Below are 288,358 nucleotides of genomic sequence, written 5' to 3'. Positions count from 1 at the left end.
CAGGTTTGCACACATCTCAGGAGGGATTTTGTCCCACTCCTCTTTGCAGATCTTCTCCAAGTCATTAAGGTTTCGAGGCTGACGTTTGGCAACTCGAACCTTCAGCTCCCTCCACAGATTTTCTATGGGACTGGCTAGGCCACTCCAGGACCTTAATGTGCTTCTTCTTGAGCCACTCCTTTGTTGCCTTGGCCGTGTGTTTTTGGGTCATTGTCATGCTGGAATACCCATCCACGACCCATTTTCAATGCCCTGGCTGAGGGAAGGAGGTTCTCACCCAAGATTTGATGGTACATGGCCCCGTCCATCGTCCCTTTGATGCGGTGAAGTTGTCCTGTCCCCTTAGCAGAAAAACACCCCCAAAGCATAAAGTTTCCACCTCCATGTTTGACGGTGGGGATGGTGTTCTTGGGGTTATAGGCAGCATTCCTCCTCCTCCAAACAATGCGAGTTGAGTTGATGCCAAAGATCTTGATTTTGGTCTCATCTGACCACAACACCTTCACCCAGTTCTCCTCTGAATCATTCAGATGTTCATTGGCAAACTTCAGACGGGCCTGTATATGTGCTTTCTTGAGCAGGGGGACCTTGCGGGTGCTGCAGGATTTCAGTCCTTCACGGCATAGTGTGTTACCAATTGTTTTCTTGGTGACTATGGTCCCAGCTGCCTTGAGATCATTGACAAGATCCTCCCGTGTAGTCCTGGGCTGATTCCTCACCGTTCACATGATCATTGCAACTCCACGAGGTGAGAACTTGCATGGAGCCCCAGGCCTAGGGAGATTGACAGTTATTTTGTGTTTCTTCCATTTGCGAATAATCACACCAACTGTTGTCACCTTCTCACCAAGCTGCTTGGCGATGGTCTTGTAGCCCATTCCAGCCTTGTGTAGGTCTACAATCTTGTCCCTGACATCCTTGGAGAGCTCGTTGGTCTTGGCCATGGTGGAGAGTTTGGAATCTGAATGATTGATTGCTTCTGTGGACAGGTGTCTTTTATACAGGTAACAAGCTGAGATTAGGAGCACTCCCTTTAAGGTTGTGCTCCTAATCTCAGCTCGTTACCTGTATAAAAGACACCTGGGAGCCAGAAATCTTTCTGATTGAGAGGGGGTCAAGTACTTATTTCCCTCATTAAAATGCAAATCAATTTATAACATTTTTGACATGCGTTTTTCTGGATTTTGTTGTTGTTATTCTGTCTCTCACTGTTCAAATAAACCTACCATTAAAATTATATACTGATCATTTGTTTGTCAGTGGGCAAACGTACAAAATCAGCAGGGGATCAAATACTTTTTCCCCTCACTGTATACTGTTGTGGTCAAACGTTTTGAGAATGACACAAGTATTGGTCTTCACAAAGTTCGCTGCTTCAGTGTTATGAGATATTTTTGTCAGATGTTACTATGGTATACTGAAGTATAATTACAAGCATTCCATAAGTGTCAAAGGCTTTTATTGACAATTACATTAAGTTTATGCAAAGAGTCAATATTTGCAGTGTTGACCCTTCTTTTTCAAGACCTCTGCAATCCGCCCTGGCATGCTGTCAATTAACTTCTGGGCCACATCCTGACTGATGGCAGCCCATTCTTGCATAATCAATGCTTGGAGTTTGTCAGAATTTGTGGGTTTTTGTTTGTCCACCCGCCTCTTGAGGATCGACCACAAGTTCTCAATGGGATTAAGGTCTGGGGAGTTTCCTGGCCATGGATCCAAAATGTTGATGTTTTGTTCCCCGAGCCACTTAGTTATCACTTTTGCCTAATGGCAAGGTGCTCCATCATGCTGGAAAAGGCATTGGTCGTCGCCAAACTGTTCTTGGATGGTTGGGAGAAGTTGCTCTCGGAGGATGTGTTGGTACCATTCTTTATTCATGGCTGTGTTCTTAGGCAAAATTGTGAGTGAGCCCACTCCCTTGGCTGAGAAGCAACCCCACACATGAATGGTCTCAGGATGCTTTACTGTTGGCATGACACAGGACTGATGGTAGCGCTCACCTTGTCTTCTCCGGACAAGGTGTTTTCCAGATGCCCCAAACAATCGGAAAGGGGATTCATCAGAGAAAATGACTTTACCCCAGTCCTCAGCAGTCCAATCCCTGTCCCTGATGTTTTTCCTGGAGAGAAGTGGCTTCTTTGCTGTCCTTCTTGACACCAGGCCATCCTCCAAAATTCTTCGCCTCACTGTGCGTACAGATGCACTCACACCTGCCTGCTGCCATTCCTGAGCAAGCTCTGCACTGGTGGTGCCCCGATCCCGCAGCTGAATCAACTTTAGGAGATGGTCCTGGCGCTTGCTGGACTTTCTTGGGCGCCCTGATGCCTTCTTCACAACAATTGAACCTCTCTCCTTGAAGTTCTTGATGATCCGATAAATGGTTGATTTAGGTGCAATCTTACTAGCAGCAATTTCCTTGCCTGTGAAGCCCTTTTTGTGCAAAGCAATGATGACGGCACGTGTTTCCTTGCAGGTAACCATGGTTAACAGAGGAAGAACAATGATTTCAAGCACCACCCTCCTTTTAAAGCTTCCAGTCTGTTATTCTAACTCAATCAGCATGACAGAGTGATCTCTAGCCTTGTCCTCGTCAACACTCTCATCTGTGTTAACGAGAGAATCACTGACATGATGGCAGTTGGTCCTTTTGTTGCAGGGCTGAAATGCAGTGGAAATGTTTTTTGGGGATTACGTTTATTTTCATGGCAAAGAGGGACTTTGCAATTAATTGCAATTAATCTGATTACTCTTCATGACATTCTGGAGTATATGCAAATTGCCATCATCAAAACTGAGGCAGCAGACTTTGTGAAAATTAGTATTTGTGTCATTCACAAAACTTTTGACCACGACTGTAGACAGGTGTGTGCCTTCCCAAACCATGTCCAATCAGTTGAATTTACCACAGGTGGACTCCAATCAAGTTGTAGAAACATCTTAAGGATGGTCAGTGGAAACTCCCGAGTGGCGCAGTGGTCTAAGTGGTCTTAGCTGTGCCACTAGATATCCTGGTTCGAATCCAGGCTCTGTCGTAGCCGGCCGCGACCGGGAGACCCATGGGGCGGCGCACAATTGGCCCAGCGTCGTCCAGGGTAGTGGAGGCAATGGCCGGCAGGGATGTAGCTCAGTTGGTAGAGCATGGCGTTTGCAACGCCAGGGTTGTGGGTTCGATTCCCACGGGGGGCCAGTATGAAAAAAATAAAAAAAATAATGTAATCACTCACTAACTGTAAGTCGCTCTGGATAAGAGCGTCTGCTAAATGACTAAAAATGTAAATGAAACAGGATGCACCTGAGCTTATTTTTTGTGTCATAGCAAAGGGTCTGAATACCTATGTAAATAAGGTATTTCTGGGGGGTTTTAAAATTATAAATGTGCAAAAATGTCTCTACCTGTTTTTGTTTTGTCATTATGGGGTATTGTGTGTAGATTGATTTTTTATTTATTTAATCAATTTTAGAATAAGGCTGTAACGTAACAAAATGTGGAAAAAGTCAAGGGGTCTGAATACTTTCCGAATGCACTGTATGTGTGAGAGCCAGCTACTCTCATACTCTATGTGTTTCTCTGCCACTGTTTTTTGGTGTTGAGCTTTTTGCTCTCTGGCAGTAGATTTAGGTTTATCCTACTCCCACTCTCACCTTAGTTAAGTTGATAGCCAGGAGGAAGCTGTCAGTCTACAGGCTTCAGGTCAGAATGGGTGCTCTTCCACCTTGTTAGTGCTAATGCTCTCAAACATGACATACAGCACAGCCTCAAACACTGAAACACAGAGAACCACATTCTACATGATGAGAAACCATTAGATCAAACCATGTACAGTGTGGGTAAGATTACAGTTTAAAGATGCATGCATAGACCATGCAGACAGGTAGTGACTAGTAAGAACTTGATTTGGCATATGATCATGATCTCCTCACAGCGAGGAGATGATTAGCCACTCAGTTGACACTGTTCCTTGTTGAAGTGGCTTTGCAACTTGATTTTTGTAGGTTTGTTCTTCAGGAAGGACACTGGTAGCATGTCATTTTGTTAATAAAAAAGTATGGTCTCTTTTCTCTTGATTTGTGGTGATTTTAATGCAGCTGTTCTAAAGTGTGCTGTATGCTTTGCATGTCCACTTAACTGATATGCATGTGTGTTAATGTATGCAAAGCCGCTCTCATGTCACAGATATCTCAGCACTGCTCTGAGCTGTGGTCCTGTGGTGATTCATTCTAAATTCAGCCATAGCTTATAACGTCACTGACTTGATAGCCTTCATTTGTCTCGATCAGGCTGTCATGTAACATCATGATGCAGGGAGCATGATCAGACCATTATGCTATCATGTAAGTAAGAAAATACATGTTACCTCTCTATTTCCGCTGACAATCAGGTTTGTCTGCAGATGGAGGATGCGTTGTCGTGGAAACCAAATCCTACAGAGGGCTGGCTTGTACGCTGATGGGAGACAGTTTGAAGCGCTTATCGCTGAGAACCTCCATCAAGCCCTCTTTCATAATATAGTAATTTGTCCTAAGATAGTTTTCCCACCAGTGTCACAGGTTTTTCTTAGCTCCAAAGTGTGTCACTTTTCCAGGGCAGTGGTTGAGGCCCACAGATAGACTAGTAAGTGAAAGGAACAGGCTGGGTTTATTAGGACACACCTGGACTGTGGCTAGATGAACCCCAAAAGCTCTGTGTGTACCACTTCTTTTCCTGTACTCACTCACCCGAACCTATTGGAAATTCCATTCTGACAGTCAGTGCCAGCCCAGTGGGCAATTTCCTGCTCGAGTCAAGTGAGATGTGAATTCATTGTGAGTCAGCTGGTGTCCCCATCACTCTTATCAGCAGTTTATTATCACATCTAGGATCCACACTGTGTGTTCTCCATTTCCTCCTTAACTCCAGGATCTCACAGTGCTCTGAAAAAGCTGGCATCCAGTGAGAGTCGGAAGGAGCCAGAGAGGAGGGCGGGACCTAAACCAGCCGAGGTCAAGACCAGTCACCTTTCCCAGGCCCACCTGTTGGCCGGGGCAGTCAAGCGACGCAGGTGATGCCAAGGGCCATAATACCTTTTAGACCTAGGCCACAGTTTTCAATGCATCTGGATATACTGTTAGAGGATGTCACAATTATGGGGGAGTGGTGGAGTTGGCTATGGCTTTCAGTATGGAAAACTGTGAATTGATCTGTAGGTTTCTGTGCCTCGTCTTACGTTTCTCTCTCCTCCAGCTCTTCACAGTCCTCAGACAATAGCAAGAAACAGAAGGTTGAGGAGTCTGCAGCATGGAATGGGGGCCAGACAGGTGGGCTGAGAGCGTCTCATATCACAGCTGCTCATGTCGTCAGAACTTAATGCAGTAATAACACAAACTCTTATGCCTCACACATTATGTGTTCACTGACATCAGTAAGTGTGACTGACAGTGTGTTGTGCTCTCAGAGCAGGAGGCGGGCGGAGATGTGGGTGAGCAGGGCTCCACAGTAAAGACGACAGGCATCCTCCACGTGCCATCGGCCGCTGTGTGTGTGGGCATCCTGCCGGGCCTGGGAGCCTACTCCGGCAGCAGTGACTCTGAGTCAAGCAGCGACAGCGAAGGTAACGTGGACGGGAGCATCTTACCTACAAAGAGACACACACACACACACATTCACACACACAGTCTCCAACACTTATACTCCCATTGCTTTCACAGCTGTATGAGTTACATTTACATTTTACATTTTAGTCATTTAGCAGACGCTCTTATCCAGAGCGACTTACAGTTAGTGAGTGCATACATTTTCATACTGGCCCCCCGTGGGAATCGAATCCACAACCCTGGCGTTGCAAATGCCGTGCTCTACCAACTGAGCTACACGGGGGGCCTGTTATGTTACTCCGTCATTCCATCAAGTGTTTTCCAGCCCAAAGCTGCATAGTTAGTTGTGATTTACTTTCTTCATAATCACTAAATAATTAAAACCTGTTAAATGAACTTCAATGTCATTGTGGTTTTGATGTTGTGCATTCAAATATGACACCTCCCCCCCAGTTTAAATCCCTGGCAGCCTAACCTGATGACATCCCCCAGCAGCTGCAGCTGTGCTATTGGCCAAGGAAACAGTGACTGACAGCTGTGGATCAAGGACAAGACTGCCACATCACATTCATACCAAACCTTAGAAAACATAAAGAAAGCAAGCCAGTGCTTTGTGGGCAATCTCAGATGCAATGTAGGTGGAAATATTTCTTTTTGATGCATCAGTGCAAATAATTCTGGATTTTAATGGACTTCTCCATTGAAATGTGTGTTTGATCATTGGAAGGTCGAGGCTTGGGGAGAAGAAAGTAAAGAGTTTTCTCTTTTGTCTATTTGGTATGAAGAGTTGGCGTGCATGAATGAATGTTGAATGATAAATGGAATTAAATTCAGTTTGAATAAAATGGAAGTGACTGTTTCTGTTTGTACTCATTCACGTGCATTCTTTAACCAATAAGAATAGTGTAGGGATACATTTCTCAGGGTGCTCTTTGGAGGAATCCTTGTTGGTACTGCAGTCACATCTTAAGAAAATCCTCTTCAGTTGGATAAAGTAAAAAATTGATTTAACCAGGCATATCCAGGATAAGGTTGTACTGATTGTTTCAAACTTTAACTTTCTAAAATGTTCCGCTTAATTTTTTTGTCAAGCAGAATTTATTCCTTGTGTTGGCTCGACCTTATGTTTCAGTCAAGCACACAGCACAGTGACATTTCTGTAAGTTTATTGACCTGAGTGGTAACAAATACATGGTGAACTTTATCAAATCAATAACACCTTCAAGGTACAGTACAAGTACAACAAATTACAATTCACTGCATAAAAGGTACATAAAAACTTTTCATAAACATTTTCTTTTGAAAACAGAACATTGTATAAATTTACATTCAGTATATGCATTTCTAATATTCCCTTTCCCTTCAGGGGGACTGCAAAGTAGTATTCTTTGACACACTGTATTTCTCTTCCACAAAGTCTTGCTTTCAGATAAGATGTTAAAAAATCTGATAAATACATATAAAAAAAACATTTCATGCACTTTTTCATTGTGTTTTTCTTGTAAACAGTGAGTAGATATTTGGAACATGCATGATGATGAACCAAGGCCTCAGCCTTTCACTCAGATGCTGTGTTGCTAGGCGACAGGTTCCTCTGTTTGAAGTACTGTGTGACCTGTTGCGGCAGCTCAGCCAATACTGATTTGGCTAAAGTTTCCTTCGGCGCCTGTGAGAACATGACAGAAAAATAAGTCACATTGAGAGCTCTAAATATCAGTGCTTCTACAATAAGAATGGATTAGAATCAACTTTAATCTAGTTAATGGTTTAGAAGTACGATATGCTATGAAAACCTGGCACTGCATCTCTCCATACTCTGTGTATGGAAATTGTTTCTCATTTCCAGCAGATGGACTGAAGCTAGGATGTGTTCTCTCCTACTGTTGAGGAAGTCACATGGCCTACAGATCGCCCACACCCACTCCCACTCCCAATGCAGTTTACACTCACAAAGTCTATCCATATCAGGATGTGTCATCTCTAATTTGTCCAGCAACAACAACCTGTCGTGATATCTGAGTATAGTGCAACAGGTTGACATTTAGACTACAGGGGAATAAATACAAGACTAACTTATACACCACTTTTGTTTCCCCCTAAGTGTATTAAACATATGAGACACTCACATTTCGGAAGTCCCTGAAGGGAACAAACTGCACGATGTCTCTGACTGCCTCCTCTCCTGTGTAGGAGCGTAACACACTGCTGTCCCCATCCAGGAACTCCATGGCAGCAAAGTCTGCATTGCCCACTCCAATAATGATGATTGACATGGGGAGCTTGGCTGCCTGAACAATGGCGTGGCGGGTCTCATCCATGTCACTGATTACCCCATCTGTGATGATCAGCAGAGTGAAATATTGCTGCAGGGGGAGAAAGAAAGAGAGAGAGAGGGAGGGAGTGAGGGAGAAGGGGGATTAAGCTTTGGGGATGATGTGAAGGAGACTTGAAGGGGAATATAATCATGTTGGGACAGAGCAGAAAAGACTGGACAAATTGTTCAGACAGAAATTACATTTAGCCAAAATGTATTAAACTGTTTGGTTTAGCCACATGGATTATGGTGTCAGTATGATGGCTACAACCACACCTCGGAGGTGGCACTTGTGCTGGAATAACAAGTTCATATGAATGCAATTCATGTCCAAGCTGTGTCCTCATTGTGAACTCACACAGCGCTCAGTAGACACACATTTCTTTAATTGCTTTTTATGCACATTAACTCCAAACACCCTAGAAGAGCACAGTCAGATTAGTGATGATTGCATTACATTGCAGAGATATTGTTGTACATGTGGAGAGTGAAGATGAGAAGGAGGAAGAAGGAGCTTCAATACTATCCCATTCCACTCCTGCAAAAGATGAGGGTGGGGGAAGGAGGATTTATATAGTCACACAATCCCCGTCTCCTGTTCTTTCTGCTGCAGTTTGCTGATAGTCATATTTAGCATGGAGATTTACATTTGCTCAGTGTTGCATCATAATGAAATCTTCCTCCAGATGTAAGACTGGTTAGAGAGCAGACAGCAGCATAGTCACACTGAATTATCTCACACACGACCTGCAGAATTAACTGACTGGAGCCCAAGAAAGACCCAGTCCCACACGCACAAATGTCAAAGGCTGTACTGGTCTTAAGGGATCCACAGATTTCTTAATCATACCGCGGCACGCAGCACAAAAGCAGTAAAAGCATGTCTATGTGTGATTGTCAACAGTGTGAGTCAGTGTAAAGCTATGGTCTGTTGAGCTTCATTCAGTCCTGTGGGTTTATTGTGGCCAGGTCCAAACCATGAGGGTCGGAGAGAGCAGCACTTGTGCAGGATGAGAGAGCCTCGAGCTGCCTCTCCAAACACAGCCACTGACACACAGACCCTCAGCAGTTCCCACGTTCCATACTCACACAGAAAACTTGTCTCTATGTAGAATACACCTTGCATAACAAAGACTAAAATAAACACAATTCCAAATGTTGCCTCTCTCTCTCTTCCAACCCACTGCTGCTTTCTGTTCTGAAAAGGAAACAAATCAATCTGACTGACATCAAATACCCTCCCTTCCAGTCCTGGTAATCATCCAAATGGGAGGGCTAGACCTATGTTCATAAAATACTGCGTTTTATTGTCCATCTCTGGCCATGCAAATTAATTTGTCAGTATAACAGACCACACAAACATGTCCCTCTGGGTGAAAAAAGCTATATTACTGCTTGGCTAGGTTTTGCTTTAAGTGTGGAATACAGACATTGAGGCATAAAGTGTGGAATACACACATCCAAAGGCCATGATTAACTCCCCTGGCATGGTTGATGTGATGCTGTGACGTCAAGCCCTGCGAGCCAATGTGTCACAGCTCCCCACCGTCCTCACACTAATCAGGGGCACTGGGCTAAGAAGAGAAGGGGGGCTGACTTATTTTCATCCTCTTCTTCACATTGCAAACACACACACAAAATACACACAGAAGCACATGTATGTGTGCTCACACATGCACACGCACACATTCACTCTCTCAATCGCACAAAAACATGCACAAACAGGGTTGGGGAGTAACGGATTGCATGTAATCCATTACATGTAACTGATTACAAAAAAACTGTAATCCATTACGTTACCAGCTAAAATATTGTAATCAGATTACAGATACTTTAGGATTACTTTTAAGTTCAAGTCTGAAATTGCTCGTTCTGATATTTCTTAATTACTTTCTTTTAACTTTTTAGATTATGTGTGTATTGTTTTGTATTGCTAGGTAATACTGCACTGTTGGAGCTAGAAACACAAGCATTTCGCTGCACCTGCGATTACATCTGCAAATCTGTAAACATTGATTTGATTTTGGACAGCCAGTGAAAAATGCCTCTTGCAACAGCTGTATAGTGCAGATCCCAGCCTATGGAGTAAAAGTTTGAGGGAGTCCCTCCCTTGTAAACTCCTCCGTGGTATTGTCATGACTTGCCCTCATGGGCTGAGGATCAAAGATTCCTGCTAGGCAAAGGTTTGAACACCCCCTTTCCTGGGGGCCAGTTTTATGACTGGTCGTAAATTCCGTGCAGAGACTTTCTCTTCCTTGCCATGAAGTATTGGGAGAAAGGACCCCTTTGTTAACAAAGGAAGTCTTCCCGCCAAAACTCCAACATCCAAAAGTGGATAATGAAACAACATTCCTACTTAAAAGGATGTGGGAAATGGTTGGTGGGGACAGTGGCGGCTCCTGAAAAAATTCTCAGGAGGGGCAATTTTTCTGATGATTTAGGTGACCTACACACATTTTAAAAAAGATATGTCCAGCAACAACATATGAAGACAGGGGCAGCATATAAGTCAATACCAGAAGCATTTATTGACTGATCTGGGGAGATGGATTCCAGTTTCTGTGACAGATTATAAATAATCTCTGATGCCTTTGTTATATTAGCTTTTGGTTGAATGTACTGTCGTAGTAAATATATAATGTTATAGCTTGGTCTGACTAAAATCTTGTGCATGACCCATTTTGTGTTGGGCGTTTGTTTTCAATCAATGCTGTTCCTATCCTATAACAATGGACAAAAGAGTCCTATCTTGTCAGCCTTGTCAGCAGGTGGCCAAGGACAACACCCACGCCATAGGTCTCTCAGTTCTTCCAACTCACGAGTTCTTGCTCTGAGGACACACACACACACACACACACACACACACACACACATCATCACTGATAACACACACACACACACACATCATCACTGTTAAACACACACACACACACACACAAAAATCCCCTCTCTTTAGGCTGAACATTTGAAGACAGAGAACCCGACTCAGAGCCAATGCAACAGTGGAGGGGACCTCGCCCAACTCATCAGGACCAATCAGAAGATCAGAACTACTAGATTCAACCTACATCATTTATTGTATAAAATGTCTGCACACAATGTTTTCGGGGCTCTCTTCAGATAGCTCCCTAAGAGTTTGACGAACGAGTCCGTGCACGCGATTCCAGATATCTTTACCTCTGAATAAACTGCCTTTATTATACCATATCCACCCTGTCCAAAGTCTCTACTTGGTCTCAGTTCTCCAGTAAACTTGTGATTATCAACAGTACACAACGGTAACAAACAATTGGGGAACTCACGGGGCAGATAGTAAGGTCGCAGTGACACAGAAAGCAGTTCAATGTCGGGGGTACAGAGTCGCTCTCTTACCAGGATCGATTTTCCCTGTGACTGTCAGATCGCGGTCCGCTCTGACCAGGGTGAAGCCGGCCGGCTCCACTTCTCTGTCCGGGACTCTGTCATCCAGCCAAGTCTCCCAGCTGTATTGGATTCCGCTGCCAGCAGCGTTTTCATTATTTAGTCCGTTCGTAGCGGGTATGTACACGATCAACAAGATCAGTCCAAAACCCACCACTGGAAATCCATGGTTGGCAGAATGTTTGTAAACTAAGTGTACAAATTAAAAACATAAAATAACGCCACTAAGTGTACAAATTAAAAACATAAGATAACGCCACACTGCAGGTCGCAACAGAGACGCTGCTAGCCGCTATTTTCTTAGTTACGTTCATGGTTACGTCACGTATGACGAAAGCGCGTAAGTGCAAGCCCTCAGAAACACATAGAGATTGTATTGAAAGCTTTGAAATTTGAAAAAAATAGATTTTACATCAGAGTCTATGACAGACTTCTGGGCGATTTTCAACTTGACTGAAATCGCCCCAAAAACGGGCGGGGCCATTTGAAGCACGACTTTAGCCTGATTTGACATTTAGTGGCAGTCAGATCAGATTAGAACACTGATAACTACTGTTGCCGTGATATAATTGATTAGAAAAAAAATCCCTTCCTTTTCCCGTTTGGCAGTGCGTCGCCCATATCGCCCTATTGAACACACCGCCCCTGGGTGGGGACTTAAAGAACAATCATGTCAAATTCGTTACTATGTTGTTATGTCATTAAAGACAGTGGAACAACATAACTGTATCTCTTGGGGGGTACACTTCCCAGTTATGAGGTTTGCATCTATTTGTTGTATAAAACGAATGATTAAGTATAATAATACTTTTGTGAAGATAACAATGTGATTTTAGCATTCTAGATGAGATGATTGTTTTCCATATTGATTTGTTCTCAGTCAGTGGCCACGCCCAGATGAGCACAAACATGATGGAACGCCCCTTTTACCCCAAGTGCATAAAAAGCCTTGTGACGAAATTCACCTCAGACCAGCAGACGTGAAGCGTGAGCCAAACGTTGCAAATGGTTGAATTTCTACCAGACCAGTAAGCCCCACGGCTTAAAATGGTTGACACTCTACAAGACCAAGAAGCGTGAAGCTGAAGCTACACGTTACAAAATGGTTAGACTAGAAAGACCAGAAAACGTGAGAAATTAGTCCACACGTTTGAAATGGAGAAACTCTGAAACTCTCAACCTCTACACAAGGTGAAGGAGAAGACAATGCACTAGACCTTATCATTTCAGTCTGCAGCTGGCATGTATAGTCATCTAGAGAACTTTCACTAAAGACACGAGTTGGAAAGGACAATCCCTCTCCGACAACCGCTGATACATCTGAAGTATCCATCCTAACCACCACTACCAAGGACATTGAGATCTTTGGTGGGCAAACCAGTGTCCTACATCATCAACTCAACTATCGAGGACAGCAACACGTAAATACATGTTGCATTTCTAATCCGAATGAGCGTTATTAGGGTGCGTAAGTATTATGATTACTGTGAGCATAGTCTCCAAAGTAACCAAGATAGTTTGAATCTCTCTCTCCCTTCCATTCTGACCCTCCTTCTACCCAAACAGTCATGCGATTGTTAGTCCAGTCCAATTGGGACCTATTTTCATTGTATTACGTTAGTAATCAATAACCTATGTGTGTTTGTATTGTGTTATTATTTAGTTAGTTAGTAAATAAATAATTAAGACAATTTGTGTATTGCTGATTCATCAATAAGGTTAGGGTTTTTGCAGGTTCAAGGATTATGCGACGTTCAGAATGAGACTGATAAGAGGTAATTATTTAATAAGTGACTGCTATCGATATATAACATATATCTTCTAAGAGTTTAATTCGGGAGATGGTAACTCGTTAAACAACTTCTTCCGTGGTGCCCCAAATTCCTAATGAGTTAATTGTTACATGATTAATTTAATCGAGTGACAATTAAACATAGTTAGGTGATTCGATAAATAACAGTCATACATTAAAGTAAGTCACATCAGGACAGTATTGTGCTCCATCCATACTGTCAAAAACGAGTTTCATTTAAGAAGACCATGAGTAGGGCTTTTATTGCTCCGTCTAATTCATGCTGATTCCAAAAGAAACAACTAAAGGCTTAATGGAACCATCAACGGCGGTCCGCCCATTAGGGCGTTATGGGCAGCACCTCACTTGTGATTGTATTTTATAAAATAAAAATGGATTATGTTTGAAATGCTCATTAAAATGCAGTAAAAGTGTACATATTCCTGTTTAAAAAATATATTGTTCAAAACAAGCTGTTCAGTTACTTACTACTCTGCCCCTCAGTGACTGCCAGGCAGCTCCGCCTCCATGGGTGCATAGGCAATGCGAACATTGCTTGGATTGCTTTGCCAGCCATTTGCCATGAAGGGGAACTGTCCCAATGAAATCGCAGGATTTTGTAGCATAAATTATAACAGCACAAAGTAAATGGATGGTCCTGGGGCGCTCATGTGCGTTCAATCAGAACTTCTGGGTCTTCTCTAGTCTCCTCCTCTCAATGAGTCTCTCGTGCCCAGTGTTGATCCGTCATTAAGGTTTTGAGCCCTACCTGTTAAGCAATTTTTTATAGATATCATTGGCCTATTTTGCATGTTATTTTGGCATTCATTCGTGTTACATATCAGTTTGCAAACAATGTAAAAGAAATATATATATATAATCCTTGAGTTAATAAAGACACATACAAACATGGTCTCTTGAGTAAGGCAGCTCCAAAATGCAGGTGTTTCAGCCTAGCTCAGTGCTTTCTGTGATGGATGGGCAGCCAGCGAAAGCACAGATCTTAGACGTTGGTAATTTTCTCTAGTTGTGCCGTGATTGGCTCAGTGCTCTGTCAATCATGGGGACACTGATTTGTCTGTTTGACAGCCAGATGGTGAAGCGTGATTCATCACTGCCCAGAACGCGTTTCCACTGCTCCAGAGTCCAATGGTGGCGAGCTTTACACCACTCCACCTGACGCTTGGTATTGCGCACGGTGATCTTAGGTTTTTGTGCTGACGTTGCTTCCAGAAGCAGTTTTGAACTCGGTAGTGATTATTGCAACAGAGGACAGACAATGTTTATGCGCTACGCGCTTCAGCACTCAGCGGTCCCGTTCTGTGAGCTTGAGTGGCCTACCACTTTGCGGCTGAGCCGTTGTTGTTACAATAACAGCACTTACAGTTGACTGGGGCAGCTTTAGCAGGGCAGAAATTTGACGAACTGACTTGTTGGAAAGGTGACATCCTATGGCTGTGTGCTCAATTTTATACACCTGTCAGCAACGGGTGTGGCTGAAATATCAGAATCCACTAATTTGAAGGGGTGTCCATATACTTTTGTATATACACTACCGGTCAAAAGTTTTAGAGCACCTACTCATTCAAGGGTTTTTCTTTATTTTTACTATTTTCTACATTGTAGAATAATAGTGAAGACATCAAAACTATGAAATAACACATATGGAATCATGTAGTAACCAAAAAAGTGTTAAACAAATCAAAATATATTTTATATTTGAGATTCTTCAAATTACCACCCTTTGTCTTGATGACAGATTTGCACACTCTTGGCATTCTCTCAACCTGCTTCACTTGGAATGCTTTTCCAACAGTCTTGAAGGCATTCCCACATATGCTGAGCACTTGTTGGCTGCTTTTCCTTCACTCTGCGGTCCGACTCATCCTAAACCATTTCAATTTGGTTGAGGTTGGGGGATTGTGGAGGCCAGGTCATCTGATGCATCACTCCATCACTCTCCTTCTTGGTAAAATAGCCCTTACACAGCCTGGAGGTGTGTTGGGTCATTGTCCTGTTGAAAAACAAATGATAGTCCCACTAAGCCCAAACCAGATGGGATGGTGTATTGCTGCAGAATGCTGTGGCAGCCATGCTGGTTAAGTGTGCCTTGAATTCTAAATAAATCACAGACAGTGTCACCAGCAAAGCACCGCCACATCATAACACCTCCTCCTCCATGCTTGCTCGTGTCCATTGCTCGTGTTTCTTGGCCCAAGCAAGTCTCTTCTTATTATTGGTGTCCTTTAGTAGGGATTTCTTTGCAGCAATTCGACCATGAAGGCCTGATCCACACAGTCTCCTCTGAACAGTTGATGTTGACATGTGTCTGTTACCTGAACTCTGTGAAGTATTTATTTGGGCTGCAATTTCTGAGGCTGGTAACTCTAATGAACTTTTCCTCTGCAGCAAAGGTAACTCTGGGTCTTCCTTTCCTGTGGTGGTCCTCATGAGAGCCAGTTTCATCATAGCGCTTGATGGTTTTTGCAACTGCACTTGAAGAAACGTTTAAAGTTCTTGAAATCTTCCGGATTGACTGACCTTCATGTCTTAAAGTAATGATGGACTGTCATTTCTCTTTGCTTATTTGAGCTGTTCTTGCATAATATGGATTTGGTATTTTACCAATTAGGGCTATCTTCTGCATTTCTGCGTTTCCCGTGGTGTTGGGGCTTCCCTGGTTAACATCTCATGACCCCAACATTTCATGGCAACAGAGGGCTCTCAAGGGATGGTCTGATCAGTGTTTCGTGCGGTGTGTGAATGTTTCCGTAGGGGCAACGACGGTGGAAAGCCCGAACCAAGTTCCCACCATGCACATTCCACCTGAGCATGCCGATTTGGCACTCGCCTTCTGTAAAAAGAAGGTGACTCAATTACCACCTCATCGACAGGAGGATTGTGCGATAGACCTCCAAGTAGGCGCTGCGCTTCCGCGTAGTCATGTGTATCCTCTGTCTCAGGAGGACACGGCGGCTATGGAGACATACGTCACCGAATCTCTGAGACAGGGATACATACTGCCGTCCACTTCCCCTGCGTCCTCGAGTTTCTTTTTTGTGAAGAAGAAGGATGGGGGTTTACGCCCGTGTATTGATTACCGTGGTCTCAATCAGATAACCATCAAATACAGCTATCCTCTCCCTCTGATTGCTAGTATGACGGAGTCATTACACGGGGCGCGATTCTTCACAAAATTGGATCTCAGGAGCGCGTACAACCTGGTGTGCATTAGGGAGGGAGATGAGTGGAAGACAGCATTCAGTACCACCTCGGGTCACTATGAGTACCTCGTCATGCCATACGGTTTAATGAATGCTCCTTCAGTCTTCCAATCATTTGTGGACGAGATTTTCCGGGACTTGCATGGACAGGGTGTAGTGGTGGATATTGATGACATTCTAATATACTCCGCTACACGAGCCGAGCATGTGTCCCTGATGCGTTGAGTGCTTGGTAGACTGTTAGAGCATGACCTGTATGCGATGGCAGAGAAATGTCTGTTCTTCCAGGAGTCCATCTCCTTCCTGGGACATCGGTTGTCCGCGTCAGGGGTGGAGATGGAGATTGACTGCGTTTCTGCCGTGCATAATTGGCAGACTCCCACCACGGTGAAGGAGGTGCAGCGGTTCTTGGGTTTTGCCAATTACTACCGGAGGTTTATCCGGGGCTTTGGACAGGTAGCAGCTCCCATTACCTCCCTGCTAAAGGGGGGTCCGGTGCGTCTGCAGTGGTCGGCTGAGGCGGACAGGGCATTTAGACATCTGAAGGACCTGTTTACCTCGGCTCCGGTGCTGGCACATCCGGATCCCTCTTTGGCGTTCCAAGTTGAGGTGGATGCGTCTGAGGCTGGGATCAGCGCTGTGCTGTCTCAGCGCTCGGGTACGCCACCAAAACTCCGCCCCTGTGCTTTCTATTCTAAGAAGCTCAGTCCGGCGGAGCGCAATTATGACGTGGGGGACAGGGAGCTGTTGGCTGTGGTTCAGGCCCTGAAGGTGTGGAGGCATTGGCTTGAGGGGGCTAAACACCATTTTCTCATTCTGACTGACCATCGTAACCTGGAGTACATCCGGGCAGCGAGGAGGCTGAACCCTCGCCAGGCAAGGTGGTCTATGTTTCTCTCCCGATTTGAATTTAAGCTCACCTATAGACCAGGGTCACAGAACGCTAAGGCAGACGCCCTGTCCCGACTATATGACACAGAGGAGAGGTCCATTGAGCCCACTCCCATACTCCCAGAGTCTTGTCTGGTGGCACCGGTGGTGTGGGAGGTTGATGCGGACATCGAGCGGGCGTTACGTACCGATCCTACTCCCCCACAGTGTCCAGAGGGTCGGAGGTACGTGCCGCTCGAGGTTCGCGATCGATTTATATATTGGGCTCACATGTCACCCTCCTCTGGTCATCCTGGTATTGGTCGGACAGTGCACTGCCTTAGTGGGAAGTACTGGTGGCCCACTTTAGCTAAGGACGTGAGGGTTTATGTTTCCTCCTGCTCGGTGTGCGCCCAGTGTAAGGCGCCTAGACACCTGCCCAGAGGGAAGTTACAACCCCTACCCGTTCCACAACGGCCGTGGTCTCACCTATCGGTGGATTTTGTCACGGACCTTCCCCCCTCCCAGGGGAACACGACGATCTTGGTCGTTGTGGATCGGTTTTCGAAGGCCTGCCGTCTCATTCCTATGCCAGGTCTCCCTACTGCCCTACAAACTGCTGACGCCCTGTTCACACACGTTTTCCGGCACTACGGGGTGCCTGAGGATATAGTGTCTGATTGGGGTCCCCAGTTCACCTCTAGAGTCTGGAGGGCGTTTATGGAACGTTTGGGGGTCTCGTTTAGCCTTACCTCAGGTTTTCACCCCGAGAGTAACGGGCAGGTGGAGAGAGTGAACCAGGATGTGGGTAGGTTTCTGAGGTCCTATTGCCAGGACCGGCAGGAGGAGTGGTCAGGATATATTCCCTGGGCAGAGATAGCCCAAAACTCACTCCGCCACTCCTCCACTAACCTTACGCCTTTCCAGTGTGTGCTAGATTATCAGCCGGTCCTGGCACCTTGGCATCAGAGCCAGATCGAAGCCCCTGCGGTGGACGAGTGGTTTCGGCACTTGTAAGAAACCTGGAACGCTGCGCATGTCCATCTGCAGCGGGCTATCAGGCGGCAAAAGGCGAGCGCCGATCACCACCGCAGTGAGGCTCCGGTGTATGCACCGGGAGATCGGGTCTGGCTCTCGACACGAAACCTGCCCCTTCGCCTGCCCTGCCGGAAGCTGGGTCAGCAGTTTGTGGGGCCATTTAAAGTCCTGAGGAGATTGAACGAGGTATGCTATAGGTTACAACTGCCCATTAATTACCGCATTAACCCCTCGTTCCATGTGTCTCTCCTCAGGCCGGTGGTGGCTGGTCCACTCCAGGAGAGTGAGATACGAGAGGCTCCTCCGCCCCCGTTGGACATCGAGGGGGCTCCGGCGTACTCAGTCCGTTCCATCTTGGATTCGAGGCGTCGGATGGGGGGCCTGCAGTACCTCGTGGAGTGGGAGGGGTACGGTCCGGAGGAACGGTGCTGGGTCCCTAGGAGGGACATCCTAGATCCCTCCATGTTGAGGGACTTCCACCGGAGTCATCCGACTCGCCCTGCTCCGCGTCCTCCTGGCCGTCCCCGAGGCCGGGGTCGGCGCACGGCTGGAGCCGCGCGTCAAGGTGGGGGTACTGTCACGGAATCAGCCGAGGCTGCCCCTCCTCCTTGCTCGGGCAGGCTTCGGCGTTCGTCGTCCCCGGAGTACTAGCTGCCACCGATCTATGTTTCGGTGTTTGTCTAGTTTGTCCTGATTGTTTTCACCTGTTTCCCATTATGTTATATTGTATTCCCTTTATAACCCCCTGTCTCTCATTGGTTATTGTGTGTGATTGTTTTCCGTCAGGTCGGCAGTGCTGGTTGTATGCGTTTATTGTTCCTCCATGTTTGGAGTTTTGTTTTGTACTTTCTTTACTGTGTTGAGTAAAGTACGTTCTGCCAGTAGTTCGGTGTCCTGCGCTTGACTTCGTTTCCCGCATACACGTCACCTTGGCAGCAATGATTCTCTACATTTGCTTGTTTTGTCACATAAACTGAAATTAGGTGAACTAGCAACCAGAAAATGGCGGAGCGATTTCTGCATATTGCACCTTTAACTGGCTAGCACATAATGCTTTGTGACATTATGTTAGCTAGCTATCCCCAGTTAGATAATGTGTTTTCACTTATTGCATCTTCATACTGCTTGTTGCGTTCTCCCTGGTGCTCGTCTGTGAGCTGGCAGCTCGTTCTAAATAGTATAATCTAATCTGTTCAATACTGTGGCAGCATGTGCAGCAGTGGTCATCTGATTTTTGACATGCAAAAGTGAAATAGGTGTATTTATACTATTGTTCAAATGCACAGATCGCTTTATACATTATATCTTCTCATGGAAACTACCGGTAGTTTCGAAAACTTGGCATCATATTTCTGTCATGCTGCTTTGTTGGTAATTGCAACCACCTGTCACGCCCTGGCTCTGGGGACACTTGTATGTTGAGCCAGGATGTGCATTTCATTTGTTTAGCTAGTATGTGTATTTCTATGTTGGCCTGAGTGGCTCCCAATCAGAGGCAACGAGTGTCAGCTGTCGTTGGTTGTCTCTGATTGGGAGCCATATTTAAACTGTCTGTTTCCCATTTGTGTTTGTGGGATCTTGTTTCAAGTCTGTTTATGTTAGACCGTGAACTGTCACGTATCGTTTGTTGTTTTGATCGTGTCTCTAATTAAAGAGTATGTTTGCCTGCAACGCTGCGCCTTGGTCCTCATCTTTGGTAGACGATCGTGACAGAAGATCCCACCTCGACTGGATCAAGCAGCGTGACGAGGAGAGAGGATGGACTTGGGAGGAGATGAGTGCGAGTCTGGCAAGAGGGATGGAGGCCTTGGCCACGGGTAGGAGTGAAGCCCATACATTTTTTTAGGGGGGCTAACGCCGTGGACGCACGGGGCAGCAGGAGGCCGCCAGGTTACGGGAGTCACTGGTCACCAGGGGGAAGGAGGATGTAGAGGCACGGCGAGAGGTACTGGCGTGTGTTGCCAGTCCGGTCCGGCCTGTTCCTGATCCCCACGTAGGGCCAGTGGTGTGTGTTCCCAGTACGGTCCGGCCTGTTCCTGCCACTCGCACCAAGTCAGTGGTGCGCTTCGTCAGCCCGGCACGGCCCATTCCTGCTCCCCGCACCAAGTCAGTGGTGCGTTTCGTCAGCCCAGCTCGGCCCGTTCCTGCTCCCCGCACCAAGTCAGTGGTGCGCTTCGTCAGCCCGGCGCGGCCCGTTCCTGCTCCCCGCACCAAGTCAGTGGTGCGCGTCGTCAGCCCGGTCCGGCCCATTCCTGCTCCCCGCACCAAGTCAGTGGTGCGTTTCGTCAGCCCAGCTCGGCCCGTTCCTGCTCCCCGCACCAAGTCAGTGGTGCGCTTCGTCAGCCCGGCACGGCCCGTTCCTGCTCCCCGCACCAAGTCAGTGGTGCGCCCGTCAGCCCGGTCCGGCCCGCTCCTGCTCCCCGCACCAAGTCAGTGGTGCGTTTCGCCAGCCCGGCGCGGCCCGCTCCTGCTCCCCACACCAAGCCAGTGGTGTGCGTCGTCAGTCCGGCACGGCCCGTGCCTGTTCCACCGGTGGCTGGTCCGGCACCGGTCAGATGCTTCACGCCGGAGCTAGAGCAATCCGCTCCACCAGTGTGCAGTCCAGCTCCGGCCAGCGGGGCCAGACCGGACCAGGGGTACGTTGGGGGGTTGGAGAGGGAGCGGGGATCAGGCCCGGAGCCGGATCCGCCGCCTAAGCGGAGTGCCCACCCGGTCCCTCCCCTGTGGTGTTTGGTGGGCGCGGTCGGAGTCCGCGCCTTTAGGGGGGGGTACTGTCACGCCCTGGCTCTGGGGACACTTGTATGTTGAGCCAGGGTGTGCATTTCATTTGTTTAGCTAGTATGTGTATTTCTATGTTGGCCTGAGTGGCTCCCAATCAGAGGCAACGAGTGTCAGCTGTCGTTGGTTGTCTCTGATTGGGAGCCATATTTAAACTGTCTGTTTCCCGTTTGTGGGATCTTGTTTCAAGTCTGTTTATGTTAGACCGTGAACTGTCACGTATCGTTTGTTGTTTTGATCGTGTCTCTAATTAAAGAGTATGTTTGCCTGCAACGCTGCGCCTTGGTCCTCATCTTTGGTAGACGATCGTGACACCACCTCGCGCCCTGGGTATTCAGCCAATCAGCGGCCGCTACTGGGACACATGCTTAAACTCACTTTTGATAGACTTCAACAGCTGCAAATTATCAAGATATCAAAGTGTCACCCATAGAGATCCTATTAAATTAAGTATTCTAATTCCTAATCTATGGTGTCACCAACAAAAATGTAAACACTAGGTCTATAGCAAATGCAGCATATGGCATTCATTTTTCACACCATGCAAATACCACTTTCCGGTAGTGCTAAAAGCATGCCATTCCATGAGAGCAGCATTTCTTTTTCAACCATGTTTTGAAGCAATGAGCCCAATAAGTCTTCCGTGACAAAAACATAAACAACAGAGTAGGCTAATAAATCCTTTGTTTTGGGGTTTTGTTTAGGTAAAACAATTAGACTAATCTATATTTCCAAGTCCTGTTCTTGAAGATCAAGAGGTATTTAATTCATTGGAATGACTGGAAATCTGACAGACTTAGGTTTTTAATGTAAATATAAAGCCTAATCATTTTATTATCTGTATTGAAGTAGAAAGCAATGTGTTAGAAGCGTACATAATCCATAAAGTAAAATGCAACATTCATTTACGGCCAGCTACAGTGAGCTCCAAAAGTATTGGGGCAGTGACATATTTTGTTGTTGTTTTGGCTCTGTACTCCAGCACTTTGGATTTGGAATGATACAATGACTACGTGGTTAAAGTGCAGACAGACAGCTTTAATTTTAGGGTATTTTCATCCATATCGGGTAAACCGTTTAGAAATTACAGCACTTTTTGCACAAAGTCCCCCCATTTTAGGGGACCAAAATTATTGGGACAAATTCACTTATGTGTAATAAAGTAGTAAAAAGTTAAGTATTTGGTCCCATATTCCTAGCACGCAATGACTACATTAAGCTTGTGACTGTACAAACTTGTTGGATGCATTTGCTGTTTGTTTTGGTTGTGTTTGAGAGAGTTTTGTGCCCAATAGAAATGAATGGTGTCATTTTGGAGTCACTTTTATTGTAAATAAGAATAGAATATGTTTCTAAACACTTCTACATTCATGTGGATGCTACCCAGTGCTTGACTTGGGATGAAAAAGGTACAGGAGGTGTCTTTTTTCAAGTCGGTCCATTAGAATGCTAGAAATACTAGAATACAGTATTCTATAGAGACCTCTGATAATTCACTAAATAAAGGGTTAACACATTTTGACAGATGGAATTTCATGACTTTTCCATGACTTCTCCATTACAACCATATTTCCATGACCAATAATTGGTGGAGTCTCTATGTAGCCTACATAAAAAGTCAGCATAAATGTGGTATTGACACTAGAAGGCTGATGGTCTCTGATCCCACGTAGGCCTATTATCTCCTGCCGTTGTGCCCTTGATCAAGGCACTTAACCCCCCACAAAGTAGAATAACTGCACTGTTAGGCTACAGTATGAAACACATGTGGTCAACCCTCCATCTGGAGAGCTACTGGGTGTGCTAGCTTTTCATCCAGCCCTGAAACACACCTGAGTGTCCTGTTTAGCAGCTGATGTTTAGGCTACATAGTCATTGTATATTTTTTCAAATCCAAAGTGCTGGAGTACAGAGCCAAAACAACAACAAAAAATGGTCACTGTCCCAATATTTTGGAGCTCACGCTATGTAAACTATAACATTGATTTATCTTGCAATAGATGTCGTTCAAATTGGTAATATTCATTTTTGTCTTCGTTTAATGCCTCTGAAGGGGAAAGCAATCTAAAAGTAACTGAAAGTAATCAGATTATGTTACTGAGTTTGGGTAATCCAAAGTTACATTATTGATAACATTTTTGGACAGGTAACTAGTAACTGTAAAGGATTACATTAAGAAAGTAACCCACCCAACACTGTGCACAAATATGCATGCTTTTACTCAAATACACACAGACAGAGTTCACAAACACAGCAACACACACACACGGCTTGGCTATTGTCTGTACTAACTGCTCTCTAGTAATCTCTGTAGTCTTGTCAGTAGTTTCCTCCCATACAAACACAGTCCCTCAGATATGCTGGCTGTTGCGCCCCCTTGCTCCTGCCTGCTTCCCGTCAGATGGGCCACCAGAGTTGGCCTGTGTTTGATAGCAGCCCCCGCTCCCATGCTGTGGACGCTGTGAAGTCTGCTCCTTTAATGTACTTACAGGCATGCTCATTAATGAATCATTATCTAAGAGACAGAGACAGACACATCTACTGCGCCGAAGCACAGCCGATTTGCACACACTCATACACACCCACAATCATTATCCAAGGCAGGGACAGGGACAGACATCTACAGTGCCTAGCAGGTGATTTGCGAGTGCACACATACACACTCCAACGTATTTATCTATCTCTTCCGTTTCTAAAACCTTGTGAAGTGAACACAATAGCTAATTTATCTTGTTTTTACAGTGAATATACCGGCAAATTGCAGCAAAATTCTCCTTGGTCTTTCTCTATTTCCCACTTGTTTCTCTCCTATTCTCTGGGGTGACAGGGTGCAATTAGGGACAAAAAGCTCCCAGGAGCCTCTAAAGGATGCTTAATAATAACAAGCTATTACTTGTCAAACCCACATGCTGTGTACATCTGAATGTGAAGCCAGGAAACAGAAGGTCCAGTGAGGGGTCTGGGCTGTATTTTCACTATTTTTAGGGTTTATGAATGTTAGCTACTGTATATCCTTCACTTTGACATTGTGTCCTGGTCAGTCTTCCTTCCCTGGAGGAAAATACTCTTTAACTGTCTCATTCTAGTCTGTTCACACTAGAGTCTCATGTGTCTCAGTTGGTAGAGCATGGCGCTGTCAAGGTTGTTGGTTCGATTCCCACGGGGAAAAAGTATGAATATTTATGCACTCACTAGTGTAAATCCAGAGCATCTGTTAAATGACAAATGTAAGAGTCACTGGGCTCGTTTGAGTGGTAAGGAGAAAGCAACAGACTGTAGGCTAAAGTCGAGGTGGTTTTCCAATAGCAGGGGTTGGTGCAACATGGCAGCGTTGCCATTGTTTATAAAAGTTGTTCTTTATAATGTCGAAATAAACATGTCTCCAACCTCCATATCACACACTCACAAACATGAGTGTCACGTTCGCATGGGTCGAACAATAACACCCTAATGATTGGTTGACAATAGAGCCTCCCACAATGCAGGTGATGGCTGCAGGATGAAGTTGGTGAAGAGCAAGTGTAGAAACTTGCAGTTGACTGCAGCCAAAACTTCATGATCTTTGATCACATTACTTTTGATCACATGTAGGCGCAAGTCAGACAATTTGTATCCCCATAATGCAACACACTTTGAAAGGCGGTGACCAACGATGGTACCCGACTTGACAAAAGTGATCTTCTCGAACGCGGCCACTGTCACAACCTTGCTGTCACATTCTCCAGTGCTGCATCTCTGTCTAGAGTCAGAACCTCTCCTGTAGCAGAGACAGACAGAGAGACCATTCTGTTGGACTGCAAACAGAATGGAGCAGAACTCTGGGTCTTTGCCTCATTAGTCATTAAAACCCACAAAAGGAAAAGAGGGAACATTTGTTCACTGAATCACTATAATTGAAAGGGGGATTTTAATGGCTGCTCTCCTCTCCTCTGGGCTGGTAATAAGAGTGATTTTCAAAATGCCTCTGCTGTCTTTGAACTGACAACCAGAATCAGAGTTTTGAGGTTTCTCACACAGCAATTAGGATCTGTTAGTGCTGGATCCAACTCCCAGTCTTACCTACCAAAACACACACACACACACACATACACACACTCACAAAACACAAAACACACAGCTTGCTGATAGGCCCATGTGAACAGCAGTAAGGGGACTCATTATTTTCTAATTACAGCATGCTGAGCAGCTCTGAGGGGAACAAGCCTGTCTGATAGACACAGGAAACAATTGTTCCTACAGGGAAGGCTGTCCAATGAGCTGGACTCTTTACACTGTAACTGTTATGACTTTACCAATAAGCTAGAGTCTGTTATGTCTCATTATGCATGAGAGGCAGAGTACAGAGCACTATTGTTGTAAAAACAGGCATGAGTACAAAGTGTTTGGATAGGGTGCATATAGAGTCGATGTTGTAGTCATCACTCCAGATATTTCCAATATTGTTAAATATGTTTTTTAAGTTGTTTCAGCTAGGGTGAGGGTAAGTTTCCATGGATATGGAATCTTTCTATAAAAACCTCTACCCCGGAACAAGAAGACGTTATGTAATGGCTCAGTGGTAGGGTACTAGTGGGTAACTAGCCCCCCCCCTAAGAACAATGTCTAATTGCTGACACAAAAAAGCAATGTTTGTAAAAAAAAAAAATTGGTATGTGGATGAAGGTCCTGCTTAGACAAATAAACTATAAAGGTAAATAAATGGCTACAGTTTACACTAGTTATTTCATGAAATCTTGTTTATAGAAAAGGGGCTTTTTAAAGTACCGGGTGTGCCAGTTACCCCGGTAGAAGATTATGGGATAGGGTTTCACACAAGTCTGTTAAAATCCATTTAATCAGTTTTATTTAGAAATTCTTTAGTAAGAAATACTTAAAAGTTAAGTCTAGTTGTCTTATTTTTATTATTTAAATAAAATATAGGGGGGAAATGGTGTTGCACATGTCACCATTAATATCTGCATTATGAGGAGATTTGATGTTAAGCCCTCTTTTTAACTCACTTGCATATTAATATTCTTTGTTCTTTCTTTGTTGTTCATTTCCCATACAATCCATTATGTACAATTGCACTAAATATGATTTGAATAATGCAAGATTTTAAATCCCAGCAGGCTTTAGAATGACATTCAGGAGCAAAATATTTTCAATAGTTGTTTTTAATTCATAAAAAAAAATATTCATTGGAATATCATATAGGAACGGAATATAACTAATAACATTAAATAACATTGGAATTTAATATTTAATAACAATAACTTAACTAATTAATTCAGTGCAACATTGATGTGGCAACTCTCTTATGCTCTACTATTGCGCGATTCTAATTTGTACATACAGTACCAGTCAAAAGTTTGGACACACCTACTCATTCCAGGTTTTTTCTTTATTTTTACTATTTTCTACATTGTAGAATAATAGTGAAGACATCAAAACTATGAAATAACACATATGGAATCATGTAGTAAACAAAAAATTGTTAAACACATCAAAATATATTTTATATTTGAGATTCTTCAAAGTAGCCACCCTTTGCCTTGATGACAGCTTTACACACTCTTGGCATTCTCTCAACCAGCTTCATGAGGTAGTCACCTGGAATGCATTTCAATTAACAGGTGTGCCTTCTTAAAAGTTATTTTGTGGAATTTCTTTCCTTCTTAATGCATTTGAGCCAATCAGCTGTGTTGTGACAAGGTAGGGTTGGTATACAGAAGATAGCCCTATTTGGTAAAAGACCAAGTCCATATTATGGCAAGAACAGCTGAAATAAGCAAAGAGAAACGACAGTCCATCATTACTTTAAGACATGAAGGTCAGTCAATCTGGAAAAAGAACTTTGAACGTTTTTTCAAGCGCAATCGCAAAAAACATCAAGCGCTATGATGAAACTGGCTCTCATGAGGACCGCCACAGTAATGGAAGACCCATAGTTACCTCTGCTGCAGAGGATAAGTTCATTAGAGTTACCAGCCTCAGAAATTGCAGCCCAAATAAATGCTTCACAGAGTTCAAGTAACAGACACATCTCAACATCAACTGTTCAGAGGAGACTGCATGAATCAGGCATTCATGGTCGAATTGCTGCAAAGAAACCACTACTAAAGGACACCAATAAGAAGAAGAGACTTGCTTGGGCCAAGAAACACAAGCAATGGACATTTGACCGGTGGAAATCTGTCCTTTGGTCTGATGAGTCCAAATTTGTGATTTTGGGTTCCAACCACCGTGTCTTTGTGAGACGCAGAGTAGGTGAATGGATCATCTCTGCATGTGTGGTTCCCACCGTGAAGCATGGAGGAGGAAGTGTGATGGTGTGGGGGTGCTTTGCTGGTGACACTGTCCGTGATTTATTAAGAATTCAAGGCACACTTAACCAGCATGGCTACCACAGCATTCTGCAGTGAAACGCCATCCCATCTGGTTTGCGCTTAGTGGGACTATCATTTGTTTTTCAACAGGACAATGACCCGACACACCTCCAGGCTGTGTAAGAGCTATTTGACCAAGAAATAGAGTGATGGAGTGCTGCATCAGATGCCCTGCTTCCACAATCACCCGACCTCAATCCAACTGAGATGGCTTGGGATGAGTTGGACCGCAGAGTGAAGGAAAAGCAGCCAACAAGTGCTCAGCATACGTGGGAATTCAAGACTGTTGGAAAAGCATTCCTGGTGAAGCTGGTTGAGAGAATGCCAAGAGTGTGCAAAGCTGTCATCAAGGCAAAGGGTAGCTACTTTGAAGAATCTCAAATCTCAAATATATTTTGATTTGTTTAACACTTTTTTGGTTACTACATGATTCCATATGTGTTATTGCATAGTTTTGATGTCTTCACTATTATTCTACAATGTAGAAAATAGTAAAAATAAAGAAAAACCCTTGAATGAGTAGGTGTTTCCAAACTTTTGACTGGTACTGTAGGTCACAAATAAAGCTATCCCCAGTAAAATTGGAGCACAACTCATGAGCCCACCTCCTGCACTGCTCACACCTAATCCGGTCCCCACCTGTGACTGAAAACAGGGGGAGAGATGTCAACTGAAAAGCTCTCTCTTAAAAACGTAGCTAGCTATCTCGCTATATGACATAAAATGGTGTGTAAAATAGATAAAAGGCTATAAAGTAACATTAACTGTAAAGCTATCAGTCACTAGTGGAAACATTTACAACTGCAGTTAAGTTCAGTTATATTTTTAATGTATGTTACGTCAGACGATCTGATAGTAAGGTTGCTAGCTAGCACTCCTAGCAGCTTATGCTAACTAGCTAGCTGGCTAGCATTTACTGCTAGTGAAGTTGCAAGCTAGCATGTTAGCATAAACTAGCGCCAACTGGGCTGGTCATTGTCTAAATGACTGGTAGAAACACATTCATAACCATAAAGGGGTAACTAGCCCCCAGGGGAAAGTTACCCCCTAGTAAGGGGGGGGGGGGGCAAGTTGCCCCCAACACACTCATCCAACATATTACTATTTTATGAAAAAATTATCTAAATATTTATTTCTAAACAAGTGGATTATTTATCTTAAGGCTTTCCTACCTGTACATTTAAAAAACTATTATAGATCTACTTAATTGGAATAGATCTACGTGGTCCTCTGTAGCTCAGTTGGTAGAGCACGGCGCTTGTAATGCCAGGGTAGTGGGTTCGATCCCCGGGACCACCCATATACAAAAATGAATGCACGCATGACTGTAAGTCGCTTTGGATAAAAGCGTCTGCTAAATGGCTTATTATTATCTACAACTTTTTCAAAACATAAAAAAAATATATAAACTTACCACAAAATCATTTTGTTGAAATATCTCAAAACGTTGTGATGACACAGAGTCATTTTTGTTGTTGAGCAAGAGCAGTGGCAGCCAGGGAAAGTGTTTGGAAAATAATTTGGTGACATCTTGTGGGACAGTTACCCCAGGGGGCTAGTTACCCCCTAGTACCCTAATACCTCTCCAACCTTGTGAATGTTTAACGGTTCTGTGACTTCAGGAGCTCTGGGTTACTGTTGGTAAACCCATCACATGATCAGCATGTGCTACCATATCTGGCCCTGGGCAGTGGAACAATGCCTGTCTTTACTACAAAGTGCACCCGCCTTTAAAGTCAATAAGCATTGGTCATGTGAGGGGATTTACATATAATTTAGAACTGGTAATGTTGACTCATACTAATGACATGAGTCGGATGGCCATCTTTAACAGGAAAATGACAGATTCAATAGAATGAAAAGGGATAAACAATAAAACAATGAAACTAGAAGTCCTAATAGTGATAGCAAACACTCCTCACCGCAGCAGTCTCCTGTTGCAGGGCCTGGGTGGCGAAGCGGGCCACATGGGTGATGATGGGGGAGAAGTTGGTGGGGCCATAGAAGCGGATGTGAGGCAGGCAGGCAGAGTAGGCCTGGGCAATCCCATCCACGCCTGACCACAGGAAACAGGAATCACACATGGAAACCAGCACAAACCAGCACATTCACCAGCAGACAGAGGGTAGTTTTCAAATAAATTAGAAATAATACCCACTCCATGGATAAAGCAAGAAACAAACCCTAGTAAGTGCAGCCTGCAGTAAGTACATTGTAATAAGGTTTTTAATAGGGGTTACAGAAAACATAGTAGTTGCTCACCTTGGCAGAATGGATTGGTGGGGTCAAAGTTGATGGCAAATTCATGAGACACCTGCAGGTTCAGGAGACAAAAACCAAGCCTCAGGTGCAGAAATTGTACATTGAGAATTTCCAATGGCTGTAAGAGAGACTGTAGAGGAATGTGGGTGCAGTAGAAATATGCATTTCCATTGTATGATTGTAGCAGGTGGGAAAAGCAGTGAATCATGTGACAAGCATTTTCTCTTCCTCCCTTCCCACTGCTTCACATTATCTATTCTTTCTTGCTTTCCTCCTCTCCAATTCCATTACACATTCCCATCCCTGCAGTGCCCTTTCATTCCAATTTTTTCAACCTCTCCTTCCTCTGCTTCCTCTAGTCCTCTCAGACCACTGATGGATTTAACCTCCCTAAACACTTCCCATAAAGTATATGAACGCAAGGCTAAATATTCTGTCCATTTCTGTTGCTCACCCTCCTCATTCCGTTGTCCTTTACATCAGTGCAGTGCCATGGCAACCCAGATGGGATGACAGTTGCATAATTATTGGAATATGCATGTATTATACATACTCCGTGATACCTCTGTCTTCCAGTCTCCCTCTTCTCTTTAGCATTCTTTTCGGCTCTACTTCTATCATATGTAGTGTGCCGTGAAGACACACCCTCACATGTAGACAGTACATACACTTACTTTCCAGTCTGGAGGGAGTTGAGCCCCAAATCCCAGAGCAGGAAACATTTTGTCACTGAGGAAGGAGGGCAACAGTTTGGCAGTGATGAGTAAAAAGCAACTTCAGCAAAAATCAACATCCAATTTTGCATTATGGAACATCTCAATAAACTTGGGATGGTACTTTATCAGAAACAATGAGTGACATAAAGAATATGACTGAGTAGACACAGAATTAGAAGAGTTGAAGGGACCTTTTAGTGACTTAAGACTGTGATGTATAAAATAGAATACTTTATTTATCTGTGATTTGATCATATTGAGTTCTGTCATTACTGTTTACACTAATGGGACTCACGTGTCATAGTCCTGGATGATCTGGCCCACAGCCAGGATGGCGGACAAGTACTCGTTGCTGCCCAAAGGGTTGATGTAGTGAAGAGAGGAGGCCTCCCGAGGGTTCCCATTAGATGCTGTGAAGTCAATGCCAACCTACAGGAACAGCAAGACAGAAGACAGACATGCTCACAAACACAAACAAAGCCTATAAACCAGCTTAAAATATGAACAAAGATGTGGAGCATAGAAAAAGATTCCAGTGAATCCTAGAGAGCCCTTTTTCAGGATATTGTCCTCAGGCAAAGTGACTTAATTTAAGATGGTTACAATATAAGCATGCTAATTAACTCAAATATTTCAACTAACAAGCCCTCCCTGAGGCGGTGAGTCCAAGCGTTCACACACCAACAAGCCCACATCCTCATCCAGTCCATGCTACTGCCTTTAACCAACAATCCTATCAAAGAGCATGGCTGCTACTCAGATCTCCTCCAGTTCCTACCAAAGCTGTGGCTGACAACTGGACAGCCTCTATTGGACAATAGATGGACAAGGTGAGGAGAGAAAGAGAAGAGAGAGAAAGAGAGAAAGAGAGGGAGAGAAAGAGAGAAAGAGAGGGAAAGGGAGAGAGAGATACGATCTGACAGAATCAGGGTGCCACTTCATATGCCTGATCCCCTGCGTCTCAATCAAGCCCTAAGCAATGTGATGAGTGTGCTGCTACTCTGCATGAGCAGGGAACTGACTCAAATCTTCAGCTTTACCTCAATTTAGTCCAGATGAATGACCCCTCTGTTTCTTAACCATGTCTTTAACCCTGGGTACAGGGTTCTGATAGGGCTGGTCGGTGCTGAGATAACAACCTAATGTACAATCAGATGACCTCATGGATGACTACAAGTCTTAACACTGGTCTACTAAGCACCGCTCCACACCGCAGGCCTGACCTGTAGGCTAGTTTGACAACTACTCTAAAGCTGCTTTTAATACAATGCTATACTGCCGTGTTATATAGTCAATATGTTTTTCCCTGCAACTACCGCAAACACTGTAGTCTGTAGTTCCAGTCTATATATGAGCAGCGCTTCTCATCTGCATCTCTGTAGAGAAGATTTCTCCTCTAACAGATTAGGATTAGGTGCATGCTAAATCTGATTCAATGCCGTGGAACGGAGAGAGAGAGAACAGCTTTCTCTGTGAGACAACTCAAAGAGCTCTGACAAAATAAATCAGATTAAGAGAACTGTAGGATGCACCTTTGAGGATTTAGATTCACATTCCTTCTCAAACACCGATCTTGACTGAATTATAACATGCAGGTGTGAACTCTTGAAATAATTTGAATTATCATAGTGGATTAAGGTAGATGATTAAGGTGTTATGATCTTACTGGTATTTTGAACATATTTTTTTAATACAAATATAATTTGTCCCAGTAGAAATTGTAGTACCTCCTCTTTTAAAATGGGATACATTTAGTAAAACTGTCAGGATTCATTGCAAATTTCCGGCCTAGCAGCTAGGTTTTTAGAAAATGTAAACTAAAAGGACAACAATATTATGGATACAGTACAACCACAAAATCCCTTGGTCTCTTAAGAGTGACCTATAAGATGTAGCCACCTAAAGCCAAACCATCGAGGTTGTCTCCAGTCATGTTCCTATTATTGTTTTCTGTCTCTCCCTCTTTTATTCCTGCAAAGACATAGTCTCGCTTCGGCACAAACCACAGTAACTATGGCAACACAAATGTTCTATTTGCTTTTTTTAAAAATCTGACAATAACATGGGGAGAAAACAATTTCTTGAACAGGACCACACATAGAGCTTGCTAATCAGAACAATGTCCACATAAATAAACAAATCTGGTCACATACAAGTAACTAAAGAGGTGTGGCAGAATGGAACGTTAATGGAAAGTTAATGTTACAATTCAGGGAATAATAAAAAACAGGTGGAGCTCTTTTGTGGCTGCAAAGTATATACAGAATATGGGCATAGAAGTCCATAGAAAGAGGAAATGAATAATATATATAATTATTTAACAACATGTACTGTACATGTGAGCGAAAATAGCTGTAAGTAGCAGTAGAAGTATTGTTGTCCATTAGTTTACTCCAATCAGGGGAGGGGTGGTAGGGTTGGGGGAAAAAATTCTAATACATTATTTATTTTTTAAATAAGGGGAATTAGAAATTATGCAAACAATTATATTGATAGAACCCAAAATCTATCTGCAATATTAAAGCTGATCTACCTACCTACCCCCCTGAAATAAAATAAAAACTAAGTCTACATTCTCTCTTGGTCTGTACTTAAGTATCTATACAACAACATGTCATGTTGGTAACAGTTGTTTTCACACTTTTATATACCCAGGGTGCTGAGAAAATAGGAAAATAGATCATGCATATATTTTGGCACCACAAAGGGAACAGATTCTCTGAGTATTTCACGGTAGCATGGATACGTAAGTGGTGGTGGTAGACAATGTTTCAGCACAATTGGAGATAAATACCCTGGCTGGTCAATAATAGAGCTCTGACACAAAGGTGTGACATCACCAGGGACGCACAATCTTTCTCTCATCAGCCTGAGCCAAAAATAGACCAATGACGATTTTCTCCTACTATGGAGAAATCTGAACCTACAGATGCAGGATCTTAATTTGACTAGTTCTCACAGCACGAAAATAATCCTGCCGTAACAGGAAATGTGAATTGTTGTGTGGATTATAATTAATGGACATTGTTGTAGGGGTTGACACATTTATAGTTAGAGCAAATCAAGTCTGACATTTTAAAGTGGAGATTACAAAACTTTGGAAGCCTTTTTAAACCTTGAATACACTACAAGTTTGGTGATCAAATTAAGATCCTACACTTGTACCATGTTTCCAAAGATTTACAGTATTATAGTGTGCATTCATAAATCTAATCAAATAACATTGTATTCGTCACATCACTCACATGCTTTGTAAACAACAGGTGTGGACTAACAGTGAAACGCTTACTTACAGGCCTTTCCTGACAATGCAGAGACAAAGAAATAGAGAAATAATAGAACAATAAAACACATAATAATAATTAAAGTAATAATAGGTACACAATGAGTAGCGATACAGTGGCTTGCGAAAGTATTCACCCCCCTTGGCATTTTTCATATTTTGTTGCCTTACAATCTGGAATTAAAATTGATTTTTTGGGGGTGTGTATCATTTGATTTACACAACATGCCTATCACTTTGAAGATGCCAAATATTTTTTATTGTCAAACAAACAAGAAATAAGACAATAAAACTGACAACTTGAGCATGGATAACTATTCACCCCCCCAAAGGCAATACTTTGTAGAGCCATCTTTTGCAGCAATTCTCTTGGGGTACGTCTCTATAAGCTTGGCACATCTAGCCACTGGGATTTTTGCCCATTCTTCAAGGCAAAACTGCTCCAGCTCCTTCAAGTTGGATGGGTTCCGCTGGTGTACAGCAATCTTTGAGTCATACCACAGATTCTCAATTGGATTGAGGTCGGGGCTTTGACTAGGCCATTCCAAGACATTTAAATGTTTCCCTTTAAACCACTTGAGTGTTGCTTTAGCAGTATGCTTAGGGTCATTGTCCTGCTGGAAGGTGAACCTCCGTCCCAGTCTCAAATCTCTGGAAGACTGAAACAGGTTTCCCTCAAGAATCTCCCTGTATTTAGCGCCATCCATCATTCCTTCAATTCTGACCAGTTTCCCAGTCCCTGTCGATGAAAAACATCCCCACAGCATGATGCTGCCACCACCATGCTTCAATGTGGGGATGGTGTTCTCAGGGTGATGAGAGGTGTTGGGTTTGCGCCAGACATAGCGTTTTCCTTGATGGCCAAAAAGCTAAATTTTAGTCTCATCTGACCAGAGTACCTTCTTCCATATGTTTGGGGAGTCTCCCACATGCCTTTTGGCGAATTCCAAACGTTTTTGCTTATTTTTTCTTTAAGCAATGGCTTTTTTCTGGCCATTCTTCCATAAAGCCCAGCTCTGTGGAGTGTACGGCTTAAAGTGGTCCTATGGACAGATACTCCAATCTCCACTGTGGAGCTTTGCAGCTCCTTCAGGGTTATCTTTGGTCTCTTTGTTGCCTCTCTGATTAATGCCCTCCTTGCCTGGTCCGTGAGTTTTGGTTGGCGGCCCTCTCTTGGCAGGTTTGTTGTGGTGCCATATTCTTTCCATTTAAAAGAAAATGGATTCAATGGTGCTCCGTAGGATGTTCAAAGTTTAGGATATTTTTTATAACCCAACCCTGATCTGTACTTCTCCACAACTTTGTCCATGACCTGTTTGGAGAGCTCCTTGGTCTTCATGGTGCCGCTTGCTTGGTGGTGCCCCTTGCTTAGTGGTGTTGCAGACTCTGGGGCCTTTCAGAACAGGTGTATATATACTTAGATCATGTGATAGATCATGTGACACTTAGATTGCACACAGGTGGACTTTATGTAACTAATTATGTGACTTCTGAAGGTAATTGGTTGCACCAGATCTTATTTATGGGCTTCATAGCAAAGGGGGTGAACACATATGCACGCACCACTTATTCGTTATTTATTTTGTAGAATGTTTTGAAACAAGTTATTTCTTTAAATTCACTTCACCAATTTGGACTATTTTGTGTATGTCCATTACATGAAATCCAGATAAAAATCCATTTAAATTACAGGTTGTAATGCAACAAAATAGGAAAAACGCCAAGGGTATGAATACCTTTGCAAGGCACTGTAACTTGGCTATATACAAGTTATTGCAAAAAGGGTCAATGCAGATAGTTAAATAGTTAACAAAAAGCTACCTGGACTAACTATTAAGCAGTCTTGTGGCTTGGGGGTAGAAGCTGTTCAGGGTCCTGTTGGTTACAGACTTGTCGTACCGCATCGGTACCGCTTGCCATGCGGTAGCAGAGAAAACAGTCTATGACTTGGGTGGCTGGAGTCTGACAATTTGTAAGGCATTCCTCTGTCACCACCTGGTATAGAGGTCCTGGATGGTAGGAAGCTCGGCCCCAGTGATGTACTGGGTCGTACGCACTACCCTCTGTAGCACCTTGCGGTCGGATGCAGTTGCCATACCAAGCGGTGATGCAGCCAGTCAAGATGTTCTCAATGGTGCAGCTGTATAACTTTTTGAGGATCTGAGGACACATGCCACATCTTTTCAGCCTTCTGAGGGGTAAGAGGCTTTGTCGTGCCATCTTCATGACTGTGTTGGTGTGTTTGGACCATGATAGATCCTTAGTGATGTGGACTCTGAGGAACCTGAAGCTCTCGACGTGCTCCACTACTGCCCCGCCGATGTGAATGGGGGCGTGCTCGCCCCTCCGTTTCCTTTAGTCCACGATCAGCTCCTTTGTCTTGCTGACTATGAGGGAGAGGTTGTTGTACTGGCACCACAATGCCAGGTCGCTGACCTCCTCCCTATAGGCTGTCTCATCGTCGTTAGTGATCAGGCCTGGGTGCAGTCGTGGGTGAACAGGGAGTACAGCAGGCACTGGCATACCGGACAGCCCCCGCAAGGCGGGGGGGCTCACGGGTTCTGGGGGCCAATGCGCCTGTCATCGATGTCTATTTTTAATTAATTTCATTTTGACAGTAACCCGCCAAAAAGTCATTCATAAACCTTTTTAATTTCCATAAAGTAAGTGTTTGTTTCTTGGGCTTCAGGAATGTGACTGAAAAAGTGAAAAATAAACTGATTGAAAGTATGAGGGGATATCGGTGAACAAATGCCATGGTCAAGGCTACGACGGAGCTAGTGCAATGAGTGGAGCTTACTCAGGTGTTCAAAAGCGCATATCAGACCGAGAGCCTAATGCTTCTTAGGTAGATCTTAGGGAGTTTTAGTTTAGAAAATGATTTCTCCGCAGAAGCGATTCAGGGATGGTAAAAACAGCATGATTGCCATAGCAACATCAGGGAAACTGGGCAGAAGAGAGTTGTGCTTCAAATACAGCAGTTCTGTAACATCTTTAATTGAACCTCTCATTCTCCTTAATTGCCGGCCTCAACACGTTACAGAAAGAGATTAACTGTATAGAAATCAGTTACAACAGTTCTTGAGGGCTTGAACAAAAAAAGCTGTTTGTGATTTCGTTCATACTGGTGAACCGGTGTTTGAGTTTTGTGGTTGCAATATCAACAGTCCCTTATCTCTGGTATATCTTGGCATGCATCATACAAGACTAAGTTTAAATTGTGTGCAGCGCAATGGACATATAATGCACAATGTCTCAGGAAAGTCTGGGTTGGCAATACTCAGTATAGAAAACAGTCAGGCACCTGGACCTACAGACCGTGGTGAAAACATTTCCACACACAAAAGGAGGACTTCAGGACACCAGGGGAGTCTCTCAAATCTGATTTAATTGGATTTAATTTCCCTTGAATATTGCAGCCCATTTGTGTAGGCTATCAGCCAGACAAAACCCACTGAGTTCAAAAATAAATAGTGTCTGAATTTATTCTCAAGCCAACTATCGTTTCCTCATTGTTTGGCTATTTGATGTGTCCATTTTTATAAAACTTTTATAAATAACAGCTACATATGGTATATAGCTATAGATAGTACACTGCATAATGAAACAATCCCTAGTAAGCTAGTGTTTTGAGGGTGAACTGAATGTATTATTTGGCATTAATAGACTGGTTTTACACACAACTTTCTATCCAAGCTGGGAGAGAGCGCGAGGACGGCTCATGTCATGCAGGTTCAGGTAGCCTATACAGGACAGTCGTATATTCAAAAAAAATAACTATTGGTAGCTGATTAGTATGCTGTTGCATCGAACATTTATTTTACAATATGCAATGTTTGAATTTCCAACTTTAATTACTGAACAAGTCAGCCAGCAGTCTAAAAATGGCAGCATTGCAACACTGTGTATAGCTTCGTGAAATGTTAGGCTTAACACGAGAAAATGATGACCAAATAGGCCTACCAATAAACATTTATCCATTAGCTAAAGCAAAGCTAAGCCCTGGCACCACAGAAAGCCTATCATCGATTCGAAGCCGCATAGACATTTCAGCACCATGGACAGCGATCGGTAGTCTAAACTTCAACCTTGCGGAGGTCCAGAGAAACTGCATTATGCCAGTGACAGGAGGGGACTAAGCACCCACCCCTGAGGGGCCCCCATGTTGAGAGGTCAGCGTGGCGAATGTGTTGTTGCCTAACCTCACCACTTGGGGGCGTCCCGTCAAGAAGTCCAGGATCTAGTTGGAGAAGTTAAAGAGGGAGGTGTTCAGTCCCAGCGTCCTTAGCATAGTGATGAGCTTGGAGGGAACTATGGTGTTGAACACTGAGCTTTAGTCAATGAACAGCATTCTCACATACTGTAGGTGTTCCTTTTGTCCAAGTGGGAAAGGGCAGTGTGGAGTGCAATAGAGATTGCGTTATATGTGGATCTGTTGGGGCGTTATGCGAATTGTAGTGGGTCCAGGGTGTCTGGGATGATGGTGTTGATGTGAGTCATGAGCAGCCTTTCAAAGCATTTCATGGCTACAAATGTGTGTGCTATGGGGCGATAGTCATTTAGACAGGTTATCTCGGCGTTCTTGGGCACAGGGACTATAGTGATCTGCTTGAAACATGTAGGTATTACAGACTGGGTCAGGGAGAGGTTGAATATGTCAGTGAAGACACTTGCCAGCTGGTCAGCACATGCTCTGAGTACGTGTCCTGGTAATCCTTCATGCCCTGCGGCCTTGTGAATGTTAACCTGTTTAAAGATCTTGCTCACATCGGCTACGGAGAGCGTGATCACACAGTCATCTGGAACAGCTGGTGTGCTCACGCATGGTTCAGTGTTGCTTGCCTCGAAGCGAGCATAGAAGGCATTTAGCTCGACTGGTAGGCTCACGTCACTGAGCAGCTCGCGACTGGGTTTCCTTTTGTAATCCGCTATAGTTTTCAAGCCCTGCCACATCCGGCGAGCATCAGAGCCGGTGTAGAGGGATTCGATCTTAGTCCTGTATTGAAATTTTGTCTGTTTGATGGTTTGTCAGAGGGCGTAGCGGGATATCTTATAAGCGTCCGGGTTAGTGTCCCACTTCTTGATAGTGGCAGCTCTAGCCTTTAGCCCCAGTGCGGATGTTGCCTGTAATCCATGGCTTCTGGTTGGGATATGTACGTATGGTCACTGTGGGGACGACGTCGTCAATGTACTTATTAATGAAGCCGGTGACTGATGTGGTAAACTCCTCAATGCCATCGGATGAGTCCCGGAACATATTCCAGGCTGTGCTAGCGAAAGTCCTGTAGAATAGCATCCGCTTTATCGGACCACTTCTGTATTGAGCGCGTCACTGATACCTCCTGTTTGAGTTTTTGCTTGTAAGCAGGAATCAGGAGGATAGAGTTATGGTCAGATTTGCCAAATGGAAGGCGAGGGAGAGCTTTGTATGGTTCTCTGTGTGTGGAGTAAAGGTGATGTAGAGTTATTTTGCCTGTAGTTGCACAGGTGACATGCTGGTAGAAATGAGGCAAAATGGATTTCAGTTTTCCTGCATTAAAATAACCGGCCACTAGGAGAGTGGGAGTACAGTGTCAGAGTTTACAGGTAGAGAGTGGGAGTACAGGGTCAGAGTTTACAGGTAGAGAGTGGGAGTACAGGGTCAGTGTTTACAGGTAGAGAGTTGGAGTACAGGGTCAGAGTTTACAGGTAGAGAGTTGGAGTACAGGGTCAGAGTTTACAGGTAAAAGTGGGAGACACACTGAGTTGAGTGATGACATACTCACAGTGAACATGATTTGGCATCCACCTAAAATATAGTCCAGGAAGGTATAGTCCCTTTCAACCTGAGGAGACAGTATTCAAAGTTAATTCTAACTCTACTCATACCCTTCCATCCATACTGTAGCAAGTTCAAATTATTTTTCCTATAGACAAATAATTGGAGAAGGCACGGAAGAGGCTCTTTGATAGGATTGAGTCATCTCCATATTCAGTAATTGGCTGCCTGAACAAAGGTGATTACTGCAGGCAGCCCCTGGTTGACTGTGTGAGACTGACAGGTGTTTTGTGCTGATGTTAATAAATGCATTTAACAGGGATTTGAGCCATTGCTCTAATCACTGCCTGCAGCAAAGCCACAATTACAGGCATTTTTGTTTGTAATAAAACAATCTATTATGAAGGAAAGTCATTATCTGTGTGCATACGGCTTTAATGTGCATTCATAATAAAATAAAATAAAGCTGTTTCCTTTTAGCCTTAATATGCTTTTTGCGGTTGCCAAAGTGGGTTGACTCAGTGGTCATTAAGAGGAATAGAGTACAGTATATATATATTAGTCTCTATGTGTTTTGGTTCACCTTGCATGACTTCAGAATGATGATTCCAGAGTTTTTGTAGCTCTTTTTCTTCTTCTGTTTCTTGGGATTAATGCATTCAAATTCGACCTGGACAAGAGGAACACAGAGTGAGAAAATACAACTGGGACCCATCTGCACACCCACGCAATTTACACTATTTCTCACATCGGCTGTATTTGCATTTCTGCAATTAGCTAATGGCACAAGGTTTTCAACAGGAAGTCAGGAGCCAAAAACTGAAGTCAAATACAGAGCAGTTTCTATACTTCTCTCTCTAGGTGCGGACAGGCTAAAAAACAAGGTCGTAAATAAACACTTGTGAATATCCAAATGAACAGGCGTCCTCCATTCAGAAATGGTGAGCTGTGTTAACTGCAGTGTCTTAAGTGAGTAATCCACTCACAGTGAGGAGTACATTGAGAGTGGAGACAATGTGAACATTGTCTTTGATCCACATCAAAGCAGACTAAAGCATGCAGAACAAACCCCCATAGATAAACTGGAGCAGCTCTCAAATCCCTCCCTCACCTCCAGTGAATTTTGGGCTTCACTCATCTTGTTGACAGTGGTCTGAAACTCTCCAATGAAGTCATGGCCTCCGTCGTTGTCGTAATCATAGCACAGTACCTGTAATACGAGACAACATACAGTAATACCACAATAAATAACTTCTTAAAATGTGTTTGGCTTTTTACATACTGTTTCTAAAGGGGGATTCCGTTGCTAACATTTTCATGCCATCTCCCTCAGATGAATGCACATTTTGATAAACCTTACTCACCTTGATGCTCCTGTCCACGTCCCCGTTACAGAGGGAGATGAGTGGTACTGTGAAGGGCTTCCATACCGGGTCCAGAGTGTTCTTTATCACCTGCAGCACAAAAACAGGTACAGAGAGAAAGCTTATTCCATGTCACTTGATTTACAGAACTCAGAAGCCAATCCAGGTCTATCCAGTTACTGTTGTCAGCAGGTGGTAAGACACCTTGTTTAGTGATATAATACACTCAGTTCTGCAGTGTTGACATTTAAATAGTCTAAACAGCCACCGCCGACCAACTCACCTCTGTCCTGTGGACTAACATCAATTTCCCATCATCTCCTTGCTTGTGGAACTCTAGGTAGGGGTCTGATTTACCAAATAAATCCTACAAAACAAAACAATCTGGTTTGACAATGGCCCACATAGCTGCCAGCATACCACTATAAAAATACAAATAAACTTTTGTGAACTAACACTCGCACTTTACTTTTTTCCCCCTTACTATCTCTGACTTTGCTGATAGCTACTTTGAGGAAAAATATACTTACTATGATTGTGATAAATAACTTACTATGACTCTGCTAAATAACTCAAATGTAAAATGTAAATAGACAAAATCTTATTGTTGTTCCAAATATTAAGTAAGAACTTAACAGGGATTATAATATACTAGCATTGACTCTTACCTTCTTGTCAAGCTTTCTCCCACACAATGTCAGTGTGATTATTCTATTGTCTGACAGTTCCAGCGCAGTTATCTGCACACAAGACAAACTGTTACTGGGTTGTACTATGTAACACTGCACCATGTAACAGAACAGTGTGTGTGTGTGTGCGAACATGTCTTGGGTTCTTGGATTTCTTTGTGGGAATGAGGTATATAAGCATGATGTTCTCACTGTGATGGTTCCCTTCCCAGCTGGCTTGCTATTGGCCAAGGTCAGTGGTCGGTGAAGTTTCTTATTGGACACAATCTAAAGGTCACAGACCAGAGAGAGAAATGAGTGAGGGGTGAAATGCCCAACTGCAGATAAACATAAACAGGTGCTAAACAGGTGCAGAAAGGGGTCACAGACAGATTCTAAGAACAATGTGACAGGTAGCATACCACCCCCAGTGTACAGATGTACTCTCCTAGGAAGTCATGCTCATACAGCTGGCTGCTGCACTTGTCCTCATCAAACAAGGCAAACTTGAGCTTCTGGACCTCCTCAAAATGGTAGTCCACCTTAAACTTCACCCCAAACACTGGATTCAGGTTATTCACCGCAGTCTCTGTTCGACCGATCTGAAAATAATACACAGGAATACAGTATGTTTTTCTCAAACAAGTACTGTACTCACACACAAACACGCAACCACCACGCACACACAGCGGAGGTGGAGGGTGGACATGTGGGGGTGTGTAAGGTTGATAAGGTCTTGTTCATGTGAAAGATAAATCCAGGTGGTGGTGACTAACACAGTGTATGTCTGACTCACACTGATAGAAGATGTACACATACTCATCACCCCCTTGTGTTCTCCCATCTCTGAGGCTAGAGTGGAGCAGACTGTATATGTTTCTTCGCTGCTCTGTCTGTTTGACTGGAACTCCTAGTCTCTGTGTCTCTCCTTCTGATTGTTACCCCCCTCCCTTTTCTGTGTTATCACACTTCCCTCTTTACCCCCAGAGAACAGATGGCTCCTCCACCCAGAGTGAACCCTTCTCTCACGCCTAGATGGACAGGGAGGAAAACCCTTCACTTTAAAAACCCTTCACTTCTCTATGCCTGCTCTTCTGTGTGTTTTTTGGCTGTGTGTGTATAGTTGTGTGCTTCATATGCTGTAGCTTTCATCATGATCCAAAGAGAAACCATTGTGAGGATTACTATTATGCTCAGTGAATATAAAGAGAGGGCATTTTACACCTCTGGAATAGCACACAGCCTCCGAGGTACTTTTTACACATAGGCTACCCGTTTTCAAAACCCACTGTGTATATTCCATGTCCCTTCCCCTGTTTGCCTGTAAGTTCCATTCCTCATTTCTCTTTCCACGCATCAAGAACATCATGATTCCTTTGTTTCCATTCACGTTTCCATGGTTACTGCAGCAACTGCTATGCTGGTTTCATGTTGGAGCCTGCCCTGTTGACCGACAGCTCAGGCCTGCAGGAACACACTCAGCCTGCTTCAACACAACACTACCCAGGCAGGCAGGCAGGCAGGCATGTTTTTCCCTGGCACTGAGAGGGTACCCGGAGCACACACAAAGTCATAAGCCCTGCCTATTTTTTTTTACAATTGATCTTCTTATAATGTGATTTTAAAGCTAACCCTGACCTTAACCTTAACCACACTGCTAACATGCCTAATCCTAACCTTAAATTAAGAATATTTACAATATAGCCAATTTTGACTTTGTACCTGTGTTATCTAGTGGAAACCCACTCTTCAAGGCACCACGGCTTTAAAGACAGCTCTGGATTAATGTTTCGCCATAGTATATTGATATTCCACCATTTCCCTGGTTTATACAGAACACTCAGTGTTATTGCGAACTTGACTAGTATCAATTGATAAAGCATTGAGAGCATGCAACGTGAGAGGGAATTTCTTTGTAATGTTTATTTCACCCTCTCAAGTGGTTTGCTTTTGATGTTTAACTCTCTCTCTCTTTTAGCATCTCTCAGTATCATCTTTGGTCCAACTTTCATCGTAACCACAAATTCTTCCTCTTTTTGCCGTTTATACTACCCCTCCAGTCAGTCACCCATTCCTTCCACTTTTCCAGCAACCATTTCCCTCATCTTGCCATTAATCATTATACCTTCACCCTTTTCCACCCATGTCCACCCCCTCCCCTCCTCACCTCAACCCAGTTGCTGTCCACCTCATTGAATAGCACACAGAAGGGGTCGGACTTGGAGGTCACATCTCTGTCCAGCAGGTTGCCGCAGCACACAGACAGCTCCACCCTGGTGACGCAGTGCTGGGGACCCATGGTTGGCCCAGAGTCGGGCCCCGTGCCTAGCGTGTAGGCCATGCCGGCAGGGGTGTCAGCCTTCCCACAGCCTGGGAACATACACAGAACAGAGAAACAGCACTATGAATGACATTACTGTAGCATTGAGCGTTCTGTAGAGACTCATAGGTTCAACATAAGGTAGAGAGATTCACAAAAACATGTGGATGCTTAATGCAGGGCGGTTAATGACAGAACATTTGAGACCTATCATACATTATCATATTCCATATTCAATAGAACATAAAAATGTTATTTTATCCATGTGCAGTATCCAGAGAGTTGTCTGAATCAATTCAGCTGCAGGAAAAACAAAGGTCAGGGCCACACAAAGAATAATTTATCTAGGACGGGGGTCCGTCATGTGTCATATGAGAGAATAACTAATGAGCGCTGTACTCTGTCAAACATTCATACACAGGTAACGTAATTTGTAAGGACATGACGAGTATGGTGAGAGCTCTTGTTGCTAAGATACTGATGTGCCATTGTGGAAGACCCTCCTTCCACTGCTGGTGGAACCAGGAAATTGGTTATATTCCCTACAGATCACAGATGTGCAACTGCATATGTTTTACCAATTTAAGTAACGAATTGTAAGGTTATAATAAACCCACTGAATATACGAATAAAACCAAAATGATTATATACCTACATTGTCATTTTCTGATATGGTTAATGGACTTTTTTTTATGTCAGCACCGTAGATGAGGCTCTCTATGAAGCTCTTTCCATCTAATGGTATTTCCATTACCAATAACTAGCTTCAACCAAAACAAAAGACAAAAGTGTACAATGGGAGCATACAGAAGTGTCCCGTAACATAAACACACACATCACACACTGCCAACCAAATCATAATCAATCTTCATGGATGTATGTATTCGCAAGCAAGTGCGCAAAAGTAAAGTATCATATTCTCAATCGCTTGTATAATGTAAACAGTTAAATGTTGTTTTGGTATCCGTAAAGATATTATACAGAAGACATCAGCATAGTCTTGCTCACATACCTAAAGTAAAAAGGGGGATAACTCACCCAATATCCCCAAACAGCCCCTCAGGATCAGTCCATCCAACATTACAGTCACTGGAGTGACTAAAACACTCTTCACACCTAAGGCAAAGCTTTGGCCATATATACCCTCACCGTAAGGGCCATTTTTAGCATAATAACCACATTATATTTGTTCACTTCTGAAGGCTGATGATGTAATGGAAAACTTGTATTGTTACCAAATCAACAGCATAATCATCCTTATCCTTATACAAACAGAGAGATCGACAATCCAAACACACACACACACACAGACACACACACACCAACAACCCCTTTTGCTCAAACTGGAAACTGTGCCTCACTCACCCTAATAGCACAGTAAACACAACGTACATGGTCATTTACTCTAACACTCTAATTACCTGTCTGCCCTGGTGTATGCTGAGAAGTGGCAGAAATTGAGCATTTGCTTTCCCAGGGTACAATAAGCATATTTGTGGGGTAGAGGGAAAAGGGGGCAATACTATTCAGTGTTTCCCCTAGGAATTTTTTCAGCAGCAATGGCAAGGGTAGCGGGGTGGGGGGTGGGGGGTGGGGGGGGGATGCATTGCTACTAGCATTAGCTGTTCCCATAGACTTCCAGTCATTGAGCCAAAGACTATCCATTTAAAAGTGCATCTCGCTTTTAAATGGATGCTGCTAAATGAATATAGGGGAAACACTGCTATTGGATATAACTAAGTGGCTACAGAGGAGAGGCAGACACTGCGAGTTTAAGGAAGCCTAGAACTGTCAGTGATTGGAATGTAAAAAAACAATGCCACATACTGTATGCGTATAGAAGTTCAAATAAAATCTTTGATACTTTACCCTATTAGTTACAATTATTTCCATGTCCGTCACTGAATACGCAATTATATAATCACATACTGAAAACTGAATTAAATACAGTAGGCAACCTAAAAGACTCAGCAACACCTGACTATCTGTGACTTACAGATCCAGGTCACCACCCTCAGTGTCATGTTGTTTTCCTGTCTGTGTTCAGTGTGGCAGAGGAAGTGGCCTCCCCACAGATCAATACAGGGCTGGTTGTCTGCAAACCTAAAGACCCCCTCAGGTGCCCCTTGAGCAAACTTTTTTCAGAACATTCATTCAGATGGAACAAATATGAAATCGTCTCTTGTGCCAGTAATAATGCTACATCTTCAAACGGTCCATGCTAAATCAACACATAAACTGTGAGAAATATGCATAGATTACTACTATCTAGATTACTAAATTGATTATCAATCAAGACCATTGTCAACCCATGCTGAAAATTGCATTTGCATCTTCACTAATCTCAGTGCTTAAGGACCAGTCTGACTGCATCATCTCCTCTACTGTGAGAGAGAAAATGTCACTGGAGAATACTTATGACGGTGGGTGAGAATGGAACAGAGTTTCTCCACCTTTGAAGGTGGCGTACAATGGAAACTATATAGATTTCAGAATATATTTCAACAACCAAAAAATCCAGAGCGAGATGGAGCAATGCAGAGAGAGCGAGAGACCAATAGAGATAGGCTATGTCCCCATTTTAATAGACAGACAAAAGTGAACCAGAGATGCAAAGACGAGTCTGAGAAGACTGTGACATTTATGCTTTAGAGCTAGTGACAACTGTCTCTGTTTACTATTGTGCTTGACAGCTTGAGCTTTGTGAGGGTTTTCTGTAGGGCTGTATGTGACACACACATGATGTTTACAATAACCTCTGACATATCATGTGTGCAACCATAAATATTTCCATCAGTTTACAATTTCAGAAGCAGTACACTGAGCATTACAATCTATCAATATCCCAAATGCACTGACAATATTTCAATTAGCAGCACACCTTTGAACACCTTGCATTTTTATTTCAGTCATGAATTTACTTAATATACATATTTCCAGACATAATATGCATACCTTTAATAGCATATGATAAAAATACACTGCCCAAGTGCCCCAATATTCACTTACCTTGGTAAATGTGATTTAAGTACTACTCTACCTGCTTCTCTTCTCTGAAGAGTCCTTATTTCTTGATACCTCAAACACTTTTCTTTCTATGCACAAATTGACGTTATTTTCATGATGTCCAAAAATATAATCAGGGGAAAACAAATTGTTGTGGTTCGCCACGAGGGCAGGTCATTCTGCGCGGTGACAGTCTCTAGCCGAGTGGTGTAGAGGAGCGATACTAGTAGTCGCGCATTGCTCTGAGAACTCCGCCTGAATCACACGCGCTCTATTCTGTTGATAATTGCCTTCAGCAAAATGAAAATATAAATGCTCTGATTTGGTAATACATAGACTAGGCTACATATTTTCTTAACATATAAGCTTTTCGCGTAATCAGCAATCACTCAGAGGGCCAACTTTTGTACAGCCCAATGCCAATGTGTTTGACAGAGAAGTAGAGTATATTATATTACATTACATAGTTGAAGGTCATTCAACTTTTTGTTGGTGTGGGGGAGAATATACCCCAGTGTTTGATTGAATCTGGTGCACTGCTGTCTCATTTGCCAAAACATTCTGTCAGTCTCAATTTACCAGGGACAATATAGTCAACAGCTCATCATTTACATCGGTGACTATTGGTTACTTTGTCAAATAAAGAAGACAAAAAAATAATACATTGTGTAAACCTTTAAAATTGAGATGACTGGAGGTTATTTTTCCTTGATTCAGAACAGAACCTTCTATTGTGAAATTGTATTGCCATCTAGAGGTAAGTTCAGATAAAGAAAATCACTATTTACATAGCATAGAATCTGAAAAAGAAGACTTGTCTCACACTTTATTAGACCTCAGTGCATGTCATAATAAAACATCCAAATATGTAGACGTACAGAGAGCGATGGAGCACCTGAAGCATAAACTTGAGTTATCAAGTTGCGATGAAAAAAGCACTTGGCATCACCAACCATTTTTGTCAGATGTGAAAAATAAATAATTCTGCAAAACACAAACGATCAATAAATCCCCGATTCAAAATCAATACAGAAATAAATATGAGAGTGGATAGAGACCACACACGGGCCTTTCCAGGAAGAGGAAGATAGAGAGAGATAGAGACCAGTTACCAGGGTTGGAATAAAGGCTCACTCCTCCTGGATCATTTTATTGTTTGTTTGGATTTGATGACCTGCTGTATTTTTAAGGAAATGTGGTCTCTAATGGCATGTAAACAAAATAAAGCTTAAGTGCATAAACTATCATCAAAATAAAAGTGCAAGTTGACTGTTCTGCTGCCACACTGAATGAGTAGATCATAGACTATGTGGAGAAGAAGTTGAGCCTCTTCTCCCTCTGTCTCAGTCTCTGGGCATCACTGGTAGAGATACTATTCCTCCACAGTCTGGTCAAACAGGGAGAGGAAATAAGTATTACTGGCATTGTACACAACAAAGATAGTACCCAATTTCTGGTTGATAGTCAGCATAAGTACATTAATACGATTGACAGAATTCAACTAAACATTTTCAAGCTACATTTCCAAGCCAGCTCTGGTCTCTTGGTCGTCCCACCCCTAAGGGAGGTCAGCTCCCGCTCATTCCAGTCAAATCTCTTCTCTGTCCTGGCTGGCACCGCAATGGTGGAACCAGTTTCTCTTCCAAAAACGTCTGAAACCCTACCTCTTCATGTAGTATCTTAAATAAGACCCCCCAAAAAAAAAGGTTTCTTGCACTTATCTTTTCCTACTAGGACTGACTTTGCTGATAACTTCTTTATTGAGGAAAAATGCAATTACTACGACATGTGGTTGTCTCACCTAGCCATCCTAAGATGAATGCACTAACTAACTCTAAGTTGCTCTGGATAACAGTGTCTGCTATATGAATAACATTTAAATGTACCTGATCACTTCAAGCGACGGACAAGACTGTAAGCTTCTGGCAAGTGCTTCTGCTCCAGTAGCGCTGATACTGTTCGACTCAAGACTAAAATCAAAGATATAAAAACAATGATCTGATTATCAGGTCTATTTACGACAAGTCAATGTGCATAACTGTAAACTCAACACTCACTCAAGTCTCCTTAGCTTCTGGCATTGTGGTAAAACTTCGGAAAGCTTCACTGCGACATCATCTCCACAATCATTCCACGCAAAACTGACACAATTAACAGGGAGTGAAAAAGAGAGTAAGGGAACATGGTAACATTGGTCATGAACATGAGAACCAGAAGAATAAAGCTCTTTGCTGCCTGTATAAGTTCCTCCTGACACTGAGGCCCTTACCTGACATCCTCTGCACAGACACAGGAAGCCAAGCTGGCAGCTAGACCAGTCAGGTCTGAAGTCCCTATGGAGGTCAAGCTGAAAGACAACAAGTACATTAACAGCTTACCTCTCCTCTGCATTCCCCAAGATTGAGCAGAGTATACACAGTCTGTATGTGGCAGATTACATAGGGTATATCTTACTGTATCTTTGTCAAATGTTTCATGAAGATCAGCGCATTGGAGATACTGACAGATCCTTCTCTACCAATCGGGTTCTCTGAGAGACTTTTCACAAAAACACAACCGTGAACATAAACAAGGGTTAGGGCTGCAGTTACATTGCAATATATGCATATAATCAATAAATAAACGTAACATGATCCAAGCCAAACAAAAGAACAGATGGAAATAGACTTACTCTAGAACCCTGAGGTGAGTGAGAGTGGGCAGAACTTGTCCCATCTTGGCAGCACAGGCTAGGCTGAGTTTATTTCTGGACAGACTGAGATATAACGTAATGGGTCAGGCGGTGCATTGTTTGCAGTCAAAATTCTAACCTTTTATTTTTGTCCATTTTGAAAGCCCATTAGAAATAGGGCAGTATGGATAGATATTTAGAACTTGGCCTTACTGGAGTACCTCCAGTTCTGTGCAGTTAGCCAGGGCCTGGACCAGCCTCTCTCCTGCTTGGTCACCGATACAGTTCTCTGACAGGCTGACACACAAAGACAAAGAGGTTGAATGACATCCCAGTCTGTGTTTTTTATACAGAGATATGGGTGAACACTCTCCTCTTCTAATGATTGAGAGAGAAACAGGTACACTTCATATCATAGATCATAATATCAGTATGTTTCCTCAGTATGTTTCCTCTGAACCAGTTCAGAAAGTAGAATAGGCTAAACTTTGTGAGGACAATATAATAAAGGTGTGTCTTTACAACCAATCAGCACTTTGAACCAGCTCTATACCTCTTTCATGATGATACTTTTAAAATGTCTGCCTAAATCCTACACACACCAAAGTTGTACCCATGAAGCCCATTTGAATATCAGCTGGTCCTTTGACAGGTTCTAAGATTGGATAATTTGACAGATTGATGATGCATGTCTTAGTTTAATTTGACACATTAATTATGTAAGCTATTTTTTGTCCAGGTCTGTTCCCCAGCCATTCCTCCAGTTCAATAATCCCTGGACCCTACCTGATCTTCCTCAGGCCTGTCCAGGTGGGCAGGTGTTTGATAAGCTCCTCTACTCCTTTATCTGACATCCTCATCCCCTCCAACCTGCAGGCCAGACACACATTGACAATACCACATCAGAAGTGATGTCTAGTCCATGCAGAAGTCAGATACTACTTGACATTATTATTCTACTCACTCTATCTCCTCCATCCCTCTGAGCCCCTCCAGAGAGGCCAGTAGGACCAGTGTGGCCCCCTCCCCTGGGGATCCAGTCACCATGGTAACTTTCTTATTCAGACTACGGACAGATCACAAATCATTGGTAAAGATAACGCTCTACACCACATTTGTCTCAGGCATGGCAAAGCCCACTACGTTCTTCTTCAGGAAGCACTACTCACTTTAGCCTCTTCAAGGAGGTCATAGCATGGAGCCCCTGTGCCAAGGAGACTGTGCTCTCTTCATCCAGCTGTGCAAAGTCAAGGCTGTGGACAGGATACAGATATTAGCTCATACCCTTACCCCAGGACACACAGTATATCATAGGAATAGCTAAATGATACTCTCCAACGCTGTCTGTCAGTCATGGTGGTCATGTGGCGCTGCAGTGGGAGGTCAGTGTTGGTGTTTTTTTTACCTGATCCCCTCCAGAGAGAGACACTGTCCAAGCCCTCTGACCAGGTCCAATGCTCCTGCCGCTGTCCAACCAGAGCACTGGGATAGACTGGGGGACAGAGGGATCAGCATTAGTATTGTTGTGTCACTGGCCAGGGGGTTGAATACAGGTGTAGAGAAAAAAAGCGTGTCAGTTATTACTTAATTGTTCTGATATTTGGTAGGTTCTGGAGTGTTCTGGTCAGAACTACAGCTCCTCTGTCACTGATTACATGACCAGAAAAACTAAGGGAGACAGAAGAGAGTGGTGAAAGGTCAGAGTCAGGGCCAGAAACAAAACATAACAAGTAGGCATGGGAGAGAATTGACAATGACTTACTTCAAGCTCTCAATGCTTTTAGCCTGCAACAACCCCTCGGCAAGGAGCAATACCAGATCTTCAGATGTTTCTTTTGACTCAAGACTACGGGAAAACAGAAACATGTTTATATTTTTCATGTGCAGCCTAAGATATTCATCCTTGGCCAACAAAACCCACATAAAGCCCTTCCAACCCCCAAATCCATAAAAACATAAGCCTCACCTGAGTTTCCTCAGACTAACTAAGGATGGTAGGACAGAGCAGAGAAACTCTGCTCCCACTCTACCAACGCTGTTGTGTGACAAACTAAAGAGGAAAATAATAAATAGGTATAACTTAACTAAATTAAATTAGACATTACAAACACTTTAACTACTTCCAAAGTAGTCCTTGGTCCCTTCTTGCAGATACTTACTCTAGGTCCTGCAGCAGAGTGCATCTCTGGAGCACAGTCTGCAGAGACACTAGGTGGTTCCCTTGTACTGCACAGTCTACCAGGCTGAAACACGCAAGAGACAGGAACATATAACAGGGAGAGCTCACATGCAGTAACCAATTCTGAGCCATCTTACACACATTCCCGTTGATGTAGGAATAACAGAGGAAGCTGCTTTCACCTGATGGTCACAGTAGACAGAGAGCTAGCCATGTCCACAGAGTCACCACTGAAACACAAATAAAGCCAGCTCAGTTAAAACGGAAAGAGCTGTTATCTTTATCTTCACATCTACAAATATTTTGCAAATAGACAACGTACAGTGGGGAAAAAAAGTATTTAGTCAGCCACCAATTGTGCAAGTTCTCCCACTTAAAAAGATGAGAGAGGCCTGTAATTTTCATCATAGGTACACGTCAACTATGACAGACAAAATGAGGGAAAAAAATCCAGAAAATCACATTGTAGGATTTTTAATGAATTTATTTGCAAATTATGGTGGAAAATAAGTATTTGGTCAATAACAAAAGTTTCTCAATACTTTGTTATATACCCTTTGTTGGCAATGACACAGGTCAAACGTTTTCTGTAAGTCTTCACAAGGTTTTCACACACTGTTGCTGGTATTTTGGCCCATTCCTCCATGCAGATCTCCTCTAGAGCAGTGATGTTTTGGGGCTGTCGCTGGGCAACACGGACTTTCAACTCCCCTCCAAAGATTTTCTATGGGGTTGAGATCTGGAGACTGGCTAGGCCACTACAGGACCTTGAAATGCTTCTTACGAAGCCACTCCTTCGTTGCCCGGGCGGTGTGTTTGGGATCATTGTCATGCTGAAAGACCCAGCCACGTTTCATCTTCAATGCCCTTGCTGATGGAAGGAGGTTTTCACTCAAAATCTCACGATACATGGCCCCATTCATTCTTTCCTTTACACGGATCAGTCGTCCTGGTCCCTTTGCAGAAAAACAGACCCAAAGCATGATGTTTCCACCCCCATGCTTCACAGTAGGTATGGTGTTCTTTGGATGCAACTCAGCATTCTTTGTCCTCCAAACACGACGAGTTGTTTTTACCAAAAAGTTCTATTTTGGTTTCATCTGACCATATGACATTCTCCCAATCCTCTTCTGGATCATCCAAATGCACTCTAGCAAACTTCAGACGGGCCTGGACATGTACTGGCTTAAGCAGGGGGACACGTCTGGCACTGCAGGATTTGAGTCCCTGGCGGCGTAGTGTGTTACTGATGGTAGGCTTTGTTACTTTGGTCCCAGCTCTCTGCAGGTCATTCACTATGTCCCCCCGTGTGGTTCTGGGATTTTGCTCACCGTTCTTGTGATCATTTTGACCCCACGGGGTGAGATCTTGCGTGGAGCCCCAGATCGAGGGAGATTATCAGTGGTCTTGTATGTCTTCCATTTCCTAATAATTGCTCCCACAGTTGATTTCTTCAAACCAAGCTGCTTACCTATTGCAGATTCAGTCTTCCCAGCCTGGTGCAGCTCTACAATTTAGTTTCTGGTGTCCTTTGACAGCTCTTTGGTCTTGGCCATAGTGGAGTTTGGAGTGTGACTGTTTGAGGTTGTGGACAGGTGTCTTTTATACTGATAACAAGTTCAAACAGGTGCCATTAATACAGGTAACGAGTGGAGGACAGAGGAGCCTCTTAAAGAAGAAGTTACAGGTCTGTGAGAGCCAGAAATCTTGCTTGTTTGTAGGTGACCAAATACTTATTTTCCACCATAATTTGCAAATAAATTCATTAAAAATCCTACAATGTGATTTTCTGGATCTTTTTTCTGAATTTGTCTGTCATAGTTGACGTGTACCTATGATGAAAATTACAGGCCTCTCTCATCTTTTTAAGTGGGAGAACTTGCACAATTGGTGGCTGACTACATACTTTTTTTCCCCACTGTAAATGTCTTTCAGCTTTACCTGGTAGGAGTGTGATTTGTGAATTTTTCCAAAGTAATTTGTACAATGGTTTGGTTTACCCTGCAAAATAAGTTCATACATACATTATGAATGTCACGTTCTATTTTCCTATACTTCTAAATATTACCCCAATGCCAACATGAATTCTCACCTGATGGTGTGTATGTTGGGGTTCAGGTTCAAGCAGCAGGAGACCAGGTTTACAGCTGCTTCTGCTGTGATCCATGTCTCCTCAATACTGATGGGAAACACACACAGCCTGTTAACCTGAATCATACACACTCACACAAGAGAGCCGATACACAAATACACAGACACCACATGCTATTCCCATATCCTCCTCCTCACCTGATATAGCGTTGGACATGACCACACCTCAGCTGCTTCACCAAGCCTTCAATCACCTGAACATTCAGTCCGTTGTTTCTTATACTGAAGGGAAAAAAGTCAGTCATTTCACATCCAATAACTTGCAGAGTCATTCACCAGTGTGTGTGTGTGTGTGTGTGTGTGTGTGTGTGTGTGTGTGTGTGTGTGTGTGTGTGTGTGTGTGTGTGTGTGTGTGTGTGTGTGTGTGTGTGTGTGTGTGTGTGTGTGTGTGTGTGTGTGTGTGTGTGTGTGTGTGTGTGTGTGTGTGTGCGCGCGCTTGCGCTTGCGCGCGTGCGTGTGAGCTCACTCCAGGGTGTGTAATGAGGACAGGGTAGTCAGGCTGTTCTGTAGAGCCAGGAGGCCTTCTCTCTGCATGGTGTTACAGGATAACCTACATACACAAGAGAAAACACTGTTCCCCAGAATCATACAGGAATAACATATTGAACAAAAATATAAAATCAACATGTAAAGTGTTGGTCCCATGTTTCATGAGCTGAAATAAAAGATCCCAGAAATGTTCCATACACACAAAAAGCTTATTTCTCTCAAATGTTACATCACTGTTAGTGACCATTTCTCCTTTGCCAAGATAATCCATCCACCTGACAGGTGTGGCATATCAAGAAGCTGATTAAACAGCATGATCATTACACAGGTGCACCTTGTACTGGGGACAGTAAAAAGTAACTCTAAAATGTGCAGTTTTGTCACACAATGCCACAGATGTCTGAAGTTTTGAGGGAGCATGCAATTGACATGCTGACTGCAGGAATGTCCACCAGAGCTGTTGCCAGAGAATGTAATGTTCATTTCTCTACCATAAGCTGCTTCCAATGTCGTTTTAGAGAATTTGGCAGTATGTCCAACCGGCCTCACAACCGCAGACCACGTGTAACCACGGCAGCCCAGGACCTCCACATCCGGCTTCTTCACCTGCGGGATTGTCTTAGGGGAGGGGGGGCTGAATAATATTTATGTCTCTAATAAAGCCCTTTTGTAGGGAAAAACTCATTCTGATTGACTTGGGTGATTGCCTATGCCCTCCCAGGCCCACCAATGGCTACACCCTTGCCCAGTCATGTGAAATCCATAGATTAGGGCCTAATTAATTTATTTCAATTGACTGATTTCCTTATATGAACTGTAACTCAGTAAAATCGTTGAAATTGTTGCATGTTGCATTTATATTTTTGTTCAGTATATTATCATCCTTCTACTGCCATCATGCTGTACTTCTGTGATTCTTTCAAATTCAGTGGTGTTTTTTTTACTTTTTCAAATTTGATGAGTTTCAGGTTCATTATCTCAAAGGTCAAGCAGTTCTCCCAGTTCCATTCTCACCTCAGTTTGACCAACTGAGCAGCACAGCTCTTCAGAATCTCTGCTAGTCTCTGCAGATGGTCATCCCCAAAATGACACTCTCTCAGACTGCAGGGTCCAGGGAACATGAAGCAGAAAAAGAAGGTGAGAGACTGAAGAGATGGATTTCATGTCTATGAGTCATATGGGAGAGGTTGGATATAATTTATACTGGCAATCCTTCCAGTTTTTATATGTTATTTTTCTGAGAACAAATAAACTATGCTTCCTGTTTGCCTAGCTAAATTAGTTTACAGTATGGTGTTTGTGTTGCCACTTCAATTGCGTTTATAAGTAGAAAGTAGCCTTTTTGTTGTCTTACCTCAGAGTTTTGCCACAGTCACTGTCCTGTTCAAAGCGGATGAGCGACCTCTCCTCAGTTCCCAAACTACAGACAGACATTAAACAATACACAGACTTACAGTACTAACTACAGTGGGGAGAACAAGTATTTGATACACTGCTGATTTTGCAGGTTTTCCTACTTACAAAGCATGTAGAGGTCTGTAATTGTTATCATAGGTACACTTCAACTGTGAGAGACGGAATCTAAAACAAAAATCCAGAAAATCACATTGTATGATTTTTAAGTAATTAATTTGCATTTTATTGCATGACATAAGTATTTGATCACCTACCAACCAGTATGAATTCCGGCTCTCACATACCTGTTAGTTTTTCTTTAAGAAGCCCTCCTGTTCTCCACTCATTACCTGTATTAACTGCACCTGTTTGAACTTGTTACCTGTATAAAAGACACCTGTCCACACACTCAATCAAACAGACTCCAACCTCTCCACAATGGCCAAGACCAGAGAGCTGTGTAAGTACATCAGGGATAAAATTGTAGACCTGCACAAGGCTGGGATGGGCTACAGGACAATAGGCAAGCAGCTTGGTGAGAAGGCAACAACTGTTGGCGCAATTATTAGAAAATGGAAGAAGTTCAAGATGACGGTCAATCACCCTCGATCTGGGGCTCCATGCAAGATCTCACCTCATGGGGCATCAATGATCATGAGGAAGGTGAGGGATCAGCCCAGAACTACACGGCAGGACCTGGTCAATGACCTGAAGAGAGCTGGGACCACAGTCTCAAAGAAAACCATTAGTATCACACTACGCCGTCATGGATTAAAATCCTGCAGCGCACGCAAGGCCCCCCTGCTCAAGCCAGAGCATATCCAGGCCCGTCTGAAGTTTGCCAATGACCATCTGGATGATCCAGAGGTTTGGGGATGCTTTTCTGCAAAGGGGACAGGACGACTGCACCGCATTGAGGAGAGGATGGATGGGGCCATGTATCGCGAGATCTTGGCCAACAACCTCCTTCCCTCAGTAAGAGCATTGAAGATGGGTCGTGGCTGGGTCTTCCAGCATGACAACGACCCGAAACACACAGCCAGGGCAACTAAGGAGTGGCTCCGTAAGAAGCATCTCAAGGTCCTGGAGTGGCCTAGCCAGTCTCCAGACCTGAACCCAATAGAAAATCTTTGGAGGGAGCTGAAAGTCCGTATTGCCCAGCGACAGCCCCGAAACCTGAAGGATCTGGAGAAGGTCTGTATGGAGGAATGGGCCAAAATCCCTGCTGCAGTGTTTGCAAACCTGGTCAAGACCTACAGGAAACGTATGATCTCTGTAATTGCAAACAAAGGTTTCTGTACCAAATATTAAGTTCTGCTTTTCTGATGTATCAAATACTTATGTCATGCAATAAAATGCAAATTAATTACTTAAAAATCATACAATGTGATTTTCTGGATTAAAAATCATACACATTTTTTTTTCTGGATTTTAGATTCCGTCTCTCACAGTTGAAGTGTACCTATGATAAAAATTACAGACCTCTACATGCTTGGTAAGTATGAAAACCTGCAAAATCGGCAGTGTATCAAATACTTGTTCTCCCCACTGTATATGGCAGGGGTCCCCAGTTACATTCAGCTGTGGGACGATTTTTCCTTGAGCGGATGGTTGTGGGGCCGGAACATAGTTCTAAATAATTTGTACAAATTGACCGCAAGAATCCCAAACAGATATAGTATTTCACAAAAATGGAATCATTTCAAACCTTGATTACATTGGGATACAATCACATATGCCTCTCTATTTAAGCGTGGGAATAATTTGGAACAGATTTAAAAAATTGAATTCACTTTGAGCTGATTTCCTGGTGATTTTACAGTATTTTATGTCCAACCGCAAAAAAATTTGTAAAATAAAATTTGCTCAGCAAATTTCAGACAAATAAAATCACCCGTGGGCCGAATTTGGCCCGTGGACCGCCTATTGGGGAACCCTGCTATTTGGGGGTCTAGACAAGTAAATGTTAACTTTGCCAACATGGTATTGTTCAACAGATTTTACCTGACTTCCACTTCAACCACCTTTTCACAGGTTGTCACTGTGTTCAGAAGGTAGAGCGCCCCCATCTGAGTGAGTCTGTTATCATCGAGACTGCAGATAAAAACAGAACACAGCTGTACAAGCAAGCACAACTAACCCCCACAAAGATAGAACAGATGCATCTGCTACCACTGATAAAACAGGATTATCAGAGGAGGTAAATTGACAGACGTTTATCTTGATGAAACAGAACAGCACTAGCCGTAATGGAGTTCACTGTATGGACTGAAGGAAGATAGGCCATTGTAATGAGTCTTACTTCACTGAGCTGGCAATCCGCAGCCTTGGCAGAGAATCCACAAAGCTCTTCACTCCCTCGTCTCTCAGAAGGTTACTGGATAAACTGCATCGTTTAAAAGAAAGGGTTATTATCCATGATGAGAAAAGTTGGTAGAAAATGTGTTGAAAAACAGCCAAGATACTGTAACCCTAATTTTCAGCGAGGGAAAACACAGTTTGACCATTGAGCAAGGCATATACACTAGTAGTGTAAGGTATTTCTGTGAATACAGTGCAGTAGTTACGAGTACATCATAATTTATAAACACTGTTCTTTTTGCTAAAATGTGGACAGTGTGAAGCAGGAACAGGGATGTGTTTGAGGAGAGGGGACACAGACACTCACTCCAGGTCAGACAGACGAGGACACTTCTCCAGGATCCCAGAGAGTTTCTCCACATCCCCACTGCTCAGTGTGTACTGAGTGAGTCTGCAGAGGAGAGACAGACAGACAGACAGACAGACAGACAGACAGACAGACAGACAGAGAGGTTAAACCAGGTTACAGAGAGGAGAGAAAGTTGTAGACCACAACTCATGTAGATCACAGAGGTTATCTACTCTGGTCTTGAAGGAACTCTACATAAGATGTGGCCGATTTAAAAAACCACTTAATTAACCTACAACTAATTTCTGTAATGTAATATAACATGCCATGTAATATAGCATTTCTATATGTGGGAACAGTATAAGCAGAGAAAACACATTCACCTGCAAGTTGCTTGTTCTGCTTTCATGTTGACAAACTTGATGAAGGCTTCTCCTTGGGGCCTTAAAAGCACATCAATATTTAAGGTAATTTATGTAAACACAGTTAATATATATATAAAACCAAATGTATGAACCACATGAATGAACGATGACCTGAACATCCTGAGCCGTACATACCGGAGTTCCACAGCTCTGACACGTTGGCAGTCTATCAGAGATCTGACCAATAACAACGCTCCATCCGTAGACATCTGGACATGGCTCATACTATGGGAGGCAGGGAGGAGGCGAAGGAGAATGATGAGAAATGTATATCATTCACTTTCTAACCTTACCGGTGTTGTGACCCTGACATTATCATTACTGAGCAGGGTGACGCATACTTACTTGAGAAGCTGAAGAGATGTCATCTTAGGCAGGATCTTCAATAGATTTTCAATAGCCTCGTCCTTTAGGGATCCATGGGAGAAACTGATCACAATATCATGTTAGAAGACTGCTGAGAAAGGAACTACAACAGACATAATATTTTCAGAGGATTGGGAAGGAGGAAAACTTGTAACCTGGTAAGAAATAAAGAGAGAAGAGAACTCTGAAAGACAGAGACAGAACACTGACAGAGATAGAGGTAACAGTAGAACTCACTCTAGCTCCAGTGGGCTGGGACACTGTACCAGTCTTCTACACAGCTTGTTCATGTCAGTGGGCTGGATACCACTGTGAGTTACACTAAAACAAAAACATGTTTGGGATTATATTTCAGAGTTAAGTGAATGGGACATAAATTCAGTGGACAAGAAAAACTCAGAAACTATTTTTTCATGTTAAAGATGCACTATGCAGAAATCGCTCTGCCATTTCCTGGTTGCTAAAACTCTAATAGTTTGCCTAATTTCAGTTTATGTGTTAAAACAAGCAAGTATAGTGTAGAGAATCATTGTACCATCTAAACTGATGTGAAATATATTGTCCATAAACAAAAATATTGTATTTTCTGCAGTTTGAAGTTGCTGTACAAAACCGAAAGCAAAAGGCGCAAAAAACAAAACTTAAGCACGGGAAGCATAGAAATAGCGCACATAGAACTTATCTACCGCTTCTTAGACTCACTTTCAATGAGAATGATAGGTCTATTTTTTTGTGATAGAATTTTTATTTCATTTCATTTATATTGACAGAGTCACATTAACCCTCTGTCCCCCCACCCTCTCCCCGCCCACATTCAGTCATGAACTTAAACAAAAAATAAAAGAGTAGGACGCTAGACTTTTTACCCTCACCCCCTCCCCCTACCCTCTCCTCCCTCAGACAGAGCCCCGCCGACTCACACATTCAATAAGATGCAGAACAACTACAAGAGAAAAAGTGTGAAGCTCAGTAGCCCCCCCACAGGACAGTTGGTACTCAAGGTACTCAAGGTAATTCGATGTATGATTTTATCTTAACCACGCAGAACTCCAATAGTGAATGTTATGGCTTTTTGCGCGAAAGCTCTAATTGAGAATGACAGATCTATAACTCACATTATAACTACGTGAATTTGGTTGGGACGCCTAAAAAGTTACATATTGCTCTATGTCCTACCTGAGTTTCTTACACTGTTCCAATCCTGTTGATTGTATTCTGAAATGACAGAGATGCAGTGAACTGTTATTAGGACTACAACATCTTACTGAGTCACAGAATTGGTATTTCAACAGCAACATAGTCAGAAAGAGGAGCTATTATACAGTATATTGCTATTACTCTATTGCTCTATTACCTTTTACTGGAGTGGAATTTCAGGAACAGCTTCTTATTCCCCCCATGACTGATAAATATAAAATTTTTATAGTTACTCATCATCACAAATGCAAATATAATACTAGACATGATTTCAAACACTTTCTACCATGCCGGTTTCAAGCATGTCTGTTCGTGTACACATTTGTTGGTTTGTATAAGACAGTAATGGGATGTGAATACCTGACATTCACTTCACTCATGTTCCTGTGTGAGCACAGCGTTCCAGCTAGCAGCATCACCCCTTCCATGCTGACTGCATTCTCACTGACACTAAAACAAAATGAGGGTATACTGAAATTCCATGGTCAGAAACAAAGATTAAAAGGGAAAAAAACAGACAAAAAAGGAAGAAAAGGTAAATACATTTGGGTTGCTATAGCAATTCTTACTTGATTTCCTGTATGTTGCTAAGCTGAGGTAAGAGGTCCAACAACTTCTTCAGACCTTTGTTTTCCAGAGCATTGTTGGAAATACTGACAAAGGGAGAGACACAAACAGATCCTTGTATATGTGCATTCCAACAATTATCCTTATTGCTATTTCACACTCCAAAGCCTCTGTCACGCCCTGGCTCTGGGGACTCTTATATGTTGAGCCAGGGTGTGGAGTTTCTATGTGTTATTTTCTATGTTGTGTTCTAGTTCGTGTTTTCTATGTTGGCCAGGGTGGTTCCCAATCAGAGGCAGCTGATTCTCGTTGTCTCTGATTGGGAACCATACTTAGGCAGCCTGTTGGCACTTTTGTATTGTGGGATCTTGATCCGTAAGGTTTGTGTTTAACCCTAGGACTTCACGTATCGTTTATTGTTTTGTTCGTGTGTGTACTCATTAAAAGAATGTACGCTTATCACGCTGCGCCTTGGTCCGCTTATTATGACGATCGTGACAGAAGATCCCACCAAAAGAGGACCAAGCAGCGTGTCCAGGAACAGACAGCCTGGACTTGGGAGGAGATCCTGGACGGGAAGGGATCCTGGACTTGGGAGGAGATTCAGGCCGGAATGGATCGCCGTCCCTGGGAGGAGACTGTGGAGGCGCGCTACAGAGAGGAGCAGCGGCAACGCAGAGGGTACCGGCCGAGGAGGAAGCCCGAGAGACAGCCCCAATATTTTTTTTGGGGGGGGGGGCTAAAGGGGTGGTTGGCGGAGCCTAGAGGTAGAGCAGAGCCAACTCCCCGTACTCAGGCTAGGGAGCGTGAGACTGGGCAGGCTCCGTGTTATGCGGAGCCACGTACTGTGCCGCGAGTGTTCCGGCACAGTCCTGTACGTCCTGTGTCGTGCTAAGGTGGGCATGCAGCCAGGACGGAGTGTGCCGGCTCAACGCTCGTGGCCTCCAGTACCCCTCCTCGGTCCCGGATATCCTGCGCCAGTGCCACGTGCTGTAGCGCCAGTACGAGTGCACAGCCCTGTACGTCCTGTGCTGATGCCTCACACATATTGTGTGGAGATAGGCATTCAGCCAGGACGGGTTGTGTCAGCTCTCCGCTCCAGACCTCCAGTCCGCCTCCACAGTCCGGCCCGGCCCGTTCTGTCTCCCCGCACCAAGCCAATGGTGCGTGTTCCCAGTCCAGCCCGGCCCGTTCCTGCTCCCCGCACCAAGCCAGTGGTGCGCGTCGACAGTCCGGCCCGGCCTGTTCCTTCTCCCCGCACCAAGCCTGTGGTGCGTGTTCCCAGTCCAGCCCGGCCTGTTCCTGTCCCTCGCACCAAGCCAGTGGTGCGCGTCGCCAGCCCGATCCGGCCTGTTCCTGCTCCCCGCACCAAGCCAGTGGTGCGCGTCGCCAGCCCGGTCCGGCCTGTTCCTGCTCCCCGCACCAAGCCAGTGGTGCGCATCGCCAGCCCGGTCCGGCCTGTTCCTGCTCCCCGCACCAAGCCAGTGGTGCGCGTCGTCAGCTCGGTCAGGCCTGTTCCTACTCCCCGCACCAAGCCAGTGGTGCGCGTCGCCAGCCCGGTCCGGCCTGTTCCTGCTCCCCGCACCAAGCCAGTGGTGCGTGTCGCCAGCCCGGTCCGGCCTGTTCCTGCTCCCCGCACCAAGCCAGTGGTGCGCGTCGCCAGCTGCTCCACACCGGAGCCTGAGCAATCCGCTCCACCGGTGTCCAGTCCAGCTCCGGCCAGCGGGGCCAGACCAGACCAGGGGCGCTACGGGGGGGTAGCGAGAGAGTGGTGGTCACGCCCGGAGCCGGATCCGCCTCCGAGGTGCAATGCCCACCCGGCCCCTCCCCTGTTGGGTTTGGTTGGCGCGGTCGCAGTCCGCTGTCCTTTGGGGGGGGGGTACTGTCACGCCCTGGCTCTGGGGACTCTTATATGTTGAGCCAGTGTGTGAAGTTTCTATGTGTTATTTTCTATGTTGTGTTCTAGTTCGTGTTTTCTATGTTGGCCAGGGTGGTTCCCAATCAGAGGCAGCTGATTCTCGTTGTCTCTGATTGGGTACCATACTTAGGCAGCCTGTTGGCACTTTTGTATTGTGGGATCTTGATCCGTAAGGTTTGTGTTTAACCCTAGGACTTATCGTTTATTGTTTTGTTCGTGTGTGTACTCATTAAAAGAATGTACGCTTATCACGCTGCGCCTTGGTCCGCTTATTATGACGATCGTGACAGCCTCTCTCTGAGCACACTTACTCCAGCATAGTCAAAGCAGAGCAGTCTCTCAGATTCCCACACAGACGGTCCAAGTGAGGGGGACGAAGAGCACAGCCAATCAGACTGCACACAGGGACCATGGGAAAAGAGGATGAAAAGCAGAGACAATGTCATGCCACTTACAGTACAAAACCATTATCCACATCATTAGTAATATACAAGTGAAAATATTGTACATACCAAAGTCTCTTAGAAATCTTGTATTTCTCTATCCCACTAGAAAAAAGCATGGACACACGAACAGGGTCTTGCAGCCTGTCATGGGGATGCATGGGAAAAATGCATAACAGTGAGTGGTAACCCACTGGGCATTGTTGTTTCCATGTCATTTCAATGAAATTACGTTGAACCAACGTGGAATAGACATTGAATTGACGTTTGTGCCCAGTGGGAAGGCTCTGAGAGGAATTTACAAGACATTCTAAAAAAAAGTTGTATAATAGTTTGGGCCTACAGCAAACCTCTTGACAGGCGAGACACCCTCTGAATAGTGAAGCCACCAGGAAGTGATGGTGTAGTGTGGTGGTTTTAGTCTGGTTGCAGTTTACACACACAGAAAGGGTGCTGTCTATATTGGCTCTATCTAAGAAAAATAATGGGTGCTATACACAACATACCTGATGTCCACTTGAACCACATCAGGACATACAGACAGGAAACTGGTCAGAATCATCAGCCCATCAACAGATATGTGGCTGTTATTCAGACTGTCAAGACACAGACAATAACCGTATTAGGCTACATAACTAGTTTCAAACATAATATGGGACAGGCACAAGATCATGACTTTATAAAAAGTATAACACTTAAAATAAAATATCAGTCTTACACAATCTGTTTGGAGATGTACAGCTTCTGTAGAGAGTCAGTCAGGGCCTTGAGAGTATCAGCCTTCATGTGGCCTCCTGACAGACTGCAGGGGTCACAACATAGCACCAAACAGAAAGTCAGATTCTCTTGACTTATTTAGTGTCTTTACCCACAGTGTGATGTGACTTGCTCAAGAACACTGGGTACATTTTTACTTACTCTAGGACAGAGAGGCCAGGACATCTTGATAGCAATTGACACAGTCTGGTCATCTGATCAGTATTCAAACTGCAGTTTAACAGGCTGGATGACACATAAAGAGAGGGAAAAAACAACAGCAATGTTACTCCTGGTATTCAAAAGCTCAAGTGAGATCTGTACATTATAACATATTCTTTATAAGAACAAAATAGAGAATATCATACCTGACAGTCAGCCCAACTTCTTTCTTAGAACTTGAGACAAATAGAAAGGGAGATAAAAGAGATAAGAGAGAGGCTGATTGATACAGTACAGTAGATTTCCCTCAATGTGGTATTGATAAAACAATGAAACAAAAGCAACGTTCTCTCAACAAGAACATGAAACATTAGCTTGATTTTCATGGGCCTGTTGGTACGCCAAACATAGAAAAAATTAATTAAAGTTATACATTCTTTTATTTCACTTCACTAAAACGCAAAACTCACCCTTGTATGTCTGAGCTTGGGAAAAACAGGACGTTGATGTCCTTCATTTCACTGCAAAGAGAGATAAAACATAGTTTACCGGTATATACTAACCAACACTTGTTTTTTTTCTTCAGTTTTGATAAAGTATGCAAGTTTTTTCTCAGAACTGGAGTCAATTAACTGAAGGTTCTATTTAGGAACACAAGAAGTCTCTAACCACTGGGCACACACTGGTTGAATCGATGTTGTTTCCACGTAATTTCAATTAAATTACGTTGAACTTTTCAAGATGGTGGGAAGCATGTCTTTTTTCTGTTTTGTTTGATCAGTGTTTGTAGCTGAAAGGTTTTTGGGGGATTTTTGTCTCCATTTACCTTTGTTTCATCTGGCTGTGAACACATTGGACAATAGTGCAATATTGCACACAGAGTTTTTAAGGAGACATACAAAACAGGTCTACTTGGATATACCTGGGCACCCTACTCTGCACTGGGGCATTATCTGAGCAGAAACCGGCCAACTGCTGCTTTCATCCTTCCACTTGACATTGTGCCTTCCACTTGACATTGTGCCTTGGATATTTTTGGACTACTGCCAAACTTGAACTCCACTTGGATTTACTATTTTTGACTCTCCCATGTCCTGGTGTAGCACTTGTCGCCCTCCTGGCATTCCACTGACCTTTACTGGAAACTACACTACCGGTCAAAAGTTTTAGAACACCTACTCATTCAAGGGTTTTTCTTTATTTTTACTATTTTATACATTGTAGAATAATAGTGAAGACATCAAAACTATGAAAGAACACATATGGAATCATGTAGTAACCAAAAAAGTGTTAACCAAATCAAAATATATTTTATATTTGAGATTCTGGAAATAGCCACCCTTTGCCTTGATGACAGCTTTGCACACTCTTGGCATTCTCTCAACCAGCTTCACCTGGAATGCTTTTCCAATAATCTTGAAGGAGTTCGCGCATATGCTGAGCACTTGTTGGCTGCTTTTCCTTCACTCTGTGGTCAGACCCATCCCAAACTATCTCAATTGGGTTGAGGTAGGGGGATTGTGGAGGCCAGATCATCTGATGCAGCACTCCATCACTCTCCTTCTTGGTAAAATAGCCCTTACACAGCCTGGAGGTGTGTTGGGTTATTGTCCTGTTGAAAAACAAATGATAGTCCCACTAAACCCAAACCAGATGGGATGGCGTATCGCTGCAGAATGCTGTGGTAGCCATGCTGCTTAAGTGTGCCTTCAATTCTAAATAAATCGCAGACAGTGTCACCATCAAAGCACCCCCACACCATAAAACCTCCTCCTCCATGCTTTACGGTGGGAAATACACATGCGGAGATCATCCGTTCACCCACACCGTGTCTCACAAAGACACAGCGGTTGGCACCAAAAATCTCCAATTTGGACTCCAGACCAAAGGACAAATTTCCACCGGTCTAATGTCCATTGCTCGTGTTTCTTAGCCCAAGCAAGTCTCTTCTTATTATTGGTGTCCTTTAGTAGTGGTTTCTTTGCAGCAATTTCGACCATGAAGGCCTGATTCACACAGTCTCCTCTGAACAGTTGATGTTGAGATGTGTCTGTACTTGAACTCTGTGAAGCATTTATTTGGGCTGCAATTTCTGAGGCTGGTAACTTTCATGAACTTATCCTCTGCAGCAGAGGTAACTGTGGGTCTTCCATTACTGTGGCGGTCCTCATGAGAGCCAGTTTAATCATAGCGCTTGATGGTTTTTGGGACTTCACTTGAAGAAACGTTCAAAGTTCTTGAAATGTTCCGTATTGACTGACCTTCATGTCTTAAAGTAATGATGGACTGTCGTTTCTCTTTGCTTATTTGAGCTGTTCTTGCCATAATATGGACTTGGTCTTTTACCAAATAGGGCTATCTGATGTGTACCCCCCTACCTTGTCACAACACAACTGATTGGCTCAAACGCATTAAGAAGGAAAGATATTCCACAAATTAACTTTGAAGAAGGCACACCTGTAATTGACATGCATTCCAGGTGACTACCTCATGAAGCTGGTTGAGAGAATGCTAAGAGTGTGTGAAGCTGTCATCAAGGCAAAGGGTGGCTATATGAAGAATCTCAAAAATAAAATATATTTTGATTTGTTCAACACTGTTTTGGTTACTACATGGTTCCATATGTGTTATTTCATAGTTTTGATGTCTTCACTATTAATCTACTATGTAGAAAATAGTACAAATTAAGAAAAACCCTTGAATGAGTAGGTGTTCTAAAACTTTTGACCGTTAGTGTACATCCCCTCCAAGGTGCTTCTCTGCTGGCTATCATACTGGTAACATGGCCTCCATTGCGTTGCTGATGGGCCCCAGCATTCAATCGCATTGAGTAAGTCACCGCTCTCTCCTTGCTGTTGTTATGCTGGCAAATTTTGTGCCTTGGTTGTGTTTATTGTGGGTCCTAGTGCTGGCTGGTTTCTAGTCTGTGGTTGGGTTCTGGCTTGCTGCCTCTAACTGTGGTGATCCTACAAACGGTGTGTTTCAATCTAACTGACTATCACACTGTGTGGATTGATTGACTTATAGCTGATTCCTCAACAACCTATTTTATTTGCGTGGATTTTAACAGAATTGTTCCAAAATGGCGTCTACCACTTTCTGCCATTCGGGGAAACTGACTTTTTCCAGATTGGCAGCAACCACCTTCAGAGACTACGGTGAACGTTTCATCCCATGTAGGAGCTGCACCTACTTTTCACAGTTCCGGGATAATATTGTCCGGACAAATTTCCAATATGGAAACTGTCAGCTTATTGTGGAATATATGTCTGAGCTGGAAGTCCAGAGTAAGCAAATTGAGACATTGCAGCGTATCCTGGATAGGTCCCACTCGAAGACCTTTTACTTTTCTACTGCTCAGCCTGGTTGTCGTGCCACTGCCTCGTCACCATGTTGCCACTCTCTGACTGACTGGCCAGGGCTGCCCTGCAGAGACCCCTCCCTAGTGAAGTCAGCTCTCCCCTCACATCTCACCTCCCCTCCCCACCTCTCGCTGAGAATAAAGGAGCAAGGACGCTTTATGAGGAGTTGGCGGATGCCACGGTTATCGATCCTGCATCCTAGTGGCGGCACGTCACACACCGTAAGCCCAGCGCAAGGCAGCGGTGAATGGGGCTGAAATGGCTTTGGGGGATCACATCCTGCTGACCAACAGTTTCGCCCACCTGCTTCCAGAGATTCCTACTCCTTCATCCTCTACCCAGTCTCCAGCCCAGGTTGTCTCTACCACATACAGTGCATTCGGAAAGTATTCAGACCCCTTGACCTTTTCCACATTTTGTTACGTTACAGCCTTATTCTAATATTGATTAAATTGTTTTGTTTTTCTCATCAATGTACACACACTACCCCATAATGACAAAGCAAAAACAGGTTTTTGCTCCAGAGCTCTCAGGACCTCAGACTGGGGCGAAGGTTCACCTTCCAACAGGACAACAACCCTAAGCACACAGCCAAGACAACGCAGGAGTGGCTTCGGGACAAGTCTCTGAATGTCCTTGAGTGGCCCAGCCAGAGCCCAGACTTTAACCCGATCGAACATCTCTGGAGAGACCTGAAAATAGCTGTGCAGCAACACTCCCCATCCAACCTGACAGAGCTTGAGAGGATCTGCAGAGAGGAGTGGGAGAAACTCCCCAAACAAAAGCTGAAGAACATCCAGGTACTTTCCACAGGTGCTGGAGCTGTAGGCAAATTCATGGAAAACAGAAAGTAAAACGCTGAACACTGCTGCTCATGCTCCCAGGTGATATTTATTTAAAACAACGTTTCGACCATTAGGTCTTCATCAGGCATCCATATCCCAGGTGGGGGTGGAAGGTCCTATATATAGGGGCAGTTCTCAGTGGTAAAAAATGTATAACATAGGTTCACAATATTAACATTCAATGTATCAAAATATATGATCATATACAAGGAATGTGATCAAAATGTACAGTAATATACATACAGTGGGGAAAAAAAGTATTTAGTCAGCCACCAATTGTGCAAGTTCTCCCACTTAAAAAGATGAGGGAGGCCTGTCATTTTCATCATAGGTACACGTCAACTATGATAGACAAAATGAGAAAAAATATTCCAGAAAATCACATTGTAGGATTTTTTATGAATTTATTTGCAAATTATGGTGGAAAATAAGTATTTGGTCAATATCAAAAGTTTCTCAATACTTTGTTATATACCCTTTGTTGGCAATGACACAGGTCAAACGTTTTCTGTAAGTCTTCACAAGGTTTTCACACACTGTTGCTGGTATTTTGGCCCATTCCTCCATGCAGATCTCCTCTAGAGCAGTGATGTTTTGGGGCTGTCGCTGGGCAACACGGACTTTCAACTCCCTCCAAATATTTTCTATGGGGTTGAGATCTGGAGACTCCAGGACCTTGAAATGCTTCTTACGAAGCCACTCCTTCGTTGCCCAGGTGGTGTGTTTGGGATCATTGTCATGCTGAAAGACCCAGCCACGTTTCATCTTCAATGCCCTTGCTGATGGAAGGAGGTTTTCACTCAAAATCTCACGATACATGGCCCCATTCATTTTTCCTTTACACGGATCAGTCGTCCTGGTCCCTTTGCAGAAAAACAGCCCCAAAGTATGATGTTTTCACTCCCATGCTTCACAGTAGGTATGGTGTTCTTTGGATGCAACTCAGCATTCTTTGTCCTCCAAACACGACAAGTTGAGTTTTTACCAATAAGTTCTATTTTGGTTTCATCTGACCATATGACTTTCTCCCAATCCTCTTCTGGATGCACTCTAGCAAACTTCAGACGGGCCTGGACATGTACTGGCTTAAGCAGGGGGACACGTCTAGCACTGCAGGATTTGAGTCCCTGGCGGCGTAGTGTGTTACTGATGGTAGGCTTTGTTACTTTGGTCCCAGCTCTCTGCAGGTCATTCACTAGGTCCCCCCGTGTGGTTCTGGGATTTTTGCTCACCGTTCTTGTGATCATTTTGACCCCCACGGGGTGAGATCTTGCGTGGAGCCCCAGATCGAGGGAGATTATCAGTGGTCTTGTATGTCTTCCATTTCCTAATAATTGCTCCCACAGTTGATTTCTTCAAACCAAGCTTCTTACCTATTGCAGATTCAGTCTTCCCAGCCTGGTGCAGGTCTACAATTTTGTTTCTGGTGTCCTTTGACAGCTCTTTGGTCTTGGCCATAGTGGAGTTTGGAGTGTGACTGTTTGAGGTTGTGGACAGGTGTCTTTTATACTGATAACAAGTTCAAACAGGTGCCATTAATACAGGTAACGAGTGGAGGACAGAGGAGCCTCTTAAAGAAGAAGTTACTGGTCTGTGAGAGCCAGAAATCTTGCTTGTTTGTAGGTGACCAAATACTTATTTTCCACCATAATTTGCAAATAAATTCATTAAAAATCCTACAATGTGATTTTCTGGATTTTTTTTCCTCATTTTGTCTGTCATATTTGACGTGTACCTATGCTGAAAATTACAGGCCTCTCTCATCTTTTTAAGTGGGAGAACTTGCACAATTGGTGGCTGACTAAATACTTTTTTCCCCCACTGTACAATATTCATACAATGTTCAATTAGGATAAAAAAGCACAATTTGGACATATTGAAACTATAAAAACGGTTTCAAGTCAAACTCCTCGTTAAGGCCAAGAGGAGACAGTGTGTTGAGCCTGTGGATCCAGAAAGATTCCCTTTGAAGAAGTTTCCTCTCAATGTCCCCTCCCCTGCGTGACATCTCTGATCCATGATAAATTGTCAAAATTTTTGAATGAAGGGGAAATTACAAAGACAGAATATGAGTACATGAAGGTTGACTGCCCAACCACACCTGTCATATACGCTCTCCCCAAAATTCACAAGAGCATGACACCAGCTATACCAGGCAGGCCCATTGTGAGTAGTAACGGATCTCTGACAGAGACTATCTCTACCTTTGTAGACTATGTTGTGAAACCCTGGGCGATCTCTCTCCCCACGTATACCAGAGACTCTATTGATTTTATTAATTTTTTGAAATCTGTGGACCATATACCAGAACATTCTATTCTGTGTACTTTTGATGTTACCAGTCTATATACTAAGATCCCCCATCAGGGCGGCCTAGAGGCCCTCAAGTTCTACCTCAATGAACGTCCCCCTAATGCTCTTCCCAGCACCAATTGTATTGTGGACTTGGCTGAACTGGAATTAACCTCCAACTATTTTCTCTTCAGAGGATACTTTTTCTTCCAGACAAAAGGGACAGCGATGGGGAGCACTATGGCTCCTAATTGTGCTAACCTATATCTAGGAATGTTTGAAAAACAGGTGGTGCTGAATCCAGACCTTAACCCCTTTCTCTCCAATATTCTCCTAATTCTGAGATATTTGGATGACATTTTCGTGATCTATACAGGGACCCAGGAAGAACTTTTGTAATTCCATGCTTATCTAAACTCTATGAATGAACACCTTAATTTCACCATTAACTATGACCTATCCCAAATCAGTTTTCTTGATGTGATGGTTATTAAGGATAAAACCTCCCTCTCTATAGGAAACCTACGGACAGGAACACACTCCTTAGAGGTGACAGCTTTCATCCACGTCCACTTATTAAAAGTCTCCCTATAAGTCAATTCAGTCGCATCAGAAGAATATGCAGCTCTGATGCTTCTTATCAGAAACAGACCACGGACCTCATACAGAGGTTTAAGGAAAGGGGGTACAAAGACAATTGGGTAAAACATGCCAATGATCATTTTGAAGGACTAACACAGCTGGAAAGCCTTCAACCAAAAGTTAAAGAAAAAGCAGAACATGTCCCCTCATGCTTTTCCCAATACTCACCATTGGGGAAGGCATTAAGGACATTATCAGGAAGCACTGGTACATTATTGATACTGACCCACAATTTAAACCCATTTTTAAATATCCGCTACGTATGGTCTTGAAAAGACCCCCAAACGTGAGAGACATTGTGGTTAAATCTGATTACCCACCAGAGAAAAGGGAAACTTTCTTGGACAAGGTTCCGGAGGGTAATTACAAATGTGCCCAATGTGCTCAATGCAGCTTCATGTACAAATGCAACTCATTTACCCACCCCCGCACAGGACAAAGATTTAAGATCAAAGGACTGATTCCCTGCATGTCCACCGATGTTGTTTACATGTTGAAATGTCCTTCTGGTCTGTCTTACATAGGGAAAACCTGCAGAAGCCTTAAGACACGGATCTGTGAGCACCGCAGCAATATACGGACAGGTGAGACAAAATATCAGGCTAAAAGATTACTATAGCTCTGTTGGAATCACTTTTATAGATAACTTTGACAACTTCTGGAAACAGAAGATACTATACAGGAAGAGTCCATCCAAATCATCTTGGCTCCTGGACTCCGTCCATGCATTTCAAGGCTGCGTTAAGACAATTAATTCTCAATGACCCAAGACCAGCTCAGTTAATCCCTACCATTGTGACAATGAGTTGTCATAATGCTGCATCAAATGTACATTATCCCAGGGGCGTTGGCAAAAACAATGTAAGTAACTTAATTTATGTCCCCCTAACTCCCCTGAATACCTCTGTTGATCCTACAGCTATTGTATGCAGTAATCATGTGCCTATGAACCAGAGTTACACTGTTAGCACTGAGGCGATGTGCCCTATTAGGAAGTCCACTGTGTGCAGCTCACTGTGCACTATCAGCTCCAATATAAATAACATGAGCAAGCCTACTTCTGATAAGCTTCACAGTAAAGCATTAAAAACAACCTAGAAAAGTGCTAAAAATAGCCCATATGAACATATGTAGCCTAAGAAACAAGGTTCATGAAGTTAATAACTTTCTTGTAACAGATGACAATCATATTCTGACTATCTCTGAAACTCCCTTAGATAATACCTTTGTTGTAGCAATACATGGCTATAACATCTCCCGAAAATACAGAAATGCCAACAGGGGCGGTGTTGTGGTCTATATTCAGAACCCCATTCCTGTTAAGCTTAGAGAGTATCTCATGTTAAATACTGTTGAAGTAATATGGCTACAGGTTCATCTGCCTCACCTAAAGCCCATTCTTGTGGGAAGCTGCTATAGACCAGTCCTAACTGTCAGTATCTGGATACTATGTGTGAAATGCTTGATAATGTATGTGATATCAACAGAGAAGTATATTTTCTGGGTGATTTAAATATTGACTGGCTTTCATCAAGCTGCCCACTCAAGTAAAAACTTCAAACTGTAACCAGTGCCTGCAACCTGTTTCAGGTTGTCAGTCAACCTACCAGGGTAGTTACAAATAGCACAGGAATGAAATCATCAACATGTATTGATCACATCTTTACTAATGCTGCAGAAAATTAGCTTTAAAGCAGTATCCAAATCCATAGGATGTAGTGATCCCAATATAGTAGCCATATCTAGGAAAACCAAAGTTCCAAAGGCTGGGCTTAATATAGTGTATAAGAGGTCATACAATACGTTTTGTAGTGATTCTTATGTTGATGATGTAAATAATATTTGCTGGTCTGTGGTGTGTAATGAGGAGCAACCAGACGCTGCACTTTACACATTTATGAAATTACTTATTCCAGTTTCTAATAAGCATGCACCCATTAAGAAAATGACTGTAAAAACTGTTAAATCCCCTTGGATTGATGAGGAATTGAAAAATGGTATGGTTGAGAGGGATGAGGCAAAAGGTATGGAAAATAAGTCTGGCAGCCCAATTGATTGGCAAACGTACTGCAAGTTAAGACTAAACCAAATAAAAATAAACTATACTATGAAACAAAAATAAATGATATAAAGAATGATAGTAAAAAGCTTTGGAGCACCTTAAATGAAATTTTGGGGAAAAAGGCAAACTCGGCTCCATCATTCATTGAATCAGATGGCTCATTCATCACAAAACCCACTGATATTGCCAACTACTTTAATAACTTTTTCATTGGCAAGATAAGCAAACTTAGGCATGACATGCCAGCAACAAATGCTGACACTACATGTCCAAGTATACAGTGGCTTGCGAAAGTATTCACCCCCCTTGGCAATTTTCCTATTTTGTTGCCTTACAACCTGGAATTAAAATTGATTTTTGGGGGGTTTATATCATTTGATTTACATCATTTAGCAGACACTCTTATCCAGAGCAACTTACAGTTAGTGAGTGCATAGATTTTTATTTTTTTCATACTGGCCCCCCTGTGGGAATCGAACCCACAACCCTGGCGTTGCAAACGCCATGCTTTACCAACTGAGCTACAGCCCTGCCAGCCATTCCCTCCCCTACCCTGGGCCAATTGTGCACCGCTCCATGGGTCTCCCAGTCACGGCCGGCTACGACAGAGCCTGGATTCGAACCAGGATCTCTAGTGGCACAGCTAACACTGCAATGCAGTGCCTTGGACCACTGCGCCACTCGGGAGGCACAACATGCCTACCACTTTGAAGATGCAAAAAAAAGTTTTGTTGTATGAAACAAACAAGAAATAAAACAAAAAAACAGAAACCTTGAGTGTGCATAACTATTCACCACCCCAAAGTCAATACTTTGTAGAGCCACCTTTTGCAGCAATTACAGCTGCAAGTCTCTTGAGCTATTTCTCTATAAGCTTGGCACATCTAGCCACTGGGATTTTTTCCCATTCTTCAAGGCAAAACTGCTCCAGCTCCTTCAAGTTGGATGGGTTCCGCTGGTGTACAGCAATCTTTAAGTAATACCACAGATTCTCAATTGGATTGAGGTCGGGGCTTTGACTAGGCCATTCCAAGACATTTAAATGTTTCCCCTTAAATCGCTCAAGTGTTGCTTTAGCAGAATGCTTACGGTCATTGTCCTGCTGGATGGTGAACCACCGTCCCAGTTCTCGGGGTGATGAGAGGTGTTGGGTTTGCGCCAGACATAGCGTTTTCCTTGATGGCCAAAAAGCTCAGTTTTAGTCTCATCTGACCAGAGTACCTTCTTCCATATGTTTGGGGAGTCTCCCACATGGCTTTTGGTGAACACCAAACGTGTTTGCTTATTTTTTTCTTTAAGCAATGGCTTTTTTTCTGGCCACTCTTCCGTAAAGCCCAGCTCTGTGGAGTGTATGGCTTAAAGTGGTCCTATGGACAGATACGCCAATCTCCGCTGTGGAGCTTTGCAGCTCCTTCAGGGTTATCTTTGGTCTCTTTGTTGCCTCTCTGATTAATGCCCTCCCTGCCTGGTCCGTGAGTTTTGGTGGGCGGCCCTCTCTTGGCAGGTTTGTTGTGGTGCCATATTCCTTCCATTTTTTAATAATGGATTCAATGGTGCTCCGTGGGATGTTCAAAGTTTCTGATGTTTTTTTATAACCCAACCCTGATCTGGTCTTCTCCACAACTTTGTCCCTGACCTGTTTGAAAAGCTCCTTGGTCTTCATGGTGCCGCTTGCTTGGTGGTGCCCCTTGCTTAGTGGTGTTGCAGACTCTGGGTCCTTTCAGAACAGGTGTATATATACTGAGATCATATGACAGATCGTGTGGCACTTAGATTGCACACAGGTGGACTGTATGTAACAAAGTATGTGACTTCTGAAGGTAATTGGTTGCACCAGATATTATTTAGGGGCTTCATAGCAAAGGGGGTGAATACATATGCACGCACCACTTTTCCGTTATTTATTTTTTCGCATTTTATGAAACAAGTTATTTTTTTCATTTCACTTCACCAATTTGGACTATTTTGTGTATGTCCATTACATGAAATCCAAATAAAATCCATTTAAATTACAGGTTGTAATGCAACAAAATAGGAAAAGCGCCATGGGGGATTAATACTTTTGCAAGGCACTGACCAAATTATGAAAGACAAGCATTGTACTTTTGAATTCTGTAAAATGAGTGTGGAAGAGGTGAAAAAAGTATTGTTGTCTATCAACAATGACAAGCCACCGGGGTCTGACAAGCTGGATGGAAAATGACTGAGGATAATACCGGACGATATTGCCGCTCCTATTTGACACATCTTCAATTTAAGCCTACTAGTAAGTGTGTGCCCTCAGGCCTGGAGGGAAGCAAAAGTCATTCCGCTACCAAAGAATAGTAAAGCCCCCCTTTACTGGCTCAAATAGCCGACCAATCAGCCTGTTACCAACCCTTAGTAAACTTCTGGAAACTATCTGGTGTTTGACCAGATACAATGCTATTTACAGTAAACAAATTGACAACAGACTTCCAGCACGCTTATAGGGAAGGACATTCAACAAGCACAGCACTTGACTGATGATTGGCTGAGAGAAATTGATGATAAAAAGATTGTGGGGGCTGTTTTGTTAGACTTCAGTGCAGCTTTTGACATTATCGATCATAGTCTGCTGCTGGAAAAACGTATGTGTTATGGATTTACACCCCCTGCTATATTGTGGATAAAGAATTACTTGTCTAACAGAACACAGAGGGTGTTCTTTAATGGAAGCCTCTCCAACATAATCCAGGTAGAATCAGGAATTCCCTAGGGTAGCTGTTTAGGCCCCTTACTTTTTTCAATCTTTACTAACGACATGCCACTGGCTTTGAGTAAAGCCAGTGTGTCTATGTATGCGGATGACTCAACACTATACATGTCAGCTACTACAGCAACTGAAATGACTGCAACACTTAACAAAGAGCTGCAGTTAGTTTCAGAATGGGTGCAAGGAATAAGTTAGTCCTAAATATTTCCAAAACTAAAAGCATTGTATTTGGGACAAATCATTCACTAAACCCTAAACCTCAACTACATCTCGTAATGAATAATGTGGAAATTGAGCCAGTTGAGGTGACTAAACTGCTTGGAATAACCCTGGATTGTAAACTGTCATTGTCAAAACATATTGATACAACAGCAGCTAAGATGGGGAGAAGTCTGTCCATAATAAAGTGTTATTCTGCCTTCTTAACAACACTACCAACATGGCAGGTCCTACAGGCCCTAGTTTTGTCGCACCTAGACTACTGGTCAGATGCCACAAAGAGGCAGTTGGCTCAGAACAGGGCAGCACAGCTGGCCCTTAAAAGTACACGGAGAGCTAACATTAATGATATGCATGTCAATCTCTCATGGCTCAAAGTGGATTAGAGATTGACGTCATCACTACTTGTTTTTGTAAGAAGTGTTGACAAGCTGAATGTACCAAGCTGTCTGTATAAACTACTAGCACACAGCTCGGACACCCATGCGTACCCCACAAGACATGCCACCAGAGGTCTCTTCACAATCCCCAAGTCCAGAACAGACTATGGGAGGCGCACAGTACTACATAGAGCCATGACTACATGGAGCTCTATTCCACATCAGGTAACTGATGCAAGCAGTATAATCAGATTTCAAAAATAAGTAAAAAATACACCTTATGGAACAGCAGGGACTGTGAAGAGACACAAACAAAGGTACAGATACACGCATATGCATATATTGTAATATTGTTGTATGGTGGTATTATACATTTTGTATTGTAGATATGTAGTGGTGTAATAATGTTATATGATGTACTATTTTATATTTTGTTTTATATGTAATGTAAGTGCTTTAATGTGTTTGGATCCCAGGAAGAGTAGCTGCTGCCTTGGCAGCAGCTAATGGGGATCCCTAATAAATACAAATACAAACCAATGTGGAATAGACGTTGAATTGACGTCTGTGCCCAGTGGGTATTGTCTACTCAAAAACATACTCAGCATAGACTTCCTGGATGGAGGGGCAGGAAGTCATCTTCTCTAGAAGGGTGTATATACTCTCCAGAGAGCAGCCATTCTTCCCCAGCCTGGAAACATACAACACACACAGGCTTTTTAACAAAAGTGCAAGCTTGCTCAAATGTAGAAATAAGCTACCCTTAATAAACATAAAGGGCTAGGATCATGCAACACATATGATCCAGTCAAGGAAACAACAAACTCACGAGACAGAGGCCAGACTGGGCAGCTTCGGAATGATGTCGGCGATCTCCCTGACTCCTCTGTCGGTCAGGCTGTTGTCACTGAAGCTGTCACACAGACAACCCAAATCACTTAATACAATGCAAAACCTGTTCAATACGGACTTTATACAATGCAAAACCTGTTCAATACGGTATCAGACCAACTGTACTATCATGGCAAAAATGGTACTGTATCTTTAACCAAGTTTGGTTAGTTCCTGATAAAAGGGTCTATAAAATCTTAGAGTCGTGGTAATAATCTTTGGTTGTTACGGTAAGTGAATAATCATTTACTTGAGCTCTGTGATCTGTGGACAGCTCTCCAGGGCTCTGGCGAGTTTGGCAGCTCCCACATCAGTGAGGTTACCACAGATAAACCTGGGGAAGAGGAGCATATTTATTCACATCACACTTAGACATTCACACACAAAAAAACAACTTAGAAAGTTGGTCCTTTCAAAACTGAGTTACTCAGTTAAGAAGGACTCACTCAAATCTTTTCAAGGTTGGTAGTCTGGGGAGGATGCAAGACAGTTTATCTGCAAATCTGTCATCATACTTGCGGCTTCGAAAACTGAGGGATTGTAAAAAATAAAAAAAAAGAAGAGGAGAAGAATTTAACTTAGTTTCATGCAGGATTATTCTTGTTTAGTACACAATGTATAAATGAGTCATGAACTCACATTAGGTAGTCGATGTGCTGACACCTGGGTAGAATATCGAGACACTCTAGTTCCATAGAACAGGCTCCAAAGTCCAGCCCCATTCCCACTCCAGCAGACGATACAACAAAGGCCAGGGAATCCAGATCCACAGGGTTCAACGTAATGTTCCTTAGCTCAAAGCACGGTCGCGACCCCACCACCTCCCTAGCCAGGTGGGCATCCTGGGTCTCCTGGATACAGTGGCACAGCTCCACTACCTTGGGCCCAGTCAGGTTGGTGCTCACTGCCAGACTCCGGAGCAACTTGAGAACCAGTGCCTGGCGTTTCTTTACCCACCCCACAGCCCCTGCTCCCTCAACCAGCTGGAGCAGGTAAGGAAAGCAGGCTGGCGCAGCAAGCCCACACACGTAGAGGTGGAGGGAATCAGTGAAGACCGTCTTGGGGTCTGATTTCGTGGTCCAGCGGGTCTTGAGGTTGAACTTCTTCCTAAGCTGGGCCTCTGTGATGTCCTCGCTGGTCATGATGTGTAGCGCACCCATAAACTCTTGCATGGTGAGGTGCATGAACGTGTACCCCTGGCCTTTAGATCCATCCTCATGGGTCAGGTCCACCTGTGAGAGGAGACCAGTCTTGGTGACGAAGTCCAACAGGTCTGGTGGAACCTCTTCAGAGAGAAACACAATCCTGCTGTCCTCCAGACCCCTCATGGCCATGCAGCTCAGCTGTGTGACCTCTGCCCTGTGACTCTGCATCAGGGGCGTGACTGTCCCTGGGCATCGGCTCAGAAAGGCACAGAGGATCTGGAGGTAGACCTGGGTGAGGGTGGTTGGCAGCTGGGGCAAAGCCTGGGACTGGGACCCACCACTGGAGAATATGTGATCCAAGCACACACAGCAGATATGGCAGAGAGCTGGCAGGTAACACATGGTGAGGAGATGATGGTTGGCCAGTAGGTGACTGACTGCCTTCTCCTTTAGATCCAGACCCTTGTCCTGGAAGTACTGTTCAGCATATTCTTTCACAATGCGCCGATTGAAGCCTAGCAGCTCCCCAATGCAGTCCACAGAGCTTTCCAGATCTGTCACGTCCCGAGGCCTGCAGGTAATCAACAGGGTGCATCCTGGGAGGATCCTGCGACTGCACAGCCCTGAGATCAGCTCTGACATGGGTAGAGGGCACCGTGGGTCGAATGGGCTGCTCAGGCTCCCTGAGTGGGTGATTTTAGTATGAAACTCATCGTAGCCATCAAAGATCCAGCATATTTTCTCAGGGTTGTGGAGGATGAAGTCAAGCACAGCAGCACCCTCCTCCTCCCCACCCTCTGGTGGGAGGAAGAAGAGAAAGAGCAGCTCTTTCAGAGACAGTGGCCGAGCCACGAGGTTGAGCTGGCGGAACTCTAGCAGGACCAGTAGATGAAAGGAGGGGAAGGCATCCTGAGCCCAGCGCTGTCCAAGGCAGTGCATCAGTAGTGTCTTCCCTGACCCTGCCTGCCCCAAAAGCAATGTGACCCGGGCTTCTGAACCCAGGAGGGAGTCAACGGTCACCCTGTCCTCCACAGCTCCCTCCTGGAGCTCTGGTGGGCTCAGCCCTCGATCAGCCCTGTCTCTTGGTCTAACCAGGGTTTTGTGGCGCAGACTGACCCAGGCCTCTTCCAGACAAACCTCCTTCACCACACCCTGCATAACCCTCTTCCATCGCTGCAGTAGACATCTCCTCACAGCAGCCTTGTAACTTTCTATGTGGTCTGGATACAAATAACATCTTATAAATGAACACTAAACATACTCCTGACCTGAACACAACAACATGACAATATGTTTTTGAGATGTTCATTACTTTCTTTAAAAAATATATTTTGTGACTGTGTACTAATTTAGAAACAACTCATAATAGGGAGAGAATGACTAATTTCAAGTAACAGAGATCACACAGTACACAAGTCTTTTCAAATTCAAAACCCATGACAAATCTTATTGAGACATTAAAATGATTATGCAAACTCTGAATTATGCAAACTCTGAATTACTGATTTTGGGAGATTTTAACCTGGATTGGCTTTCACCAGTATCCGATAAATTAAAATACATTTGTACTGAGCTAAATCTAACTCAGCTGATAACTAAACCAACCCGTCCCAACTTTAAGAATCCAGTAAAATCTACTCTATTAGACATTATTCTAACAAATACCCCCCATAAATACATAGCCAGTGGGGTTTTTTCAAATGATATCAGTGACCACTGCTCTATTGCTTGTATTAGAGATACCAGGCTGAAACACTCTGATCCCTGTATAATCTCTAAGAGAAATTATAAACATTTCTCACAGCAAGCTTTTATCCTTGACTCATATCACTCTGAGCTTTTATCCACTTGCTGCTTTCTGGACCCGGTTTTAGCCCTTGCTTTTTTCTCTTCTATTGTTACCTCTATGTCTGATAAACATGCCCCGCTTAAGAAGCACAGAGTAAGAAACCGAACCAGTTCTTGGTTCTCTCCTGAATTGTCAGGTCTTTTTAAGCAAAAGAATCGGGCCTGGGCCTTGGCGAGGAAAACAGGTACTCCAGCTGATTGGCTGTTTTTTAGGCAATTGAGAAATAAATGTACTGCAGCTGTCAAAAAGGCAAAATCAAATTACTTCCTTAATGCTATGACAGATTCTGCAGGAGATCCTGCAAAATTCTGGAAAACCGTTAATTCACTGAAACGGGGGAATTCTGCTGTTTCTCTTCCTAAGCAAATTATCTCAGACTCCTGTATTCTAAGTGAAAAAAGTGATATATGTGATGCTTTTAATAAGCATTTAATCTCTGCTGGTTTTTTATTTGAAAGGAAAAGTGGCCATTGTGGTACTGGCCAGTTAGTTGATTTTTCGTCTTGCTTTTCAACCGTTACTCTGAAAAATGTTAACCCTGTTTTTAGTTTCCAGAAAATAACTGAAGCAGAGGTTCTAGCTGCCCTGTGTGCCATTGATACTAAGAAATCCTTAGGCGCTGACAATTTAGACCCGTACTTACTTAAGTGTGCTGCACCTATCATTGCTGGTTCAGTGACACACATTTTTAATCTAACATTAAGCACAGGAAATATCCCTAAGGTGTGGAAAGCAGCTTTTGTTCTGCCATTACATAAGGCAGGTGACGGTAGTGATTTGGATAACTATCGACCCATCTCTAGGCTCCCTTGTCTGGCAAAGATCCTAGAATCTATAGTCAACAAACAGTTACAATCTTTTCTTTCTGTTAACAGTATTTTTAGCACCAATCAATCTGGTTTTAGATCTAAACACAGTACCACATCGGCCACTATGCTTGTTGTAAATGATATTGCAAATGCCTTAGATGATAGAAAGCACTGTGCTGCGTTGTTTGTAGATTTGTCAAAAGCTTTTGACACTGTAGATCATCCTATCCTTTTGAGTAAGCTGTCATCTATAGGACTGGGCACTGATGCCTGTCGATGGTTTTATGACTATCTTAAAGATAGAACTCAGGCCGTCATGGTCGACGGGGTCAAGTCTGACCCCTTACAGTTACTTAAAGGGGTCCCTCAGGGTTCAATAATTGGCCCACTATTGTTCTCACTTTATATAAACAATATTGGTGATGATGTCAGATATTGTAAATTCCATTTATATGCAGATGACACAGTGATGTACTCTATTGCTCCAACAGCGGACCAAGCTTTAATGCAGTTGGAGTCTGATTTTAGGATACTACAGGGGTCTCTTTTACAGCTTAAACTTGTTTTAAACGCTAAGAAAACAAATGTCATGTTTTTTTCTAGGTCTAAACTCTCAATTAGAATCACTTTTGTAATCACTAGCTTGGATGGTACTCAAATCAAACAGGTCTCTGCATATAAATACTTAGGGGTATGGTTAGATGATAGGCTTTCTTTTAAAAAACATGTTACTGAATTGGGAAAACAGCTCAAATTCAAGATAGGGTTCCTTTACAGAAACAGGGCTTGTCTGTCCTCCGTAAATAGAAAACAAATTGTACAGGCTACTTTTATGTCTGTTTTAGATGATGGTGATATTATCTATATACATGCATCGGCAAACACATTAAAACCACTGGATGCTATTTACCATTGTGCACTCAGGTTTATCACGGGTGATAGTTACAAAACTCATCACTGTATCCTATATCAACATGTGGGTTGGGCCTCTCTATCTGTGAGGCGAGAGCAACATGCTCTCTTGTTTATTTATAAAGCACTTCTTTTAAAACTACCTCCATATATATCATCATTAATTTCCACTAGATATACTAATTTTAAAACCAGATCACAGATGTGGATTACATTAGAGACTCCTGTGGTCTCCACAGAGTTGGGTAGGACTGCCTTCAGTTCCTTTGCACCTTATTTATGGAACAAACTGCAGATCCAACTTAAGTTAGACACTCTGGTGTCCCTTGCCCATTTAAAAAATGTTATGGAGGATCAATATGATGTTGTTTGTGATTGTTTCTGTTGAATTGTGTTTTTGTTTTGTATGTTTGAAATGTTTTTGTCTGTATGTCTAAAACTGTACATGTCAACATGTTTACACAGGGCACAGCCGTAAAAGAGATCCAGGTCTCAATCTGTTTTTTCCCTGTTAAAATAAAAATAAAGTTAAAAAAAGACTGGTGTTTACCTAATCGTGGGCGTTTCAGACAGCACTCTTGAGATGGCATATACTCATCAACCAGGGTATGACTGTTGTTTTCAACGACTTCTTCTGAGAAGAATAACAAAATGGAGAGAACCCAATAATGGAAATATAGGGGAAAACCAAAAAAAGACGAAGCACAGTGATTAAACGGCATTGAATATGACATCCTCCCTGTGGATATATAAGTAATGTCTAAGACAAAACAACTCTTTCACTTCCATATACAGTATGCATCTAACTATTTTAATGCCGTTTTTAGTGTCATCTGATTTTGGACCTTTGATCCATTTTTGGCATGAATATCACACAGAGGTGTCATCTTACACTAACAATGAAACACTTCATATCCCCTTACATTAGTATTGAAAAGAGGGTAGACAACAACTGCACTAAAATATGATGATTGATTGATTACCTGGGGGTTCACTTGCTGGTGTAGGCCAAGGATGAACTGTACAGTCAAACAAATCAAACTTTTAATAAATGCTATAACTAAAAGGCCTAACTCTATCCACTGAATTACTGTATTGTCAGTGGGTGTTTATTGATTATTAGGTGTCAAATCAGTCTAACATGAGGCATGGAAATGGAAAGGACACCCCACCCTGACTCATATTGACATCTTCCCCATAAATGCATAACTAGGCTATAATGTGGTATTCTGGATGGTCAATATGGGCAGGCACATGCACATCACATACATACTTACTAGTCACAGACCCGGCCACAGACATCAGCCGTGATTCCAGAAGCATTGGCATGTTCTCGCAGAGCATGCAAACCATTTGAAGAAATTGGCGACAAATAGCAGGGTCTGCAGTCCTGAAGTAATTCAACAACCCCAGGATGCGCTCTCTGTGGCTCGCAAGTTGCACTAGCCGCTCCCGCGCACTGATGTCCATCATTTCATAGAGCATGGTGAGATGGCCATCATCTTGATAGCTCAGAATGTCTGCCAGCTCATGTGTCTCCTGTGTCAATACAGTCTGGACATCTTCCTCTGTTTGTACATCTTCCATTGCCATCAGCTGTACAAACGTTGGCAAATGAATGAATGAATTAAACTTCAAATTTGATTACGTTTCACCTACACTCTTAGAATTAGTGGTCTCAAGGAACCATTGCTATTCAATGGTTCATATTTACATTTTTGTCATTTAGCAGATGCTCTTATCCAGAGCGACTTACAGTTAGTGAGTGCATAAATTTTCATATTTGCCCCTTTCGGTTAGTTGAGGGGTAATTGGAGGAACCTTTAATGGTTCAATACAGCAATGGGTTCCTGGAGGAACCCTGGAGTGAAGGCGTGGCTTTAAGATAGATCTTTTTTCGGCCACCCGTTAGGGTAAATGTCATTCCTGTTCATCTGTTCTGTTGTATTGTCTTCATATGTTAAGGTTGGACACTGACAGTTTTGGAGCGTCAGTGAGACTAACAGAGGTGTTCCTCAAGAGCCTACGCAAATCCCAGAGTTGGAATAGTTACCAATAGTTTTATTACTGTATGTAATCAGAAATGTTAATATTATTAATATTATATTAGAATATGTAATATGCATAAATGTTGAAGGATGATTTTAATTTGCAGTGTAGAAATGTAACATGATGAAAAGGAATTACATTTACACTAACCGGTGACAAAAAATAACATTCTGAAAGCCACGCCTCCAATAAGCCACGCCTCCAATCGGATAGGCTGCCACCTCTACATTATTAAAAGGTTCCGTTTCGAACGTTTACACATAGGTGGTGGACCGTAGCAAGCTATCTGCTTTAGTTTTCGAGATGATCGATCTCTGTTGAGGGAGGAGCTGGTTTTTACAAATTGTGTATATTTATTTCTTCTTAACACATTCTGAACACATTTCTGTTTGTTGGCAATCAAAAACGTGATACCCTCAATGCAAGCAGTAAAATGACTCCTAACATAGAACATAGTAACCTTAGTAATGTAGCTAGCTTGCTAGTTAGCTAGCTAGTTACAACAAGTAGATCTGTGTACAAGAGCAGATACTTTATCAGCGTTTAGGAGCGTTTTAGCTATCAGTTTTTTTCAAGTAATAATTTAAGACTACAAAAATCTGGGGCCTCCCGAGTGGCGCAGCATCACTACAGACCCGGGTTCGATCCCAGGCTGTGTCACAACTGGCCATGACCGGGAGTCCCATAGGGTGGCGCACAATTGGCCCAGCGTCATCTGGGTTAGGGGAGGGTTTGGCCGGGGGGGCTTTACTTGGCTCATTGTGCTCTAGCAAGTCCTTGTGGTGGGCCGGGTGCCTGCAGGCCGACTTCAGTCATCAGTTGAACAGTGTTTCCTCCGACACATTGGTGCGTCTGGCTTCCGGGTTAAGCGGGCAGGTGTTAAGAAGCGCGGTTAGGTGGGTCATGTTTCGGAGGACGCATGCCTCTCCCAAGCATGCTGGGGAGTTGCAGCGATGAGACAAGATTATAATTGGATCGCAATTGGATATCACGAAATTGGGGAGTGGCTTGCAAAAGTATTCACCCACCTTGGCATGTTTCCTATTATGTTGCCTTACAACCTGGAATTAAAATGGATTTTTGGGGGGTTTGTATCATTTGATTTACACAACATGCCAACCACTTTGAAGATGCAAAATATTTTTTCTTGTGAAACAAACAAGAAATAAGACTAAAACACAGAAAACTTGAGCGTGCATAACTATTCACCCCCCCAAAGTCAATACTTTGTAGAGCCACCTTTTGCAGCAATTACAGCTGCAAGTCTCTTGAGGTATGTCTCTATAAGCTTGGCACATCTAGCCACTGGGATTTTTGCCCATTCTTCAAGGCAAAACTGCTCCAGCTCCTTCAAGTTGGATGGGTACCGCTGGCGTACAGCAATCTTTAAGTCATACCACAGATTCTCAATTGGATTGAGGTCTGGGCTTTGACTAGACCATTCCAAGACATTTAAATGTATCCCCTTAAACCACTCGAGTGTTGCTTTAGCAGTATGCTTACAGTCATTGTCCTGCTGGAAGGTGAACCTCCATCCCAGTCTCAAATCTCTGGAAGACTGAATCAGGTTTCCCTCAAGAATTTCCCTGTATTTTTAGCGCCATCCAACATTCCTTCAATTCTGACCAGTTTTCCAGTCCCTGCCGATGAAAAACATCCCCACAGCATGATGCTGCCACCATCATGCTTCACTGTGGGGATGGTGTTCTCGGGGTGATGACAGGTGTTGGGTTTGCGCCAGACATAGCGTTTTCCTTGATGGCCAAAAAGCTCAGTTTTTGTCTCATCTGACCAGACTACCTTCTTCCATATGTTTGGGGAGTCTCCCACATGGCTTATTTATTTATTTAAGCAATGGCTTTTTTCTGGCCACTCTTCCGTAAAGCCCAGTTCTGTGGAGTGTACAGCTTAAAGTGGTCCTATGGACAGATCCTCCAATCTCCGCTGTGGAGCTTTGCAGGTCCTTCAGGGTTATCGTTGGTCTCATTGTTGCCTCTCTGATTAATGCCCTCCTTGCCTGGTCCATGAGTTTTGGTGGGTGACCCTCTCTTGGCAGGTTTGTTGTGGTGCCATAGTCTTTCCATTTTTTTAATAATGGATTTTATGGTGCTCCGTGGGATGTTCAAAGTTTCTGATATTTTTTAAAAACCCAACCCTGATCTGTACTTCTCCACAACTTTGTCCCTGACCTGTTTGGAGAGCTTATTGGTTTTCATGGTGCCGCTTGCTTGGTGGTGCCCCTTGCTTAGTGGTGTTGCAGACTCTGGGGCCTTTCAGAACAGGTGTATATATACTGAGATCATGTGACAGACATTGCACACAGGTGGACTTTATTTAACTAATTCTGTGACTTCTGAAGGTAATTGGTTGCACCAGATCTTATTTAGGGGCTTCATAGCAAAGGGGGTGAATACATATGCACGCACCACTTTTCCGTTATTTATTTTTTTGAATTTTTTTAAACAAGTTATTTTTTCATTTCACTTCACCAATTTGGACTATTTTGTGAATGTCCATTACATGAAATCCAAATAAAAATCCATTTAAATTACAGGTTGTAACGCAACAAAATAGGAAAAATGCCAAGGGGGATGAATACTTTTGCAAGGCACTGTAGTTACTCCACAAAACTAACTTAAATGACAGTGAAAAGAAGGAAGCCTGTACAGAATAGTTGGAAGTGATTGGTTCCAACTTTAGCAGTTCGTCAAATTTGCCTGCGCAGACAGTGTTGAAATATACTTTTTATGAGAAAATGTGCAAGAATTGAAGGTGCCAAATAACTTTATAGTATACAAAAATAATCTGCTCCTCCCTCGACGGGGATCGATCAAGTCCACATTTTTTGGCTTCGGCCCACCACCCAACAGGGTTTCCACTAGTTACCACAGCCACAAAGTCAACATTGGCTATATTGTAAAAATTTATGAAAACAAAAATGTGCTTTTTGGTCTTATTTTAAGGTTAGACATAAGGTTAGCAGTGTGGTTAGGGTTGAGGTCAGGTTTAAAATAAGATTTTTAGAAAAGGTAGAAATACGTGGGGTTTATGACTTTGTGGCTGTGGTAACTAGTGACGACCACCTAACAGGGGTTCTTCAAAGACCCTATTTAGAGGGGTTCCTCGTTCTTATTATACCTCAGTGGGTTCCTCGAGGAACCTACTTTTTAACTGCTTTGCAATTACTTTGCATGTTAGCTAATCCTGGCCCCAACCCTAACCATTTTAGCTAAATCTTCCCCTAACCCTTTAATTAGTGACTCAATGATCATGCTGCTGCTCCCCCTATGGTCATTCCACCCCACCCCACCCCACCCCTCTCAACAGTCTTTACTCTGCCTCCACCACAATGGACATTTATTTATTAATCACTTCCACAATTGTTATTATGTATGTAGTGCTTTTCTATTTTATTACCATTTTCATTATTCTATTTCACTAGTCCTGCATGTTGGAGCTCGAAGCCTAAGATTTTCACTGTACCCTGCAATCACACCTGCAACCCTGTACATGTGACTATTAAACAATCTGAATCTGAATCTAACTTAACTCCTAACCTCTAACCCCCTAGCTAACGTTAGCCACAACAAATTGGAATTCGTAACATATGTTACGACTGTGTTAAAATTATGATATTGTACATTTAACAAATTCATAACATATTGTACGAATGGTCATTCATAACATATCACACAAATTGTAATTCGTAACATGTCATACGAAATGGATGATGGACATTCACAAATTAATACGTAGGCTACCATACCTTTATAAGCACAATACCAGGGAGAGCATTACGTAACATATCATAATAAATGGAGTGTCTCGGATTTATGTACGGAATCATACGAAATGCTCTCCCTTACGAAAAAAAGATTGCAGTCAGAGTACAGTATAACTGCTGTGTACTTATTAGGGTTTATAACTGCAGTATGCAGCAAATAATGCTTCCAAAAAAAACACAGTCGACTGCAGTTACTGCACTTTTACTGCAGTTTCAAAACTGCAATCTTTCTTTGTAAGGGCTGAGACCACTTTGTTATGTGTAATCCAGTACTGAAATGCATCCCAAAAGGTTTAGTAGCTTATTCGTCCAGGAACCTTTTTCAACTGGAAAGATTCCGCTAGTGTGGCAACCCAAAAGGTTATTCCAGGCACCTTTACTTAAGAGTGTGGAATTAGATTACAACACTATCTAAAACTATTTCACATGGCCCGGCAAAGCTAAATAGTTATTGTGCTTATAAAAACAATTTGAAACTCCCTGCCCTGTTACTGCACGTTTCCAAATGCGTAGGCTTGCTTCACAAGGAAAGGTCATGCAAGGTAAGGTGAGGATCTGTGGTCTTGTGTTGCGCGTTAGGCTGCTGCGTAAAGTATAGCCTAGCCTACTCTACACAAATCAATTTACTATAAGCCTAATTTTCAAATAACTAATATGTGTTGTTATAAAATGTATAGCAAAAGCATAACTTACCAAATTTTGCTGCTCGTCGCATCCCTGCAGAGCAGCCTACAATAAAGTGAAACTCAAATCATGTGCATGGGGCATAGAGAACATGCTTTTACTTTCGTTTCGTTTTTGAGGAGTGTTAATTAGATTATGGTATTATTACGGCATTATGACAATTATACGTTTAAACTATACCTTTTTAAAACAGACGTTTTAAAGAGTTATGAATATACACGGAGTGTACAAAACATTAGGAACACCTGCTCTTTCCACGACAGACTGACCAGGTGAAAGGCACCGAGGTAAAGACAGATTCAGGTTGGATATTGGATATGTAGGTCCCCTGTAGCTCAGTTGGTAGAGCATGGCGCTTGCAACGCCAGGGTTGTGGGTTTGTTTCCCACAGGGGGCCAGTATGAAAAATGTATGCACTCACTAACTGTAAATCGCTCTGGATTAGAGCGTCTGCTAAAATGATATTCATTTTTTACATTTTAGCAGACGCTCTTATCCAGAGCGACTTGCAGTTAGTGAATGCATACATTGTTTAGTTTTTTATACTGGCCCCCCATGGGAATCGAACCCACAACCCTGGCGTTGCAAACACCATGCTCTACCAACTGAGCTACATCCCTGCCAACCATTCCCTCCCCTACCCTGGACGACACTGGGCCAATTGTGCGCCGCCCCATGGGTCTCCCAGTCGCGGCCGGCTACGACAGAGCCTGGATTCGAACCAGGATCTCTTTTCTGTTTGTCCATTTGCATCTCATGAGATTTAATGATAATTTTTAAAAGTTCCACATTTCAATAGCTCCTTAGTCATATGACCTACAACCCTCAAACTACATTCAGAACATCCACTGACAATCCTTATATATTGCACACGCTTTTGTTTGTCTATTTTCATCTCACACGATTTTACATAAAAAAATTTTACTTTCAAATGTCAATAGCTCCTTGGTCATGTGACCTACAACCCTCAAAATACTTTCAGAACATCCACTGACTAGCCTTATATATTGCACACCCTTTTGTTTGTCCATTTGCATCTCAGGTGATTTTACATGAATTTCTGTGCTGGCGGTTGGCCTCGGCCGTCTCTCCCAGGCCCAAAGGGCAAACTGGCAGGTGGAGTCTCCCTGGGTATTGGGCACAGTCCTGGAGGGATACAAACTCCAGTTCCGATGCCGACCACCATCCTACAGGGGTATCTGGGTCACCTCGGGGCAGATGGGGTGAGGAAGGATGCGTTCCGGTTGGAGATAGCCTCGTTCCTGAGCAAGGACGCAATCAGGAATGTAGACCCACTAGAACTGCTAAGTGGGTTCTACTCCACGTATTTCATAGGACAGCAGCTTTTGGCCGATCCTGGACTGCGCGGCTTCAACAAATGTGTAAAGGAGCTCAAGTTCCAGATGCTCTTGCCCGCGCGGGTGTTGCAGGAAGTCTCGAGCGGCCAATGGTTCACCACGCTCGACCTGAGGATGCATACTTCCACATTCCTGTTCATCGAGATCACTGGAAGTACATCCAGTTTGCCTTCAAAGGAGTGGCTTGCGAATTCAAAGTCCTCCCATTCGGCCTCTCACTTGCGCCGCGTACATTCACAAAGTGCATGGACGCAGTCCTAGTGCCTATCATGTCCCAGGGCATTCTAGTGCTGAACTACCTGGATGACTGGCTGGTGTGTGCTCAATCAAGAGAGCAAGCTACAGCAGACACAAGGATAATCTTGAAGCACATTCAAGACCTGGGCCTCACCCTAAACAGGGAGAAGAGCAAGCTGACTCCCTCACAGACGGTGGTCTTCCTGGAGATGTTGATCGACTCAACTCTTATGAGAGCATGTCTCCCTCAGGTGAGATTGGAGAAGATACAGGCCTACCTAGACCGTTTCCGGCTTGGACGAGCCGTGTCCGTATTAGAGTGCCAGAAGTTACTTGGCCTACTTACATCAGCTTCTCTGTTGATTCCACTGGGACTTCTTCACCTCAGGCCACTCCAGCGATGGTTCAACTCTCACCATCTACGCCAGAGACGACAGCTATTGGTGATAAATGCATGTGTGAGGACTCTGTTCAAATGGCACTCTCATTCCTTCCTGTTGGAGGGAGTGGTACTGAACAGGATCCACCGCAGGGAGCTAGTGTGCACCGATGCCTCGCTAGCGGTTTGGGGGGCAGTGTTCAGAGGCATGGCAGCGAGCGGACGCTGGAGCCCCCATGGCGTGGCAAGCACATCGATATACTGGAGCTCAGGGCGGTTCGTTCAGGTGGTGTTACAACTGTGGGAAAGGTTTGGGAGAGCACAGGTGGACCTGTTTGCATCTCAGGAGAACACTCATTGTCCCAGTTGGTTCTCGACGTCGGACCCTACAGGCCCTCTGGGTTTGAACGCCCTCGCTCACGATTGGCCGGCAACAACACTTTATGCGTTCCCACCATTTCCCTTCATCACAGCTACGCTAGACAGGGTCAGTTTGAAGGGCCACTGGCTGCTCCTGATAGCCCCATACTGGCCGAGACGACCACAGTTCAGCCTCCTGTTGTCCCTCCTCTCTGGGACCCCAAGGCAGCTGCCGCTGAGACCCGACCTGCTCTTTCAGGCTCGGGGGACGCTGTGGCATCTGGACCCACACCGCCTCCAGCTTTGGGCTTGGCCCCTGAGATGCGTATATGGGTAAGTCTAGGCATTCAGGACAATGTGCTGAACACGTTGCAGAATGGCAGGGCTTCCTCCACCAACGCGTCATATCAAATGTGGTGGGGCATATTCTGTACTTGGTGTGAGGGTCATAATGTTGCCCCCGAGTCGTGTGATGTACAAACGGTTTTACACTTTTTACAATCATTGCTTGAGGCGGGCCGAGCAGCATCTACTCTGAGAGTGTATTTGGTAGCAATTTCGGAGTGCCATGACGATGGCCCGGGCAGACCAATAGGGGGCCACCCATTGCTCTCCAAGTTTATGAAGGGAGTTAGACGTCTGAGTCCAGCGAAGGCCCGTTCGATGCCAAACTGGGACTTTGACGTGCTGCTGTCAGCACTTGCTAGGCCACCCCCTTCGAGCCCCTGGGGTTAGCGTCTTTGAAGCACCTATCCAAGAAGGTGGCATTCTTGTTGGCTATTAACTCTACTAAGAGGGTTAGTGAACTTCATGCTCTTTCAGGGAGAGCTGAAAGTTTTCGAATGTGTGCAGACAATGGGAGTGTTATCCTCCGGCCTAACCCCTCTTTCTTATTTCTCTTCTTTTTCTTTTTTTTTTTAAAGAAAATTTAGGGGGTAGATCAGCTTAAATATTGCAGATAAATTGTAACTTCCATCAATGTAATTGTCTGCATCACTTCCAATCCCCCATGTTTTTTCTCTCGCAAATATATATATATACATATATATACAGTGGGGGAAAAAAGTATTTAGTCAGCCACCAATTGTGCAAGTTCTCCCACTTAAAAAGATGAGAGAGGCCTGTAATTTTCATCATAGGTACACGTCAACTATGACAGACAAAATGAGAAAAGAAAATCCAGAAAATCACATTGTAGGATTTTTTATGAATTTATTTGCAAATTATGGTGGAAAATAAGTATTTGGTCAATAACAAAAGTTTCTCAATACTTTGTTATATACCCTTTGTTGGCAATGACACAGGTCAAACGTTTTCTGTAAGTCTTCACAAGGTTTTCACACACTGTTGCTGGTATTTTGGCCCATTCCTCCATGCAGATCTCCTCTAGAGCAGTGATGTTTTGGGGCTTTTGCTGGGCAACACAGACTTTCAACTCCCTCCAAAGATTTTCTATGGGGTTGAGATCTGGAGACTGGCTAGGCCACTCCAGGACCTTGAAGTGCTTCTTACGAAGCCACTCCTTCGTTGCCCGGGCGGTGTGTTTGGGATCATTGTCATGCTGAAAGACCCAGCCACGTTTCATCTTCAATGCCCTTGCTGATGGAAAGAGGTTTTCACTCAAAATCTCACGATACATGGCCCCATTCATTCTTTCCTTTACACGGATCAGTCGTCCTGCTCCCTTTGCAGAAAAACAGCCCCAAAGCATGATGTTTCCACCCCCATGCTTCACAGTAGGTATGGTGTTCTTTGGATGCAACTCAGCATTCTTTGTCCTCCAAACACGACGAGTTGAGTTTTTACCAAAAAGTTATATTTTGGTTTCATCTGACCATATGACATTCTCCCAATCCTCTTCTGGATCATCCAAATGCACTCTAGCAAACTTCAGACGGGCCTGGACATGTACTGGCTTAAGCAGGGGGACACGTCTGGCACTGCAGGATTTGAGTCCCTGGCGGCGTAGTGTGTTACTGATGGTAGGCTTTGTTACTTTGGTCCCAGCTCTCTGCAGGTCATTCACTAGGTCCCCCCGTGTGGTTCTGGGATTTTTGCGATTATTTTGACAACACGGGGTGAGATCTTGTGTGCAGCCCCAGATCGAGGGAGATTATCAGTGGTCTCTTATGTCTTCCATTTCCTAATAATTGCTCCCACAGTTGATTTCTTCAAACCAAGCTGCTTACCTATTGCAGATTCAGTCTTCCCAGCCTGGTGCAGGTCTACAATTTTGTTTCTGGTGTCCTTTGACAGCTCTTTGGTCTTGGCCATAGTGGAGTTTGGAGTGTGACTGTTTGAGGTTGTGGACAGGTGTTTTTTATACTGATAACAAGTTCAAACAGGTGCCATTAATACAGGTAACGAGTGGAGGACAGAGGAGCCTCTTAAAGAAGAAGGTACAGGTCTGTGAGAGCCAGAAATCTTGCTTGTTTGTAGGTGACCAAATACTTATTTTCCACCATAATTTGCAAATAAATTCATAAAAAATCCTACAATGTGATTTTCTGGATTTTTTTTTCTCAATTTGTCTGTCATAGTTGACGTGTACCTATGATGACAATTACAGGCCTCTCTCATCTTTTTAAGTGGGAGAACTTGCACAATTGGTGGCTGACTAAATACTTTTTTCCCCCACTGTATATATATATATACACATACATATACACATACATACATATAAATACATATACATACATATATATACATATCCTTTAAAAATATATATTTCCCTTTTTTACTTTCCAACCCCACCACCCCTTCCCTAATTGGAGTAAACAACAATGCTTAGGCCTCTACTTTCAGCTTATACATACTATATACATTTTATGGACACAGTCAATTTTACAATAATTCTATTTTGTTTGTTTTTACTCCTGAACTCCCTCTATCCTCAACCTCTCCGATCATTTTCATGATGTCCATCCGGTTTGCTTCTATATGCCATATCTTTCTAACTCTTTCTGCTCTTTCACAAAAGCTCTCAACCTATAACCTATATACTTATTATGGACACTGTATGCTTTACATGAGTTATCTTGTCGTTATTAATTGTTGTTAGTTATTATTAGTCCCATCCTTCAACTCCATTCAACACCACCCATCTATCTCTTAACACCATCCATATTGGATTTCTATTTGCCATATATCTTTCAACTGTTCTATGATGTTTTACAAAAGTTCTGAACCCTTCTATTCTCATTGTTTCTACAGATTGTCAATTGAAAATAAACAGTTTTGCTAAAAGTATTATTATATTATTGATCGATTGATTATGACTTTTCAGATCACCCAGTAGTGCTATCTGCAGGGTTAGCTCCAGGTAAATATTGCAATCCTTTAGCCATACCTGGACCTGTGTCCAAAAACAAGCTACAAGTAGACAGTACCAAAACAAATGATCTAATGATTCTGTCTCTAACCCCTCTTTCTTGCCGAAGGTCCTGTCTGACAGACATGTGAACCGTCCCATACATTTGTCCGCATATGCACCTCCCATGGCTGCGAGCTGGGATTTTCCCCAAGTTGCTGTGCCCGTAGAGGGCACTAGACACTTAATTTACAAGGACTAAGACAATACGACAATCGGATCAGCTGTTTGTGTGTTATGGTCAGAGAGTTCTGGGGAAGAGCCTATCAAAACAGAGACTCTCACATTGGATTGTGGACACTATTACTACAGCATATCAGCTGGCCGGGCTGCCGGCCTTTGCCTCGGCCAGTTGGGCATCGTCTAGCACTTTTGCTAGGTACTATCAAGTCAATGTTGCTGCCGCCAACCAGGTCGGGACAGCCGTGTTGGGTGTTACCTCCACTTCCCTGGAGGGGGATGGAGGGACAACTTTGCTTTGCTCGTCTGGCCATGCCTAGATCACAGATTAATCTGGTGATGAAAATGGTGCAGACAGAGAGGGTTGCCTTGCTTCTAGCTCTTAGGAAACTTTGCAGTATTTAAAAAATGTTTTATTATTTCTTACGTTATTAGCCCAGAAAATGGTTTATGTTATTACATACAGCCGGGAAGAACTATTGGATATCAGAGCGGTGGTAAATCACCAGTACTACCAGCATTACAACCAGGAATACGACTTTCCCAAAGCGGATCCTTTGTTCGCACCCCCTAGGGCAATTGAACTGATTCCAGAGGCCGACCCAAAACAACACCGAAGGAGAGGTACTCGGAGCGGCCTTCTAGTCTGACTTAGGAGGTGTGCACACAACCCACCGCTTCCGAGTATAGTACTCGCTAATGTTCAGTCTCTGGATAATAAAGTTGACGAGCTCAGGGCGAGGGTTTCTTTCCAGAGAGACATCAGGGATCGTAACATACTCTGTTTCACGGAAACACGGCTCTCTCGGGATATATTGTCCGACATATTTATTTATATATTTTAATTCCATTGCTTTACTTAGATTTGTGTGTATAGGGTATATGTTGTGAAATTGTTAGATATTACTTGTTAGATATTACTGCACTGTCGGAGCTAGAAACACAAGCATTTCGCTACACCCGCAATAACATCTGCTAAACATGTGTATGTGACCAATAAAATTTGATTTGATTTGATTTATTGTGATACCATTTTGGAGTGATCCAATATAGTGCTACATAACGAGGGTTATGTACAGTATGTAACCACAGTTATGTGAGCTATTGGATCACTCCAATCCTCTTGTCGGTGATCTATGGCGCCTCAAAAAGGACACGAGGTGGGAGTAGTGCGGTGGCAGCTATTGAAGGGGGTCAGCCGCAGCACTACCTGGTACACGGGACTAATCAGAAATTCTTACACGGAATGTATCCTCCCGAGCGGAAGGATACCATATTGGAGTGATCCAATAGCTCACATAACCGTGGTTACATATGTAACCTTCGTTCGCATACGGCGAGTCATGGACCCTCTATATCCGGGTTGCATCCAGGTCGAATGTACAGTGTACAGGTTAAGACAACGTCTTCACTAATCTGGGACCAGCACCGTTGCTAACTAGCATAGCTGGTCCCATTGTTACAAAGAGTTATGGAATATTAGAATCCCGTTGTTTTAACCTTTGTCATCTTCAACCTAGGTTGTATCCAGTTTACATGGACCAACATCACATGTGCACTAGCACTCAATGCGCACAAGGAGCAGTGCGAGCAGCGACCACGTCATCGTCGTCCAAAAACATGGCAGACATTGGATTTCTAAAACCAGTGGCGCAACATCGCAAGACTTCCGGGAACTCTCGCGAAACAGACCAAACAGACCAGGCCGGGGTTTGGGGTTTGAGAAGTCAATGAGAGAAGTAAATAATTATTCCTTAGTTCAATTCAACCTAGTATTGTGACGATCCCGGCTGTCTGAGTCGGGTCCTGTCTGGTGACTAGTGTTCCGGTTCGTAATCTCCAGTTTCCCGAGGGTTCGGGAACGCTCCGGGGAGCGCTCTTGTTTTCCGCACCTGCATCCCATCAGCAATCTGCACACCTGGTCCTGATCATCACCCTTCTTAGGCTCTGGCCCAACATCCAGTTCCTGCCGGATCGTTAGCTATGAACAGTATGTTTGTCAGCGTGTCAGCCTCTGAGCCATTAGTTAGTTTTGTTGTTTTGCACCTTGTTACTTGCTGTGTACTGACCTCCGTTTTTGTTCTGTCTGCAGTCTCTCACCCGGAACCTTCACCTAACCTCTGCCTGATGGTCGGGCGGCTGCCGGCCAGTACCGGACCAACCACTGCACCCTCAACAACCCATCCACGCCACCCGCTCTGTTCCCTGGATTATTCAGCCTCACTCGGAATCTACTAAATAAACACTCACCTTTCTCTCAACGTACCTTGTCCTTGTCTGCTTCTGGGTTCTGGCATAGTAAACTCGTGACAGAAACGATCCGGCCAGTAATGAACCCAGCGGACCTGGACTCCGTTGCCATGCTATTACCCAGCAGGAGAAGAGGTTGGGCCATCATAGCACGGTACTACAGGAGATCGCGTTGTCCGTTGGGACCTTTCTACCGGTCTGACGGAGGTCCAGAACCAACGTAAGTGTCCGGTGGAGGATCCACTACCGGTTTTCACCCATCTCGCCTGCCGCTTCTGAAGCTGTGTCCATCCGTGAGCCCAAGGTTCCGACGCCGGATAAATATGAGGGGAGCTGGGAAGATGCCGTTCCTTCCTTATGCAGTGTGGATTAGTGTTCGATCTACAGCCCTACTCTTATGCCACAGACAAGGCTAGGATAGCCTTTGTGATTGAGTTGCTGCGTGGTCGAGCGCTGGAGTGGGCTTCAGCCGTTTGGGAACGACAGGATCCCCTGCATGGCTTCATACCAGGGGTTCACGGCCGAGATGAGGAAGCTCTTCGACCATTCCGTCCGAGGGAGGGACGCAGCTAGGCGCCTGTTTTCGCTTAACCGCCAAGGAACTCGCAGCGTGGCCGACTTCGTGATCGAGTTCAAGACGTTGGCTGTGGAGAGTGGGTGGAACGAGGAGTCGCTGCAAGCGGCCTTTTACCAGGGTCTGTCGGAGCAGCTCAAGGATGAGTTGATCTCCTATCCGGAGCCTAGTGACCTGGACAGCTTGGTAGCCTTGTCGATTCGGGTGGATAATCGAGTCCGAGAGAGCGAAGGAGGGAGAAGCAATGGGGTCCGTCCAATCGATCAGCTTCTCAGTTCCCAGTCGGGTCGGGTGGTGGACCAGAACACGTCGATCATTCTCCACCACAATGGATTAGTGGAGAGGTCCTCTCTCCCGATTCTGAACCCATGCAAGTGGGGCGGCACGGGTTAACCAAGGAGGAGCGTCAACATAGACGTAAGACCAACTGCTGCCTCTACTGTGGTAGCTCGGGACATTACATCTCCACTTGTTCCCGGCGGTCGTCAAACTGCCCGGCTCGCTAAAGTTGGGAGGACTTTTAGCGAGCCAGTTTCAACCTCTCAGTACCTCTGTCAGACCCCGTTTCCCGGCTACCCTTGTGAACAGGAATCAGAGCTTAGCGCTTAACGCTTTTATCGATTCAGGTGCCGATGGAAGCTTTCTTGATGCCGAGTTGGTGGAACAGCTGGGGCTTTCCAAGGAGCAATTGCCGGGAAGCCATTGAAGCGACCACTCTGAACGGCAGTAGTCTGGCACGTATCACGATGAGGACTGAACCGGTTAAGATGCGGTTGTCGGGAATCATTCTGAGATGATTTCATTCTTCATTCTGCCGTCTTCCCATGTTCCTCTGGTCCTTGGATACCCCTGGCTGAAGGAACACAATCCCACGTTCGATTGGGTGACGGGCAAGGTAACGAGTTGGAGCCTTGATTGTCATGCTAACTGTCTCAAGACTGCCTGCCCCCATTCGGTTCCCAGTCAGGTGATTGAGGCTAAACCCCCAGATTTGTCCCTGGTTCCCGAGACATATCACGATTTGGGGAAGTTTTCAGTAAGCAGAAGGCTCTGTCACTCCCTCCCCACCGACCATATGATTGTGCCATCAACCTGGTCCCTGGAGCTGTCTACCCCAAAGGGAAGGTTATACAGTATCTCCCGACCTGAACGTGAGGCGTTGGAGACCTACATCAAGGAGTCCCTAGCTGCTGGTCTCGTTCGTCCCTCGTCATCACCCCCTGAGGGCAGGATTCTTCTTTGTGGGTAAGAAGGATGGCTCTCTTCGACCGTGTATTGATTATCGGGGGTTGAATGACATCACGGTCAAGAACAAGTATCCCCTGCCCTTGATGAGTTCTGCCTTCGACTCCTTACAGGGTGCTACGGTGTTCACCAAGCTAGACCTACGCAATGCGTATCACCTGGTCCGGATCAGAGAGGGGGACGAGTGGTTGACGGGGTTCAATACACCGATGGGTCACCGGTATCAGGTGATGCCGTTTGGACTGACCAATGCTCCAGCGGTATTCCGAGTATGGTGAACGACGTCCTGAGAGATATGATCGGGTCTCTTTGTGTTTGTTTACCTGGATGACATTCTGATCTTCTCGAAGGAACCTTCCGACCACGTCCCAGCATGTCCGGCAGGTTCTGCAGCGATTGTTGGAGAATCGCCTGTTCGTGAAGGCCGAGAAGTGCGAGTTTCACGCCCACACGACATCCTTTCTCGGGTACATCATCTCCAGGGGAGAGATTAGGATGGACCAGGAGAAGGTTAGAGCGGTTCTGGAATGGGCCCAGCCCGTTACGAGATTGCAGCTCCAGAGATTTTTGGGGTTTCGCGAATTTCTACCGCAGATTCATCCGGGATTACAGCCGTGTGGCCGCTCCGTTAACTGCCTTGACTTCCAGTATCAGGACCTTCAAGTGGAATCCGGAGGCGGATCGAGCGTTTCTGGATTTGAAGAGCGATTCACCAACGCACCGATTCTCTCTCAACCGGACACGGCCCGTCAGTTCGTCGTTGAAGTGGACGCGTCTGATGTGGGAGTTGGCGCCATCCTGTCGCAGCGATGCTCCACGGACAGTAAACTCCATCCCTGCGCCTACTACTCTCGTCGCCTTTCGCCTGCGGAGAGGAATTACGATGTGGGTAACCGGGAGCTTCTCGCGGTGAAACTTGCCTTGGAGGAGTGGCGCCACTGGTTGGAGGGGGCGGAGCAACCGTTTATTGTCTGGACTGACCACAAGAATCTTGCTTACGTGCAATCGGCTAAACGTCTCAACTCCCGTCAGGCCAGGTGGGCGTTGTTTTTCGGACGATTCAAGTTTGCCCTGACGTTCGACCTGGATCTAAGAACGGCAAGGCGGACGCCTTGTCCCGGATGTTCTCCAAGACGGAGGAGAGTGGGTCCAAGACCGAGACAATCCTCCCCGGAACTGCGTCGTGGGAGCAGTTATGTGGAAGATTGAGGAGGAGGTGCTGGCGGCCCCTTCGGACTCAGCCCGGTCCCGTTAACGGTCCACCCGGGTCGGTTGTTTGTGCCTGAGTCGGTTCGTCCTGCTGTCCTCAAATGGTCCCACGCCAGCAAGATGGCTTGTCACCCTGGCGTGGCTCGGACAATGGCGTTTCTTCGCAGACGCTTTTGGTGGCTCGCCATGGCCGAGGATACTCGGGGTTTTGTTGCTGCCTGTCCAGTGTGTGCGCAGAATAAGAGTACCAATCGGCCCAGCTCTGGACTACTTCACCCCCTTCCTATTCCCCGGCGACCATGGTCGCATCTGGCCCTGGACTTCGTCACTGGGTTGCCCGCTTCTGAGGGGGAACACGGTCGTTCTGACTATCGTGGACAGATTCAGCAAGTTCGCCCACTTTGTGCCTATTGCCAAGCTTCCCTCTGCCTCGGAGACGTCCGAGATCCTGGTTAGGGAGGTTTTCAGGGTCCACGGTTTGCCCAGTGATATCGTTTCCGACCGTGGCCCTCAGTTTACCTCTGCTGTCTGGAAGTCCTTCTGTTTGGCCATTGGAGCTACAGTCAGTCTCACATCTGGTTTTCACCCCCAATCCAATGGTCAGGCGGAGAGAGCCAACCAGAAGATGGAATCCACGCTACGCTGTCTGGTCTCGTCCAACCCCACCTCCTGGGTCTCTCAGTTGCCTTGGGGTTGAGTATGCCCACAATACTCTTCCTACATCTGCCACTGGGATGTCTCCCTTCCAGTGCCTGTATGGCTACCAACCTCCCCTGTTTCCTTCTCAGGAGAAGGAGCTCTCAGTGCCTTCTGTTCAGGCCCATATTCGTGCGTTGCCACCGGACCTGGCATCGGGCCAGAAAGGCACTCCTTAGAGTTTCGGACCGGTATCAGCTCCAGGCGAATCGTCGCCGGATCCCCGCTCCCACCTATACCATCGGAGATAGGGTTTGGTTGGCCACACGGGATCTTCCCGTTACGGACTGAGTCTAGGAAGTTGTTACCGAAGTTCATTGGTCCGTTTGTGGTGGAGAAGGTGATCAATCCAGTGGCAGTTCGACTCCAAACTACCGAGACGCTCAGAGTCCATCCCACCTTTCATGTCTCCTGCCTCAAGCCTGTCTTCCTCAGTCCTCTGTTGCCTCCTCCGCCTCCTCCTCCTCCTCCTCGAATGATCGGAGGTGGTCCTGCCTACACGGTGCGTCGCATCATGGATTCCAGACGGCGGGGCCGGGTTTCCAGTATCTCGTGGACTGGGAGGGGTATGGCCCTGAAGAGAGGAGTTGGATTCCGCGGCGACAGGTTCTAGATGCGGACCTCATCAGTGACTTCTACCGCCTCCATCCTGGCGCTCCGGGAGTCCGCCCGGTGGCGTTCGTCGGAGGGGGGTACTGTGACGATCCCGCTGTCTGAGTCGGGTCCTGTCTGGTGACTAGTGTTCCGGTTCGTAATCTCCAGTTTCCCGAGGGTTCGGGAACGCTCCGGGGAGCGCTCTTGTTTTCCGCACCTGCATCCCATCAGCAATCTGCACACCTGGTCCTGATCATCACCCTTCTTAGGCTCTGGCCCAACATCCAGTTCCTGCCGGATCGGGTAGCTATGAACAGTATGTTTGTCAGCGTGTCAGCCTCTGAGCCATTAGTTAGTTTTGTTGTTTTGCACCTTGTTACTTGCTGTGTACTGACCTCCGTTTTTGTTCTGTCTGCAGTCTCTCACCCGGAACCTTCACCTAACCTCTGCCTGATGGTCGGCGGCTGCCGAGCCAGTACCGACCAACCACTGCACCCTCAACAACCCATCCACGCCACCCGCTCTGTTCCCTGGATTATTCAGCCTCACTCGGAATCTACTAAATAAACACTCACCTTTCTCTCAACGTACCTTGTCCTTGTCTGCTTCTGGGTTCTGGCATAGTAAACCGTGACAAGTATAGAGCAAATGTATTTAGTTGAACATGTTATTACTCAAACCTTGTGAAAGTGACAAACTGACACGTTTTCATTTTTGACAAAAACAACTTTATATTGAAGGAGTGCCTTTGATTTGACGGCCTGCACATGCGCAGTTCGGCACTAGATGACCGTTAGACCCGATGACGTGTTGCTACGTATGAGCTCAGATAGCCAACGTCACCATGACATCGCCTACAAGTGTGATCGGGGATTTCTATTGGAGAAGCAGTTTTAGCCTATCTTCATACTGTACTGTCTTTGATAAAATGATAATATTAATATCTTTGGCTGTGAATAATAAAAAAAATACCTGTCTACAATTATTGGAATAATTCAATGGATGTTTTGTGCACAAAGGTGATGACTTTGCAGAAATTGCAGAAAGGCAGAGTGGAAGCAGAGAAAGTCAAAGTTGCAGGTCCGTTATGATATTCTGAGAGAGCAATTTGGCATATATAACAAGGCAATTAGAAATGCCAGACGGGCTCATTTTTATAACTTGATCACTAATAATCAGAATAATTTGAGAGTGCTCTTCTCGGCCATTGATGGCCTGATAAATCCTACCCCCGCAAACCTATGTGAACTTTCCTCCACATCTAAATGTGATGAGTTTGTGGCATATTTCAGAGATAAGATAACAAACATTAGGCTGGGTATCAGTCAAGCAAGACCTGATGAGAAGTTTGATGATATGTGCCCTAGCCTACCATGCAAAGGCACTATGGATTTACTTTCCCTGGTTGACACAGACATGCTCAGGAAAGTGATATCACAACTTAAGACTTCTACCTGCCTTCTCGATCCTATCCCCACCACCTTCTTCAAAACAGTTTTTAATTGCACATCTGAAGAAGTGCAAGCTATTGTTAATCACTCCCTGTTCACAGGCACTTTCCCCACTGCACTAAAAACTGCTATGGTGAAACGCCTTCTGAAAAAAAGTAATCTAGATTCTTCAGCATTTAGCAATTTTTGGCCAATCTCCAACCTTATGCACAATTCTGGAGAAATTGGTTTTCAAACAGCTAAATGATTTTGAAAAATTCCAATCCAGTTTTCAGGCCCACCACATCACAGAGACAGCCTAAGTTAAAGTGGTAAATTATCTTAGCGCCAACACAGATGCCTATGGGTTCGTAGCTTCAACCCCGCAGCACACACACACACCAATTTATTACTGGATAACATTCATATATACAGTTGAAGTCGGAAGTTTACATACAGCCAAATACATTTAAACTCAGTTTTTCACAATTCCTGAGATTTAATCCTAATAAAAATTCCCTGTCTTAGGTCAGTAAGGATGACCACTTTATTTTAAGAATGTGAAATGTCAGAATAATAGTAAAGATAATGATTTATTTCAGCTTTTAATTCTTTAATCACATTCCCAGTGGGTCAGAAGTTTACATACACTCAATTAGTATTTGGTAGCATTGCCTTTAAATTGTTTAACTTGGGTCAAATGTTTCAGTTAGCCTTCCACAAGCTTCTCACAATATGTTGGGTGAATTTGGGCCCATTCCTCCCGACAGAGCTGGTATAACTGATTCAGGTTTGTAGGCCTCCTTGGTCACACACACTTTTTCAGTTCTGCCCACACATTTTCTATAGGATTGAGGTCAGGGCTTTGTGATGGCCACTCCAATACCTTGACTTTGTTGTCCTTAAGCCATTTTGCCACAACTTTGGAAGTATGCTTGGGGTCATTGTCCATTTGGAAGACCCATTTGCGACCAAGCTTTTCCTGACTGATGTCTTGAGATGTTGCTTCAATATATCCACATAATTTTCCTTCCTCATGATGCCATCTATTTTGTGATGTGCACCAGTCCCTCCTGCAGCAAAGCACCCCCACAGCATGATGCTGCCACCCCGTGCTTCACGGTTGGGATGGTGTTCTTCGGCTTGCAAGCACCCCCTTTTTCCTCCAAACATAACGATTGTCATTATGGCAAACAGTTCTATTTTTGTTTCATCAGACCAGAGGACATTTCTCCAAAAGATACAATCTTTGTCCCCATGTGCAGTTGTAAACCATAGTCTGGCTTTTTTATGGCGGTTTTGGAGCAGTGGCTTCTTCCTTGCTGAGCGGCCTTTCAGGATATGTCGATATAGGACTTGCTTTACTGTGGATATAGATACTTTTGTACCTGTTTCCTCCAGCATCTTCACAAGGTCAGTTTTTCTGTGATTGATTTGCACTTTTCGCACCAAAGTACGTTCATCTCTAGGAGACAGAATGCGTCTCCTTCCTGAGCGGTATGACGGCTGCGTGGTCCCATAGTGTTTATACTTGCGTACTATTGTTTGTACAGATGAACGTGGTACCTTCAGGCGTTTGGAAATTGCTCCCAAGGATGAACCAGACTTGTGGAGGTCTACCATTTTTTTTTCTTAGGGCTTGGCTGATTTCTTTAGATTTTCCCATTATGTCAAGCATAGAGGCACTGAGTTTGAAGGTAGGCCTTGAAATACATCCACAGGTACACCTCCAATTGACTCAAATGATGTCAATTAGCCTATCAGAAGCTTCTAAAGCCATGACATCATCACACTGTTTAAAGGCACAGTCAACTTAGTGTATGTAAACTTCTGACCCACTGGAATTGTGATACAATGAATTATAAATGAAATAATCTGTCTGTAAACAATTGTTGGAAAAATTACTTGTGTCATGCACAAAGTAGATGTCCTAACCGACTTGCCAAAACTATAGTTTGTTAACAAGAAATTTGTGGAGTGGTTGAAAAACGAGTTTTAATGACTCCAACCTAAGTGTATGTAAACTTCCGACTTCAACTGTATTTATGTCACTGTGACCTGCTGCTGACTGTCAGGCAGTGAGGCAGGCTGTTGATGAGTGAGTGAGTGGTGGGGAGGGACGGGTGTGTGTGTGTTTTGAGAGAGCAGTACAGTTATTGGCTGAGTCACGTGAGCAAGAGGAGAGATAGCAGTACGCGTGCACGTTGTGACAATTTATTTTACCAGTTGTAGGTAGGCTATTTAGATTGTCATTATGAAGACACCTATTTCCAACCCTTTTTCCATAAAACATAATACGCTAGAACTGATACACATCAAGAAATAATGGAGACAAAGTACTGGAAAACGACTTTGGGCGCACTAGAGCGCCTTACATAAATTTGCTCGGAGGTGGTTAAACTGCATTCTAATGTTGACTGCTTAAAGAAAACGGTATCAACTGAAGTGCTTTATGCATGCTCAGTTCTTGGGTGTCGGCAGTGGCAGTTCTAGACCATTTCAACTGGGGGGGCCAGGCTGGGGCCAGTTGTACTGTTAGAGGGGCCAGCTACATTAGACATTATTGTTGGTCATATCGTTTTCTTCATTGCATTGCAGGCATTAATAGGCAAAAGACCATGTTTATAATCATTCAACAATTTATTATTTGCATTTACATTACATTTTTACATTTGCATTACATATTCAGTATCAGTTACATCAACTGTATTCTACGGTTTTTGTGGTTTCTTGCAAAAAGATCAGTAAAATCATCTAGATTCAAGGCCTTTGCCCTCCTTGACTCAATACATTTACATTACGGTCATTTAGCAGACGCTCTTATCCAGAGCGACTTACAGTTAGTGAACACATACATTTTCTTTTCTTCTTCTTTTTTTAATACTGTCCCCCTGTGGGAAACAAACCCACATCCCTGCCGGCCAAACCCTCCCCTACCTTGGACCAATTGTGCGCCACCCATGGGTCTCCCGGTCGCGGCCGGCTGCGACAGAGCCTGGACTCGAACCAGGATCTCTAGTGGCACAGCTAGCACTGCGATGCAGTGCCTTAGACCACTGCGCCACTCTGGAGTCGAGGATTTGGGGCATGAACTACATCAGTTCAGAATAATTTTACAAAGGAAAATACAGAGTGGCATGCAGAGACCCTCCAGTGTAGTAGAGCTAGCATTATTCATACACCTAAATTGCTTAATCTCTCATTTGACATTGTGGACCTAAGATACGTTTTCACAAGCTTTAGTGCAGAAAAACTCTACTAACAGGGATTGAAACAGCTATTTTGCACAGTTTAAAGAGCTCAAAGAAAACGTATTTATAAGGCTCAATGAATAATGCTAGCTCTACTACACTGGAGGGTCTCTGCATGCCACTCTGTATTTTCCTTTGTAAAATTATTCTGAACTGATGTAGTTCATGCCCCAAGTCCTCAATATTTGATTCATACATTCTAGCAAATGGAAACAGGGACTTTTCTTTGAGAAATGCATCACTTTTGGGGTTTAGAGTTTGGATGCCATTCATTATGTCACAGTTTTTGCTAGAGAACTGTTTGTTAAGCTCATTGAGCATCTGATCTAAGACAGGGTAGAAAAAGGTTGTACGAAAACTGTCCATCTATTTCTGAATCTGACCTCTGACATACTGTACTGAGTACACAGTTTCCATTAAATTGAGAACTTAGCTTTTTTTGTCGTTTTGCAGGGGGCTGTATTGCAGTATCACATTGTTCAGCTGTGTTCAACACTTTATTCCATAGGTCATCAAAAAATTACTCATCCCTGTAGTCATTTAAAGTTTGAACTAAGGCTTCAACTAAATCAACAGCCTTTGACAGGTCAAGTGATGAAGACTGTAGCATATCCGATAGAAATGTTACTTCTCCGAAAACTTTATGGAGTGTAACAAGGCACACAATGAATTTTAAATCTATCTGTGCAAGCAGACCATGTGCCTCAACAGATCTGTCACAGTTGTGTTCTTGGACTATGTGTTGCAGGACTCGCTTAATGGCAGGCAATCTATCCATAATAGTATGTAGAGCCATATATCGACATGCCCAGCGAGTGTCGCTTAGTCTCTGAAGCTCTCTAGGTGCACCTGGGTACATCACTCTTTGTACGCTAAGCCATTTTTGATGCACATATGATCCAGATGTGAAGACATACAGTCTTTCTAGTAAGGAGAAGAACTGTCCTACCTCAGGAACAACTTTGATTGTATCCACTAAAACTAAGTTTAGACAGTGTGCACTGCAGTGGATGTAAAAGGCATGCTTTGGTTCTTTAATGCGTGCCTGGACACCTGAATGCTGCCTCTCATAACTGAAGCACTGTCATATGCTTGGCCTACTAGGTTGTTTTTGTATTCAAGACCATGACTTTCTAATATGTGTATGATTTTGTCAGTAAGCCCTGCTGCATCTAGTCCCCCCGTGTAGCTCAGTGTAGCTTGCATGGTGCTTGCAACGCCAGGGTTGTGGGTTTGATTCCCACGGGGGGCCAGTATGAAAAATGTATGCACTAACTGTAAGTCACTCTGGATAAGAGCGTCTGCTAAATATGTAAAATGTAGTCGATCAGCCGATTCATAGTGGAGAAAGCTCTCATGGACAGCTCCACTGAAATAGTACCTGAGTACTAGAGATATCTGCTCCTTTTTTTTACATCTTTTGTTTTCCGTCTGCCATTATACTAAAGACCTCACTGTCTTTCACTTCTTCTATAGTTTTTGTTAGAACCATGTCTGCCAAACAACTCATAACCTCATTCTGAATCCCTTTGCTTGTGTATTTTGCATTATGAATGGAAGTCAACCTTTTTTTCACAGTTGTGTCATGCTTAGCTATTGTTTCTAGGACTGCCATGAAGTTCCCTTTATTATCAGACTCTGCAGACTCATCGTGTCCTCTTTGTGCAATGTTTTTTGTGGCTGTAAGTAGTAGTACTTATTTTGTTTTAATATATTCCCGATTGTCTTGAACCTGTTTGTTGTGTTCCTTGTTTAGGGCATTTACCAGTGTTGCATTACTTTTTACAGCTTTCTGATAGTCTCTCCATGTAATCATTGCTTGTTTGTGCCGCTCAGACCTTGCATGAATTGCAAATCCCCCCTCTTTGTAAGTTGCCTTCTTCCAGTTGTTAAAACCCAATTTTGAATCAAATACAGTCTCTGAGACTTTGGGAGGGCTAAAATGCCTGCATGCGTAACAAAACACAGAGTCTGATTTTTTTTAAATATTCAAGCCAGGGGTGGATGTGGTACCAGGCCGCCTTGAAGCTCCTCCTCCTGTCCCCCATCAGAGTTCTTGGGTACATGTTCATCACTGGCTGCACTGATGGGTCCTCCCGGGATTTGCTGATATCTGTCGAAGAAAAAAAACTATAATTAAAAGTATCTATTTGGGTAATTTTAGACACATACCATAGCAATCAGACAACTTCTGAAATCCATCTGACATCTATTTCACAAGCCCAATACCATGTTAAATGAGATCATTCATTTCAATCATAAACCGACACATTTCTATACACCATATAAACCGACTAATTGCACTGCTTTACAAGTATCCACAGATGTATTTAACATCACAAACCTGATGGTCCACTGCTTGTGGACGCACATGGCTCCTCTGTTGGTGTCTCACTCCCAGCCTCTACGTCCCCTTCAGCCTCAGTCTCTCCATCTGTCTCACTTTCCTGCTCTACTATGCCTTCACTCTCAGTCTCTCCAATGGACAAGTCTTCCTGCTCTCTCTCTCTGCAGACTCTCTGCTCTCTCCACACCTGAACCCTCTGGCTCTGTCTGACTTTCTGCCTTGTCTTTTCTTTGGAAGTGTCACGCCCTGACTCAGGTGACTCTTATATGTTGAGTCAGGGTGTGTATATTCTTTGTTGTGTATGTTCTATGTTGTATTATCTAGTATGTGTATTTCTATGTTGGCCGGTGTGGTTCCCAATCAGAGGCAGCTGTCGCTCGTTGTCTCTGATTGGGGACCATACTTATTTTGCTCACTTCTCTTTATTTCCTTCTTCTTGCTTGAACAATATTATTAGTGCCGAATTTCTTCTGTTCCGCCTAAAGGAGTCCACTAGAAAATGTGTTGGGTTACTTTAGTGTTCTGCTTTGCCACTGTCTAATAACGGACGTACATTTTTTTTTTTAAAGAACATGATCGCAAAAATGTATTCTGTGATAATTATTTCAGACTCGCATTTAGGGGGGGTCACAAGGGGGTCCAAGCTTGTTGTCACAGGGGCACTGGCCCCCCTGACCTCCCCCCAGAACTGCTAGTGGGTGTCGGGGGCTGCCCGAGTGGAAATTTGAAATGGAAGTTATGGAACTCCCTCGCGTGGTTCTTTTTATGGGGAAAAGTCCTCAATGAAACTGACATTGTGGATAATTATACATTTGCCTCAGTTGGCCATCAAGTAGCCTATTAATGTACAGTGGGGAAAAAAAGTATTTAGTCAGCCACCAATTGTGCAAGTTCTCCCACTTAAAAAGATGAGAGAGGCCTGTAATTTTCATCATAGGTACACGTCAACTATGACAGACAAAATGAGAAAAAAAAATCCTGAAAATCACATTGTAGGATTTTTAATGAATTTATTTGCAAATTATGGTGGAAAATAAGTATTTGGTCAATAACAAAAGTTTCTCAATACTTTGTTATATACCCTTTGTTGGCAATGACACAGGTCAAACGTTTTCTGTAAGTCTTCACAAGGTTTTCACACACTGTTGCTGGTATTTTGGCCCATTCCTCCATGCAGATCTCCTCTAGAGCAGTGATGTTTTGGGGCTGTCGTTGGGCAACACAGACTTTCAACTCCCTCCAAAGATTTTCTATGGGGTTGAGATCTGGAGACTGGCTAGGCCACTCCAGGACCTTGAAATGCTTCTTACGAAGCCACTCCTTCGTTGCCCGGGCGGTGTGTTTGGGATCATTGTCATGCTGAAAGACCCAGCCACGTTTCATCTTCAATGCCCTTGCTGATGGAAGGAGGTTTTCACTCAAAATCTCACGATACATGGCCCCATTCATTCTTTCCTTTACACGGATCAGTCGTCCTGGTCCCTTTGCAGAAAAACAGCCCCAAAGCATGATGTTTCCACCCCCATGCTTCACAGTAGGTATGGTGTTCTTTGGATGCAACTCAGCATTCTTTGTCCTCCAAACACAACGAGTTGAGTTTTTACCAAAAAGTTCTATTTTGGTTTCATCTGACCATATGACATTCTCCCAATCCTCTTCTGGATCATCCAAATGCACTCTAGCAAACTTCAGACGGGCCTGGACACGTACTGGCTTAAGCAGGGGCACACGTCTGGCACTGCGGGATTTGAGTCCCTGGCGGCGTAGTGTGTTACTGATGGTAGGCTTTGTTACTTTGGTCCCAGCTCTCTGCAGGTCATTCACTAGGTCCCCCGTGTGGCTCTGGGATTTTTGCTCACTGTTCTTGTGATAATTTTGACCCCACGGGGTGAGATCTTGCGTGGAGCCCCAGATCGAGGGAGATTATCAGTGGTCTTGTATGTCTTCCATTTCCTAATAATTGCTCCCACAGTTGATTTCTTCAAACCAAGCTGCTTACCTATTGCAGGTTCAGTCTTCCCAGCCTGGTGCAGGTCTACAATTTTGTTTCTGGTGTCCTTTGACAGCTCTTTGGTCTTGGCCATAGTGGAGTTTGGAGTGTGACTGTTTGAGGTTGTGGACAGGTGTCTTTTATACTGATAACAAGTTCAAACAGGTGCCATTAATACAGGTAACGAGTGGAGGACAGAGGAGCCTCTTAAAGAAGAAGTTACAGGTCTGTGAGAGCCAGAAATCTTGCTTGTTTGTAGGTGACCAAATACTTATTTTCCACCATCATTTGCAAATAAATTCATAAAAAATCCTACAATGTGATTTTCTGGATTTTTTTTCCTCAATTTGTCTGTCATAGTTGACGTGTACATATGATGAAAATTACAGGCCTCTCTCATCTTTTTAAGTGGGTGAACTTGCACAATTGGTGGCTGACTAAATACTTTTTTCCCCCACTGTATATGCCATTGTAGGCTACCATTTGATACAATTAAAAAAAAACAGGTTCTACCAACTGAGCTACAGGGGACCTATAGTTATGTTAGTTTATCTATAGTTATATGCACAAAGGAGATTTTAAAAATGTATAAACCGAGCCCTGAATGCTGATTGGCTGAAAGCCGTGGTATACTTTTTACTGTTCTAATTACCAGTTTATAATAGCAATAAGGCACCCCAGGGGGAATGTGGTATATGGCCAATATACCACGGCTAATGGCTGTATCCAGGCACTCCGCTTTGCGTTGTGCTTAAGAACAGCCCTTAGCCGTGGTATATTGGCCATACACCATACCCCTTGTGCCTTATGAAGTAATAAAGGAATTTGACTGCTATGATTAAGCAATGTCATAGCTTGCAATAATTATTATTTTGAGGAAACACGAATTTTGTTACTATGATATTTCTTCTTAATTGGCTCGATAACTTTATGGTAAAAGGGTTTATTGTACAGATATGGCAACTCCTCTTTTGCTGTGAAGAAAAACATTGGCCTAGTTTTCAGGCCTTTTGGGCAGGTTTTGAGTGGTCATTAGGCTATAATTTTTTTTAAACTTGGCAACCATGTTTCTAAATTGGAATGCGGCTGCCATGGCATTTCTCTTTAAAATATATATATTTCACTGTGACCTGCTGCTGACTGTCAAGCAGTGAGGCAGGCTGTCGCTGAGTGAGTGAGAGGTGGGGAGGGATGTGTGTTGAGAGAGCAGCACAGCTATTGGCTGTGTCACGTGAGCGAGAGCACCACGTGCGTACGTTGTGACAACTTTTTACCAGTTGTAGGTAAGATATTTAGATTGTCATTATGGAGACACCTATTTCCAACCCATTTTCCTTAAAACATTAATACGCTAGAACTGATGCACATCGAGAAATAAAGGAGACCAAGCACTAGTAAATGACTTTGGGCGCATTACATAAATTCGCTCGGAGGTGGTTTAAACTGCATTCTAATGTTGACTGCATAAAGAAAACGGTATCAAGCTTAGTGCTTTATGCATGCTCAATTCTTGGGTCTCGGGGCTTCCTATGGAGCCAGATAGCTGCCAATCATACTATGGAGCCAGATAGCTGCCAATACATTGAACGTACGTATTGTTAGGATTGTAAGAAAAGACATGCATGAAACATAAACATGAAATTTCATCTGTGAACATACAAACACCATGCTACGATTACGGACGGAAATTTTAGTCTTGAACAAATCTTGTGTTTCAATTCTGACTACAATAATATAGTTTCATCTCACCAACAACAAAAAAACGTACACGAAACGGCCTGTGAGGAATGCTACGCGAACAAGCATAACACAGTATACAAAAAATGGAAGTCAGGGAAACCGGAAAGAGGTATCCTGCACGTTTTCAAGTTAAAAGTATATTATTCAGTTGAGTTTACTTCACATTTAGGTAGCTAATGTAATGGATTTGTTTGCCAGCGCAAGTCTAGATAGCACTAGCTGTATTATGCCTACAACAGTGAAGTTTCAGTCTGCTAGGTGTATCTCTACAGCATGGGCATATCTCTAGGTGAAGTGGACATCCCCATTCATGCACCTTATCAAAATATTACAAATTCAATATTGCACCATCCCATTCTCTGGGCACTGTCTGCAATCATAACCAGTAGTATATACCAGGAATAATGAAACATAGAATAATAATAGATGTTTGGTGAATCTATGAATTATGTATGACCACTGGAGTCTGCCACTGAAAATATTTTTTATAGAACATTTTGACATTTATTTTATCACTCAAAATCTTGCCAAAGCATATTATGTAGAAGGGGTTACTATTAATTTTAAATTATTTGACATGATTTATATGAATCGGGTCATGAACATATAGACTTTGAAATGAACAAGGGAGCGGTTAAACGTAGGCTAAGTCTGGCATAAGCTTATTCCCACACTTTACAATAACTCTATTGCAGTGGTCTTATTACAGGCAACATCCGCACTGAGCTAAAGGGTAGAGCTGCCACTTTCAAGGAGCGGGATTCTAACCCAGACGCTTAAAGGAAATCCCGCTATGCTCTCCAACGAACCATCAAACAGGCAAAGAGTCAATACAGGACTAAGATTGAATCATACTGCACCGGCTCTGATGCTCGTCGGATGTGGCAGGTCTTGAAAACTGTTACAGACTACAAAGGGAAGCACAGCTGTGTGCTGCCCAGTGACACAAGCCTACCAGACGAGCTAAATCACTTCTATACTCGCTTCGAGGCAAGCAACACTGAAGCATGCATGAGAGCATCAGCTGTTCCAGATGACTATGTGATCACACTCTCCGTAGCCGATGTGAGTAAGACTTTTAAGCAGGTCAACATTCACAAGGACGCAGGGCCAGATGGATTACCAGGACGTGTACTCCGAGCATGCGCTGACCAACTGGCAAGTGTCTTCACTGATATTTTCAACATGTCCCTGACTGAGTCTGTAATACCAACATGTTTCAAGCAGACCACCATTGTCCCTGTGCCCAAGAACACTAAGATAACCTGTCTAAATGACTACCGACCCGTATCACTCACGTCTGTAGCCATGAAGTGCTTTGAAAGGCTGGTCATGGCTCACATCAACACCATTATCCCAGAAACCCTAGACCCACTCCAATTTGCATACCGCCCCAACAGATCCACAGATGATGCAATCTCTGTTGAACTCCACACTGCCCTTTCCCACCTGGACAAGAGGAACACCTACGTGAGAATGCTATTCATTGACTACAGATCAGCATTCAACACCATAGGGCCCTCAAAGCTCATCACTAAGCTAAGGACCCTGGGACTAAACACCTCCCTCTGCAACTGGATCCTGGACTTCCTGACGGGCCGCCCCCAGGTGGTAAGAGTAGGTAACAACACATCTGCCACACTGATCCTCAACACGGGGGCCCCTCAGGGATGCGTGCTCAGTCCCTTCCTTTACTCCCTGTTCACCCATGACTGCATGGCCAGGCACGACTCCAACACCATCATTAAGTTTGCCGACGACACAACAGTGGTAGGCCTGATCACCGACAACGATAAGACAGCCTATAGGGAGGAGGTCAGAGACCTGGCCGTGTGGTGTCAGGATAACAACCTCTCCCTCATCGTGATCAATACAAAGGAGATGATTGTGGACTACAGGAAAAAAAAGAGGACTGAGCACCGCTCCATTCTCATCGACGGGGCTGTAGTGGAACAGGTTGAGAGCTTCAAGTTCCTTGGTGTCCACATCACCAACAAACTATCATGGTCCAAACACACCAAGACAGTTGTGAAGAGGGCACGACAAAGCCTATTCCCCCTAAGGAGACTGAAAAGATTTGGCATGGGTCCTCAGATCCTAAAAAAGTTCCACAGCTGCACCATCGAGAGCATCCTGACTGGTTGCATCACCGCCTGGTATGGCAACTGCTCGGCCTCCGACCGCAAGGCACTACAGAGGGTAATGCGTACGGCCCAGTACATCACTGGGGCCAAGCTTCCTGCCATCCAGGACCTCTATACCAGGCTGTCAGAGGAAGGCCCTAAAAATTATCTAAGACTCCAGCCACCCTAGTCATAGACTGTTCTCTCTGCTACCGCACGGCAAGCGGTACCGGAGCGCCAAGTCTAGGTCCAAAAGGCTTCTTAACAGCTTCTACCCCCAAGCCATAAGACTCCTGAACAGCTAATCATGGCAACCCAGACTATTTGCATTGCAAATAGTGTCCGGGTTAGAGTCTTACTCCTTGAAAGCGGCAGCTCTACCCTTTAGCTCAACGCGGATGTTGCCTGTAATCCATGGCTTCTGGTTGGGGTATGTACGTACGGTCACTGTGGGGACGACGTCATCGATGCACTTATTGATGAAGCCAGTGACTGATGTGATGTACTCTTCAATGCCATCGGAAAAATTCTGGAACATATTCCAGTCTGTACTAGCAAAACAGTCCTGTAGCTTAGCATCTGTGTCATCTGACCACTTCCTTATTAACCGAGTCACTGGTGCTTCCTGCTTTAGTTTTTGCTTATAAGCAGGAATCAGGAGGATAGAATTATGGTCAGATTTGCCAAATGGCGGGCGAGGGAGAGCTTTGTACGTGTCTCTGTGTGTGGAGTAAAGGTGGTCTTTAGTTTTTTTTCCTCTGGTTGCCCATTTAACATGCTGGTAGAAATTAGGTAGAACGGATGTAAGTTTCCCTGCATTAAAGTCCCCGGCCACTAGGAGCGCTGCCTCTGGATGAGCGTTTTCCTGTTTGCTTATGGCCTTATACAGCTTATTGAATGCAATCTTAGTGCCAGCATCGGTTTGTGGTGTTAAATAGACAGCTACGAAAAATATAGAAGAAAACCCTCTTGGTAAATAGTGTGGTCTACAGCTTATCATGAGATACTCTACCTCAGGTGAGCAAACCTCGAGACTTCCTTAGTTCTTTAGCCTATCACTTTAATAATTCAATGTTTAATTTAGGCCTATCCGAAAAAAAAAAATAGTCCTTCAACTTGAAGGCATTGCAATTTAGGCTATCATTCTGGGTACTGGTGTCTTGCGGAATAATTTTAGAACTCTATTTGTGTTTTAACTGTTTTTATTATAGGCCTCCCCTTAAAAAGAGACCCTAGCTCACAGGCCTCTCAATATAGCCTATAAATAAATGTTCTACAAAATAGTTGAAGAAGCACATGCAGTGGCTGATAGGGAAAACAGTACTGGTAAAGTGGCTTGCAAAAGTATTCACCCCCTTGGCATTTTTCCTATTTTGTTGCCTTACAACCTGGAATTAAAATTGATTTTTTGGGGGTTTCTATCATTTGATTTACACAACATGCCAACCACTTTGAAGATGCAAAACATTTTGTATTGTGAAACAAACAAGAAATAAGACAAAGAAACAGAACTTGAGAGTGCATAACTATGTGAGTGCATCCAAATAAAAATCACTTTAAATTACAGGTTGTAATGCAACAAAATAGGAAAAACGCCAAGGGGGATGAATACATTTGCAAGGCACTGTAATAAGAATAGGCTATAGATAGTCTTGACCATTTGGGACCCCTTGGCTATTTCACTCAGGACAGGTTATATCCAAGACTTAATCAATATTTTGTTTTGTCTCATTTATTGATATGGATATAACCTCTGCATGATGGGGTTGTGCAATGCAAATGGCTATAACAAGCCTACATACCGAGTGGAATTCGCAAATACAACAGTCAAAATGCCTAATATAAGGCCTACAGTCCATGTTCCCAAATACTGGAAAAAGTGTGATTCATTAGGTTACATGATCACCACAGTAGCCCCACGCGGCTATAAAAATAAATTATACAGTTATATGGCCATTCAATAACACACAACAGCATGGCATATTTAGATAGTGGAATAGCCTAAATCATATTCACTTTCTATTTTGCAGCTCAGGTGGTTATTGTAGACAAGGCTCTTCTGTGTCTTTGTAGTATCATTCTCACACAAGTAATTTGCTGAAGGCCCAAGCCTATACTACGCCATCTACTGGTATAATGTCGTTATCGAATGCCATTCTAAAACAAGCTCTAGACTTTTATTTTGGAAATGAAACCGGAAGCTGCAAAGCAACTCTAACATCTGGGCTAGAGTTGCTTGATTGACTAGCTAACTCCGACTAGCTACGTTCGGTTCATGTCCTTTGCAGATGCCACATTCCTGACAAATGTTTGTACATATAAAAAAGATCTGTAACCGGGTAAAGGGAGACAAAGTAAGAATTGAACGTGTAAATATTCATCCATAGTCGTAACATAGATCTAATTCATACGTTTACAGATCTAATTTAACGGTTACGTTTCATGTTTCACACATGGCTTTTCTTTACGTATGGATTTTCTTACGATCCTAACGATACGTACGTTCAACCTTTTGGCAGGTATGGAGCTCTGGCTCCATAGCTGCCCGAGTGGACATTTTAAATGGAAGTTCTGGAACTCCCTCACATGGTTCATTTTATGAGGAAAAGTCCTCAATGAAACTGACATTAGGCTATATGTGAAGAATGATATATTTGCCTCTGTTGGCCATCAAGTAGCCTATTAAGGTATATGCCATTGTAGGCTACCATTTGATACAATAAATATGTTGAAATGAGGATATCACTGGAGTCATTGCAAATCAATTTGTGGCACTTGTGTAGCCTACCTATAGCTGGCAAACCAATTTAATAGCCTATAACAGGGTTCCCCAACTGGTGGGCCACGGGCCGAATTTGGCCCAAGTATTCCCACACATAATAGAGAGACATTTGATCGTATACAAATGTAACCAAGGTTTGAAATTATGATGTTTTAGTCAAACATTATATCTGTTTGGGCTTCTTGCAGTCAATATGCAGTCTACTAATTATTTGTAATTATAAACTGGGTGGTTCGAGCCCTGAATGCTGATTGGCTGACAGCCGTGGTATATCAGTCCGTATACCACGGGTATGACAAAACATTTATTTTTACTGCTCTAATTACGTTGGTAACCAGTTTATAATAGCAATAAGGCACCTTGGGGGTTTGTGGTATAGGGCCAATATACCACGGCTAAGGGCTGTATCCAGGCACTTCGCGTTGCGTCGTGCATAAGAACAGCCTTTGCCATGGATATTGGCCATATACCACACCCCCTCAGGCCTTATTGCTTAATTATGTTCCGGCCCCCCGACCATCCGCTCAAGAAAAAATAGTCCCGCGGCTGAATCTAGTTGATGATCCCTGGCCTATAACTTCAGTTTATTGTTGTTGTAGCCTTGTGTTTTTATGCAAATTAGGCCTATCAGTGGCTATAGGCTACCTGCCTTTATCTAAGCAAACCATGGCAAGATTTTAGTCTGTAGCCTATGCCTATTGAAATGATAAATCAATCTCGCAAATGCGCCATTTGTAGTGTTAACATTTGGCACATTCGTTTTTTTATGTTCATCCAAGTGTTTCTTGTAGTCTTAACATTTGGCACATAATAACAGCACAATTGGCAGAAAATAGCCTAACATTAGTTTTTTATGTTCATCCAAGTTTTTCTTGCTCAAAGATTTCGAGATCCTCTGTCCAACTTTCATCACTCAAACTCTCCTGTTGGATTGATCTATAGTTATGCACATGCGCAAAGGGGATTTATTTACAATTATAAACCTGGTTCGAGCCCTGAATGCTGATTGGCTGAAAGCCGTGGTATAGCAAACCATATACCATTACTGTTGTAATTACGTTGGTAAATAGCAATAAGGCACCACCGGGGTTTGCGGTATATGGCCAATATACTACAGCTAACGGCTGTATTCAGGCACTCCGCATTGCGTCATGCATAAGAACAGCCCTTAGCCATGGTATATTGGCCATATACCATACCCCCTTGTGCAAATGATCTGGAAAGTTTAATAAGGGCAAATTATCTTTGTCTTACAACATATTCCAATTAATTTATTAACACTTGCAATAATCATTATTTTGAGGAAACCCGAATTTTGCTTCTAACATTGTTACAAGTTACTATGATATTCCTTTTTAATTGGCTCGATAACGTTATGGAAAATAGTTTTATTGTATGAATATGGCAACTCCTCTTTTGCTGTGAAAAAAAAACGACGCTAATTTTCAGGCCTTTTTTGGGACGTTTTTCAGTGGTCATTGGGCTAGAAATCTTGCCTTGACCTGGCAACCCTGCTCTGACCACGAGACACTTGTGTTCAGTCTCTGCATGGTCAATGCACAACAATGTTGATGACAACGATGCTGTTTTCACTTTGTTTCTTAATATAAATCCACTATCATTATATAATTACACTATTAGTTTGTGTTTCTTACATCTGCAAACAGATAGTTTGTCTTTTCTTATTAAGTTGGGCTTAAATCTTGTTATCTGCTAATACTAATCGCTAGCTAGCTAGCTAATAAATGTACTGAGTCAGAGCAAACGTAACTAGCTATACAGCCTGATTATACCAGTGATGGTGTAGACCTACATCTGCATGTTTTTTATGCAACAGTATCTTCTAAATCAAAGAGGAATATGCGAAGCAAGAACATGTTAGCTACATGAAGTAGCGAAAATATTAAATGTAGCCAAAGATTATAGGGTCCCCTAGGAAACACTTTGGTTCCTACCCTGTCACAATAACTCCTCCATGGCATTTTCATTTGTTGTCATGTCAAACACTGTATTCAAACTGCCCACTTGTGATGAGGTGGTGTTGAAGGAGTCAGGCGCAGGAGGGTAAATCACAGAATAACAGGCTTTAATCCGCAAAATACAGGTTTACGCAGAAATGCGTCAAACACACTCCAGGGCACAAAACAGGCGCACTGGAAAATACAAAGCACACGGGAAATACTCCCGTCGTCCTCTCGCAGATGGCACCGGAAATGGTAGATCAGGGCCCGCTCGTTCCACCCAGACCCAGCTGCCAGAGTTCGAAACTCTAATGCGAAGTCCTGCGCAGTCCTCGTCCCCTGCCTCAGGTGGACCAGCCGCTCAGCCGCTCACCCGCCTCTCGACCCTCGTGCGGGTGATCGAAGACCGCCCGGAAGTAGTGAGCGAACTCCCCGTAGTTCTCCAACGTGGCTCCTCCTTCGTTCCACACCGCGTTGGCCCACTCCAGGGCTTTCCGAGAGGCAGGAGACGAGGGTGGACACCTTCTCCCGCTCCGATGGGACTGGCTGGATACTGCTGTCCCGTCGAACTCCCGTGGTCGGGATATCTGGATCCCTCTGGGTGCTGGGGTGTAGGTGGCGGGATCCGCTTGGCTAGCTGGTCTCGACGGATCGGGCTCTCTCCTGTCCAGGCGTTGGACGACCTGAAGAACCCGATCCATCGCTTCACCCAAGCTGGCTAGCATAGTTGAATGCTCCTGGACCCGTTCCACGACTCCAGGCATGCGCGTCTCTCCCGCTGACTCCATAGCGGGTGGGTGATTCTGTGATGAGGTGGTGTTGAAGGAGTCAGGCGCAGGAGGGTAAATCACAGAATAACAGGCTTTAATCCGCAAAATACAGGTTTACACAGAAATGCGTCAAACACACTCCAGGGCACAAAACAGGCGCACTGGAAAATACAAGGCACACGGGAAATACTCCCGTCGATACAAAATACACGCGCTCCACAGAGCTTCACTAACCTCCACAAATAACCAATCACCCACACAGACAAGGAAGCAGAGGGAACACTTATACAATGACTAATGAGGGAATAAGGACCAGGTGTGTGTGATTGAAGACAAGACAAATGGAGTGATGATAAATGGATCGGCAGTAGCTAGTAAGCTGGTGACGCCGAACGCCGAAACCTGCCCGAACAAGGAGGGGAGGCAGCCTCGGCGGAAGTCGTGACACCACTATTATATTCTAACTATAGAATTTGAAAAATCATTCTATTTCCATGATTCCAACAGTGTTTTCCTCTAAATCCCAAGTCAAATCCCAATTGCAACATTTGGTTAAAATAAGGCCTACACTGTTTGCCATACCGTGCAGCCCTACGTGGCAGTGTGGAAATTATGTAAAATGAGTGCAAGAAAAATTCAGCAGAGAAAGACCCATTGAAATCACTTAGAATGTATGTGTTGCCACCCTAGTGTCACACACTACTCATAAAGCAAATTTTGAACTTGTATTATAAAAAAAAAACAATACCGTCATACCGCCATATTAAAAATATATACTGTGATATGATATTTTGGCCATATCGCCCAGCCCTAGTTGACCATGATGTCCTTCTGGACAGACTGGAGATGTGGGTTGGCCTCTCCGGTCCAGCTCCAAATTGGTTTAGGACCTATTTAACCGGTCTAGAGTTTTTTTTGTCACCCTTGGTGAACATAACTCAGAGGAAATACATATGTGGCGTTCCACAAGGTTCGATTTTGGGTCCGGTACTGTTCAATTTATATACAGTGCATTCGGAAAGTATTCAGACCCCTTGACTTTTTCCACATTTTGTTAAGTTACAGCCTTACTCTAAAATTGATTAAATTGTTTTCCCCCCTCATCAATCCACACACAATACGCCATAATGACAAAGCAAAAACAGGTTTTTAGATATTTTTGCAAATGTATTAATAATAAAAAACTGAAATATCACATTTACATAAGTATTCAGACCTGGGGGCCTCCCGAGTGGCGCAGCGGTCTAAGGCACTGCATCACAGTGCTTGAGGCGTCACTACAGCCCCGGGTTCGATCCCAGGCTGTGTCACAGCCTGCCGTGACCGGGAGACCCATGAGGCGGCGCACAATTGGCCCAGTGTTGTTCGGGTTAGGGGAGGGTTTGGCCGGCTGGGATTTCTTTGTCCCCTCGCGCTCTAGCGACTCCTTGTGGCGGGCCTGGTGCCTGCAAGCTGACCTCGGTCGCAAGTTGGATGGCGTTTCCTCCAACACATTGGTGCAGCTGGCTTCCGGGTTAAGCAAACAGTGTGTCAAGAAGCAGTGCGGCTTGGCAGGGTCGCGTTTTGGAGGATGCATGGCTCTCCCGAGTCCGTAGGGGAGTTGCAGCGATGGGACAAGACTGTAACTACCAATTGGATATCATGAAATTAGGGAGAAAAAGGTGTTAAAGTAAAAAATATATACAAAATAAAACAGGTTCAGACCCTTTACTAAGTACTTTGTTGAAGTACCTTTGGCAGCAATTACAGCCTCGAGTCTTCTTGGGTATGACCCTACAAGCTTGGCACACCTGTATTTGGAGAGTTTCTCCCATTTTCCCCTGCAGATCCTCTCAAGCTCTGTCAGGTTGGATGGGGAGCATTGCTGCACAGCTTTTTTCAGGTCTCTCCAGAGATGTTCGATCGGGTTCAAGTCCGGGCTCTGTCTGGGCCACTCAAGGACATTCAGAGACTTGTCCCGAAGCCACACCTGCATTGTCTTGGCTGTGTGCTTAGGGTCGTTGTCCTATTGGAAGGTGAACCTTCGCCCCAGTCTGAGGTCCTGAGCGCTCTGGAGCAGGTTTTCATCAAGGATCTCTCTGTACTTTTGTTGTGGCAAATACGTCCTTATATTGATCAAAGAACCAAAGTATTTCCTGAGTTTTTGTAGAATTAAGATAGACTTTATTACAATGGACAAAACCGAGGGGTCTGCAGAGCATCTGAGTTTATATAGTCATTTTACATACATTTTAGCTTAACCCCTCCCTCTTTAGTTCCCCCACCACTGTCTCAGGTTCCACCTCTTGACCGCTCCGCCCACTTCCTTAGTCTATGATAGTGGCGAAATCTGACTTCCCCTCCTTCTATGTATTTAGTTTGGAAACAATGGTGGTGTGACCAATCAAGTCTTGTCATGTAAAAATAATCATGTTCAGTTTGAACTCACCCTGGCTCACCCTGGCTTGACCTGGAGATTGACTGCGGACATGGCAGGTCCACAATCAATCTCTCAAACATACCCAAGCCCAACCTCTCTCTCCCACCCCGTCATGCTGTAATTAATCAAGAAGACGCCCAAGGAGAGACAAAGGGTTTAGCCTGAACTCTGTTCAACCCTGGCTTGTTTCAGGGATATGCCTAAGGAGAGCCACAGGGTCACAGCCTGGTTTCAGTCACTGATAAGATAAGACAACTGTAGAATTTAACCCGATGACAGGTCAGATGCCCATTTTACACACACACAAACCTAGTGAGAGGAACTAATTAAGTTATTGCCTAGGAACAGCGATGTACCAATCTAAAAAATCCATATCAATGTAAAAATTGAACCATCAGATCCTCCTCTCCACCCTCTCCGAGTTGGGCATCTCTGGCGCGGCTCACTCTTGGATTGCGTCCTACCTGACAGGTCGCTCCTACCAAGTGGCGTGGCGAGAATCTGTCTCCGCACCACGTGCTCTCACCACTGGTGTCCCCCAGGGCTCAGTTCTAGGCCCTCTCCTATTCTCGCTATACACCAAGTCACTTGGCTCTGTCATATCCTCACATGGCCTCTCCTATCATTGCTACGCAGACGACACACAACTAATCTTCTCCTTTCCCCCTTCTGATAACCAGGTGGCGAATCGCATCTCTTCATGTCTGGCAGACATATCAGTGTGGATGACGGATCACCACCTCAAGCTGAACCTCGGCAAGACGGAGCTGCTCTTCCTCCCGGGGAAGGACTGCCCGTTCCATGATCTCGCCATCACGGTTGACAGCTCCGTTGTGTCCTCCTCCCAGAGTGCAAAGAGCCTTGGCGTGACCCTGGACAACACCCTGTCGTTCTCCGCTAACATCAAGGCGGTGACCCGATCCTGCAGGTTCATGCTCTACAACATTCGGAGAGTACGACCTTGCCTTACACAGGAAGAGGCACAGGTCCTAATCCAGGCACTTGTCATCTACCGTCTGGATTACTGCATCTCGCTGTTTGCTGGGCTCCCTGCCTGTGCCATTAAACCCCTACAACTCATCCAGAATGCCGCAGCCCGTCTGGTGTTCAACCTTCCCAAGTTCTCTCACGTCACCCCGCTCCTCCGCACACTCCACTGGCTTCCAGTTGAAGCTCGCATCTGCTACAAGACCATGGTGCTTGCCTACGGAGCTGTGAGGGGAACGGCACCTCCGTACCTTCAGGCTCTGATCAGTCCCTACACCCAAACGAGGGCATTGCGTTCATCCACCTCTGGCCTGCTGGCCCCCCTACCTCTGCGGAAGCACAGTTCCCGCTCAGCCCAGTCAAAACTGTTCGCTGCTCTGGCACCCCAATGGTGGAACAAGCTCCCTCACGACGCCAGGACAGCGGTGTCACTCACCACCTTCCGGAGACACTTGAAACCCCACCTCTTTAAGGAATACCTGGGATAGGATAAAGTAATCCTTCTACCCCACCTTACCCCACCCCCCCACAAAAAAAAAAAAAAAAAACATATTGTAAAGTGGTTATCCCACTGGTTATAAGGTGAATGCACCAATTTGTAAGTCGCTCTGGATAAGAGCGTCTGCTAAATGATGTAAATGTAAAAATCCACATCAATTCCCCCCTTGGGACTTAATAGTCCCATATCAATACATCCAAATACTTCAAATGTATATAGTGACTAATATATGAATATTGTGACATAAAAATTAACATGCTCATGATATAAAGCACAATCCTTGCATTAGGATTATATTTCCCACTTATATTCCTAACAAATACAAGGGTTTTTCATAATAACTCAAAACAATATAAGTGTTTTCTACTCAAAACAATACCAATATACAGTGGGGAGAACAAGTATTTGATACACTGCCGATTTTGCAGGTTTTCCTACTTACAAAGCATGTAGAGGTCTGTAATTTTTATCATAGGTACACTTCAACTGTGAGAGACGGAATCTAAAACAAAAATCTAGAAAATCACATTGTATGATTTTTAAGTAATTAATTTGCATTTTATTGCATGACATAAGTATTTGATACATCAGAAAAGCAGAACTTAATATTTGGTACAGAAACCTTTGCAAACCTGGTCAAGACCATATGTTTCCTGTAGGTCTTGACCAGGTTTGCACACACTGCAGCAGGGATTTTGGCCCACTCCTCCATACAGACCTCTCCAGATCCTTCAGGTTTCGGGGCTGTCGCTGGGCAATACGGACTTTCAGCTCCCTCCAAAGATTTTCTATTGGGTTCAGGTCTGGAGACTGGCTAGGCCACTCCAGGACCTTGAGATGCTTCTTACGGAGCCACTCCTTAGTTGCCCTGGCTGTGTGTTTCGGGTCGTTGTCATGCTGGAAGACCCAGCCACGACCCATCTTCAATGCTCTTACTGAGGGAAGGAGGTTGTTGGCCAAGATCTCGCAATACATGGCCCCATCCATCCTCCCCTCAATACGGTGCAGTCGTCCTGTCCCCTTTGCAGAAAAGCATCCCCAAAGAATGATGTTTCCACCTCCATGCTTCATGGTTGGGATGGTGTTCTTGGGGTTGTACTCATCCTTCTTCTTCCTCCAAACACGGCGAGTGGAGTTTAGACCAAAAAGCTATATTTTTGTCTCATCAGACCACATTACCTTCTCCCATTCCTCCTCTGGATCATCCAGATGGTCATTGGCAAACTTCAGACGGGCCTGGACATGCGCTGGCTTGAGCAGGGGGACCTTGCGTGCGCTGCAGGATTTTAATCCATGACGGCGTAGTGTGCTACTAATGGTTTTCTTTGAGACTGTGGTCCCAGCTCTCTTCAGGTCCTTGACCAGGTCCTGCTGTGTAGTTCTGGGCTGATCCCTCACCTTCCTCATGATCATTGATGCCCCACGAGGTGAGATCTTGCATGGAGCCCCAGACCGAGGGTGATTGACCGTCATCTTGAACTTCTTCCATTTTCTAATAATTGTGCCAACAGTTGTTGCCTTCTCTCCAAGCTGCTTGCCTATTGTCCTGTAGCCCATCCCAGCCTTGTGCAGGTCTACAATTTTATCCCTGATGTCCTTACACAGCTCTCTGGTCTTGGCCATTGTGGAGAGGTTGGAGTCTGTTTGATTGAGTGTGTAGACAGGTGTCTTTTATACAGGTAACGAGTTCAAACAGGTGCAGTTAATACAGGTAATGAGTGGAGAACAGGAGGGCTTCTTAAAGAAAAACTAACAGGTCTGTGAGAGCCGGAATTCTTACTGGTTGGTAGGTGATCAAATACTTATGTCATGCAATAAAATGCAAATTAATTACTTAAAAATCATACAATGTGATTTGCAGGATTTTTTAGATTCTGTCTCTCACAGTTGAAGTGTACCTATGATAAAAATTACAGACCTCTACATGCTTTGTAAGTAGGAAAACCTGCAAAATCGGCAGTGTATCAAATACTTGTTCTCCCCACTGTACGTGTTAGTATCCAAACACATTAAAATACATAAAAAGAATGCAGCTCTGTTTTAACCATGATATCTATTTAAGACAGTTATTTTGCAATTGTATAGGTAATACATGAAATAATAAATCCCTTTTAATATTATTTCTCATAATATCATCCCTTATGTTTACAAGGTCTAGTAATGCATGTTCCCCCTTTCGGACACCTCCCTTTTCTGACTCTAAGCAGGACCTACTTAGGAGATTAAGAAACATGTCCGTGGACACTCATAACCGGAAAACTTTACCTCAGTTAATGGTTCATTTATGTATGCTCATTACCCCATTTCTGATATCTATCTAGAGTCATTATCATCACTAAAGTAATATGGAATAGGATACAAGTCTGAGAGATTAATATCTTCACTTCCAGATTTCTCCAGCTTCTGCTGGTCCTTGTAGTCATGACAAGCCCATCCTCCTCCTGCCACTACCCCATATACACATTCTGGGTTTCCATAAGGACAGTCAAGTGGTCCACCTTTGTCGTTGCAAGGCTTCCTTTTAGAATTCATATAATGTCCTAGTTTCCCTAGAACTGGGATCACCTCTGTCAATTTCATGTCCCATTCGGTTTTGGTCCTTATAGCCGTTCTCCTCACAGTCATTTGTTTTACCGTTGTTTTGATCAACAGGGATTTCAGCAATGGCAACACACAGCAAAATACTATTCCCATTACTACCAGTGCTATGCCTATTATCATTGCCATTTTAGTGAACATTGCTCCCCATTTTCCAAAAGTTAAGTCCAACCAATCCCAGGCACGTGCGTCCTGCCCAGCATTGTTCTTGACTTCCTGTCTCAATCCTTTAAGTTTGCTCATTGCCTCAGAGAATGTTCCTCCTGGGGCTGTATTATTAGGAATAAACGTGCGGCACTCGCGTCCAAACATAACACAGACTCCTCCTTTTTCTGCTAGGAGCCAATCTAGAGCCTGTCTATTTTGCCAGGTCATTCTACTTGTTGCCTGTACTTGTTCTCCCAGCGCTGACAATGCTGAGTCAGTATAATTTATGAACCTCTGTTGATTGTAATATATGTAATTGATCCATTCCAAATTTTTATTAGGAGTTATACAAAGAAGTATTGATTCAAATCCTGATTTAATCTCACTCCTAGCTTTATATTCATTGGGAATTCCTCTAGGCTGGCCTATAACATCTATCTGTACGTTCGGATTGGCTTCATATGCCCTTTTTGATCTTTGTATTTTAGTATCTCATGTATCAACCTTTAAAGCCTTCCAGTCAACTATTACAACGTTTTGTATTAACTGTACCCTGGTACAGATCCCTTTCCATCCTTTTTGGTAATAATGTCCTTAGTTGCCCCTGACAGACCCAGAAAAAATCTGCAATTGCCACTGACTGATCCTCATATGGATCGATAAGTGGTAAAGCCAATGTCTGATTTTCGCATACTTCCGGGGTAACTATTACTCCAGTACTTGACCCTGCTGCCTGATAGATTTTTCTTTGAGGGGTGTCTGCATTCCAAACGCTATCTGTATCTAGGTGTCATGTAGTTTCACATTCTCCTTTAAATTCTCAGGATTTTCCTTAAAAACTCTGTAGGTATGTTTTTGTTCTCTCTTTATCGTTTCCTTTAGTCGTTTTTCTTCACCAACACCGATAACGTCTCTCCTCTCTTTTCTTTCAACCTTTCCCTCTCTTTCTTTCCCAGCAACCAGTCCACTCTCCCATTGGCCACAACTTAACAACACGTTAATCTGTACAAACAATAGTACGCAAGTATAAACACCATGGGACCACGAAGCCGTCATACCGCTCAGGAAGGAGAAACTTTCTGTCTCCTAAAGATGAACGTACTTTGGTGTGAAAAGTGCAAATCAATCCCAGAACAACAGCAAAGGACCTTGTGAAGATGCTGGAGGAAACAGGTACAAAAGTATCTATATACACAGAAAAAAAAGTCCTATATTGACATAACCTGAAAGGCCGCTCAGCAAGGAAGAAACCACTGCTCCAAAACCACCATAAAAAAGCCAAACTACGGTTTGCAACTGCACATGGGGACAAAGATCGTACTTTTTGGAGAAATATCCTCTGGTCTGATGAAACAAAAATATAACTGTTTGGCCATAATGACCATCGTTATGTTTGAAGGAAAAAGGGGGATGCTTGCAAGCCGAAGAACACCATCCCAACCGTGAAGCACAGGGGTGGCAGCATCATGCTGTGGGGGTGCTTTGCTGCAGGAGGGACTGGTGCACTTCACTAAATAGATGGCATCATGAGGAAGGAAAATTATGTGGAAATATTGAAGCAACATCTAAAGACATCAGTCAGGAAGTTAAAGCTTGGTCGCAAATGGGTCTTCCAAGTGGACAATGACCCCAAGCATACCTCCAAAGTTGTGGCAAAATGGCTTAAGGACAACAAAGTCAAGGTATTGGAGTGGCCATCACAAAGCCCTGACCTCAATCCTATAGAAAATGTGTGGGCAGAACTGAAAAAGCATGTGACAGCAAGGAGGCCTAAAAAACTGACTCAGTTATACCAGCTCTGTCAGGAGGAATGGGCCAAAATTCACCCAACTTATTGTGGGAAGCTTGTGGAAGGCTACCTGAAACGTTTGACCCAAGAATTTAAAGGCAATGCTACCAAATACTATTTGAGTGTATGTAAACTTCTGACCCACTGGTAATGTGATGAAAGAACTAAAAGCTGAAATAAATAATTCTCTCTACTATTATTCTGACATTTCACATTCTTAAAATAAAGTGGTGATCCTAACTGACCTAAAACAGGGAATTTTTATTAGGATTAAATGTCAGGAATTGTGAAAAACTGAATTTAAATGTATTTGGCTAAGGTGTATGTAAACTTTTGACTTGAACTGTAAGTCTTGGGCTGTTATCCTTATGTCTATGATCCACCTGTCTTTTTCTTTTATTATCTTGAGGTCACTGTTACCCCATGTGATTTCCCGATAATCCTTGTGCTGGTTCCTCCCACACCAATAACCATTTGACCCTCGTACTTTAATAGCGATCCCTTTCTATATTTTAGTTATGATTCCTTCTTGTGCAGGAATATACATTCTAATCCTGTCTGTTTCTCTTCTCTGTCTTGTTCTTGTGCTCTTTACTATTGTCAGTATGCCATTCCCCGTACTCAACTGTTCTGGTTTCCAATTTCTGTTAGGGGGACTAGTCAAGGGCAGAGAAATCAATGGTGGGGAAATCTGGTGAGTCTTGGTTGTCTTGTAGGATCTTGGAGGTCTTAGAGGATCTTGGAGGTCTGGGATGTTCTTGGAGTTCTTGTAGGATCTTGGAGGTCTTGGAGGTCTGTCCCTCCGCCGAGGGAATCAGCCAGAGAACGTAGCTCATCAGTAGCATTCCCATTGCCATCCTCCCCCATCTCCTGATTCTGGCCAGCTCCAGCATCCTCAACTCCCTCATCTCTAGGTCGTCGGTTTCCTCGTGGTACTCTGGTGCAGCGGTTTAGATGATACCAGGTCGAGCATCCCCTCTCTCATACAGCCATTGGTGCAGCCTGGGTGACGATGTATGGTCTCTTTGGCTCGGGACCTTCTTCCGTCACTAGGGTCTCCGGATCATGCAGAGTCCCTCTCAATCCATCGACATCGGTCTGCGGAGAGTGTCCTTCTGGCAGCTTACCAATAGGGAAGCTGAGAGTCACTGCTGCAAAGACACACAGACACAGACAGACACAAAAGAAAACAATACTACCCAATGGCGGGGCCGTCTTCCTCTTCTGGGGTTGGAACTCTCCTACAGTGGGACACATGGATCCAGGTATCTGTCTCTGCCACTTTCACCGTCATCGAGGTAGCCAGCAACACCTGGTATGGGCCCCTCCACCTAGGGTCTTTCCAGCTCTTTCTTCTGTAGTCTTTTACTGCCACAAAATCTCCAGGGCGCAGACAATGCTCAGATTCTCCTGCTAGGTTGGGCAGAGAAGCCTTCACCCGTGGGAAGATAGTCTTAAGAACATTGTTAGGTGAGACACAGTATGCTACTGTACCATGTCTTCTCATCAGTCAGGAGAAGCCCTGAGATTAGGAAGTGCACATTCTTGTAGCTTGTTGTAGTCCACTAGTTTCAGAGACAGGTCCCCTTAGTACTTTGTCTCTGGCCACAAATATATTTGCACATAACACATTCCATCTAACCCATAACACATTAATTACTACTGCTCATATTCTTAATACAATTTGCATATTTACCAAAAGGCCCCAGGGGACCAGTAATTCCCCCCTTTGGACACATGACTCACTGCCTGTTAAACACTGCCTGTTAAATCAAAATAACAAATCAAATTAGAATGACAACCCTTGATAACATCTTAACTTAATTCTATCCCATAAAGTAATTCAAGGAATATTAAAATTGACTAGATACAGGTATCCCTCATTCAGGGCTAGCTCTCTCTCTCTGTCCTTGTCATGGTCCGAATCATATATAGGACTATTGCTAAATTATAAACTTCTTCCTAATCATTAGTGTTTACTTATTACATTTAAATCTCACCCAATGTTTCTAGGCTCTCTAGTGAGGGTGATCAGGCCTAACCAGAAAGTCAGAACAGAGGTCAGAGGTCATTCAACCCCATTAAGTGAGTGTCCCCCCCTTATTATTATTTTTTAAATATTTTTTTTACCTCAGACGTTATTTAAAGATATTTCAAACATTTCAAACATTTTGTGTACCAGGTTTACATTGGGTTTTTCAGTACATCTCTTATCAAAAGAAATCACATGTGTTTACTTAAAACTCACTCTGAAAATAAAAACCTCAGACAATACCATGTGTGTGCCCCTTTAAGATATATAATTTCTAACCCATTTCTAACCCCCTATAATCAAAATAAAAACCCTATACAACTAACATTTTCATAATAGGTGGGTTGTGTGTGGTTATTTGGAAATGTATGCACGCATGACTGTAAGTCGCTTTGGATAAAAGCGTCTGCTAAATGGCATATTATTATTATTATTATTATTTGAAAACCATACGGTAAAAACCAAATAAAAATGGCCAGGCCTTATTTAATTGGGTAGCTCCCTCTTATGACCTAATCCGGATATCTTCATACTTATCAAACTGCCGAATGTAACTAACATCTCTTCCCAAGACAATAGTCTCAGGAAACATTTCAAAGAGAGAGAAAATCACTACCCCCATTCTCGTGGAAGAAAAAGTGCACATTTCGTTAGTTTCCATTTTGCTAACTCTTAACCAGTCCAAACAATTCAAAATCGAATTGACCAGTCTACATCTCTGTTTCTTTTAACTCAGAAAACCCTCAAGAACATTACTCGTGACTCCTCCTCCCTTTTGTCAATTCCATAATCTAGTGTAAAATAAAATGAAATACAGTCTCATGAGATTAAAATACCTCGGTTTTTCCTGAGTCGCATTGTTCCTACTCGATCACGTTTAATATGCTTTGTGACTTCGCAAACTTAAATCCCCAAATATGTTATCTCTTGTTTCGCTGGTTGTACTTTCCCACATGCCTTGTGGCCCCTCTCTACCAAAATCCTTCTACACCTCCCCTCCCCCAGTGGTGGTTGTCCCACTGGCTATCCTAAATTGAATGCACCAATTTGTAAGTCGCTCTGGATAAGAGCGTCTGCTAAATGACTTAAATGTAAAATGTAAATGTAAATGATGGTCTGGCCTATCAGTGTTCTCGTCATTCCATGCCCATAACAATTCACTACACTACAAAACCCTCAAATTCACATCCTTCAGCGATTGTTTAAATGCAGCGTGATACAACGTTTGACTATTTGTAACCATCATTCATGCTCTCGCCCATACATACTGCCAATTTCAATGTCACCTTTTAGAATCCACTGTCTTTAACTCTCGCAAGGGTTCTCCAACCCCACTAAATGTAATACTTTTTCCTATCGCAAATATAGTCAATTTCTCAGCATAAGGAATCAGTGATATTTGATCCCAAGCATCTATTCAAAGGTTGTTTGAGACTTGGTCTCCTACATCTCCCTTAACATAGGGGACTTCCATCAATCCTGGAAGAAAGAGTCCTACTCAAGACACATCAGATAATACCATGTTAAATTAAGGGGAATAGACACCTTCTAAACTAAACAAACCCATAACCCCTTTTCGGTAATCTAATCACCGCAACCTGTTGCATTGATTTAGTAAAAATATAAACCTGTTGATTAACAAATCTAGAACCTTCAAAAAGTTGGTGCTGCCCCATCAACGTAATAGTCAAAAATAAATGCTTCTCTAGTATCCCTGATTTGGACCTGTGGAGCCTGTGTCTGAGACTGCTGCCATGCCTCTGAGCTACTGCCATTTCTTTGCCAATTGCCCTGTTGTGGTTGCTTAGGCAGCCACGGGTTGGCAGGACAATTCCTTCTTCTATGTCCTGATTGATTGCACCCCCAGCAGACACCCATAAATCTTCCTTGTCCACCATTTTGGTATGTCTGCTGCTGTAGTTGGTGCCCTTGATTCCTGGGTCCGTTTTCATAATTTTTGTTTTGCCACTGCCCAGGGGATTGTTGTGTGTACACATTCACTACTGGTGTGGCAGGAACTCTTTGGCCTTGCTGTTGAGGCGGTGGATGTTGGCCTCCCTGGATGACTGGTGCCATGGCGCCCTCTTCTGGCGGCGCCGGAGCGATCACTGGGGCTTGTGTTTTCTCTTTGTCCTTTCTTGTCAGCCCCTCTAGCTGCATTCACAATCTACACACATTAGGAATGTGACCAAAATAGCTTTTTACCACCTGAGGAACATTGCCAAGGTGCGGCCGTTTCTCTCTCAGGCTAATACAGAGAGACTCATCCATGATTTTATTACAAGCAGGCTTGGCTACTGTAATGCTATCCTGTCTGGTCTACCCAAGAAAGCCATTGGTCAACTGCAAAACATACAGAATGCTGCAGCACGGGTACTGACCAAGACCAGAAGGAGAGCACACATTACACAGGTTAAAGTCTCTGCACTGGCTGCCTTTGAGTTTTAGAATATTTTTTATGATTCTTCTATTTGTTTTTAAATCAATCCACGATTGTGCACCCCAATACATATCAGACAGCCTTTTAAGTTATGTACTCAGTAGGTCCCTCAGGTCCTCTGGCACTGGCCTTTTAACTATCCCAAAGCCTAGGACCAAGAGGCATGGAGAGGCAGCCTTTAGTTACTATGCCCCCAGCCTCTGGAATAGCGTGCCAGAGAACATGAGGGGGGCCAAAACTTTTAAAAGAGATCTTAAAACACACCTTTTAAGCTTTGCTTTTCCTTAGGGTGCTTTTTAGTCATTCAGTTGTTGTTATTCTTCTGTTTTTTATACTCTTATGTTTGTTGTGTAGTAAATATTGTTTGTTTTTTCCTGTGAAGCACATTGTGTTGCATTCCATGTCTGAAATGTGCTGTATAAATAAAGCTTGATTTGATTTGATGACGTTTGCTACGTTGCGGAATAGTTTGTACTGGACGACACGTTTCTCCAAAACATTCTTGTAAGTTCTTGAACAGACATTACAGAGACCAAACAAGTTGGTAATGTTTCCATTCTGAAGCCATCTTCTATCGACAAATGGCTGTCTTCCCAGAGGGCAGAGGGACACCTGGTAGACCAGGGTAGTTGGCAGAGGAACCGGTTCTACTTGCTCTGTGCCAGATAGTTGTGTAAAGTAACCAAGTAAAAATACTTTGAAGTACTAGTATCTGTACTTTACTTAACTATTTATATTTTTGACAACCTTTACTTTACTACATTCCTAAAGAAAATAATGTACTTTTTACGCCATACAATTTCCCTGACACCCAAAGGTTCTTGTTACATTTCGAATGCTTAGCAGGACAGGAAAAGGGTCCAATTCACACACTTATCAAGAAAACATCCCTGGTCATCCCTACTGCTTCTGATCTGGCGGACTAACTAAACACGTGTTGGAGTGTGACCCGGGCTATCCCAAAAAAATAATTTAAAAAAAAGCTAACCGTGCTGTATGGTTTGCTTAATAAGGAATTTCTAATGATTTATACTTTTACTTTTGATACTTGAGTACATTTTAGCAATTACATTTACTTTTTATACTTATATAGTACCAGTCAAAAGTTTGGACACACCTACTCATTCCAGAGTTTTTCTTTATTTTTACTATTTTCTACATTGTATAATAATAATGAAGACATCAAAACTATGAAATAACACATATGGAATCATGTAGTAACCAAAAAAGCGCTATGATGAAACTGGATCTCATGAGGACCGCCACAGGAAAGGAAGACCCAAAGTTACCTCTGCTGCAGAGGATACGTTTATTAGAGTTAACTGCACCTCAGATTGCAGCCCAAATAAATGCTTCACAGAGTTCAAGTAACAGACACATCTCAACATCAACTTTTCAGAGGAGACTGTGTGAATCAGGCCTTCATGGTCGAATTGCTGCAAAGAAACCACTCCTAAAGGACACCAATAAGAAGAAGAGACTTGCTTGGGCCAAGAAACACGAGCAATGGACATTAGACCGGTGGAAATCAAGGCAAAGGGTGGCTGTATAATAATAGTGATGTCTTCACTATTATTCTACAATGTTGAAAATAGTAAAAATAAAGAAAAACCCTTGAATGAGTAAGTGTCCAAACTTTTGGCTGGTACTGTGTATTTAAAACCAAATACTTTTAGACTTTTACTCAAGTAGTATTTTACTGGGTGACTTTTACTTGAGTCATTGTTTTATTAAGTTATCTTTACTTTTACTCAAGTATGACAATTAGGTACTTTTTCCACCACTGGTGCCAGATTAACCAATCCAATCATAAGACATATGCGGAAATACCCTACTGCCATGGTGCCTTTGGTTACAGTATGCAAATACATCATGTTATAATTGAACCAAGTCTAATGTCTACTTCAGCTTTAGGGACAAGTTTAAGACACGGAATCAACCATGTCAATACAGAAGTTCATAATGAGTGTACAAAGACAATGACATTTCAAATTAGGTGAAAAATAAGTTACATTTCTACATACAACACACATACCTTACATTTACATTTTAGTCATTTAGCAGACGCTCTTATCCAGAGCGACTTACAGTTAGTGAGTGCATACATTTTTATTTATTTTTCATACTGGCCCCCCGTGGGAATCAAACCCACAACCCTGGCGTTGCAAACGCCATGCTCTACCAACTGAGCTAAATCCCTACTGGCCATTCCCTCCCCTACCCTGGACGACGCTGAGCCAATTGTGCGCCGCCCCATGGGTCTCCCGGTCACGGCCAGCTACGACAGAGCCTGGATTCAAACCAGGATCTCTAGTGGCACAACTAGCACTGCGATGCAGTGCCTTAGACCACTGCGCCACTCGGTGCCTGATTTGCTATGTGTTTGCACCTGATCCTGTTCCAGGTGAAATTATAATTAGTAATTGTACTCCCAAGTATAAAGTTTATCAACATTTCCACTAATACAGTTATTCAAAACATTGCACATCAGACCTCAGTATACTGTATGTGTGTCTCAAAAGAGGGAGGAGCTTTGACCACTCCCACCAGGTCAATATTGGAATCACTCCAGTCTTCCTGAGGAATTCCACAAGCAGATGATGGGGGAAGCCAAAGTCTGTCTGGATAATCACATAACCCTACAGACAGAAAGACAGATGATAATGAATATTATCAGTTGTGTATACCATTTATTTAGTCTTATAGTTTGTGTATACATTTTATTTGGAGTTTATGATAAGTAAGATTGAAGTACAGGTGTAAGAGTACTCACATCCTGAGAAACAACCTTCGGCTCGATGATATCAAACTGATTTGCTCCCTGTTTGTCCATGAGTGAGGTTAAACCTGGTTGTAGTAACTTTCAACGTGGCACCGTCATAGGATGCCACCTTTCCATAAAGTCAGTTCGTCAAATTTCTGCCCTGCTAGAGCTGCCCCGGTCAACTGTAAGTGCTGTTATTGTGAAGTGGAAACGTCTAGGAGCAACAACGGCTCAGCCGCAAAGTGGTAGGCCACACAAGCTCACAGAACAGGACCGCCGAGTGCTGAAGTGCGCATAAAAATTGTCTGTCCTCGGTTGCAACACTCACTACCGAGTTCCAAACTGCCTCTGGAAGCAACGTCAACACAATAACTGTTCGTCGGGAGCTTCATGAAATGGGTTTCCATGGCCGAGCAGCCACACACAAGCCTAAGATCACCATGCGCAATGCCAAGGTCCGGCTGGAGTGGTGTAAAGCTCGCCGTCATTGGACTCTGGAGCAGTGGAAACGCGTTCTCTGGAGTGATGAATCACGCTTCCCCATCTGGCAGTCAAACGGACAAATCTGTGTTTGGCGGATGCCAGGAGAACCTTACTTGCCCCAATGCATAGTGCCAACTGTAAAGTTTGGTGGATGAGGAATAATGGTCTGGGGCTGTTTTTCATGGTTCGGCTAAGCCCCTTAGTTCCAGTGAAGGGAAATCTTAACGCAACAGCATACAATGACATTCTAGACGATTCTTTGCTTTCAACTTTGTTGCAACAGTTTGGGGAAGGCCCTTTCCTGTTTCAGTATGACAATGGCCCCATGCACAAAGCGAGGTCCATACAGAAATGGTTTGTCGAGATCAGTGTGGAAAAACTTGACTGGCCTGCACAGAGCCCTGACCTCAACCCCATCAAACACCTTTGGGATAAAGTGGAATGCCGACTGCGAGCCAGGCCTAATCGCCCAACATGTGTCCACATACCTTTGGCCATGTAGTGTAGCATTTGGGAAGTCATCAACAGCTATTGTTTAAATTCCGCCCAGGATGAAACCAAAAAAATAGACAATACATATAGGCCTAGGGTTTCAAGCTTTGGTTGATTTCAAATGGAATCTACAAGTTAATAATAAATATGTTGGATTCACGTCTCCATTTTAACCGAAAATCAGTAGAATAGGATTACAAATCAAGAATAGGATTACAAATCAAACTGTATTCAAAGTGCATTTAAAGTTAGATTTGATTTGATTTAGTCCTAGATTTTTTGTTGAAATGGAGATGTGAATCCAACATATCAATTATTAGTTAGTAGACAAACTGGAATTAAAGCTAGACTCAGTGGCACAGATGGAGCTGTATAAATTAACCAAATATCTGACATTGCATTCCAATTTGAACTTTGTTGTGCGTTTAAATGGTTGAAAGCACAGTGATAACACATTTATGTGACAACTAAACCACAAATCAGACATTGATTTTCCATTGAAATTTGGTTGTGCTTTTAGATGGTTGAAAGCATAGTGATAACACATTGGGAATTCAACAAACTTTTGGCTGTCTTTTTGAGTGGGTGAAAATAGGTATTTGGACAGTGATTCCTTCATTATGGAAATTATTTTGTGGAAAGAAGCAGTCTTTTTTTTTTTACTTGCACAGATGTTGGCGGCAGTGTAGGGTACTTGTTAGTGAACTGCCATGCAATCAGGAAGTTTGCAATCAAGGATTGAACCGTTAGTCACGGCAACCATTATGGAGGCACAGTGAATTCATCACAATAACAGTTACACACATGTACAGTGCCTTGCAAAAGTATTCATCCCTCTTGGTGTTTTTCCTATTTTGTTGCATTACAACCTGTAATTTAAATGGATTTTTATTTGGATTTCATGTAATGAACATACACAAAATAGTCAAAATTGGTGAAGTGAAATTAAATAAATAAATAATGGAAAAGTGGTGCGTGCATATGTATTCACCCCCTTTGCTATGAAGCCCCTAAATAAGATCTGATGCAACCAATTACCTTCATAAGTCACATAATTAGTTAAATAAAGTTCACCTGTGTGCAATCTAAGTGTCACATGATCTCAGTATATATACACCTGTTCTGAAAGGCCCCATAGTCTGCAACACCACTAAGCAAGGGGCACCACCAAGCAAGGACCACTTTAAGCCGTACACTCCACAGAGCTGGGCTTTACTGAAGAGTGGCCAGAAAAAAGCCATTGCTTAAAGAAAAAATTAAGCAAACACGTTTGGTGTTCGCCAAAAGGCATGTGGGAGACTCCCCAAACATATGGCAGAAGGTACTCTGGTCAGATGAGACTAAAATTGAGCTTTTTGGCCATCAAGGAAAACGCTATGTCTGGTGCAAACCCAACACCTCTCATCACCCCGAGAACACCATCCCCACACTGAAGCATGATGGTGGCAGCATCATGCTGTGGGGATGTTTTTCATCGGCAGGGACTGGGAAACTGGTCAGAATTGAAGGAATGATGGATGGAGCTAAATACAGGGAGATTCTTGAGGGAAACCTGTTTCAGTCTTCCAGAGGTTTGAGACTGGTACGGAGCTTCACCTTCCAGCAGGACAATGACCCTAAGCATACATTTAAATGTCTTGGAATGGCCTAGTCAAAGCCCAGACCTCAATCCAATTGAGAATCTGTGGTATTACTTAAAGATTGCTGTACACCAGCGGAACCCATCCAACTTGAAGGAGCTAGAGCAGTTTTGCCTTGAAGAATGGGCAAAAATCCCAGTGGCTAGATGTGCCAAGCTTATAGAGACATACCCCAAGAGACTTGCAGCTGTAATCGCTGCAAAAGGTGGCTCTACAAAGTATTGACCTTTGGGGGGGGTGAATAGTTATGCACGCTCAAGTTTCCTGTTATTTTGAATCTTCAAAGTGGTAGGCATGCTGTGTAAAGCAAATGATACAACCCCCCCTCCCAAAAAAAAATCAATTTTAATTCCAGGTTGTAAGGCAACAAAATAGGAAAGATGCCAAGGGGGTAATACTTTCGCAAGCCACTGTACTTCCAAAACATGTGAGGTAGGGTTATTATTTCTAAAGAGGCAATCCTTTTAAATGAATACATTTATTGCGTCTCCACAGAATATTTATGATACAGTAGCATCCACTAAAAAGCTGTTTTACCTAAATAAAAGGATGATCAATGGAAACAGGATGCACCTGAGCTCAATTTTGAGAGTCTGAATACTTATGTAAATGTCTTCAGTAAATGTCTTCAGTTTTCAATTTTTTTTATACATTTGCAAAAACCTGATTTTGCTTTGTCATTATGGTTTCATGTGTGATTTTGTAAATTTATTTTTTATCCATTTCTGAATAAGGCTGTAACGTCACAAAATGTTGAAAAAGTCAAGGGGTCTTGAATAATTTCTGAATGCACTGTCTGTATACAGTTAAAGGCATTCCAAAAGGAATCACAATACATATTTTTCTCATCTGTATAACAAGGGAGCAAGGTCGCTATGCATAATTCTATTTTATTTTGTTTTTAGATGGACACAGCCAAGTTTGGCCTAAGGCCCACACAACTGCATATTCCTGTGTTTAACATAATTAATCTTTCAGTATTTATTTCACCTTTCTAATGAATTAAAACCACACCATGTTGACATTGCCTTCTATTTCACTTCTGAGACAACCAGAAAAGCATTCGATACTCATGCACAACCCTGTATAGCACATCCATCTCTGAGCAAGAGCAATACAAACTTGTTCGTCATATAGCACTATGAGCATCCCATAATTAAACCCAGATGAAAGCAAGCTTGCATAATAAGATATGTTTTGTAAAGTGCTGTGTACAGATGTAGCAGATGTGATTGAACTTCGTAACTCTTGCATTGTGTTTTTTTTTAAAGAAAGGAATGTCCAGCCAGCGGTCCCAGTTGATTGGTGTTTATTCTGACAATAGACAAAAGGAAGCACATTCAATGTGCAGGACAACAATAGGTTGATGGCTGCAGATTCATGATTCGTCGCTTGCATGTCAATATCAGACTGGGTAATTTTTTATCAAACATCTTTACAATGACAAAAATAGTACAAAATACAATAAAATGTGAAGGTCCTTGACGATAGACACAAGGAAGCACATTAGATGTGCAGGACAACAGTATGTTGATGGCTGTAGATTCGTGATTCGTCTGTTAATATGGAAATAACTGAAATAGCTGGGAGCTAAAGTGACCATTACAATTAGAGCATGCTAGCTAACTCGTTCTTACAGCAATGACCCCCAATATCTAACAGGTAGCGTACACATATATACACACACACATCAGGACATGCACATAGTGAACTCCTACACATTGTAAATATGAAAATAGAACACAGTAATTTCACAACGTGGCCTACCGCCTGCATGTCAATATCAGACTGGGAAGAATTTACGTTTGCGATCTCTCCCTATCTGCAAGCATGACCAATGGCATAACACCTTTTGATATGTAAATTCAACCAACCAATAGGAATACAAAACATAGTGTTACACAGACAATACAATAATATTTACATTTTTTGTTCCAATACTCATTTACAGTATATACAACCATTTGGCAGAGAGAAGTGTATGTACTATACTGTATATACAACCATTTGGTCACTATCATAAGGCAGGAAGTGCCGAATGAACAACCATATCCCTAAACACACACTCATAACAGACTACAGGCATGGATTTGTATGCATTGAAGCCCTAAATCATTCATGATTTTTCACAAAATGTCCAGGCATCCATTATCCTGAAGTCCAAATAGGGAGGACTTCCTGTGACAGATGCAGGTCTGATACTCAGGGTAAATTCAGCTCCAGTGTGCCCCCTGCTGGAAAAGTTGATCATTCAGTTAGCCACTGCTAGGGCCTCTGGGACGAGGGAGGCAAAGAAGGCTTTGAAAAAGATCCAGGCAGTCCAAACGATGGACACCCTGTGTGGATGCACCAGCACTACAGTCAGGGGGTGTGGTTCATCAGGACCAACCTCAGCCTCCGCCCCGGCCCCCTCTTCTCCTGCAGGGACCTCCGTCTAAGGGAAGATGAGAAACTCTGTCAGCCCCAACGCCAGAGTTAAGATATAAACACACTAACACTGTATTTATTCAACACAGTTACTGAAATGCTACATGCTGTGTGATGAATGTTACTACATAAGGGCAGTAGCTAAATGCCTTGTTATAAAGCCATCTCTGTTTTCCACTGCCAGAGAGAACGTGTCTTACAGGTGGAACTGGGTTCCTGTCCTGGTGGTTCTGGATGACCTCGGGGACCTGGTTGTTGGGACCTCTGACCAGGGGCCTTCTTCTGAAGGGGAACCAGCCTGCTGTGTGCCTGAGAGGAAGACAACAGGGATTAATAAAGTAGATCTGCATGATTTTTCTTAAACTGTGTGTCTATTACACAGTCATAGTATACAGTCAAAGTATACAGGATACATGTTATTTGTGAGTACATCTTATTCACGTGGTGGTGAATTTCACATTATTAATGGTTAAGAACAGGTGGTGAAAACAAAGAGGCAGTACAAACTCACTGACATGATAATAATGGAAACTGTTTACATTCCTAGGACCAGTCCAACTAACAGATAGTGAACGTTTTCTTTCCCACTCTCCTTTCTAAACATTAACTTCCAACACACTGAGACCAGTGTAATCATTAGCGAGGGCGGTGGAGTACTAACCACTAAACCTTGTTACACAGATCTCTCGCTCTCAACATGAACAAACAGGAGATGGGTAAATAAGAACAAACAAACACAGTCACATAAACAGCAAACTCACAGGTACATAAGGAGCAGGCTGCTCATGACCAGGACGAAGCGGCTCAGACTGGAGTAGAAGTAGATGATGCTGAGGAAGACAGCCAGACGTGCAGCCGTGTACACCCAGTCCAGCCAATCACGATCCATATCCTCCTCATCCTCCATCACAGGTCCGCCCTGGGCGTTCATCCGCAGATTCTGATTGGCTGCTCCCGGGTTGATGAAGGCGGCGTCCTGTGCATTCTGATTGGCTGGCAGGGCTGCTGCGACAGCGGCTTGGTGGGGTGCGACAGGCAGGGATTGGCCGGCAGCTGGGGCAAAGGGGGCAGAGGCTGCTGCTGCGTAGGCTGCATGGCTATGGGACAAAAGACAGACACAGTCTAAGCAAAACACACTTCAAGTATTTTCCCTGCTTAACCCTTGGCCTACAATTTCCTCGCCCCACAAAAATCTAATTAACATAATAAATAATCCCCATCAAAATGTGTCTGTTTAAGCTAGATATCTGTTTATTTGCATGGGCTGCTTCTCAATCCACTGCATCCGCCGATTTCGCCCTAGAGTGGTGTTTGTCAGAACATGAGACGTCCTGAAAACCAGTCTTCTCACAAAAACGTCCGTAGTGTCCGAACGGTTTGGCCTACAAATTATTATGACCAATCTATTGAAAGATGATACTCTCACGAACACGACAGTTCTAGGACGCCCACAAGCCTCACAAGACTAATCTGAAGTCGGTACAGCCTCTTCTGCCAACTTCTGTCTGTAGCTTCCAAACGGCTTGGGCTACACACTAATATGACACCTCTGTGGAAGGCTGACTCTTTTGTTCTAGGACGCCCACAAGCGTCATAAGACTCATCTGAAGGTCCCCGGTACCAGTTCAAAAAATGAATGGAAGTATATATGGAGATACATTTAGTGCCTAAAACAAACAAAATTAAATTCCTGATATTCTTATATCTCTCTGATATAGGACAGACACTTCAGAACAAACTTCCTTTTTATTTTTGGGGGGACTGTAGTGAATCTGTTATTCAATGAGTTTCTATTGGATAATAGCAGTAATGCCAAATTCAATGTTTCATCCAATAACTTTTGTATATATTATTTTGATAGGGCTTAGACTCTAGAGCAGGGATCATCAACTAGAATCAGCAGCAGGACAATTTTATTTTATTTATTTATTGCGCGGATGGTCGGAACATAATTACAAATCATTTGTAGACGGCAAATTGACCGCAAAAACCCAAACAGATACACTACCGTTCAAAAGTTTGGGGTCACTTAGAAATGTCCTTGTTTTCCATGAAAACATACATGAAATGAGTTTGAATATGAAATATAGCAAAATTAATAGGAAATGTAGTCATTGACAAGGTTAGAAATAATGATTTTTAATAGAAATAATAATTGTGTCCTTTGCTTTCATCAAATAATTCTCAATTTGCAGCAATTACAGCCTTGCAGACCTTTGGCATTCTAGTTGTCAATTTGTTGAGGTAATCTGAAGAGATTTCAACCCATACTTCTTGAAGCACCTCCCACAAGTTGGATTGGCTTGATGGGCACTTCTTACATACCATACGGTCAAGCTGCTCCCACAACAGCTCAATAGAGTTGAGATCCGGCGACTGTGCTGGCCACTCCATTATAGACAGAATACCAGGTGACTGCTTCTTCCCTAAATAGTTCTTGCATAATTTGGAGCTGTGCTTTGGGTCATTGTCCTGTTGTAGGAGGAATTTGGCTCCAATCAAGCGCCGTCCACAGGGTATGGCATGTCATTGCAAAATGGAGTGATAGCCTTCCTTCTTCAAGATCCCTTTTACCCTGTACTAATCTCCCACTTTACCACCAGCAAAACACCCCCAGACCATCATATTGCCTCCACAATGCTTGACAGATGGCATCAAGCACTCCTCCAGCATCTTTTCATTTGGTCTGCTTCTCACAAATGTTCTTCTTTGTGATCTGAACACCTCAAACTTCGATTCTTCTGTCCATAAAACTTTTTTCCAATCTTCCTGTGTCTGTGTTCTTTTGCCCAGCTTAATCTTTTCTTTTTATTGGCCAGTCTGAGATATGGCTTTTTCTTTGCAACTCTGCCTAGAAGGTCAGCATCCTGGAGTCGCCTCTTCACTGTTGACGTTGAGACTGGTGTTCTGCGGGTACTATTTAATGAAGCTGCCAGTTGAGGACCTGTGAGGCGTCTGTTTCTCAAAACTAGACACTAATGTATTTGTCCTCTTGCTCAGTTTTGCACTGGGGCCTCCCACTCCACGTTCTATTCTGGTTAGAGCCAGTTTGAGCTGTTCTGTGAAGGGAGTAGTACATAGCGTTGTACGAGATCTTCAGTTTCTTGGCAATTTCTCACATGGAATAGCCTTCATTTCTCAGAACAAGAATAGACTGATGAGTTTCAGAAGAAAGTTATTTGTTTCTGGCCACTTTGAGCCTGTAATCAAACCCACAATTGAAGATGCGCCAGATACTCAACTAGCTTCAAGAAGGTCAGTTTTATTGCTTCATTAATCAGCACAATAGTTTTCAGCTGTGCTAACATAATTTCAAAAGGGTTTTCTAATGATCAATTAGCCTTTTAAAATGGTAAACTTGGATTAGCAAACACAACGTGCCATTGGAACACAGGACTGATGGTTGCTGATAATGGGCCTCTGTACGCCTATGTAGATATTCAATTAAAAATCTGCCGTTTCCAGCTACAATAGCTATTTCCAACATTAACAATGTCTACACTGTATTTCTGATCAATTTGGTGTTATTTTAATGGACAATTGTTTTTATTTTCTTTCGAAAACAAGGACATTTCTAAGTGATCCCAAAATTTTGAACGGTAGTGTGTTTGACTAAAACGTAATAATATCAAACCTTGCTTACAATTGTATACGATCATGTTTCTCTATTATGCGTTGGAATAGTTGGGAACAGATTTCTTAAATAAAAATCACTTGGAGCTGATTTCCTGGTGTTTTAGTCTATTATGTCAAAAACTAAAATGACACACAGCAGTGGAAAAAATTAAGAGACCACTGCAAATGTTTCTTAAATCAGCATCTCTACATGTACTGTGAGGGAAAAAAGTATTTGATCCCCTGCTGATTTTGTACGTTTGCCCACTGATAAAAACATGATCAGTCTATAATTTTAATGGTAGGTTTATTTGAACAGTGAGAGACAGAATAACAACAACAAAATCCAGAAAAACACATGTCAAAAATGTTATAAATTGATTTGCATTTTAATGAGGGAAATACGTATTTGACCCCTCTGCAAAACATGACTTAGTACTTGGTGGCAAAACCCTTGTTGGCAATCACAGAGGTCAGACGTTTCTTGTAGTTGGCCACCTGGTTTGCACACATCTCAGGAGGGATTTTGTTCCACTCCTCTTTGCAGATCTTCTCCAAGTCATTAAGGTTTCGAGGTTGACGTTTGGCAACTCGAACCTTCAGCTCCCTCCACAGATTTTCTATGGGATTAAGGTCTGGAGACTGGCTAGGCCACTCCAGGACCTTAATGTGCTTCTTGTTGAGCCACTCCTTTGTTGCCTTGGCCGTGGGTTTTGGGTCATTGTCATGCTGGAATACCCATCCACGACCCATTTTCAATGCCCTGGCTGAGAGGAGGTTCTCACCCAAGATTTGACGGTACATGGCCCCGTCCATCGTCCCTTTGATGCGGTGAAGTTGTCCTGTCCCCTTAGCAGAAAAACACCTCCATGTTTGACGGTGGGGATGGTGTTCTTGGGGTCATAGGCAGCATTCCTCCTCCTCCAAACACGGCGAGTTGAGTTGATGCCAAAGAGCTCAATTTTGGTCTCATCTGACCACAACACTTTCACCCAGTTCTCCTCTGAATCATTCAGATGTTCATTGGCAAACTTCAGACGGCCCTGTATATGTGCTTTCTTGAGCAGGAGGACCTTGCGGGCGCTGCAGGATTTCAGTCCTTCACGGCGTAGTGTGTTACCAATTGTTTTCTTGGTAACTATGGTCCCAGCTGCCTTGAGATCATTGACAAGATCCTCCCGTGTAGTTCTGGGCTGATTCCTCACCGTTCGTATGATCATTGCAACTCCACGAGGTGAGATCTTGCATGGAGCCCCAGGCCGAGGGAGATTGACAGTTATTTTGTGTTTCTTCCGTTTGCAAATAATCGCACCAACTGTTGTCACATTCTCACCAAGCTGCTTGGCGATGGTCTTGTAGCCCATTCCATCCTTATGTAGGTCTACAATCTTGTACCTGACATCCTTGGAGAACTCTTTGGTCTTGGCCATGGTGGAGAGTTTGGAATCTGATTGATTGATTGCTTCTGTGGACAGGTGTCTTTTATACAGGTAACAAGCTGAGATTAGGAGCACTCCCTTTAAGGTTGTGCTCCTAATCTCAGCTCGTTACCTGTATAAAAGACACCTGGGAGCCAGAAATCTTTCTGATTGAGAGGGGGTCAAATACTTATTTCCCTCATTAAAATGCAAATCAATTTATAAAAACTTTTTTTGTTGTTATTCTGTCTCTCACTGTTCAAATAAACCTACCATTAAAAGTATAGACTGATCATTTCTTTGTCAGTGGGCAAACGTACAAAATCAGCAGGGGATCCTACTGTCCTGCCATACCATATTATTAACCCTCTAGAGCAGGGTTCCCCAACTGGCGGCCCATGGGCCCCCAAAGTTTTCTGTGTGTGTGTGTATATATATATATATATATGTGTGATAAAATGCATGTGATTGAATACTTACTACTGCATGTAGTACTGGCGAGCATACATGTGCTGCAGCCAGAGAAGCTGTTGAGGGCTGTAGAGGGAGTAAGTGGGGAAGGTTGGGTTGGTCATCTCTGCTGCCACTAGCCTAGAGACACAGGATAATAACAGTGTGAATTGCATGTCATGTCAGACTGAAGGATAGAACAATGTATTGCATATAATCTCTCCCAGCAATATAACTTTTCATAAAGTAACACAAGTAATATATACTGTACTAATATCACCAGCCTTATGCAAAGAATGCACCAGTTTTGTTAACTCACGTTGTAGTGCCAGGCCATGCAGCTGCCGGTGGGGCATTAGAGGGGGCAGTGGGCCTGCGCTGTCTCAGCTCTGGTTCATTGGGGACAGATGGGGCTGGGGAGGCACCCTCTGGGTTCTGTCTGGTAGGCATGGCCGAGGGTTGTGCCTCTTGCTGCTCTGGTTCCCTGACCTGAATCAAAAGTGAGACATGGTGTTACACCACAGTTGTGGAAATCAGTGGATGCTCCTCAGAGGAGGAAGGAGAGGACCATCCTCAGTGAATTTCAGAAAAATAAAAAGTAAAACATTAGTTTTATCTAAAAAGGGGGAAAAAGTATCTAACTATTGAATAAAACACACTGTTTTGCAATGAAGGTCTACAGTAGCCTCAACAGCACTCTGCAGAGTAGCACAATGGTGTAGCCAGAGGACAGCTAGTTTCCATCCTCCTTTGGGTACATTGACTTCAATACAAAACCTAGGAGGCTCATGGTTCTCTAATTATGACAACTTCCGGAGGACGTCCTCCAACCTGTCAAAGCACTTGCAGCATGAACTGACATGTTGTCCACCCAATCAAAGGATAAGAGAATACATCTTGTACTGAAAGCATAAGCTACAGCTAGCTAGCACTGCAGTGCATAAAATGTGGTAAGTAGTTGACTCAGAGAGAAAGACAATAGTTGTAAACTATTTAAACATCAACAAATTACTTTCTTCAAAAATGAAGAAGCAAGAGAGGGAGAGAGAGCGCTAGCTATATTTCGTTGTATTTATTTTTTCACTTTCACTTACTTTGCTAGCGAATGTAGCTAGCTAGGTTTAACCTACTCAAACAGAGGGATGCCATGTTAGCTAGCTGGCTATGGCTATCCAACACTGGAACTCTTCCAAGTCAAGGTAAGCGTTTGGTTTTACAAATGTATTGCCACCGGGGCCCGCCAGTGTAACTGCTAAACTGCATGATTGTAGCAGGTTTACTAATGTGTTAGTTCTATTAGCTATGTTGACTATGACGTTAGCTAATATGATGACAACGATGTAGGCTGTGTGTAGCGTTTAGCGGTTATGATATGAAGGTTTGGCTTGGAAAGATTTTTTCACCTGGTCACAGACAGCTGATGTGTTGTGCCCTGAAGTCCACAAGCAAAGGGAAAAGGTGAAAGGAGGAGATCGCGTAGATGCGAGAAGGAATACAACGAGCAAAGTGATCATGCTGTTTGTATGTGGCTGCTATGAAAGTGAACTGTGTTTGCGTGTGATCAGGGGTGTATTCATTCCGCCAATTCTGTTGAAAATCTTAAACGGAAGCAAACGGAACAAAACGGGGATAAACATACCTGAATTTGTCCAATAGAAACTCTCCTTTGCAACTGTTGGACTAATGATTACACCCTAGAACAGCTAGATGCAGGCAAGTGTGTGCAAGGTGGTATTGAATGTTTCACTGTCTGTTACCTTGATTACTCAAACATTTCTCTCGACCTGTGTGCACTGACATTGTTAACTTTCATTCATAGGCTAGGCTGTAGCAACTTCATGATTGGTATAGGGAAAATGTAAGTATCATGTAGTAGTCTAAACCTATCGATATTACACTGAGCTGGGTGAATGGAATATGAATGACAGTCATCCAATATGCTGTAATAGAAATAAGGCCATGCTCATTAAAAAAAATTATCGTCCTCCCTCATCTTAAAGCAGCACGACCGCCATTGGTGAACATACATAATGTACAAAGTGACAACAGAAACCATCACAGTAGACTAGAGGATTCAAAGGAAAACGTTTGGACAGTATCTTGCTTGTCCTTAGTTTTCAATTGTTCTAACGTGAAAGGTACTTGGTCCTGGTTCCTTAAACTGCACTTTATTGTTTGCATACCATTCCCAATCTGAAAAAAGCTTTTTACAAGATTGATCCCTCACAGACATATCTAGACCCATTTGGCACTCAGCACTAAAATACAGGAATATACTCACAGACATTTTTTTAAGTTATGTGAAACTCCCGACCTAGCTATCTTTAGCTCTAGATGCACAGCTATAAGCTGCAGTAAAGTTTCAGAGATGCAAAGTTATGGTCTCCAGAGAATCCTAATGAGAGCAGCTGTGCACTTGTCTCCAGCTACCCACTGAGCTGGGACTCCTCTCTCCAGAGAACAGAACAGACTCCACTGACACTGACGCATCCTCAACCACTGAAGAGCGGAATAATTGAGACGATTTTGGCTGATAGGGCGTTTTGGCTTATCAAATTATTCCTTATCAACTGTGTGAGGTGGCTTTTTCCTAAGCTGAATGTCTGGCTTTGACTGTCCTTTGTCAGCTCCGGGAGCTCCCAATTACAGCTACTAGTTAATATTCATGAGGTGTGCATGTTTTCTAAAGGAGAAAAACGAGGGAATCACTGGCATGGCAGAACTAAAAACTAAAAAGTTTCATCATGGTTTGGCACAATATCTTGGGGAGCAACAACTGAGGCATTGTTGACTGATCCTATTTAATGAGTAGATTTAAAATAGCTTCACCTAGGTCTACATCATAACCTTCAAATAGAATCCAGTGTCACAGTTTGAGATAGGGTTCCATATGGGGTTCTTTACCTTGGGTCTTGCTCCTAGCGGACCTATAGGCTGAGTCCTGACTGCACACACCAGGTGCACAGTGGGTGTTAGGTCCGTCTGTGAAGACATATACATACATGATTAGATATCCCAGACGGAATAAGCCACAGTAACGTACATGGCATCCATTCTTGGCACGGGATATAGAGGGACACTCATTCAACCTTTAGAAATAAAAACGTAATAACAAAGAATGGCTATTGAAAAATCCAGTGAGAAAAGTAGTGAACTGAGTGATCAACATCTGATCTGAAGTTTAGAAAAGGGGTTATCAGGGGCTTATAACGGGCTTGAACTCCAGGGATGTCAAAGCCCAGTTTACAGTCTGGGTTTTGTTCAACAATAATGTGAGATTATAGTATTGTGATTAATTTACAAAACAGATGAAATATACACACTGTTCTGCACAGTTTTATAAGTCACTGCAGTAATACTAAAACAACTAGGACATGTTTTGCAATTCGCTGAGTTCAGATATTTGTGTGGGCAGACTGAATCCCTGATCTAGGCACATTATGTGAAGCAACACAAACATAGACATGCATACAAACACACGATAACATACACACATGTACACATGGATCTTGTGTTATATATATCTGGTAGTAGGGTAGAGGCCTGAGGGCACACACTTAATATGTTGTGAAATCTGTTATGAATGTATTGTAATGTTTTTTAAATGTATAACTGCCTTAATTTTGCTGGACCCCAGGAAGAGTAGCTGCTGCCTTGGCAGCAACTACTGGGGATCCACAGTAAATACAAATCAAATCAAATGTTATTTGTCACATGCGCCGAATACAACAGGTGTAGACCTTACAGTGAAATGCTTACTTACAAGCCCTTAACCAACAATGCAATTTTAAGAAAGAATACCAAAAAATACAGGGGGTACCGGTACCAAGTCAATGTGCAGGGGCACCGGTTAGTCGAGGTAATAGGTAAATGTAGGTAGAGTTATTAAAGTGACTATGTATAGATAATAAACAGAGAGTAGCAGCAGCCTAAAAGATGGGGGGGGGCTGGGGGGCAATGCAAATAGTCTGGGTAGCCATTTGATTAGATGATCAGGAGTCTTTTGGCTTGGGGGGTAGAAGCAGTTTAGAAGCCTCTTGGACCTAGACTTGGTGCTCCGGTACCGCTTGCCGTGCGGTAGCAGAGAGAACAGTCTATGACTAGGGTGGCTGGAGTCTTTGACAATTTTTAGGGCCTTCCTGGTATAGAGGTCCTGGATGGCAGGAAGCTTGGCCCCAGTCAGTGATGTACTGGGCCGTACGCACTACCCTCTGTAGTGCCTTGTGGTCGGAGGCCGAGCAGTGATGCAACCAGTCAGGATGCTCTCGATGGTGCAGCTGTAGAACCTTTTGAGGATCTGAGGACCCATGCCAAATCTTTTCAGTCTCCTTAGGGGGAATAGGTTTTGTCCTGCCCTCTTCACGACTGTCTTGGTGTGCTTGGACCATGTTAGTTTATTGATGAAGCCAGTGACTGATGTGGTGTACTCCTCAATGCCATCGGAAGAATCCCAGAACATATTCCAGTCTGTGCTAGCAAAACAGTCCTGTAGCTTAGCATCTGCTTCATCTGACCACTTTTTTATTGACCGAGTCACTGGTGCTTCCTGCTTTAGTTTTTGCTTGTAAGCAGGAATCAGGAGGATAGAATTATGGTCAGATTTGCCAAATGGAGGGCAAGGGAGAGCTTTGTACGGGTCTCTGTGTGTGGAGTAATGGTGGTCTAGAGGTTTTTTCCCTCTGGTTGCACATGTAACATGCTGGTAGAAATTAGGTAAAACGGATTTAAGTTTCCCTGCATCAAAGTCCCCGGCCACTAGGAGCGCCACCTCTGGATGAGCATTTTCTGTTTGCTTATGGCTATATACAGTTCATTGAGAGCGGTCTTAGTGCCAGCATCGGTTTGTGGTGGTAAATAAACAGCTATGAAGAATATAGATGAAAACTCTCTTGGTAGAAAGTGTGGTCTACAGCTTATCATGAGATACTCTACCTCAGGCGAGCAAAACCTTGAGACTTCCTAAGATATCGTGCACCAGCTGTTATTTACAAATATACATAGACTGCCCCCCCTTGTCTTACCAGAGGCTGCTGTTCTATTCTGCCGATACAGTATATAACACGCCAGCTGTATGTTATTCAAATGTTGAATCAATAACATTATATTTTTGAAAGATGATGCCTGCAATCTGATCAGATGCTTGAAACATAACACAGTATATAGCTAGAGTTCTGAGAATATGTCTAGTTGTTAGATAGGTGAACAAGCACACACGTACCTTTCTGAAAATATCTCTTACATGCAGGTGGTCTGGGAGCAGCTTGCCAGAGTAAATTAGTCTCTGATCACCTTCAGCCTGTGGGGGAAAGGGGGACAGATGTCAACACAAGACACACACTGACAGCAACCACGATTTATACACACAACTATTCATAGCCTAACTAGCTAACTTAGCTGTTTGGCTTGAATGATTGTTATTGACAGTAGCTAGCATCACATTAGCTGGCAAGCTTCCTTGACCTATATAACTTGGCAAGGACTGGTTAGCTTGCTCTGGTAGCTAGCTAAGTTAACTATTACATTCACTCACCGGGTTGTTTGGGTACATCCTCGATAAATGTGTCTTCAACTCTTTCACTGTCCAGTCCATGTCAACTCCTTCAATCGTTTGATCCCCGTGGGCTTGATTAGGTGTTTTTATCACAAGCTTGATTGTCTTTTGTCTAGAAAAACCAGTATTATCCATTTTTATTTTCTTGTGACCTCTCCCAACGCGATTAGATAGTAGCTACAATGTAGCCTCTTAGTTACCAAGTAATAATATCAACGGAGTAAGTACCTACAGTATCTGAAATGTCAGAGAAACAAAGTTGCAATTTCTTCACCCGAAAACTTTTTAGTTGAAATGAGGAAGTAGTTGACACAGCCTGTCGCGTGAAAAGGAGTGTTGTTTGGAAACACATTGTGGCTTGATGTGATTGGCTAACCAAGGCTCGTGATCAGACGTGGAGGCTCCGGGAGCATTCTGTCATGCGCATGCTCTGCAACGATCACGCTACCAGCTTTGAAGTTACAGTTCCCCATGTATGAGTTATATCAGTCATATTTGAACACTTTGCCCTGGCCTGTCCAAATTATTTTCCACATTAAAAAGACAGAAACAATTCATTAGATAATTATGCTCTGTACTATGCTTATCAAACAAACAATTTGTGGGTTCTGGTTCAACCAAAATAACTTTATTTTTAAAGTTAGGCTTCTTAGAATTAACATTGAAACGATTATTATGATATTGGTGTTCTTTCAAGGGATTACACAATACAAGAAGCCTAGTTATCACTTTAAACTTTGTTTACAAGTCCAACATTTCTATAAAAGCACATTCTTTTTTTAAACTGACAATTACAAATACACACTGGTGTTACACTTCAAAACAGTCTATCATCAAGCACACTATCAACAAATGTTATATCCTACTGCTTAATGATGATAACGACAACAATGCTTCTGCTACTGATGATGATACTGATGACGTTAAACGTAATCAGATATTTCACAGATGGCTAAGGAGTCTGCTGATGATAATGAAAGAAGTGAAATGTCATAACCAGAGCACTTCTACCAGAGAAAATCTGATTCATTATCACCAGGGCTATAACAATACTATTTTCCTCGGCTATTGGGTGATTTCATTAAACATAGTTAAAACAGGGATCACTGACAATAGAAGGTGAGCACATGCTCTTGGTTTCCCCTCACCCGTAAGTGGGCGCAGGTCACGAGTCAGAGTCTCCAGCCAAGCCATGCACAGAGCACTGGGATATTGCCCTCTCCTTTCCACAGGCATGGTTCTGTCAATAAGAGAACATAGCTCAGTTATCACTCCAATATCCCTCTCACCTTTATGGGCTTTGTAATGGGATGGGGTGGGTTGAAGTCAATGAATGCAATGAAAACATCTGGTTTGTAAAGACAAAATATGTACACAACAATCATGGCTGCATTCCTTGAGTAATCTTGGAGAACCTCATTCAGAGTAATCGTTGAAGGGTCTGGAGCAAAAACATACATGGCGGTACAGTAAGCAGAGAACAATGATACTGTCAAAATTCCAGAACATGTATTCCACATCTAGCTATGCTACATTTTTTGCAATGGAGTGGTCCTGCCCTTTGGACCAACGAAGCCCAGTTAATTATCTTATTTCTCTCCATCTCCTCACCAGACACCACCCAGGGACAGTCCTGGTTCATCTGCCGCATGCCCATCCTTCTGGTCGGTGTTCAGCTTGTAGGTCCCTATCAGATCCTCAAACCTCCTCACACTGTCAGAGAGGCAGAGGGAAGTGTCTCAACAGAGCATTGACCTGCATAAATTGTGAATCGACGTAGATGAAATTCATAGGGTTTAATCACTGTGCAACTGAACTCCTACGTAAGAATAAGACAGTACAATGCTGAATAAGACACAATCATACAGTATAGAGTGAGTGACAGGGAACCATACTGTTCAGGTTGTGGGATGTAGCTCAGTTGGTAGAGCATGGTGTTTGCAACGGTTGTGAGTTCGATTCCCACGGGGGGCCAGTATGAAAAAAATTATAATAATGTATGCACTCACTAACTGTAAGTCGCTCTGGATAAGAGCGTCTGCTAAATGACTAAAATGTCAAATGTGGTCTTCCATTGATATCAGGCAGCACTTTGACGTCATGGAAACCAAGGCCGAACTTGCCGATAAGGGCCATGACTATAAATGGGACACAAAGGACATGCTCAGTTGAACTATTCAAAGGAGGGGAAAGGCCAAGGGGGATCCTGACAACATTATATAATATCTCTAATGCCCAGTATGACCCTAAACATGCTACACTCACTCTTTCCTTTGCTCCTCCCTTCGCTGGATGTCTCCGCCCACAAAGACGCGTACCTTGCACCTTGCCCAGCGCTTCTTACGAGTGAGCAGGTAGGGAAGTAGCAACATCACAACAGCCTTAACTTTTACCTTTCACACATAACATTGACCCCTTTGCCTGATATGACCATGACATAATCTATCCTATGTTATCTCTCTGACTTGTGGTACTTGACATTTAACAACATTGCATGATTTATGACCCCACATTATCAGTCTGACTATGTTATAAATCTTGAGATTTGTGGATAGGCACAATCAGATCCACAACAATAAACTCACCTCCATCATTGAACAGCCAGTACACATCAATGGTATTTTCCCCCTGCTTGGACTGAAACACAGTATGAAGCTGAGGCTCAGTCACCATGGCATCAGGATCTACTGTAACCAAGACAACATCCCTCTGTCAATACTATTTAAAAAAACACCACAAACTGTATACTCTGAATGTTATCATACATAAACGAAACATTTGCAGGGGTGCACACAGGTGTTGACACCCCTCTCTGGGCTTGCCTCAAACACAGGGTTAACTGCAAAAAAAAAGAGGCAATGATATGTAAGGACCTGAAATCTTCATGCTCGTTGGATTCCTCACCATGTGCTTGTGCCTGCCGAGACATGTCTAGACCCTCCCTCACCCACAGCCCACACACTTCATACTGCAGGTCAAATTAGTCACTAAAACACAGCCACGAAGACACATTAAACTGCATTCTCACTCTAACACATCCATATGGAACTAATCTTTCTGATTTGATTGAGTGATTCACTCACTGTAGAATGCCAATGTAGTTGTCAATGCAGGATGGTCTGTCCTTATGCCATCCCTTTTGAACCCCATCAGGAGGAAGTTTGGCCTGATCCGACCAAACCTGCACCCTGGGGGAATACAGTATAACACATTAATTAAATCCTACAGTATGGAACCTCATGATGAACTGGATCTAGACCATTGTTCTACTAGATCTCACTGCTTCGGTGATGGAGATAAGGCTTGGAAATTGGCCCACCTGGAGCAGCATCTGAAACCCAGTGTGCAGGTCATCTGCCACCACACCTTGATAGAAGGATTTGATCCGCCACTTGTTCAGTCAGGTCACATGACTGTTGCTACTGGCAGCGTCCAAAGCTGAGGGAGAAGGCCCTCCCTTTTGGCACAGCAGGGTGACAGAGAGAGAGCGGGAATGTGAGGTTTATGGCATAGAATATAAAATATAGCCAATGCAAAATCAGGGATTGACATGTGTGGCTCAGTTGGTAGAGCATGGTGCTTGCAATGCCAAGCGTCATCGGTTTGATTCTTGCTGGGGCCACCCATATGAAAAAATGTATGCATGCATGACTGTAAGTCGCTGTGGATAAAAGTGTTTGCTAAATGGCATATATTATTAATTAAACCTTCAATACGTAACTTTCTGGGCGACCCGACCAAATTCACATAGAAATTTGAGTTTTAGATCTGTCATTCTCATTGAAAGCAAGTCTAAGAAGCTGTAGATACAGTGGGGGAAAAAAGTATTTAGTCAGCTACCAATTGTGCAAGTTCTCCCACTTAAAAAGATGAGAGAGGCCTGTAATTTTCATCATAGGTACACGTCAACTATGACAGACAAATTGAGAAAAAAAATTCCAGAAAATCACATTGTAGGATTTTTTATGAATTTATTTGCAAATTATGGTGGAAAATAAGTATTTGGTCACCTACAAACAAGCAAGATTTCTGGCTCTCACAGACCTGTACCTTCTTCTTTAAGAGGCTCCTCTGTCCTCCACTCGTTACCTGTATTAATGGCACCTGTTTGAACTTGTTATCAGTATAAAAACACCTGTCCACAACCTCAAACAGTCACACTCCAAACTCCACTATGGCCAAGACCAAAGAGCTGTCAAAGGACACCAGAAACAAAATTGTAGACCTGCACCAGGCTGGGAAGACTGAATCTGCAATAGGTAAGCAGCTTGGTTTGAAGAAATCAACTGTGGGAGCAATTATTAGGAAATGGAAGACATAAGAGACCACTGATAATCTCCCTCGATCTGGGGCTGCACACAAGATCTCACCCCGTGTTGTCAAAATAATCGCAAAAATCCCAGAACCACACGGGGGGACCTAGTGAATGACCTGCAGAGAGCTGGGACCAAAGTAACAAAGCCTACCATCAGTAACACACTACGCCGCCAGGGACTCAAATCCTGCAGTGCCAGACGTGTCCCCCTGCTTAAGCCAGTACATGTCCAGGCCCGTCTGAAGTTTGCTAGAGTGCATTTGGATGATCCAGAAGAGGATTGGGAGAATGTCATATGGTCAGATGAAACCAAAATATAACTTTTTGGTAAAAACTCAACTCGTCGTGTTTGGAGGACAAAGAATGCTGAGTTGCATCCAAAGAACACCATACCTACTGTGAAGCATGGGGGTGGAAACATCATGCTTTGGGGCTGTTTTTCTGCAAAGGGAGCAGGACGACTGATCCGTGTAAAGGAAAGAATGAATGGGGCCATGTATCGTGAGATTTTGAGTGAAAACCTCTTTCCATCAGCAAGGGCATTGAAGATGAAACGTGGCTGGGTCTTTCAGCATGACAATGATCCCAAACACACCGCCCGGGCAACGAAGGAGTGGCGGTAAGCAGCTTGGTTTGAAGAAATCAACTGTGGGAGCAATTATTAGGAAATGGAAGACATAAGAGACCACTGATAATCTCCCTCGATCTGGGGCTCCACGCAAGATCTCACCCCGTGGGGTCAAAATGATTGTCACGATCGTCAGGGAGAGACCAATGCGCAGCGTTGAAGGTGAACATATTTATTCAATTAATGATCACACGTAACAAAACAACAAACGATAACGTGACGTCTACGGTTTAAACACAAACCAACACTAACAAGAAACCACAAACACAAAGTGAAAGACAGACAGTTAAATATGGCTCCCAATCAGAGACAACCAGCTGACACTCGTTGCCTCTGATTGGGAGTCACTCAGGCCAACATAGAAATACAAACATAGAATTACACACCCTGGCTCAACATAACAGCGTCCCCAGAGCCAGGGCGTGACAGTACCCCCCCCCCAAAGGCGCGGACTCCGACCGCGCCAACTAAATACCACAGGGGAGGGACCGGGTGGGCACTCCGCCTTGGCGGCGGATCCGGCTCGGGCCTGATCCCCACTCCTCTCCAACCCCCCAAAGTACCCCCTGGTCCGGTCTGGCCCCGCTGGCCGGAGCTGGACTGCACACTGATGGAGCGGATTGCTCTAGCTCCGGCGTAACGCATCTGACCGGTGCCGGACCAGGCACCAGTGGAACAGGCACGGGCCGTGCCGGACCGACGACGCACACCACTGGCTTGGTGTGGGGAACAGGTACGGGCCGTGCTGGACTGACGACGCACACCACTGGCTTGGTGTGGGGAGCAGGAGCGGGCCGGACAGGGCTGACGAAACGCACCACAGACTTGGTGCGGGGAGCAGGAACGGGCCGGACCGGGCTGGCGACGCGCACCACAGACTCGGCGCGGAGAGCAGGAACGGGCCGGACAGGGCTGACGAAACGCACCACAGACTTGGTGCGGGGAGCAGGAATGGGCCGAGCCGGGCTGACGAAACGCACCACAGACTTGGTGCGGGGAGCAGGAATGGGCCGAGCCGGGCTGACGAAGCGCACCACTGACTTGGAGCGGGGAGCAGGAACGGGCCGAGCCGGGCTGACGAGACGCACCACAGACTTGGTGTGGGGAGCAGGAACGGGCCGGACCGGGCTGGCGACGCGCACCACAGACCTGGTGCGGAGAGCAGGAACGGGCCGGACAGGGCTGACAAAACGCACCACAGACTTGGTGCGGGGAGCAGGAACAGACCGGACCGTACTGGGGACACACACCACTGGCCCTACACCGGGATCTGGAACGGGCCGGACCGGACTGGTAACACACCCCAGTACCTCTCGCCGTGCCTCTCCACCTTCCATCCCCTCTTCGACCAGTGGCCCCCGTAACCTGGCGGCCTCCTCTGCCAACCCGCTGGACCGCTCTATCGCGGCCTCCTGCTGCCCCGACGTCGTGAGCCCCCCCCTAAAAAATGTCTGGGGGTCTCTCCTCCCCGTGGGCCAGGCCTCTATCGTTCTCGCCCAACTCTCGCTCCTCTGTCTCCAACTCCAGCCATTCTGCTCTTCATTAGGCTTGACCCAGTCGAAACTCTTCCTCCACTGTTCCCAAGTCCATCCACTCTGCTCTTTACAAGGCTGGACCCAGTCGAGGTTGCCACGGAGATCTGCAAGTGATTCCCCAGGCAATGGCTCCTGGACACGCTGCTTGGTCCAGTTTTGGTGGTTTCTTCTGTCACGATCGTCAGGGAGAGACCAATGCGCAGCGTTGAAGGTGAACATATTTATTCAATTAATGATCACACGTAACAAAACAACAAACGATAACGTGACGTCTACGGTTTAAACACAAACCAACACTAACAAGAAACCACAAACACAAAGTGAAAGACAGACAGTTAAATATGGCTCCCAATCAGAGACAACCAGCTGACACTCGTTGCCTCTGATTGGGAGTCACTCAGGCCAACATAGAAATACAAACATAGAATTACACACCCTGGCTCAACATAACAGCGTCCCCAGAGCCAGGGCGTGACAATGATCACAAGAACGGTGAGCAAAAATCCCAGAACCACACGGGGGGACCTAGTGAATGACCTGCAGAGAGCTGGGACCAAAGTAACTAAGCCTACCATCAGTAACACACTACGCCGCCAGGGACTCAAATCCTGCAGTGCCAGACGTGTCCCCCTGCTTAAGTCAGTACCTGTCCAGGCCCGTCTGAAGTTTGCTAGAGTGCATTTGGATGATCCAGAAGAGGATTGGGAGAATGTCATATGGTCAGATGAAACCAAAATATAACTTTTTGGTAGAAACTCAACTCGTCGTGTTTGGAGGACAAAGAATGCTGAGTTGCATCCAAAGAACACCATACCTACTGTGAAGCATGGGGGTGGAAACATCATGCTTTGGGGCTGTTTTTCTGCAAAGGGACCAGGACGACTGATCCGTGTAAAGGAAAGAATGAATGGGGCCATGTATCGTGAGATTTTGAGTGAAAACCTCCTTCCATCAGCAAGGGCATTGAAGATGAAACGTGGCTGGGTCTTTCAGCATGACAATGATCCCAAACACACCGCCCGGGCAACGAAGGAGTGGCTTCGTAAGAAGCATTTCAAGGTCCTGGAGTGGCCTAGCCAGTCTGCAGATCTCAACCCCATAGAAAATCTTTGGAGGGAGTTGAAAGTCCGTGTTGCCCAGTGACAGCCCCAAAACATCACTGCTCTAGAGGAGATCTGCATGGAGGAATGGGCCAAAATACCAGCAACAGTGTGTGAAAACCTTGTGAAGACTTACAGAAAACGTTTGACCTGTGTCATTGCCAACAAAGGGTATATAACAAAGTATTGAGAAACTTATTGACCAAATACTTATTTTCCACCATATTTTGCAAATAAATTCATTAAAAATCCTACAATGTGATTTTCTGGATTTTTTTCCCTCATTTTGTCTGTCATAGTTGACGTGTACCTATGATGAAAATTACAGGCCTCTCTCATCTTTTTAAGTGGGAGAACTTGCACAATTGGTGGCTGACTAAATACTTTTTTTCCCCACTGTATGTTCTATGTTCACTATTTCTATGCTTAAAATACAATATTTTTGGTTATTGAAAATATATTTCACTGCGGTTTAGATGGTACAATGATTCTCTACACTATACATTTCTTGTTTTGTCACATAAACTGAAATTAGGTGAACTATTAGAATTTTAGCAACTAGGAGATGGTGGAGCGATTTCTGCATATTGCACCTTTAAGGTCTGAAAGGTACTTGCCCATTAGGCAAGTCAGGAGTATTTTGGGGTTGGCCAAAGATTGTTATCACTTGCCTGAAAATATTAAGTAGCTATTGTCACCTACATACAGGGGAGGAATCAGAAGAACAGCGACTAACATTCTTTGCATTTTGGTTGTTATCAGCAAGAAAAAAATCACCTGCCCAATGGGACAACCTCACAGCAGGCTCAACTTGTGCGACTGTTCAGGTCACTTTCCCCGGGCAATAGGACAACCCTTGATGTCAATCTCTGTACAATGATTCAAGATGATAACTCACAGTGACAACATTCCCACACATCATCAGGCTTAGATTCTTGGTAAAGGTTCCGACAATGTCGACCAGTGCAGGCCGAGAGCTGGGCAGAACACTGAGAACTAGACACTGAGATCTGAGTGGAGGGAAGCAAGAAGAGAGGGAATAAGAAGATTACATACAAAGTGAGAAATTTTTATTTAGTTGTTACAGTAACAAAAGGTTGACATTGTTCTCATTAGGTCCTCCGCATAGGCTGTGCGTGAGTTTCAAGTTTGGAGAAGCTAATTTTCACCATAAAAATTCAACTTTATAATAAAGCATTCCATGCATCATCGCATGTGCAGACTTATGTAAGATAGCCTACTATTCGTAATGTGATGAGAAGATTGGATATTCATAATTTAGGCTATTAATATATCTCAATAAAGTACAACAGTATGAGTCATACTTCCCATAAAACCTAGCGGGCAAATAGGGAAATGGTTCCAGTCGTTTTTCCAGTCGTTTTCCCATAGGGGATTTCCGAAACCCTTAAAATAAGGGCTATGTTTCGTGTAGGCTTATCCTGGCGTGACATTTTCATAACCATGTAAATCTCTCTCGGACAAGGTGACTTTTATCACTATATTCGCCTGTATTTAGCCCAAACAAATGAAATGCTAATTAGCTGCTAATGTTGCTATCATAAAGAACTACAAATGCCATGATGATCTGGACGAGATTGCCAACTCGAAGTAAAGGTAAGAATCTCTGGATTAACTATCTAATGTTAGCTAAATGTAGTAATAAATAAATTGGCTACATTTCTTAAAATGTACCTGTTAGCAAAGGTGCCAGCTAGAGATGACGTGTAGGAGCTTGCAGGGATTTTTTGTCTTGCATGATGTCTACTTTGATGCTAATTAGCATTTTCAAATCTGAGAGTAAATAGAGCCAAATATATTGATAAAAGTCACCTTGTCCAAGAGAGATTTACATTTACATTTACATCATTTAGGGGGGAAGGATTACTTTATACTATTCCAGGTATTCCTTAAAGAGGTAGGGTTTCAAGTGTCTCCGGAAGGTGGTCAGTGACTCCGCTGTCCTGGCGTCGTGGGGGAGCTTGTTCCACCATTGGGGTGCCAGAGCAGCAAATAGCTTTGACTGGGCTGAGCGGGAACTGTGAGGTAGGGGAGCTAGCAGGCCAGAGGTGGATGAACGTAGTGCCCTCGTTTGGGTGTAGGGTCTGATCAGAGCCTGAAGGTAAGGAGGTGCCGTTCCCCTCACAGCTCCGTAGGCAAGCACCATGGTCTTGTAGTAGATGCGAGCCTCAACTGGAAGCCAGTGGAGTGTGCGGAGGAGCGGGGTGACATGAGAGAACTTGGGAAGGTTGAACACCAGACGGGCTGCAGCGTTCTGGATTAGTTGTAGGGATTTAATGGCACAGGCAGGGAGCCCAGCCAACAGCGAGTTGCAGTAATCCAGACGGGAGATGACAAGTGCCTGGATTAGGATCTGTGCCGCTTTCTGTGTAAGGTAGGGCCGTACTCTGCGAATGTTGTAGAGCATGAACCTACAGGATCGGGTCACCGCTTTGATGTTAGCGGAGAACGACAGGGTGTTGTCCAGGGTCACGCCAAGGTTCTTTGCACTCTGGGAGGAGGACACAATGTAGTTGTCAACCGTGATGGCGAGATCATGGAGAGGGCAGTCCTTCCCCGGGAAGAAGAGCAGCTCCGTCTTGTCAAGGTTCAGCTTGAGGTGGTGATCCGACATCCACACTGATATGTCTGCCAGACATGCAGAGATGCGTTTCGCCACCTGGTTATCAGAAGGGGGAAAGGAGAAAATTAATTGTGTGTCGTCTGCGTAGCAATGATAGGAGAGACCATGTGAGGATATGACAGAGCCAAGTGACTTGGTGTATAGAGAGAATAGGAGAGGGCCTAGAACTGAGCCCTGGGGGACACCAGTGGTGAGAGCACGTGGTGCGGAGACAGATTCTCGCCACGCCACCTGGTAGAAGTGACCTGTCAGGTAGGACGCAATCCAAAAGTGAGCAGCGCCGGAGATGCCCAACTCGGAGAGGGTGGCGAGGAGGATCTGATGGTTCACAGTATCAAAGGCAGCGGATAGGTCTAGAAGGATAAGAGCAGAGGAGAGAGAGTTAGCTTTAGCAGTGCGGAGAGCCTCCGTGACACAGATAAGAGCAGTCTCAGTTGAATGACCAGTCTTGAAACCTGACTGGTTTGGATCAAGAAGGTCATTCTGAGAGAGATAGCAGGAGAGTTGGCTAGAGACGGCACGCTCAAGAGTTTTGGAGAGAAAAGAAAGAAGGGATACTGGTCTGTAGTTGTTGACATCGGACGGATCGAGTGTAGGTTTTTTGAAGAGGGGTGCAACTCTCGCTCTCTTGAAGACCAAAGGGACATGGCCAGCGGTCAAGGATGAGTTGATGAGCGAGGTGAGGTAAGGGAGAAGGTCTCCGGAAATGGTCTGGAGAAGAGAGGAGGGGATAGGGTCAAGCGGGCAGGTTGTTGGGCGGCCGGCCGTCACAAGTCGCAAGATTTCATCTGGAGAGAGAGGGAAGAAAGAAGTCAAAGCATAGGGTAGGGCAGTGTGAGCAGGACCAGCGGTGTCATTTGACTTAATAAATGAGGATCGGATGTCGTCAACCTTCTTATCAAAATGGTTGACGAAGTCATCCACAGACAGGGAGGAGGGAGGGGGAGGAGGAGGAGGATTCAGCAGGGAGGAGAAGGTGGCAAAGAGCTTCCTAGGGTTAGAGGCAGAGGCTTTAAATTTAGAGTGATAGAAAGTGGCTTTAGCAACGGAAACAGAGGAAGAGAATGTAGAGAGGAGGGAGTGAAAAGATGACAGGTCCGTAGGGAGTCTAGTTTTCCTCCATTTCTGCTCGGCTGCCCGGAGCCCTCTTCTGTGAGCTCGCAATGAGTCGTCAAGCCACGGAGCAGGAGGGGAGGACCGAGCCGGCCGGGAGGATAGGGGACATAGAGAGTCAAAAGATGCAGAACGGGAGGAGAGGAGGGTTGAGGAGGCAGAATCAGGAGATCGGAGGGAGAAGGATTTAGCAGAGGGAAGAGATGATAGGATGGAAGAGGAGAGAGTAGCAGGAGAGAGAGAGCGAAGGTTGCGACGGCACATTACCATCGGAGTAGGGGAAGAGTGAGTAGTGTTGGAGGAGAGCGAGAGAGAAAAGGATACAAAGTAGTGGTCGGAGACTTGGAGGGGAGTTGCAGTGAGATTAGTAGAAGAACAGCATCTAGTAAAGATGAGGTCAAGCGTATTGCCTGCCTTGTGAGTAGGGGGGGACGGTGAGAGGGTGAGGTCAAAAGAGGAAAGGAGTGGAAAGAAGGAGGCAGAGAGAAATTAGTCAAAGGCAGACGTAGGGAGGTTAAAGTCACCCAGAACACTGAGGGGTGAGCCATCCTCAGGAAAGGAACTTATCAAGGCGTCAAGCTCATTGATGAACTCTCCAAGGGTACCTGGAGGGCGATAAATGACAAGGATGTTAAGCTTGAATGGGCTAGTGACTGTGACAGCATGGTATTCAAATGAGGAGATAGACAGATGGGTCAGGGGAAAAAGAGAGAATGTCCACTTGGGAGAGATGAGGATTCCTGTGCCACTGCCGCGCTGACCAGATGCTCTCGGGGTATGCGAGAACACATGGTCAGACGAGGAAAGAGCAGTAGGAGTAGCAGTGTTTTCTGTGGTAATCCATGTTTCCGTCAGCGCCAAGAAGTCGAGGGAATGCCAGCCTCCAATAACATGGTTTAGCACCAATACTCGGTTACAACAAACCACCAGTGTGTTAACACGCCAAACAGATCATTCGTGTCCGTGTCTAACGTTGTGTAACGTTTTGGATTAGTTTTGACAGTTTGAGTGAGTACGTCGTCAACTTATTCAGCCATTTAGTTAGCTAGAATAGTTAGCATACTAGCTAGCCATTGCTCTCTGCCAACGAACCAACCCCTCCTCCCACGACACAAACACACAGAGAGAGCCAAGCTAACGTTAACTAGTCACCCATGTCTCGAATTCCCTTGAACGACTCTGGTTACCAGTATGTAAAAACAAAACAATGGTTATCAAAACATCACGCCAGGGTAAGCCTACACAAAACACAGCCCTTATTTTAAGTGTTTATAAAATCTCCTATGGGAAAAATGAATGGTGGAAAACGATTGGAACCATTTACCTGTTTGACCACTAGGTTTTATGGGTATTATGACACCTCTACCGTGGGGCTCTATCATATTCAACGCATTGCTGAGCGCATATAGCAAAGAGTAGGCCTAGGCTATATCAGATACATTTCTTCTGTCTTTGCACGGGAAAATGCGGCCTTTTATAAACACATTTCATGCAATTCTACTATATGACTGGAGACATTAGCAGAATATTTTTTAATACTACAAATGACAGGGAAGCCTACTCTGCTGACACTGACAAATAGATCAATAAAAACGACATTGTCCATAGGCCTATGAGAAGGAGAGACACAAATAGAATATGATTTCCATCTAAACTGGAGGAGGATATTATTGTCCATAAACAATATTTTAAGTGGCACTGACCCAACAATGATAAAGAGTGAATATGCGCAGTGCGCACTAACCGGGGCCTGCGGATGCTCTCGGCTGGTGCCAAGATAGGCTAGTGTTGTTCGCTCAATTAAGTTGAGAATTTTGGTGACTAAAAGACAAATTAGAGTCTTCTCTTTACAGCAATAGCCATTTGCTTCCCAAACTATGTTTTTCTCCGATATGCCTGGCTGGGCCTCTCCACTTTTCACTGAGAGTCGCAACTCAACAATCATCTATCTGATATTTTCCGTGCAGACTTTCCTTCCAACTGTAGGCAATGCCATTTAAAATAATCCACAATTATTACTTTTTTAAGAAGCTAATGATCCTCTGTGGCCAAATCATGCTTTAGTAGCCTATTTTGAATGGTTTTATTTATTTCTTTATAGACAGGATTAGGCTAATTAGGCTATCTAATTTTGGCAAATTAATTGGAATAAGTTTGACACGTGCTGTAGGGTTTGGCTTGGCTTCTCAGGTAGACATCACCGTCAGGCAGACCCGGCACTAGAACGAATCAATTGGACGGGCCTTTGATTTCCACAGGTGGGCCCGTCTTTTCACGGGACCTTCTGTGTGCACGCGCTTGCACGAACAGAATATAATTTTCAGGTACATTTTGTGAAACCCTTGGCGATCTCTCTCCCCACGTAAACCAGAGACTCTATTGATTTTATCTCTTGAAATCTGTGGACTATATACCAGAACATTCTATTCTGTGTACTTTTGATGTTACCAGTCTATATACTAAGATCCCTCATCAGGGCGGCCTAGAGGCCCTCAAGTTCTACCTCAATGAACGTCCCCCTAATGATCTTCCCAGAACCAATTGAATTGTGGACTTGGCTGAACTGGAATTAACCTCCAACTATTTTCTCTTCAGAGGTGTTAGATTAATTTATATTTTAAGAATAATGACTAAAGGATTTCACCCCAAATACAGTATAAATGTGTAAACTGTGTTAGAATTATAATGTAGTGTCAACCCACTAACAGAGGGGGGTGGGACTAAACATTCCAGGGTGAAGGAGAAAGGTGGAAACTGTTTAAGAAAGCCTCCTAAAGGTGGGCGGAGCAAAGTGCCTTTGTGTGTCAAGGGGTATAAAACAGGAGTGTATGGGTTTTGGCGCCAGAGCTCTCCATGAATAAAAATACAGATCATTCTTGCTGGTTGTGGACCTTGAATCATTTATGATTAAAACCAGAGCCTTACAACCTCTGGTAATGATTCAAGCTTAGGTTGAATTAGAGATATCAATTCTCGTGACAGAGGATAGCGATGGGGAGCACTATGGCTCCTAATTGTGCTAACCTATATCTAGGAATGTTTGAAAAACAGGTGGTGCTGAATCCAGACCTTAACCCCTTTCTCTCCAATATTCTCCTAATTCTGAGATATTTGGATGACATTTTCGTGATCTATACAGGGACCCAGGAAGAACTCTTGGAATTCCATGCCTATCTAAACTCTATGAATGAACACCTTCGTTTCACCATTAACTATGACCTATCCCAAATCAGTTTTCTTGATGTGATTGTTATTAAGGATAAAACCTCCCTCTCTATAGGAAACCTATGGACAGGAACACACTCCTTAGAGGTGACAGCTTTCATCCACGTCCACTTATTAAAAGTCTCCCTATAAGTCAATTCAGTCGCATCAGAAGAATATGCAGCTCTGATGCTTCTTATCAGAAACAGACCACGGACCTCATACAGAGGTTTAAGGAAAGGGGGTACAAAGACAATTGGGTAAAACATGCCAATGATCATTTTGAAGGGCTAACACAGCTGGAAAGCCTTCAACCAAAAGTTAAAGAAAAATAAAAACATGTCCCTTCATGCTTCACCCAATACTCACCATTGGGTAAGGCATTTAAGGACATTATTAGAAAGCACTGGTACATTATTGATACTGACCCACAATTGAAACCCATCATTAAATATCCCCCACGTATGGTCTTTAAAAGACCCCCAAACGTGAGAGACATTGTGTTCAAATCTGATTATCCACCAGAGAAGAGGAAAACTTTCTTGGACAAGGTTCCGGAGGGTAATTACAAATGTGTCACGATCGTCTGAGGAAACGGACCAATACGCAGCGCGTGGAGTGAACATGATGACTTTATTTAAATAAAAGCAACCACGAAAACAACAAACAAATGACGATAGTGAAGTCCTACAGTGACTATGACTGAACCTGGAACAAAAACCCACAAAACCAACAAGAAAACATACAGATTAAATATGGCTCCCAATCAGAGATAACGAGCCGACAGCTGACACTCGTTACCTCCGATTGGGAGTCATAGACCAAACCTAGAAATGAACCCAACAGAAAGGCAAACCTAGAAATACACACAACAGAACTACCAACATCGAAATACACCCAAACACCCAACAAAACAACATACACCCTGGCTCAAATAGTAAAGTCCATGGAGCCAGAGTGTCACAGTACCCCCCCCTAAAGGTGCGAACTCCGGGCGCACCAGCATACAGTCTAGGGGAGGGTCTGGGTGGGCGTCTGTCCATGGTGGCGGCTCTGGCCCAGGTCGTGGTCCCCACCCCACCTTAGTCACTATCCGCTTCCGTAGCCCCCTCCACATGACCACCCCCCAACTAAACCCCACTGGATTAAGGGGCGGCACCGGACTAAGGGGCAGCACCGGACTAAGGGGCAGCACCGGACTAAGGGACAGTACCTGACTAAGGGGCAGCACCGGCCTGAGGGGCAGCACCGGACTGAGGGGCAGCACCGGACTGAATGGCGGCTCCTGGCTGGCTGGCACTGGCGGATCCTGGCTGGACGGCTCTGGCGGATCCTGGCTGGCGGAAGGCTCTGGCTGATCCTGTCTGGCAGAAGGCTCTGGCTGATCCTGTCTGGCAGAAGGCTCTGCTATTCTGGCAGAAGGCTCTGGCTGATCCTGTCTGGCAGAAGGCTCTGGCTGATCCTGTCTGGCAGAAGGCTCTGGCTGATCCTGTCTGGCGGAAGGCTCTGGCTGATCCTGTCTGGCGGAAGGCTCTGGCTGATCCTGTCTGGCGGAAGGCTCTGGCTGATCCTGTCTGGCGGAAGGCTCTGGCTGATCCTGTCTGGCGGAAGGCTCTGGCTGATCCTGTCTGGCGGAAGGCTCTGGCTGATCCTGTCTGGCGGAAGGCTCTGGCTGCTCCTGTCTGGCGGAAGGCTCTGGCTGCTCCTGTCTGGCGGAGAGCTCTAGCGGCTCCCGGGTCTGGCGGACGGCTCTGAAGGCTCATGGCAGACGGGGCGGCTTTGCAGGCTCAGTACAGACGGGCAGTTCCTGCGGCGCTTGGCAGACGGACAGTTCAGACGGCGTTGGGCAGACGGGCAGTTCAGGCGCCCGTTGGGCAGACGGGCAGTTCAGACGGCGTTGGGCAGACGGACAGTTCAGGCCCCGTTGGGCAGACGGCAGACTCTGGCCGTCTGAGGCGCATCGTAGGCCTGGTGCGTGGTGCCGGAACAGGAGGTACCGGGCTGAGGACACGCATCTCAGGGCTAGTGCGGAGAGAAGCAACAGGGCATGCTGGACCCTGGGAACGCACATAACGCCTAGTGCGGAGAGCCGGAACAGGGCATGCTGGACCCTGGGGACTCACATAACGCCTAGTGCGGAGAGCCGGAACAGGGCATGCTGGACCCTGGGGACTCACATAACGCCTAGTGCGGAGAGCCGGAACAGGGCATGCTGGACCCTGGGGACTCACATAACGCCTAGTGCGGAGAGCCGGAACAGGGCATGCTGGACCCTGGGGACTCACATAACGCCTAGTGCGGAGATTAAATATGGCTCCCAATCAGAGATAACGAGCCGACAGCTGACACTCGTTACCTCCGATTGGGAGTCATAGACCAAACCTAGAAATGAACCCAACAGAAAGGCAAACCTAGAAATACACACAACAGAACTACCAACATCGAAATACACCCAAACACCCAACAAAACAACATACACCCTGGCTCAAATAGTAAAGTCCATGGAGCCAGAGTGTCACAGTAGGGTGGATCCTGTTGCCGCTTGACACGCCGCTTGGTCCTTTTATGGTGGGTCCCCAGGGTCCAGCATGCCCTGTTCCGGCTCCCCGCACTAGGCGTTATGTGAGTCCCCAGGGTCCAGCATGCCCTGTTCCGGCTCTCCGCACTAGGCGTTATGTGAGTCCCCAGGGTCCAGCATGCCCTGTTCCGGCTCCCCGCACTAGGCGTTATGTGAGTCCCCAGGGTCCAGCATGCCCTGTTCCGGCTCTCCGCACTAGGCGTTATGTGAGTCCCCAGGGTCCAGCATACCCTGTTCCGGCTCTCCGCACTAGGCGTTATGTGCGTTCCCAGGGTCCAGCAAGCCCTGTTGCTTCTCTCCGCACTAGCCCTGAGATGCGTGTCCTCAGCCCGGTACCTCCTGTTCCGGCACCACGCACCAGGCCTACGATGCGCCTCAGACGGCCAGAGTCTGCCGTCTGCCCAACGGGGCCTGAACTGTCCGTCTGCCCAACGCCGTCTGAACTGCCCGTCTGCCCAACGCCGTCTGAACTGTCCGTCTGCCAAGCGCCGCAGGAACTGCCCGTCTGTACTGAGCCTGCAAAGCCGCCCGTCTGCCATGAGCCTTCAGAGCCGTCCGCCAGACCGGAGCCGCTAGAGCTCTCCGCCAGACAGGATCAGCCAGAGCCTTCCGCCAGACAGGATCAGCCAGAGCCTTCCGCCAGACAGGATCAGCCAGAGCCTTCCGCCAGACAGGATCAGCCAGAGCCTTCTGCCAGACAGGATCAGCCAGAGCCTTCCGCCAGCCAGGATCCGCCAGAGCCGTCCAGCCAGGATCCGCCAGAGCCGTCCAGCCAGGATCCGCCAGAGCCCCTTAGTCAGGTACTGTCCCTTAGTCCGGTGCTGCCCCTTAGTCCGGTGCCGCCCCTTAATCCAGTGGGGGTTAGTTGGGGGGTGGTCATGTGGAGGGGGCTACGGAAGCGGATAGTGACTAAGGTGGGGTGGGGACCACGACCTGGGCCAGAGCCGCCACCATGGACAGACGCCCACCCAGACCCTCCCCTAGACTGTATGCTGGTGCGCCCGGAGTGCGCACCTTTAGGGGGGGGTACTGTGACACTCTGGCTCCATGGACTTTGAATTTTGAGCCAGGGTGTATTTTGTTTTGTTGGGTATTTGGGTGTATTTCGATGTTGGTAGTTCTGTTGTGTGTATTTCTAGGTTTGCCTTTCTGTTGGGTTCATTTCTAGGTTTGGTCTATGACTCCCAATCGGAGGTAACGAGTGTCAGCTGTCGGCTCGTTATCTCTGATTGGGAGCCATATTTGAACTGTGTGGTTTCTCTTTGGTTTTGTGGGTTTTTGTTCCTTTTGGTCAGTGTACCGTAGGACTTCACATTCGTCATTTGTTTGTTGTTTTCGTGGTTGCTTTTATTTAAATAAAGTCATCATGTTCACTCCACGCGCTGCGTATTGGTCCGTTTCCTCAGACGATCGTGACAAAATGTGGCCAATGTGCTCAATGCAGTTTCACCCCCTCACACGCCTGATTACCTGCATGTCCACCAATGTTGTTTACATGTTGAAATGTCCTTGTGGTCTGTCTTACATAGGGAAACCCCGTAGAAGCCGTAAGACCCGGATCAGTGAGCACCGCAGCAATATACAGACAGCTGAGACCATTAAACCTGGTTGCTGTTCATTTTGTACAAGCTGGAAATCCTATTAGTTCTCTGAGATACATTGGAATAGAAATGGTCAAGATGTCACAGATGTCACGCAGGGGGAGGGGACGCTGAGATGAAACTTCTTCAAAGGGAATCTTTCTGGATCCACAGGCTCAACACACTGTCTCCTCTTGTCCTTAATGAGGAGTTTGACTTAAAACCGTTTTTATAGTTTCAAAATGTCCAAATTATTGTGCTTTCTATCCTAATTGAATATTGTGTATATATATTACTGTAAATATTGATCACATTCCTTGTGTATGATCATATATTTTGATACATTGAATGTTAATATTGTGAACCTATGTTATATATTTGTACCTCCTGTTTCAAGAAGTAATGTCACTGAGTACTGCCCCTATATATAGGACCTTCCACCCCCACCTGGGATATGGATGCCAGATGAAGACCTAATGGTCGAAACGTTGTTATAAATAAATATCACCTGGGAGCATGAGCAGCAGTGTGCAGCGTTTTCCTTTCTGTTTTCCATGAATTTGCCTACAACTCCAGCACCTGCGGAAAGTACCTGGATGTGCGTTTGTTCTTCAGCTTTTGTACATGCTGTGGGCTGTCCTGATGTTGTTGATGTCAGAGCGGATGTAGGAATGAAAGGCTTGAGAGGACCAGTGGCTGAGGAGTTGTAAGGTGTGGTCTTGGATGCCGTGTCGGGATGCCATGGAGAAGGCTCTGATGCGGAAGGAGTGTCCGGAGAATTGGTCAGCAGGATAGCCGGACAGGGATAGTATTTGTCTGAGATGGGAATGGAACCATTAGCGAGAGGTGATGGAACCAGAATTGGTGATGAACAGTGGATCGAATGGAGAGGCATGTTGAGATTGTCTGAACTGCAGGAAGTAGGTGAGTGGTCCGTAAGGGCTGAGGGTAGATGGTAGTCGGAACAGGTAGACTGGTGTGGTTCTGCCAAATTGATAGGTTTGCTGTGTTTGATGGTGAAGATGAGGGTATCTTTGTTGAGGATGGTGACGTCTGCTGGGATGACGAGAAGGGTTGTAGATAGCATATGAGGATGTAAACTCCGAACATAGCAGGAATCCCAAAAACCCCAAAGAAACATTTAATCTAGTGTGGAAAAGACTGTGATGGAGATGTAACCAGACCACAGAGTCTGGATGCAGGCAGACAGGATGTCGAGTGTGATGGGCTGGCAGCGAGGGGGTGTCGGACTTCGGTGTGTTGGAGGCCCTTGAGGAGAAGGGAGACTTGCGGGTGAGAGGAGGAGGAACATAGAGACCCAGTAAGCAACTTGAGAAAGAAGTTGATCCCGGCCAGGTACGTCCGGATTGGAGGATGTCTACATGGAGAGGGATGAGCTGGCATGGGTGATGAAGGCAGACATGGTGACCAAGTTGTTGGAGGGAAAAGGCAGGTGATAGATGGTATGGAAACGCTGGAGATGCTGTCCAGCAACAGGACATGGTACTTGATGCAACGACTGATAGGATGGAATGGCGTGACTGGGAGATGAGGCGAAGTAGTGGATGGTTCACAGGAAGGTCATCATGGAATAAGGAGGAACTGGGGATGGTAGGGTTCTGTATACGAATAGGGTTCTGCATACTATTGTTGGGTCCTATTTTGTGTAGAGAAGGGGATGTTGAGGAAAATATATAATGACTAGTGAACAGTCAAACATTTGTTTTAATAAGCCTGATAAACAAATGCAGCATTTGAATTGAACATCCCATCTCCCTTTCATCCAGAGCCTCCCCTCCTAGAGTGAGGAGAAGATACAGTAGACATTCCTAGAGAGATCAGAGGAACCTGCCTTTAGGTCCCCAGAGATATTGGCTCCTGCCAGGATCTCTGTTGCTGAGGCGAAGAAGATGGAGAACAAGCCAAAGAATGGTCCCAACTATGTAATTAGCCATGGGCACAAAGATGACAAATAAGAAGGGAACCTGGGACTGTAGTTGGTAAAGAACACTCACTTCAAACACAATGCACCACAAGACATAGCTAGAGACATAGTTAGAGGCTCACGAAAAACACCTCAAACAAATTGAATACAAAATACTTACATAATAAAATTGAAGTTAATTTAAATTACACCTCACTTCTCTATTTCTCCTACATATTGAAACCAGGCATGTACTGTAATTTATTTAGAAAGATTGCCCCCTAGTGGCAGGTTAAACTGACCTTGGACTCCCATTCCATCCCAGCCAATGAGATGGCCAGCAGACATGTGACAGTGATCACAGGTGGGAAGTTTGGGGGACAAATTAAAACAAGAGTACAGTTAAAAAATGTAACTCAATTTAAAAGGTTGACTATAAGGGATGTGGGTAAAGGCCTAAGTGATAACACACTGACTTGCCTTAGTGCTTGCACAGTCTCTGTGAAGCCCACTGTGTGCATGGCAACAGCCACAGCATTTGCAAAGGCAAAGATGAGTCTGATGGAGCTGTCCAGCTCTGGACCCAGGGAAGATCTCAATTGCACACTCATCGTGTCCTATCTCCTCGCTCCTCGTCTCCTTCTCAAAACCCATTGGAGGAGAAGGTCAGAGGGGAGGGACCTCTGACTTTCTCAGTCAATGGGTTTTGAGAAGGAGACAAGGAGAGAGGACGCAATTGAGATCTTCCCCCAGACTACGAGAAGTCAGGAAGTAGGTTCCACATGTAAGAGGGCCAGAAGACCTTTTAGATCTTTTGAATAAAGACTCTATAATAGTCTCGCCCATTGCCTCTCATCCAGAACTCTCAGCAACTGCGTTTTTTATCAACGCTGTCCAGGATCCTGAACCTGTCAGAATACAGGTAAAACAGTTCAGTGCCAATTAGAGGTCAGTGCCTGAGATGATAAACAAATCTTATAAGCAAGCCTATAGCGCGCACTTTTGTTCAGGCAACGCCTCCACATATAAGCATTAGCCTATGAATGTCATCATGAGCGGACATATACCTTGACTAACCGGTGCCCCCACACATTGACTCTGTACCGGTACCTCACTACTGTTATTTTACTGCTTTTATTTTTTACTTAACACTTATTGTTCTTAAAACTGCATTGTTGGTTATGGGCTTGTAAGTAAGCATTTCACTGTAAGGTCTACACCTGTTGTATTCGGCGCATGTGACAAATAACATTTGATTTGATTTGATTTGACATATAGGAGCTTAGTATAGGCCTAAATATATGAGCTGAGGCTGTTCTGATTTAACAAGGGATTATCAGTGGGGAAGTCCACGAATCCCACGAAGACGCATTAAACCATATAGCTGCACCGTGTCCTATAGCTTACGGATGGTAAATCATTGGATCGATGAATTTGTTTCAATGCAATTTTGTTTAAGTATAGGCCTATAACAATTTGCAACAAAAATACATTGTCACAAAATAGCTTTACATGATTTAGCCCATCCAACGATGACATAGCCTATAGGCCTATGTGATCCATCTTTAGCGGGCATACACCCTAAATCAAAGTAGCATTTGAGTCCAGCCTCAAGTGGGCCAGATGCATAGTTGTCAATAGGCCTATGGACACATTACCGCTTGACCAACACCACTGGTATAGAGACGGACACCATGGACTACTGCATAAACCCCATCCTCAATCATTAATTTCACTAAATGGATTGGCTATACTTTTGGCCTATTCAATTGTACCATGTAAAGTGTTGGTACCATGTTTCATGAGTTGAAATAAAATATCCCAGAAATGTTCCATATGTACAAAAAGCTTATTTCTCTCAAATGTTCTGCATAAATGTGTTTACATCCCTGTTAGTGAGCATTTCTCCTTTGCCAAGATAATCCATCCACCTGACAGGTGTGGCATATCAAGAAGCTGATTAGACAGCATGATCATTACACAGGTGCACCTTGTGCTGGGGACAATAAAAGGCCACTCTAAAATGTGCAGTTTTGTCACACAGCACAATGCCACAGATGTTGTGCCATTCATCCTCCGCCATCACCTCATGTTTCAGCATGATAATGCACAGCCCCATGTCGCAATGATCTGTACACAATTCCTGGAAGCTGAAAATGTCCCAGTTCTTCCATGGCCTGCATACTCACCAGACATGTCACCCATTGAGCATGTTTGGGATGCTCTGGATCGACGTGTTACGACAGTGTGTTCCAGTTCCGCCAATATTCAGCATCTTCGCACAGCCATTGAAGAGGAGTGGGACAACATTCCACAGGCCCCAATCAACAGCCTGATCAACTCTATGTGAAGGAGATGTGTTGCGCTGCATGAGGCAAATGGTGGTCACACCAGATACTGACTGTTTTTCTGATCCACGCCCCTACCTTTTTTTTTATGCATCTGTGACCAACAGCTGCATATCTGTATTCCCAGTCATGTGAAATTCATAGATTAGGGCCCAATTCATTTATTTCAATTGACTGATTTCCTTATATGAACTGTATTGAAGAATGTTGTGTTTATATTATTGTTCAGTATATATACAGTAACTAGCCCTGTATTCTTCGTTTTTCTTTTTCTGATGACGTGTCCATCCCCAAGGACCTGGAGAAAACTCCCCACTAAGTTGCAGCGGGTTGGTCGGCTTATTGAGGGAGACACATGGTCGAGCAGTCTGAGTATCTCCTCTCGTGGGACCCTGTACTTCTGCCCCATCATTGTAAGTCTGCAATGGGCTCAGTATGTTGAGAATATGCGCGTTTAAATACACCAACCCGCGCCGCCGGTTATGTTGGAGAGCAACAATCTGCTGAATAGCAGCCATATGCTGTATTATTGTTGTTCTGCTGACGTCTGACAATGGCTTGGCATTTATAGTGTTCAAAGTCTTTCCAATTTGTACCGGATAAGATTCAGCCTAACGGTGCACTTTGGCTGCTCTGAGTGGTCTGGATCACTCGTAGATATGCAAGGGGTTTAAGAGCCACGTTACTAACGAAAGCTCTGGGAAACACCTCGGCTACTAAAGATGTAAGATGGTTCTAACGATGATTTTAACGCTATACGACGGCTCTGGAAAACGAGGCACAGTGCTCGGTTTGCCAAAAGCATCTTAAGGCTAAGTTAATCGTTAGAACCATTCTAACGATGAACCAAGATGATTTTGAGAAACCGGGCCCTGGTCTTTACGCACGGTTGCGCATCGGAGTTTCAAAGGACTATAGGTCCGTGGACAGAGCTGTTTTTGATATCTTACCTTATTATTGATGTAGTTTATAGGCTCATCACAAATGGCCAGATCCTGACATAGGCAACACTAAAAACAGTTCTCCATGGGTCATGACCACTGTATAGATCATTGGTCATGACGCGCGAATTTCACAGTACAGCGGCTGACTGCTCATGTGGTCATGTTGTCTAAATTCGTAGGCACTGAAGCTTGTGGTGATCGGTGGCATTTTATAGAGCCTATCCACAATTATGTAGGTTACAGGTTAGTCGTTAAGGTTGTAAAAGTTGTGGAAGTGACTGTCTCACTGACCTAGACCAATTTGGACTCAGGACTGGTCACATGACCCACTACAGTGACTGTCAACCATCAAATCATTGGAATGAGATTTTAAAAAAAAATATATATATATAAATAACGTTTTTCTGTATTCGATTTCATATGCATATCAAAAACATAAAGAAAGACCCATTTATCATTTTATGTGTAGTCAGGAAGCCTAATTGGCCTAATTGGCCAAAACATACAGTGCAAATGTTGAACCAGAACCGATAATTAAAAACACAACATTTGAATAATCAAATCATTATTCCGTTTCTCTTTATTTAATATTTCCTTTAGACAATAAAAACAAAAAACTAAACCGTTTATGTGTTGTTTGATTTCGGATTTAAATCAAATTAATGAGGAACGACCCTTTACTCGTTTTTTATCTTGTCATCTAATAGGAAATATTAATTGGCCAAAAAGTACACGGACCGTTCACCCAATATACAGTACTGGTTGATGACTTTTTTCAAATCCTATGTATTTTCCACGTTGATTCCACATCACAATACGTTAACAAATTACGTTGAAACAATCAGTTGATTCAACCAATGTGTGCCCAGTGGGATGTTGTGCCAGCAGCCCTTTCATTGAGTTTCTCATTAACTTGCACATTTGAGCATACCACAATACAGCTGACCCTGCAGACAAGTCTTGGTACAGAAACCTCACTATTCAAAACTCTTGATCCCCCTGACTGCATTTGGGCCAGAATGTAACTTTGTTTTGTTTTATTAATTATATCCTGAAAACATTGCTTTATAACAAATGATCATTTACTTACCTCCTGGAATCCCAACAAGTATAGTGTTTTTGTCTCATTGGGGCATAATTGCATTTACATTTACATTTACGCATTGCTAAACCTGACACAAAATTAAGTAAAAACTCACAATATCATTAAACATGTTTAATCAAATGCTTGTACATGTCATTGAAATCAAAATCACAGCAGACATTTCATCAGGTGAATTGTAGGAACTCTAGCAGGTAATTTGATCTTCAGCTCCTCAAAGCTGCTTCTGTTGCTTGCCCTTGGCATCTCGTTGGCAGTGGTGTAGTGCCACCCTGGTGTTGTGAAATAGCCGGGTTATAGCGGGTGTGTGGCATCGGCCTGATTCACAACACCAGCTGCAGCACACACACCTTCGGGTGGATCCACCATGGCAGACAGGGAGCTCCGGGTCCATGTCTTCTCCATAGAGAGCTCCAGACTGATCTTCTGTAGAGCAGGGTGTGATGTGGTGCAAAGTAAAAGCACCATTTCAATAACAAAGGAAAGAGGACCATAGTCCGAGGAGGTAACTAACTCCAGCACAGATCCAATGATGGTAAGGGCTGTGAGTAAATAGTTAAAGCACTGCAGTAAAAGAGCATGCACAGTCAAGTTTGATTCCGTCCATAATGAACACAAGTCCCCTGTGGTGACAATGGGTTAAGTTTGAGAGGAACGGCTTCAACAATCTAGTGCATCCAAGTGAAGCAAAGACTCCCTTCTGTGTTCTCTCAGGGCATTTCCTTCCCTTCTAACCATCTGTCAATAAGTGCAGCAGTGTCACACATGACAGGGCCCATCACAACGTTCTTTCAATTTAGTTGTTATTACCTACTCTGTGGCATTTCTTCAGCTGCTGTGATATTATCGTAGTCATAAAAAAGTATGTTATCCAAAGAAACATATTGGCCTTTCTCGATGACTAGTAGCAAAGATGCATATCATTATCATTTAATCCTTATAGAAAGCCACCAGCAGGGATACATTTAGTCTCTATGTGCCGTTCCATCAACTTAAGAGTATACAGTGGATGTTGAATTTTCGTTCTAGCACCACAAAATCTCATTATCAATGATTTCTCAAAATACCTTTTTTTTTTTTTTATCGACTGTGGAGGTGGATTTTAATGTAGAACACACATCTTGTGAATACATTAACTTTTTGCAAACTTTTGTTCTTCCTAGACCACTGGATTATGGCTCGTGCAAGGACTCCCAATTCCCTGTTGCTTCTTTGACTATAGGCAGCCATGGCTGAGGGATAGTTTGAGATTTTGGCAACCAAGCCCTTTTTTCTACTTACCCAGAGTCAGATTTTACATTTTAGTAATTTAGCAGACGCTCTTATCCAGAGCGATTTACAGTGAGTGCATACATTTTCAACTCAGGAATACGATTTTTATGTGTCTGCCTGCAGTTTGAGCACCATGAGTTTATCTGACTCTGGGTAAGTAAAAAAGGTCTTAATTACCAAAAGTTTTAACTATCCCTTTTACCATAAAATTATATGAAAAGGCACAATTCATTTTAAAATCAATAATTCCAAATTAATCTAAGAGTAAAAAAAATTCATTCAGTGTTTTCATTAAATCCAGGTAGTACTCATACCACTAATCATTTTATAGATGACCATGCATGATGCATAATAATGAAAAAACAATATAAGCAAACTGCAATACTAAATGCAAATGAATCAAATGATGGGTTTATAATTAAATGAATGCGTAAGAAATTAAATTGAACTGACATTTTATTTCAATTTATGAAAAAATACAAATATGGAGCAACATAAGGACAAAGAAATGGGAAAAATGCCAAAAAAATCAAATAAATCAGACAGTTGATGAGAACGGTGGGTATGGCTGGGGGTTGGGGGTATTTTGGAGTCAGTTCATTAGGACCTCCATCTGCACCAGCCGGGCATTGGTGTCGCCTGCCATGCGGTATGGGATAATCCCAGCAAACGTGATCAGTGCTCGAGCCTGGCTGCGCAGTTGCTGTTGACAAACACAGAAAAAGGCCAAAAGGGCATGTTAACATCTTAGAGCTGACAGTGAAATCAACCATGCGTGTCAAAACAGATAAAAACAAGACAAGACGGCGCAGTACTCATTATTCAATGAAATATCACATAATAGAGCAGAGGCATGTCTTTACTGCCCAGTCCATCATAACACGTAGCCCCCAAAAGTCCCTCAAAGACTTAATAAAGTTCCTCCATTTTCATCCCATGGCCAGTATTGCCCTGAGAGGTCACCATCTCCTCACCGAGTCTCTGTCCTCCATGGATCTCTGTGGGCGACCAGGGGTTCCTGCTGCGGCGCCCTTCAGACGCTTGTACTGCATGAACAGGATGTTCATGGTGGCCAGGAGCACCTCCGACAAATTATGCCTGACCTGGAACAACATGCAAAGGACAATGCAGGTTAGACAGGGACCTTTGCCACCCAGAGCCCTGCGCTCCTTGGCCAGCTCATATACAGTGGGGAAAAAAAGTATTTAGTCAGCCACCAATTGTGCAAGTTCTCCCACTTAAAAAGATGAGAGAGGCCTGTAATTTTCATCATAGGTACACGTCAACTATGACAGACAAATTGAGAAAAAATTATCCAGAAAATCACATTGTAGGATTTTTAATGAATTTATTTGCAAATTATGGTGGAAAATAAGTATTTGGTCACCTACAAACAAGCAAGATTTCTGGCTCTCACAGACCTGTGACTTCTTCTTTAAGAGGCTCCTCTGTCCTCCACTCGTTACCTATATTAATGGCACCTGTTTGAACTTGTTATCAGTATAAAATACACCTATCCACAACCTCAAACAGTCACACTCCAAACTCCACTATGGCCAAGACCAAAGAGCTGTCAAAGGACACCAGAAACAAAATTGTAGACCTGCACCAGGCTGGGAAGACTGAATCTGCAATAGTTAAGCAGCTTGGTTTGAAGAAATCAACTGTGGGAGCAATTATTAGGAAATGGAAGACATACAAGACCACTGATAATCTCCCTCGATCTGGGGCTCCACGCAAGATCTCACCCCGTGGGGTCAAAATGATCACAAGAACGGTGAGCGAAAATCCCAGAACCACACGGGGGGGACCTAGTGAATGACCTGCAGAGAGCTGGGACCAAAGTAACAAAGCCTACCATCAGTAACACACTACGCCGCCAGGGACTCAAATCCTGCAGTGCAAGACGTGTCCCCCTGCTTAAGCCAGTACATGTCCAGGCCGGTCTGAAGTTTGCTAGAGTGCATTTGGATGATCCAGAAGAGGATTGGGAGAATGTCATATGGTCAGATGAAACCAAAATAGAACTTTTTGGTAAAAACTCAACTCGTCGTGTTTGGAGGACAAAGAATGCTGAGTTGCATCCAAAGAACACCATACCTACTGTGAAGCATGGGGGTGGAAACATCATGCTTTGGGGCTGTTTTTTCTGCAAAGGGACCAGGACGACTGATCCGTGTAAAGGAAAGAATGAATGGGGCCATGTATCGTGAGATTTTGAGTGAAAACCTCCTTCCATCAGCAAGGGCATTGAAGATGAAACGTGGCTGGGTCTTTCAGCATGACAATGATCCCAAACACACCGCCCGGGCAACGAAGGAGTGGCTTCGTAAGAAGCATTTCAAGGTCCTGGAGTGGCCTAGCCAGTCTCCAGATCTCAACCCCATAGAAAATCTTTGGAGGGAGTTGAAAGTCTGTTGCCCAGCGACAGCCCCAAAACATCACTGCTCTAGAGGAGATCTGCATGGAGGAATGGGCCAAAATACCAGCAACAGTGTGTGAAAACCTTGTGAAGACTTACAGAAATCGTTTGACCTGTGTCATTGCCAACAAAGGGTATATAACAAAGTATTGAGAAACTTTTGTTATTGACCAAATACTTATTTTCCACCATAATTTGCAAATAAATTCATTAAAAATCCTACAATGTGATTTTCTGGATTTTTTTCCCTCATTTTGTCTGTCATAGTTGACGTGTACCTATGATGAAAATTACAGGCCTCTCATCTTTTTAAGTGGGAGAACTTGCACAATTGGTGGCTGACTAAATACTTTTTCCCCACTGTAGTTTCACTGCTTCCTCAAACAGGCCCTTGTCCTCAAAGTTATACAGCTGCACCATTGAGAGCACCTTGACTGGCTGCATCACCGCTTGGGTATGGCAACTGCTTGACATCCGACCTCAAGGCGCTATAGAGGGTAGGTGCTTACGGCCCAGTACATCACTGGCGCCGAGCTCCCTGCTATCCAGAACTTCTATAGCAGGCGATGTCTGAGGAAGGCCCTACAAATGGTCAAAGACTCCAGCCACCCATGTCAGACTGTTCCCTCTGCTACCGCACGGCAAGCAGTAAAGATGCACCAAGTCTGGAACCAACAGGAGGACCCTGAACAGCTTCTACCCACAAGCCATGAGACTGCTAAATAGTTTGTTAAATAGTTAACCAAATAGCTAACTGGACTATTGGCATTGACCCTTTTTGTACTAACTTTTTTGACTCATTACACACTGATGCTACTGTTTACTATCTGTCACATTTATTCCTAGTTATATGTACATATCTACCTAAATTACCTCGTACTCCTGCACATAGCATTTGTATCTATTACTTTTATTTATATTTTTTTAATTTCTATAATTTCTCTATTTTCTTTCTCTCTGCATTGTTGGGAAGGGCTGTTAATAAGCATTTCACTGCTAGTCAACACCTGTTGTTTACGAAGCATGTGACCAATAACATTTAATTAAATTTGACAGTAGAAAAAAAATGCTAAAAGATTACATGAACACTTTGGAAGTGTGGTGCTGCATACTGAGTGTAATTAGAGTGCAGTATCTCACCTCATCACTGAAATTACGGAATGCAGCAACCCTCTCCTCCACACTGTCCTGACTCAGAGGGACCAGCTTCAGTCTCTCCATCACCTGACATAAATGGAGAGAGAGAGAGATACAGGGGAGAAGTTAGGGACAGTTAAAGAAGAGGTCATCATAACTACTATCAGTTCCATCTGAATAAACAGCATAGTAAGCCATCAGGCAGGAAGCCCTGGGTGTCAGACTCACATCATAGGCCTGATCTATGTGACCAACATGGTACTCATCAAAGAAGGTCATGAGGTCCAGCAGCAGGTAGAAGGTGCTGTCCACAGACTTCTCTCCAGCAACACCCTGGGTCCGGTACCTGAGACAGAGAACAAGACCACACACTGAAGAACTGAGCCTCAATGGTCCACTCGTCTTTTCTAACACAATTGCTTTCAGTAAGCCTATATGATGCAGTCAAACAAGATCTCATTTCAGTGGTAATGCAGAATGTAGATCATGTACAGTAAGTATGTAAGTGAGAGTAGGTGGCCAGGACGTTACCGCTCAGCGATGGCAACAGCAGTGTTCTTCAGTCTCTCCTTATTGGACTGGGTGGAGCCCACTTGGGCAATAAGAGGACTCAGCAGCCTGTTCATCAGCTCTAGGACTTTGTCTGGATTCTACAGATCAGAGAAGGAAAATAGAGGAATGTGAGGTGACATTTCATTCTTTTCTACTCTTCCTCTCCATCAACCCGGCCCATACCTTCACCTAGAGTAAACCCACTGACACAGCTTGACCCCAACCTTTGCCGCCCAAAGCCTTGCTCACCTTGGCCAGCTCATACAGTTTGACTGCTTCCTCAAACAGGCCCTTATTCTCTGCCTCCAGCGCCACTTTTGTGATAATGGCTTGCGTGTCTCCGGCAAATTTATCAATCACTCCAGGCTGGGGGAGAAGCACATGGCACAATCAGCTCTTTGAACGGCCCGAATACACGTTCCGGAGTGCCGCGAGCACAATGGAAAAATCAGCAGCACCATGAATGCTTTCACAAACGGGATCATTATGAACTGTGAGTTAAATAACAATGAAGTGAATACATTTAAAATATTCAAAGGATTTCAGATGGGTTTGAACTGAGAGTCTTCTCTGAAAACATACATTTATAATGAGTGAGAACAAAGGTGTGACCATTACCTTTCTGCTGCCATCTTTTTCCAGTCTTCCTAGAAGCATGTCAAACTCTCGACTCTCAATCACCAACTCGCTAACACAGCACATGAACATGTTCTCTCCTTGGCTGTTTTTTTCATTCCTGTGCCCAAAAGGAAGAGAGGATAGACAATCACATACAGTGCCTTACAAAAGTATTCATCCCCCTTGGTGTTTTTCCTATTTTGTTGCATTACAACCTGTAATTTAAATGGATTTTTATTTGGATTTCAAATTGGTGAAGTGAAACAAAATAAATAACGGAAAGGTGGTGCGTGCATATGTATTCACCCCCTTTGCTATGAAGCACATAAATAAGATCTGGTGCAACCAATTACCTTCAGAAGTCACATAATTAGTTAAATAAAGTCCACTTGTGTGCAATCTAAGTGCCACATTATCTCAGTACACCTGTTCTGAAAGGCCCCAGAATCTGCAACACCACTAAGCAAGGGGCACCACCAAGCAAGCGGCACCATGAAGACCAAGGAGCTCTCCAAACAGGTCAGGGACAAAGTTGTGGAGAAGTACAGATCAGGGTTGGGTTATTAAAAAATATCTGAAACTTTGAACATCCCACGGAGCACCATTAAATCCATTATTAAAAAATTGAAAGAATATGGCACTACATCAAACCTGCCAAGAGAGGGCCGCCCACCAAAACTCACGGACCAGGCAAGGAGGGCATTAATCAGAGAGGCAACAATGAGACCAAAGATAACCCTGAAGGAGCTGCAAAGCTCCACAGCGGAGATTGGAGTATCTGTCCATAGGACCACTTTAAGCCGAACACTCCACAGAGCTGGGCTTTACGGAAGAGTGGCCAGAAAAAATTAAGCAAACACATTTGGTGTTCGCCAAAAGGCATGTGGGAGACTCCCCCAAACATATGGAAGCCAGCACTCTGGTCAGATGAGACTAAAATTGAGCTTTTTGGCCATCAAGGAAATCGCTATGTCTGGCGCAAACCCAACACCTCTCATCACCCCGAGAACACCATCCCCACAGTGAAGCATGGTGGTGGCAGCATCATGCTGTGCGGATGTTTTTCCATCGGCAGGGACTGGGAAACTGGTCAGAATTGAAGGAATGATGGATGAAGCTAAATACAGGGAAATTCTTGAGGGAAACCGGTTTAAGTCTTCCAGAGTCTTATTTCTTGTTTGTTTCACAATAAAACATATTTTGCATCTTCAAAGTGGTAGGCATGTTGTGTAAATCAAATGATACAAACCCCCAAAAAGGTTGTAAGGCAACAAAAAAGGAAAAATGCCAAGGGGGTGAATACTTTCGCAAGCCACTGTATTTGATATTCAAACTAAATTATTTGATACACATTACAGCTTTTAAATAACGATAGAGGTCTGAAGGCTCTAATCAAAACTCTATTAAATTTAACCCCAAAATAAAGAGTAAATGACCCAACCAATGGCATGTGTGAAAGCCTCTGTATTATTCATGGTGAACTGGATTCATGGCCCACTGGCTTATACATAAGGCCTCATTTCTTCCATCACCCAGAAACCCCCTAACAGAGACTTCATTTTCCCTTTATACCGCCATGCCTCCAAGTGTTATTAGCACACAGTGGAGTGGTGGAGAGTTCTCCCCAACTGAGCGCAGCATCTCTTAGGAGGATGGCTGCAATGTAACTTAACATACCGTAGGAAGTAGAAGTACTGTAGAGCCTCCCGGGGGTCTGTGGACTCAAACTTGCGTGTGTAGAGCATGAGGAGACGGATGAAGTTGAGCCGTCGCACCATAGGGGGGTCCCCAGCCTCCTGACTCACTGAAATGTAGAAAAACATTCACTTATCAGTATCAGCTTCAAAACTACAAAAGGTGTGTGACTAGAAATTAAGCAAATGTAGAGGAAGTCAAACACGTAGCCTGACAGAGGGACTTACACAGTTGTGCGCTCTGTCCTGATGACTTGAGCAGCAGCCGTAACTCGTAGAGAACCAGAGCCACGTGAACAGCATGACTGCGTAGACGCTCTACCCGGAACAGGAAGGCCACAGCAGCCTCAAACTGGGCCGTTAGGAACAGCACCTGGAAGTACAGGAACGGCTGCTGGATGGCTGAGAAGTGAGACTCTCCTGCAGATAGGAGAGGCACAGAAATAAACTCAAAATCATTAGGATCACATTCACAACATGGGAAAGGGAATATAGAACATGCTAACTGAATATAGATGAATAGTCAGCAATGTATTTACTCAGCATTTCAAAGACCAAAATTATTCCACTTCTACTACTTAGTCATCAACATCAACTTGCATTAATCCCTCTCAATAAAGTTCATGTTCAACTAAGTAGGAAGTAAACATGAATACATCAGCCATTTTGAAAGGCAGCAGGCTTATCTATGAGTCACAGTCACCTTTTATTGCACTGTGTTGAAATGAGCAAGATAACAAGCCATGACTCATCCTCCAGGTGGGAGAGCTTTGCCTCCTTATGTCTGATAAAACTTAAGAAAAGTTTAAGTCTTAAGAGTGAACAGTGAAGCACTCTTATCTGAGCAGAGCAGTTCCCAGGAGGGACTGGGAAGTGGTGCTATTACACAACTCTACTTTAATAGAGTCCTCCAGTCCTAGACAGTATTCTCTTTTAGAATTAGTATTTAAGGTCTATTTCTGTTCAATTTAGTAGTCTGGCTGTCATGTACCCAGCAGTGTTCTGAACTCACCATAGTCCTCTAGAAGCTGTTTCTGTAGCTGGGCCAGTGTCAGTCTGTCCTGAGGTGCACTGCTGCCGTCGTCATCGAAGCACACCTGGTTGAGCTGTGGGCATGGAGGAAGGGACAGGTCTACGTTAATGTGATGGTTCATTTACAACAGGCAACCCTATTTTACCTGATTCTCCCCAACTAGCACTATGAATCATGTACAGTGGTAAAATATTAATATCCTGACTCTACAGACTGGTCATCAGGCAAGCACCTTGAGCCACAGGTAGTCCTCGGTCTTGTCGGCCACCTCTCCATGGTTGTCTGCGATGTCACACTTCCCGATGTGGCAGTAGACGGCCCTCTTGTAGGGGTCAGCGCTGTTCCTCAGCACTCTGCGGTAGTGGAGACGCAGCTTGTTCTCTGTGGCAGGGGCCAAGCTGAGGAAAGGACTCAGCACAGGTCAGACAGAGAGCAGTAGACAGAGAGCAGTAGACAGAGAGCAGTAGACAGAGAGCAGTAGACAGAGAGCAGTAGACAGAGAGCAGTAGACAGAGAGCAGTAGACAGAGAGCAGTAGACAGAGAGCAGTAGACAGAGAGCAGTAGACAGAGAGCAGTAGACAGAGAGCAGTAGACATAGATGGAGAGAAAATAAGTACTAAGCAGATTAGATTCATATGAGCAAAGCAATCACACTGGTGCTTGGTGTTCTGAGCCATAGTGTTACAGCACGTCAAATTGCAGGAGAAAGTGAAATGGAAAGCTAATCTGTTTAGACCAGTTTACTACACACAGTGGAGGTACATTATGTATGAGGTTCCTACCGTCTGTCAGGGCTGTTCATATATTCCTGGAACCAGGTCTTGAAGTCTCCCAGCTGGTGCTGAGCCCGGTTCACCACCTGCATGGCTGCCCCCAGGTCCCCACAGCGCAGGCAGTAATAGATCAGAGCCCAGACTGGGTGACCCTCCACTTCACCATCCTGTTATAACACACACACAGCTGAGTTTACCTGCATGTATCTACACTTCACTTAGTAAAAATACCAACTGGAATAGTCCAGTGCTATGTAAGGCTGTGCACAGTGCTGATGTTGTCTCTAGCAGAATGTGCTGCAGTGTGGGGGCAGTAGTACCTGCATGCCTGGCAGAGGCCCTGGCAGTTTGATGTTGAGGAAGCTGCGGACCAGCTGATAGGTGCCAGGGACTCCGCCCAGCTGGGCCTGGTGCAAGTTCCCAAACACCGTCACCATGGTGTAGTTCTTGTAGCTGCCGTTGAGGGAACACAAAGAGAAACGTTAGTGGAGGGGTAACTACAGGAGTGTCGTTTTGTAATCCATTTAGGAAGTGTTCTCATTCTAATTCTACGGTTCTCTCCTCCTCTGACCTGTTCTCCAGGAACTGCAGGGCCTGCGTGACGAAAGCCATCTGCATGTCCACGGCCGTGCGGCTCTTCAGCGTGTCTTTGGCTGGGACCAGCAGCACGTCTGTCATCTGCTTCACCATCAGCCACATGTCTGTCACGTTCTGTAGAGACAAGCATATACACTCTTTCAGATATACACACTCATTTTTCAAATGTCCACAATTGGCCATTGGAGAATTTACCAACCCAGCGGAAGACAAATGTAGACAGAGACAAAGGTATGTGGAATGGTTCTGTGGAGCTTACCTTGTCATCTAGGCTGTCTGCCACTGAGGCACAGAGGTCTCCCAGGTTGGGCTGGACATGTCCGTTCACTATCTTCTCATTGAAGACGTAGATCTGAGGCAGAACAAAAGCAGAGAAACACTTAGAGATGGGTCAGAGGACAGACAGGTACTGACAGACTGAATGCTGTCCGTTTCAGCACTAAGACCAGGAAGCCCTGATCCGTGCCCTAGTCCCAGTCGTCCCCAGGGAACACTATGGCCGCATAGTGAAGTGATGGATGATGAAAAACAAGACAAAAAGGATGAAAACGTTCAGGAGGTCATCAAAGAAGATCACAAAGACCAGCATGATGACACCGCAGGCGATATGGCGACACATTCTGTCCTCTTTAAACAGTGGACTAAAACTCTGGTGTATATCGAGTGACTGGGGAGGACGAGACAGAGACAGGCTGTCCTACCCCCGTGCAATGGGGCAGATAAATTACCCAGCATGCCCGGGCTCTGCCAGCTAATCAATTCTTTGATCTATTGCTGCCTTGCTTAGCATGACCCCATTACTACGACGTGAAGTGCACTACAGTGCAGCTGCATCCTGACTGAGGCTGTGCATCCATTCAGCCCAGGAGGTTCCAGGGCACTTAGCCCCAGGCTGACTGGATGTATTACAGCCTATTAAAGTCTAATATCTTCACATAGGGAAATGTATAAAATACACGAGAGAGAACGGCTTTGGTGACTCACATCTTTGAACATTTGAAATGAGACTAATTGTAGACTGAACTTCCCTTTTGGCCTATGTACTGTAGGTATCTCACGCTAAGTGGTGCTGCAGTGTAATCAGCGTCAGGCCAAATTACTAACCTGTCGTCCATAGGCTACCTCGACGCTGTCAAGAGCACTCCGCCCAGGAGTCCCTGCGTCACTCACAAAGCTGGGCTGCAACACAAACACACAGGGAGACGATACATGACAAGTGATTTTACTGAATCTCAAATAGAAAGCTGCCCTGAGAGGAAAGGGTCAACCTAAAAAATGGTGAATAAAAGTGTGTAGCTATGTGATGGCAAGATAACCCAAGGGTTATCACAATCTTTGTTGCTCATAATTGTAGTCCAATGTTGCGTGGAAGCCATAGTGAACAAAGCTCATGGTTGAATGCACTCGCATTCTAAAATGCATGCACGTACACGCATAAACATTTATCCAGATCAACCATGTATTCTTGAGAACAAAAAGGGACACACCCATACAATGTATATTACATGTATAGGGCAGTATAAATGCTGTATGAGACATGGCATTATAAGAGAAGAGAGCATAGACAGCAACAACTGAACACAGTAGAGGGTGTGTTTCTGGCATAGGGGGTGAACAGCAGGTCAGAAATGTAAAATGTAACTGTTGGTTAATAATTCAATAAGCACAGAGAAGGACAAAATCCCTCCAAATCAACTCTAACACACACTCCACAGGACAATGTGTAAGAACTAAAGTTAGGAAATTGTGATTAGCACAGCAATTTTCCTACTATACTAAATAGCTGGAGCCCTGAAGGTTATCTAAACAAAGCTACATAAAACCAACCTTGCTTTGGTAAAGACTGATAACACTTATTAAAAACAGGAGTGCTTGCCATTTCTAAAAAATATTTAAAAAAGAATGATTTAAAAAAAAATCAGCAACATCCATGTGGGTTAGTAAATTTTTTTGATGAGTGCATATTTATCTCAATGCGGTCAAGTCATATATTATACGTATATAGATTATATCTGGATGTGTGCTTTATGCACTGGCGTTAATAGGGTTTATAGGACAAAGATAGACATCAGATGGAGAGACACTGACCTCTACGTCTTGGCTGAAGTCCAGAGCATCCTCCCCTGCTCCCAGCAAGGTGTGCAGTACTCTCTGCTTCACCTGCTCCCACTGAACCAGCATGGACTCACGGTGGTACTCCTCTGCCAGGAGGAACGTCTGACAGGGGACAAGAAAAGAGAACACGTAAGTACGAAGAGAGAGAGAACAAATTTAATTTGGACAGACCAATTTGAAAATAATTGAGAGAACCAGGCTAGGCTGCATAAATGGGTTAGAAACCATGTGATTGGTTTAAAATAGCCAACGCTGCAAAACCTCTCGCCATGGGAGATGCAGTGCCTTCAGAAAGTATTCACACCCCTCGATTTCTTCCACATTTTGTTGTGTTACAACCTGAATTTAAAATGAGTTAAATTGAGATTTTGTGTGACTGGCCAACACACAATACCCCACCCATAATGTCAAAGTGGAATTATGTTTTTAGATATTCATTTTTTATTAAATTTGTAAAAGCTGAAATGTCTTGAGTCAATAAGTATTCAACCCTTTTGTTATGGCAAGCCTAAATAAAATGTGCTTAACAAGTCACATAATAAGTTGCATGGACTCATTCTGTGTGCAATAGTGTTTAACATGATTTTTGAATGACTACCTCATCTCTGTACCCCACACATACAATTATCTGTAAGGTCCCTCGGTCGAGCAGTGAATTTCAAACACAGATTCAACCAAAGGCCAGGGAGGGTTTCCAATGCCTCGCAAAGGGTGGCATATATTGGTAGATGGGTAAAAATAAAAAAGCAGACATTCAATATCTCTTTGAGCATGTTTAAGTTATTAATTACACTTTGGATGGTGTATCAATACACCCAGTCACTACAAAGATACAGGCGTCCTAACTCAGTTGCAGGAGAGGAAGGAAACCGCTCAGCGATTTCACCATGAGGCCAATGGTGACATTAAAGAAAGGTTAGAGTTTAATGGCTGTGATAGGAGAAAACTGAGGATGGATCGACAACATTGTAGTTACTCCACAATACTAACCTAAATGACAGAGCGAAAAGAAGGAAGCCTGTATAGAATCAAAATATTCCAAAACATGCATCCTGTTTGCAATAAGGCACTAAAGTAAAAATGCAAAAAATGTGGCAAAGAAATTAACTTTATGTCCTTGGGGCAAATCCAACAACATATCACTGACTACCACTCTTCATATTTTCAAGCATGGTGGTGGCTGCATCATGTTATGGGTATGCTTGTCATTGGCAAGGACTAGGGAGTTTTTTAGGATAAAAAGAAACGGAATAGAGATAAGCACAGGCAAAATCCTAGAGGAAACCTGGTTCAGTCTGCTTTCCAAATTCACCTTTCTGCAGGTCAATAACCTACAACAAGGCCAAATATACACTGGAGTTGCTTTCCAAGACAACCGTAAATGTTCCTGAGTGGCCTAGTTACAGTTTTGACTTAAATCAGCTTGAACATCTATGACAAGACTTGAAAATGGCTGTCTAGCAATGATCAACAACCAACTCGACAGAGTTTGAATAAAAAAATTTAAGAATAATGTGCAAATATATTAACCAAAAAGACTCACAGCTGTAATCGCTGCCAAAGGTGATTCTAACATGTATTGATTCAGGGGTGTGAATATTTATTTAAATTAGATATTTCTGTATTTCATTTGCAATAAATGTGCAAACATTTCTAAAAACATGTTTTCACTTTGTAATTATGGGGTATTGGGTGTAGATGGGTTTGAAAATAAAAAAAATTAAAAATAAAATTATTCAGGCTGTAACACAACAAAATGTGGAATAAGTCAAGGGGTATGAATACTTTCTGAATGCACTTTATCTGTGCACAATAAACATCTCCAATCACCACAGTCACCCATGCAGGTATCCTGGGACACAGTAAAAGTGAGATCTGGGACTATGGTGGCTCTTCAAACTGGGTCACGCCCTGTGATGCCATGGTGTGTGGAGGGATGGGATTGTGACGCTAAAGTGGGTCTGCATATATGGCTGGTCCAGATTTAGCCAAGAACCGATTAGAATCCAGAGACCTTGTCTATCTCAATCCCACAGGGACAGCGGATGATAATTGGAACTGTTCCTAATTAAACCTGGTCTGAACTCATGCAGAGGAAACCATTTTAGAAAGATAATAGGCTAAGGGTTTATATTGGAACAAGGTGAGCAAGTCATGATTGACAACCCAGGGTATGGGTTTATTCTTTTTATTAAAAAGTGCGAGACAGATTGCAACTGTAGCCTATTCATGAGAAAATGTGGTATGTCAAGATGTCATAGAGGGAAACCATTGGCTATACAATAGCAAAGTGTGAGATTTATCAATATGAACGTTTGCTTGAGACTGTGTGTAAATTTAAACATAGCCATGACCATGTGTACGCACAGTGGCAAGTGGTGGAATAAGGGAACTGCTTGTCAAGTGTAGGATGTGGAAAATATATATGTTAGAGTTAATTGTATTTCCATTGTGACCACATCAGTGCATTTGTTACGATAATAATCCATATAAAAGTACAGTAATTTGCTGAATTAGAGGCACGTGTGAAAGTTAAACTATTGTTGAAATACTATAAAAGACTGAGATAATGGGAAATCGAATGAGAGATGGCTGATCTTGCTCGGTTGGAAGATTTGGCACACGCTGCATTTCGCAGAGCGCGCGTTTTTAGAGACAGGTGGGACTTTTTTTCAGAAACGACAGATTGGCTCATCAGATATCGTTTCCCAAAACCAATCTTATAGGATCCTTATAGGATTTAAAACCCATTTAGAAAGGCCATTCTGGTGCACATCAAAGTGCTATCCACCCTCAGGTTTTTGGCAACGGGCACTTTTCAGCCGGAGCTTGCCCATCGGCATCTCACATCCCTCGACGAACCAATGTTTTGTATGCAATAACATACAATTTGTAACATACCATTTCCATAAACCATAGCACAACAAGTTTTTTTTTGTGCCACCAATGGGTTCCCAAATACGAACGGCGCAATAGCCGGCACCCATATCGCCATAAAAGCACCATCCCAAAACGAGTTGAACTATGTAAACAGAAAAGGCTTCTACTCTTAATGTGCAGGTGATAGGTTATGTGATGCGCAATAAAACGCTGCTGAATGTGTTGGCAAGGTGGAACACACAACTCGTTCATTCTGCAAAACAGCAATGCTGGCCTATAAGCCTACAGGAGGGAGCTGTTGAGAATATATGGCTTATTGGTGCGTGTTGTCTACTCATTTGAAGTTTATTTGCCATTGCTAAAGCAACTTAGAATTGTCCTAATGGTCCTCTCTTTGCAGCGATGTTTAAATGTTGACTGGTCAAACCACAACTGGGTGAGCCAAACAAAATATTTTGGTTGTATTCCATCTCTGACACTAGCACCTCTATTTCAGTCTCGGAAATCATTTTTTTTTTCTTAGCTTTTTGGGGTTGTGCCATTGTAGGCTATTTCATGGTACGGCGTTGTATATTCCCCATGATTGACTATATGGTTAATTAGCAGCGTTTCGAAATGCAAATAGCCAAGGTTGTGCACAAGCACTGAGGCTGAAAACAATTGGTATTTATCAACGGATCTCCTACCAGTGTGCGTATGATGCTCATAGGATTGTTTGATAAATCACACTTTTTCTATGTGTACGAACAATCTAAATTCCGTTCTTAAGTAGTATTTTAGAATAGTTTCAACGCAATATTGATAAATGAGGCCCCAGGTATGTTAAAGAAAAAAATATTATATGTGAAATGTGAACATGGGGTGCAGAGAGGGTGTGGTCATGGCAACCAGTCAGCCAGGAGAGAGTGCCACTTACTCTGCGACGTGACTCCTCAATGGCAGAGAGCAGCGCATTGTCCCTCTCATTCTTCAGAAAGCCCTGGAAGGAGAGAAATGGCTGGAGGTTAGAATGGCTTTAACCAACATTCCACTTGACCACACAGTCAGGGCTCCTGCAACACACTAGCTGCAAGGGCTAGGCTAACTAAGGAGAATAACTATCATCATGATCGCTGTGCTAAAAAATGGGAGGCCAGAAATCAGGGCATAGCAACTTCATGTTCTTTGTAGCCGTAGAAGCCTCCTCCTGACCTGACATTCTAACCACTCAAAAATAACTCCTGTTACGCATCTTCAAGCGCTAAGCCATTTTCATGCTCGAACCCATCCACACACTTCAACAGAGCAAACCCAGAGCCCATCTCAAGGCATTTTACAGTTAATTCAACGAAGCCTGACTGATGATGAGCACCAGTCGATTAGACGCACCGCACCTGGCCCTTTGTCCTCATATCATCCCATCTTCAATTTCCTACCTTAGGGAACAAACTCCACAGCGGGCCGAGATTCATCAGCATCTACATTCAACTGGCTAACATCATATACAAGAGATGGATAGATGCATCTTGAAGAGACTAAAATGTACAATGTCTGCTGTCTCACTCCTTTAAGGGGTCAAAATGGTGATATAGCAAGCCTACCTTTCAGTACCAAAATAAAAAATTCCAATACTATTACTGTTGCAATACCTACATACAAGGACCTCAAATTGACAACTTGTTTTCTCATGTTAAACGGCATAATCATGGGTTTAATTCAAGAGCAAATTTGCACACAGCTGTGTAGGCGCATGTAGACTGTGTTCACCCTCTCACATAGAGTAAGCTAATTAATGTACACTTTGGGACGCACAGAGAAACGTCAGCCTCCGCTCCTTCCGATGTAATAATAATAATAATAATAATAATAAGCCATTTAGCAGACGCTTTTATCCAAAGCGACTTACAGTCATGCGTGCATACATTTTTGTGTATGGGTGGTCCCGGGGTTCGAACCCACTACCTTGGCGTTACAAGCGCCGTGCTCTACCAGCTGAGCTACAGAGGACCACATCAACGGATGTCCGAAGAGAAAGAGAAAACATTTTGTTCCCAGAACAGGCAGAACCACCCTCGTAGTGGAGCTGTACATTGGCACCATGCAGCCAGCCAGCCGAGAGGGGAGGGAGGGGCGGGGGGGGAATCAAACTCACCCACCCACACATAAAGCAATGTAAAAGAGGGCGGTGGTTGAGGGGTCAATGCATCTAAACCAGGGTGGGGTTAGAGGCTAAGAATAAGATATAGCCTACTATATGCAAAATGGTTGTGCTGAATCGCCCATAGATCCATCGCGGATCGTTAGAAACCAAATCCCAGCCCATGAATGAATGGTACCACAGTGGTGACCGGCCTGCCACAATGACACAGATACCCCTGTAGCTCAGTTGGTAGAGCATGGCGCTTGCAACGCCAGGGTTGTGGGTTCATTTCCCACGGGGCCAGTATGAAAATGTATGCACTCACTAACTGTAAGTCGCTCTGGATAAGAGCGTCTGCTAAATGACTAAAATGTCAAATGATACCCTGATAAGACACTGACAGTCAGCGCAATGGATGTCACTCTCACTACGCCCATCATCTGTGATAGTGGACACTGGCTTTAACATCTAGGCTAAATGCGGCCACACCCTTTCACAATGTGAGGACATTTATTTGCCTTAAAAACCTGATAATTTAGCCTATCGTAGCCTTCCATATTCCATAAATCTGCTACAGAGGAAAAACAGATAATCTCATGCCTTTTAGAGTGGAATTCCCTTTTATGCAGACGTGACATTTTTAAAGCTGAAAAGGGTAATGTCATACTTGAGTCTGCGATTAAGGCCTGCAGATCACACTGGCACACAATTACACTTCCTCGCCCAACATTAGGAGATACTATAGAAATATGTAAAAATAAAAAAAGAGCAAATCGAAGCCTAATCGATTTGGTATTTTCCAGGTGTCAGTATGATATGAAATAAATAGTAGTCTATCCCTTCTCTCAGATAATGGGCCTTTTCCTGCAGACCGTCTCGGCGCCTGTCATCTCCAGGACGGACAGCGCAGCATCCCGTCCACCCCTTCCTACCACACGGCTGCCTCAGCCCCACAGCCCCTCCCCCCTCGCCACAGGCTCAAACCTTCCCCCTTCGCCACAGGCTCAAACCCTCGCCCCAGTCTGTCCACTCCATCACATCACCAGACCAGACGTCAGAGTGGCAGCCGTCCGCATCTTGACTGACAGCTATAAATTATCATTTACTTATTACTTCAGCAGCCGACCGTCAAATTAAAAGTGTAAATGAACAGTGCGGTGAGCGCTAAAGGAGGGGGAGGCTGAGGCTTTTCAGTATCGCAAGCAATAAGAGCAGTATCTATCCTCTATTCAATAGATAAATCAAAGGAAGATTTCCTGCTATATCTTGCCAATTACATTTCTTGCTCAGTCATTGCGCTCGGTCCTCCCATCCTCCCGTCGTCTGTGGCAGAGAGAAAGGAGCGCCCCCCTCAGGAGATTCTGCTCTCCAAATGAAACAGGTTCTACCCAGTTTGCACCCTAAGAGCTGACAATGGAGCTATTTATATACCAGGAGAGCTCAGGTCATGTCTCCAAACACAGCAAGACACACAAAGAGGATAGATCTGAATAAAATGTATACATTTCCTTGTGAACTGGCATTGTGTGGCAGAATATAACAGAGTACCAAGATTAGGCTATGCGTTTTATTCTATGGTTTCCAGAAAGTGAAGGGTCAAAAAGGGAGGGGGAACTTATCCGCATTCTTAAATTTAATTTAAAATCGCACACTTTAGGCTATCATTTTATATTTAGGCAACAAAATAAGCTCTAAACTCCCTGAGCAATGTACAAAGAAGCTGTAAACTCCCTGTATCTTTTATTCATGGCATATATCCAGCGAAATACACATATGCAGTATGTAACATATATAGCCAGCTGGTCTGACTCTAGAACCTTCTCCTACATAATTGCATTGTCCCTCACAATTTGTATGGCGTAAACTGCATACGATTTTGCAAGAACAGAAAACATTCACTATAGTTCACAAAAGTTGAACTCAAGAAAGAAAAATACAGCATAGAAACAAATGTACATGTAACACATACACCATATCACCGTGCTGAAACATGTCACATACATGCGCACATACAATTCTTCAAAGGAGCAGTCTAAAGGTTAAAAAATTATCAATTTTGAATTCACAAATTATAGTGATTTTACTGCGTCTGTACATAGTTACAACATCACACACAGAAAGCATTCGATAACATCTTAAAATCAATTCTCTATCATCTGGATTTAAATGTTCAATTCTATGTTTCATCCTTTTCCCTTAGTTCTGCATGTAATGTACTGATGCTGTGAAGGGTCAGTAGCTGAAAACCTGCATCTTCATTTACTCTGTGTTAATGAGCGGAGCAGGGGAGGTGAAACCCCACCCTTATGCCACCACTTCCTGTGTTGGAGAATAAGCATTCATATAACTGACCACCACCATCACCATCTTCATAGTCACAGACAGAGATAGTGACAGAGTGAGAAAGAGGAAAGAGAAGGTGACAGACAGATTGTCACACAGACAGAGCAGATGTATAAATGCAGTGTGTCTGTGTGTGGAGGCGATACTCACTCATGCTGTGGCTCAGCCTGCCAGGCAGGGAGAAAGAAGAGGAAAGGTGCAGGTAGCCAGGCGTAGACAGACCTATGCCTGTCACTAAACACACTGCCCTGTCTCCATCTGAAGAAGTGAGCAGGCGCCATTCTGGGGCGTTTTTGGACCCTCCTCTGACAGGCCCGCATCGCAGACGCTGCACCTTCCTCACCCAATGTGGGCCACCAGTGTGAACCCAGAAATGTGCCACATGAAGGGTTACTGTAGGCTGTTTTATTGTTGGAGGACTGTACCAAGTCAACCCTCAGACGCAGGGGGGATCAAGGAGGAGTGATTGCTCAACCTCACAGGCCTTCTTCTCTCCATCAGCAGATCCTCCCCCGCCGCCTGCTTCTTTCCAGCATCCCTGCCGTCCTCTTCTCTCAGTGCCACTCATTTCTTCCTTTTTTATACATCTATGCATCTATGCATCCTTCCCTTTTTCCTCCTCCCCTAGCGCAATGCAATTATGGTAATGGATTTTCTCCCCTCTGCTGATGGCTTCCGACATCCTGTCCAGAAATTGGGCTAATAATCCTCTTAAGGAGTCATGTTTAGTTAATGAGAAGGGTGCAGTGGCTTCTCAGGGGGGCATACACAGAGTACACAGCTGCACAGACCAGACATACTGCACATGTGAAGCTATTTAACCAAAGTCTGCTGTAGCAGCAGCTGCGCTTATCAGACTGTCCAGAGAATACATGCCATCACTATAGCTCCTCTCAGAGAAAGATGGGGGAGGGAGAGAAAGAGGGGGAGGGAGAGAAAGCAGGAGCAGAAAAGGATGGAATAGAAAAACTGGGAAATGGAGAGAAAGACACTTCTCCTTTCCGCCATTTTATCGTTTGACTGTGCTCCAGCTCTCTTTCCATGTCTTTCTCGCCCCTATTCTATCTTCATCTCAGTTTTATTCTGTCCATCTTTTCTCTTCTTTCTCTGCATCTTTCCCTTGGTTATTTCTATCACCCCTTTCTCACTCTCATTCGTTCTTTATCTCCATCCTCACTGATGTGAGCCATGTCTCAACACATACAAATAACACATTAAAACATTTTTAAAAATACACAGTAGGTTATATACAAACCTTAAACGTAAATGCGGGAAATCATATGCATTACCAACCATATATACTACAGACATCATTCACACCCCAATTCCTCTCTGTGAGCCGCCCACATAGAGATAAGAGCGGCTACGCCTCATCAGCATCCAGCTTTTCCTTTGTCTTCTTAAGCTTCCCTTTGAGCATTTGAACATACAGTACTACACAGTGCAATCACAGTCAATGTAAAGAATACCACACAATATTATTACCAGTACCTAGGCTACTGAAAAGACTAAGCTATGAATGCAGTGCAGACAATAGGGAGGATAGCATTCAGTACCACTGACTACACATAGGCTACCACATACAAGTATCATCTCCTGGCCTAGCCTAATTGTCGTGACTAATAAATAGCTGAAAAGGGTGGCAATCCATAGGCTAGGTATAAAAGATTACTTAGCAATCAAGGCACACAGTTTGTAACATAGGCTATTTGAAGAAAAGTGAATTTCAATGTCCGCCAGTTTGATAATAGATCTTCAATAGATTTTTGTTGTACCTTGACTCAACTCTACAGAGGCTCCCTGCCCGTAAGGTTAACACGAGTCACCAGTAATGTGAGAGTAATACTGGCTTTATACAGCAAGGTCACACAGTTTTTCAAAAATATATTTAAACTGTCATGTGAAAAAATGGGCAGGAATGCAAAGGTATGCACAGTGGAGGGGGAGGATAAACAGTAGAAGGCCAGCCACTTCCCACCGTGTCTGGCACACGCACGCAACGAGTCCAGCTAAAAAGGCCTTGTTAAATCCTGCCAAGGGGCTAAGTGCACTTCCAGTAAAACCAAGGCTCCATCCGGCCGGCCCACCACATGTCAGGTTGGGGATTATGAGTGGGAGAGGGAGCACTGGGGTCATCAGAAAATTAGGCGATCAATACAGAAATATAACACCCCACTCATTCACTGACTATCTGCTGCCTTCCCATCCCCCCAGACACAACCCCTGTGATAGGCCTAATTGGTATCATAATTTCCTAATGGTGTGGATGACAACCTCCTCTAGAATAGGCTAATCAATGCATTTGATACGCCAACAATATTATCACTGCTAAAATGAATATTGTAGTGTCAACCCAATTAAGAACAAAAGAGAACATTGTGTGTTACCGTTTGACGGTCCGGGTGTGGCCACAGGAATGTAGTCTGTCTTCAGGACTAAATTTTCTCATGTGGGTTTTACATGTGACTACTAACACAATGGAATAACTGTATAGTAATGCTGCTAATCTTTTTTTTGTTATTTCAACATACTGACTGGAGGTTCTTCCCCCATTTCCCTTCCTCATCTGAGACAGTTCAGACTGTTCCCACTAAATGGCTTCAGATTTGCAGAAACATCATCCGTTGATGTAACAATTGGCAGAAAGTAAGGGCTACCATTAACTGATTAGCAGGCATTTCACATTTCATTGACTTCCATAGAAACCCAGGGAACATCATCCCAGCTGCAATTCATCAGCACACATGGAGTATGGGGAAAAGCCAGTGTGTAGACAAAAGAAAAACTAATAAAATGCGTCCATAGTGCCTTTTCTAAAACAGCCACAGATCATGGGTGGACACTGGACAGGATATGGAAGTCATACATACATACATACATACATACATACATACATACAACTGTTCAAAGGTTTGGGGTCACTTACAGGGCCTCCTGTAGCTCAGTTGGTAGAGCATGGCACTTGCAACGCCAGGGTTGTGGGTTCGTTTCCCACAGGGGGCCAGTATGAAAAATTTATGCACTCACTAACTAAGTCGCTCTGGATAAGAGCGTCTGCTAAATGAAAAAAAAAAATTTTTTTGTAAAACTTAGAAATGTCCTTGTTTTCGAAAGAAAAGCAATTTTTCTGTCCATTAAAATAACATCAAATTGATCAGAAATACAGTGTAGACATTTTTAATGTTGTAAATGGCTATTGTAGCTGGAAACGGCTGATTTCTAACAGAATATCTACATAGGTGTACAGAGGCCCATTATCAGCAACCATCAGTCCTGTGTTCCAATGGCACGTTGTGTTTGCTAATCCAAGTTGATCATTTTAAAAGGTTAATTGTTCAATAGAAAGCCCTCTTGCCATTATGTTAGCACAGCTGAAAACTGTTGTGCTGATTAAAGAAGCAATAAAACTGGCCTTCTTGAGACTAGTTGAGTATCTGGAGCATCAGCAATTGTGGGTTCGATTACAGGGTCAAAATGGCCAGAAACAAATAACTTTCTTCTGAAACGTGTCAGTTTATTATTGTTCTGAGAAATGAAGGCAATTCCATGCGAGAAATTGCCAAGAAACTGAAGATCTCGTACAACGCTGTGTACTACTCCCTTCACAGAACAGCGCAAACTGGCTCTAACCAGAATAGAAAGAGGAGTGGGAGGCCCCGGTGCACAACTGAGCAAGAGGACAAATACATTAGAGTCTAGTTTGAGAAACAGATGCCTCACAGGTCCTCAACTGGCAGCTTCATTAAATAGTATCCGCAAAACACCAGTCTCAACGTTAACAGTGAAGAGGCGACTCCGGGATGCTGACCTTCTAGGCAGAGTTGCAAAGAAAAAGCAACATCTCAGACTGCCCATCTTAATATTTTATTTTTATTGGCCAGTCTGAGATAGGGCTTTTTCTTTGCAACTCTGCCTAGAAGGTCAGCATCCCGGAGTCGCCTCTTTACTGTTGACGTTGAGACTGGTGTTTTGCGGGTACTATTTAATGAAGCTGCCAGTTGAGGACCTGTGAGGCGTCTGTTTCTCAAACTAGACACTAATGTATTTGTCCTCTTGCTCAGTTGTGCACTGGGGCCTCCCACTCCTCTTTCTATTCTGGTTGGAGCCAGTTTGCGCTGTTCTGTGAAGGGAATAGTACACAGCGTTGTACGAGATCTTCAGTTTCTTGGCAATTTCTCGCCAGGAATAGCCTTCATTTCTCAGAACATGAATAGACTGACAAGTTTCAGAAGAAAGTTATTTGTTTCTGGCCATTTTGAGCCTGTAATAGAACCCACAATTGCTGGTGCTCCAGATACTCAACTAGTCTCAAGAAGGCCAGTTTTATTGCTTTAAATCAGCACGACAGTTTTCAGCTGTGCTAACATAATTGCAAAAGGGTTTTCTAATGATCAATTAGCCATTTAAAATGATAAACTTGGATTAGCAAACACAACGTGCCATTGGAACACAGGACTGATGGTTGCTGATAATGTGCCTCTGTACACCTATATAGATATTCCTTTTTTTTTTTTTATCAGCCGTTTCCAGCTACAATAGCCATTTACAACATTAACAGTGTCTACACTGTATTTCTGATCAATTTGATGTTATTTTAATGGACAAAATAATTGCTTTTCTTTCAAAAACAAGGACATTTCTAAGTGACCGCAAACTTTTGAACGGTAGTGTGTGTGTGTATATATATACATACACACATATACACATACACACACACACACTTGAAGTCGGAAGTTTACATAAACTTAGGTTGAAGTCATTAAAACTTGTTTTTCAACCACTCCACAAATTTCTTGTTAACAAACTATAGTTTTGGCAAGTCGGTTAGGACATCTACTTCGTGCATGACACAAGTCATTTTTCCAACAATTGTTTACAGACAGATTTTTTCACTGTATCACAATTCCAGTGGGGTCAGAAGTTTACATACAATAAGTTGACTGTGCCTTTAAACAGCTTGGAAAATTCCAGAAAATGATGTCATGGCTTTAGAAGCTTTTGATAGGCTAATTGACATCATATGAGTCAATTGGAGGTGTAACTGTGAATGTATTAAGGCCTACCTTCAAACTCAGTGCCTCTTTGCTTGATATCATGGGAAAAATCAAAAGAAATCAGCCAAAACCTCAGGAAAAAAATGGTAGACCTCCACAAGTCTGGTTCATCCTTGGGAGCAATTTCCAAAATGCCTGAAGGTACCACGTTCATATGTACAAACAATAGTACGCAAGTATAAACACCATGGGACCACGCAGCCGTCATACCACTCAGGTATGAAAAAAATAAAATAAAGAATAATGTATGCACTCACTAACTGTAAGTCTCTCTGGATAAGAGCATCTGCTGAATGACTAAAATGTAAATGTCAGGAAGGAGACGCGTTCTGTCTCCTAGAGATGAACGTACTTTGGTGCGAAAAGTGCAAATCAATCCCAGAACAACAGCAAAGGACCTTGTGAAGATGCTGGAGGAAACAGGTACAAAAGTATCTATATCCACAGTAAAACGAGTCCTATATCAACATAACCTGAAAGGCCGCTCAGCAAGGAAGAAGCCACTGCTCCAAAACCACCATAAAAAAAGCCAGACTACGGTTTGCAACTGCACATGGGGACAAAGATTGTACTTTTTGGAGAAATGTCCTCTGGTCTGATGAAACAAAAATAGAACTGTTTGGCCATAATTACCATCGTTATGTTTGGAGGAAAAGGGGGGTGGCTTGCAAGCCGAAGAACACCATCCCAACTGTGAAGCACGGGGTGGCAGCATCATCCTGTGGGGATGCTTTGCTGCAGGAGGGACTGGTGCACTTCACAAAATAGATGGCATCATGAGGAAGGAAAATGATGTGGATATATTGAAGCAACATCTCAAGACATCAGTCAGGAAGTTAAAGCTTGGTCGCAAATGGGTCTTCCAAATGGACAATGACCCCAAGCATACTTCCAAAGTTGTGGCAAAATGGCTTAGGGCCAACAAAGTCAAGGTATTAGAGTGGCCATCACAAAGCCCTGACCTCAATCCTATAGAACATTTGTGGGCAGAACTGAAAAAGCGTGTGCGAGCAAGGAGGCCTACAAACCTGACTCAGTTACACCAGCTCTGTCAGGAGGAATGGCCCAAAATTCACCCAACTTATTGTGGGAAGCTTGTGGAAGGCTACCCGAAACGTTTGACCCAAGTTAAACAATTTAAAGGCAATGCTACCAAATACTAATTGAGTGCATGTAAACTTCTGACCCACTGAGAATGTGATGAAAGAAATAAAAGCTGAAATAAATCACTCTACTATTATTCTGACATTTCACATTCTTAAAATAAAGTGGTGATCTAACTGACCTAAGACAGGGAATTTTTACTAGGATTAAAAGTCAGGAATTGTGAAAAACTGAGTTTAAATGTATTTGGCTAAGGTGTATGTAAACTTCACACTTCAACTGTGTGTGTGTGTGTGTGTGTGTGTGTATATATATATATATATAAACTTCGATAGTTACATCACAATATTGCAACATTATATTTGCAGTAGTTGGCTGTACCTACATCAAAACTTCATAGCTAGTGATGAGCGATTAGTGCTTTTTCAGGTGGGTTCAGTTTCGGTTAGATTTTCTGTTTTTTTAATCACGGTTTTCCATTTCGATTACTTGCACTACGCCTTATGTGGGTTGAACGCTGTAACAACACAGAATAAAACAATTAATAAAAGTCCCATGATGGTAGTGACTGCCCATTACTGATTATCACTTATTAACCATAATTTATTCACCTTACTTTAATAAAATATTTCAGTTGTTGTGTATATTACATTTGTTTCATTTGATGACTTTATTATTTCATTCCAAGTCATCTCATCTCTATAGAGCTACTGCCTATGCTGTCTGACAAACTCACTATTTTGAAGTTCTTTAAAGTAAATAAGGAATAAGCATACATTCTTCCATACGTAAAAATGTATGCACGCATGACTAAGTCGCTTTGGATAAAAGTGTCTGCTAAATGGCATATTATTATTATTATTATTATTATTATTATTATTATTATTTTCTCTCTTCCATACAAGACAAGTAGACGCGCAATGGATTACTTCTATGTTCGCGTCGAGGCATGCAACACTGAAGCATGCACGAGAGCATCAGCTGTTCCGGACGACTGTGTGATCATGCTCTCCATAGGCGATGTGAGTAAGACCTTTAAACAGGTCAACATTGACAAGGCCGCAGGGCCAGACGGATTACCAGGACGTGTACTCCGAGCATGCGCTGACCAACTGGCAAGTGTCTTCACTGACATTTTCAACCTGTCCCTGACTGAGTCTGTAATACCAACATGTTTCAAGCAGACCACCATAGTCCCTGTGCCCAAGAACAGTAAGGTAACCTAACTAAATGACTACCGACCCGTAGCACTCACGTCTGTAGCCATGAAGTGCTTTGAAAGGCTGGTCAAGGCTCACATCAACACCATTATCCCAGAAACCCTATACCCACTCCAATTTGCGACCGCCCCAACAGATCCACAGAAGATGCAATCTCGATTGCACTCCACACTGCCCTTTCCCACCTGGACAAAAGGAACACCTACGTGAGAATGCTATTCATTGACTACAGCTCAGCGTTCCAACACCATAGTGCCCTCAAAGCTCATCACTAAGCTAAGGATCCTGTGACTAAACACCTCACTCTGCAACTGTATCCTGGATTTCCTGACAGGCCGCCCCAGGTGGTAAGGGTAGGTAACAACATCTGCCATGCTGATCCTCAACACGGGGGCCCCTCAGGGGTGATTGCTCACGACTCCAACACCATCATTAAGTTTGCTGACAACACAACAGTGGTAGGCCTGATCACCGACAACGATGAGACAGCCTATAGGGAGGAGGTCAGAGACCTGGCCGTGTGGTGCCAGGATAACAAGCTCTCCCTCAACGTGATCAAGACAAAGGAGATGATTGTGGACTACAGGAAAAGGAGGACCGAGCACGCCCCCATTCTCATAGACGGGGCTGCAGTGGAGCAGGTTGAGAGCTTCAAGTTCCTTGGTGTCCACATCACCAACAAACTATCATGGTCCAAATACACCAAGACAGCCGTGAAGAGGGCACGACAATGCCTATTCACCCTCAGGAGACTGAAAAGATTTGGCATGGGTCCTCAGATCCTCAAAAAGTTCTACAGCTGCACCATCGAGAGCATCCTGACTGGTTGCATCACCGCCTGGTATGGCAACTGCTCGGCCTCCGACCGCATGGCACTACAGAGGGTAGTGCGTACGGCCCAATACATCACTGGGGCCAAGCTTCCTGCCATCCAGGACCTCTACACCAGGCGGTTTCAGAGGAAGGCCCTACAAATTGCCAAAGAATCCAGCCACCCTAGTCATAGACTGTTCTCTCTGCTACCGCACGGCAAGTGGTACCGGAGCGCCAAGTCTAGGTCCAAAAGGCTTCTTAACAGCTTCGACCCCCAAGCCATAAGACTCCTGAACAGCTAATCAAATGGCTACCCGGACTATTTGCATTGTCTCCCCACCCCACCCCCTCTTTTTACGCTGCTGCTACTCTCTGTTTATTATCTATGCATAGTCACTTTACCTCTACCCACATGTACATATTTCCTCAACTAACCTGTGCCCCTGCACATTAACTCTGTACCGGTACCCCCTGTATATAGCCTCGCTACTGTCATTTTACTGCTGCTCTTTAATTTGTTCTTTTTCAAATTTCTCTTTTTTTTTTTTTTTTACTTAACACTTATTTTTCTTAAAACTGCATTGTTGGTTAAGGGCTTGTAAGTAAGCATTTCACTGTAAGGTCTACACCTGTTGTATTAGGCACATGTGACAAATACAATTTGATTTGATTGTAGTGAATTACCACGTTTTATGCGCTAAACTATCTAGAACATTGGCCTGTTGGAAACTACAACTCCCTACTACATCGCACAAGTCGGGTTGGATATGATTTATCTCTAGAGAAACTGTGCGATGTGCGCATTGAGCTCACTGAAAAATCCCTAACGAAATGGAATTCAAATAATTGAACTGATGTTGGTCAATGAGTTGTTTAAAAACGAAAAAGTTTTTGTTAATCGCTCAGCACTATTCATAGCTTGTTCTCCAACTTCTTTTGAAATAAGGAGCCAATTTGTTTTGAGCACTTTTATTTCCATGACTGATCAAAACAAATGTTCTCATGGCTCTCTCTTGTCCCTCTGCAGCAGACATGGTCAGCAATATGTTTGGAACATCGAATCGCAATACGAATCATATCGGCTCCAAAGTATTGTGATAATATCGTATCGTGAGCTACCTGGCAATTCCCAGCCCTAGTTTGAAACCCACTAATATGCCATTTATTTAGGTTTTGAACAGATTACAGCCCCACTTAATCATCAATGGGTTATTCCATAGCTAGTAAAAATACACTGAGTATACCAAACATTAGGAACACCATCCTAATATTGAGTTGCACACCCCCCGCCCTCAGAACAGCCTCAATTCGTCGAGCAAGGACTCGACAAGGTGTCGAAAGCGTTCGACAGGGATGCTGGCCCATATTGACTCCAATGCTTCCCACAGTTGTGTCAAGTTGGCTGGATGTCCTTTGGGTGGTGGACCATTCGTGATACATACGGGAAACAGTTGAGCGTGAAAAAACCAAGCAGCGCTGTTATTTACACAGATATGTATCATGTGATAGTCCTGATTCTTATTTAGGCTCTATTTAATGAAGGCTATTTTTCATTGGTTAAGGCAAAGGAATTCCGCTAATTCTGACTGTAGCTAAATCATCTTCATTGTAATGCAATACCCCCCAATGTAAATCAAATAGACATCTACCAAAGATAGTTAAAATCGAATCAAAAGGACGTTGGGTTAACTTTTGTGCATGCATTTGAATAGCAAACTCTCAGCACTTCAGGCAGTGGGTTTGATATACAGAATGATGAGTAGAGATTTGGACACTATCCACATCAGCCATATTTTCCTAGACACACAACATTTCTAAACCTTCCAACAATAAGAAACTGCAATGATCCTCCAACAGAATCCGTCAGCCTTTTGCCTATTAGCATAAAAATCATTACGCAGTAAACCTCAGCTGTGACATGAACAGAACCAGATATGAAACTGCCAGTTTGACTAAAAGCATCATTACCAGCTCAAAAACATTCACTCCCATCACCTGCCTGGCTGCCTTTGCCTCTGAAAAACGCAAAAAATAAGGTTGTGACATACACAGGTGTGGCTGTCAAAGCAGCCCAAAAGCTCAAACAGCCCCACAATCGTAAAGAGAGACAGTATGAAATGAATACCTGGATGTCAGTGTCCTTCACTGGCTCCAGAGGTTCAAAGGTAGTGGCAGCACTCAGGCTCTCCAGACGCTGGGAGATGTGGAAGATGTCCAGGCCTCTGGACCCCAGGAGGATGGAGCTACAGGGAACAGAGGAAACAGCAGATTGCATTCGTTTAGTATACTATCCTCTAGAGGGCGTGAGGAGCATTAAGTAAGTTGACTGCAATGCAGAACATAACACAGACACTGTTTCATATGCCAGTGAAATGTGGGGGGCAGCATAAACCCCAGTCTGCCATTGTAAATCCATTTTTATAGACATCTCTCAATCTCTAACAGAACAGGATAGCTCCCATAAACTGGATGTCCAAGAGTACAAATACTGATTAAACATATCTGTCCTCTATTTCACACACAACAGTGACAAGATCACATAATTGCAAGTAGCCTAAACGCAGTCAGATGTATTGTTGTCTGAAAAATATCCAGTCATATAACGATGAGCTTTGTGCAGATGACTTCAAAATCTTACTACCATCAGCCTCATTCATTACAGGGGAAATCATGAGATATTAATGGGCCGTTTACTAGAAAAGGGAAATGGCCTACACGGCACATGTGATTTCAAACCATATCACAGCCCTGCCTGTGAGGATCATCTCTAAAACAAAAAAAATATCAGTGACTGACTGATACACAAGAGAGAGCATACGCTTTTACGTCGGCAGCGTCTTGTGATGTTCGGGTTAGGGTGCGGGAACGTAGCCTCTCTCCAGCCTGCTGGATCTCCTGAAGGTTCCTCTCAACATGGGGAAGCTCAGACACGGCCTCAGTCTCCGCTGCAAGCTGCTCCGCCTGCTGCAGGAGCTCTCCAAAGCCCTCCACGTCCATGGCAACCACTGGAAATCAAGGGACAGAATGGCTGGATTAAAAACCAATGGCTATTCTGGATTAAATGACATGCAGTCTTTATGGCTGTCCCAGATTGAGTCACATGAGTGTGTGTGTTACAGTGCATTCGGAAAGTATTCAGACCCCTCAACTTTTTCCACATTTTGTTACGTTACAGCCTTATTCTAAAATGTATTAAATTGTTTTTTTCTTCTTCATCAACCTACACACAATAACAAACGCAAAAACAGTTTTTTATAATTTTTTGCAAATGTATAAAAAATTCAAAACTGAAATATTCTATTTACATAAGTATTCAGACCCTTTACTCAGTACTTTGTTGAAGCACCTTTGGTAGCGATTACAGCCTCGAGTCTTCTTGGGTATGACGCTACAAGCTTGGCACACCTGTATTTGGGGAGTTTCTCCCATTCTTCTCTGCAGATCCTCTCAAGCTCTGTCAGGTTGGATGGGGAGCGTGGCTGCACAGCTATTTTCAGGTCTCTCCAGAGATGTTTGATCGGGTTGAAGTCCGGGCTCTGGCTGGGCCACTCAAGGACATTCAGAGACTTGTCCCGAAGCCACTCCTGCATTGTCTTGGCTGTGTGCTTAGGGTCGTTGTCCTGTTGGAAGGTGAACCTTCGCCCCAGTCTGAGGTCCTGAGCAGGTTTTCATCTGTACTTTGCTCCGTTCATCTTTCGCTCGATCCTGACTAGTCTCCCAGTCTCTGCTGCTGAAAAACATCCTCACAGCATGATGCTGCCACCACCATGCTTCACCGTAGGGATGGTGCCAGGTTTCCACCAGACGTGACGCTTGGCATTCAGGCCAAAGAGTTCAATCTTGGTTTTGTCAGACCAGAGAATCTTGTTTCTCATGGTCTGAGAGTCCTAAAGATGCAACGACTAGGATTGTGCCTTTGGGTTCTGGACAACGAAAGAAAGTTGATATGAAAACCAATAGAACAGGAGAGAAATGGCATAGCGGTGGGTCGAATAGGGAAGTAAATGGAAATGAATTTGCCCAAATTATATAATACTCCTGTCTATACAGAAATGAATAAAATAATTCAAAATACTTCACCAGAAAGCATGACTTAGCCACAGAGGAATCGAGGATCATTATCTTCTTTTAAATAATTGCTGTGGACTGTTTGAAATCACAAGCTCGTAGGCCTATGCTTATTTGGGAAGCGCTCGTGGCAATAGGCCTAGGTGATTATTGAGTTGCGACTGTCAGTGAAAAGTATCTAACGTGTGTGAAGATAATGTGTTGAGTATAATTTAAAATGTTGAGACAAGAAGGGGAGGTGTGGCAAAGATATAGGCGAGTCTCTCTCCAGAAATAGCTCCGCTGTCTCCCGCCAATTCTTGCGCATTTGTTTTGACATTTTAGTCATTTAGCAGATACTCTTATCCAGAGCGACTTACAATTAGTGAGTGCATACATTTTTCATACTGACTGCAGGAATGTCCACCAGAGCTGTTGCCAGAAAATTGAATGTTAATTGCTCTACCATAAGCCACCTCCAACGTCGTTTTAGATTATTTGGCAGTATGTTCAACCGGCCTCACAACCGCAGACCATGTGTAACCACGCCAGCCCAGGACCTCCACATCTGGCTTATTCACCTGCGGGATCATCTGAGACCAGCCACCCAGACAGCTGATGAAACGGAGGAGTATCTGTCTGTAATAAAGTCCTTTTGTGGGGAAAAACTCATTCTGATTGGCTGGGCCTGGCTCCCCGGTGGGTGGGCCTATGCCCTCCGAAGCCCACCTATGGCTGCGCCCCTGCCCAGTCATGTGAAATCCATAGATTAGGGCCTAATTAATTTATTTCAATTTACTGATTTCCTTATATGAACTGTAACTCAGTAAAATCGTTAATTGTTGCGCCTATATTTTTGTTCAGTATAAATACCTGCTGACTTCAGTTAGTATGCATGCATGCATCTCTTGCAGACATGCGTTTGCTCATGACCAAATGCACGTGGACAAGACTGAAGTACATGCATGCATACTAACTGAAGTCAGCATGAATTTATATGATTTTGCACGTGCCAGAAATGTCTACTGCAGTACAGTGCTTGAAAAAGTCAACAATACTTTCATGTGGACATTTTATCTAAAATTTCGACCATTTGAAGTACCAACACCACAGACAACCTGTAGAGTAAGTTCAAATGTAATCCTATTAAACATTCTGGCTTGTAAGTAACATTTAGACGATTAGTTTCTGGCTGTATATACCAATTAATTGTGTATTACAGCCTAATTAATCAGACCTCAGCCAAATGTAACCCGATTGTCCTGTTGAGCTTCATGTGCTTCATTCCAAACGTCAATTTTATAAATAACATATGTTCATTATGTTGTCCATATGTAAAAAAAAATATATATATATATATTCTGTCCCTCTCCTCGCCCCTACCTGGGCTTGAACGAGGGATCCTCTGCACACATCGACAACAGTCACCCTCGAAGCACCGTTACCCGTCGCTCCACAAAAGCCGCGGACCTTGCAAAGCAAGGGAAACAACTACTTCAAGGTCTCTTGCGAGTGACGTCACCGATTGAAACGCTACTACCGCGCACCACTAACTAGCCCTTTCACACCGGTTACACAAACAAAGACTGTTCAGTGGATTGTTTCTATGGAAATCAGTGTTTATTATTCTGCCATGGGCCATAGCATGTGAACTTTGGAGCCTTTTGCTCTGTTGTCCACAATGTCAGTGTAAATAACTTGACATTGCTACTACATATCTTTTAACCTAGTTGTTGTGACTTTTCTGCGAACTACCTGCGTCAAGATGCATACAGCCACGCGATGACAGCTGAATCGAAACCAGCGCGCGCATGCCCCATTGGCACGATTAGCTACTAGGCTAACTAACTAGCGTGGAAAGCCTCTAAGAACTGATTTTGATATGCCAACAACAACAACCTCGGGAGTCTGTGTATTAGACTCCCGATGTTGTGTCCCAAAGCTAACAACAACCCTAATAAGAATTACACATTTAAAGAATCCGTTCGTTTAGACAGGTACAAGGCACGTTAGCAAGCTAGCTAAGTAGAGCTAAGCGAGTGGCACGCAACCGCAGGCCGCGTACTGATTCATAACTAACGTTAGTTGTAACGCGTATTCGCTGGGTAACTTACGTGAAGCCTGGATAGCAAATTATCCTTTCCCTTGTTCCACAAATAGTAATTATGAAAGTTGTTTTCACTCTTTTGGGCGTATCTCATTTGTTTTCCAGTCGGACATACATTTTACCCGGCACTTCTGAGGTCTCCGCTGATTGGATGATGCCTCGTTTCCCCTCTCTTCTTCTTCTGCTTCTTCTTCTTCTTCAGTGGGGTTCATCGGCGATTGGCATCCAACGTTATGGTGCATTACCGCCACATACTGTACTGGAGTGTGGGCCAGAGACGAGAAACCAAATCCTACCTGCCAGCTCTTTAAAAAGATAACAAAATATTTGAGACTATATCTAATGACGTTCTACTCAATATACTCTTTCAACTAATTTCCTGTATCCCCTTCTCCCTCATACTAGATCTCATCCTCTCTCTTTCCTTCTGATACTTCCCACACTGTAGCAATACATGCTCCACGGTCTCTGTTTCCTGACAATAATCACACTTTCCTGTTGAATGCTTTCCTATCACATTTAATGTCTTATTCAACTGGCTGTGTCCCACCCTTAATCTTGTAAAAATAGCCTCCTCTCTTCTGTCCCTTCCTGCCGAGTGGTGAAACAGTGTCGTTGTCTAACAAAGTGATGTTCGGATATATAAGTTATCTTGTACGAGCTTTTGTTGTTACAGGTGTCAAGCTTATGGGCATGTGGCAGCAGTGTGTAGGAGGGAGGTTCCTAGGTGTGAGAAGTGTGCAGAAGGGCATGAGACAAAGAAATGTGAAGCATTGGGGAAAGTAGTGGTATGTGTTAATTGTAGGGGGGTGGCGCAAAATTGGCCCAGCGTCATCCAGGGTAGGGGAGGGAATGGCCGGCAGGGATGTAGCTCAGTTGGTAGAGCATGGTGTTTGCAATGCCAGGGTTGTGGGTTCGATTCCCACGGGGGGTCAGTATGAAAAATAAAATAAAATAATAATGTATGCACTCACTAACTGTAAGTCGCTCTGGATAAGAACGTATGCTAAATGACTGAAATGTAAATGTAATTATTTAAATCTATTTAATCCTACTTCAGGCCAACAGCCTGAAAGGATGGGACACCACCACTTAACACACCCTGTAACTCTTCTGACGTCAAGTCTCACACACCCAAATACCTCTCTGCAGCTGCCACCACAACTGCAATTTTCTGTGACGTACGTTCCATCCCTGCAGTACAGTTGACAACCATTGCTATAAATCCAATCTTACTGAAACATATATCACTTGTTGTCCTATCCCTCTGTACTGGTACAGACCTACTACTCTCACGACTCCTCTCAGGATCCCTCCCCCTTGACCCATCTTCCTCTACTTTCTCACTGCCTCAGCATATGACAACTTCTGCACTACTCTAACCCTGGAAACCTCAAACTGCCTCTCTCGCACCGGACATTTCTGATCCCCAGCCCCATGGGCACCCCTACAATTAACACATACCACTACTTTCACCGATGCTACACACTTCTCACACCTAGGAACCTCCCTCCTACACACTGCTGCCACATGCCCATAAGCTTGACACCTGTAACAACAAAAGCTCATACAGGATAATTTATATATCCTAACATCACTTTGTTGGGCAAAGACTCAACATCAAAACTCAAAACAACAGACAACGACTCTTCTGTTTCACCACTCACACCACCTTGTCTGCGTTGCATCGAATGACGAGCATCACAAACACCGGGAATCTTCCCCTTCAGTTGGTCAACTTTCACATTTACCGCTACCCCAGTAATCACTCCTTTCAATGGCGACCTTTCTTGAGCAAAAAATTCACATCTCTTGCCCCAATTCGATTAACACGGAGCGCCTGCTCCCTCTTACCAGCAGAAACAAACAATTATCACTAGACCAACAATTATCACAAGACCACTTCTGGTTACCCTCACCAAATCCACAGCACCCAACTCTGTTTTCACCCACTCTGAAACTACAAATGGATCAGCCAAAAGGCAAGGGTGCACTTTTTCCAAAGACTTCACACCTACTGTCACCGACTCATCTTTATCCTGACCCTCGGTGCAAGCCTCGGGCTCCGAGAACTTCACCAAACCTACCACCTCCGATACTTCCCCCTCATTCACTTCCATTTCTCCTCCTGTCTTCACCTCACTCTGCTTACACTTTCTACCATTCTTCTTTAACAAACCATCTCCCTTTTTCCTGCCATTTTTTACAGACTAAAGCTCAACCTCTTCCTCTGCCTCTCTTTTTCCCTCCATTCCTCCTCTGTATTCCAAGTATAAGTCTCCTTATGATAATACTGCACTTCTCCTGACATACATCTTGTTCTTTCCTTCTCAAGGGATGCCATTTAACAGGCTGTCACAATCTCCATACAATCAGCACGAACCCCTCAGGATGTAGCGCTCAACAGTGCATCCCACTTGTACAGCATCTGCTTCATCTTAATGTTCTTATTTATCAATAGCTACCGCGACGCTTTTCCATTTCAAACAAGCGCACTTCTGGTTCCACCAAGGACTATGGTAATGCTCAGCAATCATGCCTCTTTTTCCCCACAAGACCTTGCACTTTGTACTTGTTGGCAGCTCTCTCACGCCACCTGCTGTGCTGGATGGTAATTAAGGTGATATATTTTGCAACCTTGTGCCTGAACTTGAACATATTTTAGTAAAATCAAAAACAGAGCTGATGGGGTTTCCCAGGAGCGAGCAATTGCTTGAATTGTTCCAGCTTGCTATTTATAACCCCTCTATACTATCTTGAGGGAGTGGGTGCTCAGCCTCCAGCCAGTCATTGGTCCAACCTCCCTTCTCGTTGAGTCTGCCTTATCCTCGTTTAGTGATGGGGACTAAATTCTAATTTATAGCAATGAATGTAATTTTCAATCCCTTCATGTGCTGGCATATGCCTTTCATAACCATGCTATGCCTAATTGGTAACTAAGCACCCTAAAAGTAAACACTCCTAATCAACTATTACATCTCAAAGCGCATTGTGGACATGGAGGTTTAGCTGTGTGTAGTATTTAGAGTTGCATTGAAGATTAGATACCAGACACTTGTTCAAGGACATCGTAATAAGAGCTTGCAGGATCCAGTCACTGAAAGTGACCTGCACAGCAGCACATTTACTCTAGTCCCCCAGCAGCAACCGAAGTTCGTAGGGGTCTTCCATCCAAATACTTCTCCCTTTGTTAGGGATACATCATACAGTCGTCCAGGACACATGTGGGTTACTAAAAAGCAACCAGACAGATTAAGACATTCCACCCAAAAACTATTTTCCCAGTTGTCTTGAACTTGATTGTTGAAACATTTGTACTATTAACAATTGACTAATGCCACTTCAGTACAGCACTCTAAAAAGTCAGTTAAGCAATACTTTCCTGTGGATAGTCTCAGATGTCAACCATCTGAAGTACTAAACTAACGCCACAGACAACCGTTAGAGTAAGTTCAAGTGAAGTTTCTTTAAGTCAGTTTAATGTGGATAAAACATTCTGAACAAGCTTATTTCCAACAACTCCAGCAACCCAAGTTAAAGGCAAAAAAACATTAATAAGTTAGATGCAATTTATTGCCTTACATTTGACAAAGTGCAAAATCTATGCTCAAGCATGGTACAACCACATGGGCAACTTCATAGTCATAGGGAATGGACTGCATTGTGATGTCATGGTCATGCACCAGGCCTCACTGACAACAGCTGGTATCACAGGTCTTGCCTTTGCACACGCAGCCTGAAGCACACTTACTGCAGCCGGAGGGACAGCAGTCGCAGCAACCTGAGGGGACAAAAAAATAAATTAGTTATAACCAAAGACTATTGCACAGCCTACTAATGAGGTTAATTAGGCTAATCATAGGGAGTTAGTGCCACCTGCGATAAGAAAAACTCAGTTGGCCTAACACTACTAGTGGGATTTAGAACGTAACAGACCCACTTACTTGCTTTCTTACAACTGGTGCATGCGCAGTTGGAGCACTTGCAGGATCCACCGCAGTTGCAAGATCCAGCTACAAATAAAACGGCTCGAGTTAGGCTAATATAACCAATTACCTGTCATTAAGAGTTTTCTAAATAAATACGCTTAAGGCGTATCCATAGCCTTTATCCTTGATACATTGATCAATGTACATGAAAACTTACTTTTGGCGCATTCACAAGGATCCATTTTCCAGTTTTTGATCTCCCTTCTTTATTCGAATGGACCGCAGTATTTCGCCTGGGTATCAGTGGTGTGTCGTCAGCTTTTAATTTCTATCTGGCGAGGCACCGCCTTTATAGCGTCCGGGGCAGACAGGTGCAGTGTGCAAAACGGAGTCGCGCATTCACGCAGACAGATCATAAAAGGCTTGCTTGCACACGGTTTGTTCTCCAGCGCGAAAACATTCCCATCACGGGAAGAGTAGCCTATTGTTTGCATAGCCTACATAGACTAATTACCATGTTGTCATTTAGCAGACGCTCTTATCCAGAGCGACTTACAGTTAGTGAGTGCATACCTTTTTTTTTTTCATACATAACTATGCAAATATTTGTTGGGATTTTTATGTACTTATGAATGCCTTCAAATAACCCACTGGCTCTGGACGTTTCGTTACCAGATATTGTTATTTTACAGGCTAGAATGAGGAAAATGTATGTAATTCTACATGTAGACTGTATAGTGTTCATGAAAAATTGATTAAAACGACGATTTAGGCTACAGATCACTACATTGTTGACTGGTTTTCGGCTGGACAGTCATCGTTATTTTGCACAGTGCACACGGTACACAACAGTTGGGCAATGGTTCTTTTGTCACTTTTCCGGGGGAATTTGCTGTCATTGGTGCTCTATTGAGAGCTTCCATGTCCATGCTTCCCTTATTTGCACACGGGCAGCGCTCGTGAGCAACATTCGAATGAGAACGAATCACTTTGCGCTCGTCGACTGAGTGTTAGTATTTTTCCAGAATATCCTGCCTGAGTAATTGAGCTGTGTCATACCACGAAAATTGTGCAATGTTATACAAATAGTCACTGACAGTAGCAGCTACAATTAATTACAAACGACCGTTATGAAAACAGTGATTGCTGCCAGAACTGTCATAGGCCTACAACAAGGATAGTCTATCATAAAAAATATTTCATATTTCATCATATAAAATGAAAATATTTGAACTTTTGTTAAAGTTAAGCATTTACTTTACCATAATACGAATCATATTCGATACAGAAACATAATAGAATAGAATCGAATATAATAAATGTTTTCCCCGTGAGTAAACCTTTGTTTTTATTTATTGTTGAAAACCCCCAAATATTTTATTTAATGAAGCCTGTTTATTCAACGATGACTTCTAAGCACATCCTACGGTGTAGTGATGTGCTCGCAATAAAGTGAAGGAGTTATTTTACGCTGGCCCAGGTTTAACCGGGCAAAAGCCCATCACGTCATCGGGCGAAAGCAGGGAGGGAGGAGCGCCCATCTCAAATCGAACAGTAATCGTCTCCTTGCTCTGTCATTTTGTCAACAAGGCAGTATCGTCCAGAAACATAGCCTACAATATCGATTTTCCATAAAATAAATGTTTGAATTTTCTAACTTGTTTTAATTTGGAAGGTACTTTTGCATGTGAAACAGAATCCTACTCAGTACTCCACGTGCTCCTAAATCACTTTGTTTTGAGCTGACTTCGCTGTGGGCTTTTGCTGCGTTCACATCCTAGTCGGAACTAGGAAACGCGGACATTTTCGATTAGCTGATTCGTTAAACGCGGCACGTGTATAATTACAACCAGTTAGCATGTCGGAAATTTCAGAGTTTCCTCGTTTTGGAACCGGAGGCAGCCCGGTTCCAAAACGAACGCAATCAACTTTCACCGGGTGCAGAACACGCTTACACGGCGCCCCGGGCGAGATTAATCTAATCCCCTCAGTGTCCCTGCGGGGCACCTGGCTCATGCCCGGGAGCCAGCCCGGTTGCAACCAACTTTCAGGCGATGCAAAACACGCCTACACGGGCGCCCGGGCGAGATTAATCGAGCCCCCTCAGTAACTTCAGAAGCTTTGAGTGACAAGTTACGTCATTTGCAAGAGGGAAAGCATCTTGTTGCCTTGTATTCGGACGTTAGCATAGCATGCTTGTAGCTAGCTAGCTAACCCAGAAAGATTGACAGTTAAAGACAGCTAAACATCGAGGACTTCGGTAAGATATAATCTCACTTTATCAAATGTGCCATTCATATGCGTAAAATGCAATGCTTTGTATGTTGTTGAAAAATCTCGTGTCTTGTTGCAGCTGGAAATGGTGGATAGCATGCTAGCTAGTTAGCTAATGAGATACAATCAGTCTGTCTCGTGCCAGTCGTGGATGTCTTCATGATTTGGAAAGATAATTACTGAAATGTTGCACTCTAGTACTAACATTATTTTAATTAGTCATAGCTATGCTATCTTTGTAGTTGTCTGTTTATCTAATGTTGGCTGTTTTTGAAGATAATGAGGAGCCAATGAACATAGCTAACTAGAGAGCAAACTACAGGGATTAGCTAGATGAAAAGCTTTGACAAGCTGCAAAGTGTTGCTAGGGAACGGGACACCCAGCGGGCGACGAGTAATCTGTTTATAACATTAGGGTAGTTTGCAAGTATCTGCTAGATTGAAAGAGAGATACAACATGCATGCTTCTCCAGCAGTGATGATTCGATTTTATACTAATCTCAAAACAAGCAACCAGCAGAACAGACACACCATATGTAGCATGATTGGTTATTTTTGTTGTAGGATTGTGCCACCATGTTGGTGCCTATATTCACCCTCAAACTGAACCATAAAATCAACCCTCGCATGGTTACAATGGGCAAGTTTGATGGGATCCACCCATGCCTCACTGCAGCCACACAAGCAGGGAAGGTATGGCCTCACTCAGTTCCCTTTGATAGTTTCCATTTACATGTATGCATGAAGCATTGAAGTATAGCACTGCAGTGAAAGTTATTCGATCTTCTCTCTTCCATCAGGTGTTCATCCATAACCCTCACACGCGTGGCCAGCGGCAGGCAGCCCATCGTCTGAGTCAGAGTGCCCAGGATTCGGACATCTCTCTGCTCAATATCAACCAGGCTGTGAGCTGCCTGACAGCTGGCACATTAGGACCCAACACCACTGGAGACACGCTCCTCGTGGGCACCCAGACAAACCTGCTGGCTTATGACGTACACGACAATGCTGACATCTTCTACAGAGAGGTGAGCTAAGGACAGTGCAAAGGACAGGACACAATGTTATAACATATCAATAGTCTCATGATTCTGTTGTAGCAGCAGTATTACATAAGCCATCTGCCTGCTGAATCATTAACTGAATACAAAGTTGCAAATAAAGATGTCATGTCCTTTTTCACATCATATTCTCTATAGGTGACAGATGGGGCCAATGCCATTGTTTTAGGGAAATTGGGGAACATTGAGTCCCCCCTCGCCATCATCGGAGGAAACTGCGCTTTACAAGGATTTGACTATGAGGGGAACGACCAGTTCTGGACGGTATTGTCTCGTGTTCCTCGTACTCTCTTGATCATGTGAATTGTTGTGCAAAAATGAGATTGAAATAAAAATCATTTTACCGCAATAGAAGAAGTGATAACTGTTGATGTCTGTTTCTATGGGTTCATTTTCAGGTCACGGGGGATAATGTGCGATCATTGGTGCTCTGTGATTTTACTGGTGATGGAAAAAATGAGGTGTTACAAATACTTTGCAATCTACAACTCAACTTCAAATGTTGCGTTATTACATAAATAGGCCTATACTAGATCCTAAAATGGGTAATGTACTGTGTTTTTTTTGTCTGGTCTTTACAGCTTCTTGTCGGATCAGAGGACTTTGACATTAGGGTATTCAAAGAAGACGAACTTGTGTCTGAGATTGCTGAAAATGAGGTATTGCTCATTTTACGTAAAGCCATGTTTTTTCGAATGCTGTTTGATTATTACCTCCCGAGTGGCGCAGTGGTCTAAGGCACTGCATGGTTCGAATCCAGGCTATGTCGTAGCCGGCCGCGACCGGGAGACCCATGGGGCGGCGCACAATTGGCCCAGCGTCATCCAGGGTAGGGGAGGGAATGGCCGGCAGGGATGTAGCTCAGTTGGTAGAGCATGGCGTTTGCAACGCCAGGGTTGTGGGTTCGTTTCCTACGTGGGTATAAAAAAATTATGTATGCACTCACTAACTGTAAGTCGCTCTGGATAAGAGCGTCTGCTAAATGACTAAAATGTAAATGTAATTATGTTTTATGATTTTTATGTTTATAATACATTGTGTGTCAGCAAAGAAAGGATGTGTGCTGATTGCTCTCTCTTTGTGTCATTCAGACGGTTACCTCCCTCTGTCATATGCATGGCAGCAGGTTTGGTTATGCTCTGGCCAACGGCACTGTGGGTGTATATGACCGCACTGCCCGCTACTGGAGAATCAAGGTACTGCAGGTTTTAAATTGGCGGAATATTAGATAGTTTTCTGTCTAAATGCATCCCTGTCACTTTACACAAAACGTATTAAATTTGCACCAGCATTATGTTTAAAGATGTGCCAATAAAGGTTCCTCCTTCTCCCTGCAGTCTAAGAACCATGCAATGAGCATCCATGCATTTGACCTTAACGCTGACGGTGTTGTAGAACTCATCACAGGCTGGTCCAATGGAAAGGTAAACCACCTTGATGCGTCAGTCGATAATCAATTTAGCACCTATTTGTTAAAATGAGTACAGAACCAATCGAGAATCTTCCAAAGTTCTCTAATTCTTCACTTTGTCACATTGTCTGGAACTGGTTGGCACATGGCACCAGCCTTTCCTCCAAGTGTAAGGAATGTTGTAAGTCCCCTTGACTTCACCATAATTTACAGATTGATGCACGGAGCGATCGAACAGGTGAAGTCATCTTCAAAGACAACTTCTCGTCCTCTGTGGCTGGAGTGGTGGAGGGGGACTATCGCATGGATGGACAGATCCAGCTCATCTGTACCTCTGTGGAGGGAGAAGGTAAAGACATGAGGAACACTATAGCTATTGAATATTGTTAATTTGTGTGTGTGTTTTCAGTAAGTGACTCCATGAGTCTTGGAATTTGCACCACCTTTCAACTTGGTGCTGCCATTGATATCCAATGTGTTGTGTGCTGGTTGTCAGTGCGTGGCTACCTGCCTGCCAGTAAGGAGATGAAGGGGAACCTGATGGACTCCAGTTTGGAGCAGGATCTGATCCGAGAGCTGAGTCAGCGCAGGCAGAACCTGCTACTGGAACTACGCAACTATGAGGAGAATGCCAAGGTTTCTAAGAACACACACTGACAAACACTTTCACAGAAACAACTATGAGGAGAATGCCAAGGTTTCTAAGAACACACACTGACAAACACTTTCACAGAAACAACTATGAGGAGAATGCCAAGGTTTCTAACACACACTAACAAACACTTTCACAGAAACAACTATGAGGAGAATGCCTAGGTTTCTAAGAACACACACTGACAAACACTTTCACAGAAACAACTATGAGGAGAATGCCAAGGTTTCTAAGAACACACACTGACAAACACTTTCACAGAAACAACTATGAGGAGAATGCCAAGGTTTCTAAGAACACACACTGACAAACACTTTCACAGAAACAACTATGAGGAGAATGCCAAGGTTTCTAAGAACACACACTGACAAACACTTTCACAGAAACAACTGAGGATAAAGCTACAACCAAACACTTTTACATTCATGGATGCGCTGAAACTCTCTGAAGTTACTATTATAAGAATTGAATGCTAAAGTCCACACGTACAGTTGAAGTCGGAAGTTTACATACACCTTAGCCAAATACATTTAAACTCAGTTTTTCACAATTCCTGACATTTAATCATAGTACAATTTCCCTGTCTTAGGTCAGTTAGGATCACCACTTTATTTTAAGAATGTGAAATGTCAGGATAATAGCAGAGAGAGTGATTTATTTCAGCTTTTTTTCTTTCTTCACATTCCCAGTGGGTCAGAAGTTTACATACACTCAATTAGTATTTGGTAGCATTACCTTTAAATTGTTTAACTTGGGTCAAACGTTTCGGGTAGCCTTCCACAAGCTTCCCACAATAAGTTGGGTGAATTTTGGGCCATTCCTCCTGACAGAGCTGGTGTAACTGAGTCAGGTTTGTAGGCCTCCTTGCTCGCACACGCTTTTTCAGTTCTGCCCACACATTTTCTATAGGTTTGAGATATGGGCTTTGTGATGGCCACTCCAATACCTTGACTTTGTTGTCCTTAAGCCATTTTGCCACAACTTTGGAAGTATGCTTGGGGTCATTGTTCATTTGGAAGACCAATTTGCGACCAAGCTTTAACTTCCTGACTGATGTCTTGAGATGTTGCTTCAATATATCCACATCATTTTCCTTCCTCATGATGCCATCTATTTTATGAAGCGCACCAGTCCCTCCTGCAGCAAAGCACCCCCACAGCATGATGCTGCCACCCCCGCGCTTCACGGTTGGGATGGTGTTCTTCGGCTTGCAAGTCCCCCTTTTTCCTCAAAACATAACGATGGTAATTATGGCCAAACAGTTCTATTTTTGTTTCATCAGACCAGAGGATATTTCTCCAAAAAGTACGATCTTTGTCCCCATGTGCAGTTGCAAACCGTAGTGTGGCTTTTTTATGGCGGTTTTGGAGCAGTGGCTTCTTCCTTACTGAGCGGCCTTTCAGGTTATGTCGATATATGACTCGTTTTACTGTGGATATAGATACGTTTGTACCTGTTTCCTCCAGCACAAGGTCCTTTGCTGTTGTTCTGGGATTGATTTGCACTTTTCGCACCAAAATACATTCATCTCTAGGAGACAGAATGTGTCTCCTTCCTGAGCGGTATGACGGCTGCGTGGTCCCATGGTGTTTATACTTGCGTACTATTGTTTGTACAGATGAACGTGGTACCTTCAGGCGTTTGGAAATTGCTCCCAAGGATGAACCAGACTTGTGGCGGTCTATAATTTTTTTTCTGAGGTCTTGGCTGATTTCTTTTGATTTTCCATGATGTCAAGCAAAGAGGCACTGAGTTTGAAGGTAGGCCTTGAAATACATCCACAGGTACACCTCCAATTGACTCAAATGATGTCAATTAGCCTATCAGAAGCTTCTAAAGCCATGACATCATTTTCTGGAATTTTATAAGCTGTTTAAAGGCACAGTCAACTTATTGTATGTAAACTTCTGACCCACTGGAATTGTGATACAGTGAATTATAAGTGAAATAATCTGTCTGTAAACAATTGTTGGAAAATTACTTGTGTCATGCACAAAGTAGATGTCCTAACCGACTTGCCAAAACTATAGTTTGTTAACAAGAATTTTGTGGAGTGGTTGAAAAACGAGTTTTAATGACTCCAACCTAAGTGTATGTAAACTTCCGACTTCAACTGTACAAACATACACCCACATCCCAGACCAACATTCAAAGACAAACTTTCTCAGACTTATCAGTTACTGTGCTGTGAGGAGAACACTACGATCCTCTCACTCCCACCTCTAACTATGTACAGACCTACACACTCATGGTGTTTGTGTCATAGTGGAAAATACCTCTGTGTAACTGTGTCTCTGTAGCAGGCTGTCCCAGGAGCTTCAGAAAGGGACACCCAGATGGGGGTGATACCAGCCAATACCCAGCTCCAGACTGCCCTCTCTGTCAGAGCTGCCACGGAGTCCCAGAGGTCACACATAGAGCTCAGCATCTCCACGCCCAATGGTAAAGACCATCACCCCACACAGATACCCTCCTTACGGACCACTAACACACTCACGCCCTAGACTCACACTGTCATCAAAACCCAGTAAGCAGCTCACTTACACAGCCCTAAAACCACACAGAAACTCACCAAGCTGACCAAACCTCAGCCTGTCCCACATTGAACCCAATGACTCTCACCATCCTGTAATTCCAGAATGCGCAGCCTCATGTATGTATTACTGCACTGTTGGAGCTAGGAACACAAGCATTTCGCTACACCTGCAATAACATCTTCTAAATATGTATATGCGACCAATAACATTTGATTTGAATTTGATTTGATGTGGCTTACTGTGGTAAGTGAGTGGGCTGGGTGCTGACCTCTTGGCATTCCCTCTACAGAGACCATCATTCGAGCCGTGCTGATTTTCGCTGAGGGAATTTTTGAGGGTGAAAGTCATGTGGTACACCCCAATGCCCAGAATCTGTCTGGTTCTATCCATGTTCCCATTATTCCTCCCAAAGATATCCCTGTGGATCTACACATCAAAGCTTTTGTTGGCGGCAAGAGCAGGTACACATATGTCAATTATGAAAGAGACATAGCGGAGTCCTCTGCATAGATGTGTTAATGTATTAATTTGCCAATGAAATTCACTTTATTATCCAAACTTTGTAGTTTCAGTGGAACTTTAGCTCTGTCCAATAAAACAAAGAAAACATTATTTTGTCATTTGAACGTGCTTCTTCTGTTCCCTTCCCTGCAGCAGTCAGTTCCACGTCTTTGAGATCACACGTCAGCTGCCTCGCTTCTCCATGTATGATCTTAATGTTGATCCTGAGGCCCCCCAACCTACTGGGAAAGTTACCTTCACCATCAATGACAGGCCACAGAGAGTAAGCACAAACTATCGCTCTCTCTCACTTACTCTTACACACACACACACTTTCATATCCTGTCACATGCTCCTGTGGAGACACTTCCAGAGTGCACGTCTGGCATTCTGTTCCATAGTAATTTTACTGTTACTATCGGATGGCTGTATTCTCTGTCTTTAGGTGGTCATGTGGCTGAACCAGAACTTCCTTCTACTGGAGGGCATTGATACCCCAGATGTGACGTTCACCTCTCTGCGTGCCAGGGGACTACTCACCATCAGCATGCTAAGCACCAGTGGAGAGGTATGTCTACATGTCCTAACACATATCGCTGTGCACAGGATATCTCTAGTATTTCAAAATGGACCCTTCACCTTGCCTTTTCTTTCCAATCAGATCACACTAAACACAGACGACATAGACCTGGCAGGGGATCTAGTCCAATCACTGGCCTCCTTCCTGGCCATAGAGGACCTACAGGCAGAGGCAGACTTCCCCACATACTTTGGGGAGCTGCGAACGACCCTAACTGAGGTAAACTCCCCACCTCAGCCTCCACACCAATAGTATTTATCTCATTACCAACCATTTCTCTCATTATTTTGTGTGGTAGGCCTAAAATATTTTTGTAATCTATTGTTTTAACAGGTAGATGACTATCACTCTGTCCACCAAAAGCTGACGGCGGCCATAGCAGATCATTCTAATCACATCCGCAACATGCTGGTGCAGGCAGAGGACGCACGGCTCATGGGTGACATGTGAGTGACATCACACCAACCACCACCTCCATGATTGTTCTGTAGGATTAAAGGTGATAATGACCTGTTTCTTTTCATCCCTTCATCTTTCTTTGTACCTGACAGAAGGAACATGAAGAAGCGCTACATTGAGCTCTATGACCTGAACAGAGACCTGATCAATGAGTATAAGATCCGATCCAACAATCACAATGCTCTCCTCGCCTGCCTTAAGTCTGTCAACCAGGCCATTCAGAGGGCAGGGAGACTGAGAGGTGAGTAGGGGTTGACAGGGAGATCAATGAAGCATAGCATTTGAAGATAATTTAATGTGTTTTTTTTAAGGTTTCAGTTCTCTGCTAACCTCTCTTCCTCTGTCTCTCTCAGTGGGAAAGCCAAAGAATCAGGTTATCACAGCCTGCCGAGATGCTATCAAAAACAACAATGTCAATGCCCTGTTCAAGATCATGAGAGCAGGCACAGCCTCTTCCTGAGGGCACCCCACTGTGGTTGCCTGAAATCCTGAAGGGATTGGAATCCCTGAGAGGGCAGCCTTGGGGGAGCAAGGGGAGGAGGCGTTTACAAGAGTGAAGAAAGACTAGTTCTCTAGTGGCAAGGCCAGAAGAAGGAACAGGCCACACCTGCAGCCCCAGGTGCCATTGGGCAGCAGTGATGTTTTAGAGGAGTCAGTGGGTGGGAGTAACTGTCAACTTGTAGATGTTGTTTTGTAGCCAAAGAACTATACTCCATGAATGTTAAATGGGACCAGCAGAGTGAGATACATGTTTACTTTTTGTAGATTGTAAATAGACAGGGAACTTTATTATGTGTGTGTGCAGAAATAAACTCAATTAAATTACTGTGTCTTATAACTTAATATTTCTGTGTTATGAGTTTTTCTTTGTAGTATTTGTATTCAAGTCTTGTTGGTTAAATAAATGTATTCCATGTCTGTCTTACCATGCTAAGTGAGTCCAGCTCCTAAATTACAGCCATTTAAGACAGCTAGGGGCTAGAAGAACATATGGTGCCATATTGCAAGGACATCAATCACCACGATAAAAGTACATTGTCAGACAAATAAGTCTGCTAGGTCCTCATCATTATGCTCCCTTCACCTTCCTCCAAATTCTTGGAGTGTGTCTCCGGTTGCTGCGCTGGCATCTGGAGCACTGCTGGACCAGCGACTCCCACACTTGTCACATGGCCAGTGAAAAGAACACCGTTAAAACGGTGTCTTGACAGTTTTGCACATTTCTCCTAAAGTTAACTCTTCCTTACTGAGCCTCCAAACCAAGTAGGTCTGTATTAATTTAATGTGTTTTTCTCTCAATTTTAATCTTCATTTTTGTTGGACCCAGGTTGGACCCCAGCTTGCCTACAGTCTGAGACTGCAGATTTCATACAGAAACCAGATGTTGCCGGGTTTGGCAGTGGCGCTATATAATTGCTTTGGTGATTTTAATCTGTCGTGGTAAGTATGATGACTGATGCGCAGGATACTTTGTACACATACTGTATACTGATTACTATACAAACGCTGTTATTCAATATAGGGCTCCCTGTGAAATGCAAATATGCAACAGTCTGGCAATTACATGTAAATGTAATGCGTCATGGTAGGATATATATATGAAACAGTTATTCCTTTGAGGGTAAACGCACGCATGTCAGTTTTGCTGACGAAAAATATGTTTTGTTTTGTTAAAGATGCATTTTTGCAAGTTATAAACTGCATGGTTAACCAATAGTTATATTTATGAAGGAGATGAATATGAACATTACGTTAGGAACACTATGTTCTACTGGACACAGGACATGCTTTTCTATTTAGGAATCTTATGTACAGCTTAACATCAGATCCGACACGCCCCCCTCCTATAGCGAATTTACCAAATTTGGGGCTAGGTCCTAAATGGTGTCAATGAAGTCATTCTTCAAAATGTTTTGGAACATTTTGGTATGTTTTTTTTACAGTGACTCCCTAAAAACACGCCACTTCGATGGAGTACAGCTACGGAAGTGACTTTTTGTAGCAGGTTAGGAGAGCGTTTTATCTAACCATACATTTACCCCCTTTCCTAACCTTAATCTAATTATCCTAACCTGCTACGTTTTTCTCCTAACCATCTTCATAAATTCTCCCAACCTGCTAAGAAAAAGCCACTTCCGGTGGTAGCTGTATCGAAAGTGGCATGTTTTTAGGGAATCACGTTTTTCCATTGCTTCTTCTGAGGTGTCATTTGAATGCTAGACAACTGGGAGATGGTCTGGGGCCGGTTTCCCAAACGCATTTTAAGGCTAAATTAATCGTCAGAACTTTCGTAGGAGCATGGTCAAATCTGTTTCCCAAAACCATCCCTCAGTAAAGTTGCTCTTGAAAACGCTCGTTATTTAACGACTGCGTCATTGCGTTTTGGTACACCAGAAGTACATTCATTTCCAATGGAACACTGCGTTTGCCTTGCAGCATTGCGTTGCAGAGGTAGTGCGTTCTGTGTGGTGCATACATTGGATTTCAACCCCTTTACACATACAGTTTGACGCATACGTTTGATAAATCCAATGTATGCACCATACAGAACAACCAATGTATGCACAACACAGAACGCACTGCAACTGCCTCTGCAACGCAATGCTGCAAGGCAAACGCAGCGTTCAATTGGAAATTAATGTACTTGTGGTGTACCAAAACACAACAAAACAGTCAATGTGTTCCAAGAGTAAGGCTTTGAACACACCGACTTCATCATTGCACAAAATAGATGCAGCATCATCTAGATATGTGTGCAACAAAAGTTCAACATTCACTTTCTGCTACCATTTCTGTGAACCCCTTTACGCATACAGTTTGACGCATACATTCGATAAATCCAACATATGCACCACACAGAACGCACTGCAACTGCCTCTGCAACGCAATGCTGCAAGACAAACGCAGCGTTCCATTGGAAATGAATGTACTTCTGGTGTACCAAAACGCAAACACAGTCGGTGTGTTATAAGCGTAAGTGTGTCATCTGTTAGATGCTTTTTTTGCCCTTCCGCCTCCCTTTATACACAGAAGACCTCCGTTAAACAAAATCCAGATGTTTATCTGTCTTTCTGTGACCACCGATAACTTCAGAACGACTTTGACTACAAATACAAAGTTGCCAATTTCTTTGCAATTGTTACTAAGAAGCGAAGTATAAAAATATGATTAAATGAAAACAGAAGTGACTGTATTAGAATACAGTAGGCTATAGGCTACATATACCAATATACAGTATTTCAATTATATTAAAGTCAATTTCATGTTTATTCAATGTAGTTTTATTTAGCTATTTGTATGCTACTGTGTAATTTTTGCCTCAATATATTTCATGATGTGGAACATGTGCGCAATGATGTGGCAAATCTTGATTTAGTGCATTATAATAGGGTAAGCATTACAATAAGCCGCCTCAATATTTGTAGCCATAGGTGATATCTCTCTAGGAGCTGATCTGCCGTCAGTATTGTGGAATAATTCTAATGTTAAGGTATGATTTGAAAGGCAGAATGCTGAACCGAGAGCAGAGCTGCCTTTCTTTCGAGCATATCAGTATCGACATATGCCTCAAATACACAGTTAGTGAATGTTCTCTCTGCATGGTGTTTTGGGAAACGCATGTTACAGCTTTGGCTGTTGTACAAAAGATGCATCATTAAAACACTCGTAAGCCTAAATTCAATCGCAATTGGGAAACCGTAGATTGATGAAGAACGTTCTTGCAAATAGTTCTGGGAACTTGGGGAAATGCGTTTGAACGATTGCAACTGCAGATATCACGGTATAAAGCCTGAGATATTTTTTTTATAATAACTTAAAAGAAAAACAGGAAACAAATTATACAAAGTAAGTAACTGTAAATATAAATATAAAAAGTTAAATATGAAATGTACTTTTGTAAAATATATTTTTGTTCCTTTCCTTGCATGTTTAATTCTCATGTGATTTATCTTCATATCTAGGAGCACAGCCTGCTGATGAGATGGGATGGAATGTGTGTCATGGAATAAAGGGAAAACCCCTCAGATACTGGAGGAGAAACATCAAGACTGCAGAGTGTTGGGTTACGGAGAATAATCAGGCAGGACCTCAGGGTCCTAACTGTTCCCTGTCATTATGTTGACTCAGTGAATGGAAACAATCCGGTTGGAAATAATCCATAAAACCTCCGCATGGATGATCAGTATTGTGAAATCCTCACAGGATGCTGTGTGGCGCTTTCTGATCTCTGAGATCCTGAGGGAGAAAAATAAAGATATATGGGAAAAGAGTGGTAAATAAAATCAGCCTTTGTAGACATCAGAGGGAAATAGGTTCAGTGGGACACAATGAGGAGAATTCATATAAAAGGAGATGTTCTGTGCACACTGCTCATGCTGGGGCTACTCTGTCTGATGTTGTATGCCCACCAAGGCTTCACTTCCACTTGGGACACCTGGCACTTAGAGCAGGGCTGTACAAGCTCCCGCGCTCTTTTAGGGGCCCCACCAGAGAGCCATGTAACTAAACGGGTCCCTTCTACGCCCCCAGACAAGACAAAGTGCCAGTCTGCGCCTCAGTCCCATTCTAAGTCTCAGACACATCCCAAGTCCAAACTTCAGTCTAAATCCAAACCTCAGGCCAAGACCAAATCTAAATCCAAGTCAAAGAAAGATGAGGGGACAAAGGCTGTTCTGGTTTTACCCACACAACCTCCTTTTGACTTTGAGGGTTACCTGAGGGATAAGGACAACCGGGACTTCAAACTGCTGATGGACCAGCCAGGGAAGTGCTCAGGCGAGCTCTACATGCTCATTGCTATCAAGTCAGTAGTGGCAGACTTTGAAAGGAGGCAGGTAGTGCGGCGCACCTGGGGAAGAGAGGGTGTGTTCCAGGATGGGCAGACAGTAAAGACTGTATTCCTCCTTGGTGTACCCAGGAACAAGTCCACCCTGCCTTTATGGGACCGGCTCCTTGCCTACGAGAGCCACACCTTTGGGGACATTCTCCTCTGGGACTTTGATGACTCATTTTTCAACTTGACACTTAAAGAGACCCACTTCCTCCAGTGGGTGAATGACAGCTGCTCCAATGTCCAGTTCATCTTCAAAGGTGACGCTGATGTCTATGTAAATATAGAGAACATTCTGGAGATGCTGAAGGGTCAGAAGCCTGATAAGGACCTCTTTGTGGGTGACATCATCCACCATGCCCACCCCATCCGCCGGCGCAGCAGCAAGTACTTTGTGCCTGAGTTTGTGTACGGCCAGACTATGTATCCGTCATATGCAGGAGGGGGAGGCTTTGTGATGTCTGGTCACACCGCCAGGCGGCTGAGTGGAGCGTGTCAGCAGGTAGAACTATTCCCCATTGACGATGTGTTCTTAGGTATGTGCTTACAGAGAATTGGAGTGAAACCGTCACACCATGAGGGTTTTCGTACATTTGGCATTGTGCGCCCCTCTGCTGCTCCCCACCTCCAGGTGTTTGACCCTTGTTTCTACAGGGAGCTGATGGTGGTACACAGCCTGACAGTGCCACAGATCTGGCTCATGTGGAACCTGCTGCATGACCCCCAACTGAGCTGTCACAGTAAACTGGCCCCCACCCTGTGGCCCTTCAAGTGGAGGGGCAAGGTACTCGGGACAACAGGACAGAAGGACTCAAAGACTACAGTGGAACAGGACTATGATGTTAAAGTGTTTGTAAAGCATTGAGGGGTTTGTGTTATGTTGATCAGAGGGACTACACTGTGAAAGCCATTGGGATATGGAAGCTGTGAATGAATGTTTGGTACAGTTATTTTTAGGCAATTCAGTGGTTTTTGCTTAAAAGTTTACAGCCATGATAAATGTACCCTTTTTCTAAGAAGAAAATCCTGTTACCTTTTTCTTCATAAACATCCTGGATGTATAACCAGCAAAGCTCAATGCATCAACTGTAGCTGTGGCAGGAAGTCCCCAAGGGACCTCATTACATAGTTCCACACTCTGGGGGAACTTTCCTAGAAACGTTCCAGCAGAGGTATAAACCGTTATATAAAGAAACAGTTTACACCTTCATGAATGTTATGTGCACAGCACCTACTTTTTTAGTTCACAGATACACTGAAGACGACAATCACCAAGCAACAAACCAAAGGTCAGAGTAAATAAAGCCTGAACAGTTAAGATGGGTGGGTGGTGTGCTATCATTTACAATACTTCTGATAATCAGATATAATACATGCTGTTTCTTTTTCAACTTGTATGTTCAGCTATACCTCCAACTGTAGTCCAAATGCCTTCTTTACACTACATGCTGTTGATATCAAAATGGAAAGCAATCAGTTAACACAAATGTATTGTTCTTAATTAATAAATAAAACAATACTTTTTTTGGTCATATTTATTACATCCATTTTTTCATATCCTTTTTGTACACACGGTAACAGGATTTTTTATTTATTAACAGAATTCAGAATGAGCAGTGTTATAAAATTATAAATGTTGAGTTTCAGTAGATTTAATGAGGAGCTCATCTAAACTTATCACAGCAACCTTGCATCGTTTCAGTCGGAAGCATTGTGCAAGCTTTAAGCAGACCATTCTGATTCACCACAGTTATGGTTATTGCTTTCTATGACATGCTTGATAATGTTGATCTACATGTCTTTATTGTACAGAAGTAAAGGTATCCAAAATATAAAACACCACATTCCAATGAATTTGATTCACAAGTTTAATTAAGGATAATTCCCATTTCCAGAAATGGGTTAAATGTACTGAATCCACCAAAAAGTATTACTTTGGGGGAGGAGGATAACACACAATATAAAGGGAGACAATACATATAATTAGTATGAGTATTACACTGAACTGAAGTTGTCCATTTCTAATTACAATCTTAAGGACAACCATTCATTCATTCCAATGCAAAAATAGGATCTACTCAAGAGGAGGAAATAAAATAGCTAAAACCAACTGATGAAAATTAAGCATTTACTTGCTCCTGGCATTAAAAAAATATCTGATATGTCCACCTGAGATTGGGCAAGCACAGCCCAGCACACTAGCTACTCACTCTCAGCAGTAACATTCCAGAAACATCACCACAACATTGGTTGTGTTGCATTTGTTTTCTCGCTGAAGGCTGAGTGTGCATTGTATTTGAATTCCAACACAACCAGTGTGTGTATCCATCTCAGGTCATGAAGGGCTGGCCTGTGGGTGCTCAAACTGATGTTATAACCATTGTCTTGCTGTGAGATGTTCAGAGTGATATACGTTTCTCTGTCCAGCAATGAGAACATAAGACAAAACAATGTATTGTGTACTGTGCAAATCTTCCAAATCAGAATACCAGGGGATATGTGATGAGGATGATAGTGATGCCCTTCATGACTGAGCTCAGGACCTCTATGACAAGGGCTCTATTCAATCCATATCGAGGAAGTTGAGTTACAGCATAATTGAAAATGAATTACCTTTACATTTATATCGTGCAAGCTGTAACACTTCAGCGATACAGATTGAATAGTGCCCCAAGTCTTTAATCTACTCCTTATTGTTATGTTTTCTGGAGCAACAGGACAATGATGACTATGGGTGACAGTCAGCCGACCATGTTAACTTTTCATGCTCAGTCATACACAATGCAGTTCAATAGCCTAGTTTAATTTACAGAGCGAAGTCAAGACAGGCTTGGTGGGAGATGAGGCACAACGTTAATAAGCCATTTTAGCTTTTTCTTTTCTTATACAACTTGCACAAAGCAAGGGATAAAATTAAAACAACAGTACAGTCTTTTTTCATCGCAACTCATGAAACAAGTCAATGTAACAAAATGAACAATGCCCATGTAATAAGCGCTGTAAAGCTGAGGCCTGGAGGGCTGGTCTGACTGGGGCTGACATGATGGCATGTAGATACACAAGATGGGAGGAGGACACACACTTATGAGCTTCAGTCACACCTCTGATCTAGCACCAGTACATTATCAACCCACTGTAACAGGGCTACTGACCACACACACATCCTGGTGTTCTAAACATCATAGGCTGTACAGGGCTCCCTTCCCTATCCAACAGTAACCCCTCTTTGTCTCTGCTTTATCCCATCTTCAGCATCTGTCTCTAGTACTAATAGTGGTTAAAGCTGAGCTAGAGAGATGAATGAACCCTCCAGGCCCAGAGCTTAGGAGTGCCACTGTTCTCTCCACTAGGGGGAGAGAGACATCAAACAGAATTCCTAAGTAATACAAGTGTCACATCTGGAGTGTGCTCTGACCTTAAAACAATTCAGGCCCACACTGTACCATTAGCTTAAAATGACAAAAGAAAAGAGCACACTATTTACAAATCTGTACAAACACCAAAAGAGACTGCTGCTGCACATAGTCCCAAATCTACCTGCTACAAATAGGGAGAAGTCTCAGTAGAGTAAAAACGGAATAATAAAATATCTGCATTAAAAAGCACAAATAATAAAGATTATATACTCAAGAAGTACTTAAGATTATGGGTCAGGGGTCTGCAATAAAATATATATATTGTTTAGGAGGGAATGTCTGCTCTTTGGGCAAAAGGTCAAGTTTTGACAAACTAAAATGTTTGGATAACTTAAAACATGCTGAACCATCTTTGGCTACAATTTTGGCAATTTAACACTTTTTTTAAATTAAGAAAGAGCAATGATGAAGTACATCTGAGGGATTCATTTAGGTATCTCTTGTGAAGAGAAAGGGAGATAGAGAGGAGGGGGAAATAGAGAAAGAGAGTAATCATGAGCATTGGGAGGAAGGCTGTAAAGGACAGTGGTAGCAGTGGACAGTGGAGGGGATAGTGTACATGTGGAAGGGAAGGAAGGAAGTCAGTCATGGGATAGAGGAGCTGGAGCCTTTCCTCTGTCATCACTAATATAAATAAAATACACAATCATCTTAATTGGATAGGAGACAATAATCAAGTAAATAGGGTGTATCTTAGTGCAAATGTTAAAACCAATGTTCCCATCGTTCCTTGCAAAAAAACACAAAACAAACTACAAATGCAGTTAGTGCTTCACAGCCTTGCAATAGGAGGTGACTTATGCTGTGGACTTGTTCATGGCATGAGTGTATGAATTTGTGTGTGGTGTATGTGGACCAGTATGCGTGTGTCTGTGTTTGATCATGTGCCAAGAAAGTTCCCATCAAAGCATGCAGAGCACTAGGCCACTCCACAGTGAGGCCAGTTTGTGCTTTTCATCTTTTACCCCTCTTAATTGTGTGTCTGTGTGCATGCATGGGTTTATGTCTATGTGCATTCATGTTTGTTTCTGTAACTGTCTGTGTATGTATGTAATGGTGTACTTGTTATGCAATTGTTAGTGCTGCAGATATGAGATGAGCCTGCATCCATATGCATGTGTTTTAATCGGTAACATGAACATATAGTGGAGAAAGGATTGAAATGCTTTTGGTGTCTGTGTGTGTCAGGCTTTTGGTATCTGTTTCTTATATATGTGTGTATGTCAAGCATGTATTAAGTCAATTTAAAAACTGCAGAATGCACGCAGGTGCTCATTTGTGTATGCAGGTGAGCATGTGTTTGTGCACGCCGGCATACAAATGTGCATTGATGAAACACCGCCAACACATCTAACGATGGCTAACGAGTGTTCTGATGATGAAGACCATTGGGACAGGGTGAGTCAGAGAGGGGAGGGGGGTGGGATGAAGGCTGCCGTAAGGCTCCTAGCAGGGCTCTGGATGATGTGCCCGTCACAGAGGGGCAGATGGGTCCAGAGGAGCTCCTCTCTGGTGTGAACATGGCAGTGGGTGAGAGATTGAGTGAGACAGAGTACACTGCTCTGATCAGCCTAGGGATGCTGTGGCGTGGAATGGAGGAGGGGAGAGACAGCCCTCAGGCTGTGCCTGGGTTGGCAGTAGGACGCTGTTCAGTGGGCGCTGGCCTCGGCTCGGGCCCGGCTGATGGGTCTGGGGGCGCCGTACAGAGTCACTGAAGCTATGTGGTTGTTCTGCATCACCTGGGACGACAAGTTAGCACAGTTAGGACACATAGTTTACATACAGGGCTTTGTTCTACTCAACCTAATACCATCATCACTCATGACACACACCAAGTTCTTACCTCAAAGATCATTCGCTGTAGTCCAAAACAGAACGTAGAGCCGAAGGGATTGGTATTATTTGCTGAGGATGACCTGTGAAACAGAAAACATGAACACCTTTTTGATAACTGCAGGGCCAGCAGTCAGTTGTCCATTGAAAACACTTAGTCGGAATGTAGTCATGTAAATTCTAAACCAGGCATCTCTTACCTGTGGAGCACGACAGGCTTCTCCATGGGGTGTCCAAGAAGCTCCTGAATCTGATCCCACTAAGGGAGACACAACCCTAGTCAATCAGGAGAACACAAACCTTCTCTGAAGTCACAGATAGCTATAAAGTTAAAACATAGTTGCTTGTGTGGTGTTTTTCACAACTCTTTATCAATGTTATTTATGTTGTAGGAAAACATTCAGGTAGGCAAAGACTGAGCAGTGTAGGCATGTCTGACCTTGCTGTAGGTAGTGAGGATGCAGTCCTCCCACTGAGCATCGGCAGCTTCTGAAAGACACAGACATGGATACATGATGAGACTTGACAGAGGTCAGAGAGGAGACAGGCAGAGTTCAAAAGGAGCACCAAAAACCTCAGGAAATACAATACAAAAGCTGATTAGAAACTCACCTTTCTTGATGACAAGTGGAATCTTGAAATCGCATCGATGATATCTAGTGTTGAGAGAGATAGTTACATGTTACTGAGTGTAGTGCACAGCAGTCCTGCGACTACATTAATTAACCACTAAAGAGTTAATAGCCTCTTATGGCTCTACCGCAAATAATTAATTCAAATGAATCATGTCTGAAAATTGTATATTTGAGCCAAGGGCAAATAAGGTGCCAGTCTTAACTGAGGCAGAGAGACTTACATGTTGAAATTGTAATGACCAGGGAAGTTGGTGTGAAGGACAAACTTCTTCACCAGGTGTGTGGTGGAATCAAAGAGTATGTCCTGGAACGACACGAAGAGGGAACAATCAAACAGAGGTCAAAACTGTACATTGAGCTTTAATGTCAACATAAAAAAAGACAAGCCCTCTCTTTACCCACCCCCCACATAACACCAATACCTACCACCCCCAGGGTGAAGTAGTTGAAGAAGTAGTCATTGCATTTGGATGGGACCTGCTTGTGAGGTGACGGAGAGTGGATCTTCATCTGAAACAGGAAACCAAAACATGAAGAGAGCTTGTTTATAAACATAGAGAGGGTCATATCAACTGAGAGCAGCAAGTCAAGCCTGAGAAAAGGGGGTGAGGGTAAAAGAGGGAAAGGGGGAGACAGGGAGGAGAGTTAAGGGCCATACCTTGTCCTCAGACTTGTAGAAGACCTTGTGTGGCGAGCCCAGAGCACTCAGCACATCTTGACAGGAGTCTCCAAAGTAGATGTTCCTCTCCACAGCACGCACCTTGGCATCAGCCATCACCCCTGGCCCACAGCCTGAAAACAGGACACAAGTACACTCATTATCCAAGCTTAATATGACCTGATGTTGCAAAACTGTTGGAGCACATCTTCATTTACTATGAATGTATATAATACAACAAACCAGAGACAACAAAAACAGCTGGTCAAAAGAGACATGTCTAAACACTGGATGAGGGATTCCAAGAAGACTTTCAGCTGACTTGCATATTTTGACAGCCCTCTTCCCCATCTCCTAAAGGGCGTAGTGTACAAACTACATAGTGTACGTGGCTCCTCATGTAGGTTATTTGTTTAGCTCAGCCTCCCCAGGGGTGGGGCCTGTCAGAGGTGATGTCTGGTGATGAGATCAGCAGGGCTTTACATATGGACTGGAGAGAGCATGGAACGTGATGGAACTGAGGGACTGGCAGGAAAGCACTATTCTGTAGCTACAGACCAGGAGGCTCTATTACAGTCCTAACAACAGAGCTGGAGGAAGGAATTCATTAAAGGAAGGAAGAGAAGAGTAGCCTGATCCAATTAGAATCGTGGATGGATTGATCTACAGGAAGAGAATACCTACATCCTCCAGTTCCCGTCAGTGGCATGTGCTCAGAATGCCTCAAAATGAATATTAACCTGAACAGATTTAGCTAGAATTCCACAGTTCTGATGGTGTTGTACTCATAGACATGAGTGGGTTGAGATGTCCCTTTGCTAAGTACCTGCAGTGAGGAGGCGAAGTCTCAGACCAAGTGGTCCCGCACCATTCTTCAGCACGTCCACACACTCTGCATACACGTTGCCAAGGAAACAGGCAAGGGGCATCACTGGAGCCCTGAGGAGCGACAGAGTGAATCACAGTCAGGTCATTACAAATTCATGTTTTTTTTCTGCAATCCAAGATCACATATCTCGCAATACCTTTAAACCTAACCATATTCAAGGGAGAAGGTGGTGTTAGTAGAAGCATTTCCATTGGGGTAAATAAACTCACCAAACACACAGTACCTTCCCCTTCACCCTATACCCCACCTGCTTCCTCCATCTCCCCATAAACTTGTCATGCTCAACCATTATTCCAGGTGTGCTTGTGAATACATTGTGTTCTTACTTGGTGTCCTGTAGGTTGTTCCCAGTATAGATGTACATCCGTTTCACTGTGGCCCCATGCGGAATCTGCAGGGAGGCCAAGCCATGGGCAAAGTTAGGCTGTCAAAGCAAAACAACTGGGAGTAGATTGGCATGTGCATTTCAACAGCTCACATTCAACATATAGAGACACAAGTACTCACATCAACAGCTTTATACTTTAACAATGTATTTTCACAAAAACATACATACTGAGCCCTTTTTAGGCCGATTTGTTTTGTATTTCCAGCATTATCAAATGCTTAAAAACCAAATACTCATGCATCACACAGCTCTATTGGTAATGAAGCAATTAGTTTGTTAATTCCCATGGGGTCAAAATGAGGCACAGGGGTTTTCATTATCTAACAAATAATCTAAGCCAAAAAGACTAGTACTTTATCTGGTAAACAAGGTCTATTAGGGGTTGTCAGCCAGGTAAAGTAAATTAGAAAAAAATACTAAGGGTACAACAAGAAGAGCAAGTTATGGAATACATTTGCAGTGTGGCAGCTACTGTATGTCAAACATGGTTTATAAGGCAATTCTAAAGCCTGTCAGATAAAAACAGCATACTAGGGATAAATATAGCAGGGACAGGTAATAGTCTCACCTCATACTTGGGAGCTTCATTCCATGAGTCAAGCTGGAAGGAGAAGGAGAGACCCCGAAAGTTCAAGTGGAACAGTTGCTCTGCAGCATTGTATACTGTGGAGTGAGGAAAACATGGTCAAACACAACTAGCCTACCTTGCAGCATTCTACAATATTATCAATAAGAAACAAAGTTGTATCTGCTGATTGGTGAGAAGAGGGTCTTTCCCTTACCTCCAGGGTGTGTGGCGCCAAAGGACTGATCAATCTGCTCTATAGTGGGTGCTATAGCCTGAGTGTTGAAATGTACTCCACTGCAAGACAATGACACCATTTAGGCTTAGATACTATTACAGTACAGTACATGACCAAAAGTATGTGGACACCTGCTTGTCGAACATCTCATTCCAAAATCATGGGCATTAATATGGAGTTCGTCCCACCTTTGCTGCTATAACAGCCTCCACTCTTCTCGGAAGGCTTTCCACTAGATGTTGGAACATTGCTTGCTGCTGGGACTTGCTTCCATTCAGCCACAAGAGCATTAGTGAGGTCGGGCACTGATGTTGGATGATTAGGCCCGCAGTCGGCATTCCAATTCATCCCAAAGGTGTTCGATGGGGTTGAGGTCAGGGCTCTGTGCAGGCCAGTCAAGTTCTTCCACACCGATCTCGACAAACCATTTTTGCATGGACCTTGCTTTGTGCACGGGGGCATTGTCATGCTGAAACAGGAAAGGGCCTTCCCCAAACTGTTGCCACAAAGTTGGAAGCACAGAATCATCTAGAATGTCACTGTATGCTGTAGCATTAAGATTTCCCTTCACTGGAACTAAGGGCCCTAGCCTGAACCATGAAAAACTGCCCCAGACCATTATTCCTCCTCCACCAAACTTTACAGTTGGCACTATGCATATTGGGGTAGGTAGTGTTCTCCTGGCATCCGCCAAATCCAGATTTGGCCGTCAGACTGCCAGATGGTGAAGCATGATTCATCACTACAGAGAACGCGTTTCCACTGCTCCAGAGTCCAATGGCGGCGAGCTTTACACCACTCCAGCCGACGCTTGGCATTGCGCATGGTGATCTTAGGCTTGTGTGCGGCTGCTCAGCCATTGACACCCATTTCATGAAGCTCCTGACAAACAGTTATTGTGCCGACTTTGCTTCCAGAGGCAGTTTGGAACTCGGTAGTGAGTGTTGCAACCGAGGACCGATGATTTTTATGCACTATTTGCTTCAGCACTCGGCGGTCCCACTCTGTGAGCTTGTGTGGCCTACCACTTCGTGGCTGAGCCGTTCTTGCTCCTAGACATACCACTTCACAATAACAGCACTTACAGTTGACTGGGGCAGCTCTAGCAGGGCAGAAATCTGACAGACTGACTTATTGGAAAGGTGGCATCCTATGACGGTGCCACGTTGAAAGTCACTGAGCTCTTCAGTAAGGCCATTCTACTGCCAATGTTTGTGTATGGAGATTGCATGGCTGTGTGCTCGATTTAAAACACCCGTCAGCAGTGAGTGTGGCTGAAATAGCCGAATCAACTAATTTGAAGGGGTGTCCATATGCTTTTGTATATATAGTGTATATGTAGTAGCACAAAGTTCCATATCCAACATAAGCTGACCAATGTGCGAAACAAACTATTCTCACCAAGTAAAACAAACAATTCCAGTCAGACAAATTCCCACAATGCTCACATATACATTTGCTATGACTCACACAGTTATTCACACTAGGAACAGATGATCACTCACCAGTATTTCAATTTCACTTTGCTCAAGTCGTATACTTCAATCACCTAAACATTACAGCAACAAGAGACGTGATTAATGTTCAACATACAGTTTTTACTGAATGAAGTCTAAAGTCATGACCCTTCAGAGCACCTCTCCCTCACCTTCAGTCTCTGGTTACAGGAATCAAACAGCAGTTTAATTCCATCCTGAGTCAAGTTGAGTATGAGGTCATGACTGAGTGGCGTCTAGAAGCACAGAAAGATAACATTAACATGTAATTACAGGGCACAGTCAATCAAGAATCTGTCACATTAATCTGACAGCCCACACCCTACATCATATACAAGAGCAGTCATCTCATCTCTTACTTGTTCACTGTAGAGAACCTGGACATTCTTGATGATGCGACAGTGTTTCTGTAAAATGGAAATGGCCTGGGCCAATGGCATCCCTGTGACAAAAAGATGGACAAGATTAGAGATAACTTTAGTCCTCATTTACAAATTACAAACAAGAAAAATAATGGACAGGGAAATATTAGTTTAGGGTGTGTGGTAGGTTGAAGCAGGGGCACAACTTTCACTGGGAATGGGGGACATGTCCCCCCCACATTCTGAAATTGCATTTTTGTCCCCCCCCAGTTTTATCATTGGAATGTGATACAAAACGAGGCAACGGTTTGCTTTAGGACCATGCAGAGGCCTCCGAGCGGTCGGGTAGGCTGTTTGGAGTGTTTATCCGACTTCTAAAACCAAAGTTGTGCTCCTGGGTTGAAGAAATACCAAATAACCTATTGTCTTCACTTACCTAATGCGAATTCCCATTGCTCATGTCCTAAAGATCTTTCAGGAACAACTTCCAGATCCAGCATTGGCAAGTAGGGAGAAGGATTTTCAACGAGGTTCTGTGCCTGTGCCAGAACTGGACCTTTCTTTAATATTAGACTGCCTGATCGTTCTCTTCTTAATCACTCCTTTTCAATTGCACGGTTTCTATACAACATTAAGCGATTAACACAATAAAATACTACTTAATTCATAGGCATACACAATACGAGTTGACATAAAACAACCTGAAATATATTGACAATGGGACAAATTACACCTTTTCAGAGACCAAGACACTCTAAAACTTAGTTACGACACACTACTGTTACCATACTTTTGGACCAGTGATCCTTGCTGACACGTTAGCATACAGGAATTGCGCAACAAAGCTAACTGAGAATTACAGGTTGGTGGCTGACATGAAACTCTACCAACAGGTCGCAGTTGAGCTGACTGAGTGATGTGCAAATGACGATCACACCACAACTAGCTAGCTAGTCTGAAATCTTTCCACACTCGTCACTATCTAAACAGCTCTGCTGTCTCGCTTCTGATTAGACAACTCAGCAGCTTGACAACAATTTTCGGCGATTTGTAGCTACGCTAGCTAGCACTCCTGTAGAGTTATTGTAATCAAAATTCACGCACAATTATAAATACATATAAAACGATGTTCAAAAAGAAGAAACCAAATACTGCAGTTCTGTCTGACACAACAAAAACAAAGAACGTCTCAAACCCGTTGACTGACGTTGCGTTGCTGTTTTCTTTCTTCCCGAGGATTCAATATCAATCTAGCTAGCTATTAATTTAAATTGTAACAATGAGTCACTTAGCTAATATTCATAACCTCACTAATAGCTCAATGTCAATCGAATTCCGTTTTTCGTTTGTTGTGTCTTTATCGTGAATTGAAGAGAACACTTCATAAACAACCGCAACTTCCAACAAAACACCACCACTATCAGCTGATTATTCAACTTCCTGTGCGTCGTGAAGAAACAGCCACTTCCTGGTCAGCTGACCAACTGGGAGGTTCTGCAGAATATTATTAAAAATATGTTTTTTTCCTTTTCCATGTTTAAATTATAGGCTACAATATCTATGTGAACATGTATATGTTTGCACATTTCTATAATTAGTGCAATTAACACTAATAATTTCGAATCAAACTGTATGCTAATCAAAAACGTTTCTGTGGCCAAGCTACAATTTAATTACTATTCATTAATATTCAGATACAGTATAAAACTCAACTATTTGACTTAAATACTTATTATTTCACTTCAATGAGCATACAGGTGTAGCCTAGCTGTAGTGCACTGGTAACATGCTTGCTGGTAGTACATGGTTGTAAGGTTGCCTGTAATGAGTGTCTGACTCAGGTGATGAGTCCTGTTTACCATCTCATGTGTTTACAAACTTCAGAGTCTCATGACTAAACAATGCAATGGCTAGACCTGAGACTAGCAACTTGTTGACCATAGTAATTATTCATAGGACAAAATAACCTCAAAGAGAGGCAGACAGACTTTAAATTATAGTCAGTCATAAAGTCAGTAATAAATGAGTGTTTCTGGCAATGGTGATTATTAAAAAAGGCACAAGACCCAGTACAAGGCTTGTTACAAGTTTATTATGAAACACGTCAAATTCAACACTTCAGATTTAAGTTTCCCCTTAACAAAACAAGCTAAACAAGCTAAACCATAAAACAGAAAGAAAGAAACCTAAATTCTTCAGTAAAATCTTAAAAGGTAGGCCATTAAACACAGAAATACACAGTTCTTCGTAGCGTAACCTGAACACAACAAAGGTAAACCTGTATCAATAATTTAAAACAAATAAGAAAATAAACAATGTATTTAAAAAAAAAATTGAGCAAACTAGGACACAGTCTCTGGTGTATAACTTGCCTTAATGCCAGCATTAAGTGAAGGGTGAAGCTCAGACAGGGGTACCAGCTAGCCGGGACTCTGGGGAGTAGGCCTACACATGAAGGGAAAGACGAGAGGAGGGCCTATTCTCCAGGTATTGTCATCAATTATGTTGGAAATCCAGGCTGGGATTTGTCATAACTGCAGTGTTTTTCGGACATTCCTGACCTCATGCAAACAGATCGTACTATCTAACCAACATTTCAATGAAATAAAGGTTCACAAAATAATAAGTAATAAATACCCAATATTTCTATTTGTTTTTGGTTGTAGCTGGAGGTAGGCCAGTTAGTTTCTGAGTGTCCAATACATTTTGTAATTATATTCAAGAGCACTGACATTTTTATCAGGTAATCTATACACTGGAGTAGATATCAAACAAACCATTTGAAATAGAGCTCCCAGAAAATTGTGAAATACTGTACACATTGCATAAACATCACTGTGGAGGAAGCGTAAACCTGTTAGTTCCTGCTAGCTACATTGGTATGCTAACTTGACAAATTACACGCTGAGCAAATCTTTGATACACTAAAGCAACAGACTAAGACCATACACAATGTTTTAATGAGATAGAAATGCAAAATAACTGCATCATTAGTGGGATGTAAAACATTATGCAAGTATGTGATATCATAGTATTTAGGATAAAAACCTAAGGACCTAATCCAAGGAAATACAATCACATGCAGTATGAAATTAGAACTTGATTCCCTAGCAAAGTGTGACAAACTCCTGCCTCTCCCACTGTCCACTAAACCCCATTATTTCTGACCTGCACATCCACATCTTACAACTTGCTGTCTACCATTCATCCCTTTACAAAACGTAGGCAACTTCCTCCACCTTTCCTCTTTATTCAAATTAAAGCAAATTAACTTTGAATAAAATACTGAGCTGATGCATTAGAACTGACTGGAAGAAAACCACTGGTGCATTACTGCTGCTAGACTTGACCTTAGCGTTCTCCTTTAATTTCATATATTGAGCCCCAGACTGTACAATCCCATCACTGTTCAAACTGAATAACATACATGCATGTATTTCTGTGATTTATCATACTTATTTTATCTCCTCACTGACTCTTGACCTATTTCCTCCCAATATTTCATGACTGGTTGAAACAGCGTTGGATTGCAAGCCTTCTATCTCTTTTAAAGATGTTGCTCTCGCTAATCTCCAGTACAAACAACTTGGTAACACTTTATTTGGGTAGTCCCAAGTAGTTGGTTTGTAGATGTTCCGTAGATGTTCAATAACTGTCAACAACATTTCAACTAACTATCCACTAACCCTAACCCTAGCCCTAACCCTTACCCTTATTTTAAATTCTAAACCTAACCCTAACCTTAACCATAACTTTAGCAAGCAATTGCTTATCATCAGATAGTTTGTTGAACGTATGACCATCTGTATATCATCTATATGGGACTATCCAAATAAAGTGTGACCGACAACTTTATATGAATAAACCGTTACAACTATTCCTGTAGGGGAAGAGAAAGAAACACTGAAAACAGCTAAATAATTGATCAAACTCAAGGATATACAGATAACCTGAAACATACCAAACAAAACTGCTGGGTATGTTAGTGAGACAATGTTGCTGTGCCTTTGCATCATTTTCAGGGAGAAAGTTACTGCTTAGACGTTATAAACCCTGATCTGGATGAAACGTGAAATAAAGAAACAATAAAAAAACAATGCAGAGGAGAAAGCCTATTTGCCTCAATTTACAGAGAGCGAGCTCAGCACTGACCTCATTGTGTGGTCTGTGCTGCTAGTCTCATGTTCAAAGACTGTTACAATAACATTAAAGAGGAGACAGGAAGACAGAAAGCGCCTCTTTGTAAAATTAACTTTTCTAGAACACAACTTTATATATTCTACTTATATCCCATACGAAAGCATAAAGACTGACAAATACAGTATGTATATATAGAGAAAAGAAATACAAAAAGTAAACATCCTGACTTTCAGACAAAACATGAATAAAATAATAAAAAATACAATTTCATTAAAATAGTGCTATAATAGGATAAGAAATAGCTTTTAGGCAATCTTTTACAGTCCTTTATAAATACAAAATAAATAGGTGATTGATTGGCAACTATTTGTCCTTGATGGTAGGCCTACTTCCAAACTACCTGGTGGAAGGTGACACAATAAATATTAATATACACTTAGAATTTAGAGTGAAATTAATTTATGCTCAGTGCTCCTCAGGTGCTCCTTGAATACATACCTTCTGGGAAATAATAAGGGAGATGGAAACAGACATTTGGAATTATTAGAAATACAGTATATCAATTTAGAAAATAAGTTATTATGAACAAATGTGTTAAATAATCACCCAGTCATTTCTTATTTATAAACCATTGTAAAGAAAGTGCCTCCGAAATAGTTTGCATAGGGGGACAAAAGAAAACATAGGTAGGTGCTCCATGCATACAGAAGGCGATGTGGGGACTAAACTGAATGTATCACATAGTGCAAAACCCCCCAGAAGACAAGGAGGTTTGGGTCGATCCCCTTACCCCACACTTTAAAACGAACACCCACCTCACCCCTTCTTAAAACTAAAAGGAACCCCACCCCACCCCACCCCCAAATCCCCAGCAATGTGGACTTTGGTCTCTCCAGTTAACAGCTTGGTGTCAGGGTGTGAGACTGGCATAGTACGATGGACAGATCACCCTGACCCACCCCATGCGTCTTGCTGGCCTCTAGCGCATCTTGTGATCATCAGCGTTGTTACCCATGTTGGTGCCAGGGCTGGGGTCCTGCTGTCGCCTGGGCTGTGTTGGGGGGGGGTGAGAGAACAGATTTGATACAGCCAAAAATAACATAATGAGTGTGTGTAATGTGTTGAAAGTGGCCTTAGATGGGGCACCAATGAGTGCAATACATTCAGCAGAGGGCACCAGAGAGCTTCCAGCTGAGGCTAAACATGTATTTTCTTTCTTGGGCCAAGTAGCAGACAGTCATTAGTCGGGGGGAGTCTTCAACATTACACGCTTTAAAAATAAAAAATGACTTGTCTGCATGTCACAGATACATATGTTTATGCGTCTACTTCTAAATCTCTCCCAACATAGATATATGAAAGACAGGCGGACAGACAGGCAGACAGACAGACAGGCAGACAGAGGCAGTCTCTGAGCTGAAATGGCATGTAGTCATCATCCAAATGACTCACCATAATAGCTTCTTTTAAACCTGGTCTGGTTCAGTCTACTACTCTAACCCTAAATGAGACACTGATGCTCATCCATTCTTCCTCTTAAGAATCATAAACGTAAATAGTGTCTTCAAAACAATTAATAATATATATTATAGTTATTTATTACTGCAATATTGTCAATTAATGAAGATTTGTATGACTTAAGAAGATTTTATGAACTGGCCGATCATAGTGTTACTAGGTTGTTGGAGAGTGATTTCGAAATGCACACACACACACACGTACGCATGCACACGCACACACACGTGCGCTGCTCCCTTAGTTAAAAAAGGAAGGAAAATGAATCCTTTAAGTGTCCTTGAGTCAGAGGAAAGAACATCTATGTAAAGGTTACCCCTTTCAGCCAAAACACACCAGTTACGGTTGGGTAATGGTTGATGAAAAAAGGCTTTCTCATGCCACACACAATGTAATGTGAACTGGACCAACCTCCAAAATGAAAAATCAGGAAGGGTCACACTTTTTATAATGATTTGAAACATGGACTCAATACGTAATAATATACTGTATAAAGTGCAACTACAGACAAAGGAATATTATTTTGAGGATACAAATGACAGTAAGCCTCAACCCTGAGTGGAGTGCTATCGTAGTTACAGGGGAGGGGTGGCCGGAGAGGAGGAGCACAAACATGGATCACGGAGAGCCAGCCGGCAGAGAACTAGCCTGTACCACAAGTCAATAGAGCTGAGATTAGGCAGGGCAGACAGGGATCCTAATAAAAATCAATACTAATGCTATATGAATACTTTCACCGCCAGCACATCATTCATCCTCTAATTCCACCTGCAGAATGGGGCCCTGGGCTAGTAAAAAAAGTACTATTTATTCTTCATCCATCTCATCTTCATCAATCATCTAGATGGCCATCACTGTCCTGTCCTGAATCGCTCATACACACATGAGCACACATGCACGTACACGCACAAACACCAAGAAAAACATAAAACCCGAACAAAAAACCTGAACAAAACACGCAAAGGCCACACAACATGGGAATTACCCATATATGCTTTACTTAGACACATACTCAAAGCTGACACTGACAACCTTGCTAGAGAAGAGCTGTGATTTCTGAACTAAATGACAGGTTTCTAAACCCTTTAGAGGCCTCCCAGCTCCCACTTGATGGCAGACTGTCATTGTGCTGTTGGCCTTTATTGAGTTATGGTGGACTGAGTATAGGATCACAAGTTCAGACCACAGAAATGCAATGGTTGAATGTCCTCAAACATAAAAACAGGGTCCTGTGCTGTCCAAATGCAAATATGATCTTTTATCTAAAATAAAACCAACAATATCAGCTTCCTCCATCCTTGAGAGGACACCAGAGCAGGGGGATTCAACAATTAGAGAATTTGCTAAATGCTAGTCTAATCAGAAAATTCTGGATCAGAGCAGTTCAGGATACGACATTCTGCTATTTCAACATAACTTGGATGGAAAAAAACATTTAAATGTGATGAAAATGATTATGGGGTTTCATTTTTCCACCACAGTCAGTTTTTGAGAATGAAACGCATGGAAAGTGTTTAGTTGGAAGATGTGTCATACATTGACTACATGCACACCTTCCACACACACAATTCTGTTTGAGATCTCCTCCAGGCTCGATGTCAGAGACGTCAGTTTTTTGGAAAGATTAATATTCTTTTTCTTTGACCAATAATATCTCCATAAAGAGCAATGGCTTATTGATTTTCAGAAGAAAGGAGTCCATTCTTCCTGAGGGAGCTTGAGGGTATGTTACTGAGGGAGGAAATACTAGACTTGAACATGAAAGCACTGCTTCAGATGCTCTCCCTTTCCCTTTCCCTCTCTCTCTCTCTCTTTCTCTCTCTCGCTCTCTTCAGAATCATGTGCTGCCAAGCTGTGGCAGATATGTCCCAGCAGGCCTTGCAGCGGACTCCTCCGGCAGCAGGGTGAGGGTGGGTGGTGCTTGTGTGTGTGTGTGAGGAGGTCTGTTCTCCATTAGGCACTGGGGGAGAGTGTGTGTGGGGGGTCTGTCTTCCAGCTTATACCCTGGTAGGGTTTTCTGGCCTGCACACATCCTACTATCATAAAATCATAAAATGCATTTAAAAAATCCATAAACCATATTCATATGACTGACCCTGAGATTTTAGGGAATGAGAGAACCCACATTATCATTAAGCATTCATTACACAGTGTGTTAACTCAACAAATACTGTTGACATGTAACTTTCTTCCTCTCTCTCTTCAATCACTCATTCACTCTCTCTCTTCACATGCAGGCACTAAAACAGGCAGACTCAGATACTTTAAATTGTTCACATACATGCACATGCTCTTGTGTTGATTCACAAACACACAGACACCTCACTACGCACACAAACACACTCACACAGACAAAACGCACATACCACACACACGGTTTAGTGCATGACAGAGTGATATTGAAAAGCAAAGAAGACAGACCCTGGTTCTTGAATGCCATCAGTCCCAGATTTTTGATGCCACAGGGTCCTAAAAAAACACAATTTGGTTTTCATCTTAGGGGGGGTGCATTTAGGATCAATCTGAGAATGAATGAATACGTTTCTTTGAGTTCTTATTATGAATAGACTCTTCATGCACTAAACCTACTGTAGATACCATAAGAAATACTTTTCAATAAAATACACAAACACACACATGACAACTCAGACAAACACACAATAAGTTCAAGATTTGTGTTAGAGGGTTGAATATCTAAAACAAAACGGGTTATTCACACAACTGTCAAGGTAAATTTACAGCTCCCTTAGGGAAAATTGGCAAGGGTTCTCATGGTAACAATCTCTCTACATATAGCACACAGGGGACACAAACAATCAGAATCTTCCAACATCACCATTTTTCGTTAGCACTAATCATGTGACTATGGGGACATTCAGAATCTGTCAAACCACTAGCCCACCCCATCCCCAGCCTGTCCAGTCTGTCTCACCTCCAGGTCCTCTCTGTGCGAGCGGTCCCTGTCCTCAAAGTCCCGGGTCCTCCTACGTGCCTCCTCAAAGGCTGCCTGCGCTAGGGCATCCTCATGCTGAACACACACAGAGTGGGAGAGACACACAGAGACACACAGTTTGTTTGGCCCAGTGAGTGGGTGTTTTGTTTGTATATGTAGGAGCAGGGGCACAACCTGTTTAGTTTAGTTCTAGTTAAGCAATTTAAAAGTATTGTATGTAAATGTTTGTATATATTGTAGCTAATTGTTCCATCTAGTTGTGTGTATTGTGTTGGTGGTGCTTGGGGACCAGTGGGTGTCATGAATTATGTGCTACAGTACCTGTGCTCTCTCCTCATCGAACTCCAGACATCCCATCCCATCCAGGCGCTGCATGTCTATCCAGCCCTTCCAGATCACACACACTCCATTCAGGATCATAGGGGCCTTCAGGTACACCTGCAGACAGACCACACAGACACAACACAGTTCTGGCTCAAACATATAGGAAAACATACACTACAGAATGAATGCACAGATCTGGGTACATTATTCAACACAGTCGTTGTGGCTCACTTTCAACCACTCAGGTAAAGTAGTAAGGTTTTCTCAAATAACAAAATAGAGCAAAGGGTTACTCAGTTCACTAGGGACACGGCTGTCTCTGTCCTCTCCCATTCAGTCTAAGACTACGGGGGGAGGTGTAAGGGATGGGAGGGGTGGGGATTGGAAGATAAAATAGGAGAGACAGTAGTTTGGCTCCACCAACCCCCCAGTAATTTAAATGAAAGAGAAAACCTCACTTGCGTCAGAGTGGCTCGTACAATAGGGAGGTAGAATTGTAAAACACATGCAACCCATTCTGAGCAAACAGAAAGAAAGGCCTATTGAAAATCCTCTCGAATCTAAACAAGGAAACGGTTCTCTAGTCCCACGTACAGGCATACATACACTAACATTCCACTTTTTCTCTCTTCCTGTCTCACCTCGGGCCCAGCCAAGGCCCAGCCTAGCTCACTGAGATGTTTGCTTCCTGCCATGTTGCTGTTTATTTATCAAGGCTGCTGTAGGATGGAGAGAGACAGAGAGACAGCAAACCAAGGCTCTCCTATGAGAGATCAGTAAATCCTGACTTTATTTATACAAATTAGTGTGTGTATATACATTAATGCCCTATCGCTAAGTATGTTTATATCCATATGAGACATGAGAGAAAGAGAGAGAGAGAGAGAGAGAGAGAGAGGGAGAGAGAGAGGGAGAGTATGTATAGGACTCCATGGCAGTGTGAGAAAGAGTAAGGGGTCCTGTGTGAATTTAAGTATGCTCTCTCTAATTCTCTCGTTCTCTCTTTCTCTCTGAGAACCTGAGCCCTAGGACCATACGTCAGGACTACCGGGCATGCTGACACCTTGCTGTCCCCAGTCCGCCTGGCCTTGCTGCTATTCCAGTTTCAACTGTTCTGCCTGCGGTTACGAAACCCCTACCTGTCCCAGACCTGCTGTTTTCAACTCTTAATGATCGGCTATGAAAAGCCAACTGAGAGACCTGAGCCCTAGGACCATACGTCGGGACTACCGGCCGTGGTGACTCCTTGCTGTCCCCAGTCCGCCTGGCCTTGCTGCTATTCCAGTTTCAACTGTTCTGCCTGCGGTTATGGAACCCCTACCTGTCCCAGACCTGCTGTTTTCAACTCTTAATGATCGGCTATGAAAAGCCAACTGAGATTTATTCCTGATTATTATTTGACCATGCTTGTCACTTATGAACATTTTTGAACATCTTGGCATGGTTCTGTTATAATCTCCACCCGGCACAGCCAGAAGAGGACTGGCCACCCCTCATAGCCTGGTTCCTCTCTAGGTTTCTTCCTAGGTTTTGGCCTTTCTAGGGAGTTTTTCCTAGCCACCGTGCTTCTACACCTGCATTACTAGCTGTTTGGGGTTTTAGGCTGGGTTTCTGTACAGCACTTCGAGATATTAGCTGATGTACGAAGGGCTATATAAAATAAAATTGATTGATTGATTGATGTATAGTATATGGCTGGCTGTTTGGCTCAGGGCCATAGAAATAGCACATCCCTGAGGCTTTGGAATCCAGTCCCAGACAAAAGTGTGCAGTCTTTCAGTCTGTGGGTGATGTTTATTTCTGTAGCAGGGAGTATGGGGAAGGAGGAAGAGAGAGGGGACGGGGCTTTGGCTATAAACACGTATACCCTTTTTCAGACACGTACACACACACAAACCTAATCACTCTGAAACCCAAACACCAATCCTAGCCATAAACACACACACTTACACACATACTGTCTGAGAGGCCAAATACTGTCTGCAAAATGAACAACTTATTGATTTCACAGAACAGCCCAGTTCCCAGTTGTCAGGTGAGTCAGCACCTAGAACCATATCCTCTCTCCCTTTTCATTCTTCCAACTCTCTGTCATCACACCACTCTGACATCTATCCCAACTCTCCATCCAAACAATACTTATTCCTCCCTGGCAACTAACTCTCCTCCCCCATCTCTCTCTCAGGTCCACACCCCACACCTCAGGTTCTTTACTAGGGTTCCATTGCAATATGTATTCGCATTTCCACTTTACACCAGGGATAAAGAGAAAACTAAGCCCATTCCAACCGCCTCTGAAAGCACTGAATCAATTTACACAGGTTGGTAATTTAAATTGTTCAAAGCAAATATTCCATCTTTTCACTATCAACTGAATAGATCTAGTACACAAGCTGCACCTAATATGCACTACACTACACGCCACTAACCGACAATAACTACACTACACTAAACTACACTAAACGACACTACACTAAACTATATTAAACTTCACCACACTATAACACAGTGTTTGACAAAGACACATAGGCTACATGAATAATGCAGAAATGCATTGAGAACAATTAATGTGAAATCTGCACCACAGCACAGGCACATGGTTATGCATGAGATAAAACGACCAAGGACTTAAATGTGCACCATAAGTGGTTCTGAGAATCCATATACCATGGGGCAGTGAGTTTAAAATAAACAGATGAATGTCTGGTTACATATATTTTTATCATTTTGGACCTCTCCACCTTTTTTGTCCTCCACCGGCCAACTTAAACAGAGCTTCCCCCCAACCAATACAGGCGTTTTAGCCATCAACAACACATTTAAACAGTCTTTCTCAGGTCCTTCCAGAAGGAACATTCATAACTCCATCAGGCTAAACACACAGTTTTTATTGGGGGGACGCCAACAATGCAGACATGAGAAAAGCAGCTCTACTCAACAACCCCCCCCATTCCCCCAGGCAGCATTGAAGGTCCGCAAGAACACAGTGGCCTCCATCATTCTTTAATGGAAGAAGTTTGGAACCACCAAGACTCTTCCTAGAGCTGCCCGCGCAGCCAAACTGAGCAATCGGGGGAGAAGGGAGGTGACCCGATGGTCACTCTGACAGAGCTCTAGAGTTCCTCTGTGGAGATGGGAGAACCTTCCAGAAGGATAACCCTCTCTGCAGCACTCCACCAATCAGGCCTTTATGGTAGAGTGACCAGACGGAAGTCACTCAGTAAAAGGCACATGACAGCCCGCTTGGAGTTTTCCAAAAGGCACCTAAAGACTCTCAGACCATGAGAAACAAGATTCTCTGGTCTGATGAAACCAAGATTGAACTCTTTGGCCTGAATGCCAAGCGTCACGTCTGGAGGAAACCTGGCACCATCCCTACGGTGAAGCACGGTGGTGGCAGCATCATGCTGTGGGGATGTTTTTCAGCGGCAGGGACTGGGAGACTAGTCAGGATCGAGTAAAAGATGAACGGAGCAAAGTACAGAGAGATCCTTGATGAAAACCTGCTCCAGAATGCTCAGGACTTCAGACCGGGGCGAAGGTTCACCTTCCAACAGGACAACGACCCTAAACACACAGCCAAGACAACGCAGGAGTGGCTTTGGGACAAGTCTCTGAATGTCCTTGAGTGGCCCAGCCAGAGCCCGCACTTGAACACGATAGAATATCTCTGGAGAGACCTGAAAATAGCTGTGCAGCAACGCTCCCCATCCAACCTGACAGAGCTTGAGAGGATCTGCAGAGAAGAATGGGAGAAACTCCCCAAATACAGGTGTGCCAAGCTTGTAGCGGCATACCCAAGAAGACTCGAGGCTGTAATCGCTACCGAAGGTGCTTCAGCAAAGTACTGAGTAAAGGGTCTGAATACTTATGTAAATGTTATTTCCGTTTTTTATTTTTAATAAATTAGCAAAAATTTCTAAAAACCTGTTTTTGCTTTGTCATTATGGGGTATTGTGTGTAGATTGTTGAGATTTTTTAATTTTTAAAAATCCATTTTAGAATAAGGCTGTTGTCACGCCCTGGCTCTGGGGACTCTAGTATGTTGAGCCAGGGTGTGAGTTTTCATTTGTTTATGTTCTAGTTGTTGTAATTCTATGTTGGCCAGGGTGGCTCCCAATCAGAGACGGCTGTAGCTCGTTGTCTCTGATTGGGAGTCATACTTAGGTAGCCGTTAGGCATTCATTATTTTGTGGTTTCTTGTTCCGTGTTGGTTGGTGTATGTAACCAGGGACGTCACGGTTTCGTTTTGTTGTTTTGATCGTGTGATCATTTATTAAATAAAGAATATGTTTGCCTTCAACGCTGCGCCTTGGTCCTCCTCCTTAGACGATCGTGATAGAAGAAACCACCAGAACTGGACCAAGCAGCCTAGTGAGGAGCAGAGTGGGTGGACTTGGGAACAGTGGAGGAAGAGCTTCGACTGGGTCAAGCCGAATGAGGAGCTGAATGGCGGAGATTGGAAGCAGAAGAGCGAGAGTTGGGCGAGAATTATAGAGGCCTGGCCCACGGGGAAGAGAGACTCCCAGAAAATTTTTAGGGGGGGGCTCACGACGTCGGGGCAGCAGGAGGCCGCGATAGAGCGGCCCAGCGGGTTGCCAGAGGAGGCCGCCAGGTTACGGGGGCCACTGGTCGAAGAGGGGATGGAAGGTGGAGCGGCACGGCGAGAGGTACTGGGGTGTGTTACCAGTCCGGTCCGGCCCGTTCCAGATCCCGGTGTAGGGCCAGTGGTGTGTGTCCCCAGTACGGTCCGGTCTGTTCCTGCTCCCCGCACCAAGTCAGTGGTGCGCTTCGTCGGCCCGGCTCGGCCCATTCCTGCTCCCCGCACCAAGTCAGTGGTGCGTTTCGTCAGCCCTGTCCGGCCCGTTCCTGCTCTCCGCACCAAGTCTGTGGTGCGCGTCGCCAGCCCAGTCCGGCCCATTCCTGCTCCCCGCACCAAGTCAGTGGTGCGTTTGCGTCAGCCCTGTCCGGCCCGTTCCTGCTCTCCGCACCAAGTCTGTGGTGCGCGTCGCCAGCCCAGTCCGGCCCATTCCTGCTCCACGCACCAAGTCTGTGGTGCGTTTCGTCAGCCCTGTCCGGCCCGTTCCTGCTCTCCGCACCAAGTCTGTGGTGCGCGTCGCCAGCCCAGTCCGGCCCATCCAAGCTCCCCGCACCAAGTCAGTGGTGCGCTTCGTCAGCCCGGTCCGGCCCGCTCCTGCTCCCCGCACCAAGTCAGTGGTGCGTTTCGTCAGCCCGGCTCGGTCCGCTCCTGCTCCCCACACCAAGGCAGTGGTGTGCGTCGTCAGTCCGGCACGGCCCGTGCCTGTTCCACCGGTGGCGGGTCCGGCACCGGTCAGGTGCTGCGTCACGCCGGAGCTAGAGCAATCCGCTCCACCAGTGTTCAGTTCAGCTCTGGGCCAGACCGGACCAGGGGTACTTTGGGGGGTTAGAGAAGGAGTGGGGGTCATGTCCGGAGCCGGATCCGCCGCCGAGGCGGAGTGCCCACCCGGTCCCTCCCCTGTTGTATTTGGTTGGCGCGGTCGGAGTCCGCGCCTTTAGGGGGGGGTACTGTCACGCCCTGGCTCTGGGGACTCTAGTATGTTGAGCCAGGGTGTGAGTTTTCATTTGTTTATGTTCTAGTTGTTGTAATTCTATGTTGGCCAGGGTGGCTCCCAATCAGAGACGGCTGTAGCTCGTTGTCTCTGATTGGGAGTCATACTTAGGTAGCCGTTAGGCATTCATTATTTTGTGGTTTCTTGTTCCGTGTTGGTTGGTGTATGTAACCAGGGACGTCACGGTTTCGTTTTGTTGTTTTGATCGTGTGATCATTTATTAAATAAAGAATATGTTTGCCTTCAACGCTGCGCCTTGGTCCTCCTCCTTAGACGATCGTGACAGCTGTAACATAACAAAATGTGGAAAAAGTCAAGGGGTCTGAATACTTTCCGAAGGCACTATATACACCGGAGCAGCTCAATCCATCCACCCTCACAACTAACAGGGCACTGGGTTTATGAGGAAGGTCTTAGTGATATCAGAGAAAATCTGTTATAGCTATATCTATACATATATTATTCATTATTTGATGTGTGTGAACGGAACTCTCTAACCCTGACCTACTGCCTCACACTAACCCTATTGGGTTTTATGTGGAGCCAGACCATGCAGCTTAGAGAAAGGAGAGTGAGGAGTCTGGTTGGGCAGATTGAGTCTGGTTGAGCGGAGGTGGTGTTGCAGTGATTTATGGCCTGTTGAGTGGTCACTGGTGTCCTGGAGAGATAATTGAGTCTGACTCCAGGGAGCGAAACACAGGGGGGGGTTATTGGTTGGGTAAGGTTATAGTTCATCTACTTTATCATATACATAATGGCCATAGACAGAAAGGGGGAGACAAGGTGGGGGAGGATGGAGACATGGGAAAGATAAATAAAAATAGCTACAATGATTTTTACAGTACCGAGTAAGATAGACACAGGCAGAGATGTGTGGCGCAACAAGTTTGGTGGAAGGCTGCTTGCTGCTCGCTGCCTGCTCAGAGGGAGGGGGTAGAAGCCTGTAGGTTGGGACTGGTTTAGGGGATAAGACACAAAGGATCAGTGTGTTTGTGAAGACGGGTGGGGGATTGTGGGTGCGGGAGTGTGTGTCTGTGTGTGTTTGTGTGCGTGTAAGTGTGTGTGTTTGTGTGGGTGTGTGTGTGTGTGTGAGTTCCTGAAAGAGAGAGGGCGAGAGAGAGAGGGTGGGGGTTAATACTGGGATTCAATTCATGGGAAGCTTTTGATTCCTACAACCAAAACAATCCTGATCTTCTCTTTGAGACACTATTTGCTCATAAATGCCCTAGGGGACCTGCCCTCATTTAGATGCATCTGCTCCTCTCAGTCTCCGTCTTTGAAAAATGCTTTGAATATGTGCAGTGAAGTGAATAAAATGCTTTGAATAAGTGTTCCATATATTCCCCACCAGCACAGCTTACAGGTGTATTTTACCTTGGCTCAGGACGTTATGTACGGTATGTGTTAATTTGTAGTCAAGACTACCCAGAGTCTGTAATACACAAGACTACTACAAACAAAAATAACAAATGAATGTGCTCATGAACAAATAACATGGGTACATTTTCAATACAAAGGCATATACGAGTAACAAGCTGAGACACACAGAGAATAAGACAAAGCTGAGACAGAGCGGTCTGAACAGGTTGGTCCCTGGGTCCTTATACGTATATGCAGAGGGGTGCTGAGAGACATGGTAGACATGCAGACTTAATGAGATACATTAACTCACACTCAAGGCAGTATGTCTGAGAAGAGAGAGAGGGGTGGGGCAGAGTAGTCATAATGGCACCTTCACACTAGAGAATGTAGCAATACACTTTCACAGTTAAGACGCCATGACTCTGTTAAGGCTAGATACTGTATATGTCCTTCCACAATCAACCACCCCCACAGTATAAAGAGCAGGAAGTAGAAGACAGACATGTGCCACCCAGTGTGACATCCTGTTTCCCACGAGGCAGTTCCCTACAGAGCAGAGCAGAGACAGACTCGAGGCAGATGTCATATCCTCAGGCAATGTGGAAGTGATCAATTATCAATTAATCCAATTACACACACCCTGGAGAGTGGGGAGTTCCCCTCATCTGCAGTATCTATCTCAGAGACATTAAGGATGTGTGTGCGTGTGTGTGTGTGTGTGTGTGTGTATATATAGAAAAATATGTACATCCAACTTATCAGGTGCAGGACAGAAGAACGTATCAAAGAAAAAAGGAATGTCCGCAACTCTGGTATGTTCCCATGGTGATTTCATCAGACGCACAATAAATATATACCCTTGCCCACTGTATAGACACTGTCAGACATACATTGAGGGCAACACAGCGCCAGGTTTACAGCTGGGGAATGCAGTATTTTTATCTAGGTAAACAAATGGAATACATTTGAAAATGAAAACACAAACACACGCAATGTCAGATTGAATTGGTTTCTGTCAGATACATGCCCAGTCCCACAGAGGCTATTTCTAGACAGCCTGGAACAGGGACTTTATTTAGGAGAGGGCCAAGCCTAGACCTTCTCATGCTGCACTGGGGCGAGGCGGGGGAGCCTCTCTGCTCAGTGAGCGCAGCCCTCAGCCCAGACCCAGCAGTGTCTAAATGCAGAACAAAAACTCCTCCAGTCGTTACACAAGCACTGCTTAAATGACTTCCACATCTGTAAGAAACTGCATGGCTACATGGAGGGGAAAAAATGTGAACGGGAGCGCAGAAACGGTCTAACCACAAACTTCCTCTGCAGAAATAAATGTCAACCCCCACATCCCCCACACCCCCGTGACTGACACACGATCATGTGTGTGCAGGCACACACGCATACACACACACATGCACGCAAGCATGCACACACACACTCACACACACATAGCATACCACAGAGGTACATTGTGAATAAAAGTGGCAAAGAACTTGAATTGATGAAACACCCGTGTCTAAACAGGGCAGTGATTGAGTGTGCTGATCTGACACACTAAACACCTTCTCCAAGAGTCCTGAACCATGACATGAGAACAAAGATGGGAACACAAACACACAACCACTGGTTGGGCCCACAGGCTCCGGCCAGAGAGGTCCATTGTCCACACATCCACACAGGAAATGAGATGAAACCACCACAGCCATGATTTGTGAGATAAACCCAACTATGGGCCAAGTACCTCCATAAAGATGGCCGAAAACACTGGGAGGAGGGGAGCACCCCTGACCTCTAAAACACAAAATATACTATGCAAGACCAGGAATTGCATTTTAGTTACACATTTTAGTTATTTTTGTACTTGCTTGACATTTTACTGCATTGTTAGGAGCTAGGTAACATAAGCATTTCGCTGCACCCGCTATAACATCTGCTAAACTGTGTACGCGACCAATAAACTTTGATTTGAACTTTGACTGTACAGAAATGCCATAGACGGAGCCACAGGGAGGGAGGACACAGGATACTACTGTAAAGTCCCAAAGTTAAGTTTGGATTTGAGCAACATTCGGCTGTGGTCTAAGCAACAGTATATTATATTAGAAAAGCACACAATGAGTGGTGCTGTATACTGCCCTGTGGTCAATGTGGTGTCCCAGCCCCGGCCAGCCCTGGGAGACCCTGACCCCATCCCAGGTCAGCTCCACTCCACTGGGCCACTCCTCCCCTCCCTTCCCTCTACAGCCCAATCACAACTGAGGCTGAGCCACCCTCCCATCCCTATCCCATCCCAGCCACCCTCAGTATCTCTGTGAGACTACGTGCTTATAAAAGCAGTTGCACAACAATCATGCTCTTAGGGAATGCCTTTGATTTTAAAAGCAACAGATGCAGGAATGTAGGGACTGGAGATCAATCACTCAACATCACACAGTAGGACAGTATGAACGGGGCGAAAAAATCCCATATTTCTGAGGCCTTGTTTTGAATTTGTCAATAACAATCATGTTGGATGACAACAGGACGCTAGTATACTCAGAGGTGAGTGGAGATGAAGCGGTCTCTTTCAGGCTGTGCCTACGGTGTGTTGGCAGAGCCTTGGCACAGTGGCTGGCAGAGAGCGTGACGCAGCCGGTCACGTTGGCACAGGGCTCCTCATTTAGACACGTGCCAAAGGCTCGTCAGCAGATCTGGCTGCTCTCGGAGTAGAAGAATAACAGAGAGAGCTTGAGAGAAAGGAGAAGAGCAGGGCTGCTGTCCCAGCCGCAAGGGGCAGAGGGCAGAGAGCCCGCACACAGAGGACCATTGTCCTCACACACCATAGGTGTTAATATGTGTGAATGTGAGTGTCTGTCTGTGTGTGTGTGTATGTGTGTGTGTGTGCATGTGTGTGTGTGTGTGTGTGAGTGAATGCATGTGTGAACGCTAAGAACCAACTGATTTAACACAGTACTAATTATGATATTACCAGATGGAATGCTACATCAATGAGTGTCTGGGACGTGTGTGGGTGTGTGAGTGTATTATTCACACATGAACATGAGCGTGTGGGAGTGACTCAGATCCCACTCAGGGCCTGAGCTCTCTCTCTCACTCTCTCTCTCTCTCTTTATGTCTCTATCTGACTCTCTCTCTCTCTCGCTCTCTGACTATCCCTCCCTCCCTCTTTCTCTCTCTGTGTCTCAGGGTAAGTATAAGGTGGTTCCCCCTGTGGTAAGTGTGTATTTCCAGGCAGTCACCATGCTGTGTCATGGCTGTTCTGATTCCAGCCTCATGGCGCGACACCCTCTGACCCCCATCCACCCATGAGCCTCCACCACAACCTCACAATGCTGTGCTCTGGGCAGCAGGGCTACATCTGGGCTCGGAGTCTTCAGGTTCCGATCCACAGCCACACATAGACAGATGCCCCTGTTCCCCTCCCCCCTCCTCTCCTTTTGCCTCCAGGTCTGTGGAGCCATGCCAGCTGCCTCCCCCGCACCCCTCTCCCCCTCCCCCCTCACCTTGCCCCATGGCTGGGCTGTGACAGCTGCCTCTGTGCCCCCCTGGTGACTCAGCCACCCCCACTGGGCAAGACAGCAACCGGCAGGAAGTGACAAACACACTGGGGCCCAGTTCTGGTACCCTGCCACCTGCCACCTGCCCCCTGGCACCACCACCTCCTCACCCACAGCCCATTCACACTGTAAACTCCCACCCACCCAGCAAGCCTTAATAAGCAAAACAGGAAAGTAGTCACAAACCACCATATGAACTTAAACAAACTCACACTGATGAAAGGTCTTAAATAGGTAGAAGTGCCCACACAGTAATACTGGCAATGGTAACTAGAGAATAGAAAACCCATACATATAGGCTGTAATGGCATACTACACAGTGTGAGTGACGTCACCTCTGCCCCTGTGATGACTCGTGTGTGAATGTGTACATGTACACACACACACACACACACACACACACACACACACACATCAACACACACACACACAGAACAGATGTGACCAGGTGCAGGTGAGACATACATAGGGAAAGCAGGCTGAGATAGAGAACGCTTCTCTCTGTAATCAGAGGGCGGCTGAAGTTTAAGGTTGACACTATTGTTTTAGGCACATATACCCACCCACACCCACACATATACCCACCCACACCCACACATATACCTACCCACACAAATGCTCAGACACACACACACCCTCAGACACAAGTCTCTGTTACTCCATCCACACCACCTGCCACAGAGACAAAGAGACGGAGGTATTAGCCTTGTTGTGCCCCGTGCACTCACCCGTTCTCCTGCCCCTTGTCCCCCCAAGCCCTATAATTACCCCTAACTACCAAGTCACCACACCCCGGTTATAGCCCTCTTACTGACCCCCCCTCCCCCCAAACCCAGTTATAGCCCCCTAACTGCCCTGCATTCACCTGACACCATGCAAGCGCAGAACTCACAAACATACATACAAACAAACATAGACAGACAGGCAGACAGTCTGGCAGACAGACAGACAGCCTGGCAGACAGACTATTCCTCTGATATATGTTCCTAATCAGAGTATAACTGGGCCTGCTAAGCCTGATTATGTTACGCAGTAACACTGACTCATATTCAGTAAGGCTTCCTCTATGATGTCATGTTCCCAATTTGATTGTAAAAGTAATACAAATGTCTCTGATTGCTTTTAGCTTGCCAATCCAACCAGTGATATAGCTCTACTTGATCATTTATATAAAAAAAAGCGATCAAATTGAATAAAGACCAACCCAGTCTTAATGGTAAGAAAAACGTGATCTGTGTCACTTTGTCAGTCAGATTAGAAATCAATTTGGTTGTGATGCCACTTGATGGAAATAAACGTTTTTCTACCATTTATACTTTTATTGGGAATAAGGAATAGGGTAGTTGGGGACACTGTGTACACTATGTAAAATAATTTCTCACATGAACACCATACAAAGGATATCCATTTCTCTGTTTTTACAGATGGCTGTTTAACTTAAGTAAATATCATGCAAAGGCAAATCCAGCATTTGGATGAAGTTTCTAACCACAGGAGAATGGGAGAGCAGGGACATACTGCAGAGGCTGCAGGGGAGAAATAGCTGAGTCTACAAAACCCCAGAGGACTCTGAGAATTCACATCAGATAGTCACAGACACTAATATAAACATATATTTTGAATACGGAATTGTTATAATGTAAAAGTAATCAATCAACTACATTTATAACAATAAATGAACAAATGAATAATATAATGGTTAGAAATACACAAGAAGAATATTATCATTTCAAAAAAGATGGCGGGCTCAGTTTTCATGGGAAGAGGTGAGGACAGACAAAATAAAGAATCGGTAGGCTTGCCAAGAGCATCTTTAGGGACTTGAATTCTCAGGCACTCTAGAAATACTGGGACCCAAGTCCAGTTTCACATCTGCCATTTTCCCTTGGCCCCTCCCACTGAGGCACCCATCACAGTCAGGTTGGAGGCAGAGGGGCAAGAGGCGGCCATCCGGGCCAGGTGACCACTCATGTCCCCCCCCTGCGGCCGGGAGAGAACATAGTTCCTGGAATAGTGACCAGGAATGCAGTCGGCACATACATGCTGTATTTCTCACCTGTGTCCTGACGCTTCTGGAGAATCAAATCCCCAAGCAGGATGCTTACCTCTCCTCCCTCCTAGACAACACTGTCTGACTGCTCCCACTCAGTTGGATGAAGGCAGGGCGGGGAGTCTCAGACTTACTTCAGGACAAACACAGACACTGAAGTCTTTCATCTACTCCTCATCTGGGCTATCCATTCATTACATTTATGGAGGAACAATTTAGTGTAATTCATATTTAATCCGTTCATGAAATGGTGATTAAGTGATCTGCTCAGATGCAACATCACCATCCTTTTAGGTGATTTACCACAAGTCCCCATGAATCAGAATCAGTTGAGTAATTCCACAGCATCATGGAATGTTTATTACTCTGGAGGGCAAGGTGAAGGGAAAACAAATGAAATCAAATCTTTAAATTGGCAGGAGGAGAGAGAGAAGGAGAGGAACACCTCCATCTGCAGTGTCATCACTTTTGGTGGAAAAGAGTGACATCTGCATAAAGAAAACAAAAGAAATCAAGAAGTCTAGTAACTCTCGCTATTAGCTAACCCTCAAACTGAGAGATAGATGTTTGAAGACTTTATGCCTCCAACATCTTGCTGCTTTATGGGATGAGAGGCTGTTTTTTGCACATTAACAGCCCTCAGCTTTTATCAGTCTCACATTGTTAATAAAATATGAGCGTGGAAAAAAACTACTTCCTGGTGCAGAAAGACTCTTCCTCCAGTTATGAGTGAACACACTCTCTCGTTTCATTGTGAAATTAACACTGCTACTGTAGGTAGCAGAACAGTAAATCATAGTTAAATGTCATATTTATCTTTAGAAAGTAGCCAACCAGAGCTCCACTGTTTGGCCAACCAGAGCTCCACTGTTTCATTTGACTGTAAGATGAACATTTTTCATTCAGGAAGCCATGCGACATTCAGTATATTTGTACCCCACAATATAGCGTGGGAGTGGTCATTGATCTGAGGCCTGGGTTAAAGGAAGTGGAAATTTGAGCTGGGAGCTATAACGAAAACCCTATGGCAAGAATAGTGCTGGGAAAAACAAAGCTTCTCTTTCCCCAGCAGAGACAGCTCTGTCCCAACAGAGAGTCAAAGGGGGAGCATTTCAGTACAAAAACCATTCAACAAAAGGACATGGCATAGCCAAGGACACAAAGAACCCCTCTTTTTAATAAACATCAAACAATCAACATCAGATGAGAGGAACACGGGGAGGGCTCAGTGAACAATGGGCATGACAGAGCAGCAGGAATCAATTAGTGGGCTCACTTTGATGATGTCATTGACAAGTCATCTGCCAGTGGAGTGGCTTCCGTTTGAGGGAGATGGAAACAACAGACCCCACCGCAGAACGAGCCGGACCACTGCGCTCCTCACAGAGACGCTCGTCCATCATCCTCCCTCTGCCCTGGCCTTCGCCCAGTCACCTCCTCATCAGTGTCAGGAGTGAGGGCTGATGCCTCCCTACCCCCTCCCCCATCATACACTCATTACTACCAGGTTCCCTTCAGCCAGATTTGAGTATAAATTACATTAACTAAATATGGAGTAAGTATAGTAGCTTTATGACATTAAGGTCATAACCTTTAAACTTAGCAACCAACCAATGTGTATTTGTGTGGCTCCCTGAGATAATTCAGAGCCCCTCCCAAACACCACACCCTGCTTCATGTTGGGGCTGAAGATGAGAGAGATTCATCTGCTCCTCATTTTTCCCTTCAATAACCACCGCCAGCAGCAGCAGCGAGCTGTTCCCCCCTATCTGGCTCTGTAACAGGGTTAACTGTCAAGCTGGCGCCATGCAGCTCAAAACCATGTTTTGTGGCACATGACCCATCATGAATATGGAGATTGGCTCTGTAAGTGCAGTGCTAAGAAGACAAACACACACACTCACACACAATACACAGACACACAAACACACACACTCACACACAATACACAGACACACAAACACACTGGCTGGTCTTGGGAACAAGCTTTAACACAAAACTATTAAAACTCCAATTCCTGTGGTGACGCCTCTAACTGAAGTCCCTTTCATAATGGAATCATTTACTGTGAATCTTCCCTGTGCTATCTGCCCCCGAGCGAACATTCTTACATCCAGAGACAGGCCGAAGATTTATAGAGTCTGCTGCCTCTGAGGCCCTGCCTCAGTATGGCTCCACGTTAAGGGCCCGCTCTCTGTCTCTCTCTCAGTTCTGGCTCCATGTCAGACAGCAACACACCTACACAATCCCACTATGCATTACCGCTGAAATACCTACAGAAGTGACTTTCACATTTACCAGGCTGTAGCTGAAAGGTTAAGGAGTCATTCTATGACCTTCTTAATGTATTTGTGCTCTTAGCACTTAACACAATATAATAGAGTAGCAGCACACTGTGGAGGGTCTGAGCCAGTAACAAGGGGACTATATCAGGAGCACTCTCCCAATCAGCCGGGGGTGGGGGGGGGGGCAAACCCAACCTTCTGGCATGGCCATGCAGACGGACCCAATTTCTGCTTTGCATAAAAGGAAACCACACACAAGCTCTACGGATGAACAGAGCAGAGAGGGAGAAAGGGGGATATGGAGAAGAGGCCAAACATCAGATCTACGGATGAACAGAGCAGAGAGGGAGAAAGGGGGATATGGAGAAGAGGCCAAACATCAGATCTACGGATGAACAGAGCAGAGAGGGAGAAAGGGGGATATGGAGAAGAGGCCAAACATCAGATCTCTTAAACCCTTACAGCTGAACCCCGTTCCAAAACCCTAAAAGTCTCAAATTTCAACAAGATTGAGTTAAAGTTGAGGAGAGTTCATATAAAATAGTCTGTATTTCCTTCTCTCTCTGTTACAGTAAAAATCATATTACATCAAATGGGCAGGACTTCAGTCCAGGTACTCACTGTACTCTGTGTAGAGGTTCTTGACAAAGAGATATCTTTCAATCCCACAGTGATTCATCAGTATCCATGGAGTTTCATTACAACAAAGCATCAATGGAGGATCTTCATCAGAGACCCACTACCTCTCTGAGCGCTTGTCTGAGCTAAGCTAACTTCACTTGGAGCAGATTAATAATTGACTAAGACACAATGAATCATCCCCTTCCTCCTGTCTGCTACTGTAGCAGTTCAAACGCTCTGCACTTCTGCTGCCTGTCACAGAAAGAAAACCTGAGTTAAGGACTCTACTCCACTGGCCTTCTCTCAATGTTCCTGTGGCAGTTATACAACTTCCTGTTCTGCTCTGTGAATTTTGAACAGTATGCTGCTGTGTATTCATTTCTGTCTGATGAGTTTCTAAAGGCACTGTTAGCTATCCTTTGGCCCTCCAATCTAATGAACTTAAGTTTGGACTTGTATGGCCATGACTCTGAGTCAGGGTCCATGGCCATTAGGGCAGTGTGGATGATTCATGGGACTGACCAGTGGCCCGGTACGAGGCAGTCCGCTACCGGGAGCCCCTGGCTGGGACAGGGTTAACTGCTCCTCCCCGGGCCCTGCTAGCTACCGCTAAAATTAACCTCCCACACAGCTGGTTCCCATTAGCCTGTAGTGACACTCGGAGCCTGTACTTAAGCTCTACTGCGGGGGCTCCAGTGGAGCAGGGCTCACCGCCCCACTCAGATAATACTACTGTCCCCCGCCAGCGGCCAAGTTTAAACTGGCCCTGTTCCGCTGGCACCGCCTGTGTTTTCAAATGAGGAGGGAGGAGGAGAACGAGGGGGTATGGGGGATGGATGGAGGAACGCAATGGTTTATTCACTCACGCACGAGAGAGAAATGAGAGAGATAGACCTAAAAAGTGAGTGAGAGAGAGACCAGAAGAGAGAGAGAGAGAGAGAGAGAGACAAGAAGAGAGAGAGAGAGTGAGAGTGTGTGAGAGAGAGAGAGAGAGAGAGAGAGAGAGAGAGAGAGAGAGAGAGAGAGAGAGAGAGAGAGAGAGAGAGAGAGAGAGAGACAAGAAGAAAGAGAGAGAGAGAGAGAGAGACAAGAAGAGAGAGTGAGAGTGTGTGAGAGAGAGAGTGTGAGAGTGTGTGTGAGAGAGAGAGAGAGAGAGAGAGAGAGAGAGAGAGAGAGAGAGAGAGAGAGAGAGAGAGAGAGAGAGAGAGAGAGAGAGAGGGGGGATCCCAGAGAAAGGAGACAGACAGAGACAGAGAGTCCCTGGGCTCACACTGAGCTGGGGTTGGTTCTGACTCCATCAATCAAAAACAGCAAGACCCATAAAATCACTCACTTTTCATGGAAAGATTATTATAACTGTTCCCTATTCATCTGTTACTCTGGACTGGCGTTGGGTGGCGGTGAGGAGAGAGCTGTATGCTATATGCTCTTTATGGACCTCACACTTAAACTGGGCATAGGGGGATCATGCCATAGTGAGACATGGCTGATGTATCTATAGGCTACACCTGGACAGTTCCCTCATGAAAACAGCTTGGCCAGGATGCTTTGCCAAATCATACAGTGCAGGTTCCACTAGCTAAAGGACTTAGCTTCAATATTTCACCTCAACAATTTTCTATTTTATTTCAGACTTTTTACAATTGATTCAATTCATACAGCAACAGACGCAGACCTGTTGACTTGGTATATTTTAGTAATATTTCACATTTCCTCTTCCGACCCCACGGCACACACTTTCACTTTTCACTGCAGACATTCTTTGGGGTTTTCATTCAGTCTATTAATGTGTCCTAGCCAGGCAGTGTGAGATGTGTTTGTGTAAAAGGTTAACAATCAGAGTAATTAAGAGCAGCGGTTGCAGAATACACAACATCTCTTCCAGCCTGACACCACTGGTCTGCAGGGAGTTAGAGAGAGGGAGATAGGGAGGGATGGGGATGGGGGGTTAGAGACAGAGGGCAGGATGGTGGGAGAGAGGGAGGATGGGGCGGTTAGAGACAGAGGGCAGGATGGTGGGAGAGAGGGAGGGATGGGGGCGGTTAGAGACAGAGGGCAGGATGGTGGGAGAGAGGGAGGGATGGGGGGTTAGAGACAGAGGGCAGGATGGTAGGAGAGAGGGAGGGATGGGGGGTTAGAGACAGAGGGCAGGATGGTAGGAGAGAGGGAGGGATGGGGATGGGGGGGGTTATAGACAGAGGGCAGGATGGTGGGAGAGAGGGAGGGATGGGGGGGTTAGAGACAGAGGGCAGGAAGGTAGGAGAGAGGGAGGGATGGGATTGGGGGGGTAGAGACAGACGCAGGATGGTGGGAGAGAGGGAGGGATGGGGATGGGGGTTAGAGACAGAGAGCAGGATGGTAGGAGAGAGGGAGGGATGGGGTGGTTAGAGACAGAGGGCAGGATGGTAGGAGAGAGGGAGGGATGGGGGGTTAGAGACAGAGGGCAGGATGGTAGGAGAGAGGGAGGGATGGGGGTTAGAGACAGAGGGCAGGATGGTAGGAGAGAGGGAGGGATAGGGATGGGGGGGTTAGAGACAGAGGGCAGGATGGTGGGAGAGAGGGAGGGATGGGGATGGGGGGTTAGAGACAGAGGGCAGGATGGTAGGAGAGAGGGAGGGATGGGGGGTTAGAGACAGAGGGCAGGATGGTGGGAGAGAGGGAGGGATGGGGGGTTAGAGACAGAGGGCAGGATGGTGGGAGAGAGGGAGGGATGGGGATGGGGGGTTAGAGACAGAGGGCAGGATGGTAGGAGAGAGGGAGGGATGGGGATGGGGGGTTAGAGACAGAGGGCAGGATGGTGGGAGAGAGGGAGGGATGGGGGGGTTAGAGACAGAGGGCAGGATGGTAGGAGAGAGGGAGGGATGGGGATGGGGGGGGTTAGAGACAGAGGGCAGGATGGTGGGAGAGAGGGAGGGATGGGGGGTTAGAGACAGAGGGCAGGATGGTAGGAGAGAGGGAGGGATGGGATGGGGGGTAGAGACAGACGGCAGGATGGTGGGAGAGAGGGAGGGATGGGGATGGGGGTTAGAGACAGAGGGCAGGATGGTAGGAGAGAGGGAGGGATGGGGGGGTTAGAGACAGAGGGCAGGATGGTAGGAGAGAGGGAGGGATGGGGGGGGTAGAGACAGAGGGCAGGATGGTGGGAGGGGGGGAGGGATGGGGATGGGGGTTATAGACAGAGGGCAGGATGGTGGGAGAGAGGGAGGGATGGGGGGGGTTAGAGACAGAGGGCAGGATGGTGGGAGAGAGGGAGGGATGGGGGCGGTTAGAGACAGAGGGCAGGATGGTGGGAGAGAGGGAGGGATGGGATTGGGGGGGGGTAGAGACAGAGGGCAGGATGGTGGGAGAGAGGGAGGGATGGGGGGTTAGAGACAGAGGGCAGGATGGTGGGAGAGAGGGAGGGATGGGGATGGGGGGTTAGAGACAGAGGGCAGGATGGTGGGAGAGAGGGAGGGATGGGGGCGGTTAGAGACAGAGGGCAGGATGGTAGGAGAGAGGGAGGGATGGGGGGTTAGAGACAGAGGGCAGGATGGTAGGAGAGAGGGAGGGATGGGGGGGTTAGAGACAGAGGGCAGGATGGTGGGAGAGAGGGAGGGATGGGGATGGGGGGTTAGAGACAGAGGGCAGGATGGTAGGAGAGAGGGAGGGATGGGGTTGGGGGGGTTAGAGACAGAGGGCAGGATGGTGGGAGAGAGGGAGGGATGGGGATGGGGGGGTTAGAGACAGAGGGCAGGATGGTGGGAGAGAGGGAGGGATGGGGGGTTAGAGACAGAGGGCAGGATGGTAGGAGAGAGGGAGGGATGGGGGGTTAGAGACAGAGGGCAGGATGGTAGGAGAGAGGGAGGGATGGGGGGTTAGAGACAGAGGGCAGGATGGTAGGAGAGAGGGAGGGATGGGGGGTTAGAGACAGAGGGCAGGATGGTAGGAGAGAGGGAGGGATGGGGATGGGGGGTTAGAGACAGAGGGCAGGATGGTGGGAGAGAGGGAGGGATGGGGATGGGGGGTTAGAGACAGAGGGCAGGATGGTAGGAGAGAGGAGGGATGGGGGTTAGAGACAGAGGGCAGGATGGTAGGAGAGAGGGAGGGATGGGGGTTAGAGACAGAGGGCAGGATGGTAGGAGAGAGGGAGGGATGGGGGGTTAGAGACAGAGGGCAGGATGGTGGGAGAGAGGGAGGGATGGGGGGTTAGAGACAGAGGGCAGGATGGTAGGAGAGAGGGAGGGATGGGGGGTTAGAGACAGAGGGCAGGATGGTAGGAGAGAGGGAGGGATGGGGATGGGGGTTAGAGACAGAGGGCAGGATGGTAGGAGAGAGGGAGGGATGGGGATGGGGGTTAGAGACAGAGGGCAGGATGGTAGGAGAGAGGGAGGGATGGGGATGGGGGGTTAGAGACAGAGGGCAGGATGGTGGGAGAGAGGGAGGGATGGGATGGGGGTTAGAGACAGAGGGCAGGATGGTAGGAGAGAGGGAGGGATGGGATGGGGGGGTAGAGACAGACGGCAGGATGGTGGGAGAGAGGGAGGGATGGGGATGGGGGTTAGAGACAGAGGGCAGGATGGTAGGAGAGAGGGAGGGATGGGGGGTTAGAGACAGAGGGCAGGATGGTAGGAGAGAGGGAGGGATGGGGGGGTTAGAGACAGAGGGCAGGATGGTAGGAGAGAGGGAGGGATGGGGGGGTTAGAGACAGAGGGCAGGATGGTAGGAGAGAGGGAGGGATGGGGGCGGTTAGAGACAGAGGGCAGGATGGTAGGAGAGAGGGAGGGATGGGGGGGTTAGAGACAGAGGGCAGGATGGTAGGAGAGAGGAGGGATGGGGGGGTTAGAGACAGAGGGCAGGATGGTGGGAGAGAGGGAGGGATGGGGATGGGGGTTAGAGACAGAGGGCAGGATGGTAGGAGAGAGGGAGGGATGGGGATGGGGGGTTAGAGACAGAGGGCAGGATGGTGGGAGAGAGGGAGGGATGGGGATGGGGGTTAGAGACAGAGGGCAGGATGGTGGGAGAGAGGGAAGGATGGGGGGGGTTAGAGACAGAGGGCAGGATGGTAGGAGAGAGGGAGGGATGGGGGGTTAGAGACAGAGGGCAGGATGGTAGGAGAGAGGGAGGGATGGGGGATGGGGGTTAGAGACAGAGGGCAGGATGGTGGGAGAGAGGGAAGGATGGGGGGTTAGAGACAGAGGGCAGGATGGTAGGAGAGAGGAGGGATGGGGGGTTAGAGACAGAGGGCAGGATGGTAGGAGAGAGGGAGGGATGGGGATGGGGGGTTAGAGACAGAGGGCAGGATGGTGGGAGAGAGGGAGGGATGGGGATGGGGGTTAGAGACAGAGGGCAGGATGGTAGGAGAGAGGGAGGGATGGGGGGGTTAGAGACAGAGGGCAGGATGGTAGGAGAGAGGGAGGGATGGGGGGTTAGAGACAGAGGGCAGGATGGTAGGAGAGAGGGAGGGATGGGGGGTTAGAGACAGAGGGCAGGATGGTGGGAGAGAGGGAGGGATGGGGGGTTAGAGACAGAGGGCAGGATGGTAGGAGAGAGGGAGGGATGGGGGGTTAGAGACAGAGGGCAGGATGGTAGGAGAGAGGGAGGGATGGGGATGGGGGGTTAGAGACAGAGGGCAGGATGGTGGGAGAGAGGGAGGGATGGGGGGTTAGAGACAGAGGGCAGGATGGTAGGAGAGAGGGAGGGATGGGGATGGGGGGTTAGAGACAGAGGGCAGGATGGTGGGAGAGAGGGAAGGATGGGGGTTAGAGACAGAGGGCAGGATGGTGGGAGAGAGGGAGGGATGGGATTGGGGGGGGTAGAGACAGAGGGCAGGATGGTGGGAGAGAGGGATGGATGGGGATGGGGGGTTAGAGACAGAGGGCAGGATGGTGGGAGAGAGGGAGGGATGGGGGGGGGTTAGAGACAGAGGGCAGGATGGTGGGAGAGAGGGAGGGATGGGGGGTTAGAGACAGAGGGCAGGATGGTGGGAGAGAGGGAGGGATGGGGATGGGGGGTTAGAGACAGACGGCAGGATGGTGGGAGAGAGGGAGGGAGGATGGGGAGCCCAGAGAAAAATCATACGTTCTCCAAATAAGTTCCACCTCAGTTCCTAAAGATAAGTACTTATGTCAATGTGCAGAGCAGTAGCACCCGTCTAGGGATTTACTACCTAAATGAATAAGCCTGATGACTACACTGTATTGTGGAAAGGGTCGAGAAGAAAACCAAGCTCATAATTGAGCCCTGTTCTCCAATGTTGCAACATGAGAATACGACACGTGTTGTATGCTGATAGTTCACTGCATACTGAAATGTTGATGGAGGTGCAAAGGATCAGCCCTGTGCTGTTGGGGGCAGGTGTGTGTGTGTGTTTGTGTGTATGTGTGTGTGCTTGTGTGCATGTGTGTGTATGGTGACAGTGCTGGTGTGACTGGGAGCTCCGTAGGGGTTTATTATGGATGCGGAGGGGCGGAGGGACGGAGGGCCCAGTGCTCATTAAAGCTGCATGGCCCTGAGCCTGCTAGAGGTGACAGGGGATAGGATTACTATCAGGCCCTGCACCGGACATCCAGCGCCTCATCTGTATAGTGCTCGGCATGCCTAACAACTCCCCGTCACGCCTTTTTAAATAATTAACGGGCAAAGATTAGTCCGTCAGCCTTGGGCCGAAAGGTCCATCGATTTCCCAAGGATGCATTTTTAATGAGCACATTTCAGCGAGGCACTGTCCGTGAACAGGGGCCTCTGGCACACCATACGTACAGCAACAGCTACGAGGTCTCCAGGGGAGCAAATGAATACACAAACAAAACAGTAACAAAAAATACAATCCTTCTTGTGACACTCTGGCTCTATGGACTTTTATTTTAGAGCCAGGGTTGTATTTCTTTTGGTGGTGTTGGGTATGGGTGAGTTTCATTTGTTTGTGTTTTGGTAATTGGTCAATGACTCCCAATCGGAGGTAACGAGTGTCAGCTGTCGGCTCGTTATCTCTGATTGGGAGCCATATATATACTGTTGTGTTTCACTGTTGGTTTGTGGGTTTTTGTTCTATGTTCAGTCGATGTACTGAGGACGTTACGGATCGTGTTTTGTGTCAACATTAAAGTCATGTTCACTCCCAACGCTGCGCTTTGGTCCTATTTTATAGACGGTCGTGACAGAAAAACCCACCACAACGAGACCAAGCAGCAGTTGGAATACGAGTGGTGCAGCCAGAAGAGCGAAGGTTGGGAGAGGACTATGGAGGCCTGGTCCACCGAGAGGAGAGACCCCCAGAAAATTTTTAGGGGGGGGCTCACGACGTCGGGGCAGAAGGTGTACGGCCTGGAGGAGTGCAAGAGGTTGGCAGAGATGGCCGCCAGTTTAAGGGGGCCACTGGTTACTGAAGGGGATGGAAAGTGTGGAGGCACGGCGAGGTACTGGGGGTGTTTCCAGTCCGGTCCGGCCCGTTCCTGATCCCCGTGTAGGGCCAGGGGTGTGTGTCCCCAGTGCGGTTCTGTCTGTTCCTGCGCCCCGCACCAAGTCTGTGGTGCGTTTCGCCAGCCCAGCCCGGCCTGTCCCTGCTCAACGCACCGAGCCTACGGGGTGCGTCGTCAGCCCTGTCCAGCCAGAGCCGTCCGCCAGACAGGATCAGCCAGAGCCGTCCCGCCAGACAGGATCAGCCAGAGCCTTCCGCCAGCCATGAGCAGCCAGATCCTTCCGCCAGCCATGAGCAGCCAGATCCTTCCGCCAGCCATGAGCAGCCAGATCCTTCCGCCAGCCATGAGCAGCCAGATCCGTCAGCCAGCCATGAGCAGCCAGATCCGTCAGCCATCCACGAGCAGCCAGATCCGTCAGCCAGCCATGAGCCGTCCAGCCAGGATCCGCCAGAGCCGTCCAGCCAGGATCCGCCAGAGCCGTCCCAGCCAGGATCCGCCAGAGCCGTCCAGCCCGGATCCACCAGCCAGCCAGGATCCGCCAGAGCCAGCCAGCCAGCATCCGCCATTCAGTCCGGTGCTGCCCCTTAGCCCGGTGCTGTCCCTTAGTCCGGTGCTGCCCCTTAGCCCGGTGCTGCCCCTTAGCCCGGTGCTGCCCCTTAGTCCGGTGCTGCCCCTGAGTCCGGTGATGCCACTTAGTCCAGTGCCGCCCATTAACCCAGTGGGGGTGTAGTTGGGGGTGGTAATGTGGAGGAGGCTAGGGAAGCGGGTGGTGACTAAGGTGGGATGGGGAGCACGACCAGGGGCAGAACCGCCACCGTGGACAGACGCCCACCCAGACCCTCCCCTAGACTGTATGCTGGTACGCCCGGAGTTCGCACCTTTAGGGGGGTACTGTGACACTCTGGCTCTATGGACTTTTATTTTAGAGCCAGGGTTGTATTTCTTTTGGTGGTGTTGGGTATGGGTGAGTTTCATTTGTTTGTGTTTTGGTAATTGGTCAATGACTCCCAATCGGAGGTAACGAGTGTCAGCTGTCGGCTCGTTATCTCTGATTGGGAGCCATATATATACTGTTGTGTTTCACTGTTGGTTTGTGGGTTTTTGTTCTATGTTCAGTCGATGTACTGAGGACGTTACGGATCGTGTTTTGGTTTGTCAACATTAAAGTCATGTTCCTCCCAACGCTGCGCTTTGGTCCTATTTTATAGACGGTCGTGACACTTCTAAACACTGCACCTTCATTACTGTGTGAAAACAAAGGTGTCAAGGGGGAATTCATGTTTTAAGAGTCCATATCTAAACTTTTGGTAAATTATATTTATCTAAAATGTTATCGCTTTGAGTCATCTTTATACAATGACTAGTAAAATCTTCAGGGCTAAAAGATTGAGCTTTTCCATTGTTTTATTGAGCTCTCCAGGGGAAATGGAAGGGACGTAATCAGTCAGTGGTGTTTAACGGTTCAGATCATCAATTTATGACCTACTTTATTTGGTTCTTTAGTGACACTCTAATAGAGTTGGCAAGACCTGGAGACAGTCCCATGGGCTCTCAGGTGTCATGGCTGTATCATCTTAACACGCCTATAGTAGTGTCTGAATCACAGGAGCAGCAAGTCTTTACTATATAATTACTATAAATATACTATACTATACTATTACTATTACTATAGGATTGGATTTCCATGGTTGGAACAGTTTCACCATCTTCAATTCCTATGGCTTTGAAGGAAACCACATACTGTAGTCGTGTGTTCATTGAGTTGGGGAAATGTGTTGGAATTACTGTGAGAAAAATGGGCATGTTAAAAAAAGAAACAAAAGGAGAAACAGTGAAATATTTCATTGAGGAGAAAGGTGGGTTTTTTAGTGGACGGCAGGGCAGTGTGATGTGAAGCAATAACATCTTACGGAAAGCCTAGGGTTTATCCCACCCAGAGTACATATCAATCTGAATCAACAGCCTGGATTCAATCAAACTGTTGTGAGATTCAGCCTCAACTTTGAGTGAAAAATGCTAGGAATACCTCAATGCCCATACCAAGCTGTTTACAGATCATTAGTGTGTGGTTACATGAGTTTACAGAAATGCCAGGGAAATAAAAAGAGTGTCATGGATGAGTACGTCAGAGACAAATCGTTAAGAGGTTAACCTAAATCACCTCTCAGAAGAGATGAACAGATGAGATTAGAGAGAGGAGAAAAGAGAAGAGAGAGATGTCAGGATTACCTTTCCCGTCTCCCGATCAAAGTCCACATACTCTCGTGTGGGCGCCTGCCTCTGCTCCCCGTGCAAGTTGGCTGGGAAGAACTGCAGTGAGAGGTTGGTGCCCGTCGCCACAAAAGCCTTTTAGAGGGAAATCAATACAAAGGGATCAGAACGCTGGGCCCGAGCATAAATTATGCAGCCCGTCATTTATTTTTCACATCAGAGACGAGTGCCTGGAGCCAGGGCTAGCACTCCCAACACTCCGAGAAAAAAGGGAAAAAACACAAGAGTCATCATTTTCTCTATTTGAAGTATAGAATTACGCACATCTGATTCTATTTTACCAACACAATGTTGGAATACTGGGCTATAGGGAACTGACTTTAGGAAAGACAGAGAGACTGAAAGAGAGGAGATGGAGTGAGTGAGAGATTGGAGGAATACAGTAAGAAAGACAGAGAGACTGAAAGAGAGGAGATGGAGTGAGTGAGAGATTGGAGGAATACAGTAAGAAAGACAGAGAGACTGAAAGAGAGGAGATGGAGTGAGTGAGAGATTGGAGGAATACAGTAGGAAAGACAGAGAGACTGAAAGAGAGGAGATGGAGTGAGTGAGAGATTGGAGGAATACAGTAAGAAAGACAGAGAGACTGAAAGAGAGGAGATGGAGTGAGTGAGAGATTGGAGGAATACAGTAAGAAAGACAGAGAGACTGAAAGAGAGGAGATGGAGTGAGTGAGAGATTGGAGGAATACAGTAGGAAAGACAGAGAGACTGAAAGAGAGGAGATGGAGTGAGTGAGAGATTGGAGGAATACAGTAAGAAAGACAGAGAGACTGAAAGAGAGGAGATGGAGTGAGTGAGAGATTGGAGGAATACAGTAAGAAAGACAGAGAGACTGAAAGAGAGGAGATGGAGTGAGTGAGAGATTGGAGGAATACAGTAAGAAAGACAGAGAGACTGAAAGAGAGGAGATGGAGTGAGTGAGAGATTGGAGGAATACAGTAGGAAAGACAGAGAGACTGAAAGAGAGGAGATGGAGTGAGTGAGAGATTGGAGGAATACAGTAGGAAAGACAGAGAGACTGAAAGAGAGGAGATGGAGTGAGTGAGAGATTGGAGGAATACAGTAGGAAAGACAGAGAGACTGAAAGAGAGGAGATGGAGTGAGTGAGAGATTGGAGGAATACAGTAGGAAAGACAGAGAGACTGAAAGAGAGGAGATGGAGTGAGTGAGAGATTGGAGGAATACAGTAAGAAAGACAGGAAAGGAAAATCGATAATCGTTTAAAAGCAGACCCTGACACTAATGACACATGGTCTATGATTTATTTTCATTTCATTTATTAAATCAGGCTTTTTATATTACTTGGCCTTCCAGTGATTCCAGGCTCCTTGAGCTTGGTTGATGTCATGGAATTTACCGGCTCATAGACAAAGACTTAAAACAACTGAGCTCCAAATATGGACACAATGTTTTGTATTGTTTTCATAGCATTACTTCAAACATAATATAGGAAGAAAAAAAAACAGGCTGAATGCACACAACATATACTAACACAAAATACAATGTTATTACCATGTAATTACTAAGGCTATAGGAACATAGCACATGTTCATAATAAAAGTAATAAAAGTATTGTGTATTCCTATTCCACCTTATTGAATTAACAAAGTCCTTTGCATTTATTGAATTTAGTACAATTTTAGGTACGGTGATGATCATTTAAAATGTATTTCTCGGTCAGAATAATTGTATTTTGAAATAGACACACTCGGGTGAATGGTAGGGTTAGGACAGACAGTGACAGTAACAAATCAAACAATTACCATAATGCTTCAAAATACTTCAATCACAGAAAATAATTAATTACAAGTAGGCCTAGTCACAATGTTATTATTGTGAATATCTTTTCGAATCTTTTTGTCTGAAAATGGAATTGAATTTGGATACACTGCATTGTCATTTTATTGTTTCATGCCATAAAGAAAATCCTTCATTTGAATAAGCTTACCAAAAAAATGAAACAATCTGACTCAACAAGAGTGTAATGTTAGGCTACTCTAAGAATAAAAGTATTAGGCCTACATAAAATAAATACTACATTTGACTTTATTACAGCACATAAAAGGAGTGAGAAGAGGGACCGTTTTAAGTAGCCACGGGCAGCCCCGCCAGCCCAGCTCTGTCCTGACTTCCCTCATTGTCAAATGCCCATGTCGGGTTTCTCTCCTCAAAAGGCTATTGAGACAGAGGCAGACCTTGTCTGTATGACACCTGATACACAGGCTTATGACATTTCTGGATAGTGAACTAATCATATTATAGTATAATTACATTTTAGTGAAATTAATGTTATGAGGATGTTTTTGTGTCGTTTGCCAGAGAATAAAGGATGTTTTGGCTGATGTAAAATGTCTAGTTCCGGGTGTCTATTTAGGCAAAATATTGACATAGACTCAAGGTTAGTGTAATGATGTCTGATTATAGTGTTATTATCTCAAGAGTTGCATGCTGAACAGAAATGGTTTACTCACTATTTCTGAACGACCGTCCCTACAAGCGGTGTGAAACCTGGCTTGCCTCTCCTCGTGCGGTCTGTCTCGGAACCCTGTGTATTTTATCTGAAAATAGGAAGGAACAAATGCATCAATAAAGTTAATCTCAAAGAAAAAAAACACATGGCCTAATTAACAAGAATATACTTCACTGTGAAGGGCATTGATCATGGCTCACTTTCATGATTTTTAATTTGAGACACCTTTCTTTTTATTAAGCCTTTAAATCCCAAGGTATCAAATAAAATTCATTCAAATTCCTCTCCATTTAGCCTATTGAAATGATAAATTATGGGAAATGATTGTAGCCTACATTAGCCATGAGTCAGTCAACCTGAATGTCAGAGCATCCGGCTGTGAGGTGATACGCGACTCAGATGAGTTGCCAGACTTACAACAAACCAAAACGAAACACAATTTCATAATTGTCTCCTTCCTCTTTTTTGAAAAGTGTATTTAGACATTAAAATATGAAATAACGTATCAGATAAAATCAACAGTGCTTTCATATTGATATTTGGAAAACATCACCATCTTTCAGTAAAAGGCTCTATCAGCGCAAATGTGCATTTCCACTTTATGAGCTACTTTGTTTCCGCCACCAGATACATGTATCCAATGAATAGACTTGCCTCGCACTCCCGACTGAGTTTCCTGAAGAACTCTTCGTTTTCAAACTTGCTCCTTTGATCCGGGACCACCCGAGGCATCTTGAAGCTTTGCTGATAAACTTTCCTTGATTTTAATTGTTTGTGAGAAAGAAAACCTTTGCAATCCCGCTTTTATTCTCTTCCGTCTTTTTTGATGGAGTGTGTAGCAATGTGCTAATGTGATATTTACCTTATTGTAAGCAGGGTGGTGATCTCTCCCTGCTCTCAAGTCGAAACTACTGAACGGTCAGACTCTGCCACTGCAATGGATTAGGCTCAATTTCGCAATTGGCTATAATTCCCTCTCACCATGAAACGTATGATCCCCGTCCACTGACAACAAACGCCCGCTCTCTCGACTTTATCGGTCGCGCTGCATGATTCTGAGTTACTTCCTGGCTCTCGGAGTCCGACTTATGACTGTACACCCAAAATACTCCCCCCATTCACAATTCTCCTCACTACTGATCCCTAGTGCGCAAGCGTATAACTCACCAACACTTCAGAGAGCAAGAAAGAGCTTTCCTACTATGTATGTGTCCATGTCTCATGTTCCTTAGCCCAGAGACAGACAAAATAAATGAAATCTCTGTTCTTAAATTATTTGGATTATAAGCCTACATCGTGAATAACTTTTTCCATAGGCATAAGACTTTTGGAAAAAGACAAATCTTCTGAAACTCTGCAATTATACAAGGCACATGTTTTGATGGGAGGCACATGAAGAGGCATATATGAGTGTAGCCTAATGTCTTAGAAAATGAGAATTCCTGGACAGTTGCTGCATGTAAAGCTTATGTTTTGAAAACTGTCCCCATCTCTTTCCTCTCCTCATATCAATCAAGGCCAAGGGCAGCACCCTCTTGTTGATAATTGGGACTGTTGAGACACTGTGATGTACAACCCCCCCCCACCCCCCCTGCTCTCTCTCTCTCTCTCTCTCTCTCTCTCCCTCTCTATCTCTCTCTCACACACACACACACACACACACAACACACACACACACATATTTTCGTGATCCTAAATACCATATTTGTTTTTACTGTACACTTAATGATGATTATGATTTATATTATCTTGTAGAACATATTGGCCAACTTAAGCCCTCCCATAGGAATGATTGCAAGATTATGCAATGGCTACAACGCATATAATAACTTGCCTGTGAAATGAAATGTAGCAAAACGTCATTCCAGTTACTAAACAGCACCAATCATGATTATTATACTGTAAACAAAACAATTAACTTAGAGGAGTTTATTACTATACTTAACCACATATACTAATTAAATACATTTCTGTAGATTATTCTGATAAAAAGAAACTCATCGAAAATAGATGACTAATGTTGTGAAATGTTTGGAGTATGTGTTTTTAACTAGAGTCTCCCTGAGGACAGAGGGAGGGGACAGGGAGTGGGAGAAAAACACTGAGAGAAAGCAAGAGCAACACATATACAGACGTCCTCGTCCTGTTCGAAGGATTGCAGTTATTACTTCACGCAATAATGTTTTCCACTGCTTTCAATGTTGTACAACATTAATTCTCTAACGCCTCGGACACACTTGCGGTTTTGAAAAACAATGTTTTCTCCAAGTGTGAGGATGAATTTGACCACTGACAAACAGTTTAGATGTTGTCCAGTGTGTTTGGTGTGACTTCTGCTGTGGTGTACAAATCTATGAGCACTATGTCCTTGAGCGGGATATGGGTTCAAAATAGACATATCAGGGGCGTAGGGAGAATGGCCCTTTCCATAATTCCAACTTTATAATCAATATAAATGATAAAACATTGAAGAAATATGAAGAAACATTTCATCACTTGGGTTTGTGATGTCTGTATACTTAGAACGTACGTAAAAGAAAACTCTTAACCAAGAGGGAAGCAGTTATGTGGCGGACAACTGGATTGACTATGATAGGGCAATCTGAACCAATCACATACAGTATGTGTTTTCTGGGCATTGCTGCTTTTATGAGCACTGTATCATTCATTTTAATTGCAGATTCATTTATTTGATGCACATTGGATTGAGATTCTGAGTGAGTAAATGTGTTAAAAGGAAAGGCTTCAGGCCAAATGGTGCTTGTGAGTATTTTAATAACACCACAAAACGCTCATTAAGTAATTAAATATTCTGGGGTCACCACTGTTGGAGAGCCATTCTGACAGATGGCTTCCCAGTCAGGAGCTGGGTGTCTGCTCCAATCCTCCTCAACAGGATGGACACAGAGGCAGAGCTCTGGTGGAGAGGGAGAGACAGACCCTCTCCTGAGCCAATGCATAGACTGGTCCTGCTAAAACATATCCTACTGCATTTGAAATGTTCTGATATGTATTAAAATGATTCACTATCATCATATTTTATTGCTAGTCAAGGCCATATTTACACCCTCTTTTCTTGTTTTGCTAAAAATATAGTTCAGGTTTAGTATTAAATATTAAAAAGCGTCAAGTGAAGCAAGCGGTTGTGCTGCACAGACAGAGCTGAGCTGACTAAATATATTCCCTTTACTAAACTAAAAAGCAGTATGTTATTTGTGTGGCTGTTAAATAATGATCATGTGAAATCTAGATATGAAATGAGGTGCTTTGAAGTATCTTGACTGCAAACATTCAAACTTGAATCTAAACTCAAAGGATCTAAACTCGGCTCTACATGTCTGAACACATTTTCTGCAGTCACTGCAAGGTAGACAGCAGAGAACAACTGAACGGAAAACAATGCTTGAAAAACTAGAACACCATAGATAGGCTTCAAAGTAATGTCTATCTGATAATTCTACAGAAACAATTTCACTATTTCTATTTCACTTGGCGCTGACTGCTGCAGTCAGAAAGGCAGATTGAGTTGAATAGTAGTATTGGCCCAGTTTTTAGGTCATATTCTACTTGATGAAACTACTGTTGTCATCATGCCTGATTGTTGATGCAGGACAAGATGGTAGATAGAGGATGGGAAATGAAGATAACATCTGAATATAGTGGCTGTTATTAACCTGAGCATCTTGAGCTACATCAGAGGCTGAGAATCACGCGGTCTCAGCGCCGGGGATAATTAATGATGTTACCGAATCTCCTTGGCTTCCCTGCCTCTCACACGCACCGCACAGAACAGTCGCGCAACTACAGCTGGAGCGATGCCGCGAGGAGCACCCTCTGAAACTGAAGGGAAGGGGTGTCTCGAGGTCAGACCGCTAGACTGGACGGGGTTTGGAGTGGTGCGCGGTGGCAGTCTGTTAGTCTGACGATCAGAAGGGGCTCTCCTCGTGAGAGCAAAAAATAACATCACACACTGATACAAAATATAGACTGGACTTCATGTCTTTGGACGGGAAATCTTTCATGCTAGGACAGGACACAGACTTTTAGACTATGTTGATAGATGTAGGCTATAATTGCTGAAAAATAAAGTTGGGACGTTATTTGATTGGCCAGTCTAAATACACTATTTGCATGCCCTATGATATCATGATCAAACATATTTGGGAACTTATTAAATAACAAGAGGCATTAGTGATGCATAGCCTATTTCACATAAAGTAAACGTTATTATTTGTTTCATACACTCTTCTGAATTTCCATTAGAATTTAGGATAACTATATTTTCATTGTAAGGAATTGTAGTAGCATTTTTGTCCACCAGAGGGAACACAACCATACCATCAGTTATTTCCACTGTGCAATTAAAGACCTGTGGCCTGTGCTGCAAGAGAGAACTTCCCACCAAGATCTCAAGAGGAAACTATAGTCATTTTGGCTCATTAGCATAGCCCGGGGAAGTAGTTTGGGGGTGGGTGGGGGATGTTTTGTCTATTCACATTTTTTTATTCCGATTTTTCAGGGGGTGCTGCAGCCCCCACAGCACCCCTACTTCCCACAGCTATGCTTATCAGGTATATTGTTAGCTCAGCTTGACTGTTTATGTAAGCTAATGTCTATTCAAAGCAGGATTCAATGAGGATTCCACCCAGGAAATACAGCACAGACTGAGGGAGGGCAGGGAAGAAAGAGAGAGAGAGAGAGAGAGAGAGAGAGAGAGAGAGAGAGAGAGAGAGAGAGAGAGAGGCAGCACAAACATGAATCATGTTCACTGAATTTACCTTACTGAGGTATTATCAGGACACAGTCAAATATGCAGCAAGCAGCACAAACCAAGGACAATCATTCTGTTACTGAGCTTGGGATGAAGCAGAAATTCAGGTAGTTTCCCTAGCAACCACAGGTTGAGGGCCCTGACCCTTGAGGAATAAACATGATCAGCACTTTCTCTTCATTCAGGGATCATTCAATAACGATGACACCACCCTCCCCCCAAAGGAAACACAATACACATCCAAAAGTATGTGGACACACCTTCAAATTAGTGGATTTGGCTATTTCAGCCACACCCGTTGCTCACAGACAAACATTGGCAGTAGAATGGCCTTACTGAAGAGCTCAGTGACTTTCAACGTGGCACCGTCATAGGATGCTACCTCTCAAACAAGTCAGTTCGTCAAATTTCTGTCCTGCTTCGAGCTGCCCCGGTCAACCGTAAGTGCTGGTATTGTAAAATGGAAATGTCTAGGAGCAACAACGGCTCAGCCATGAAGTGGTAGGCTACATAACCTCACAGATCGGGACCGCCGAGTGCTGAAGCGCATAACGCATACAAATCGTCGGTTGCAACACTCACTACCGAGTTCCAAACTGCATCTGGAAGCAACGTCAGTACAATACATTTTTCTCAGAGCATCATGAAATGGTCCATGGCCGAGCAACCACACACAAGCCTAAGATCACCATGCGCAATGCCAAGTGTCGGCTGGAGTGGTGTAAAGCTTGCCGCCATTGGTCTCTGGAGCAGTGGAAACGCGTTCTCTGGAGTGATGAATCACGCTTCACCATCTGGCAGTCCGACGGACGAATCTGGGTTTGGCGAATGCCAGCAAAACACTACCTGCCCCAATGCATAGTGCCAACTGTAAAGTTTGGTGGAGAAGGAATAATGGTCTGGGGCTGTTTTTCATGGTTCAGGCTAGGCCCCTTAGTTCCAGTGAAGGGAAATCTTAACTCTACAGCATACAATGACATTCTAGATGATTCTGTGCTTCCAACTTTGTGGCAACAGTTTGGTGAAGGCCTTTTCCTGTTTCAGCATGACAATGCCCCCGTGCACAAAGCGAGGTCCATACAGAAACCGTTTGTTGAGATCGGTGTGGAAGAACTTGACTGGCCTGCACAGAGCCCTGATCTCAACCCTATCGAACACCGTTGGGATGAATTGGAACGCTGACTGCGAGCCAGGCCTAATTGCCCAACATCAGTGCCCGACCTAACTAATGACCTTGTGGCTGAATGGAAGCAAGTCCCAGCAGCAATGTTTCAACATCTAGCGGAAAGTCTTCCCAGAAGAGTGGAGGCTGTTATAGCAGCAAAGGGGGGACCAACTCCATATTAATGCCCATGAGTTTGGAATGAGATGTTCGACGGCCATGTAGTGTATGACACAGAGGACTTGCTAGAAATATGTAAAAAGTCTGGCTTTCTATCTAAGAAGACTCCCAGGAAATGCCATTCTCAGAAGCAACACTACTGCCCATGTCCATGAGTGGGCACTAATCTATTTATTTGTGTGAGTGTTGACGGACGGACAGGAATGAGGTACAGGAGTGTTAGGTTATTCCGAGACTCTGAATTCACTCACCTCACACTCTGACTGTTCCCTTTAGACACAGCATGCATGAGCAACACACACAGTCCAGTTCTAATGCAGTGAATGAAGGGGAGGGAAGATAGGCCGACTGCAGCGATCATCAACTAGATTCAGCCGTTGGCCAATTGTTTCTTGAGCTGATTGTCGTGGGTCTGGAACATAATTACAAATTGACCGCAAGAAGCCCAAACAGATATAATATTTGACTAAAACAAAATCATTTCAAACCTTGCTTACATTTGTGTACGATCACGTGTCTCTATTATGCGTGGGAATACTTGGGAACAGATTCCCAAAATTAAAATCCCTTGGAGCTGATTTCCTGTTGTTTTTACAGTTTTTTATGTGCATGAAAATTAAACAGAACAACAACAAAAAAACTTTAATTTTTATGCTCAGCAAACTTGGGAGGACCAAATAAAACATCTGTGGCTGCCAGGGAACCCTGGCCTTCTGTATGAGCCTCAAGAACCAGAGAGAACAGCTCTTTCTCAAATAACATGTGATGCAACCTGGACTCAGGGGTAGATGTAACATAGTATACGAAAATCCGGGACACTCAAATTAGTATATTTCTATGTTTGGTATGGTAGCCTATGTATTATTTTGTAGCTGTACATCATCCGTTTCGTATGTTATGTTACGCATTACAATTTGTATGATATGTTACGAATTGCAATTTGTACAATATGTTAGGAATTTGCAATTGTATGATATGTTACGAATTACTATGTTATGTCTAGTCTATGGGGCCAACCTGTGTGATAATACTGCATCTACTTTTCACCTCCCATCCTGAGCTCAAAGATGTGTCAGCCTTTCCAACCACAAACTTGTCTTGATAGATGAGCGCATAGTGTTTGTGTGTGTGTCTTTGTGTTATGTCTCTATGACTACGTGAGTGTAGGTTATGTGGCAGACAGGCGAGTAAATGCAATGCTCCACGTTTTAAAAGTGTATGTCACTGTGTTTTTGTTATAATGCCATGCTTTAACTATATAAGGTCATGTACAGTAAGGGTATACTCTGAGTAGCTTTTCACCTCATAAACAAGTACAACGGCCACCGTGAAGGAAAACAACTGCAGTTAGGCAGTGCGCCCATTCAACATAGCCTAGATTTACGTAGTTTGTGGTGCTCATAGACTTACAATGTTGCTTTGATTATTGCTTGAATAGTCGTTAAGATTATATGTGGTTGTAATAGTTGCAAAATACCTATTTTGGATGCATCAGTTGTTAGCTAGAATGCTAACGCTCATTGACATAGGCTGGTAATAAGCTAGCCAAACAGCCATTTTACTGGTTGAAGTGTTTTTTAAAGTATAATGCAATTGATTTGCAACGATGACACAAACATTATATTAAGCATGACATTCATATGAGCCTTACAATCTAATTATGATCCAAAAGAAGTGTGAAATGCAATCACAAGCGACATGTAAATGGAGATTTTAAAATACTCCTTAGTCCTTTCCGATGACAAGCATACCCATAACATGATGCAGCCACCACCATGCTTGAAAATATGAAGAGTGTTACTCAGTGATTTGCCACATTTTTTGCAGTTTTACTTTAGTGCCTTATTACAAACAGGATGCCTGTTTTGGAATATTTGTATTCTGTACAGGCTTCCTTTTTGTCACGCTGTCATTTAGGTTAGTATTGTGGAACAACTACAATGTTGTTGATCCATCCTCAGTTTTCTCCTTTCACAGCCATTCAACTCTGTAACTGTTTTAAAGTCACCATTGGCCTCATGGTGAAATCTCTGAGCGGTTTCCTACCTCTCCGGCAACTGAGTTAGGAAGGACGCCTGTATCTTTGTAGTGACTGGGTGTATTTACACACCATCCAAAGTGTTATTCATAACTTCACCATGCTCAAAGGGATATTCAATGTCTGCTTTTTTTATTTGGAACCAATAGGTGCCCTTCTTTGCGAGGCATTGGAAAACCTCCCGGGACCTTACAGATAATTGTATGTGTGGGGTACAGAGATGAGGTAGTCATTCAAAAATAATGTTAAACACTATTATTGCACACAGAGTGAGTCCATGCAACTTATTATGTAACTTGTTGATTGGATATATCTGGTTGTTTTTACCCACGGAGTTGCAGGACCGATGGCAGGTTGACTTGTCTGGTTTGGCTAGCTAGCTATCTAGCTGGCTAAAGTTAGCATTTAAAAGATGCATCTCTCTTCTTGATCAATGAGACCTGACTGCATTATGAAAATGGCAGAGAGCTCGTAGTGAGGATGACTACTGCTCTGGACTGATGTGTGGTGGGCTTTTTTGCGCTGTAGCAGCAGCAGAGGCATCACCCAAGTGGGTGCTACACGTTAGTTGTGGAGGAGTATGAAGTCCAGGCCACAGAGAGACTGAGCTGAGACGACATCAGGGCCAGCAAGCCAACCCCATCACCTGGGTTCACAGGCTACAGAGAGGCAGAGGATAACAACAGCGCCGGCAAGCCAACTGCATCACCATCATCTGGCATCAACTGCATCACCTTTATCTGGCATCACCATCATCAAACCATCATCTAACTAAATATAGGAGCCTGAGATCGCTGGTCCTGAGATCACTAATCTACTGTTCCAGGATGATTTTTGTGAAGTCAAGCATTTAAAATGAATGGCCTTCTGGTAAAACTATTAATGATCTTTAACTCTGCACTGTCTAAGCTCAAGTCTCTAATCAACAGTTTAAGACACTCAACTGCAACTCAACACACCCCTCTATTTAATCTATCACTCAATCAATCACCCCCTGTCAATCTCCATCCCCACTCACTTCCTATCTACCATCTCCCTCTTCTCAGCCTTCACCATCATTTACTCTCTCTCCATCTCTCTCTCTGTGCCATGGCTGAACCTACTGAACTTGCAGCCTCAGCAGTCTGCCCAATCAGAAGCTGAGCCCCATTTCTGGCATGTCTCTCTGGCTTATTCCACTAAATACTTAATTTCTCAGAATTGCCGCGCTGTTTGTTCTTTTGCCATTCCAGAATTGATACTAGAACGTTGATGTGCTTTAGGTTACCATGTATGACCAGGGATCTCTGGGCTCATGGATAGTCTGTATGTGTTTTAGTTTTCAAACCAAGGACAATCATTGTGTTACTGAGCTTGGGATGAAGCAGAAATTCAGATCGTTTCCCTAGCAACCACAGGTTGATGGCACTGACCCTTAAGGAATAAACATGGTCAGCACTTTCTCTTCATTCAGGGATCATTCAATAACGATGACACCACCCTCCCCCCAAAGGAAACACAATATATATACAAAAGTATGTGGACACCCCTTCAAATGAGTGGATTCGGCTATTTCAGCCACACCCGTTGCTGATAGGTGTATAAAATCGAACACATATCCATGCAATCTCCATAGACAAACATTGGCAGTAGAATGGCCCGTACTGATGAGCTCAGTGACTTTCAATGTGGCACCGTCATAGGATGACACCTTTCCAACAAGTCAGTTCGTCAAATTTCTGCCCTGCTAGAGCTGCCCCGGTCAACTGTAAGTGCTGTTATTGTGAAATTGAATTGTTTAAGGAGCAACAATGGCTCAGCCGAGAAGTGTAGGCCACACAAGCTCACAGAATGGGACCGCCGAGTGCTGAAGCGGGTAGCGCGTAAAAATCCTCCTGTTTCTATCAAGTGAAATACTAGCCACTATCAGTATCGACCGTTAGTAGGCCTAATAATCACACATATTCAACTGCAAATCATTCCATTTAATTAGATTGTTTCAGTTACCTTCATTTGCTTCCTCTGTAAAGGCTGTCACGGCCGTGTAGTTGTTGCTGAGGATCATTAGTAACAGTTGATAATATAAAAAAAGACATGTAGGCTAATTAAATCAAAGTCATAAAGTTTGAACCTGACGCATGGCACAATACTTGGCCGTGTCATCACACAGTTCCATAGTTAATGCAGGCAATAGACGAGGGTATAGCCTACTATTGTACACTATTCTCCCTATTATAATTCAATGTAAACACTAATCTTCCAACATTACCATGGGTTGAAGAACAGAATGTGGCAATTTTCAGAATCAATCAAACCATTGTTTTCTTTCTTTCCTTCTTAAAGGCTCTCCAAAGCTGTTTTTTATTATCCATAAAAAACGTTCCTAAACCTACAGTAAACAATCTACAAGATCAAATTATTTTTAAATCTACCAATTGGTGCTGAAACAAATATGCATATATTTAGATGGCTTTCTTTAATTGATCCCTTATATTCTGAACCCGTTCTCTCTGTTGGTCAGCAATTCAGAGGGTTTTCAGTGGTTGAATGAAATGTATTCAGAGCACACAAGGTAGCTACACCTGTAGAGTACGTTTCGCAACTGAATAAGGTAAGTCTGAATACCAAATACTGAGAAGTGTGTAGGGAAGGCGTGCACAGGAAAGGCGTAAATTCCTAAGTCGAAATTGGAAAGGCCACAAACCAACATTGGCTACCTTTTTGACCAGAAGGTGGTGCAGTTGATCCATTACACAGAGCTCAGACCTTGGCACCCATATACAGTACGCTACCCACCCCTTTGCTAGTGCCATCTTTGAAACAAGGCAATAGTAAACATGTTGTCCTCCACAAATTAGGCAGCGCCCCCCTTGGGCCAATCAGTGTAATTTTGTAAATGACAGATCTATATGGCAAGATGCATCATTCACCCAAGTTTAATAAAAAATCGGGTCAGTGGTGTCTGAGATATCGTGTGTGACTAATGTACGTACAGTTGATTACTATAGCGCTCCTCTTGGGTAATCAGTGTAATTTTGTAAATGGCAGATCTCTGTGGCAAGACACATCATTCACCCAAGTTTTGTCAAAATCGGGCCAGTGGTGTCTGATATATCGTGTGGGTTAGCTAGACTCATTTCTCTGAGCATGTGTGCCAAATGTCATCACTCTGAGTCAAACAGATCAATAGATATAAACATGTGCCGTTATAGCGTCACCGTGTAGTCAATATGAATGTTCCTGCACATGTTGAGTCTTGACAGTGTTTGCAACATGTGTACCACATTTTGTTACAATACAAATATCCTTGACTGATTTATATACATTTATGTGCCAGACCACACCCACGGAAATGTTTATTGATCAATAGCAGCCATGTTGTTTTAGGTACTAGTCTGGAAAGTATTTACTTGAGAGACCTTTGTCCATAGATGCCACAAATCAAGTTTCATGCAGATCGGTCATTCGGTGCCAGAGGAGTAGTATTTTAAGTGTCTTTCACAAAATTCAAAATGGTGGGAAATCTTTAATGGCGGTACTTGTTGGTCACGAGGCAAATGTGTTTCTTTTGAGGATAGGGACCTATTGGCCATATAGCACAATACCACAAACCCCCCAGGTGCCTTATTGCTCTTACAAACTGGTTACCAACTTAATTAGGGCAGTAAAAATAAATGTTTTGTCATACCCGTGGTATATGGTCTGATATACCACGGCTGTCAGCCAATCAGCATTCAGGGCTCAAACCACCCAGTTTATAATACCCCATAATGACAGAGAAAACATGTATTTTTTTAGAAATGTTTGCAAATGTATTGAAAATGAAATGCAGAAATATATAATTTACGTAAGTATTCACACCCCTGAGTCAATACATATTAGAATCGCCTTTTGCCTCCCGAGTTGCGCAGCAGGCTATGGCACTGCATCGCAGTGCTAGAGGCATCACTACAGACCCGGGTTCGATCCCAGGCTGTGTCGCAGCCGGCCATAACCGGGAGACCCATGAGGCGGCGCAAAATTAGCCCAGCGTCGTCCGGGTTAGGGCAGGGTTTGGCCGGCCGGGATGTCCTTGTCCCATCGCGCTCTAGCGGCTCCTTGTGGTGGGCCGGGCGCATGCACGCTGACTCGTGTCGGCAGTTGTACAGTGTTTCCTCCGACACATTGGTGCGGCTGGCTTCCGGGTTAAGCGAGCAGTGTGTCAAGAAGCAGTGCGGCTTGGCAGGGTCGTGTTTTGTTGATCATTGCTAGACAGCCATTTTCAAGTCTTGCCTTAGATTTTCAAGCCGATATAAGTCAAAACTTTAACTAGGCCACTCAGGAACATACAATGTAGTCTTGGGAAGCAACTCCAATGTATATTTGGCCTTGTGTTTTAGGTTATTGTCCTGCTGAAAGGTGAATTTGTATCCCAGTGTCTGTTGGAAAGCAGACTGAACCAGGTTTTCCTCCAGGATTTTCCCTGTGCTTAGCTCTATTCCGTTTGTTTTTATCCTAAAATACTCCTTAGTCCTTTCCGATGACAAGCATACCCATAACATGATGCAGCCACCACCATACTTGAAAATATGAAGAGTGTTACTCAGTGATTTGCTACATTTTTTGCAGTTTTACTTTAGTGCCTTATTACAAACAGGGTGCCTGTTTTGGAATATTTGTATTTTGTACAGGCTTCCATTTTG

The 288,358-nt window shown here is 44.1% G+C and overlaps 10 protein-coding genes and 1 pseudogene across 30 annotated transcripts in view; 3 read left to right on the top strand and 8 right to left on the bottom strand.

The window, feature by feature from the left end:
• The window catches only part of LOC121576664 (PSME3-interacting protein), a 14,638-nt gene extending 8,205 nt beyond the window's left edge, over positions 1-6,433 (top strand). For 4 of the 7 annotated variants that reach the window (XM_041890005.2, XM_041890006.2, XM_041890004.2 and 1 more), the window contains 4 exons: positions 4,909-5,042; positions 5,225-5,298; positions 5,436-5,591; positions 6,070-6,433. In XM_041890005.2, the coding sequence (XP_041745939.1) occupies positions 4,909-5,042; positions 5,225-5,298; positions 5,436-5,591; positions 6,070-6,158 (453 nt within the window). In that variant the 3' untranslated portion in view covers positions 6,159-6,433. Of the gene's footprint in view, positions 1-4,900; positions 5,043-5,224; positions 5,299-5,435; positions 5,592-6,027 lie in introns of those variants that run through there. The other 3 variants (XM_041890008.2, XM_041890007.2, XM_041890009.2) reach the window with 3 other exon arrangements.
• Positions 6,434-6,723: 290 nt separating this feature from the next.
• On the bottom strand, positions 6,724-47,481 carry LOC121576663 (copine-2). Of its 3 annotated transcripts, none has more exons than XM_041890001.1 (16): positions 46,759-47,481; positions 43,597-43,799; positions 41,852-42,031; positions 41,643-41,717; positions 41,430-41,501; positions 41,045-41,128; positions 40,762-40,851; positions 40,509-40,607; positions 39,981-40,067; positions 39,405-39,464; positions 30,652-30,785; positions 30,315-30,369; positions 29,641-29,692; positions 29,301-29,434; positions 7,701-7,937; positions 6,724-7,240 (listed from the first exon to the last, which is right to left on the bottom strand). In XM_041890001.1, the coding sequence occupies exons 2-16, from the start codon at positions 43,768-43,770 to the stop codon at positions 7,133-7,135; spliced, it is 1,641 nt and encodes a 546-aa protein (XP_041745935.1). In that variant the 5' UTR covers positions 43,771-43,799; positions 46,759-47,481; the 3' UTR covers positions 6,724-7,132. The 3 variants fall into 3 exon arrangements, with proteins under 3 accessions (XP_041745935.1, XP_041745936.1, XP_041745934.1); XM_041890002.1 differs by lacking the exon at positions 46,759-47,481 and adding an exon at positions 45,171-45,204; XM_041890000.2 differs by lacking the exon at positions 46,759-47,481 and adding an exon at positions 44,788-44,872.
• Positions 47,482-47,567: 86 nt separating this feature from the next.
• LOC121576661 (protein NLRC5) lies at positions 47,568-88,844 on the bottom strand. 4 transcript variants are annotated; one of them, XM_041889995.2, is made up of 49 exons: positions 88,793-88,844; positions 83,544-83,862; positions 83,250-83,285; positions 82,817-82,900; positions 78,191-79,916; positions 77,998-78,081; positions 77,802-77,885; positions 77,490-77,573; positions 77,262-77,351; positions 64,595-64,645; positions 64,331-64,360; positions 64,125-64,208; positions 63,925-64,008; positions 63,713-63,802; positions 63,276-63,350; positions 63,075-63,158; positions 60,848-60,931; positions 60,639-60,728; positions 60,436-60,483; positions 60,258-60,296; positions 59,319-59,402; positions 59,061-59,144; positions 58,851-58,940; positions 58,674-58,733; positions 58,309-58,392; positions 57,943-58,026; positions 57,645-57,734; positions 55,600-55,665; positions 55,260-55,346; positions 54,223-54,306; positions 53,895-53,978; positions 53,698-53,784; positions 53,547-53,606; positions 51,788-51,835; positions 51,586-51,669; positions 51,393-51,476; positions 51,189-51,272; positions 51,011-51,094; positions 50,832-50,918; positions 50,596-50,679; positions 50,391-50,492; positions 50,213-50,296; positions 49,640-49,723; positions 49,427-49,510; positions 49,210-49,293; positions 49,025-49,102; positions 48,813-48,896; positions 48,642-48,725; positions 47,568-48,142 (listed from the first exon to the last, which is right to left on the bottom strand). In XM_041889995.2, the coding sequence occupies exons 2-49, from the start codon at positions 83,857-83,859 to the stop codon at positions 48,061-48,063; spliced, it is 5,628 nt and encodes a 1,875-aa protein (XP_041745929.2). In that variant the 5' UTR covers positions 83,860-83,862; positions 88,793-88,844; the 3' UTR covers positions 47,568-48,060. The 4 variants fall into 4 exon arrangements, 3 of the variants coding, with proteins under 3 accessions (XP_041745929.2, XP_041745931.2, XP_041745930.2); XM_041889997.2 differs by lacking the exon at positions 77,998-78,081; XM_041889996.2 differs by lacking the exon at positions 83,250-83,285.
• A 50,367-nt stretch (positions 88,845-139,211) lies between these two features.
• Positions 139,212-151,728, bottom strand: LOC121576660 (homocysteine-responsive endoplasmic reticulum-resident ubiquitin-like domain member 1 protein). Its single transcript, XM_041889994.1, has 8 exons — positions 151,360-151,728; positions 151,048-151,125; positions 148,734-148,811; positions 146,149-146,318; positions 145,860-145,970; positions 141,108-141,443; positions 140,547-140,655; positions 139,212-140,353 (listed from the first exon to the last, which is right to left on the bottom strand). Exons 1-8 carry the CDS (start codon positions 151,513-151,515, stop codon positions 140,171-140,173), a joined length of 1,221 nt encoding a protein of 406 aa, XP_041745928.1. The 5' UTR covers positions 151,516-151,728; the 3' UTR covers positions 139,212-140,170.
• Positions 151,729-152,483: 755 nt separating this feature from the next.
• On the bottom strand, positions 152,484-160,691 carry LOC121577276 (annotated as a pseudogene).
• Positions 160,692-176,494: 15,803 nt separating this feature from the next.
• On the bottom strand, positions 176,495-210,459 carry LOC121576659 (nuclear pore complex protein Nup93). 4 transcript variants are annotated; one of them, XM_041889989.2, is made up of 21 exons: positions 210,304-210,459; positions 206,961-207,147; positions 206,268-206,385; positions 192,406-192,468; positions 188,583-188,711; positions 187,599-187,673; positions 186,754-186,846; positions 186,469-186,608; positions 186,218-186,350; positions 185,907-186,064; positions 185,356-185,521; positions 185,103-185,196; positions 184,319-184,510; positions 184,074-184,200; positions 182,397-182,514; positions 182,028-182,144; positions 181,758-181,876; positions 181,455-181,572; positions 181,230-181,313; positions 178,642-178,770; positions 176,495-178,370 (listed from the first exon to the last, which is right to left on the bottom strand). In XM_041889989.2, exons 2-21 carry the CDS (start codon positions 207,137-207,139, stop codon positions 178,260-178,262), a joined length of 2,463 nt encoding a protein of 820 aa, XP_041745923.1. In that variant the 5' UTR covers positions 207,140-207,147; positions 210,304-210,459; the 3' UTR covers positions 176,495-178,259. The 4 variants fall into 4 exon arrangements, with proteins under 4 accessions (XP_041745923.1, XP_041745925.1, XP_041745926.1 ...); XM_041889991.2 differs by having other exon boundaries at positions 210,412-210,430; XM_041889992.2 differs by lacking the exon at positions 210,304-210,459 and adding an exon at positions 207,489-207,505.
• Positions 210,460-213,851: 3,392 nt separating this feature from the next.
• On the bottom strand, positions 213,852-214,560 carry LOC121577275 (metallothionein A). The gene is made up of 3 exons (XM_045209025.1): positions 214,443-214,560; positions 214,241-214,309; positions 213,852-214,077 (listed from the first exon to the last, which is right to left on the bottom strand). Exons 1-3 carry the CDS (start codon positions 214,465-214,467, stop codon positions 213,986-213,988), a joined length of 186 nt encoding a protein of 61 aa, XP_045064960.1. The 5' UTR covers positions 214,468-214,560; the 3' UTR covers positions 213,852-213,985.
• A 1,588-nt stretch (positions 214,561-216,148) lies between these two features.
• Positions 216,149-224,543, top strand: LOC121576658 (Bardet-Biedl syndrome 2 protein homolog). Of its 2 annotated transcripts, XM_041889987.2 has the most exons (18): positions 216,149-216,485; positions 217,064-217,192; positions 217,300-217,527; positions 217,699-217,824; positions 217,959-218,021; positions 218,142-218,219; positions 218,652-218,756; positions 218,898-218,984; positions 219,185-219,320; positions 219,468-219,607; positions 221,924-222,065; positions 222,450-222,621; positions 222,815-222,944; positions 223,107-223,229; positions 223,323-223,460; positions 223,575-223,687; positions 223,793-223,941; positions 224,054-224,543. In XM_041889987.2, the coding sequence occupies exons 2-18, from the start codon at positions 217,076-217,078 to the stop codon at positions 224,158-224,160; spliced, it is 2,154 nt and encodes a 717-aa protein (XP_041745921.1). In that variant the 5' UTR covers positions 216,149-216,485; positions 217,064-217,075; the 3' UTR covers positions 224,161-224,543. The 2 variants fall into 2 exon arrangements, with proteins under 2 accessions (XP_041745921.1, XP_041745922.1); XM_041889988.2 differs by lacking the exon at positions 217,959-218,021.
• Positions 224,544-225,033: 490 nt separating this feature from the next.
• LOC121577274 (UDP-GlcNAc:betaGal beta-1,3-N-acetylglucosaminyltransferase 9-like) lies at positions 225,034-229,988 on the top strand. The gene is made up of 2 exons (XM_041891039.1): positions 225,034-225,140; positions 227,663-229,988. The coding sequence occupies exon 2, from the start codon at positions 228,029-228,031 to the stop codon at positions 229,394-229,396; it is 1,368 nt and encodes a 455-aa protein (XP_041746973.1). The 5' UTR covers positions 225,034-225,140; positions 227,663-228,028; the 3' UTR covers positions 229,397-229,988.
• A 393-nt stretch (positions 229,989-230,381) lies between these two features.
• LOC121576657 (phagosome assembly factor 1) lies at positions 230,382-240,423 on the bottom strand. 3 transcript variants are annotated; one of them, XM_041889984.2, is made up of 16 exons: positions 239,448-240,423; positions 239,009-239,091; positions 238,802-238,885; positions 238,659-238,702; positions 237,133-237,212; positions 236,919-237,013; positions 236,289-236,386; positions 235,900-236,012; positions 235,074-235,207; positions 234,842-234,925; positions 234,637-234,719; positions 234,393-234,436; positions 234,220-234,269; positions 233,981-234,039; positions 233,791-233,863; positions 230,382-233,686 (listed from the first exon to the last, which is right to left on the bottom strand). In XM_041889984.2, exons 1-16 carry the CDS (start codon positions 239,509-239,511, stop codon positions 233,597-233,599), a joined length of 1,278 nt encoding a protein of 425 aa, XP_041745918.1. In that variant the 5' UTR covers positions 239,512-240,423; the 3' UTR covers positions 230,382-233,596. The 3 variants fall into 3 exon arrangements, with proteins under 3 accessions (XP_041745918.1, XP_041745919.1, XP_041745920.1); XM_041889985.2 differs by having other exon boundaries at positions 236,289-236,353; XM_041889986.1 differs by having other exon boundaries at positions 233,595-233,686; positions 233,981-234,056.
• Positions 240,424-241,083: 660 nt separating this feature from the next.
• LOC121576656 (core-binding factor subunit beta) lies at positions 241,084-276,667 on the bottom strand. Of its 4 annotated transcripts, none has more exons than XM_041889981.1 (7): positions 276,409-276,667; positions 276,201-276,303; positions 275,548-275,634; positions 273,033-273,149; positions 247,941-248,057; positions 247,599-247,694; positions 241,084-244,202 (listed from the first exon to the last, which is right to left on the bottom strand). In XM_041889981.1, the coding sequence occupies exons 2-7, from the start codon at positions 276,276-276,278 to the stop codon at positions 244,131-244,133; spliced, it is 567 nt and encodes a 188-aa protein (XP_041745915.1). In that variant the 5' UTR covers positions 276,279-276,303; positions 276,409-276,667; the 3' UTR covers positions 241,084-244,130. The 4 variants fall into 4 exon arrangements, with proteins under 4 accessions (XP_041745915.1, XP_041745913.1, XP_041745916.1 ...); XM_041889982.1 differs by adding an exon at positions 247,088-247,135 and having other exon boundaries at positions 244,117-244,202; positions 276,201-276,667; XM_041889983.1 differs by adding an exon at positions 247,088-247,135 and having other exon boundaries at positions 244,150-244,197; positions 276,201-276,667.
• Positions 276,668-288,358: the final 11,691 nt, after the last annotated feature.

This window comes from Coregonus clupeaformis, chromosome 29 (genome assembly GCF_020615455.1).
Source record: "Coregonus clupeaformis isolate EN_2021a chromosome 29, ASM2061545v1, whole genome shotgun sequence".
In the NCBI taxonomy this organism is placed as follows: domain Eukaryota; kingdom Metazoa; phylum Chordata; class Actinopteri; order Salmoniformes; family Salmonidae; genus Coregonus; species Coregonus clupeaformis.
Note: the sequence above shows the minus strand (reverse complement) of the source record. Positions and strands in the feature narration are given on the sequence as shown.

Excerpts from the sequence above, each read along its gene's own strand:
- LOC121576660 (XM_041889994.1), bottom strand. The coding sequence starts at position 151,515 with ATGGATAATACTGGTTTTTCTAGACAAAAGACAATCAAGCTTGTGATA. Across the intron at positions 148,812-151,047 it reads TAAGAGATATTTTCAGAAAG|ACGGACCTAACACCCACTGT; the intron begins GTACGTGTGTGC and ends ATGTCTTCACAG. Across the intron at positions 145,971-146,148 it reads GCATGGCCTGGCACTACAAC|GCTAGTGGCAGCAGAGATGA; the intron begins GTGAGTTAACAA and ends CTGTGTCTCTAG.
- LOC121576659 (XM_041889989.2), bottom strand. The coding sequence starts at position 207,139 with ATGGACGTGGAGGGCTTTGGAGAGCTCCTGCAGCAGGCGGAGCAGCTT. Across the intron at positions 185,197-185,355 it reads AGGACTACCTGTGGCTCAAG|CTCAACCAGGTGTGCTTCGA; the intron begins GTGCTTGCCTGA and ends CCATGCCCACAG. Across the intron at positions 178,371-178,641 it reads CCATGGAGGACAGAGACTCG|CAACTGCGCAGCCAGGCTCG; the intron begins GTGAGGAGATGG and ends GTTTGTCAACAG.
- LOC121576661 (XM_041889995.2), bottom strand. The coding sequence starts at position 83,859 with ATGGCAATGGAAGATGTACAAACAGAGGAAGATGTCCAGACTGTATTG. Across the intron at positions 77,574-77,801 it reads CCACAGATCACAGAGCTCAA|CTTCAGTGACAACAGCCTGA; the intron begins GTAAATGATTAT and ends TCTGTGTGACAG. Across the intron at positions 58,027-58,308 it reads CCTCGTCTGTCTGACCTGGA|TTTATCCAGTAACCTTCTGA; the intron begins GTGAGTGTCTGT and ends TAAACGATGCAG.
- LOC121577274 (XM_041891039.1), top strand. The coding sequence starts at position 228,029 with ATGAGGAGAATTCATATAAAAGGAGATGTTCTGTGCACACTGCTCATG.
- LOC121577275 (XM_045209025.1), bottom strand. The coding sequence starts at position 214,467 with ATGGATCCTTGTGAATGCGCCAAAA. Across the intron at positions 214,310-214,442 it reads TCCTTGTGAATGCGCCAAAA|CTGGATCTTGCAACTGCGGT; the intron begins GTAAGTTTTCAT and ends TTTTATTTGTAG. Across the intron at positions 214,078-214,240 it reads CACCAGTTGTAAGAAAGCAA|GTTGCTGCGACTGCTGTCCC; the intron begins GTAAGTGGGTCT and ends TTGTCCCCTCAG.
- LOC121576658 (XM_041889987.2), top strand. The coding sequence starts at position 217,076 with ATGTTGGTGCCTATATTCACCCTCAAACTGAACCATAAAATCAACCCT. Across the intron at positions 217,528-217,698 it reads CTGACATCTTCTACAGAGAG|GTGACAGATGGGGCCAATGC; the intron begins GTGAGCTAAGGA and ends TATTCTCTATAG. Across the intron at positions 217,825-217,958 it reads GGAACGACCAGTTCTGGACG|GTCACGGGGGATAATGTGCG; the intron begins GTATTGTCTCGT and ends GTTCATTTTCAG.
- LOC121576663 (XM_041890000.2), bottom strand. The coding sequence starts at position 44,830 with ATGTTGGATGGACTGATCCTGAGGGGCTGTTTGGGGATATTGG. Across the intron at positions 41,129-41,429 it reads GGAGAAAGCTTGACAAGAAG|GATTTATTTGGTAAATCAGA; the intron begins GTAAGAGTCAAT and ends TTTGTTTTGTAG. Across the intron at positions 7,938-29,300 it reads TGCAACAGGAGACTGCTGCG|CAATATTTCACTCTGCTGAT; the intron begins GTGAGGAGTGTT and ends CTCCCCCTGCAG.
- LOC121576657 (XM_041889984.2), bottom strand. The coding sequence starts at position 239,511 with ATGCTGGATCTGGAAGTTGTTCCTGAAAGATCTTTAGGACATGAGCAA. Across the intron at positions 238,886-239,008 it reads AGGTTCTCTACAGTGAACAA|ACGCCACTCAGTCATGACCT; the intron begins GTAAGAGATGAG and ends CTGTGCTTCTAG. Across the intron at positions 233,687-233,790 it reads TACAGCGAATGATCTTTGAG|GTGATGCAGAACAACCACAT; the intron begins GTAAGAACTTGG and ends TTGTCGTCCCAG.
- LOC121576656 (XM_041889979.1), bottom strand. The coding sequence starts at position 276,278 with ATGCCTCGGGTGGTCCCGGATCAAAGGAGCAAGTTTGAAAACGAAGAG. Across the intron at positions 273,150-275,547 it reads GGGACGGTCGTTCAGAAATA|GCTTTTGTGGCGACGGGCAC; the intron begins GTGAGTAAACCA and ends TCCCTCTAAAAG. Across the intron at positions 248,058-273,032 it reads TTGATCGGGAGACGGGAAAG|GTGTACCTGAAGGCCCCTAT; the intron begins GTAATCCTGACA and ends GTCTGTCTGCAG.